Consider the following 288,358-nt stretch of genomic DNA (forward strand, 5'->3'; position numbering starts at 1 on the left):
CGTTATCTAAAAAGAATAAGACACCTACTATTGAGAAAAAGAAGTATAGATCTATGATTGTAGGATTGCAATATCTGACTCACACAAGGCCATTTATAGCAAATGCAGTTGGAATTGCTACAAGATTCCAAGCTGATTCCAAAGAAGCACATTATGTAGTAGCCAAAAGAATATTTAGATATCTAAAAGGAACATCAAAGTTTGGATTGTGGTATGACAAATCTAATTATTTCACTTTATGTGCACATACTAATGCTGACTGGGTAGGTAGTATGGATGAAAGAAAGAGCACCAGTGGTGGAGCCTTCTTTATTAGAGGAAGATTGGTTTCTTGGCTAAGCAAGAAGGATTGTACATCACAAAGTATAGTGGAAGCAGAATATGTTGTAGCAATAAACAACTACAATCAAGTTGTTTGGATGAAGTAGATGCTGAAGGATATAAGGATAGAAATCAGTGAACCTATTGCCATACATTGTGACAACACAAGCACAATAAATATATCTAAAAATCTAGTGTTTCATTTGAAGACCAAATACATTTCTTTTAAGTATCACATGTTGAGAGAGAAAGTTGTAGAAAAGGAAATTAGATTGGAGTATGTGAGCACTAAAGAGCAGATATTAGATATATTCACTAAGCCTCTTCCCAAAGAGACTTTTGAGTATTTGCGAGGTATGCTAGGGATTATGCCCCTTCCTACATTAGAGTAGATGATGCAAGACTACATTAGTCTAGTGTAATAGAACACCATTTTTGTTTGGACTAAATGTTGATGCTTCCTATATGGGAGAGTATCTGTGATGGACAAAGTCATCTAGGACTCTTGTTGGATGTTGTATTGAACAATGTCTTTAAACACTTGAGCTAGTAAGAATGAGTTGTTGTAGAGTTTGATGGTTACTAAAATCTTTGACATTGATGTCAATGGGGGATAAGTACAACATGGAAAACATCATGAGAAGATCATGAAAAAGAAGAAAATGTTTGAAAGAACAAAAATATGGAATGACATTTTGATAGAAAGCACATTGAGGTATATCAATGGGAAGAAAGATTGATGAACAATCTTTTGTTAGTATTTTTGGAACTAGATGTTGTTCATCTATGTTTCCATCAATGCCAAAGGGGGAGATTGTTGGAAGCATGAATATTGATGATATTCCTATGAGGGAGTATTGTAGATATGTTACTATGATGATATGTTATATTCATGACTAAGTTTTTCATTGATGTCAACATAGCAATTTTCCTAAGTATCTAACAGAAGAAGAGAAAAAAAATCAAGTCGATACGGATGGCTAGTTGAGTATTCTAACTATCTGAGGTTATGGGAGATACGTCTAAGTATCTAGTATATGTAGTTAATGTCAGATGAAGAAATTTTAAGTCTAGAAGAAGTTATGTAAGCTTTGGTGATGTCTATTCTAAGATATAGTTTACATAGGCATGTTCTGGTAAACTTGTTATATCTCTTAGCAGAGTTGTTATTCTAAGAATCAAGGTTGAGGATATTACAAAGACATGTTGATGATGATGTGGCTAAGTTCACTCATCATAATATTGCATGTCCAAATTTTTTTTCAAGTTACAAGATGAAAGATTAATGTTATTGTTAAGTGTAATAAGTTCTTAATGTGGTCCTATAATGATTAATGAAGAAGTTCTAACAACTAACTTAGGGAATTGTTTTATGGACTTAGTATAAAGGAAGGACATTTTCCTTTATCAAGAATTATGGAATTATGGCATGGAGAAGTACTTGTAAGTATCAAAGAGAGAAAAATGTGAAGTTGAGCAGAGCAGAGCAGAGCAAAGCAAAAGTGAAGGAAACTTCATTGCCAAGGTTTTTTTGAGTGATCCGACATTTGATATTTGGATCCAAGGTTCATGACCTAGTCTAAAATTTTTGATAGTGATTGGTTTAGTTGATAGAAAAAAGGAAAGAGGAACATACCAATAAATTCTATGTTTGAGCAGTGAGATCTTATAGTTGAATTGCATGTTTGGGCAGTGAGCTCTTCTTGCATACAACGTACTACAACTCCTAACAGGGTTGGAATCTCCTAACAGGGATTCAAAGTCTCCTAACATGGACTCATATGTATTAATTGTTGTAATAGACTTCTAATGGGGTCCATCTTCTAAAAAGGAATATTTATATTAGTACATCATCTTGTGGGCATCATTTCCACCAGGGTTTTCCCTCTGATCAAGGGTTTCCTAGTTAACATATCTAGTGTAATTGTCTATGTGTATCTTTGTAGGGTTGTTGTTTACTTTTGTTGAATGGTTAAGTTTATTTAAAGAAGATAAATGTTTTAATTGTTGGATAACAGATTTACACCCCCCCCCCATCACCACCCCCCCCAATTATCTTGGTGGACTATTGTTTCTAATAGTATAGAGCTAAATTTTAAATGGGGGATGCACATAGAGAAAAATGAAATAGAGGCAAACAAGGGTGAACACAAGTGTGTAAGAATGAGAGAGAAGCAAAAGGAATTGTTTGTGCGAATGTTGCTGAAATTGATAAGTGAATCTGAGAAGAAGGCTTAAGTTTTTATTTGAAGAGGGATGACTACTTGAAGACTTGCTGAGAAAGTTAAGAAACATAGTTGACAAGGGGACTTATCAGCCAATCAGTACATGAACTGATCAGTGATATGAACTTGCAAAAGTGAGTTGTAATCATATAAATCAAAACCCTACTATTTTCTTTCTAATCACTATAAATAGATTGTATTGAAATCCTTTTAATCAAAGGTTGAACTAATAGTCATTTGAAGGACTTAACATTCTATATAAATCCTTTAGCAAGGTGACATTTTAAATGGAATGATCAAATTCCTCTGACAAGGCCACTCCTACAGGGTGATTAAATCCTCTAACCGAGTCACATTCAATAGTGTGTATTGTAAACTTTAACATGGTTGGATCCTAATAGAGCTCACTTCAAAAGAGTGAAAAATGGTGACATATTGTTGGTGCTTTTTTCCCAAATTGGGTTTCCTCATAAATCTTAGTGTCAAACTTGTGTTGAATGTTTTATGGTGATTTAAATTTACATATTTACATTGACCAAAGTATGTTATGTTTAGAATAATTATTTTTTTATCACTATAGTAGAGATCGAGAAAAACTAGAACAAGTAGAACACTGAATGTTTTGATGTTTAATTGTTCAAATGGTACTTCTGAACCTTGAGTAACTAATTCACCCCCCCATTTATTCTAATTTTTTTTGACAATTGGTATCAACGCTAAGTGTTAAATAGAGAAAATTTTGAAGGTATTTGAAGCTAAATATCATAACTCATAAAAGAGAAGTACCAAAGTTGAACAAGGAGAACTTTCTTGCATGGAAAACTTTGATGAGGTTTCATATATCTAGTATTGGTGATTTTGATATCAATTATGTGGATAATGAGTATGTGAAGATAAAAAAACTACTCCTCTAACAATTAAACAACTGAAGTGAAAGAAAGAACACAATCAAAGCAATGTTCAATTTCATATTAGGAAGACCAAGATATATGATGTTGATGATAAGCAAATTGGATGTGGTGATGAGACAAGAGGTAACCTTTGAAAGTAAGAGGGCTACCTAAACTAAAGAAACCTGACAATGATATGTGTAAACAATGTCAATTAGGAAAAATGACCAAGTCTAGTTTCAAGAGAAAAAACATACACTTCTAGTGATATTTTGGAATCGGTTCATACTGACCTATGTGGACCTATTTATGTTCAAAGCTATTGTGGAGACAAGTATTTCATTCTATTTGTTGATGACTATTCTAGGATGATGACTACGATGTTCCTTAAAGCTAAATCTAATGCTTGTTAGCTATTTAAGTGGTATTTAGCCAAAGTTGAAAAATAAATAGGGAAGAGTATGAAGTGTCTAAGATCTCACAGAGGTGGTAAATTCATTTTCAATGAGTTCAATACATTCTACAATGATGAAGGAATCAAAAGATAGATGTAAGCACCAAGGACCCTTATTAGAATGGGATAGATAAAAGAAGAAATAGATCAATAATGGACTATACAATAACATTTATGATGAAGAAGAAAGTATCAAATAAGTATTGGAGAGAAGTTGTAAGTATTGTTGTCTATACCCTAAATAAAGTACGAGTCAAAAAAGGTACAAATGCTACACCTTTTGAACTATGGTATGGATGTGCTCCTAATGTGAAATATTTCAAAGTCTTTGAAAGTAAATGCTATATATTCTAAGATAATAGGAATGAAAAACTTGATGCAAAGAGTTATGAAGATATATTCATAGGGTATTCCATCAAGAGTAAAGCTTACAAGTGTTTAAATTCTAACACTAACAAAGTTGTGAAAAGTGAAAATGTGAAAGTTGACGAGTTTATAGAAAGAAGTGACATTACATGCAATGAAAAACCTAAAGATTATAGTACATTCATCTATGTTGAAGATGGTGCTCCCAAAACTCCAAATGAACAAGAAAACCAAGCTATAGTTTCCCAACATATAGGAAATGATGAATTGCAACAACAAAAATTTGAGCAGTAGATAGTGGGAGCTAAGCAATAGAAGGAAGATGTCAAGTTATAGACAAGAATTGTAAACCATTAGAGAGAGCATGTCAAACATACTAAACTTGGACTAGAACCTAAACAAGAAAGAGGAAGTGAGCTTAAGATTATTTTTCAAGATGAACTTGTTGAAGAATAGAGAAGGAAACTAGCTATGCTAGCCAAACTTGTGAGAATACATCACAAACTTGAAAAAATGATTGGTGATGTTGAATCAAGTGTTATGACAAGAAAAAGACTTAAAGATGATACATGCGTATTTTGGTAATTTGAGCCCAAATTAGTAAAGGATGCTCTAGACAATGAAGATTCGATTCAGGCAATGAATGAGGGAATTAAAAAGATTGAGAAGAACAGTACTTGGACCCTAGTGCCAAGACCTAGAAAAAAAATATTATTGGAACAAAATGGATTTTCAAAAGAAAAAAATCTCAATGATAATGGTGAAGTTAAAAGGAACAAGGAAAGATTGGTATGCAAATGATATGCTCAAGAAGAAGGAGTTGATTATCGAGAAACATTTTCTCCTGTGGCAAGACTTGAAGGAGTTAGAACATTGCTTGCATATTCAGCCTACAAGAATTTTAAGGTTTATTATATGGATGTCAAATTTGCATTTTTGAATGGTATAATTGAGGAAGAAATGCACATTGAACAACTTGAAGGATTTTTGGATGTAGAAAAGAGGAACATGGTATGTGATTTGAACAAAGCTCTTTATGGATTGAAACAAGCCCCAAGAACATGGTATGAAAGAATACATAATTATTTGGTGAAGATTAGTTTTGAAAGGACAAATGATAACAATAACCTATATTTGAATACTAATAAGAAAAATGAATTACCACTACCTAAAATATTTGTTGATGACATTATATTTTGAGGAAAAGAAGCACTTTGGAAATCATTTGTTGATGAAATCAAAAAGGAATTTGAGATGTTTATGTTTGGTGAAATCAAATTTTTTGTTGGATTGCAAGTATATCAAATGAAGTTTGGTATTTCCATTATCCAGTCTAAATACATCAAGGAAATACTAAAGACTTTTGGAATGGAAGAATCAAAACTTGTAAGAACACCTATGTGTACAGGTGATGAAGGGTGCTCCCCTTAAAACCATAAACTCATAATAGAAACAAAGAAACAACAACTAATGTGAGAACAAAATATGGACTTATTATTTGTGATGCAAATGAAAAATTATAGAATTCTCAAGTACAATATGCTAACCCACATGGTCACCTTCATTATAATAATTTGCAAGACAAGTTGTGAACTATCACCTAGAGGTGTCGTAGACAATGTTTGGGCCTTTCATAAATAGGCAATTTTATGTTGCCTAGAAAGGTTCTATACATTGAAACTTAATACCTAAGGCTAACATAACCTAACAATACATATAGAGTCAACTAAATACATTTTTGACAATTATTTTAGATATTTCGGGTAGCCCAAATTTGAAAGGCCATAATTGACGAACTATGGCTCTTATTGGCTATTATAACCACTTTTTGGAAATGCCAACTCCTAATCTATAGGCTTGGGACCATGTTAGTGCCCTTCTATTGAGTTTTTGGACCTCATCCAAGCACTCTAAGGCCTCCAATGGTGAGCCTAAATATTTTTCTACAAATTTTTCCATTGAAAATCCGCAATAACTTCTCCAATACTTATGATTGAGCAATGAGATTTTTATGTTAGGCTTACAACTCTAAAATGAACCTTCGTGTAGAAAATGAGAACATTCCAAGCTCATATAAAAAACTTACTAAAAGTAGCAAGTTCCAATAAATAGTTACCACCCTATCTACTAGTCCTTATTAAAATAGAAAAGAATAAAATATGAATATTTTTGGGGTGATACAAGATTGCTCTTACACCCAGGATGCTCTTGCATCAGACACCCGAGACCTCCTCCTTTGCTAGACATGATGAATACTCTACTGGCCTCCCTTTCTATTTTACTAGGTATTCCTCATAAGTTTTGTTCCTTTTACTTTTGCCAACATGACTGTTTAATATCTCCTCAATCTCCTTTGTAGCTAAACTAGTTGCTGGAATACTCCACTGCACTTCTACAACTTCATCTCCATCACCTCCTTCATAGTACTCTGTCAAATTTGAAATATTAAATATTGGTGAAATATTCAATTCGATAGGCAACTCCACTTCATAAGAATTTCTTGAATCATGCCTTTTTACTATCTTGCACAATCCAAACTTCTTCATTTTTAGCTTATTATATGTACACACTAGAAAATGCTCCTTCCTTAAATGAACTATGACATCATCTCTAATTTAAAATTCCTTATACCTCCCTTTCACATCTACCTTAGGATTATACTATGTATTCATCCTTATGATTTTCTTCCTCATCTACTCACGGATGTTCTTCAAATGTTTAGCAAAATCTTCTCCTTTAACACTACTTATCTCTTCTTTATCCAACTGCCTCAATTTGGAAGCATTTCTGGGACTACTCCCATATGCAATCTAGAATGGTCATTTACTAATACTCCTATTGATAGAATTATTATATGAAATTTTTTCTTGTGGTAAAATCAAATCCCATCCTTTTGGCTTGTCTCCAACCAAACATCTCAATAAGTTTCCCAAACTGCGATTCACAACTTCTATCTATCCATTAGTCTGTGGATGATGTGATGAACCGAACTTCAAATATGTCTTCAACTTCTTCCACAATGTATGCTAGAAATATCTTAAAAAATTGGTATCGATTTGAAACTATACTCTTTGGTAGGCCATGTAGTTGCACCACTTCTCTAAAAAATGTTTTTGCTACATGAACAACATCACTAGTCTTCTTGCAAGGAATAAAATGTGCCATCTTTGAAAACCTATCAACCACCACAAAAATAGAATCATGCCCATGCTAAGTCATCAATAATCCAAGAACAAAATCCATGCTGACACCCTCACATAGCTTCTCTAGTATAGGTAATGGCTAATACAATCCTATATTCTACTTCACTCCTTTCGCCATCTGACATACTCAGCAACTTTGTACACACTTATTCACATCTTGCTACAACTATGGCCAATAATAATTCTTAGCAACCAAAGCTATGGTTTTATCCCTGCCAAAATGTCTAGCCAATCCTCCACTATGCTGCTCCTTGATGAGATTCTCTCTCATTGAACTTATAGGAATGCACAATTGGCTTCCTTTGAATAAAATACTATCTTGGATCATGAAATCCAACCACCTTCTCCTATCAAGTGTAACAGGTTCTACACAAACCTTCCACACTTCACCACAATCAAGATCATCTGGATACAAAGTACTATGTTCCTTGAACCCAACCACCTCTATCTACATTTCTAGTAGTAAAAGTTGTCTTCTATCAAGAGCATCTGTAACTTTGTTATACTTCCCATTCCTGCATTTCAAATTAAATGTATAACTCTACAAAAACTCAACCCACTTTAAATGCCTTTGGTTCAATTTTCCTTGACAATTCAAATATTGCAAAGCTTGATGATCAATATACAAAATAAACTCCTTAGGAAGAAGATAGTGTCTTCACTTCTTCAATGCTTGAACTCTAGCATAAAATTCCTAATCATAAATAGAATATTTTCTTTTTGCATCATTCAACTTCTCACTAAAATAAGCAACATGTCTACCTTCTTGGCTCAAAATAGCTCCTATTACAGTACCACTAGCATCACAATCTACTTGAAACACCTTGTTAAAATAAGGAAGTGCTAAAATAGGTTGCTCAGTAACTTTCTGTTTCAATAGATTAAAACTCTTATTTTCTCCTACTGTCCACTTAAACTCTTTCCTATCCCCTCTCATTGTTTTAGTCAAGGGTCCACAAATATTGCTAAAACTTCTTATGAACTTTATGTAAAATGTAGCAAGTCCATGAAAATATCTTACCTTTGTTGCACTCCTTGGAGTAGGCTTTCAAAGATAGCACTTCTTCAAGTTTATCAGCGACTTTTCTTCCCTCAACTTATCAAACACCTTGTGAATATGACTCAAATGTTCCTCCAATTTCTTACTAAAGATTAATATATCCTCTAGGTAAACAATGAAAAAATTACCCAAAAATTCCTTCTGTACCTCATTCATGAGCCTCATGAAAGTACTCACTACACTGGTTAGCCCAAAAGGCATGACTAACCAGTCATACAATATTTCCCTTTTCTTGAAAGTAGTCTTCCACTCATCACCTTCTCCAATAGGAATCTAATAGTATCTACTCTTCAGATCTATCTTCATGAAATACTTAGCTCCACTCAAATAGTCCATAATATCATCCATCCTTGGCAATAGAAATTTATACTTGATTATGATCTTGTTGATAGTACAAGAATCTATGCACATCCTCCATTCTCCATTTTTCTTTGGTGCTAATATTGCTAGTACAACACATGGACTTAGACTCTCTCAAATCAACCCCTTCTACAAAAACTCATGAACTTGTATGTTCAACTCTTCACTTTCTTTTGGTGTCATTCTATGTACTGCTTTATTCAAAAAATTGGCTCCTAGAACCAAATGCATCTAGTGATCAATCTTCCTCATTAGGGGCAATCCATCAGGTACATTATCTGATACAATATCATAAAATTCTCCCAACATATCTACAACTTCTATAGGTACCTCCTTTACTTCTTCTTTACTATCTTTCAGAATTATATCAAAACACACATGCTCATGCTTCATACCTTTGAGAAACTCTTTTCCATCAACAAAACATATTCTAGAAGAACTACATACCTTTTCTTCTTTATCCTTCAATGGTTTCAACTTATGTTTCACTCCATCCTTGGTCAGAGTGTAGGTATTCACTCACCCATTGTGTACAACATGCTTGTCAAAATTCCATGGCCTACCTAGCAACATATGAAAGATGTCCATAGGTATGATATCACATAGTACCTCATCCTAGTAGCTTCCAATCTTGTACTTCATTGAGCACTGCTCATTGACCATAACCATGTGGTCGTCTTGCACCCAAGCAATACGATACGAACATAAGTGTTTTTGTCTCTTTAGCTTCAACTTGGAGACCATCATTTTTGACACTAGATTGTTAGTACTTCCACCATAGATTTTCACATCATAACACTTATCTTTACAGCTGCACCTTGTGCAATACAAACTCCTTCTTTGATTAGGTTCATTCTCACCACTTAGTAGGACTCTTTTGTTAACTAGGACTTCTCCTCTTTCAACATCTTCACAATGTGAGGATCTGGCATCTTCAAAAACATGTACAACTCTAGTTAGGCCTTTAGTTCTTTGATCTATCCTTCCTTGTCACTAGGTACATTCAAATTCTCTATGCCCTTGTTCTTTGCAGTGAAAACATTTCCCATAGAAGCCTCCTCTTCTAGATCCTTGTCCTCTACCTCTTTCTCTTTGATCTCTATTGTTCTAATCATGGAAATGATTGGAATTATTTCCCCTTTAGTTCTGATTGCTATTTCTAGCCTCATCCTTTTTCTTCTAGTCATCATTATGGCCTCCATAAGATTGTCTGCTAGATCTTTCACCACGACGTCTTCCACAATTCTTATTTTCAAACTTCTTGTTTAGTTTCTCTTTACCTTTTAGGGAAAACTAGTATGCCTCCTCAATATTGTTCATTCAAAAAAAACTCAACTCATCTTGAATGCTTGGCCTTAACCCATTAAGATAATAGGCAACTTTCTCCTTATCAGCTTCTACATGGTCAGTTCTAATGAGAACTCAGTAGAACTCTTCGATATACTCTTGAACACATTTTTCTACTTGCTTCATTCCTTGTATCATCTTCAACAAGCTCATAATCCATAAAAATGATTTGTTACTTCATTTTAGCTATCATCTGATCCCATCTAGTGATTTTGTCCTTTTCCTTTCTATTTCGCTCCAACTAAACCTCTTGCCAATAGATCTTTGCATGTACCTTTAGTTTTGCTTTCACAAACTTGAACCTATCTAGATCCTCAATATCTTCATACTCAAAGTACTCCTCTAGTTCATTGACCCAATCGATCAACTCTTCTAGGTCAAGATTCCCTTAAAATGTGGGAATCTCAAACTTAAGTCTTTTTCCAATCTTGGAGATGGCCCTAGAAAGCCTCTCTTCCTCTGGGTTTATAACTACCTCTGCTTTAACATTTTCTTCTACTTTGTTCTCATTCTTACTTTCATCTCTCACAAGAAGATTTATTCCTCTTCTCATTTTTTCTTTCAATGCTTGCATTTTCCTTTGGAGGGCTCAAAAACCCTCAGGCGTAACACCTACAACTCTTTTGCCATGCTTTCTTTGTGGAGGCATTTTCACACTTACGCTGAAACCCTAGTGCAAACTGCCTCACAATCGATGATTTGTCTACACACTCAGCCCAAACCATGGTCTTGGTGCAAAATGCCTCACAATTAGTGATCTATCCACACAATCAAGAGCTCTACCTCTAATACCACTTGATTAAGGGTGCTCCCCTTAAAACCATAAACTCATAACAGAAAAAAAGAAACAACAACCAATGCAAGAACAAAATATGGACTTCTTAGTTGCACCACAAATGCAAAATGATAAAATTCTTAAGTACAATATGCTAACCCAAATGAGCACCTTCATGAAAATAATCTACAAAGACAAGCTGTGAACTATCACCTAGAGTTGTTGTAGATAATGTTTGGGCCTTTCATAAATAGGCAATTTTATGCCACCCAAGAAGGTTCTAGACATTGAAACTTAATACCTAGGGCCGACAGACCCTAACAATACATATAGAGTTAGCCAAATACATCGTGGACAATCATTTTAGATATTTTGGGTAGCCCAACCTTGAAATTCTTCTGTCAAGTTTTTGGACCTCATCCGAGCACTCTAAGGCCTCCAATAGTGAGCCTAAAGATTTTTTTGCAAATTTTTCCACCTAAAATCTGCAATAACTTCTCCGATACTTATGCTTGAGAAATTAGATTTTTATGGTAGGCTTACAACTCTAAAATGAACCTTCCTATAGAAAATGAGAACATTCTGAGCTCATATGACAAACTTACTAAAAATAGCAAGTTCCCATAAATTGTAACTACCCTATCTACTGGTCCTTATTAAAATAGAAAAGACTAAAATACAAATATTTTGGGGGTGATGCACATTTTCTCTTACACAGAAGATGCTCATGCATCAATAGGGCATAAGTTATCTAATAATGATGAATCTCTTGATGTGAACAATACATTATATAGATCAATGATTGGAAAATTGCAATATGTTGTTCATAGAAGACCTTATATTGCATTAGAAGTTGGGATAGTTGCTAGATTTTTAGAGAATCCTCAAGAAAATCTAAGGATGGCAGTAAAAAGGATATTAAGATATCTAAAAGGTATAAAAGACTATGGATTATATTACAAGAGAAGTGATAGATTTTAATTGAAGTTATTCACTGACTCTAATTGGGTAGGAAATATTGATGACTAAAAAATCACTAGTGGAGGTGCATTCTTTGTAGGAAAGAGGTTGGTGTCATGGACAAGCAAGAAATAAAATTGTATTTTCCAATCAACAACTAAATTGAGTATGTGGTGGCTATAGTGAACTATTCGAACATTATGTGGATCAAGAAATTACTAACAAGGAATGAAATAAGAGATTTGTTAGCATGAATGCTGATGCTACGACAGAGCAATATAAAATAATGTTATGATTGTGTTTGTCATTGATGACAACATAGTAAGACTGATGGAGTAGCAGACTGAAATCTATGTATTAAGGACACCACATTACATCTCTGCACATGCGTAGTTAACAACATTTACTATAGTATGTAGTTGACATGTGGTCAAGTGCACAAAACTTGAATCGATAGCATATGGAAGATATTAATAATTTACTGATATCCACAGGGAAACAAAGCATTGGGAAAAAAGTCTCTGTTGTATGATCAATACAACACATTGTGTTTGAAATAAAGGGTTGCATAGTTAACTAGAGGGAGTATATTGACCAGTGATGACATTAGCAAGTGCACAGGTACATAAGTCACACACATGAAAGTTTCTGTATAACTAGAACCAACAACTTTAATTAAATATGTAATTTATTCATGGAGCTAACTCAAATTAATGTTAAGTGTGTAGTGCCAACTCAAAGGGTTACAATTGAGTATGGTATAAAGGAAAGATGTTTTCCAATTTATAGACATCATGATTGAGATTGAGAAGTAGAGAAGACTTACAAATTGTGAAGTAGAATAGTAGAGTAATCTACTAATTTAAGTGACCTTAAGGGCTGCTAATGAGTTCCAAATCTATTTGCATAGTCTGAAGGTGAAGGAGTTCTACATACTGGATATAGGAAGAGAAAAGATATTGTTCACATCTATTTTTCTAAAGGAAGAGTATTGAGAACAATTGGATAGTGGGTTCATTGATCTGATCTTGAAGCTATTTGGATAGTGGGTTCAGTTGCCTTCTTCAACTCCTAATAGGGATTCAAGGTCTCCTAATAGGGACTCTTTGTACTAAGCATTGTAATAGATTCCTAGCAAGGTCTATCCTCTAACAAGGAACATTCAAATTAGTACATTATTTTGTGGGCATCATTCTCACTAGGGTTTTCCCTCTGATCAAGGGTTTCCCTAGTTAACATATCTGGTGTATATGTGTATGCACATTTCTTTATGATTTCTTTGGTTGATAAAGTAAGAATTGTTTAACTTTGATATATAACTGATTCACCCCCCCTCTCAGTTATATTGGTGATCTATTACTTCTAACAATTGGTATCAGAGCATCAAGTCCTTGAAAGAAAGTTTGAAAACTTTGGGAGATCCATGTCAAATATGTTCAGAAAAGAAAGTGCTAGATTTCATGGCACAAACTATGACAACTGGAAGGATAAAATAAAGACTCATCTCTTATGCATGGGACTAGGATATTGGCATGTGACCAAGACATCCAAAAACATTGCAGAAGAAGGCAATCTGGAAACCTGCACCAAAGATAAGAGAGAAGTATTTATGTGCAACATAAGAGAAAGAAAAGAAATACTATCAACATTACCTAAAATTGAGTATAGTCAAGTAAGATGACTTAACATCTCATGAAATTTGGAAAACTCTAGAAGCTAATTATGAAGATGATACACATGTAAAAAGAGTTAGATTGCAAAATTTGTATTACACATTTCAAGATGCTAGAATGATGGAGGATGAATCTATGAGAAGCTATGTTAGAAGAATATATGAGATTGTTGTAGGAATCACATCTCTTGATGGAAAAAAATTTGATGGTGAAGTAATATGGAAGATCTTGAAAACTCTGATACCAACTTTGAAGATTGTAGCACAAATTATTCAACTGATGATACCTTGCACTACTAACTTCACCAAAGAGACCTTGCTTGGTAGATTGGAGGCTATAGAATTTGATCTGAAACAATCTAGAGAATTGGAAAAAGTTGAGACTGCATTTAGTGCACTAAACATCAAACCTGGTTTAGCAAGGAGCACAAAAATAAAAGGAGACATTGCTAGTAGTAGCAAATCCATTGTAGAAAAGATCCAAGAAGGAGTGACTCTTCTTATGGAAAGAGAAAGGATGGTAAGAATATTTTTAAATGCTGGACTTGTAATGAATATGGTCATTATACATCTAAATGCCCTAAGAGAGAAAGAAAGTTTATAGGTAGATACAAATCTAGAAGACCTAGAAATTGTTTATATGCTAATGAAGAAGAAGATGAAGAAGAATCTGATCAAAGAAAAAGTGAAGATGAACTAGGATTTGTAGCCATAAAAGAGGATGATCTTGATAGAGAAATCAGAGAAGAAAGTGTGCTAATTTCACAAGTTGAAAAGAAAGATTGGATCATTGATAGTGGTTGTTCACATCACATGGTTGGTGATATGAGCAAGTTTGTCAAATTCAGAAGCCATGATGGAGGAATTGTTAGAGTAGGAAATAATGTAGCCTATCATATTATAGGAATTGGATCTATAACACTTGATGGTAAAAGGATCACTACTGATGTTTATTTTGTTGATGGACTGAAGCATAACTTGTTGAGTGTTGGAAATCTTATGGACAAAGGCTATCAGCTGCAATTTGGTAAAGATACATGCATTATCAAGAACAAGGAACAGAAACTAATTGGTATCAAAAAAAAAAAAAAAGGTAATTTATTTTAGTTAAATTCCACTGAAATAACATGTTTAGTAGCAAATATTGACAATAGTTGGTTATGGCATAGTAGATTTTGTCACATTAACTTTGATAACATTGTGAAGGCCAATAATACACTTGCTATGAGAGATTTTCTCAAGATCTTTAAGCCCACTAACACTATTTTTAAGGAATGTATTTTGACTAAGTAGAAAAGAGTCTCATTTCCTAGCACGTAGTTATGTACCACACAAAAGCTGGAATTGGTACATACAGATCTGAGTGGTCTTGCAAGAATAAGAGGTTTCTATGGAGAAAGGTACTTTATGATTTTTGTTGATGATTTCACTAGAATGATGTGGGTAGCTTTTCTTAAAGAGAAATTAAAAGAATTTGAGAAATTTAAGATATTTAAGAACAAATTTGAGAATGAACCTAGACTTAAAATCAAAAGCTTAAGATTAGACAGAGGAGGAGAATTCACCTCTAGAGAATACAATATCTATTGTGAAGAACATGGCATCAGGAGACAACTATGATGTACCAAAGACCTTTTGGAGAGAAGCAATCAATACAATAGTATACACACTAAATATAGTACATATTAAAAAAGGTATGGACAAAACACCTTATGAATTATGATTTGGTCATTTACCATCAATCAAGTACTTCAAGATATTTGGAAGTAAATGTTACATTAGAAGAGATGATGATATTGGTAAATTTGATCCAAGGAGCGATGAAGGTATGTTTCTTGGTTATTCATTGAAAAGTAAAGCTTATAGATGTTTCAACTATAGAATGAAAACCATAGTAGAGTGCACAAATGTTAAAGTTGATGAAAAGTTTGGTACCAAGGAAAAGATAATGGACTATAAATTTGATGGAGATGATTACTCTGGAATGGATAATAAAGACCAACAATGACTTGTAGAATAATGAAAAAATTGAAGATATGAGAGAAGAATAGAGTGCAATACCTGAGATAAGAATTGAAGAAACAACTTCTACTCCTAATATAAACTTGATAAGAAATCATCCCATAGATCAGATAATAGGGAGTAATGAAAAAGGACTAATGACAAGGAGTAGAATTAATGAAGAACTATGTCTAATATCTCAAGTAGAACCAAGAAGTGTAGATGAAGAAATCAAAGATAATTATTGGAAAGAAGTAATGGAGAAAGAACTCCAATAGATAATTAAAAATAAGACATGGGAATTAGTCCCTAGACCCAAGGACAAAAATGTGATTGGCACTAAATGGGTATTTAGAAATAAAATGAATGAATAGGGAGAAGTAATAAGAAACAAGCTAAGACTTGTATGCAAAGGTTACTCTCAACAAAATGAATTGATTATGAAGAGACATATGCACCTATAGCAAGAATGGAAGTAGTTAGAATTTTCTCTGTATATGTAGCAAACAAGAATTTCAAAGTATATCAGATGGATGTTAAGTCAACATTCTTAAATAGAGAACTTGAAGAAGAAGTTTACATTGAGAAACCAGAGGGTTTTCCTTTAACAGAAGAAAAGGGCATGGTTTGTAGACTAATGAAATAATTGTATGGATTAAAACAAGCACCAAGAACCTGGTATGCAAGATTGGATAAATACTTGGCAAAGCTTGGATTTACTAAAGGAACAAAAAATGGTAACTTGTACTTCAAGAAAATAGATGATGGTTTATTGATAATTATTGTATTTGCTGATAACATCATTTTTGGTGGAAATGATGAAGCTAGTAACAAATTCTCAGAAGACATGAAGAATGAGTTTGAAATGAGCATGATAGATGAAATGGAATTTTTCTTGGGATTGTAGATTGTTTAGAACAAAGAAGGTATCTTTTTTTCTCAAACCAAGTATTTAAAGGATCTATTGAAAAGATTTGGTTTATAAAATTGCAAACCTATTGGAACTCCTATGAAAACTAGTCATAAGTTATCAAGCAAAGATGAGATGCCTACTACTAAATAAAAGAAGTAAAAACCTATGATTGGAGGATTACAGTATCTAACTCATAATAGACCAAATATAGCCAATGTAGTTGGAATTGTGGTAAGTTTTCAAGCTAATCCTAAGGAATATCACTATGTAGTAGTGAAAAGAATATTCAGATATCTAAAAGGAACATTAGATTATCATATTTGGTGTGATAGAAATAGTGACTTTACTCTTTGCACTTATACAGATGTTGATTGCATAGGAGATGGGGATGACAATAAAAGCACTAGTGGAGTAGCATTTTTTCTTGGAGGAAGATTAGTTTCTTAGCTCAGTAAGAAGCAAGATTGTACCTCACAAAGTACTATAGAGGCAGAGTATGTTGCAGAAGCAAACAATTGTAATCAAGTCATATGGATGAAGTAGATGATGAAGGATATTGGAATCACATTCACAAAACCTATTATCATTTATTGTGATAAAAAAAGTACAGTCAACATGTCTAAGAATCCTATTTTGCATTCTAAAACTAAGCACATTACTATAAAATATCATGTACTGAAAGAAGAAGTTGCAGAGAAAGAAATCAGATTGGAATACATCAACACTAAGGAACAAATTGTAGACATTTTCACAAAGCCTTTACCAAAGGATACATTTGAATACCTAAGAGGTATGCTTGGGGTTCTGCCCCTACCTAGCTCAAAATAGAAGATGCAGAAGTGCATCAATCTAGGGTACACAACACCATTGTTAGACTAGACTTAATGTTGATGCTTCCTCAATGGGGGAGTATTTGTGATGAGAAGAGTTAGTTAAGGACTTTTGGTAATAGGTAATTGCTACACAATAGTATCTTTAGATACTTGTATTGTTTTTAAAATTATGTGCAAAGATTGTAAAGCAATAGACTAGATTGTGGTTGTGCTAATAGGCTATTATATGTTCAATTTTTTTACCAACTTTGACATTGATGTTGATGGGGGAGAGAGAGTGATATGAACAAAATTAGAATGAATGAGAGAGTGATATGAGAAAACATTACATTAGAAAAGGAAAGAGAACTTGCACTATGGGGGATTAGTGCTGAAGGATTTGATTGATTTGATTTGATTGATTGGTATTCTTGGAACTAGATGTTTTTCATCTATGTTGCCATGAATGCCAAAGGGGGAGATTGTTAGCATGAATGCTGATGCTATGAGGGATTAGTGTAGAATAATTTTATGACTATGTTTGTCATTGATGACAACATAGCAAGACTTATAGAGCAACAAACTAAAATATATGTATTAAGGACACCACATTATGTATCTGCCCATGTACAGTTAACAACATGTACTATAGCATGTATTTGACATGTGGTCAAGTGTGCAGAACTTGAATTGGTAGTGTATGGAAGATATTAATAATTTACTAAGATCCACAGGGAAACAGAGCATTGGGAAAATAGTCTTTGTTGTATGTTCAATACAACACATTATGTTTCAAATAAAGGGTTGCACAATTAATTGGAGGGAGTAAACTAACCACTAATGATGTAAGCAAGTGTGTAGGTACAGAAGGCACATGTGTGAAAGTTTGTGTATAATAGGAGCTGACAACTTTAATTAAATATGCAATTTATTCATGGAGTTGACTCAAATTAATGTTAAGTATGTAGTACTAACTCAAAGGGTTAATAATTGAGTATGGTATAAAGGAAATATATTTTCCAAGTTATATACATCATGATTGAGATCGAGAAACAAAGAAGACTTGTGAATTGTGAAGTAGAAGAGCAAATTAATCTGCTAATGTGTGTAAGTAACCTTAAGGGTTACTAATGAGTTCCAAATCTATTTGCATGGTCTAAAGGTGAAGGAGTCTAATGTACTAAACATAGGAAGAGAGAAGAGATTTTTCACATCTATTGTTTTGAAAGGAATAGTATTGATATCAATTGGATAGTGGGTTCATTGATCTGATCCTGAAGCTATTTGGACAATGGGTTCAACTACCTTCTTCAACTCCTAATAGGGTTGGAATCTCCTAATAGGGATTCAAGGTCTCCTAATAGGGACTCCTTATACTAAGCATTGTAATAGAATCCTAAAAGGGTCTATCCTCTAACAAGGAACATTTAGATTAGTATATTATTCTGTGGGTGTTATTCCCACTAGGGTTTTCCCTTTGATCAAGGGTTTCCCTAGTCAACATATCTAGTGTATGTGTGTATGCACATTTCTTTATGATTACTTTGGTTGATAAAGTAAGAATTTTTTAACTTTGATATATAATTGATTCACACCCCTCCTAGTTATATTGGTGATCTATTACTTCTAACAAGATTATAGATCCAATGGTTATCTATTGTGATAACACCAGTGATATTAATATGTAAAAGAATCCAATGATGCATGCTAAGACTAAGAACATTTCTATCAAGTATCACTACTTGAGGGAACTAGTTTGAGACAAAGAAGTGAAGTTAGAATATGTGCACACCAGGGAAAAATTTGCTAACATATTCACTAAAGCCTTACCTAAAGATTCTCATGAATATATTAGATGTAAATTAGGGGTAATTACCATAAGTAAATAAACTTAAGGAGAAGAGGTGAATTGCATCAAATGTGCAAATTGGAATATCATACATGTTGATGTAGACAATTCTATTTTAGGATATGCCTAAGGACTTGGGGGTTACAACTCAATTAGGGTTTCAATATGATTTTTGGTGTGGAAGCTTGAAATGAGTCCAAAAACATATCAATGTGGTTATCCCTCCATTTGGAGGTAAAAACAAGCATTTGGGGTTATTGGTGTGAATGTTGTTCTACCTTATTGGTGTGTGCCAAATGAATGATTAGAAACAATTGAATAGATTCCTATGGAGCATAGGGAAGTAGAAACTCTATCTAGGTCAAGTACATGGCCTAAGGAGACCTTGAGATAGCTTGGGGAAAGAGTGAGGTTGGTTGTCACATCCGAGTGGTATCAGAGTAGGTTAAAGATTTGGGAAAATGTAATGAGTGTCTATAGCTATTGGAGAGTTAGTAGGTGAAACCAACATGGTGACTAATGTAGAAATAACCAAGGAATTTGATGAATAAATGGAGAAGAAAAAAGTTCTTAAAGAATCCCTACCAGAGGTGAAGGTAAAAGTAGTGCATTTGTTGATGCAGCCAGGAGGAAGGAAGAAGAGGAGTATGAGAAGGGTAAAATGGTAGCATAGGAGGATGCAGTCCCTGAACCTAACCCTATATTGAATGAAGATCCCTTCTTGAAGGCTATAAAATGCCTTAGGAAAAACTTTGGAAGGTGTACCACTTTTTAGTGGAAAGATGGATATAGATGTAGTCATGGACTAGATAGATGTCATGAAAAACCATTTTGAGTGTGAAGGGGTATCAAAGGCACAAAAGGTTAAGCTAGCTAAGTAAACGCTTAGAGGTTCAACATTGATATGGTGGAAATACCTACAAAATGAAAGAATCAACATGGGTAGGACATGTATAGTGAATTGGAAGGCTATGGTCACTAAGGTGAAGGAGAACTTCCTACTTGAAGACTTTGAGATCCAACTCCATAAGAGAAGGCAAGGACTAAAGCAAAAAGACCTAGATATAACCTCTTATACTAATGAATTTTAGAGGCTATGTCTAATATCCAAACATCAAGAAGAAGAGCCAATCAAGGGGGCAAGATATCTAGGTGGTTTGAGGTCGAACATCTAAGAGGAGCTCAGTTTGTGGCCACCTACCACAATGTAAAGATGTCATCAACTAGCTCTAAAGGTGGGAGAAAAGAACAAAAAGAAAGGAGATTCCAACTTCAAGGATAAATGAAAGCGAAGAAATCAAAGAGGATAAAGAGGAGGCTACCAAGGAAGTGGTAGTGAGTAGAAGAATCAAGGTGAAAGCAAGCTCACAGAGAAAAATTGTGACAACTCTTCAAGAGGTGGCTTTAACAGAGGAAGAGGAAATCAAGGAGGCAAAAGTAGGGGAAGAGGATTAGGTAGGTTCAAATAATACTTTGCAAATATGAAATGTTATAACTATGGCCAGTTGGGTCATCTAGCCTATAGATCCCCAGGCATGACTTCTTCCTCAAACCAAGACAAGAGGATGGCATATGTGCAAGTGTATTGCAAAAAAGAATCTGATGTGGATCACATTGAATCTAAAAAGGGTTAGAATCTCATGCTTAGGAGAGAGATGATCAAACAACTAGCTTCTGATGAACCTAATCATAGAAGGGCATTATTTAGAATTAAATGCAAAATTCAAGGAAAAGTGTGCAAACTGGTGGTGGATTTAGGATCTATTGATAATTTAATATCAAAGGAGGTTGTTAAAAACTTGAAATTGTAGAAGATACCTCATGAAAACACTTGCAATTTTACTCGGGTTAACAAGGGGTAGAGCATCTTGGTGAATGAGAAAGCTTTGGTGGATTTTTCCATAGTAGGATACAAAGACAGATTGTTGTGTGATGCATTGTCTATGGATGCTTTCCATCTTTTTATAGGTAGGCCATGGCAACTTAATAGTAAGGTTGTGTATGATGGTAGAGCTAATACCATAACCTTTAAAAAGGGAGGAAATACCTTCAAAATTTAGTCTTTATTGGAAGGGGAGGAACCACAATCTAAAGTACCTAGTGTGTTGTTTTGTAATGGGAAAGAGTTGTTAAAGATCTCAAAAATGAGAAATGTCATAGTTGTGTAGTAGTGCTAAAGTTTGAAGAAAAATAAAATAAACCCAAGGAACCCTTACTAGTTGAGGCTCAAAATTTTCTTCAAAGATACAAGGACATAGTGAGTGATGGTACTCCATATACCCTACCTCCTAGGAGGGTTATAAGTCATAAAATTGACTTTGTTCTAGGTATTTCCTTACCTAATAAAGTAGTATACAAGTTCACTCTAGATTAGAACTTAGAAGTGGCAAGACAAGTCCAAGAATTGATGGATCAAGGTTTGATACAAAACAACATAAGCCCATATGAAATCCCTATTGTGTTGGCATCTAAGAAAGGGGAAAATGGAGATTATGTACAAAATCAAGAGCCATCAATAGGATTACAATTAGGTATAGGTTTCCCATACCTAGGATTAAGGATCTCATGGATTGCCTTGGAGGAGCTAAGTATTTCACTAAATTGGATTTGAAGAGTGGTTATCACCAAATAAGGGTAAAGGAGGGAGATGAATGGAAAAAAAAATTAAAGACTATTAATGGTCTTTATGAATGGCTTGTAATGAAATTTTATCTTTCCAATACTCCTAGCACATTCATGAGGCTCTTGAATGAAGTGCTCAAGGAATTCATAGGAATATTTGCAATTGTATATCTAGATGATATACTTATCTTCAACAAGACTAGAGAAGATCTTATCAAGCATGTTGAGGCAGTTCTGAAAAGACTTCATGAGGAGAAGCTAGCCATCAACCTTGAGTAGTGTGATTTATTCAAGAAATTACTTGTGTACCTAGGCTTTGTGGAATCTTAAAGTGCATTGAATATGGACAAGGACAAGGCTTTTTCTATACTACATTGGCCAACACCTACCACATCTACTGAGGTAAGAAGTTTCCATGGATTTCTCAATTCTATAGGAAATTTATTAGGAATTTCAGTGGTATTTGTGCACCTTTTCTTGATACTATAAAGGGTGGAGGAAAGTCTAGTTTAAGTGGTCTTTAGAAGCTAAAAATTCATTTGAAATGTTGAAGAAACAAGTAGCTAGTGAACCTATCCTACAATTGCCTAGTTTTGAGAAATTGTTCACATTAAAATGTGATGCAAGTGGCTTAGTAGTAGGTGGGGTTTTGAGTCAAGAAGGTAGGCTAGTAGCCTTAATAGTGAGAAGCTTAATTAGGCCAAGAAGAAGTATTAATCCTATGACTCAGAGATCTATACCTTAGTTTAATGTCTTAAGAAGTGGAGACACTATTTGTTCTCCAAAGAATTTGTTGTGTTTATAGATAATCAAGCTCTTAGCTATATTAACACTCAATAGAAGCTGAGCAACAAATTGTTAAAGTGGATGGAGTACTTGTAGGCCTTTAAATTCACAATCAAAAGCACAAGAAGGGACAATTAAACAAAGTGGTAGATGCACTAAGTACAAGGATGATGATAGTCCAAGAGATTAAGCTCAAAAGCATTGGGATAGAGAGTTTTAAGAACCTCTACAAGGAAGATGAGGACTTTGTTGAAGCCTACAAGGTATATAATGATTTTGAGAATCATTTTCATAGAAAGTTTTCAAAATATACTTTTCATAATGGGTTGCTATTAAAGTGTAACCAATTGTGTGTACCAAGGGGTTCCATGAGAGAGAATCTAATACATGATAAGCATAATGGTAGCCTAAGTGGACATTTTGGTGTCAAAAAAACCTTAGAATTGATTCAAAGGTTCTATTATTGGCCAAAGCTAGTCAGGGATGTAACCATGTATGTGGAGCAGTGCATGGTATGCATTAAATCCAAAGAAGGAATGAGAAATGTAGGACTAAACATGCCATGGGATTGTGAAAGTATGGATTTTATTGTAGGTTGGCCAAAACCAAGCAAGGGTATGATAACATTTATGTTGTTGATAGATTCAACAAAATGGGGTATTTCATTCCATGTAGGACAACTAATGATGCAATTCATATTGCCTATCTATTTTTCAAAGAGGTTGTAGGAATTCATGGACTTCCACTAAGTATAGTGTCAAATAGGGATGTTAAATTTATGAATCATTTTAGGAAAACTCTGTGGTGGAAGCTTGGCACAAACATGTCTTTTGGTTAGCTTACCATCCCCAAACTGACGGTCAAACTGTAGAAACTTAGGAAACCTTCTAAGGTGCCTAACTAAGGAATATGGTCAAACTTGGGATGTCGTCATCTCATAGGAAGACTATGCTTGAAATGATAGCAAGAATAGGACTATTACCAAGAGTCCTTTTGAGATTGTTTATGGAATGCATCCAAGGGGTGTACGTGAGATGAGGTATCTTGGAGATATAGATTAGAGAAATGGTCAAGCTAAAGACTTTGTTCAAACCATAAAGGAGATTCAAGATCAAGTAAAGAAAACCATACAAGCCAACACTCAAAAACTCAAAGCCAAAGTGGATGAAAAGAGAACAAATGTTTATTTTTCTATTGGGGACTATGTAATGATCTATTTGAATAAAGAAAGGATTCAAAAAGGTGTTCTTACCATGCTATAGATGAAGAGGGTAGGGCCTTAAAAAATATTGGCCAAGTACAAAGTAAATGCCTATAAGGTAGATTTACCATCAGATTTAGGCATATACCCTATTTTCAATGTCTAAGACTTGGTGGCATTCAAAGGTACACTACCTCAGAATGGTCTAGATGTTCAAGATGACATTGAATATGCTACAACACCTAGTATCAACAAATTGGAAGCAGAGAAAGTGTTAGACTCAAGAGTGAAGAAGTCTACAAGGCACAAGGCCTATATGGAGCACATCATCCAATACAAGGGAAAGCCCATTTTTTAGGCTACTTGGGTTGTTGAAACAGAGTTCAAGAAGGTTGACATACCCCTGGAAATGTTACCATCAGGTGTGACTTAGTTTTTTTGATGTGGGGAGTATGGTGTAGGAGAACCTAGGTAGACTAAGGGTAGACCTAGGTATTTTTTGATGTTTTGGCTTGTAGAAATGCTAGCCACATCACTAGATCAATAAGGGGACCAACTTGGTCCTTGGGTGTGAGTAGATAGGTTGCAAGAGCCCAAAATGACAATGTTGCTAGAATTGCTCATTTAGCCTAATAGAGAAATTTTGGGTTTTGAGGGCTAAATAGGGAAAGTAAGTGTATGGAGGTCCTTATTAGGTGTTTTTTAATTATCTAAGGCCTTTTTCATAGGTTGGTAGCACATGGAGCAAGTTTGTGCAGTCAATTTGCAAAATTGCAAAATTTGATCATTTTTTTTGCAAAGTTGTCATTGACAACTATTACAAATTTCTTGCAAAAAGAGAAACTTATCAGCTAGAGCTCTTCAACTACTTGAATGAGGTTGGAGTTCTCTTGGAATTCCTTTATAAGGCCAAATGCAATCTTTTCCATGGGTTGAAGAATTAAGTTATTGCAGTATACAGACTATGCAACATCTTAATAATAGTTTTGTGTTCTTCAAGTTCTTAGAATGTGTATGTATTAGTTTTAGTGGCTTCTGTGTTGGAAGTGATAGTGGAGATTGTTTTTCAATTCTTCATATAGTTTTTTTTTTTGTTTTATAGGATTTGGGCTGCTCAAGTTTATTATTTTGTAATTCAATAGTCTATTGTTCTTAATAGAGTTGCTTGGACAAATGAAGTGCTAAGGCTATTTCCCACTATAGAGATTGTATCATTTCTTGGGATATGGAAATAGACTCCATGTAATCCATGTACAATAATGGAGGGCCCATGGAAATTAAAATAATTTCTTTTGAGGTGATGCGCTAGGTAAGCCATTCATGTTTGGTTATGGACCATAGATTAACAAGTGAGCTTTGGAGAGGGTTAAATGTGTAGATACTCCAATCCAAGAATTTGGTGAGTAAGAAGAAGGTGTGGGCTAACCCAAATCCCAAGGAGAAGTCTTGGTAAGGACCCTAAGGATATTTTTACACCAAACAACACTAAAACCCTTGAAACCCTCAAAATAAGGCTAAAATTGTGCTTGTACTATACGAACAAGTTGGAGACTCAAGAACTTCAAAATCTCCAAGATGTCTAAAAAGGGTATATGGAATGGTAAATTTGGGTACTTGTTAAGGGTTTTTGACAAATATTCATCTATTTGTGTTTTTGGAGGGCTAATCCTTGTAGCCTTTTTACAAGGCCTTGAGTGCAATTTAACTTGTGGGTTGCAACTTGATTAGGGTTTTTGGTGTGGAAGCTTAAAGGGTAAGTGCAAGAAGTGGGTCTCACTTTGAGGCAAAAAGTGGAAGTGTTTTTCCTATTTTTGAAATTTCTTGTCAATTGATGTCAAAATTTGATGCATTTAGAGATTGAATATAAAAAAACTTCAGAAATAAAAATTGTAGTGTTCGGAATCTACTTTTTGAATATGTAATTTATTTGCATACCCATATGATAGAATTGTTTTGGTATGGATCTTTAAAAACCACTTTTTCAAAATACCTATTTTAGGACCATACCGCACTCATGTACGGACATCATAATTTGACACAAATAAATGAATTTTTGTAAATCCTATTGAACAAAGTTACCTAACACACCAAAGATTGATGATAATATTTTCCATTAATTTTTATTGAATAATTTTATTATTATTAATTATTAATTAGCTATAAAGGTAAATTTTAAAACCTCTCATGTATAGACACCATAATTTGATCAAATTTGTTTTTTAAACTTCAAAATAATTGAATGTAGATTGATGACATACAAATTAATTTAAGAAAAATCATAAAATAAAAAAGTTATTAAAGTTTTAGTGAACGTTGCTATTTTACATTTAGGTACCACCTTTGATTAAAAAATAATACAAAAAGTAGTAAATAAAATCACAACACTATAAAATTTATATCTATGGAATGGAACAATGAGAGCTCTAATGGTTTTTGTTTCGTAAAAAAAATTGATCAGGAAGACCCTCTCAAAATTAGGACCAAGTACCTTAGCCAATACGGGTGCCTATTTTTAAAAATCAGGTACCTATTTTTGAAGAGGTCTCATTCCGCAAAATTAACTTCCATGGAGTTACAACCCTACTTTTTGCATTTAACCTAAAAAGAGTCCACTAACATATCAAGATGGTTATCCCTCCATTTGGAGGTAAAAGCAAGCATTTGGGGTTATCGGTGTGAATGAGAAATAGAAGCAAGTTGTTCTACCTTATTGGTGTGTGCCAACTAAATGATTAGGAAATATTGAATAGATTCCTAGGGATAATAGGGAAGCAAAAACCCTATCTAGGTCAAGTACATTGCCTAAGGAGACCCTGCAATAGCTTGGGGAAAGAGCAAGGTTCATTGTCTCATCAATTGATGAGTTGGATCATTAAATTCAAGATAAGGATTAGGTATAATACCTATGATCGAATTTGATGGATGAGAAGCTTTTAGAGGATGATCAAGAAGATGAAAAAATACAATAAACTTGATGAACTAGATCATAAACCCTAAGATCTATGGTGATCATGGAAAATGGGAACGAAAGAATTACCTATTTGAGGAGGTATAGAGCCTAAGTTTAAAGGAGGGATGTGCATAGAGAAAATTTGAATAGAGTGACACAAGGGTGAACACAAGTGTATAAGAGTGAGAGAGAAGAAAAATGAATTTCTTGCACAAATGCTACTAAAGTTGACAAGTGTATCTGAGTAGAAGGCTTAAGTTCTAATGTGAAGAGGGATGACTACTTGAAGAGTTTCCACATCAGTGAATCAATACATGAACTAAATAGTGGTTTGAACTTACAAAAGTTAGTTGTAATCATATAGATCAAAACTTATTTTTTTCTTTCTAATCATTATAAAAAATTTGTATTGAAATCCTTTTAATCAAAGGTTGACCTAAAAATCATTTAGAGGACTTAACAATCTATGTAAATCCTTTAGCATGGTGACATTCTAAATGGAATAATCAAAGTCCTCTAACAAGGCCACTCTTGATAGGGTCATTAAATCCTCTAACTAGTCCATATTTAATAGTGTGTATTATAACCTATAATAGGGTTGGCTACAAAGATCACTTAAAAAGTGTGAAAAATGGTGACATGTTGTTGGTATTTTTTCCCAAATTGAGTTTCCACGTAAATCATAGTGTCAAACTTGTGTTGAATATTTTATAGTGATTTACAATTACATTTTTACATTCAACAAAGTATGTTATGTTTAGAATAGTAATTTTTTTATTACTAGAGTAGAGATTGAGCAACAACACAAGTAGAACAATGATTTTTTTGATGTTTAATTATTCAAATGGTACTTATGGACCTTGAGTAATTAATTGACTCCCCAAGTTATTCTAAACATTTATTTAAGTTAGGAGTAGCCCTATTAGAGGAATTTGGATCATTCCATTAGAATTTCACCTTGATTCAAGTATTTACAAAATGATTGTTAGGTCAACCTTGATTAAACTCACTTTGAAAATTCATATTCCATTAACTCATCTATTGGTTCATTGACTAGCCTTCATTATCATCTCCATCATTGATGTTCTTGGCATCCCTTCAAGCAATCAAACTTCACCAAACTTTTCATACTTCATCTTTACTACTTATTCTCTTCATAACTTCTCCTTGAGATTGCCAATCAATTGAGAACCAGCCCATGAAAATATCTCTTATATCTCCTTAAATAGTTAATTTTTATCTTTTTCCACTTAAACATCATTGTAGGTCTTAGGGTTAGGTCAAATTCATCAAATCATTCCATCATTTTGTTCTCATTATCTTTCTTGATAATTCTAAAAACTTATAATCAAATCCTTGCCTTTGATTGCATAAAAAACTCTCCTTGTGCATTAAATACTCTAGATCATTAATCCTTATCTTCCACATGCTTTGAATAATTTAAAATTCCAACTGTGTCGATCTTAAAATCAATTCTTTCACAAACACAACTTTTTATGTCACTTAGCAACCACTATGTTCTTCTTCTCTCTCATCACTATGTATCTCAACAAATAATATGATGTTTTTCTTGGCATCAATAGATCACTCAACTATTACTATGCTTGGTCACTAGTAACCTTTCTTCATCAACTTGCTTGGAAATAACTATTGCTCAGCTTGAATGATTTTCTTGGCTTCTACTTAAGTCTCCTAATCATTTGCTTCACATGCTTCATTGACCAACCTATATTGATACCTAGTCATGCTTAGAGTTTAACTCAATTCTTGTCCTTTTACTCATACATCAACTTAAAATTTCTTATTCACTTCATGTATTGATTAAACAACACATTATCTTGTCAAAGACTAACTTATCAAGTGCCCATTGTAATTCCATGATACTTAACTCGTCTCGTCTCAATAGCATCACTAGCTTACCTTTCTATCTCTTCTTTTCAAATCCTCTTCATCAATAAATGGATGTGGTACTCTACACTATTAGTAAATGTCTCTCTAATAGTTAGACAGTGTCTTACCACTATGTTTGACATCAATGACAACAAAACAATTGTTCTAATTGTAGTTTCCAACAACTCTTGCGACACCAAGAATGCCTAACTATGGTGATTCTTTTCTTAGACATGTACATACTAGGGTGAGGGATTATTCATCTTTGATCTACGTCTCTCCACACATCCCATATTCCTATCCCATTTTCTCATCTCTCCTACCACCCACATAAGAAGTCAACACAACAATCATGATAAGGGTGATACACAATTACCTCTTTTATTTAGGTTTCATCCCACTAATAAAGAACTCATCATAAATTATCCAATGAGAAAGGTTTTAGACAATAGTTTCATAGGAAGGGCCAATGCTAAAGTGGACCTCAACAAGTGTGGGTCTTGGGACCTCCCTATTATGTTCAATTTCCTCCTTTACTATTCACTATGTGTATAATCCCACATACCCATTTGATCTCAAATGATGATATTATTGACATTACATTTGTGTTTGTTATTAGTGACACACACTTATTCAGATTGTAAGTATCTACTGAGCATATTGTACAATTAACCAAGCATTTTACTCTCTACTGAGTTCTACAATTTCTACAGAATCTAAAGGACAATATTCAGTTTGTGTTGAGTAGTTTCTACCATAATGATGATCAATAGTGTAAATTGAGCTTCATAAGGTTTACCAAGTTTCTCAGTGCAAACTAAGTTATGCAGTGCTTACCAAGTTCATAGTTACAACAATGTGAATCCGATGTTGACCGAGCCACTCAATTTTAACCAAGTGATTCAATTTATCCAATCTCATAGTGATAGCATTTATCAAGCCATGTAGTATGAATCAAGTGATTCACTTTATATGTCAAGTTTCATAGTATTCACCAAGTCACCAGTGCAGGCCGAGTTTAGACTACTTGAAAGTGATCAATATGGACCAAGCGTCTATGTCTACTAAATGCATGATAATGTTGAGCATTGACTGTAGATGTCAAGTATTATAACCTCACCGAGCTAGTCTTTAGAACATGAGTTCCTATAGTTTGGGCCAACTTTGTGTATTTTGTGTAAACTTGTAATGTATCTGACTTTGTTGATTTGTAAATTGGATTGGTATATATGTAATGTATTGTATCACATCTAAACAAAGTATAGAAGTAATGTAACAAGAAAAGAAGAGAAGAAGTGTGAAATAAAAGGCTACAAGTAGTATAAGGAACAAAAAATATTTATATATCATAGTAAGGTGATCATTACACTCAAAGGAATCTCATTCAGCAAACCAAGTTGTAGATCAAAAATCAACATCTATTTCATCTGAATAGGTGGATTAGTTAAATCCTTTCACAAGGTAGACTTAACAGTCTTTTGTAAATCTCTTTACCAAGTTCATACTTTATTGTATAGTTTGTAAATCCTTTTGCAAGGTGGACCTAGTAGTCCTTATAGCTCCTAATAGGGTAGATCATTAGAATTGATCATTGTAAGCCTTAACAGGCCAACTTTATGCTACAGTACTAAAGCTTTTGGGTATCATCCCCACCCTAGTTTTACTTTCTATTTGGAAGGTTTTTGGGTCACCAAACTGTGTGTCAAAGTGTTATGAATGTTTAATATTTTTAGTTTCTCATGCATGCAATTAGATTAGAATACACATGAAGGATTAATTGGAAAACAAGGATTAAGTTTTCTTAGTTACTAATTCACCCCTCCCCTCTTAGTAACTTAGCCTATTATATATATTTCTAAAAATTGGTATTAGAGCTTTGTGTTTCTTAGATAGAAGTTTAATAGCTTGTGCAAAGATCAAAGGCTATGGAGGTAGTCAAACTTGACAAGGCTATTGACAATGAGAAGCTAGATTGGAAATGGCTATTGCACAACTCAAGAAAGCAAAGGAGCAACTCTCTCAATATTTGAAAAGAAGAAAAGATCTTGCAATCCAAATGAATGACCATCTCTATACTGAAGACATCCATTCAACAAGTAATTTAGATGAGGCCAATCAAGAAATCAAAGAACTATTAGAAAAGAATGGTTCACTTCAAGAAGGAGTAAGAAAACTAAGAAGAGAGAAACAAATTTAGTCAATAAGACTATGTAAAGTCATGGAAGAGAAAAACAAGATACAAGAAGAAATAGAAAAAAAATAAAATGAAATTCAACATTTATCCCTTCAACAAGTAGACTTCATTAATTAACTCACCAATCCAAATGAAGAAATCATAAATCTAAGATTAGAAAATGAAATATTATTGGATGATCTAAAAACTAAAAAGAAAACTAATGAGAGGATGATGAAATCTCAAGTAGACATGAATCAATTGAATGAGAAGAGTCATTTTAGACAAAAAAGTAAAGTAGGAATTGGATAAATAGAAGAAGGTGAATCATCCAAGTAAGGAGCTCAAAAGAATCAAAGACCTACTTGCAGTCACTATGGTAAGATTGGACATACATCAAATAGATGTTGGAGCAATGGGAAAGCTAAATTCAATGGAAAGTTATACAATTCCAATCAACATGGTCATAGAGCTAATGAATGCAAAGAGAAACCTAAATTTGAAAGAAAATGTCACAAATGCAAGAAACATGGGCACAACTTCCTAGAATGCAAAAATAAGCTACTGAACCCAATAGAACATATTGTAAAGCCTATATTTGGTTGGGACTATAACACTTATGCATATGTCATTACTATGGAGAATTTGGACACATTGGTATGAATTGTTTAAAACATCACATGAGGACAAGAGACACCACCAAAAGATGTTTTATCTGTATAGAATTTGGTCATCTTTCTAAGAACTATATGAATACTAGAAGAATTGAAGATGAAAGGAAGGAAAAATCTGATAATATTAAAAAGTAGATGAGACAACAATGGATTCCAAAATCTTCTACAAATGCAACTCTGAGCAGTGATGAACATGTCACTCAAGAATTGGGTGACTCAAGTATTTCCACTTGATCTCTCAAGGAGAACTAGAACTAGGACTCTAAAGAATAAATCTCATGCTAGTTCTAATCACTAAAATGAAAGATCCATACCAACATTCAAGATGCAAAGGGATCATCAAGTATTCAAAGATGCCAATCATTTCCAAGTAAGGTCGAGTATCAATCCTTACTGAGTGAAGTTAGATTGCAAGACCCTACTGAGCAAGGTCGAGAGTAACTAAGTTTTGTATGAAAATTGAGTCATGGATGACTCTACTAAGAATTTAATACAAGTGAAGTGGATGACAATCTGTCACTTGTGAGAACAATCATACCAAGAATTTATGGAAATCAAAAAGAAAAATCTTGAAAAAAGGGTGAAATAAAATTCATTTCTCACCATTAATTTTATAGATCTATTTGTGCAAAGCAATTTCTAAGCATTTGAGAAATTTGAGAGAATCATGGTTGGAGATTTTTATGTTTTCTCCAAACCCTACCAAGTAAAATGGCATCCACCAGCAAAAAATTGAGGAAAGGATCTTATATGTTAGTTCAAGGCATGGAATAGATGACAATAGACTTTAAGTTGTGTCTTGCCATCATAGAAGCCCTAGATCCAAGCGAAGCTCACTCGCAAATACAACCAAAGGTACTATTGATCAATGACATTCATTCACATTTTCATTTTTGATTCAAGATATTGGAACATGGGAAATGAATAAAACCTTGGAAAAGTTGTGCATGAATGACGTGTTAAAACTTGAGCATCAACACCTTGAAGCAAAAGGTTTAACCCACATTTTGTATATGCCGCAGGATTTCCAGATCAAAATGGATAAGATTCATTCCCAATTGTATGCATAATGGTCAGTTATGGTTAGAACAACCTATTTTGATAACCAAGAAGATGATCCATAGGATCACTAGTCTTCCTATGTTGGAAAAAGATAAAATAACCAAAACCTTAAGTTGGCTTGAACTTGAAAAGAAAACCCTTGCTGAGTGGGATGGAAGGGAAATGAAGATCATCTATGTTATAGATATGGAAAAAAAGTTTGGAATTCATGTAATTTCACATAAGATATATAGATTGAGTATACTTAATAGTGTATCATGTCAAGAATAACATATCACTTGACCTTGTTCAGTAGATGTTGAACCAATTCAATAAAAACATGGAGAGTATAAGAACTTCAAAGAACAATCCTTGTAAGTTCAGTTCACTCTTGACTTGTTTATTTTTCTATGTGTAAAATTTCTTCCCATATAAAGGTATAGTCATATGGAGGAAGGATGTACCTATTCTTTATAAGATTAATGAATATATAGCTGAAATGGGAGAAAACTATGTAAGTATTATGGATAATGATTTTGATGCATTCAAAGATAAAATGAAGAACAAATTCAGGATACCCAATTTTTTTTTTGATGATTAAAAAGATGATGTTTGTTTCATGGTTGATAGTGACAAAGTATATATTCAAGCAGTTAGACCAAGAATTGCATGGGTTAAATCTCTAGGTTATAAAGTTAACATTGATAAAACTAGAGACATTATTGAATCATAGATTAATGAGCCTATTGACCTTAAAGCTACATATTTTGGCTACTATTCTAAGCTCATTGGAGACCTCCTAAAACAATGTAACTTCATTATTTGATAAACTCTGTGATACATCAAGTTTGACCAAGGAAATGAGAGACAAATTGTCAAAGATTGATGAAGATCTACAAAAAAATGCACAAAAATTGCAACTTGACCCAAGTTATAGCTCTATCCACTATTCAAAGATTAGATTCCTAATTGATATGTAGGCATAATTGCTAGGAGAAGAAGCAAAATAAGAGCTACATTGGTAGACATTTAGGGCATGATTCTTTCAAAAATGGATGCATTGTAGAAACATATTGCACATGCCAAATACTCATCCATGATAACAAATTCTCTATTTTAGATCACATTATAGAACTTTTTGCAAGAGTTTAGGTTGCATTTCATACATGCAAGGTGTTGCAAAAAAATTGGGACAGGACTATGACACTAATTTTAAAGATACATTCAGATTTCTTATCACATTTTGGCATTACTATATAGTATATAGCATACATCTTTGGCATTAATGTCAGAAAAGGGGAGAAGATGTATATCATAAAGGAAGTATACATATAGGGGGAGAAAATGTATATATCAGATGAGAAAAGATGTAAAGTATATTGCATATATGTATGCGAAAGAATTATATGTATAGATACTCAGAGATACATCTTCTACAAAATTTTTTTTTAAAAAATTAAAAAAAAGAGAGTACTGTACTACCAAGTTGGAGACACAAGGTGATGAATAAATGGTGTTCTTGAAATTCAATTTTGACTAATAAGTGTTTTTGTCACTAATGCCAAAGGGGGAGATTGTTGAAATTACAATCATGTTAGTTATTAGTGTCACACACTTATTTAGATTGTAAGTATCTACCAAGCATATTGTATAGTTAACCAAGCATTTCAATCTCTATTAAATTTTATAGTTGCTATCAAATCCAAAGGATAGTATTTAGTTTGTGCCGAGCAGTTTCTACCATAATGGTGATCAACAGTGTAAATCAAGCTTCATAAGTTTACCAAGTTCCTTAGTGCAAACCAAGTTATGTAGTGCTTACCAAGTTTTTAGTTATAGCAATGTGAATCTAGAGTTGACTGAGCCACTCAATGTTAACCAAGTGATGTAGGTTATATCAAGCTTGTAGCGATAACATTTACTAAGCCATGTAGTATGAATCAAGTGATTCAATTTATATGTTGAGTTTCATAGTATTTACTGAGTCACCAGTGCAGACTGAGTTCAAACTACTTGAAAGTGATTAGTATGGACCGATCTTCTACATCTACCAAATGCATGATCATGTTAAGCATTTACTATGGATGTCGAGTATCAAAACCTCACCGAGCTAGTCTTTAGAACCCGAGTTCCTATAGTTTGGGCCAAATTTGTGTATATTGTGTAAATTTGTAATGTATTTGACTCTGTTCATTTGTAAATTGGATAGGTATATATGTAATGTATTGTATCACATCCAAAACATAGTATAGAAGTAATGTAACAAGCAAAGAAGAGAAAAGGTGTGAAATACAAGGCTAAAAGTAGCATAAGGAGCAACAAAGATTTATGTATCACAACAAGGTGATCATTACACTCAAAGGAATCTCATTCAACAAATCAAGTTGTATATTAGAGATCAGCCACTATTTTATCCTAACAGGTAGATTAGTTAAATCCTTTCACAAGGCAGTCTTAATAGTCTTTTGTAAATCTCTTTATTGAGTGCATACTTTATTGTATGTTTGTAAATCCTTTTGCACGGTGGACCTAGCAGTCCTTATAGCTCCTAACATGGTAGATCATTAGAAGTGATCATTGTAAGCCTTAATAGGCCAACTTTATACTACAGTACTAAAGCTTTTGGGTATCAAACCCAACCTAGTTTTACTTTCTATTTAGAAGGTTTCTAGGTCACCAAATTGTGTGTTGTTTAGTATTTTTAGTCTCTCATGCATGCAATTATATTAGAATACACATGAAGAATTAATTGGTAAACAAGGATTAATTTTTCTTAGTTACTGATTCACCCCTCCCCTCTCAATAACTTAGCCTATTATATATATTTCCCATAGATATGTGTATACTAAATTATGAGTGTATGTACTAAGTACTCCAAAATCATCAATTTAATACGTTTGTATGTACACAATGTATTTTTATTTTATTTCTACTCACACACTCATTTCATTTCATGTGATCATCTAAAAATTACATCAATCTAAGATCTCAACTTTTTTCTCTCATTTGATCATCTCATAACTGCTAAATGATGATTATTGTAGAGGAGTAGTTCCAAATATTGATGAAAGTTATTGAAGAGTGGCCTTTGGGCCTTCCCCCTAGGGCCTTTGTCCAATTTTGACTCATGAACTTGACTCTTGGTCCATATGACCTTATTAGGTCCAAAGGAAAACACATCAAACAACATGATGAGGATAAACACATAAAATAACTTATTTGGCACTACTTATGTTTCTAGAAATATAATAACATCATTCACATATATGTTTGTTTGGTTATAGATTTTTTTCCATAAATTAATTTATTTAAGGTTAATGATATGAGTTTTATTAATTCAAAATATAAATAAATTTGATGTTATTTCTAGATTAGATTGTGTCTTGATATTTTAATTCAAATTTTAAATCATACTAACTCTGGTCTATTATCAAAATGATAGATGAAATATTGATTAAAAACTAATATCACTTTATACATATTGATCGTAGATCACATAAAGCAATCATAAATGTTAATAAGGAAACTAATACATGCTCTAATCTAGAAGTAGCATTAATTGTGTTGTTAACTTGTTTTAATATACCCTTGAGTTGAGTGAATGTATTTAAGTGTAGGGATTCTCTTATATTTAAGTAGACTGAGGAAACTTTCTTCTTCAAGTTTCTCTTAATATGAATAAAGTTCAAACATAGCCAACTATCGAGATCATTGATATATACTCTTTTTTGGCCCCTTTTCCTAATCAATAGGTCTAAGTATTGGTAAAAAACATCTATGTTACACACTATATTCTTGGGGCTAGATTAACATTACAATCAATATTTTTATGAATCAAAAATTTTATAGTTATTCTAACAAAAATCCCATGTATTCAATCATTACTCTTTTCAATCAAAAACATTGTTCATTTTATAAATATAATTTGGAAAGAATGTGGTGTGAATTTGAAATATTTTTGAGAGATTTAAGATTTAATTGTGTCTAGATCTACTTTGTATTGTCTGAAATAGTATAAATATATTTAAGATTTAAGATTTATCTTAGAGTAGGTTATAGACATCCATCAAACCATAATGAAAATATTGTTAATTGTCAAATAATTTTTATAGTTTGGAATTCATTGGTAGATACGTATGCAAAATTTAGAAGAATAGAAAAGATACATTATTCTTTCATGAAATGCTTTAAAGAGATGTCATCTCATAGAAATCCATGATTGTGGGATATCTAGTAAATGGATATATTAAATATCAATTATTCAAACTTGTAAAAAAATAGAATTGTGCATTTCTAGATGCATAATTCCAAATTTGATATGATTCTATTACTTGGAGAGGAAGACTTCCACCATTAACCACTATGCAGAGTTTCATTTGTTTACCCATTTAAACAACCTATATTTAATATATACATTTACTTCATATCCAAAAGACATACCCTCCTTGCCATAGAATGGGCATTTTGTACATATGGACCAGAGGGTTGCATTTGTGTTGCAATTTAGTGTTGGAGAGGAAGACTTCCACCATTTGATAGGAAATAGAATAATATAACTTCTTAATGATCACTGTAAAAGTATGCTACAATATTGGATATCAAATACTCATTTGGCAGTCAAAATTGGTGATGGGTTATTCTTTCACAAAATGTTTTAAAGTGATGTCATCTCAAGAAAATCCATGATTGTGGGATATGTAGTAAATGGTATAAGTTTTTTAACTTGTAAACAAATGGAATTGATGGTGGTTAATAGGGTATCGACATCGAGAAAATCATAGTGGTTCATGGTTGAAGTATTCCTCTCTAACTAATGGAATCCTATCATTCCTGACATTTACCATTGAACATAAGGGTGGACATCAAGAAAATATATTCCATTTTTTTCCTATCAAATGATGGAAGATTGGAATCATACTATAGTTCATACATTGAACTAGATAATAGTTCATAATAATCTAAATTATATATTTGGTTGAAATTTTATTAGTTCGTAACAAAATTGGGATGAAATTCTATAATTAGGATAGTTCATTATAATTAAACTATAAATAAAAAGACAAAGAAACAATTATTTTCATAGTTGATCATGCACAAAAGGCACAATTCATCTAGCATGAGGTTTGAGCCCTAAATTTACACATGGGTTACTCAATGCTACAATCTCATATATCATTGACACTACCTAGGTAAGGATATTACATCTTTAAGTTTATGTGATTTTAACTACCATATCATCTAATTATACATTGGGATGAACTCTTCTTACTTCATAACAAAATTGGGTTGAACTTGTAAAATTAGAATCATTCATAGTAACTGAACTACTCTAAGTATGATTGCCAACCTTTGAATATTCCAATTATGAACTAATAGTTCATAATAAAAATTCTATGAAATTTTGTGGCCCTAATGTAATTGGGCTAAACTTTATTATGAACTATTCTAATAGCCAGCCTAATGTAATTCAGATCATATTGTCTTAGAATTGAACTACATAACATTGATGGTCTTTGAATGTCTTCTATTACACAAGTATCCTCTTGACTTTTTTTTAAATTCTATAAATTGAAATCCTTAATTTAGATTACATAAGGATATAAAGAGGCTTCAACACAAATTACATCAAATAGACATAGAGCAGCCACACGGCACAAATTAGGATATTGATACTCCAAGCTCTTCTTCCCATTAGGTAAACATCATTGTAATTTTTCAAATTAGATAGAAGAAAAAATGTTATTTTATTATGCTTAGTATTGGACTAAGTTTAATATTATTATTAATATTATTTTCATAGATAGATGATCGGGGAAAAGTAAAGGAACCTATGCTAGTCCTCAAGGCGAGCTCTAATGAGGAGGATTATGATGCTACTATTGCAGAATCCACTAACTTGGTAAGTAGTAATGAAATATTTAATTATACTATTTTTTACACTCTTTTATGTCATTAACTAAAATATGGATGTGTTGTTTTTACAAAAAAAATTTTGTAATCATGAGCCTTATCACCTTGATCATGGTATTTTAAGTGGTCCAAGTGCCCATGTTCTATACTCCACTTGTATTTTCCACTAAATATATAGGAATGAAAGCTATATTTTAATGATGAATTTAGAGTTATGTTGGGGGAAGGAGGGGGGGTGGGGGGGTGTGGGGGAATTAAGCTTCCACCTTCATGTGGTTTTCCCTATTGAGTAGAGAGTAGTAAACTATGCTCAAAACAAAGTAAAGCTCAATACCAATAACCTTCTCAAACTATGATTGTACCAAAAATCCTTTACATTCAAGAGCCCTACCAATGGTCAAAATCCACCTTAGGATCCAAAACTCTCCACATATCACTTACCTTCATACTTTGTATTCCTTTGATTTAATAGATTCCATGAACTTCTCAAATTCTAACATGTATACCCTCTCCTTATCCCAAATGATTCTACTATGATTTAATAACACTTGATGGAGAGAAATATGGGGCTTCCCAAATTTTAGTGACAAAATGCTCAAAAAGATGTACTTTCCCACAAGTTTCCCAATACAAATTCAAGGTTTAAATAACCCAAATCAAGTGCCTAAACTTTCTAGTGACCTATTATGAATTCAAGGGTCTTGAATAAACCAAATCAACCCAAATAGTCAATCCACCAAGTCTCAAGTGTCTAGTCCCAATGAAAAACTAATAAAGTTGGCTATTGGGCCCAATAGACCTAATTGGGCCTCCAATAATTGTAATTAATTATTTTCTCAACTTTGTTTCAAAGGACTTTCAAAATAAATTATAGATCTAAATACTCATTTGGATTCTTTATGACATACTAAAATATCTCTTGTTGTTGTTTTGGACAAAACCCCTCAACTAGGTTGTTGGACCAATTTTTAAGCCCAAGATGGGGTGCATTTACAAAGGAACCCCTACGGATTATCCCCCCCAAACCTTTACATTTTGGATATAGTGTTAAAATGTCTCTGATTAGAAGATTCTTCAACCAAAGTAGAAAATGTTCCCATTGTTCCTACAAAATCATGTTATTCAACTTCCCCAATCAATCCAAATCAATTTGAGGGTATTAACAATGTGTTAAGTTTCACAATAGTTTCTTCTAATTATGTGTCTCTCTTTGTAATTTTACCAAATTGAATTTTAAAAATTAATTACATTTATGTACATCTTTTTCAAGGTTGGTATTTCTCTTTTTCTTGGCTCATAGTCCACCAATAATTTCTCAAAACAAATGCTGACCATTTAGAGATCAAGCTAGTAAATTGTAGGTGTGATTGTGCCAAAGGAGCATAAAAATCACTAGTTAGTATCATTGGTGCATGATCATCATCTTTTTGCACTCTTTTTGGCACAATTGTTCTAGCATTTTATGACTTCTGCTGAGTACAAAATTCTGAACTAATTAGGTAGCTGATCCAAAATTGATTTCAATTGGTTAAGGTATGTCTAAGTACCTTATTCCATATGTTATTGAATTTTTTTTTTGGGGGTAAAAGTGGATGAGCCACTAAATATATATATATTAATAAAAACTCATTCAAGAGCTCAACTGAGAAAGAACCAAAAAGAAAACCCAACATTGTCACAATATGTACAAGTGAAAATCATCGATATTTACAACATATTATATGAATGAGAAATTCAAAATTACAAAAAGTGGGAATATTCCCACCAAAAATTGAAAATCTTTGAATTTTACATTTTCAAAGCCAAGTCGAATAGCAAGCCTGGAGGACTCAACAATCAACCAAACATACCAATATTTTAGAACATGCCTAATGTTGGAAAAATTAATACATAAAAATAAGGTAGCCTTTATACTAACATTCTTCCATGTCCTCATAAGAAGCACCCTCAGTAGAAGTGTAAGGTATACCAGGTTACAAAGAATAACCCCAACCAAAATTTGGGCATGGTAAAGGGTCAACCTCCCAGCCCAAACCCAAACCTTTAGTGATGATAAAAAATTTATCAATGGAAGAAGGCACACTCTAAACTATAGCAATTGGGGTAGACTGAGCACCTAGCTCATAGATGAACTAGTTTGGGGAGGCCAAAGCCTTCATCATGTGAGCAAAAAATACATGTGTGTCTGATATAGGTAAGCCCAAAATATAGAGCAATGCAAACCCATTTTTCTTCACACACTCAGCCAACTGATGACCCAACACCCATGTCGAGACTTGCAAAGTCTATTTCAGGAACCGTGGGTTATGCTTTTCAAAGGACTTTTGTAAGGCCTCAAATGTCACCACAACTTCATGTTTCTGCATGAGTAGGGATCTTGAAAATAATTCACCCACCAGGGCATTTCCAGCCCACAAATCATAGCTCTACATCACCCATTTTAACTTATTATTAGCCCAAAATTTTGGTCAGACCACCTTAATAGCAATAATTTCTAGCCATGATGTTAATTGGAGTAGGTCCATAGCATTGGACAAGAATATCAATACCAAATTTGAGGGAAATAATACATGTCCTAAGGAGGCAGAGAAAAAGTCCTCCCTAATAATGGTACAAATTGCATGACAAATAGAATAAGAATGCACAATAAACATGTCATCTAGTGCTCCATCATCCAAGGAAGAAGGCAGTGCATCTTCTTCCACTACTAGTTGTAGCTTGATTCTGAAATTTTTGGGGAGGATGTTTTGGTGATACTAGTAGCAGGAATCACATTTTATACAAGCATCATATGGGGACAACATCCTAAGACCAAGTGAAATGGCAAGAAAACAAAGCAGGAAGATGAAATTAAGAAAAGGGATCCATTTATCACATATAGATAAATCCCTCCTCACACACTCAAAGGATATGAAGTGCCTATTCCCATGTGATTAATAAAGAGAGTGTCACCAAAATTAGAACCCAATTGCAATTATAACAGATGAAGTACAAACTAACACCCCCAAAATGAAGAGTTTTCATATTAATCTTTTCATGTGCAAAACCACATGGCCAAACTGAAGTGAAATCATACTTAGGTGACATCTGTAAGCATGATGTCAAAAAGAATTAGCAGGACTTACCATAACATCACACATGCTAGAATGAGTTCAATAATTAATGATCGATACTTAGTAATGGCCTATACATAAGTTGCCAGATTGAATACAACTTAGTGACAACTCATCACTCAGCCAACACTGCCCCCTCAATCATAGTTGTCATTCACTATCATCACACTTCCTCTTAATGTCCAACCAGAACTCAATCAATCTTACCACCACTTGGTGCCAATCAAAACACTTGTTCATTACTGACCCAAGTCATGCAACAAGTTGTTTATGATCAAAAAACTCGAATACCAATAAGCCCAAGATCATTCAATAAATATTATGCTTGAGTATCGCTTTTTTGGAAAGCACCTGACAAAACCTCAGTCAACACAATGCCACTTGATATTTGGTGTACACTCAGTTACCATTAATCTAAGTTCTACAACTTGGTCACCACTAAGCCCAAGCTCACTCAATAAGCACTATGCCCTAACTTACTTAGTAAGCACTGTGCCCAAATGACTCTCACAAAAGGTACTAAAGCTCGACCATAGTACTAGGGCTCAACAAAGACCAAGCTTTAACCACAATTAAAAATAAGGGGTGTAACCAACTACTTCTGACAATCCACAATCTCATTAGAGATCAATTCCTGCAAATATTTCTACTACTCAATGAATGTGAAAGGTTGCATTATAAAAGTAGTGATCCCATTACAAACTAAATTAGAGAGGTAGTCGGCAACTTTGTTTCCCTCTTTATATGTGTATGATAATGTAACCTCATGAAACTAATCAATTGAATTCCAAATTTGCTGAAGCACATACTTAAGATGCCAAGAAGATGATTTTCTCTTGATACAAGTTGAGATTATAACTTGAGAATCACCTTCTATGTGTACATGATGAAAATTCCCTTTCTTGGCAAGAATTAATCCTAAAAGAAATGAATGAGCCTCGACCATATTATTGGTTCTTGAGGGTAAGGATGCCATTGTAATTTCCATTATTTTGCTAGTGTAGTCTCTGATGCATGCTCCTAAGCCTGAAAGGCCTAGATTGCCTCTAGATGCCCCATCCAAGTTGAGCTTAACAAATCCAACCATAGGAGGTTACCATTTAACTGTAGATCTATCTATACTTGTTTTTAATATTGTAGATATGCCAGATCCTAATGGAATAAATATTGACTTCCATTCCCAAATGATACCTCCATCCCAATAACTAGTAACTAGATTAAATTTACATCTACTAACACTTGCATTGGTGACTTTTTAAATCGATTTTTCAATAGTTTGGAACACTCTATCTAGAGATGATGCTTATTTTCTAAAAATCCTCTTATTTCTTTCCCACCAAATTGCCTAAATTACTAATGCAGAGCACATTTCCAAATTCCTACAAATAGGGCATTAGGGTAAAGAACTATTCAGGCTTGAAAGATGTCCCAAATGGTATTTTGTAATGGAGTGGAGTAGTTTAATTTGTTTAAAATAAATGTCCAACACTAATATGCAAAATGGTAGCTTGCAAAAAGATGGTCAACTTAATTATTAAATGTTAGAGTAAATAATTAATTGTTAATTATTTATTCTATTTGCTTAAGCTTACTTAGGTCATGCATTTATTTAATACTTAGTATTTAATGCATGTAGTGGTTAGTTGTTGACAACTCGGGAGTTTGCTCCTTTTTTAGCATATTCCACTTTTTGTGGATATGTGTTGAGTTGTCATTCTTGTCCTTTACCTCCTTCTAGCTTGTTCTACAAGCATCCATGAGCTCTTTATAAGCGGGCTCTTCTCATTGTATTTTCATAAGATCATTTTGCATATTGTAAAAACATTTCTTATTGTTTTGCATAATTTGCTCTCATGTCCGTTTAGGGTTTTGCCCTTGCTCCATGCTTCTCCCCTTTCTTGGCTTCTCTTTAACAGGTTCTCGCATGCAGGTGATCTTGGGCATCTTCGGAGTTGGTTTTCCTCAACTCCAACATGGTATCAGAGCCTTCCTGTTGCAGCTTCGTTGAAGAAATTTTGAAGCCATGATTTGAAATCACAAACCTTAGTTTGTTTATGCATTTTTTCTCCAAATTAGGGGATCAGCAAATTTTTGAAGCACTTTCAGCCCAAATGGACATCACCATTGGATCCGGAAGGCCATTTGCAGTCAAGATTCATATAAAACTTGTCAAATTTGGAGACAGAGCTTTGAGAGGCAAAAAAAAATTCATTTCAAGGCCGTACAGACGAAAAATTCGCATTTATTGCGATTTTGTTTTTAAAAATCTGGAAGCACCGCCGCCGCGCCACCCATGCGCAGCCCGTAGTAAGCAGCACTGCCCGGGCTCAACCGCGGCCTGGCTGCCTCCGGTCCTCTGCCCTCCGCCGGCAGCTCATCCTTGTCCACCGCCTCTGCTCAGCCCTCCCTCCGCCCGCCAGCTGTGCAGTCACACTCAGCGCCTTTGCAGCCACTACAGGGGTGACACATGGCCTGGGCGCCACGTGGCACCTTACCACATGGACCCGCCACGTCACCCCTACCACGTTGCCTTGCCATGTGGCTGCCACGTAGATCTGCCACGTGGCATCCTTTTTGGCTATGACAGGCCGCAGGCCATCAAATTTAATCCTGGGTATTGCTGACATCAGCATGACATCATCCTACATTAGCACCTTCTTGCACCTCTCCTAGGGTCATTTTGGACCTACCTTTGGTTTTTTGGCCATAACTTTTGCATACGGAGGTGTTTTTCCAATCTGAAAGAAGTGTCGGAAAGCTAGTTCTAAGATGGAGATTTTAGTATAGGTATTTTTAGGTTTTGATGCTTTTTTATTGCCCATTTTTTTTGTCAAAGTCTAAAGTCCTTTTTTGACTCCGGCATGCATATCTTTTGCGTCCCATGTCAATTTTTTTAAAAATTTATAATTTTGGAAAGCTAGTTTTGTCACCTTTTGAGAAATGCAGTCCTTGTCCTTAGTTTTTGGCCTCTACTCTTTCTATCATAGTTTTGGTGTTTTTGCTCTATGGTTGATATTTTGAGTATTTTAGGCCCGAGGATCATTTTCCTGGCATGGTTTTCTTTGTTTTTGGTTGTACTTTCTTTTGTTATAGCTCTTTTTCCATTCTGATCATTGTAGCTATCATTTTGAAGCACTTTTTTGTTTCGCACTAAGATAAAGTGCCACTTTTGCATTCTGAGATCATGAACGTTGTTTTGAGTCAGTTGTACTTGCACTATTTTCATAAAGCACCATGGGGGGGATTATTTGTTTGCTATTTTAGGCATTCTCCCTTTGTCAAGTGAGTGTCCCTTCCACGACATTATCCCCATGCAGAGTCAGTTAGACCGTGTCTTTATCGGTGTTTGTACCTCTCTTCCTCTCTCCTCGTTCTTGGTTTGTTTGTAGGAGATTTGGCTCACCTTCTCAGTTGCCTATCATCACACCCCATCTGCATTAAAGGGGGGTTATGCTATTGTTCTAATGCATCCATGGTTTGATGGTTCGATAGTGTGAACTATGTATTCAGTGGTTGATCTTATACACAAGTCGATTGTAGTGGCTGGCTACCTATGCATTTCGGTGAGATGGATCATCTACCATATAGACATGCTTGGTTCGTGCCTTCTTCTTCCATGGAGGTTCTTTTAATCAGCAGTTTGGCAGATTTTGCGGCTTCTTCATGCTTTAGTGATGTTGCTTTTACATGATCACTTCTTGTTCCTGTTTTAGGGGACAATTTCCCTAGTTGGAGACTTCTTCAGTCCTTCACTGGGTTCTTACCTCTTTTTGGGGGAGGGTTTTTTCCATGTGGTTTTCTCTCTTTCCTCACTTTCAGAGGTTGCATTTTTTATGCTTTGTACTTGGGTACCTAACATGGCCTCGTTGTCGGGACCCATTCTGCATTCATCTTAGTTTTGTAAGCTTAAGGCATTTCCCTAAGTTGCACTTAAGGGGGGGTGTTAGAGTAAATAATTAATTGTTAATTATTTATTCTATTTGCTTAAGCTTACTTAGGTCATGCATTTATTTAATATTTAGTATTTAATGCATGTAGTGGTTAGTTGTTGACAACTCGGGAGTTTTCTCCTTTTTTAGCATATTCCACTTTTTGTGGATATGTGCTGAGTTGTCATTCTTGTCCTCTACCTCCTTCTAGCTTGTTCTACAAGCTTCCATGAGCTCTTTATAAGTGGGCTCTTCTCATTGTATTTTCATAAGATCATTTTGCATATTGTAAATACATTTCTTATTGTGTTTTCATAATTTGCTCTCATGTACGTTTAGGGTTTTGCCCTTGCTCCATGCTCCTCCCCTTTCTTGGCTTCTCTTTGACAGGTTCTCGCATGCAAGTGATCTTGGGCGTCTTTGGAGTTGGCTTTCCTCAACTCCAACAGTTTGGAACACTCTATCTAGAGATGATGCTTCTTTTCTAAAATTCCTCTTATTTCTTTCCCACCAAATTGCCCAAATTACTAATGCAGAGCACATTTCCAAATTCCTACAAATAGGGCATTAGGGTAAAGAACTATTCAGGCTTGAAAGATGTCCCAAATGGTATTTTGTAATGGAGTGGAGTAGTTTAATTTGTTTAAAATAAATGTCCAACACTAATATGCAAAATGGTAGCTTGCAAAAAGATGGTCAACTATCTCATATTATTCTTCACATAAAATACATTTAAAAGGAGGGGCAATACTTAACCTAGCCAACCGATTACTTGTTAGAATCATGTGCTTAATTGCTAGCCACACAAAGCACCCAGCCTTGGGTAACACTACCTTGTTCCAACAAAACATGAAGGCTCAAGAAGGAGATTTTGCTGACTCTATTTTTTGGAGAAGTTTGTAACCTTCCTTGATTGAATAATTACCATTCTTAGCTAGATTCCACAATAGTCTATTCTCACTCTTCGACACAAAAGCTTGTCTATTTGAAAAAATAGATTGAAGACATATGTTATTGAATGTTATGTGTTCATGTGCTAATATTAATGATTGTTAAAGAATTAATAAATGTTAGATGTTATATTAATAGTATTCCATTTTAAAAAGGATTATGTAATCTTGATTGATAGGGTGAAAGATTAATCCAAACTTGATTTTGTATAGCTTCTTACCATCTCTTTATTTTGATAGCTCCTTTTCCATGGAACCTTATTAGTTTAAGGTATATTTGTCTCCCCATTATTGATATTCTACATCTCTTTATTATGAATTTTAGAATTTCTTGGTTTATCATTTAATGAAATTTATTATTTGTACAAATAATTATCACAAAGTAGCAATTTTTTGGCTTTAGCATTTGCACTATCCTAGTCAATCAACCATTTGCATCCATTGTTTGTGCACCCATAAACAAAGGTATGTGACTTTATCACTTATAACTATAATTCACAAATACTATAAATGAGAAATTTCCATAATATTTTCTTCTACTTCTTTGGTTCTCTTATATCGTGAAATGAGTAGTCTAGTTACTCAAATATTCAACCAATGATGTTGTAATTTTTAAAAATTAGATTACATATTCATTCATAAATCTTATGAAATGTTTTTGTTCTTATAAAATAATCTTACATGTGTTTCTTTACTTGACATAGTGCTAGAAATGGAATAGAAGTATCCCATGAGATAATAACTTAAAAAGTTAAATGGACAAAAACTATTTCAAGAACATCACCTTACATTATGTTTATGTTAAAAGCCCACTGTAGGAGAAAAATTCCACAAGTTAATTTTGTAGTTATAGTTCAAACTCTATAATGGCTTTTTGAAAGATGTATTTTATGGGATCAAGGACACGTTCATAATCCAACATGGGAGATAAAGTCACATATCTATGAGTCAAAAAAAGAGACTGATTGGAGAAACACTAATCCAAATATTTATGTTATGTACAAGGAACATTTATAAAGATCATTAAAATCCATTTACTAGTTGAAAGAAGTAGGAACCTTTACAAGAAAGAAGTGAATTATTGTATAGTGCATGTATACTTAAAAGGCTTACTAGATAGTCGCATATGAGATATTAAATGTTTGTTAGAATTGGACCAAACAACCATATTTCATCATAGATTTGTAAACTTAGTTGAATTACATTGGTTTCATATTGCATGCTACTAGTCAAAGCATTTGGAAACTCTTCAAGCATTGGAAATTCCTTTGTTTGAAGATCTTTTTGATAGTTTGGAGTGATAAACATCAACCAATAAAAGAACCCTTATATAACTCATTTAATGAAGAAAATTGAATTTTTACAAATGTTGAATCATGATCTTGAACATCAACTTGGGAATAGGTTTGCAAGGATATACTTATCTTGCATTGGAAACTCTTCAAGCATTGGAAATTCCTTTGTTTGAAGATCTTTTTGATAGTTTGGAGTGATAAACATCAACCAATAAAAGAACCCTTATATAACTCATTTAATGAAGAAAATTGAATTTTTACAAATGTTGAATCATGATCTTGAACATCAACTTGGGAATAGGTTTGCAAGGATATTTTTACCAACTAAAGAATGAGTTTAGAAACCTTGACAAGACACAACACAAATTAGATTTTCAATTTCACTCACTTGTTGTCGATCTTCTTCTTCACATGCACTCTTATGAGAAGATATCAATTATTTTCTTTGATACATGCACCCTTTGATGAATCAAATTATAGAAATTATCTTGCAATATGTTATTTTAGCAATAAAATTGTTCTCATTCCTATCTATTTGTTCAATCTTCTACAATTTTAAAAGAAAACATGGGTGTACTTTTCTAGGATCAAGTCTCCTATTACCATAAAAGGGTTAGATAACTAAGAAAGGGCGGGGGGGGGGGGGGGGAATCAATTATGTTTAGTTATCTTACAATCCCTTCAAAAAATTTAGTACCAATAAAAATTCAAAACTATTTACTCGGTGATCACATTCAACTTCACAATTAACACTTATAATCATTTCATTCTAGACTATTCATTCATTGTTCCTATTATTACTGACTATCAGTAAGTATTTTTCTATTACCTAGTTGTTACTGATTATTTATTGAGCTGCATTAAAAAGAAAATATCATGAAAATCAACTTGAAATATAACAACATTGACACATTTGACACCAAGATTTTAATGTGGAAACCTTGTAAAGGGAAAAACCACCTAGGACTAGCAACCCAAAAATATTCACTCTTAGGAGCCAACTTTATTAAGGGTTTACATACATATTGGTAGTTTGACTTGGTTAGAGGATTTACACCAAAAGATCATCTAGATCTTATCACTCCTTGATCTTGTATAAAGAGTGGCTTGCTCTGAAGGACTTATAAACACAACTAATCAATGTTACCATATAGGATTTCACAAACTTGTTAGATCCACTTGATTAAGAAATTTTCCTACTACAATGGTAAGAAAGTAATAGTAAAAGTTGATTTGTTAGGTTTAGTACTATCTTTCTTATTCAGTATATTCTTCCTAGTCTCTTTCTAATTTATTTTCTCTGATCTCTTTACTAGTTGATTCACACCTTCTCTCTTCCACTTTGGTGCAAGAGCACCTGGCCTAACTCCTAGTCCTAGTTTCACATTTTGATTTTTGGCTTGTACTAACCTTAGCCAACTCATTTTGTTGTATTTGGATCTTAGAAGGTATGTGTGTTTTCTCCTAGGTGACTTTGACTAGGCTTAAGTCATTCTAGTTGTTTTTTAGTGGTTTTTTCTTACCTTGTGTTTTGGTTGTTAGGAAGATTAGGGGTATAGGTATTATACCTAGAATTCTAAGGAAGGTATAGTTTTGAACTTATTGTGGCCTCTATGATTTGTTTACATCTTTTTTCCTAGGTTGGAGGTCATAATTTCTCTTTTGACACAAAGATGGGAAATATGTCAATTTGTTGCAAAAGTTATCAAATAGGTCAAAATTGTCAAAATCATGTTAATTGATGCTCTAGAGGATAAATCATGCCTAGATATAATAACTGGATCATAATGGACAATTTTTGAGGTTTCCAAGTGATGGATGTCAAAATTTCTAAGAGATGCAAAAGTTGTTAGCAACTTTGAAAAGTTGCTTGAGAAGATTTTGACAAAATATTGCATTTTTGGGAGGATTAGGTTGATATTTAAGATAATTGTATTACACATCTTGAGAAAAATATAATACCATGAGGTAAAACCATTCTAAGGTTTGGAATTTGTAAGAAGTGAGTTTTGAAAAATTAAAAGGCACAAGTTACTGTTCCAAAATTGATGATTTTGAGGTTTTTCATTGCAAGAGTACTTTAATGGATTGAATCACTTCTATTTTAATTTTATCCTTGTATTTCATAGTCTTATGGTACCATTTTTTTTATATTTCAAGTTGATAGGAGTTCATTACATTAGAGTTTAAAAATCTTTTTCTTCTAGTCAGTTTGTTGTTTTCATTTTGACAACTTTGTGAAAAATGACTCCCCCATGAATCCTCACTATGGAATCATCATGGATCTAAAGGAAATGGAAGTGGAGTATTTTTATAGTGTGTATACAAAAGGAGAGGTTAGAAATTGTATTTTTCCATATTTCAAGTGATGCCCTACACAAGTTGTTAATGCATGGTTAGGTGATCATAGTGTTTGCAAGAGGATTTTGGTGGATTGAATGTATTAAATATTTAATTTGAGAATTTCATAAGAAGGAGGTATGTATGAAGAAGACATGTTCCAAAGGAGAAGGTTCCAAGACTATTTTTGTTATGCATTTCATTAGACCCTAGTGGATGTTGACTGGAAATACTTGAAACCCTTGGTTTTAGATATAAAAATAGCAAAGGGGTGTACGGATAGGTTGAGGACATGAAACCTAAAAATGTTGAAGTGTTCCAAAAAGGGTATCCATATCTAAGGTTATTTTATCACCTTGTTAAGGGGGATTTGGAGTGGTATCCCAAAAACTAACTTTGGAGGCCTAATTTTACTAGGCCTAATTAGGACAGTTTTGTCAAGTTTAAAGAAATCGATAAGGAGACCTATGAAATTTGAAGTTTAAAAACCATCAAGTTGCATCCCTTGCTTCATGTTGAATAAAGAATAACCAAGTTTGATGAAATTGTGAGTTTTAGGGACAAGGGAATATGTCTCTAGGAAGGAAGCAAGTTGTAAAAACCTTGGTGTAGCTAGGTAGGGAAGTGAAGACGATAAGGTAGAAATCCTCTTGGAGTTAGGGTGACTAAGGATAATCCTAATATACTGAGGGAATCCTAGGTGAGCCTTTAGTGAATAAAAGGGCTAGAAGAAATCCAACTTACATCAGATTGGTATCAGAGCCACCAAAGATTTGGGGCTAGTGGCATGTCTTTGTATACTGACTTGAGTCAATAGGGAAAGAAGACATGGCAACCAATTCAAAAGTTTCCAAGGAGATAAAGGAGAAAAAGGAGAGGAATAGGCTCCTAGAGGAAGCATTAGAGGAGATGAAGACCAAATTGGAGGAGGTTGCTGAGGCAACCAAGAAGACAAATCAAGAAGGAGAAACTAGTGATAAAGGTAAGGGAAAGGTTGACAAAGAAGACATCATTCCCTAAAATAGACCCTCCATTGACTAAGGAGCTGTTCCTTAAATACATTAAGGTACTAGGTGCAAATTCCCTAAAAGAAGTTCCTTTGTTTAGTGGGAAGATGGACCATGAACTTGTGATGGAATGGATTGAAGGGGTGGAAAACCACTTTGATTGTGAGGGGGTCGTTAAAGCACAAAAGGTTAAGGTAGCCAAATCTAGGCTAAGAGGATCAGTACTAACCTAGTGGAAGTATCCCCAAGAAGAGAGGGAGAAGATGGGAAAGAAACCAATTGCAAATTGGAAAGCCATGGTGATGAAGGTAAAAGAACAATCCTTACCAGAAGACTACGAAATTCAAATATACAAGAAAAGGCAAAGCTTAAACAAAAAGATATTTGCAACATATATTGAGGCATTCCAAAAGTTATGTTTGAGATTAGGGACTCAAGAAGAAGAACCTATTAAGGTGGCTAGGTATCTAAGTGGGTTGAAGTGGAACATACAAGAATAAATTAACCTATGGACACCTACAAGAGTCCATAGATGTTTCCAATTGGCACTGAAAGTGGAAGAAAAGAACAGGAAGAAATATAATACCAACTTTAGAGGTAGAGGTAGAGTTATGGATGGAAGGAATCAAAGAGATTATGGTGGTAGAGGTTCAGACTCAAGAATCCAAGGGGAAACTAAGTGGACTGAACAATAAGAACAAAGTTTTAATCGAGGGAATTTCAGTAGGGGAAGAAGCTCCAACAATGGTGGAAGAGGAAGAAGAAATAATTAAGCTAGAGGATCATACTTTTCAATCATGAACTGATATAATTACAATCTAATGTGATACCCTACATAAAGATTCCTTAAGAAAGTTTCTACTTCCCAAGGGAGTATGAAAAGGGTCAATTATGTACAAGAAGAGTCTAGTAGTAGCAATAAACCATCTAAAGTACCCTTAGAATCAGAAGAAGGGGAAAATTTAATGATAAGGACATTGATTAAGGAACCCATAAAGGAGGAACCAAGCTAATGAAGAACACTATTTAGGGTGAAATGAAAGATGATGGGAAAAGTGGGTAAGGTCATCATAGAATTAGGTTCTATGGATAATATCATATTAGAGGAGCTAGCTAGAAAACTAAATATGAAAAAGAATTCCACATAGCATTCCTTATAAGTTTACAAGGCTCAACAAGGGGCAACATGTTATTTTAAGTGAACAAGCATGGGTTGAATTCTCAATAGGAACGTACAAGGACAAGATGTTATGTGACATTATACCTATGGATGCATGTCACCTTCTACTAGGGAGGCCATGGCAGTTTGATAGACAAAAAATGCATGATGGAGTCAAAAATCCATACTCCTTCAAGAAATATGGTGTGACATTCAAGATCCAATCTTTACTAGAAGGAGGTGAAATATCCAAGTCCTAATTTCCTCAAGGTGGGTAAAAAGGAGATCTTTAAGACCTTGGAGGAAGGAGGAGTAGGGTTTGCACTAGTGTTGAAACATAAACAAGAAGTTGTTGACAAAGTAGGAAAGCAAATAAAGTTACCTAAGGAAGTACATGCAATGCTTGAAGAGTACAAGGACATTATTAGTGATGGACAACCTACTACCTTACCTCCTAGGAGACCTATTAGCCATAAAATTGACTTTATTCTAGGAGCCACCCTTCCTCACAAAGCTTCCTATAAAATGACCCCTCAAAAAAAATGAGGAAATTTCCAAGAAAATCAAAGAACTCTTAGACCAAGGCCTAATTAGGAAGAGTAAAAGCCCTTGTGATGTGCCTACTATTTTAGCACTTAAGAAGGTGAGAAATTGGAGACTTTGTATTAATTCAAGTGCCATTAATAGGATCACCATTAGGTATAGGTTCCCAATACCTAGGATTGAATACCTAGTGGCTTGTTTAGGGGAAGAAAGATACTTTAACAAGATTGATCTTAAAAGTTCCTATCACCATGTTAGGAGTAGGGAAGGGGATGAATGGAAATTAGCCTTCAAGACCATAGAAGGTTTCTATAAATGGCTTGTAATTCGATTTGGCTTATTAAGAACTCCATCTACTTTTATGAGGCTTATGAACAAGGTATTGAAGGATTACATAGGTAAGTTTTTTGTTGTCTATTTGGAAGACATATAGATTTTTAGTAAAACTAAAGAGGAACATATTAAGAATTTTCAAATTGTTTTCAAGAAATTTAATGAGGAAAAGCTAATGATAAATTTGGAGAAGATTGACTTCATGAAGCAAGAGCTAGTGTACCTTGGGTTTGTTTTGTCTCAAGGGAACCTCAAGATGGATCAAAGTAAGATGGATACCATCCTAAACTAGCCTACTCACAAAGTTGCAATAAAGGTAAGAAGTTTTCATGGTTTGCCCCAATATTATAGGAAGTTTATCGAGTACTCCAGTGTTATTGGTACTCCTGTGTTAGATACTATCAAAAGTGGGATGAAGACAAAGTTTCATTGGACTCTACAAGAAAATGATGGGTTTGAGACACTCAAGAAGAGAATAGCTACTCATCCCATTCTTGTTCTACGTAGTTTTGAAAATTCTTCACAATGGAGAATGATGCTAGCAATGTAGAAATTGGGGAAGTCCCAAGCCAAGAAGGGAAGCCAAAGGCTTTTCATAGTGAGAAGCTCAATGATGCCGAAAGGAAGTACTCTTCATATGAATTGAGTTATATTCTCTAGTCCAAGCTTTGAGGAAGTGGGGGCATTACGTTCTTCCAAAGGAGTTTGTGGTATATTCAAATAACCAAGCCCTGAGTTTCCTCAACTCCCAAGATAAACTCAGCAACAAGCACATGAAATGGGTGGAATACCTACAAGCCTACATTTTTAACATCAAGCACAAGAAAGGAGTGTAGAATAAGGTTGTTGATGCCCTAAGTAGGAGACTCCTAATAGTGTAAGATGTTCAATTGCAAAGCATTGGCATTTATAGCTTTGACGACCTATATCTTGATGATGAAGATTTTGTAGAAATATACAAGGTATGTGAGGAGTAGAAGAAAAATTTCCATGGTGACTTTTCTAATTACACTTTGTAAAATGATTTGTTGTTTAAGGTCACTCAACTATGTGTCCCTAGGGGATCAATGAGGGAGAATTTGATTCAAGAAAAGCATAATGGGGCACTTAGTGGTCACTTTGGAGTTAATAAGGCATAAGAGTTAGTTACTAGGTTCTACTTTTGGCCTAAAATGAATAGTGATATGAGACAATATGTGGAGTGTTGTGTGGTATGTCAAAAGGAAAAAGGAACATCTTCCAATGCAGTCTTTATCAGCCCCTTCCAATTCCTAGTAGGCCATGGGAGTGTTTAAGTATAGACTTTATGGTAGGGTTACCAAGGAATAAATAAGGGTTTGACAATATTTATGTTGTAGTGGACAAATTCAACAAAATGTCACATTATATCCCTTGTAAGATAGTCCATGATGCTTATCAGATTACACATTTATTCTTCGAAGAGGTGGAAAGAATCCATGGTTTTCCTTTGACTATTTTTTTTGATAGGAACACAAAGTTCATGAGCCACTTTTGGAAAACCCTATGGCACAAACTAATGTAGGCACATCCTGGGTGTAAGAAAAATCTTGCATCACCCAAAAATATTTTTATTTTCAGCCTTTTCTATTTTAATTAGGAGTAGTAGATAGGGGGTTACTATTTCTAGGAACTTACTATTTTGAGTAAGTTTTCCATACAAGCTTGGGATGTCCTAATTTTAGAGGTGGATATTCATCTTGGACATATTAGCCTACCAATTGAAGCTAAGTTCCATATCATGTGTATTCATGGATTTATTATAGATTTTTGGTTTGTAATTTTGGTATATAAACTTTAGGCTCACCATTGGAGGCCTTAAGGTTCCCAAACAAGGCCTAAAAACTCAATGGATGGGCACTTGAGTGGATCTAAGCCTATATATTAGAAGTTGGGGTTTCTAAAAAGTAGGTATAATAGCCAATCAGAGTAATGGATCAAGAGTTGTGGTCTTCCAAACTTGGGCTGACCAAAACATCCAAAATAAATGTCAAAGGTGAATTTGGCCAACTTTATATGTAGTGTTAGGATTTTTTGGCCCTAGGTATTAAGTTTGAGTGTCTAGAACCTTCTCAAGTAGCATAAAATTGCCTATTTAAGAAATGCCCAAACATTATCTTGGACAGCTCTGGGTGATAGTTCATAGCTTTGTCTTGCAGATTACTGTAATGAAGATACCCATGTGGGTTAGCATATTGTAATTATGAATTTTTTAATTTCACATTTGCAATGATAATAAGAAGCCCATCTTTTGTTCTCACAATTACTATTGTTTCTTTGTTTCTATTAAGTGTTTATGGTCTTAAGGGGAGCACCCTTCATCAAGTCGTATCAAAGCTAGAGTTCCTAAGTGTGTGGATAGATCAATGACTATGAGGCAATTCACACCAAAACTATGGTTTGGGCTGAGCATGTAGATATATCACCAATTGTGAGGTAGTTTACACAAGAGTTTCAATGGAAATACCTCTACAAAGAGAGTGTGGTGGAATAGTTAAAGGTGTTACACCTAAGGAGTTTAGAACCCTCTAGAGGAAAATGCAAGCAATTCAAGAATAGATGTGTAGAGAAATGAATCTTGCTATAGGAGATGATGAAAATAAGGATGAAAGAGAAGAAGAAGGAAATGTAGACCCATACATAGTAGAGGAATTTCTTAACCCAAAGGAGGTGAAGCTTTCTAAGGTCATTTCTAGTATTGGAAAAAGACCTAAGTTTGATGTTCTCACATTTTTGGGAAATCTCAACCTAGAGGAATTGATTGACTAGATCAATGAACTAGAAAAATACTTTGAATATGAAGATATTGAAGATCTAGATAAGGTCAAGTTTGTGAAGGCCAAACTAAAGGGTCATGCAAAGATCTGGTGCCAAGAGATCCAGTTGGATCAAAATAAAAGAGGAAAGGAAAAATTCACTAGATGGGATTAGATGGTAGCTAAAATGAAGTGACAACTCATTCCCATGGATTAGGAGCTTGATCTATTTAAGAAAATGCAAGGGTTGAAGCAAGCGGTAAAATCTATTCAAGAGTATACCAAAGAGTTTTATCGAGTTCTCATTAGAACCGGCCATGTAGAAGATGATAAGGAGAAAGTGACCCAATATCTTAATAGATTAAGGCCAAACATTCAAGATGAGCTGAGTCTAGTTTGAATGACCAATATTGAGGAGGCATACTAGTTTTCCCTAAGAGTTGAGAATAAATAGAGCAAAAATTTTGACAAAAAGAATAGTGAAAAAGTCATAGTGGAAGATATGGTGGACAATTTTATGGAGGTTGAAATGATTATTGGAAGAACAAGGATGATGTTGGAAGTAATAGTTAGAACTAAAGGGGAAAAAATTCCAATTGTTTCTATGATCAAAATAGTAGAGATCATAGAGGAAGAGGTAGAGGACAAGATCTGGAAGAGGAGGCTTCCATGGGAAATTTTTTCACTATGGAGAAGAAGGGCATAGAGATTTTGAATGTTCCTAGTGCCAAGAAAGGAAAGATTGAAGAATAGAAGACTAGGCCAAAGTTACACATGTTGATGAAGAAGCCAGATTGTCACATTCTAAAGATACTAAAACAGGGGAAGTAATGGTTAATAGAAGAATCTTGCTGAGTGGTGAGAATGAACCTGATCAAAGAATGAACTTGTTTCACACAACATGTAGATGTGAAGATAAGTGTTGTGATATGATCATTGATGGTGGAAGTACTAACAATTTGGTGTCAGAAATGATGGTCATAGAGTTGAAATTGAAGAGATGAAAATAGCCACATCCATATTGTATTGCTTGGGTGCAAGATGACCACAAGGTCATGGTTAGTGAGCAATGCTTAGTGAAGTTCAAGATTGGAAGCTACTAGTATGAGGTACTTTGTGATATCATACCTATGGATATATGTCATATGTTGCTAGGTAGGTCATGGTAGTTTCACAAGTATGTTGTACGTGATGGGCAAGAAAATACCTACACTCTGACAAAGGATGGAGTGAAACATAAGTTGAAGACATTGAAGGAGAAAGAAGAAAAGGTATGTAGTGTCACTAGAATATTTTTTGTTGATGGAAAGGAGTTTCTCCAAGGTATGAAGTGTGAGAATATGTGTTTTTCTATAATTTCAAAAGATGGTAAAGAAGAAGTAGAGGTGTTACCTATAGAAGTTGTATATATGTTGGGAAAGTTTTCTAATATTGAGTCAGATAATGTACCTGATGGATTACCCCTAATAAGGAATATCGGTCACCAGAAGAGGTTAATTTGAGATATTTTGAGTCCATATTTTGTACCAGTAGTATTAGCACCAAAGATTAATGAAGAATGGAGGATGTGCACAGATTCTTGTGCTATCAACAAGATCATAATCAAGTACAAATTTCCATGCCAAGGATGGATGATATTATGGACTATTTGAGCAAGGCTGAGTATTTCACAAAGATATATTTGAAGAGTGGGTATCATTAGATTTGTATCAAAGAAGGTGAAAAGTGGAAGACTTCTTTCAAGACAAGGGAAGGATTGTACTAGTGGTTAGTCATGCCTGTTGGGCTAACCAATGCACTGAGCACTTTCATAAGGCTCATGAATGAGGTACTGAAGGAGTTTCTAGGTAATTTTTTCATTGTTTACCTAGATGATATTTTGATCTTTAGTAAGAAATTGGAGAATCATTTGTGTTGGAAATGAGAATAGAGTAACTGAGAGGGGGAGGGGGTGAATCAGTTACTACAAAAACTTTCCACAGTCCCTAAGATGTCTAAATATACCTTTGATCTGATTAATAAAATGTTGAAACTTGATAATGCAGAAAATGATAAATATTAAGAACTGATATGATATCATGCACAAAGTAATTTAGCAATTAAGAACACAAGAGACACCAGATTTAGCGTGGAAACCCAATATGGGAAAAACCACCAATGTAACTTTTTCACTCTTCTGAAGTGAGCCTTGTTAGGAGCCAACCCTATTAAAGGTTACAAAAACACACTGTTAGGTGTGACCCTGTTAAAGGATTTAATCACCCTATTAGGAGTGGCCTTGCTAGAGGTCTTTAGAACAATTCAACTGAACTATCACCTTGTTAGAGGATTTATTGAATGGTTGTTAAACCAACTCTGTTAAGAGATTTTGAATACACTGTTACAATGGTTAGAAAGCAACAATGAAATGACCTGATATAATGTGCAACTTATCTTTGCTAATTGGAGATCTCTGTTATGCTTGACTGGATCCTTACTAATCAAATACAATTTTGCAGCTCCTTTATCACATCTGATCCTTCATCAAAATTTTCTCAATATTCGCCTTTTCATACTATAATTTGCATTCATAACTTTTTCATGATCACACACTTTAATTCATAACTTGAATGACCATATATACCTTTCAGATTATCTTAGTCGGGTCAAATCACTAACTAAAACAAACAATTACAACAGTCGGCTAAGAGCAATTAATTAGCAAATTCCTATACTAGCCGACCCTGCATGGTGAACTTTGTTCAAAAAATAATTCCTGTGTTAACCGATTGAGCTCGGTTGATACAACGAACTTCGTGACAAACCATCAATCGTCGGGAGAACTCGGTAATTACTGAGTTTCCTGAGATAATCGAGTGAGCTCAGTGGAAACTAACCTTTGGAGATCGAGTGAAGCTCAGTTAACACTAACTTCTCCATAATTTATTTGATGACCGAGTGAGCTCAGTGGAAACTAACCTTTGGATACCGAGTGAAGCTCGATTAACACTGACTTTTCCATAATTCATTTGATGACCGAGTGAGCTTAGTGAAACTAACCTTTGGAGACCGAGTGAATCTCAGTTAACACTGGCTTTTGAAATTTCCTTCATTGACTGAGTTAGCTCAGTTAACACTGTCTTCCACATTTCCTTTGATGACTGAGTGAGCTCGGTTGGCACTGTAAATTGCATTGCAGACTGTTTGAGCTCAGTGAACTTGAGACTAATGACTGATATGACATTTGTGTGACATCAAGGACAACATTATCCAACACATTTGATGTATTATTGAAAGGTTTTTGATAAGTTGAGGGAAGAAAAGTTATTGATAAACCTATAGAAGTGCAGCTTTGTGAAGAAAGAGTTGGTGTACCTAGGATTTGTAGTCTCAACAAAAGGTTTGAGAATGGACCTGGAGAAAGTAAAGGCTATCCTTGAATGGCCTACTCTAAAGGGTGCTATTGAGATAACATATTTTTATGGACTTGATAGTTTTTACAGAAATTTCATAAGAGGTTTGAGTAGTATTTGTGAACCCTTAACTAGAACAATGAGAGGGGATAGGAAAGAATTTAAGGGGACTATAGGAGAATATAAGATTTTTAATCTGTTGAAACAAAAAGTTATAGAGCAGCCTATTTTAGCACTTCTAGATTTTAACATGGTGTTTTATGTAAATTGTGATGCTAGTAGTACTACAATAGGAGCTATTTTGAGCCAAGAAGGTAGACCTATTACTTATTTCAGTTAGACATTGAATGATGCAAAAAGAAAATATTATGTTTATGATTAGGAATTTTGTGCTAGAGTTTAAGCATTGAATAAATGGAGACACTAACTTCTTCCTTAGGAGTTTGTTTTGTATACTGATCATCAAGCTTTGAAATATTTGAATAGTCTAGGAAAATTGAACCAAAGGCATTTGAAGTGGGTTGAGTATTTGTAGAGCTATACATTTTTTTTTCAAACACAGGAGTGAGAAGTCTAATAGAGTTGCATATGCTCTTAGTAGAAGACAAATTTTGCTAACAAAAATGCAGATTGAGGTGGTTAGGTTCAAGGAACTCAGTAATTTTTATCTAGAGGATCTTGATTTTGGTGAATTATGGAAGGCTTGTACAAAACCTATTACTCTTGATAGGAAAAAGTAGTTGGATTTCATAATACAAGATGCTATGTTATTCAAAGGAAGCCAATTGTGCATCCTAAGAAGTTCAATAAGAGATAATATCATCAAGGAGAAGCTTAGTGGAGGATTGGTTGGAAACTTTGGTAGAGATAAAACCATTTCTTTGGTTGCTAATAATTATTACTGGTCATAGTTGTAGCAAGATGTGAAGAAGTTTTTACATAGTTGCAGAGTATGTTAGATGGCAAAATGAGTGAAGCAGAATACAGGGTTCTATCAGTCATTACCTATACCAAAGAAGCCATGGGAGGGTGTTACCATGGATTTTGTTCTTGTATTATTGAGGACATAGTGTGGGAACGATTCTATTTTTGTGGTGGTTGACAAGTTTTCAAAGATGGCACATTTCATTCCTTGCAAGAAGAATAGTGATGTTGTTTATGTGGTAGAGTTGTTTTTTAAAGAAGTGGTGAGACTACATGGTCTGCCAAAGAGTGTAGTTTTAGATCAAGATATCAAGTTTTTTGGGTATTTATGACATACATTATGGAAAAAATTAAAGACAAATTTAAAGTTTAGCTCATCACATCATCCATAGACTAATGGACAAATGAAAGTTTTGAACCAGAGTTTGAGAAATTTGCTAAGATGTTTGGTTAGAGACAAGACAAAATGATGGGATATGATTTTACCATAGACATAATTTGCACATGATAATAATGTCAATAGGAGCACTATTAAATTACCATTTTAGATTATATATGGGAGTGGTCCTAGAAATGATTCTGAATTGTGACAACTAGATAAAGGAGAGATAAGTAGTGCTGAAGTAGAAGAATTTGCTAAATATTTGAAGAATATCCATGAGGAGGTGAGGAAGAACATTATAAAGATGAATAAATGGTATAAAGCTAAGGCAGGTGTGAAAAGGAGGTATAAGGAATTTCATATTGGAGTTGAAGTCATGGTTCATTTGAGAAAAGAGTGTTTTCTAGTGGGTACATATAATAAGATGAACATTAGGACCATGCAAGATAGTGAAAAGGCATGATTTTGGAAATGCCTATGAAGTGGAGTTTCCTATTGAATTGAATATTTCACCAGTATTTAACATTTAAAACTTGACAACACCTTATGAAGGAGGTGATGCAGATGAATTAGTAGAAGTTTAGTGGAGTATTCTAGTAGCTAGTTTGGCAACAAAAGAGATTGAGGAGATGTTAGACAATCGTGGTTGAAAAATTACAAGGAACATAACTTATGAAAAATACCTGGTCAAATGGAAAGGGAGGCTAGTAGAGGATTCATCATGGCTAGTAAGGGAGGAGGTTAACCATCTTGCTTTTCCTTTGAACACCTAAGACATGATGGGGTCAATTCTCAAATTAATCTAGGTGTCTGGTGCAGGAGCATCTTGGGTGTAAGAGTAAACTTGCATCATTTTAAAATATTTTTATTTTTAGCCTTTTCTATTTTAATCAACACTAGTAGACAGGTTGGTTACTATTTCTAGGAACTTATTATTTTTAGTAGGTTTTTCATAAAAGCTTAAAATGTCCTAATTTCAAAGGTGGATATTCATCTTGGATATATTAGCCTACCAAATGAATCTTAGTGCCATATCATGCGTATTCATGGATTTATTTTAGTTTTTTGGTTTTTGATTTTTGTATATAAACTTTAGGCTCACCATTGGAGGCCTTAAAGTGCTTAAATGAGGTCCAAAAACTTGAAAGATGGGCACTTGCATGGATTCGAGTCTATAGATCATGAGTTGGGGTTTCTAAAAAGTGTTTATAATAGCCAATTAGAGCAACGGTGCAAGAGTTATGGTCTTCTAAAGTTGGGCCAACCAAAACATCCAAAATAAATGTTAGATGTGTATTTGTCCAAATTTATATGTATTTTTAGGGTCTTTTGACCCTAGTCATTAAGTTTGAGTGTCTAGAACTTTCTCAAGTGGCCTAAAATTGCATATTTAAAAAATGCCTAAAACATTATCTAGGACGGCTCTAGATGATAGTTCACAACTTTATCTTGTAGATAACTATTATGTAGGTACCCATGTGGGTTAGCATATTGTAATTGTGAATTTTTTAATTCTACATTTGTGGTGATAATAAGAAGCCCAAATTTTGTTCTCGCAATTACTGTTATTTCTTTATTTTTTTTATGTGCTTATGGTATTAAGGGTAGCACCCTTCAACACAAACTAGGCACCAACCTATCTTTTAGATATTCTTATCATCCTTAGATAGATTTCCAAATTGACATCATAAATAGGAGCCTTGGAAACTTGTTGAGATTCCTTACAAAGGAATATGGACAAGTTTGGGATCAACTCATTGGGTGGGGTAAATATGGATATAATGATACAATCAACAAATCAACTGGTAAGAGCCCTTTTGAAATTGTTTATGGGTTGTATCCTAGAGGGGTTTTTGAATTAAAAGAGTTGAGGGGTGGTGCAAAAGCTAGTGGATACGCTGAGAACTTTTACCACTCCATGAGGGAAGTCCATCAAATAGTATAGAAGACCTTAACTGACAATGTGTAGAAACTCAAGCATAAGGTAGACTATAGTAAAAGAGATGTGCAATTCCAAGTTGGGGATCTTGTGATGGTTCATCTAAATAGAGAAAGGTTGCAGAAGGGAGTTCCTCATAAGATTTAGATGAGAAGTTTGGGATCTTGCCAAATACTAGCTAAGTATGGCAACAATGCTTACAAGGAGGAACTTCCTGAAGACATTGGGTTGTCACTAGTTTTCAATGTTGCTGATTTGATTAAGTATAAAGGCCCTAATCTAGATGTTGATCAAATACTTAAGGAGGTTGGTCAAGATGTAGAAGACCTGAACTTAACTCCACCACCAAAGGTAGCTGACAAGGTACTTGACTCAAGGATTTACAAGAAGACTAGGTCTACAACTTATTGGGAACATCTTTTCAAGTGCCATGGAAAATAATATGCAAAGGTTACTTGGATCAAGGAATCAAACTTCAAGAAGTTGGGAATAGACTCTAGCTTGCTCAATCCAAGGGTGGATTGAAATCTTTGTTTTCAAGGGAGTATGGTGTAGGAGCACTTGGCCTAATTCTTAGTCCTAGTTTCACATTTTGGTTTTTGGCTTGTATTGACCTTAACCAAGTGATTTGGTTTTTTTTGAACATTATAAGGTCATGTGTGTTTTCTTCTAGGTCAATTTGACTAGGCTCAATCCATTCTAGTTGTTTTTGAGTGGCTTTTTCTTACCTTGTGTTTTGGTTGTTAAGAAGATTAGGGGTATGGGTCTTTTACCCTAGAAGTTTGAGGAAGGTATGGTTTTGAACTTATTATGGCCACTATGATGCTTTTACATGTCATACTTTGTAATTTGGCACAAAGATGGGAAATATGTCAAAAAGATATCAATTTTTCACAAAAGTTGTTACAAATAGGTCAAAATCATGTGGATTGATGCTCTAGAGGCCAAATCATGACTACAAATCATAAGTGTATCATAGTCGACCATTTTGGAGGTTTCCAAGTGATGGATGTCAAAATTGCTAAGAGATGCAAAAGCTATCAGCAACTTTGAAAAGTTGCTTGACAAGAATTTGACAAAATATTGGATTTTTAGGAGAAAGAGGTTGATAGTTAAGATAAATGTTTGAAACCTCTCAAGGAACCTATAAGACCATGAGGAAAAACCATTCCAGGGTTTGGAAGTTTTAAGAAGTGAGTTTTGAAAATTAAAAGGCATGAGTTAATTGTTCCAAATTTGATAGTTTCGAGGTTTTTCATTGCAAGAGTGCTTTAATGGATTGAATACCTTCTATTTTCATTTGATCCTTATATTTCATTCTCTTAAATTACTTTTATTTTTGTATTGAAGTTTGATAGGATTTCATTAGGCTATAGTTTAAAAATCTTTTTCTTCTAGCTAGTTTCCTATTTTCATTTTGACAACTATGTGAAAAATGACTCCCCGATGAATCCTCGCCATGGAATCATCATGGCTTTGAAGGACATGGAAGTGGAATATTTGTATAGTGTGTTAGAGTGGGGTTTATATTGTACCAAAAGATTGATCTATCAATGCCTAATAAAACCACTCAACTTATAGTACACAAGAGGTAGTTAAGCCCTTATCACAAATCTTGAGGGGAGAGCAGAATAATTTCCAACAATCTCCACCTCAACATTACCCAAGTGTCTAAGGATTTGAACTTGTGACCAAGCTCTAATACCACTTCTTAGAGTGGGGTTGTCATTGCACCAAAAGATCTATCTTTCAATGTCTGATATAACCACTCAACTTATAGTACATAGGAGGAAATTAAGCCCTTTTCATGAATCCTAAGGTGGCTACTGAATTAATTTCCAACATAGTGTATATACAAAAGGAGAGGCCTAGACAAACTAGTTAACCATATTTCAAGTGATTCCCTAGGAAGCTTTGAATGCATGGCTAGGTGATCACAATGTTTGCAAGAGGATTTTGGTGGATTGAATGTATTAGATAGTTCAATATGAGAGTTGACGAAGGAGGATGGATGTATGAAGAATCCATGTACAAAATGGAAAGGTTCCAAGACAAGTTTTTTTTTGCATTTCATTAGATGATAGCGGATATTAATTGGAAATGCTTGAAACCCTCAGTTTTAGGCATAAAAATAGAAAATGGGTGTACGAATAGGTTGAGGAACTAAAACTCAAAAAATCTTGAAGTGTTCCCAAATGAGTACCCATATATAAGGTTAACTTATCACCTTGTTAAGGGAATCCCAAAAACTAACTTTGGAGGCCTAATTTTACTAGACCTAATTAGGACAATTTTTTCAAGTTTGAAGGAATTGATAAGGAGACTCATGGAATTTGTGAATAGAAGTATAGAGGTAGTCTAAAAAATATCAAGTTACATCCCTCACTTCATATTGAAGGAAAAATGGCCGAGCTTGATGAAATTGTGAGTTTGAAGGACAATGAAAGATGTCTTTAGAAGGAAGCAAGTTGTAAAAAATCTGGTGTATCTAGGTAGGGAAGTGAAGAGGATAAAGTAGAAATCCTCTTGGGGTTAGGGTGACTAAGGAGAACCTTAATATAATATGAGGGAATCCTATTTGAGCCCTTGGTGAAGAAAAGTGCTAGAAGCAATCTAGCTTACATCACACTTTCCCTTAACTTTGCTTTGATCTTCTCTCTTTTGTATGTGGTTATCCTTGATTCTTATAGCTTCAATAAATTATCTCTTTAATCTCATTTCTTATCACTCAATAAACATTTGACCAAAAACCAAAAACTTTCTCAACTACTCCTTAAATAGTAGTCTCTATGCTTCCTGGTTCTTCCAAATTTTATCACTTAACCACAATCGTCGATCTCAAATTCACTACATTTAGTCACTCAAAAAATAGAAATTTCATATAAATTTTTTCTTTTTCTTTTCCTTCTTCAATCTCCATCATCAGATCTCCATTATTTTTTTCCAACCATAGATCTTGTAACAAACTTTGATACATGCCTATGAGCTTCTCAAACATTATTTATTTCCACCAAAAGTTGGCCTCAGATTCCATCTTTAAATTTTTTTTCCTTTTTTCTATTACTCATTGAACATAACATTTGACTCAAGTAAAACATCACTCATTCAATAGTAAACTTGTTTAATACTAAAATTTATCTTTGCCTTGTTAACTACTTAGTGAAAACTATAGTCACTCGGTGAACATTGTCTTACTTTTTTCACCTTGTCACTTAGTATAGCTTGTATATCTCATTAAATTACAATATTACATAGTTGTAGAAAAATTAAACCAACATTACATTATCACTATCAAACTCATTCAAGTTGTCATTAAATACCATATTTATCAACCTAGTCATCAAGATACTTTCTTCAAATCCTTTTCATCAATCAAATCATATGAAACTCTAATAAATTAGCATAAAGTATAATCAAATGAGACTTGAAATCAATGAAAATATAACAATTGATATGACTCTCTTACTTACATTCATAGAATTCTTAGTTACATCATTAGTTGGGGCAACAACCTGCCTCTTTGGCATTGATGGCAACACAAAACATACGACTTTACATTACAAAACATTACATAAGATAATAAAATGTATGTATTGACACCAATACAATTATTATGCTTTCAAACTTTGTCATTAGGTGTACTCGATCTATATCTTTAGCGACATTAATCTTCTTCAACATTGCTACCCCAAAGGATATGATCTCTCCTTCATTTTAGAAGAAACATCATTCACTCTAACATCATCTTCATCCTTAATAATTTTTCCTCTTAGTCATTTACTCCCTTTAAATTATTCTTCTCCTTCTTACTAATATTTTCTTTTATTGGTTCTCTCCATATTCATTCTCTCCCCTTTAGGCATAATTTTCCTTACTGATATTCTCCCCCTTTGACAACAATGCCAAAGGTCACTATAAGGTCCAATATGAAACTTATAAAACCTTTTAGTTATCTATGTACCTTACATGTACTTCTTATATTAGTTTCATCATAGTCATCTTTACAGCTTTAGAAACTTCTAAATAGTGAGCTCTTTACAATAAATATATTTATGTTCATCCATGAATTGATGCAGCATGCATCTTTTACTTGGTGAATTTTAGATAGGGGAAGGACCCTCAATTTATGTTTTAGATTCTCAAAAGCATCCATAGGAAATGTAAACATGTCTATAATTTTCTCTTTAGACTTCACATATTCAAGCCTTACTTGTTTCTCCTATACTTTCTCCCTCAAGAAATGATAATTGATTGATATATGCTTTGTATTTTTGTGCATCATCATATTCTTTGATATATTTGTTCCACTAGTGTTATCACAATAAATAGTAACAAGCTCGACTATCTTTTCTTGTATACCTTCTAATAATTTCTTAATCCATACATTAATTGAACAATTGATTGCAATAGAAACATACTCAACTTCAACTAGTAGATTGTGAAATACAACTCTATTTCTCACTTAACCATGTAATCAATCTTTCCTCTTAATCATAATCATTAATCACAAATTCATTACATATAACACTTAGAAACTAGAAATTTCATAAGACTTTATACTCATCCTTATCCTTCTTCAATCTCCATCATCAATTCTTGCTTGTGTTTTCCTAATCATTGATCTTGTAACAAAATTTAACTAATTTCTTTGAACTTCTCAAACATTCTTTATTTCCACCAAAAGTCAGCCTCATATTCTAACTTTATGAATTTTTTCTTCTTGTTGTTACTTAGTAAACATAACATTTCACTTGTATAAAACTTCACTTAGTCAATAATAAAGTTGCTTAGTTAATACTAAACTTTCACTTGCTTAGCCAAATGCTCAATGAACACTATAGTCACTTGGTGAATATTGTCTTCCTTCTTTAACCTTGTCACTTAGTATAGATTGTATAGCTCATTAAATTATAACATTACATGATTGTAAAATAATGAAACAAACATTATACTATCACTATTTAACTCATTCAATTTCCCATTAAATACCATACTTGTCAACTCTTTCTTCAACATACTTTCTTCAAATTCTCTTTATCAATCAAAAAAATATGGAACTCCATTGAATTAGTATAATGTCTAATCAACTAAGAATTGAAATCAATGACAACATAATAACTTATATGACTCTTTTACATACATTCATAGCATTCTGAACTACATCATCTATTGGGGCTAGCAATCTCCCCCTTTGGCATTGATGGGAACACATAATATATGATTTTACATTACATAAGATAGTTAAATGTGTGCATTGACAATATTACAACTTTTTAGTTCTTTGACTTCATCATCAAGTTCTCTATAACTTGGCTTGTATCTTCAGCAACAAAAATCATCTTCAACATTACCTCCCCCTTAGGATATGATATTCTTTTGTTTAGCTTCAACTTCTCACTGATTCTCATCTCGCTAGTATACTACTCTTCTTTACATATTCACTCCCGCTTTGTATTCTTATGGTTATCTCCCCTTTTGATATACTTTTTCATTATAGATTATTTCCCCCTTTGACAACAATACCAAAGTTAATTATAAGTTCCAATGTGAAGCTTACAAAACCTTTTAGTTATCCTTGTACCCTGCATGTATAGTTTACATCAGTTCAATCACAGTTATCTTCATAACCACATAAATGTTCCTAAAGTGTAAAATCTTGCATCAACTTCAAAAAGATCTTATTTTTCATCCATGATTTGATGTTTAATTCATCTTCACCTAGTGAATTTTGGATAGGGGTAAAACCCCTAGTTTACCTCTTAGATACTTAAAAGCACAATTAGGCAATGGCTTTGTAAATATAACTAGAATTTGTTCTTTAGACTTCACATATTTAAGTCTTGCTTGTTTCTCTTGTACTTGCTTCCTTAAGTAATGTTACTTGATCAATATATGCTTTATTTTTTCATGCATCACTAGATTCTATGATATATATTTATTGTACTAGTGTTATCACAGTGAATAGTAATAGACTCATTTATCTCTTCTTTCATACCTTACAATAGTTTCTTAATCCACACAAAATTTGAACAATTGATTATAGTAGCAACATACTCAACTTCAGTAGTAGATAGTGAAATACAATTATGTTTCTTGCTTATGCATGTGATCAATATCTCTCCTAAAAAGAAAGTTCCACAACTTGTGCTTTTTCTATCATCTACATTACTAGCCCAATCAACATTTGCGTAGAATTTAAGATTAAATTCATCATCTTACTTATACCATAGGCTAAAATATTCAGTTTTTTTTAGATATTTGAATACCCTCTTCATAGTATTCATGTGTGTTTCCTTGGGATTAGATGAAAACCTTGAAATAATTCCAACAACATGTGCAATATATGGTTTACTATGGACAATGTACTATAATTTACTAATCATAGATCTATATTGTGTTTCATTTACCTCTAAAGTGATATCTTCCTTTAATAATTTAATTCCAATTACCATAGGTGTATCGATCGGTTTAAACTCACCCATTCCAAATGTCTTCAATATTTCTTTTGCATACTTAGATTGAGTCACATATATGTTAGAATCTGAAAAGATTAACAACCTAGAAAACTAGTGCAAAGAGTAAATATCTAAACTATGAATGCAAATGATACAAAATCAAAATAGCATCATAGAGTTAGTCTCCAAGAGAGTAATGCAAATGCTGGAAGCAAAATAGCATTAAGAGGACGCAAAAAGAAGAGATGCAAATACAAGCCAGGTAGCATGCTTATATAGGCTAGGAAGAGGGAGGAGGTGGCAACACCAACCAATGAGGAGCAACCATCTATCGGACTAAAGATAGCAAAGTATCTTCCCAAGATAGCTAATAGATGCTCACATGTAGGAAGGTGACACCTCACAACCATTCACCTAATAAGACATGCTTTATTAACCTAAGTGAGATTATTAAAAGTGTAGGAAAAGCCTAGTAAAATAAGAAAAATAAAAAATTACACTAACAATATATACCTCTCTTTGTTTGATGAATTTGTAAAGCAATGAAAATTTTGATCTCACTAAACATTGACATCTCAAATTATTTACTCATTTAATCAATAAACATCTGAGATAACATGTCATTTCCTCCAAATATAATATCATCCACAAATATTTTAAAAATCAACACCATATCATCATATTTATGTTTCAAATATAGATTATTGTTCTCACTTGTTCTATAAGATCCGATGTTAATCGAATAAGAATGTAACCTTCAATACCATGTTCTATGTGCTTGTTTCAGTCCATACAATGACTTGCTCAATTTACAAACCATATTCCTCTTATCAAGTTCAATTAATCCTTTTTGTTGTTATATATAGAACTATTCTTCAACTATTCCATTTAGAAATGCAGATTTGACATCCATTTGATACACTTTGAACTTCTTATAGGTAGCATAGACCAATAATATTTTTACTACTTCCAATCTTGCCATAGATGCAAAAGTCTCACCATAATCTATTCCTACTTCTTGAGCATATCCTTTGCAAACTATTCTTTTCAATTTTCATACTTCTTATTTCTAAAAATCCATTTTATTCCTATCACATTATTTTCTATAGAGATCACTAATAACATCTATGTGTTGTTCTTCGCTATATGATCAATTTCTTCTTTCATAAAATTTATCCAATTCTCATTTTCCAATGTAGACTTAACTATTCATGGTTCAAAATCAGCTATCAGATAGTTATTGTCTCTTAACTTACTTCTTTTATGTACTCCAATGCTTCTATCACCATTATTTTTTTTAGGTGAATGATCATTTCTCAAGTTTTTTGCCAATGCAAGTTCTAATATCCTATTTGCAACATTTTCTTCACTCATAGGGGTTCAACATGTTGCTCAAGTTGTACTATATGATGCTCGAGTAAAGTAGTCTATGACTTAGGTAACACTTTTTCATGCTCGATAGCTCTTGGTTTTAAATCAAGTAATATTTTGTATGCCTCTTTATATACATACACAAAATTATTATAATCTCTAGGTTCCTTCTTGCTTTCCAAATTGTTCTTGTCTGAAAACTCATCATTCATTACATTTGCACTTTCAACCATTTTTCTAGTAGCTTTGTTCAAACATTTTATAAGCCTTTCTCTTAGATGAAAATCCAAGGAATATACCTTTAGCTCCTTTTGGATCAAATTTACCATTTATTTCATTCTTATGAATGTAATAACTACTTCCTAAGTTTTTAAGTAACTTATATTAGGTGTATGACCATAGTAGAGTTCACAGTGTGCTTTTTTTTTCCTTTCTTCAACTAGACTTGGTTGAAAGTATAAAAAATATTACTAAGAACTTCTCTCTATAATATGTGTGCAACATAATTTTCAATCATCAATATCATGATTGATCTATTTCTTCTCTCAACAATACCATTTTATTGAAAGTCCTTGATGCAAACAAGTATCTCTTAATTACCATTCTCAACAAAAAAAATAATAGTAAATTTAATAGACATAAACTCATAACCTCTATTAGATATTAAACATTTTAGTGATCTACTAGTTTGTTTTTGAACTCTAGATTTATACCATTTGAACATATCAAAAGTATGTGATTTCACCTTCATGAATACAATAGCCATCATTCTAGAATAGTCATCAAAAAACAAGATGAAATATTTGTCACCATAACAAATTTCCATACCAGCGGTTCCACATAAGTCATTATGCAAAAGTTCCAAAACATCATTAGAAGTGTGTGTGCTTCTTGAAAAACTTGAATTTTTCATCTTATTGAGCCTACATTCTTTATGCATAACATTCTTAGGTTTTTGTAGATTCAACTAGCCTCTAACTCTATTCTTTCTACTAACCTTTACCATGTTCTCAAAGTTTACATGAAAAAACATTTTATGCCAAAATAAAATATCCTCAAATTTAGATGAAAAACATGTATCAATAGTAGGATCAAGATAAAATAAGTTTTAACTTTTTTTTGCATCCATATTCCAATCAGATTTCCTTCATAATCTTAGATATTGACTTTTTCATTTTGAAATTCTAGTTTGTAACTTGAACTGTTCAACTGAGCAAAACCCAAAATATCATACTTTAGTCCTTTTACCCAATAAGAATCATCACATCTAGTCTTATCAGTCAACATCATTGCTCCATTTTCTTTCGCTAGACATGGAACATCATTACCTAAATTAATAGTTCCACCATCATCAATTTCTTCAAATTTTTCAATCTTACTTAAGTCACCAATCATGTGATGTGATCATCCAATATCTATAATCCATGAATCAGTCTTTCTAACATGTGAAATAAGGGAAATTTCCCTATCATATCTTTCTCCATTGGGATCTTCTTTGATAGAAACATATACCATATCAACAAATTCCTATTCTTCATCAATACTACACTCGGTGTGCTCTTCTTCAGCCATGTGCCATGATTTCTTTCGTTTGTCCTTGTAGTCCTTATTCTTTTTGTACTTGTAATATTTCTTTTCATTTCTATCACTCTTACTTATGTTAGGAGACTCAGCATTACTTGAACAAAATAGGATTAGTTTACCTTTAAATTTACCTTTACCTCTTGATAACCTTCTAGCAAGAAATTCCTCAAGTTCATCTAGATCATCTTCATATTTAGAATCACTTTCTTCTTTACTTATTTTAGATCTCTCTTTTAACTTGCAATGGTTAGTGAAGACTTAAAAGCACTTCCAAGTGTAACCATACTATGATCATAATTTCTCAACTTGAATGCAGTCAATCGACTAACTAAACTTTCAAGTATCAAAACATTACTAGGCATAGCTCTCACCTCTTGAATTGCAAAAAAAATGATAGGATAAATAGGTAGAATATTTCTAAGAACTTTAGTTATATTTTCACTATTTTTGATAATACCTCTAGCAACTTTGATTGCAATCACAACTTCTTTGGTTTGGTTTAGTTTTTGTGAAACATCCTTACCTTATTTCATTCTCATGTCATCATATTTCTCTCTAAGACTTTTAAGTTTAGCTCTTAGCACATTTGGATCTCCACCATGTAAAATTTCTAATTTATCCCATATTTTCTTAGTATTTGTGTAGTTCTCAATATCATTAGACTCGACATTATTGAGTGCAAATGCAATCTTAAATATGATCAGGTTATAGTGATTCCTCTTCTTAGTAATTTGTTCCACAATCATAGGATAAGAAGGTGCAATGTATTCATTGTCCAACCCATGTGCTATATTATCTCCAATTCTAGATAGGTATATCCTCATTTTATCTTTTCATGATGCTAAATTCCCCTTTTTCATCTTTGGTACCTCTCTCTTATACATCTTTAGATATTTTTCTCAAGTTACTTTAAACTTATTTCTCCAAGAATAGTGCTTTGATACCAATTATTAGATAATTGAGAGGGTTAGGGTGTGAGTTAGTTAAGTTATCCTATAGTCCCTTAAACACTTTAATACCAATAAAAAATCAAAAGTATTTACTTAGTGATCACATTCAACTTCAAAATTAACACTTATAATCATTTCATTCTAAATTGTTCATTCATTGTTCCTATTATCATCAGCTATCAATAATTGTTTTGTTCTATTACCTAGTCATTACTAATCATCTACCAAGTTGCAATAAAAAGTAAATTTCATGAAAATCAACTTGCAACATAACAAAATTCACACATTTGACACCAAAATTTTAACATGGAAACCCTATAAAGGGAAAAAAAAAAACCTAGGACTAGCAACCCAAAAGTATTTACACTTATGAAGTGAGCTCTGTTAGGAGCCAACCTTGTTAAGGGTTTACATACACATTGGTAATGTGACCTAGTTTGAGGATTTACACCAAAAGATGATCCAAACCTTATCACTCATTAATTGTGTCTGAAGTGTGGCTTTCTCTAAAGGAATTATAAACACCACTAATTGATGTTACCATATAAGATCTTATAGACTTCTTATGTTTAATCAATTAAGAGATGTTTCTACTACAAGGGTAAGAAAGTAAGAGTACAAATTGATCTGTTAGGTTTAGCACTACCTTTCTTGTTCAAATCTCTATTCTGCTTGGTCTCTTTCTAATCTCATTCCTCTAATCTCTTTATTCGGTAATTTATACCTTCTCTCTTTCACTTTTCCTTTACTTTTATCTTCTCTCTTCTCTTCTTGGTTCACCTTACTTCTTATAGCTTTAACAAATTTTCAATTTCATATCTTTTCTTATCATTCAATTTGTATTCAAGTAGCAACCAAAAAATTTCTCAACTACTCCTTAAATATAAGTGTTTCTACTTCTGATTCTTTCAGATTTAACCACTTAACCACAATCGTTGATCTCATATTCATTTCATGCAGTCACTTAGAAAATAGAAATTTCATAGAACTTTGTGCTCATCCTTATCCTTCTTCAATGTTTATCATTAAATCTCCCTTGTATTTTCCCAACCATAGATCTTGTAACAAACTTTGACTCATGCCTTTGAACTTCTCAAGCATTCTTTATTTCCACCAAATATTTGGCCTCAGATTCCATCTTTATAGACTTTTTATTCTTGCTTTTACTTGGTGAACATATTATTTCACTTAGGTATAACATCACTCGATCAATACTAAACTTACTTGGTTAATACTTAATTTTATCTTTACCTTGCCAACTACTTGGTGATAGCTATAATCACTCGGCAAACATTGTCTTCCTTGTTTCACCTTGTCACTTAGTATAGCTTGTATATCTTAATACATTATAATATTACATGATTGTAAAATAATAAAACTAATATTACATTATCACTATCCAATTCATTCAAGTTTCCAATTTATACCATACTTATTACATCTATCATCAACATACTTTCTTCACATACTCTTCATAAATCAAATCCTCTTCATCAATCAAATCATATGGAACTCTACTAAATTAACATAATGTCTAACCAACTAAGACTTGACATCAATGACAACATAAAAACTGAGATGACACTTTTACATATATTCATAGTATTATAAGTTGCATCACTAGTTGGGGCTAACAAAAAGCTTTTTAAAAACTCAACTTTCTTGGGATCATCTAGATTTTCATTTTTCTTTAAAAGAAGGTATATTAGACGGGAGATAATGATTTTTTTTATTGCTGATATAGTTAAATGGTCATCTAAAAATAATAGGTTCTTTCCTCCATGTCTTGCTTCAATATTTCTAAATGTTTTAAGGAGAGAAGAATTAATCTTTTCTAGATCCAATCTTTGCCCACCATAGAAAATCTTTGAGAAGCTAATTTGTTTAGGATCAATGAGAATCTAATTTTTTTGATAAATTTTTTCAAGTGTTGGACTTCCTTCCTCATTATCATTACCTTTTACTAATTTAGATGAAATATATCTTTCAGCAAGGTTATCCTTATCATCCATAATGTGCTTTCATATTTCTTACTATTATATATTCTTTGAACTTTAAAATCATGTTGGTGCTCTTTTTATTGGTCCTACAATAGGATGGTATATTGTGGGGGGTGGGGGTAAATCAATATACTCATTAGTTTCAACTTTTTACTCTAGACCATACTTCACACTTATCTATGGGTCAATGCTAGCTATAACTTAACTGATAAAGACTAAGAAGAAAATAGAAACAAGAAAATAGCAATACATAACACAATATTTATCTTGTGGAAACCTACCTAGGGTAAAAAAACATAGTGTGTGAGTCAATCCTGACAAATATTGCACTCTTCTGAAGTGCTCTCGGTCAAGAGCTTATCCCTATTAGAAGATTACAAGACACTTTTAGGTGTCACTTGGTTAAGGGATTTTGATAATACTTATTCAAGTCTTTCCCTATTTGAAGAAACCTAGTTAAAGGACTTTAGAACACAAATTAATGTGTCATCTTGTTAGGGGATTTATACAAAGAAATTGTTAGTGTCTATTCTCAACAGGATTTAATATTTTAAAGGTAAGTAAACAACAGGGAATGCTCTAACAAATAACTAAATTATAATTAGATTGAAATAGATCCTTCTTCATCTCCATTGATATTTCTAGAATTATGTCGTGCCTTCTCTTAGATCTACAAATTCATTTCCTTACTCTTGTACACAATAACATTTTGTTGTTTGGGCTTGCTAGCTTCTCCTCAGCATGATAACTCTCTGAAGGTTACTTTTCTCTAGGCACTCTCCTTTACTCTTTGAGATCCCAATCAGCTCAACACTTTTAGCTATTTGGATACGTTGCCAATTTTAATAAGGTTGTATGTTAGGGTTCTCATTAATAGAAACATATAAATAAAAGGATAAGTTTGTAGTTATTCATAAAATGGTTTAAGTACATGATTGCATAATGGTGTAGAATCAACCTATTTTGTTCAATTTAGTTCACTGAGGTAGATGGGCTTATGCTCACTCACTAGAGAGAAGGACATGATGTATATAATATGTGGCTAAAATCACTTCAAATTTATCTATGTACAAATGAAGTTATTACCAAGTATAGGCTAATAGAACATAAGAGGGTTAAAGGAAGAATAAATATATTTTGGTTCTCCAAAAAAATTGCTTGACAATGTTGGGATGACACCCTAGATGCTAACCCACATGTGGAGAAATTTAATTTAAAATATTTATCAAATTATCAAGAATCAATGTCAATAGGATAAAAGAGTCATAATATCATGATGATTGATATTGTTTCATCTCTCAACTATGCTAAATTTGATGAAGTTAAAGATTGCGCTATTTCTCATAAAAGGTGGATCAAGCTGAAGGATATCTATGGAGGAGATGACAATATAAGAAGAGCCAAAGCTGAAAGTCTTAGAGGATAGTTTGACCATATGAAAATGAGAGGATGAAAATATTGCAAAATATATTGATAGAGCCAAAGCCAACTTTAATGCTATCAAAGCCTCCGGTGGAACAATAGATGATGTAATAGTGGTAAGCAAGGTACTTAGAACCCTTCTTCCTATCTATACAATCAGAGTGTCTGTTATTCAAGAGATGAGATGTAATCCAAAGCATACTATAACTTTAGATTCTCTAGTTATAATATTGACAAAATTTGAACTAGACAACTATGATAATTATACTCCCAATTCTAGCAATCTTGAGTATGCATTTGAAGCTAAGGTATCACTCAAGAATAAAGCTAAAAGGTCTAAAAGAAAATAATCTAAAAGTGAATAGGAAGATAGCTTTCATAGTGATCTTGAAGCCATTGAAGCATTTCTTGCAAGAAGGTATACCAAAGGAAAAGGAAAATATAGAGGTAAGATTCCTCTAATCTATTGCTTCTGTGAAGAAGTTGGACACATTGCTACAAGGTGCCCAAATAGAGAAGACAAAGATGAAAAGAAGCACAATAAGTGCAAAGGCAAGAATGATTTTAAGAATTTCAAGGACTATAAGGAAAAATGTAAGAGATCTTGTTTTATTGCTAAAGATTTAGCTAGTAGTGAAGATGATGAAATGGTATATATTATTGTAAAAGATGAATATGATGATGAAGGAGATAAAATGGCACTTATCTCTCATGTTAGCAAAAATGATACATGGATTATTGATAGTGGCTTCTCACATCATATGACTGGAGATAAGAAAAAATTTAAACACATGGAACATTATGATGGTGTTAGTGTGAGATTTGGAAACAATGGACCTTGTTGCATAAAGGGAAAAAGTTGTATTTCACTAACCAATGAACTTAGATGTGACAATACTTACTAGGTTGAAGGTCTAAAGAATAATCTACTAAGTGTGGCATAGTTGAATAATATTGGATTCAAGTTACAGTTCATGAATGGGAAGGCCAAACTATTGGATGTAAAGGGAAATCTAGTTGGATCTAGAAAATAAACAAAAGGTAACCTATTCTACCTAGATATCAATGAAAGTTCATGTTTAATTGCTCAAGTAGAAGAAAGTTGGTTATGGCATAAAAAGTTGTGTCATGTGAACTTTGATAATCTAGTCAAGATAAGCAAAAATATAAGAGAAAGAGGTATTCCTAGTTTGAGGAAACTAGATATGGGTCTATGCAAAAATTGTCAAATTGGTAAGATTGGCAAGACAAGTTTCAAAAGCAAAGACTATCATTCAGAAGAAGTCTTGGAGCTAGTACATATAAACTTATGTGGACCTATTAGAATATTGTGGAGATAAGTATTTTATTATGTATGTTTATGATTATTCTAGAATGATGAATGTAATGTATCTAAAAGAAAAATCTGAAGCCTTTCAAAAGTTTAAGTGGTATTTAGCAAGAGTAGAGAAAGAAACTAGAAAGAAGCTAAAATGTTTGAGATCATACAAAGCTGGTGAATTCATTTCCAATGAGTTCAATTAATTATACATTGAAAAAGGAATTAAGAGACAAGTATTAGCCCCTAGTACACCTTAGCAGAATTATATAGCTAAAAGAAGGAACAAATCCATCATGGATTGTAAAAATAGAAAAGAGTGGTGCAATCAAATATTGGAAGGAAGCAATCAGTATTGCAATGCATGCCTTGAAAAAAGTATAGTTGAAGAAAGACTAAAATCAAACTCCTTATGAAATATGGTATGGCTACAAACCTAATGTAAGTTACCTAAAATTATTTGGTAGAAAATGTTTTGTCTTGAAGGAATATAGGAAAGGTAAATTTGAAGTCAAAGATGATGAAGGCATACTCCTATAAAAGTAAAATATACAAGTGTTTGAATCTAACTACTCATAAAATTATAGAAAGTGCACATGTGAGAATTGATGAATTTGCAAAAAGGAGTAAAGAAGAAAGCAACAAAGAACCTAAGGATTACATAAAGTTTTTTTATTATGAACCTGATACTATACCAAATCTATTTGGAAGTTAGGAGTCCTCACCTCATGAATCCACAAAATCTCCAAGAGCTATTGAGTTGCATCTAGTGCAACCTGAGTCATAGTTAAATGCCACCAAGCTAGTGCCTAAGCAAGTTAGATGGACCTGAGTCACAAATAGTGGGACCCAAGCTTAACATAGAAGATCATGAAGAGGTTAACGAAACATGTTCTAAATAAAAAGTACCTATGTTAGTAAGATATGTCAAAAAGTATCATGCACCTAATTAGATCATTGGAGACAAGTCATATGGAACAATGATAAGAAACAAATTGAAAGGTACATGTTTGCTCGATGAATTTGAACCTAGAAATGTTAAAGATGTTTTGGATAATAAATGTTGAATTGAAGCTATGAATGAAGATATAGAATAGATAGAGAAGAATAAGACTTGGACTCTTGTTCCTAGACCCAAGGATAAAAATATAATTGGTACAAAGTGGGTATTCAGAAAAAAGCTCAATGAAGATGGAGAAGTTTCAAGAAACAAAGAAAGGTTAGTTTGTAAAGGTTATTCTCAAGAAGAAGGTATTGATTATGGTGAAACTTTTGCACCTGTTGCAAAATTAGAAGTGTTAGAACTTTACTAGCATATGCAACATATAGAGTATTTAAAGTTTATCAAATGGATGTAAAATCTGCATTCTTTATGAGGAAGTCTACATTGAACAACCTAAAGGTTTTGTAGATCCTAGAAAAAGAGATATGGTCTATAAATTAAACAAAGCTTTGTATGGTCTCAAGAAAACTCCTGAGCTTGGTATGAAAGAATTCATAACTACTTGATAAAGATTGGTTTTCAAAGAACAAATGATAATTGTAGTCTATATATCAAAGAAGGACAAGACAAGAAGATTGTGTTGGCAAAAATATTTGTGGATGAAATTTTATTTATAGGAAATGATGACTTGTGCAAGGAATTCTTAGTAGAGATGTGTAAAGAATTTGAGATGTCCATGTTTGCAGAGATAAAATTATTTGCTGGATTGCATATCCAATACAAGAAAGATGGTATCTATTGTACTCAATCCAAATATATCAGGGATATATTGAAGAAGTTTAGGATGGAAGATTCAAAACCTAGAGGAACACCTATGTCTATTGGACATAATCTTTCCAAAAATGATCATTGAAAAGAGGTAGATCAAACCAATTACAATATGTAGTGCATACAAGGCTAGATATTGCATTAATGGTTAGTATGGTGGTAAGATTCTTAGCACATTGCTAGAAAAATCACTTGATGGAAATCATTAGAATCATGAGATATTTGAAAGGTACTAAAGACTATGGATTATGGTACAAAAAAGGAGGCAACTTGGATTTGAAAGAATTCACAAATGTTGATTGGGTAGGAAGTGTTGATGACAGAAAAAGTATAAGTGCTTCTTTCTTGGTAAAAGACTAGTAACTTGGACAAGCAAGAAGTAGATTTGTATTTCTCAATCCACAATAGAGGAAGAATATGTGGCAGTAGTAGTTAATTGTTCTAATATTGTTTGGTTTAAGCAACTGTTGGCAGGTATGAAGATAGAGATCAAGGATCTAGTGGTTATCTTCTATGATAACAGTAGTGCAATTAATATATCCAAGAATCATGTGATGCATACCAAAACCAAGCACATTTCTATAAAATATCATTTTTTGAGAGAATTGGTACACGATAAAGAGGTAAGATTGGAATATGTGAATACTAAAGAGAAAATTATAGATATATTCACTAATCCATTACCTAAGGATGCATTTTTGTATCTAACAGGTAAGTTAAGTGTCATTCCCTATCTAAAACTCACTAAATATTTAGTGATGCATCAACCAAAGCATGTTGAAGATTAGACAGTTGATCTAGTATTGACAAAGGCACATTGCAAATGAATTAGTGCATAAGTTACATTGATATTCACTAAATACTATCTTTGGCAAGAGATGTCAAAGAGGGGGAGTTCAGTTCTCATATCATAGAAATTTTGTTTGGCAATGTCAAAGAGTAAGAACTTGTTATGATATCAAAGAGGGAGAGTTTTCTATCAAAAGAAGATGTTGAAGGCAAAGTTTTGCTAACAAAGGGAGAAACTAAAGGAAAAGGGAGTTCACACTAATAGAGGGAGTTCTCATGGATGAGAATTAGAATGAAACTAAGGATATGTTCCTTACTTTATTCTTGCTCTTAAATTTCATTGTATTATGACATGTTATGTTTCTATCAATGCCAAAGAGGGAGATTGTTGAAAACAATTAGTTAATTATGTATTGTCTTTGATGTTATACAAAATGTCATATAATTTCTAGTTAGTGTATGACAAGCTCACTTAGATGATGAAGATAGTTTCCTATGTTTGCCAAGCATTCCAGAGTTTGACTAGCTTAGAAGATAATGTCTATCAAGTTAACTCGGCCGTCAAAAGAAAAATTGTAGAAGTTGAGTGTTAACATAGATCACTTGGTTAATGAAGAAATTTTGGATGGAACTAGTGTTAATCGAGCTTACTTGGTTACCAAAGAAACTTTTTGAATATGCAGTGTTAATTGACTTCCCTTGGTTAACACAGGAAAATCATTTTTGAGTTAGTGTCTACCAAGCATGGTTAGCTAATGAAGGATTTTCTTATTTTTGCATATTGAGTTCAATTGATTTAGTTGTTGGTTCTAGTTGACTGAGGAGATGAATATTAAGTATTCTTGGTTGTATTCAAGCTGACTTGACAATGTGTAAGATATAAATATAAGGTCCAATTGAGGATTGAATGTGTGGAAGAGATTAGAAGATTTGATGATTCTTAGAGGAAGTGCATTAGCAGGATAAGAATAGTATCCTTGTTGAGCTACAAAGATGCATTCGATTAGGCAGGATCAAGTATAAAAGCCAGAGTTGAAATCTATAATCAGTAATTTAGTTGCATCAAAAATCAAGTCATCTCATTATTACTCTCTAACCATTGTAGCAGTGATCTAAATCTCTTAACTGAGTTGGCTTAACAAATATTTGTAAATCCTCTAACAAGGTGGCATTTCTATTTGAACTGTTTAAAGACCTCTAACAAGGTTACTCCTAACAGGGTGATTAAATCCTCTAATAGGGTCACACTGAATAGTGTACTTTGTAACCTTTAAGTGGGTTGGCTCCTAAGAGGGCTCACTTTAGAAGAGTGAGAATCGGTAACTAGTTGCAATTAGTGGTTTTTCCCAAATTGGGTTTCCACATTAAATCTTGGTGTCACTTGTGTTCATGTTATTTCTTTTATGTTTATGCAACTAAGTTAATCTTAAGGTCAATCATAATAAACACCTTATGGTTTGCATTCTCTAAGTTATTCTTGTTATTCAGTTATTACTGAGTTACAGTACTTGCTAGAGTAAATCAAGTTCATGTGTGTTTTCCCAGTTATAGTACAAAATAGTTTAATCAAAGTATTGTTTTTGTATTGACATCTAAGGGATCTAGGATTTATTTTTGTAGTAATTGATTCACCCCTCCCCTCTTAGTTACTCCTCTTGTATTTCCAATAGGGATGACATCCTAGATGTTAACCCACATGTGGAGAAATTTAATGTATTTTTTTTTTTCAAAGTATCAGGCAGAAATGCCAATAGGATAAAAGATTTTGGTATATAGGAAGAACATTTTGATAAGAAAAGAATGGAATAGTGTTATAATGATATAATGGTAGAATATACACTTTCTAATCTATTGATAGCATTGTAAATATATAATTTCTAGTTTGATAAGTGGGCTCTTCTTGCATACTTTTTTATTGTAATACCAACCCCTAATAAGGTTGAGGCTTCTAACAAGGCCTAGTCTTCTAACAAGGAAAAATACACTATATGAATATAAAAGACTCCTAACAGGGTCAATATCTTTCACACGATAGTTTTGATTACTGGATCATTTTGTGGGTACCATCCCCACCAGGTTTTTTCCTTGGCCATAGCTTCCCAAGTTAACAAATAATGGTGTTGCAAGTTGCATTGTGTTATGGTTATGTCTACTTTTTAGTTTGATCATATATGCAAGTTTAAAATTGTTAATAATATCCATAGTTAGGTAAAAGTTTATAGAATATTTATTCACCCTCGCCCACCCTTCCTTCCCCACTTAATATTCCTTATTTATAATAATTGGCATCATAAGAAATTTACTTAGAGGAGGCCTACCATTTTGAGTAAGATCTCTATGGATATGGATCAATTACAAAAGAATCTTGAGAAATCTCTTAAAGAAATTCATATAATTACTGAGGAAAGAAATAAAATAAAGATCAAACTTAAAGATGCACAAGATTTCATTTAGAAATTGAAAGAGTAGATTGAATCATATATATTGAAAAAGAAAGAGTTACATAATCAGATCAAGAAGAGGGAAGTAGTTTCAAAGATTAAGAAGGAAAATAAAATTCTAAAATATAAGCTTGGAATTACAAACTTGAAGATGAGCATGATGGGAGATGAGAAGAAAAGTAAGTCAATTTTGAAATCTAAGAATCCAAACTTGAAGTCAAAACTTACCAAGATGACATCTAAAATTGAGAAGTAGAACACTATTGTTAATGGAGAAATTACACAAACAAATCAACATCTTGAAAATTTGTATTTAATCATTAAGATGATTAATGAGAATATTATAGCACAATGAACCTTTAAAGGCAAAAAAGGATTGGATATGTTGAAGGAGAATGATCTAAATGACCCTAAGTTACACAAGAACAAGACCTAGTGAATCAACCTTTGTATCAACAAGAAGATCTGAACAAAGAAGTGTCTAACCAATTTGAACAACTTGAAAAAGTAAATAAAAAGTTTAATGAAAGATGTGTTGCATGTAATCAACTTGGACACATGAAGAAGGACTACATAGGTAAGCATACTAAACACTCTTTTGTTTAGTTTTGTAATTGCTTTGCTTATGGGTATTAATCTAATAAATTTAGGAAACCTAGATATAATAGTAATAAAAAATTATATAAAAGTACTAACCCTATAGATAGTAAACCATCAAGAGAAAAATGTCATAAGAAATAAAATTATTTTCTTTAATTGCAACAATTTTGGGCATATTTCTAGGGATTACAGACTACAAACTAATCAATTTGGATCTAGATATGGAAACAAAACTATAACTATTGATCTCAGAATGGTTTTGACAATAGAGTGTCAACACACTTAAACTATTTGCTAATTTCATGCTGAGCTAGCAACATATGTCGAGTATGATATATACAAGTACCGAGTTGCAATGTGTGTCGAGCCAAAAATTCAATAAGTGTCAAGTCACTTAGATGTCGAGAAAATAGATAGTGCTAAGTGAGTATATGTGTTGAGTGAACAATAGATGCTGAGCATGTTTAGGTGTCAAGCAAGACAAATTTTTAGTACGTGTTGAGCATCAATATTATCAAGTGCTAAGTAACACATAATTGATCTAGTTGTTTGTGATGGCACAAAAAACTATGTAAACTATTCTTGCGCTGACATATAGATAGATCTCAAAGCTTTGGAGGTAAGATTGAATCTATTTGGATTCCCTATGTGATCAACATGCAACCAATGAGAAAAATGGAGGGAATTGAGCAAAAAAGTTGGATGAATCTCAATCATAGATTCATACTTAACCCTAAGTCACAAAATCTTTTTAAAGGAGATGAAGTCCCAAAATTCATAGAGTGTGAGAGAGAATGCATGCAACTAGGTAATGCTAGCAAAGATTTGAAGGAGGTGAAAGGGGGTGAATTGATCAAGTTGAAGGTGACTTAGAAGAAGGATAGAATTGCAGAATCAATTAGCAAGGTAAAGGATCAAGGTTACAGCAATTTCATATCAGATTAGAGAGGATCAAGATGAACTGAATAGGGATCTGAAATCAACAATATCAAATTTTAAGTGTATTAGATCAAACATTCTATTATCCTCTCTAACAATTGTTACATTAGAATGAAATCCTATGGACTTAGATTGGTTTAACAACCATTGTATAAATCTTTAAATAGGGTGGCATTCCAAGTGAATTTTCTAAAGTCCTTTAGCTAGAAACACTCTTGATAGGTTGTTAAAATCCTTTAACAAGGTAGGATCTAACAATCCTTTGTAAGTCTTTAGTAGGGCAGGCCTTTCACAAGGCAGATCATGAGAATGGTCAAAATATGTAACTCTAGCAGGTGAACTTTATTGTTGTAGTAAGGAAGAATTTTGGGTGTCATCCCCACCCTAGTTTTCCCTTCTCATTAGAAGGTTTCTGGGTAATCATATATGGTGTCAATTTTTTATGTGTTTGCATTTTTTTTACATGTTATTTCTATATGTTTATGCATGCAATGTTTTAAAGTTAAAATTTTTAAGGGCTAAAGTTTAGTACTTCTGATTCACACCCCCCCACCCCACCTTAGAAGTTTACATTTCTTATTTGTAATCCCAATAATTGGTATCAGAGCCAAGTTTTTTTTAGGAGAAGCCTTACAACTTGGAGAAAAGATCTTGATATGGAGGTTTACAAGTTGGGAAAGACCATTGAAAATCAGGAGATTGAGATACATCTCTTACTACAGCAACTGGATGAAGCCAAAAATTCCTTGAGAAGCTCACTGAAGAGAACGAAAGAGATTGCTATAGTTAAAAATGACATTCAATAAAAGGAGATTGACACCAAAAATTTATTTTTAGATAGTAACTCTTGTGAATTTGATGCAGCAATTGCAGATCTCATGGACAAGAATAGAGCACAAGCTAAGGTATCAAAAATCTCAAGTTGGAGCAAGAATCAGATGCAATACTACTATGTGAGGTGACTAAGAAAAAGAAGAAAGCTATAGAGGAAAAGGCCATGATTGAAGAAGACAAACGAATCTTGTCAAAAAATTTGGAATGAAAATCAGTAGAGTTGTCTAGAATCTCAAACATGTAGTTGGATACCCTAAGTCAAATGATGAATGCCCATCATGAGTTGAATGTTAAGGAAATTGAGATAACTACATTAAAGTTGTAGAATGAGCAACTAAAGAATGACCTAAAAAGAGAGAAAGAGTTTGCTGAAATTTTCAACAAGCCAAATGAAGCTATCAAGTACTTAATCTAGTAAAGACACATCAGGATTGGGCTATACAAGCACTAAAGAAGGAGAGTCATCCAAGACTACTGAACAAAGAAATGACAAAGGTAAGAACTCCAAACATACTTGTCATCATTGTGGAAAGAAAGGACATACAACTAATGTTTGTAGGAGCAAGAATGCTAGTCAAAATGCTAGGCCAAGAAACATGATCCATTGTTACAAGTGCAAAAAACAAGGTCATCAGGCACATGAATGTAGGAAAAGGACCATGCATGCACCAAAATTTGAAGGATGCTACTACAATTATTAGAAGTTTGGACAAAAAGCCTTTGAATGCAGATCCAGGTTCACATGGTCATCAAACAAGGGAGGAAATCATGAAAATTCCTACAATTGGGATTACAATACAAGACATAGCTATCATTATTGTCAAGAATATGGACACATCCCTAAGAATTTCATAAAAACACATTTTAGTGGAAGCTACAAAAAATGGTTGAGCCAAACTACATGCTTTAATTGTTTGAAGACTGGTCATATCAGTAAACACTGCCCAACAAGGACAAAGGCACCTAACTCTAATTTCAACAAAGGAAAAGGCAAGGTAGATGTTGAGCACATCAAAGGAGAGATGAATAAGACATGGAAGAGAAAAGATGGAACCGACTCATCAAATAGAGGGATCACTTCACCTAAAAAGTCAAGTGGTCATACTTCATTCAACTGAGCAAGAGAAGGTATGCAGAACTAATATTTAAATGCTTTATCATATATTAGTTCCTAGATAAGTTAGTACTGAAAAGGATAGATCAACATGAATAAAGATGCAAGGTTAAATAATCAAAGTTCTTGCACAACTACCAATTGTGAAAATTTCACTTCAAATGCCAAGTGAATGTTAGTATATGTTGAGATACCAGCTAAAGCTAGTTGGAGCCGAGTAAGTAGTTGCTACCGAGAAAAATTAATGTTAGTTGTTGCCAAGTAAAGGCAATTCCTTTGGATTAGATTGTGTTGAAATTTTTTTATCATCAATGTTTCGAATCACACTACATGATTCATCATTAGGATGAGAGAGCAAGAGCTACAAAAAATAAAGTGTTGAATTACACTTTATTTTTTGTAGCTCTTTCTCTCTCATCCTAATGATGAATCACGTAGTGTGATTCGAAACATTGATGATAAAAAAATTTCAACACAATCTAATCTAGAAGCATTACGTAGAATTTTAATGGATTGTAGAAATCTAATCTCTTTGAATTCTAATAGTTGTTGAGTGATGGGAAAACTAATGGAAGCCAAGTGAAACAGAAACTACATAGGAGCCGAGTGTACAATTGTATATGCACTAAGCATTAAATGCTATGTGTTGAAGGGTATAAGGTCAATTTTTTGATCATTTTTCATCATTCAAACATAGAGCAAGAGCGAGCAGAGCACAGAAGTGATTAGCGAGTAGAGATTAAAGCTTTTACATAGATTCCAAAAAAGATCAAGCACCATTTCATCGATTTAAAGGTATTCCTCAAGTGTTGAGCTACGTTGTTTGAAAGTTTAATTTGCAGAAATGGCCTCTAGTTCTAGAAATCCCAAGGATAAGGAACCATTTGAGATTTAGCTAGTTAGAAATGAAGTTAAGAAAACATTTTAGGCCAATTCTAGAAGTTGCATATAAAAATGACCTTGCTAGTGTGCTATCCATTATTCCACCAAAATTCATAATGGTACAAGATATTAGAAAATGCTAAAATTTTAAGGTTGGAGGGATTGGTGACATGGAGATTCACTAGGCTTATGAAAAACTATGTGAGAATGGAGTATTGAAAGAAAAATTCAACATCATTGAGAGAAAGGGCTTAACCCATGCCCTAGATTTCCCCACCATATTTAAGACTAAATGGATTAGAATAGTTTTGTGCAGGATTCATGATGGATGTTTATGGTTAGAAGGAGGACCCATCAAGTTGTCAAAAAGAATCATACATAGGGTTACATGATATCTAACCCTAGAATAGCCAAAGACCCTGAGGAGTGACTCAAAAGAAGCCATTAAGAAGAATACAGGGGCTAAGTGGAACAAAAGGGGCATGACTATTGACACCGTTAAAGATCCACTTTTAGAATTTTATGTGAGTGTCATATCTCACAAATTCTACTAGTCAAGTTGACTAAACAGTGTGCCATGCATTGCAATGGATGTAGGCTACAAAATTGTTAAGAAAGATCATACTTATGATTTGGCAGAGCTATAGCTACAAATAATCAATGAGAATTTGGGAGAAATAATGAGATCAAAAGATGCTCAATGCAATTTTGTCTCAATTTTGATATATATCTTTTTCTATGTTCAGAATGATTTTGCCTCTTTTGGTAAAATAGGATGGAAAACCAATAAGTCTATAGCTATATAGATAAATGAGTACATAGAGCAAATGGGAGCCAATTTTGAAACCATCATGACAAGCTATTTTGAGGACTTTAAGAAGTCCATGAAGAAAAGACTAAGGATTCCAGTCTCCTTAGTAGAGCAGCACATCAAATGATATTTGTTTCTTAGTTAATATTGTTTATGCTTATATCCAAGCAGTAGTACCAAGAGTTAGATGGCTAAGGCCATTGGGATATGAGATAAACATTGATGAGGCATTAGTAGTAATCACAAAATTTCTTGCAAAAGAAGTTGACAAAGCAGAAAAACCTTGGTACTTATGATGTTGTGAAGTCTAAGGTGGAAATGGAGTTGAAAACTGCCTCAACTCTAAATAAAAAGGATAAATTGGTTAAGAAGCTTAAGGCCAAATTCAGAGAAGGGATGCAAAAGGAAAAGAAGAAGATGATGAAGATGATGAAGATGAAGAAGAACAAGAAAAAGGCCAAGAACCACTTGCCTTGACACAAGACATGGGTGAAGATGAAGAGGAAGAAGGTGCTGAGAAAGAACAAGCCAAGGAAGCACCAGCTAAACTAGTGCCTGAGAAGAGAAAAGCTCAGGAAAGGCCTGCAGCTCAACCCAAGGGCAAAAAGACTTCAAAGCCAAGCCTACTACCCCAGCCATAAGAGAAAATACAAGGGCCACCACTAAGAAAGCAAAAGAGAAAACAAAAGAGAAGAAGAAAGATACCAAGCAACAAGGTCCAACCAAGAAGAAATTAAGAAGAAAATATGTTGCTCAACCTAACTCTGATGAAAAAAGGACTGAGTTAGAAGACACAAGCCAATTTAGAGTTGTAATTCATGCCATCAAGTCTAATTTAGAGAATATTTTTGATAATATTAAAGATAATGCAGACTTAACTAGCTTAAAGAACATTGATTTCAATAAGTTGAGTGGGGAAGAACAAAACATGGTTGAGGAATTAGTGTATACCATGATAGCTAAATTCAAGAACACCCCACTTGAACTTGATAATTCAATGCCTAAAGATTTATATTCTATTGTTGAAAATAAATGGCATTATTACCTTAACATGGAGAAGGAAATAAGAAAGTCTACATTGGCTCAAGTAATGCTAGAGCTTACAAAAGTAAAAATAACTAAGGCTAACAAGAAGCATGGGAGAAAATTTGCACCCAAATATAGAGCCTTCAACATTCTTCAAAATAAGATTAAAGATGTTGTAAAGAAGTCCACTCAAATGTGGAAGTTAATATATGGGCTAACTATTGTTAAAGAAGGAGAGGAAGATCCCTTTGAGGGAAGAAATAATGGAGAAGAGGAAGAGAATGAAAAAGAAGGAGAAGTAAAGAAAGAAAAAGGAAATAATGTAGTGGAGGAGACACAATAGAGAAAAGATGAAGTGGAAACAACTAAGGTGCAGCAAATAGAACAGAATGTGCCAGACACACAACTACCACCTTTGAGCCCTCCACATGACTACTCTACACCTACAGAGACAATAAAAGTAAAGGATGTTCCTGACAACTCTGGTCAGAACATTAACCGACCCACTACAAAGGATCTAAAGAAGATCCTTGACTAATCAACTTTAAAAGAAAAGTTGTGTGACAACCCAGTATTGGTCAATGTAGATGAGTTGCAAAAAGTAGTAGCTGGCCTAATTAGGGACAAGGTGGGCACACAAGAAACATCCCCTACCATCCCTACATCTACAAGGGGACAAACTCAAGAGAAAACATCAAAAGATTCATCAACTAAGGTTAATTCCATAGTTAAAGTTGCTATAACTACCAAGGAGCCAATAAGGGAACAAACAGGATAGATGGATACTTTTTTTCCTACTGCACAAGTACAAGGTGCATCACCACAAATAATTGTTATTGATAAGGATATATCAGAGGAGGAGAAGGAGATTCAAAAGGAAAAGGAGCAAGAATTAATTCAAACTTTGGTAAATCTACAAACTACTGGGACTCCTACAAGAATGCCTCAAAAGCTGAGCACTGATGTTATGCCACTCCAAATCTTAGAACCAACCTTGAGCTCCACAAAATTTGCAAGGGTACTTCATTATGGAGACCCTACATTAGATGAGGAAATAGTCATTCCAAAATATGACTATGAAAACATTACACTTGAATAGATAAACATCATGTAGGAGGCATTGGAAAGGAAGAAGAAGTAGGAGATACTCAAAAATGAGTATAAACAAAAGCAAGCACTACATGAGATTAAGGACATCTTCTTAGATGCCTTCAGCTTGTAGCCACCTAATGAAGAAAAGAACATATTAGAACAATTGTTAGATATTGTTGAGTAGGTGACAAATGAGGACTAGGATGCTAATGTTAAACTTATGAAATGGTCACAGAAGAAATTTCAAGCAAACATCAATGAAAGGATGTCCAGTGAAATAACACTATCACAGGTAGAGATAGCAAAGAAAATTGAGAAGGTGAAGATAGTACCTAAGAATATATTCTCACTGTACACAAAATTTTGTGATCCTTCAATCTTCACACAAGAAACTAGCCAAAGAATAATGAGCTAGGAAAGAAATTTGAAAGTATAAAGCATGCAATTGCCAAAAGATCCATCTCAAAGAGAGAAACACTTTCATACAACGCTTCACACATAGAAGGAACTAGTTGTATTGATAGTAGAAGAGGCTAATACTAGAGACAAATTAGTTCGAATACAAGCTTCCCTAACCCCACATGGAGATTCTACAAAAGGAAATAGCCTATGCAGAAAATCTATTGAAGAAAGACCCTAATCTTTCAACATTAGATTCCTTAGTTCACCTTGTAATAGACACAACAATAAAAATCAAATCCCTAGAAGTTGCAATACAAAACTGGGATGTTACTCTTAGAATTGTGACGGAAGTAAATAAGACCTTCTTGGAAAAATACTTAGTCAGCGTATGGACCCTTTGACATAAATATCAAAAATGGGGAGAAATTGTAAAAAGGGGGAGATAAATCAAAAGGCCAGAAGGAGACTTAATCTACAAGAGGAGAGATGTGAAAGGGGGAGCCAAAAAAAATAGAGAAGATCAAATAAAGGGGGATTAAAAAATAGATAAGCAAAAATAGGATAGAGTACAATGGATAAAAGAAAAAATAGGGTATATTAGACCATATCAGACAAAGAGTATTAGCATAAGGCAAATCCACTCAAAGGAGTAAAAGGAGTAAAAATTTTGGTTACAGAAAAAGGCACATCAACTCAGGGGGAGACACAAAATTTTGAGGTATATAGTCCTTCACAAAAATTTGAACAATTTTGAAGTTTTTTATATATGCCAAACTATAATTGTATTATACTTAAGGGAGATAGACTCATCATGCATAGTTAAGTGTTTTTGACACTCATGTCAAAGGGGGAGATTTTTGATCTCATAATGGTTTTGACAATTGAGTGTCAACACACTTAAACTATTTGCTAAGTTCATGCAGAGCTAGCAACATATGCCAAGTATAATATATACAAGTGTTGAGTTGCAATGTGTGCCAAGCCATAAATTCAATAAGTTTTGAGTCACTCAGATGCCGAGTAAATAGATAGTGCCAAGTGAGTATATGTGCCAAGTGAAAAATAGATGCCGAGCATGTTCAAGTGCTAAACAAGATAGAATTTCAATAAGTGTTGAGCATCAGTATTATCAAGTGTTGAGTAACACATAATTGATCTAGTTGTTTGTGATGGCACAAACAACTATGTAAATTGTTTTTGAGCTTACATATAGATAGATCTCAAAGGTTTGGAGAAAATATCGAATCTATTTGGATTCCCTACATGATCAACATGCAACCAATGAGAAAATTGGAGGGAATTGAGTGAAAAATTTGGATGAATCTCAATTTTAGATTTATACCTAACCTTAAGTCACAAAATCTTTTTAAAGGATACAATGTCCCAAAATTCATAGAGAGTGTGAGAGTGAGAATGCATGTGAGGAAGTAATGCTAGCAAAGATTTAAAGGAGGTGAGAAGGGGTGAATTGATCAAGTTGAAGGTGACTTAGAAGAAGGAAAAAATTGTAGAATCAATTAGTAGTACAAAGGATCAAGGTTACAACAATTTTATATCAGATCAGAGAGGATTGAGATGAACTGAATAGGGATCTGAAATCTGCAATATCATATTATAAGTCTATTAGATCAAACATTCTATTATACTCTCTAAAAATTATTATAGAAGAATGAAATCCTATGGACTTAGGTTGGTTTAACAACTATTGTATAAATCCTTTAATAGGGTGGTATTCCAAGTGAATGTTCTAAAGTCCTTTAGCTAGGCACACTTTTGATAGGGTGTTAAAATCCTTTAATAGGGTAGGATCTAACAATCCTTTGTAAGCCTTTAATAGGGTAGGCCTTTCATAGGGTGGATCATGAGAATGGTCAAAATATGTAACCCTAATGGGTGAACTTTCTTACTGCAGTAGTGAAGAATTGTGGGTGTCATCCCCACCTCAATTTTACCTTCTCATTGGAGGGTTTCTAGGTAATCATATCTAGTGTCAAGTTTTTATGTGTTTGCATTTTCTTTACATGTTATTTCTATACGTTTATGCATGCAATGTTTTAAAGTTAAAGGTTTTAAGGTGTTAAAGTTTAGTACTTCTGATTCACCCCCTTCTCAGAAGTTTACATTTCTCATTTATAATCCCAACAATAACATGTCAAATTTAAAATAATTTGGGACATGCATCAATATTTTTAAGAATTAATAGCATGATAACACCAAACATGAGATCAAAGAATATGGACTTTAGAAGGAATGAGACTATGAAAGAAAAATCAAATTGTAAATCTAAACAAAAAATTTGTTAGAGAAGATACACCTGAAAGAAATAAGTTTAGGGTAGAGGAGACTGAAGATGCATAAGAGGAAAAAATGAAATCAGTAATAGTAGCTGAAAACCCCTTATCAACTTAGGCAATCATCTTTATGGTGGAATCAAGGGATAATATACCATATATTAATTAGACACCTAAATGGTAACATAACTTTTTGTGCATTCAAAAAATGCATGGAAATATTTTTAGGAAGCTACGATTAATACCACATGAAAGAAATCTAGCTTACTGAATGAAGAATCAACTTTTTGTCTTCTGCATACTAGAACAATTAATGTGAATACAAATTTTGGTGGATTTAAGGGTTGAAATCAATTATCTTGGACACCATTTGAATGTTTGCAGATCAAGAGGAGTTGGAAAAGAGATTATTAGAAGGTAATTTGGAGCATTTGAAAAGTAAATAGAACAATTTTTTGTCAAATCCCTAAATTTGTGATAAATGAGGTATTTTTTGATTACCAAGGTTAATTTCTAAATAAAGTTTGAATCTAAAATTGTGGAAATGGATCCTTCACTTGTTTATGATATTTTGGAGAAACCTAGGTATAAATTTAAAAGAAATCCTATTGTACATTTGGAAGATTAGCCTACCAAAGTGTTTGTGCAACTATCAGATGAAGTTCTAATTATGGAAGATATTAAGGCATATATTCATAGCAAGTTTGAGACCATAGGATACTCAGACATTATGAGTGAATTTGATAATGTGTATAAGAAAGATATGACATTTAAGGAAGGTTTCAAAACTTAGGATAACTTAAGGTTGTGTAGTACATATTTCACCATAAATTTGACAACGTTGAATGCATTAGCCCTAACTGATATTGTTAATTAATGTATCTATAATTTGAGTCATATTAGTTGTTATGTTATTATTAATGTATATCCTTGGTTGGTTAGACATTATGCTAATTCACTAGAGTACCATATCATTTGATTGATGAAGAGGATTTGAAGAAAGTATGATATAAGTGTCGATAGGTGTATGGTATTTAGTGGGAAATTGAATGAGTTAGAGTCTTGTAGTATAATGATGGTTTGATTTCTTTACATGATCTTAAGGAAGATGTATGTTCAAGTTACACTAATTAAACTACATGATGAATGAAGGATTTCAATATCAATCAAGCAACTACAGTTGTCACCAAGCACTTGAGGAAGAAGTGGTGAAATCTAGTGTTAACCAAGTAATTTTAGTGTTAACTAAGTCATGTATTAACAGAGAAAGATATAATGTTCACTAAGCATGAACATGAGGAACAAGTTTGCAAAAGGTTAATTTGAGGCCAACATTTAGTAAAAATTAAGAATTTTTGAGAAGTCTAAAAGATAGGGATGAAGTTAGTTATGAGGTCAACAATTGGAATAATTCAAAGAATATCTAATAGAGAAGATTTAACAATTCAAAATGAAGTGAAAAGTTCAAGAAGGAAGTCCATTTTCTAAGGAGTGAAATTTGAAAGATGATGGAAAGGAAAAAATTATCTATTTAAAGGAATAAACAAGATGTTTTGCGTGGCTAATGTTATTAATAAATGGTACTTTTGATGATGTGAATTAAAGTGGGAGAAGAAGAGATAAGTTGAACCTAGTAGAATAGTAGTGTAAATATCAAGCAAATGAAGTTCTAAGTAGAAGTGTGAGTGTTTGAATTGGCTAGAATGAGATTAGAAGGAAGAGACTAACTAAAGAAAAGATCCAAAAAAGAAACATAGTGCTAAATCCTAACATATCATTTTTCATTGTTACTTTCTTACATTTGTAGTAGAAAAAATATCTTAACCAAGTAGACCTTAGAAATATTTGAAATCCTATATGGTAACATTCAATAGCAATATTTTAAAGTCCTTTAGAGCAAGCCACTCTTTATAATTATCAAGGAGTTATAAGGTCTAGATGATCTTTGGTGAAAATACTCTAACAAGGTCACACTAAAAATGTGCATTTAACTCATAACAAGGTTGGCTCCTAATAAAGCTCACTTTATAAGAGTGAAAATATTTGGGTTGTCAGTTCCTATGTGCTTTTTCCATTTACACATTTTCCACATTAAATAATTGTGTCAAATGTGTGATCTCTTATTGTGATGCAAGTTTATTTCATGTTATTTGTTTAATTTTTAAACTCAATATAAGCTAGTTGATTACTCTTATGCTCAGTATATTAAGAAATAGTAAGATAATAGTTTGATGTGAAGTTGTTATAAGTTTTCATTATGATGTTTGATGTGGTTCTTGAGTTATTAATTTGAAGGTTTATGAAGTTTAAGTTGGTACATAAATTTTTTGAAGGCATGTAGGATAACTAGTTATAAGTGATTCATCCCCCGACCCTACACCCCCCCCCGCTCTCAGTTATCTCATAGAATGGACAAGAATTATTATGAGAAGAGTACATGATAACAAGTTTTATATTGGAGATGAATATTTTAATATTACTAGTGACCTAATTCATGATGTAACTAGACTAACAAAAAAAGGAATAATTCCCATTAATGAGAAAAATGTGAAGACAATTTTACAAAAAAATACAAAATCTAAGTGGAATCACAAATGAATGATATTGAATTTAATCAAAAAAATTGATTTGATTCTTATCCACGAGATCTTGGCTTATAATATGAAATCTAGTACTAGAGAGGATGAAGTTTTAGTAGGATTTATTAATGCAACTTATAAGATGTGTGTGGATAGAAAAGAAGTGAATCTTTGTGAAATTTTGAGACAACATCTAGTTGATAACTTTGAGAGGATAAAGAAGGATAGGTATGCTACTTTCTTATTTGAATTAGTACTTACTTATTATTTCTTTCATGTTTTAAAGAGATTTCCTAGCATTCTTGCATCTGAATGGAAATTTGAGAAATGTATTATGGAGTTAGTGAGCCACTATTATAGGAAACCTTTAGAGGAATACATGAATAGTAGTATAACAAGAATCATGAGAAAATTTTAGGTAGATATGAACAAGAGGATAACCATTCTCCAATCTACTATAGAAAAATACAAAGATGATATTTGTTTCATGGTTGAAACTGATAAAACATGCATGGAAGTAGTAGAACCAAGAGTTGTGTTTGTTGAGCCATTGGGTTATGGGTTGAAAGAGGAAATGATTGATGGATATGAAAAGGAGATATTAGAATTAGATTTGGATGAAAATAGTCATAGATATGACACATCTAAAGATATACTAGAAAAGGTGCAATAATCATAGATATCAAAGGTAGTTAAGAAGAAAGTAAACAATATAGTAAAGAAAATGCTTAAAGATGCTCAAATGACCAAGGAAGAATGTGTAGAAGCTAAGAAAATAGTATATGAGATGAAAGAAAGTGGGAAAAGTAACATTTTATTAGTCCAACCTTTATCAATAACACCTCTATCAAGCACACCACCTACAATTATTTCTCCATCAATTGTACCTACAACACCTTTAGCCACAACAAATTGGCCTAAAAAAGAAGTTAGAATTATTAATGTTCAATCCAAACTAGTTAAATAAAAATTGAAGTCTAAAAGGACCTCACCTACAAAAATAAAAACACCAAAGATCACAGCTAAGAAAGAAAAAGAGGAGAAAATTCCTAAAAGTTCAAAGAGGATCAAGGAAATGGCAAGTAGACCTAGACCAAGGAAGAAGCCAAAGTGTTAACCACATATTTTGGGAAGAAGAGTGAGACTCAAGAAGAGGATGAGATACCACTTAATAAATGAGAGGAAAATATCTCCTCTTGTTGTTCAACCAAAGGATGGTCAACTAGAATAGGGAAGTGGTAGCAATAAAAGAAAATCGAAGCCTAAGTTAGGCAAGATGAAGGAGATGATTATGGATGAAGGTAAATTAACAAAGTTGAATTTTTTTAATGTTATTTATGATTCCAATAAGAAGAGAAACTTGGATATACAAGTTATTAATTATATGATCAAATTTTTAACTCTCCCAATCAATCTACATGGAAGTCTGCTAGAAGAAATGTATGAAAGATTGAACAAATCAAGATTAAGTGTAATGGAGGAAGAAAATAAATTAAGAGATGTATGTATTCATAAATTTTGCATAATAGAAAATGATGAAGAAATGGAGAAAATAAAAAAAAATTAAGTCCCCTATTGAAAGACAAGATGAGAGCTATAAAAATAATGAGTGGACAATATAAAGAGATAAGAGAAGAAATAGAAAATAAAATATATTAGATACTGAGTGAGCCTAATATTATGCAACCACCAATACCTCTAGTAGTTGTGATAGAAGAAGAACTAAAACCTAACATTTCTATTATGGAAATTGAGGTTAATGATGCACTAGAGCAATAGGATGTCATTATGGTCATAGGGGAAGCAAGAATGACAATTGACACCAATGAGGACCCCTTTGCAAGTACATCACATAATCTATTTTTAAATCAACAAGATTTCAATGTTGGAAATTTGGTCATTGGAAACATTTTAGACTATTCTAGTTGAAAGAATGATGGAAATGATAAAACGAAGAGTCAACTGACCTAAAATATTGTGAACAATCAGGAATCACTAGAAGTGATACCTTTAGCACCTAGTTCAGTGAGCATAGATTTTGATTATCATGCACATTCCTAGAATGTTGTGCAAGAGGCCACAATAGTTACTATTTTTTTTGACTCAAATAGAGAAGAAAGAAGATGAGAAACCAAAACAAAATCAAATGGATATGGAACCATCTCAAACTTTAGTTGGATAGAGGACAAAAATTCTAAAGTAGGATGAAACAAATAAGGAAAACCAAATTACAATTTTACAGAACCCTTCAAAGGAAGCATAACCTACACCAACAAGTACTTCAAAGCCACTCTTTGAGGTACTCTTCTCATATTTTCCATAGGATATAGCAAGCACATTTAAAGAACGCACATATATCCAAAAGTGCATTCAATTGTCAGCATTCTCTATTTTAAATATTATTGAATGATGTGGCAAGATGAGAAAAAATATCAAAGGATGATAAAATTATCTATTGAAAATATAAAAATTAAATTACCTTCTCTACTATAGTCAAATGATCATAACATTGAGAAAGAAGAAAAGGCCATGTGATGTAACTAGATCCAAAATTCCTCGTTTAGGTCTCAATTACCCAAAATCTCCAAGGCTTCTCCCAAGCCTATAGTATTAGTACCTAGCCCTATTCCCAAGAGGATCTCTCATAATTTTCCTTTTCTACAAGATCTATTACACCAATTTTTACTTCACTTATGTTCTCTATTAACTCACTTAGTCTTCTAACTAGAAATTTCTTACTATCTTGCAAGGTAAGGTACAAATCCCAATGTAGTATCCAAAATCCATCAAAGTGTCTTCTTCAAGCTTGATATAAGATTCCTTAAAAATCTTGGGTCTTGGCTCACAAACCTAGTTCACCAAACTTCCAGTTTGCCTTATTAGGCCTAGTATCCCTAAGAGCCCACAATTAGGCCTTGTATCAAGGTTTTAACACAACAATACTAAAAACTTATAAACAACATTGCAAACTATCCATTGATCTAGATACCCTTTTCAAAGACCTTCAAGATTATGTACATTTTAAAATTACAACATGTTTGTGCATGACCTTAAAAAAATCCTATTTTAAAGGGTTTGAATATATCATAGCCAATACTAACTTCAAGACCTTGTCAAATGGTCTTGTCTGGACACCAAAATTGGTTCAAGGTATCTTTACTCCTTTTTCAACACCTCCTCTTCTTAGATTGGCACAATCCAATCCCACTCAATTTTTAGCAACTCCTCAACACCTCAAAATGGATATGTACATTATTTATAGAGTTATCTTCTTGATTCTAGTGAGCCATGGTGATTTGACTAGTGGAATTCAAGAAAGATTCATTTCTCTTGCAAAAACTCAAAATAGGACAATGAACTATACAATGGAAAAATGATTTTGAAACACCTATCTAATCAACACTTTAGGATACTAAAATTATATAGAACTACATATATTAAAAAATCTAACTATACATGAAGCAAAGAAAGACCAATCAATCCATTAACATTGAATGTTAGGGTGTGAAAATAGACTTTAACTAGAAATGCTTCAAAATTGTGTTATTGCTCCAACTCTAATTCGTACAATCTAGACACCAACCATTCTCTAGGGTGTTTGATGGTGTTATATATTGTTTTTGCATGTGTGTAAACCTCATGTATGGAATCAATAACTAAAAATTTCAAGTCCATTCATTTTGGGTAAAAAGTTGTCAAAGTTGTCAAAATGCAAGTTTTGCAAAATTGCAAAATTGCTTGAGCAACTTTTGCAACTTTTTCCTCTAACCATGTATGGATACAAAAACCTTACATAGGGATTCAATATATTTAAAAACTCATTTCTAACACCATTTCTCAACATTAGATTTTTTGGTCAACCATTGGTCAACCCTTGACCTATGCAAGCCATTATAAGCAATATTGGCAACCCTAAGATTGCTCATTCATCCACCTATATACCTACCCCTAATCACACCCTTGAGGCTTTATATTTATCCCTTATTCATTGATGGTTGTCTAGAACCATCTACAAGACAAAATGTGTTAGGACCTTAACCTGGATCCTAGGTGCTCCTACACCTTTCTCCCCTTGTAACAAAGAACTCGTGGTGGATCAACATTAAGAAGTTTAGTACAAATACCGTTCTTATTAAACTCAATCTTAGCTATTCATTTTTCCTTAGATTCTAGGTGATTCTTCCATTTGATGAGATTTTCCATATAGATGCCATGCCTAGTCTTCTTCTTCACTCTAAAATCCAGAACTCTTTCAACTTGAGGCTTGGATTTTGTTGGAATACTGACCTCCTTAGTTTCTTCTTTGACCCTTTTTTCCTATGTGTCCCTCTTTTATGCTAGGCCTTTTATACTAAATCAAATATTTCACATTAAAGATAGGAGAAATTTCCAATCTTATGGTAATTCTATCTTATAAGCATTAGAACCATGTCTTGCAAGCACTTTACAAGGCCCTATCCTTCTCATCTATAACTTTGTAGGAATTCCTTTAGTAATTTTAGCTTTATTTAAATGCACTAAGACCTAATCTCCTACCTTAAATTGCACTTTTTTTTTAATGTTTGTATCAATATTTGACTTCAACTTCTAAGTAGCTTCATCCAATGTTCTCTTAAAATGTTCATTTACCTCCCTCATGGATTGTGTAAAGTCATATGCATGTACACTCACTTCTTCATGTGATTTCAGTTTGCTAAGTTGGCATATGCCTCTTGGATGGTAACCATACACTATCTAAAATGGACTCTTCCATATACTTTTGTTCATATTGTCATTATAGGATAACTTTTCTTGTGATAGGATTTGATCCCAAGTCTGACCAAACTATTTTTTTAGACACATTAATAGTTTTTCAAGTACCCTATTAATTACTTTTTTTTGACCATCTATTTTTGGCTGGTAAGATGAATTATGGGCTAGATTTGTGCCTAATAACTTCCATAAAGTTTTCCAAAAGTGTCCCATGAACTTAACATCCCTATTAGAAATAACTTTGATGGGTAACCCATGTATTCTCAAAATCTCCTTGAAACAAATATAAGTTATGTAACTATCATCATGTGTGTTCATGCAAGGAATAAAATGGATAATCTTACTAAACCTATCAACAACAAAAAAAAAAAATGTCCCAACCTGATTGTGTCCTTGGAAAACCCACAATAAAACCCATATTAATGCACTCCCATGTCCTATTTGGTATGGGTAAGGGTTGATATAATCCTTCATTTGTAGAAGTACTTTTTTCTTTTTGACATACCATACACTGATCAACATACCTCTTAAGATCTTTCTATATGCTTGTCCAATCATATAATCTCTCCACTATCTCTAGTGTCTTGTTTACACCAAAATATCCACTAAGACTTCTATTATGTTTCTCCTAAATTATATTTTCTCTCATTAACCCTCCAAGTACACACAACTCATTTCCCTAAGTAATAACAAAAGTAAAGTTAGAATACTTTCTATGAAAATGATTATTGAATTCTAGGCATACCTTGTAGATCTCTGAAAAATCTTCATCTTTAGCATATAGGTCCTTAAAACTATCAACTCCAATGCTTTCCAATTGGATTTCTTGGATGGTGAGTAAACACCTCCTCAAGGCATCAACAACCTTGTTTTCTTGGCCTTTCTTGTGTTTAATGGTAAAGGTATATGACTAGAGAACCTCCATCCCTTTGATGTGCCTCAAACTCAACTTCTCTTGAGATCTAATGTTCTTGTACTAAAGAATACAATTCCAAATCACAAGAAGAGTACCTTGACCTAGCCCCATTAATTAATCTTTCACTAAATAAGGTTACTCACCTCCCTTCTTGGCTCAAAATTGCCCCAACAAAAACATTACTTGCATCACATTCCACAATGAACAACTTGTCAAAACTAGGAAACACAAGTATAGGTTTTATAGTACCTCTTTCTTCAACCTTTCAAATCCCTTAGTTACCTCTTTGGTTCATACAAACTTATTTTTCATTCCACCTTTGATAGTGTCCAAGACTAGAGCACATATCTCACTAAATCTCCTTATGAATTTCTACTAAAACTATGCCAAGCCATGAAAAATCCTCATAGTCATACATGTTTTTGGTGTAGGCTAGTTGAATATGGCTTCAACTTAATCCTCATCCATCTTCAAGTTACCTTGTGAAACAAAAAATCCAAGGTAGACTAGTTCTTGCTTCAAAAACTCACTCTTCTCTAGGTTGATGGTTAATTTATCCTCTTGCAACCTCCTCAAGACAATGCCTATATATTTCTTCAACACTTTATTCATAAGTCTCATGATGTACTAGGTGCATTAGTGAGGCCAAATGGAATGACCAACCATTCATATAGTCCTTTAGTAGTTTTGAAGGTTGTCTTCCACTCATCACCTTCCTTCATTTTGATTTGCTTGTAACCACTATTGACAGTAATCTTAGAGAAATAATTAGCACCCCCTAGTACATCCATAAAATCCTCTATTCTAGGGATAGGAAACCTATACCTTATGGTTATCCTATTGATGGCTCTATAATATGTACATAACCTCAATTTACCTCCTTTTTTGGGTGCCAACACCACTAGAACAACACATGGACTGAGGATTTTCTTAGTCAAACCTTGATCTAACAACTCTTGGACTTGCCTAGCAATCTCCTTGTACTGTTATGGATTCATCTTGTTAGAAGCCTTATTTAGTAATTGTTGACCTATCATTTTGCATGATGCTTAATGACGGGAATTCTTTCAAACTCCTCTCTTGAAAAGCTAATCTGAGGATCAAATGAAAGGTTTTGAGTGATCTTGCAACCTACTGGAATCTGCTTAGTTGAAGATAAATATGAATGTTCACTAGGAGGCCTTTACTAGTTCTAAAATGATTCAGATAAGATGTATGATCTACTTGCTATCTCAAAAAGAATAACCACACAAAAAGGAATATATTTTTTGTATTTTATATTTTTAAGATGAATGCAATCTAACAATGCAAGTATATGAATTCCTAACTTAACCAAGGGGTTAGTGAAGAAAATAATGAAGGTAGGGAAACAAGAAATTTAAGAAAATAACATGGAAAGTAAATCCTTTTGGTGTTTGAAAATGCTACTAGTTTAAAAATACCCTGATGAGAACAAGACACATCTAGGGGTAGCTAACTCCCATCCTTAACACATCTTTTTAGACACCAGGCCAACTATAAGGCTAGACCCTTCTTCTACTTCAGGCTCTGCAAAACCTAGGCAAGTGGACCTCAGATTCAAAAACAGATTCTTGAATCTATTATGGTAGATTTAACCCTTATATCTCCTAATAAATCATGCAATGACATAGATCTATGGTAGCTAGATGTAATTCTATGAAATTCAAAAGCTAAGTGAGGGTTAAACTTTTTAGCTCTTCAACATAAAAGGGGGAAAAGAATTTGATTAATAATGTTGAATTCAAAAAAACCCCTAATATGCAGCAGTAAGAACTAATGATCCTATAGCTTATCAATGTACTATCTATTGGGAAATTTCATGAATCAATCACATACATATGGATACCTAAGACATATTTGTATCTTGAAATATTTGATCTATCCATTCACCTTGTAAATAGACATCTGTGTTCAATCTAAATCTCATTCTTACCTGATATCCTCCTCAATAAACTTGCAACCCTATTGATTTTCCTGAAGCATTTACATAACTCCTTGAATTATAAGCAATAATGAAACAACATATATTCTTAAGGGACTGCAACTATAATCTAAGCTCTTTTTTCAAAGATCATAAAACATTACAACTCACTAAGAAAGGAGACAAGATTAAAAATGAAACGCAATCATATGTTGTTCTTTGTATTGATTTCCTTGAAATAATACATTCACATGCCTAAAATTAAAACATAGAAATACCTAAAAGATCTAAAATATCTATGCTCTATTCATTACTATTGTTCATACAAGAGAAATTGTTGAAAGAATGGTATCTCAGTAGTGAGTCAATTTTCTTCTCAAAATTGGAACCAACTAGTTTCATAGTGAAAAACTAGAACCTGTACAAAGAGAAAGAAAGAGAATGGTATAGAGGAGAGTGAATTCTCAAATTTATTGTAAAGATGACGTGTTCACTCAAAATTCCTTCCCAAGAAACTAAAAGACCTCTCTCTACCCTCTCTCTATAATTGCATATTAAATCCCCATCATTTGGCCTCCAAAAGCATAAAGTATTTCAGATATATTTATTGAAATCATAATTGATTGCAAAAGGAAAATATTCTAAGAAGTTCCATCAAAAGGAAATCAAATTTTGAAATACATGACAAAATTCATCATCATGTGTCAAATTTTGATAAATTGAGCCAACTGCAAAAATCAAATGCATCTCAACTAAATTTTGATGCTCCATGATGAGAACTGCCTGTTCTATTGAGAATGCCCCAAAAATCACAAATTTGATTATAACTCGACCTAGTGAGCACATTTACAAAAATTGATATCAGAAATGGATAGCTCATTTCCTCCTGGTTCTAATGGTATATTGGAGTGCCCATTTTGATGAAAAAATGCCCCTGTTATGCTCCTCTAAAGTTTAAGCTCCCAACCATGGCTAAAGCCCTTAAAATTGCAAAAAATTATCCTTTTATAAAGTTTCAAACTATATTATAAATCAGACTTTATTTAAAAGTTTGACCCACATACTTTTCTGAGGAGAAAATTTAAAATAATAAACTTTTTTTGCCTTTTGAAATTTCCCTTTGCTTTTCATCCGGGTCAAACTTGGTTTGACCATCCTCACCACATGTCAACATGTGATTGGATTGAACTTGCACAATCATCACACCCCCCAACTGGGTGCCACATGTTAGCATTTCATTGGTCTTTCAATTTTTCCATGTCACTGCACCATGTCATTATGCCATTTTATGGTTGCTATGTCAGTATCTTAGTTAGCATTTTCCATGTCATCAATGATATAGCGACAGAGCAACACATGTCACCTTCTACCACCTCAACACCTTGGGAAATGTGCCACATCAAAAATATCTACCACGTGTCAATTTTTGATCTGTCCACCTCATCCAACTGCCATGTTACCAGTACACGCAGCTACCACTTGTCATAACATTATTTACTGACGCTACCACATCATCCAAATCACCCACAACTTGCCTTCACCAGATTTTAGATTTTCTAGGAGGTTGTTAGCCAAAATTTCCACTTTCTAGTAGGTCACCATGTCACATGCCATAAAGTGTCACCATTTTCTAGTGGCAACATGGCACCTTCCCAAATTTTGGACTTTTCTAGCAATAGTTCCTATTTTATGCAACTCGTTCTGGCCCTCAATAATGCTGATGTCATAGTCTTGTATTGCATGTTCCTTCAAAATTAACCCCCTAGTTGTCTCAACTAGCTTCATCATCCAAGTTGGGTCCACCAAGCAGCTATTTCCATTTCAAAAGGTGTTGTCTTTTGGACACCTATCTATTGAGTGTGATTGTATTTTAAAAATTTAAAATCCCTCCCTCTAGCGAATGTGGGATTATGTTTTTTCCTTTGTTCTTGCTCTTCTTCCATGGCAATTCCAATGTCTGCAAGCTTTAAAGCAGGGGCATCGCTTACACCATCTCCAATCATGGCAACAACATGGCCAACTTCTTTGAGCATGCAAGCAATATCCTGCTTGTTTCTTACTGCCTTGGCCATAGCTTGAAAAAGCTCTTCTTCTAATGTGAGAAATAAAGAATTAGCCACCATGTAGCTTTCGTGATCCTCCCAGAGTCCTTGGTAATTGTAGATTTGACAACCATCACTTGTGCAATCAACTAATGAAGGAGCAAAGCATGGGGTTGCTTCTAGACTTATTGTGAAATAAAGGAAGAGAACAGTGATAATACCACTAAGACCCACTCTCATTTTCATGGCTCTTTTCTAAACAGCAATCTCTTCTTCATACATGTTGCCTCCTCTCACTACTTTTCCTCTTTCCTCACATGGGCAGTTTTCCCCCTTTTTGCATGGGCTCTATGCTCGATGGCTTTCTTTCAATGGATTCCTAACTCCCCTACCGCTGGTGTATACTCTATCTGCTTCTCTCCTCCAACAACTTGGTCTTTGGTGGCATCTCCATCTCACGTGGGTTTTTCTTCATGTGTGTGAGCTCTTCTTTATGGTGTGAAGCTTCTTCTCACTGCCATCCACAAAATTGAAAGGGCATGTTGTGTAAAATCTTCAAAAACTCTAATCAAAATTCAAACTATATTGGGGATGGTAGAAGAACAATCCTTTAGAGCATCCCTTCTGTTAAAGAAATAAATAGGGAGATTAATTTCCTTAATCTGATGCACTTGTTCTAGGCATAGGTAGATGAGAAACTACCATGCTTGAGGCATCAAGATCTTCTCTCTTTCTATTCTCCAACCTCTTACAATCTCACAAGATGAGCAATTTAAATGACATTCCTAAACTATTTATGAACTGGGTGTTACATTTTCATGCTGCCAAGAGATTTTGTAGTGGTAAAGCATTGTACATGGATTCTTTTCAAGGTCTGTATCAAATTCTCTTCTTTTCTCTTTCAATATGTGATAATTCTAGCTCGGGGATTTAGTGAAGTGGGTCAGGCATAATTTTTCTCAAGGAATCTAGGGTTGGCTACACTCAATTTGAGCTCCATACTAAGGGTTTTTTTTGCTTGGTATTCAATTTTTCTGGCAGTTTTTATGGGTTTTTGTGCTAAAACTATCCAACCATGTAAAGATAGTCATCCCCACTTGCAACATATAACAATATGGTGAATTCAAGGATGTTGCTACTAGTTCAACTTGAAGTGCTTGCATATTATCTGGACTAGTTCCTTGCACCCTAAAAAGTGCAAGTCCATCTTCTTTGTAGGTATCATCATCAATCCCTTTCTCCTTAATGTATATGTTATACCCACTAATAAGTCCACCCTTGTAAACAATGAAGCTTTGTGAGATTGCAAAGAACTGAGGAGGCTCATTTGCCTCAAAGATTTATGCCTAAACTGGCTACCCTTATCCGAGCCGACTCATATACTTTGTCATATGGACATAAGAGGTAAATCACCTTTTACATGTAGATCCAATCTCAAAAATTGACATATGCATGTTGGATGTGCAATCAAGTCATGATCATCCTTATCTCTTAGGTCATACATGATCCCCTCAATGCTTTGCTAGTCTGGCAAAATTAGTCGAGCCCCACAGTGGGTCCGGCAAAAAAAAATTTCATGTCCAAACAACTAAACTGCAAAACTGAATCATTCACCCCCTAGCACTGATTTGAAAAAAAATTTGACCACTGAAAGAGAATTTGAAGCTCATTTTGCATCTTTTTGCAAACTATCAATTTTGCATTAGGAGGTCCTTTGACCAGCTTTAAAAACTGATCCGGACATATAACTAGGCTCTAAAAATTGGTACACTGATTCTTTGTTCTGTATAATTACATTGTGTCGAATCTCATCTCATGAGAAATCCTCAGTCAAAAGATATTGACTGTCAACATTGCCCTCTCAGAATTGCTTGCAAACAAACATGTTAGAAAGCAATAAATCTTGTTTGGATTTAGCTTTAAAATCAGGGCAAACTGACACTTGGGGGCATGAAAACTGGGACATTGCTTCACTATCATGAGAAGAGTATCAATTTGGGATTAGGGCTCATGATGAATAATAGGATGCAAATAGCAAGCAGTCAAAGTAGGCTACTCAAAATTTTTAGACTGGAAACAATGGTAGAAAGGCATTTTTTGCAAATGGAATGGACTTGGGAAAGCATGAAAATAGATTCGTCAAAACTTGAAAATTGGCACACTTAAAGTATTTTTAGAGTACAATGTAGTGGTACAATCCCTCTGATCTCATTTATCATGGATCTTAAGTTACGACATCATGGACAGGGGTTCTGACAAATATACACTTCTTGACACCAGTAAAAGTTACAAGTTGCATTTGGAATCACATTTGAAAACTAATCAAACAAATTCATCATAAACTCAAACTTGAAATATAGCAATTCTCTGACCACTACAATGCAACACAAAAGAAATTTTATCATTTTGGTCAACTAGTTCAAAATTATAACAAGTCAAATAGGGCTTCCTAGAATTTAGAATAATTTGCATCAACATAACAACAATAAATGACCAACTTTGAGGGATTCAAAACCTAGTCAAACAAATTTGAAATGACTTGAAATCTAAAAAATAGGTTCTCTGGTATGGACACTAAAAACTTCCTAAGCGGCGAGTCATGAAACGTTATTGGGTACACGATATTCACATGCAAACATAGCCTCCTGTTGCTATTTGACACTTAAATGAAAATGTAGATTTGACAATTGCTCAAAACAAGACTTCACGAAATGGCTCAGAATGTAAATTTAACTTCATGAAACATATAGACGCACTAAAAAAAAGGTGTTAGAAACATTAAACACCTCTTAGGCCTCAAACAGATAGCCAGGTATGAATGCATCAAAAATAATTTACAGGCCTTAATTTTCTCAATGGTACTCAAAATCGGGGCTACAATTTTCAGCGCCAACAAATCCTACCATACATGAGCCACAAAAATAACACATCTATGAGTTAACCTTTCAAAAATATTGGTATGTAACTAATGAAAATAGGAACAACACTTACTTAATTCCATTGATGCAATCATCGATGGGACTTTAGTAATCGTAAGATGTTTCACTTTTCATCAAATCACAAGGCCACAAAAAGTGGGTTCATGCGAGACAAAAAGATATGTAGGAACAATATGATGATCTCTTTTTAAACTTAGTATGTCAAAAAAATTTGTAGACCCATAGCAAACACCAAAATTAAAAGATCGTACAACTAAAACAATGCAATAAAGTTACTAGCTCAATTACATTCCATGAACATAAATCCACACAATATAACACACTTAGGTAAGAATCACTACACTCCAAATGTGAGCACCAACAACATATATTATTGCATTGGAATAAATGGAGGCCTGGAATACATATTACATTCCTAAATTTATAAGAAATTATCTCCTCAATTTGTTTTAAGAGTGAGAGATATCTTAATGCAAACATATGCTTCTAAACTAATAAAACAAATCTATTTATGTACAAACTAACTCTCTAACTAGTTCTTAGTAGGACTCCATCCTTATTTAGATCATTTAATGGATGCATGAGTCTTTACATGTCTTAAAACAAAGAAAGCATGAGAAAATAAGAAGAAGAATGCTATCAGATGATGTAGGAGTCTTTGGAGATGCCAAAATAGAAGCTCAACATTCTCTAGATATTTGTAGGAGTTAAACTATCGTTGAAATATGTTTCTGATGCATAGAAAGCTCTAAATTTAGAACTAGCACTTAACTGTCAGCACACCTCTAACTTCTTCAAAAACTTCTAGCAAACCTATGAAATGTGCACTTGAGCATCTAGCACACTAGCACACCTTGGAATAAATTTGTGCAAGGTGCTAATTTGACCAAAAAATCAAAGTTCTCAGTTTTGAAAAAGGTTCTGGGTTTTGCTCAAATGGGGTTTTAGATCACTTCTATATACTTACTTTGATTCTTTTAATGATTTATATCCTCTTTATAGCCAAAAACTTTCATAGACTTGAATTCCTTATGCTTCTAATATCATAAGACACCTATGTTGAATCTTGTTGCATAAGATGAAAAACTTGTTCTAATTCATGTATCCAACCTCTGTATCATTGATCTTTAGTGTAAATTGCTTGATACTTTCTTCTCTCTAATTGCCCGATGCTTCTCAGTCAGAAACCAAGTGATCCAAATTATTCAAAATGATCAAATGTTTGAAATTTTTTCATACTTTTTTCTAGGTCTTTTTAACTGGCTTTTTCAAAAGTCTTCTACTCAAAATTTCAAGTTGAAATTTTCATTGGTCCCTAAAACTAGGTAGCTGAAGGCTCACTATTTTAAGGATTGAAACTAGATTTTTAGTTCTTCTTTCCAACTATGTAAATGGTTTTGAATTCTGAGCTCTAGGTCAAAAGTTATGACCCAGACAAGTTAAGGATGCCTTTTATCTACACAAAGAAGCAAACAATAGTCTAGAGAATTGAAAATCAAACCTTAAACAAACCCTAATTATGACAAAAAAGATCAAGAACACAAAAACATCACAAAAAAATACAAAAACCTCTTTTAGACCTCTGATAAGTAAAAAAGAGTGCACCTTGCACATCTCTAAGGTGCACTAGGTGCACTTTTTCTTTAACAAAGCTCTTAAAAATAAGGATGCACATCTAGTGCACCTCATGCAGTGTGCTAGGTGCACACCCTTATGACATAAAGGGATGTTTATCCTAAGAAAGGTGCATAGCTATGCACCTTAGATAGGTGTGTATCTATGCACCTTATACTAGGTGAAGGCTTAGCTTAGGTTTTTTATGAGTTTTGTGTAATGTTAATAAAAAAAACAAGGTGTGCACCTTTTGGGGGGTGTACAGCTACACAAGTGTGTTTTTGTGTACTTTCCAAGGGAAATATACTCTTTTCCCTAAATGACCAGTGCACTAGTGCACCTGGTGAGGTGCACTAGGTGTGCTAGTGCACCTCTCAACATGCAAACTTGATTTTTTTCCCTTAGAAATAAGGTTTTAGGCATCTTGGTTTCTAGACAGAGACCCAGATGAGATAATTATGCCATAAAAAAACCCTAAAAAGGACTAAGGCCCCAAACTAGGGACCCAACAAGATAAAAAAATTAAAGTAGGGGGTCCCCATTTGTTAGTGAAATGGGGTGTGCATTGTGAAACCACAACAAATAGCCCCGACAAAAAGAAAGAAATGACAAAGGAATTTCTTCATTAGCAAACATTCCTCTGATATGTGTCAAGCACCAACTAAATCCTAAATACGACAAGCATATTTTAAGTCACTTTATAGTCAAAACCTCAGAATTTTGAATCTCCTAGTATGTGTTTAGTGTATTCATTTTCTTCAACATCTCAGAATGCAATCTAACAAAAGTTTCTGACAACTTGTAAAATATATTCCACCCTTTTAGTCCATTCATTGGGAATTCTCATGAGATCTATTTATCAATCCCTTGTCTGACCAGATGAAAGAATCAATTTTGAGGGCTCTTGGCAGGTTTTCACTTTTCATTTCAAGTCCTGGGTAATCATCTGAATACTTGCTTCATGTCGGTCACAATGCCACCATTTGATTATTCAATGAAGCAATTTTTTTGATATAATATTCTCTATAGTAAAATTTCCTTTCTCAAATTTTGTAAAATCTTTCATTCTTAACACCTTTTTTCCTTTTTTATTTTCTTTCTATACCCTGACCATGCTTAGACTATGTGGCCAATATATTGATGTTTTTTCTCATATTTAATCTTTAGTGAATATCCCTTGCGTTCCTCTTTTAAGAACTTTTAGAAACTCTCACGCCAAACAATGATCTTAGCAATTCCTTTGAGAAGACCCTTCTATTTGAACTAGTTTAAAAACACTTAAGATAGTTGATTTTTAAATTGCAAAGTGTTGAAAACTTGTCAATTTGTGGTTTTGAATTCAAGACTGAAAGTCCCATATTACTACAAATAACATATGTTCCTTAGTTGGTATAAGAAACAAAATCATTAAAATGTTTTGACAAAGAAATACCTCTTCCCAAAAGTCAAAACTTAAAGGTAGTTTAATGAGATATGTCAAGATAAAATCTTGAGTGCACCTAACCCCTGGACTGATGCAACTTTGAAAGAAAAAGAAATAAAACCCAAAAAAAAACTCGACTCATAGAAAACTAACACCTAACTAGAAAGACTAAAAAGACTAAGAAAAATAGAAACAAAACAAAAACAAAAACTTATCTATAGAAAACCTTGAATAATAAGAATGTGGGGTGGTTGTCAATAGATCTCTCATGATATGCAATAATAATGAACCACCCCATATAGTCCTAAGAACAGTTGATTTGTCTTTGTACTTAGAAAAATAAAATGTGGACAATCTTGGTTCAAATTTTGAGCACAAATCACACAAAATCAGAAGTTGTGGTAACTCTTCATGACCATGATTAATCTAAAAACAAGTTATCTTACCTTTAGCATCATATTGAAATTGAAAATCATCGAATTGAGAGGGATAATGGAAATATGTCACTTGATCTAGTGAGTCTCCCACCATAAGGGCACACTCACACATTGTAATCTCTCCTTCTAATGGTCTTATCTCATGGTACACAACTTCATGTGCATATGGAAACATTTTAGGTTCCTTCAGACTAGAAAAATCAATCACCAACCTTCCTTTCAAATTACAGGATTCATTTCTATCATCAATCAAAGAAGTTTTATGCCTCGTATCCCAAACAATCCTATTTAGAATCATACTCTTCCTCCATTGCAATATCCCAAGATAACAAGAAATTAGGAAAACTTTCTTCTAAATGGAACCCAAATGGATGCATTCTACATGACTTAGTTATTGCATGGTTTGATATATACCCACAAATAGACATTTCCTCAGTCAAGCTTGAGACCAAATTGAGCACTCTATCCATCTCTTCTAATAACATATCTTGTTTTGAGGGAGTTATCTTACCCTTATCCAATGGGGAATCAATATCATAGTAGAAAGAATTGGTATCTTCTTGTTGATGACTTCCCAATTCGAAAGTCTTAGCAACCTCAAGATCTTATGTATTTCCATCACTTTTTGCAACTTTGAGAATTTTTGCAACTCCATGGAGCTTTGGAACTTCAAAATTTTCTACGTTCTCAAAATTTCTTGGTATATCCACACTTGTTGCAACATCAACACTTGGAAGAATTTCTTCATTGAATTGGAACACAAACTCCTTTTGATCATCTTTATCATTTTTTCCTCTTGTAGATTTATCACATGATTACACCATTGCAGCAAACTGCAAAGGTTGTTCCTCCATGATCTATTGAGGCTGATCCAAGACATCATTGTGTCCATATCCATTTTCACTTGGTCACATACCTGTAATACCATTATTCTCATTGTTGATGTTATTGTAAAGACCAAAATTCCTACTCTAACTTTGAGAATAATTGTTCTGGGCAACAAGTTGTCTTGGATGATTGCCTTTATTTCTTGAAGGAATTCAACTTTATTGTGATGAGTTCATTGGATAAAAGAGACATCATCTCCTTCATGGCCTTAAATTCCCTAACCATATTATTCTCAAAATTAGCAGATGGGGAAGTCTTTTGCTCAAAGAATACAGTCTTTTGGGGCTCATACCTTGAGTATGTAATTGTTGGCATTGGAGTAACTATAACCTTCTTTGTGAATTTAATAGCCTCATTGAAGACCTTTTCAATGGTATAAATGTCTCTGGACGGGAGCCTTCATAGAAAAATAGAATTTAGTGAATCCATTATTCCAAAATAGATCTAGATGGTAACCTCTTGTGGTACAGTGTATGGAAACTCCATTCTTTGATACATCCTATAGAAGTGATGATTAAACTATGAAATAGTCTCATGGGGATCCCTCTTAATTGAAATGAACTAAAGATGTAGGATAGCTGGATCAATATAGATCTTGAATTGTTCTAGAAACTTGCTCTCAAAAGAGTTCCAATCCCTTATTGGTGCTACTAGAAGATTGAGGTACTAATTGAGTTTTGTTTCCCCCAAAGTGTAAGGAAAAAGACAGCATACCACATCCATATGCTAAATCCGATTTCAATTACAGATCTCCTTGAAAATTTTAATATGATATGCTACTATTCATGATTCTCCATAGATGAACTGTGGGCAAAAATTTTAAGGATTTTTGGGCAAGTCATGCAATGGATCAGTTAGATTCAAAGGTGAACTTTGGGCATTGACGAAAGACATGGCGCATAATGATTGAAATGTGTGAAGTAGAATGTAAAGCAAATGACGATGATGGAATGTGTAATATAAATGCATGGAGTTCTTAGTATCCCTTTACCACTGTGATGCTTATGAAAGTGATTGAGTTCTAGGAACTTGTGTTTATTCTAAAAAAGTGCACCTCTGAAGAAACACACTTTCCAAAAATAGTGCACCTACACAACATCACACCTTATGAAAATTCATAGACTTAGAATTCTTTTATTTTTTTCTCTTTTTGAAAATTGTAGAATTTTCAAATAGTAACTTTGGTTTTTTTGACCCAAATGGTTTTTAGGCCCTCCTTCTAGCACCACTTCTATTGAGCTATTGTTTTGCATGATACTTAACGATAGGAATCCTTTTTAACTTCTCTCTTGAAAAACTACTCTAAGGATCAAATCCAAGGTTCTGGGTGATCTTACAACCTACTAGAAGCCACTCAATTGAAGATAAATGTGAATGTTCACAAGGAGGCTTTTTCTAGTTCTAAAATGATTTGGATAAGATGTATGATATGCTTGTTGTCTCAAAAAGAATAACCACACAAAAAGGAATATTTTTTGTATTTTTTGTTTTTAAGATGAATGTAATCTAACAATGCAACTATATGAATTCCTAACTTAGCCAAGGGGTTTGTGAAGCGAATCATGAAGGTAGGGAAACATGAAATTTGAGTAAATAACATGGAAAGTAAATCTAATGGACATAAGCCACAGAAACAACACGTCTACGAGTTAAGCTTTCGAAAAGATCAATAGGTAACCAATGAAAATAGGAGCAACACTTCCTTAATTCCACTGATGCAATCGTTGATGGGAATTTGGTAACCGTAAGATGCTTCATTTTTCATCAAATTGTAAAGCCACAGAAAGTGCATTTATGAAAGATGAAAAGCTATGTAGGAACAATATGATGATCTCTTCTTGAACTAAGTATGTTAGCAGAATTTGTAGACCTATAACAAAAATCAGAATTAAAATGTAACACAAACAAAACAATGCAATAAAACTATTGGCTCAATTACATTCCATGAACATAAATCCACACAATATAACACACTTAGGTAAGAATCACTACACTCCAAATGTCAGCACCAACAACATATATTATTGCATCAAAATAATGGTGGCCTGGAATACATATTACATTCTTGAATTTATATGAAATTCTCTCCTCAATTTTTGTTGAGAGTGAGAGATATATTAATGTAAAAATATGCTTCTAAACTAATAAAACAAATCTATATATGTATAAACTAACTCTCTAACTAGTTCTTAGGAGGACTCCATCCTTATCTATATCATTTAATGGATGCATGAGTCCTTACATATCTTAAAACAAAGAAAGCATGAGAAAATAAGAAAAAAAAAGCTATCATATAATGTAGGAGTCTCTATAGATGCCAAAAATAGAAGCTCAACCTTCTCTCAATGTTTGTAGGAGTTAAACAGTCGTCAAAATGCATTTCCAATGCATAGAAAGCTCTAAATTTAGAAATGGTAGTTAACTGTTGGTGCACCTCTGACTTATTCAAAAGATTCTAGCAAACCTTTGAAAAGTGCACATGTGCACCTAGTGCATATACACACTAGCACACCAATGCACCTCAGAAGAAATTTGTACAAGGTGCTAATTTCACCAAAAAATCAAAGTTCTCAGTTTTGAAAATAATTTCTGGGTTTTTCTCAAATGGGAATTTAGATCAATTTTGTGTGCTTACTTTGATCCTTTTGATGATTTATACCCTCTTTATAGCCAAAAAATTTCACAGACCTGAACTCCTTCTACTTCTAAAATCACAAGGCACCTGTATTGAATCTTGTCATTAATAGTTGTATAAGATGAAGAACCTATTCTAGTTCATGTATCCAACATTTGTATCATTGATCTTTAGTGTAAATTGCTTGATTCTTTCTTCTTTCTGACTTCCTGATCCTTCCCAATCAAAGACCAAGTGATCCAAACTATCCAAAATGATCAAATGTTTGAAACTTTTTCATACTTTTTCCTAGTTCTTTTTAACTAGCTTTTTCGAAGGTTTTTTGCTCAAAATTTCAAGTTGAAACTTTCATCAATCCCTAGAACTAGGCAGCCAAAGGCTCACTATTTTAGGGATTAAAATTAGATTTTTAGATCTTCTTTCCAATGGTGTAAACAGTTTTGAATTTTGAGCTCTAGGTTAAAAGTTATGACCCCAACAAGTTAAGGATGTCTTTTTATTTGTACAAAAAAGAAAACATTAGTCTAAAGAGTTGAAAATCAAACCTTTAAAAACCCTAATTATAACAAAAAAGAATGAGAATGCAAAAATATCAAAACACACACAAAAACCTCATTCAAACCTCTAATAAGTAAGAAAGAGTGCACCTGGCGCACCTCTGAGGTGCGCCAGGTGCACTTTTCTTTAACAAAGCTCTTAAAAATAAGGATGTGCATCTAGTGCACCTCATGGGGTGTGCTAGGTGTGTACCCTTATGACACAAAGGGATGTTCATCCTAAGTAAGGTGTGCAGTTATGCACCTTAAATAGGTGTGCAATTGTGCACCTTATACTACGTGAAAGCTTAGCTTAGGTTTTTTATGAGTTTTTTGTAATGTTAATAAAAAAACAAGGTGTGCATCTTTTGGGGGGTGCATAGCTACATAGGTGCACTATTTTACACTTTCCAATGGGAATGTACTCTTTTCCCTAAATGACTAGCACACTAGCACACTTGGTGAGGTGCGCTAGGTGTGTTGGTGCACCTCTCAGCATGCAAACTTGATTTTCTCCCTTATAAAAAAGGTTTTTGACATTTGGATGAGACAAAAATACCATAGAAAACCCTAAAAAGGACTAAGGCCCTAGGCTAGGGACCAAAAAAGCTAAAAATTTAAAGTAGGGGGTCCCCATTTCTCAATGAAATGGGGTTTGCATTGTGAAACTGCAACAGTAATGAAGCCCCTAGCGTAAATTCTATTTGATGACTAATTTCCCTTTGTGGAGGAAGTATAGAAGGTGTGCCATCACTAATGATTTCCTTAAATTGATCTATCAATTCTTGTACCTCCCTTTGTAATATGGCTTGTTTCTTCACCTCTCCCTCTTTAAGTTTCAACATAATTACAAACCCAGCCTCTTGTTCCTCTTTGAAATTACTCAAAAAATTCTTTCCTCTCATAAGTAGGATATTTTGATATGAGATCATGTCCACACCTTCTTCAATAACTAACTAAATTCTATATGTCACTACATCCTCCTTGAAGGTATCAAAATTCTTCTTCCCATGGTAGGTAGCATCCCTATCATTTTTTCATGGTCTACCTGGAAGTATATGAAATTCATCCATGGGTAACACATCAAAAATTATTTTGTCTTGATACCCTCCTATTGAAAAATCTACCCAAACTTGTTCATTTACCAAAATATTATGGTCCTTATTCAACCAAGTAACTCTATAAGGATGAGCATGTGGAATTATTACCAATTGAAGTTTTTGAGCACCTTCCTCTGATATGATATTATATATTGATCCTTAATCCACTATAACTTTACAAACCATGTCTTGCATCTTTCATTTAACTCAAAAAAGTGCTCTCCTTTGTTTGGTTTTTCTTCACTTGGCTCCTTAAGAAAAACTCTCCTGAACATCAAGTCCTCACCTTTCTCTAAACCAAGATTTACTTCTTGGTTGATGCTACTACTTTGGTCCTCTTGAATATAGTGGACCTTCCTTTCACCTTGCTTGTGAAGATGATGCTTTCTCGGGACATATATATGTAGGATGCCCTAGCTGCCCATAATGGTAACATTTCATACTAGAAAAGTGTGAACCTCTATTGTAATTGATTGATCTACCTCTACCTCTACCATTATAACTTCTTCCTCTATCATAACTTCCCCTATTACCTTTGTCATTACCTAGTGCAATGGATTTTGTATCCCCTTGTGATCTAGTGTAACTAGTTTTGCTTCCATACTTACCTCTATGGGTGCCTCTAGCATCTCTACCTTTTCCTCTACCTCTAGAATGAGAGTCTTGTTTCTTTTTGTTCCTCTCTTCCACTTTGAGAGCTACTTGGAAGCATCTTTGTATAGTAGTGTGGTTCCATAGACTAATTTCTTCTTAGATACCCCATCTTAATCCTCCTAAATACCTAGTCATGCTTACTACTTCTTATTCTTGGATCTTAGATCTTAGGCATAATTTTTGAAATTCCTCAGTATAAGAGGCTACATCCATGTCCTTTTCTTTAGAAATCATCTTTTCTTGTGCAATTGGATTTCATAATCCTCTAGTAGATAGTTCTCCTTTAACTTTCTCACCATTTCCTTCCAATTAGTTATAGGTTTCTTTATTTCTTTCTCCCTCTCTTCTTGGAGAAACTTCCACAAAGTTAGAGTTGGTCCCCTTAACCTAGATTTTACAACCTTCACCTTTTGTTCTTTAGTCACTCCTTCACCAGTAAAGTGATTTTTCATGCCCTCTATCCATTCCATCACTAAATTAGGATCCATCTTACCAATCAACAAGGGTACTCCTTCAAAAGACTTTCCATTCAAGGCTTTAATGACTTTAAGAAAAGGTTATTCTTGGATTGGACACTTAGGTTTAGGTTCTATATCTTCTTCAACAACTTATTTTCCCTTGGCTTCACCAATATCTATATTTTCCTTCATCTTGTTAGTTGTTTCTACTACTTCAACAAATTTTCCCTTCATAGCCTCTATGGCTTCCTCCAAGAGTCTATTTTTCTCCTTTTGTTCTATCAACTTTTTTTCCAACTTAGCATTTTTCAGCATGATGGTTTCTCCCACTGATTCACCTTCAAATTTAGAGATACATAATGCCTTATCCCAGACCTTTTTAAGGCTTTGATACCAATTTGATGTAACTATATCCAAAATTCCTAATTTAGGTCTCAATTACCCAAACTCTCCAAGGCTTATCCTAAGCGTATAGGGTTACTACCTAACCCTATTCCCAAGAGGATCTTGCACAATTGTCTTCTTCTACAAGATCTATTACACCAATTTGTACTTCACTTATGTTCTCCCTTAACTCATCTAGACTCCTAACTAGGCATTTCTTTCTATCTTGCAAGGTAAGGAAAAAATCCAAATGTAGAATCCAAAATCCATCAATGTGTCTTCTTCAAGCTTGATATAATTCTCCCTAACAATTTTCGGTCTTTGCTCACAAACCCACTTCACCAAACTTCCAATTTCTCTTATTAGGCCTAGTAGCCCTAATAGCCCCCAATTATACCTCCTATTAAGGTTTTTGCACAAAAATACTAAAATTTGAAAAAACCCTTCCAAATATCTAGATACCCTTTTTCAAAGACCTTCACAATTATGTAGGTTTCAAACTTCCAACCTATTCATACATGACCTTAACAAAATACCCTATTTTTAAGGGTTTTAATGGTTTGAATACAACATATCCAATACTGACTTCAAGACCTTATCAAATGGTCTTATCTAGACACCAAAATTAGTTCAAGTTATCTTCACACATTTTTCTCCACCTTCTCTTCTTGGATTGGCACAAACCTATCCCAATCACTCAATTGCTAGCTCTGCAAAAACATGTAACTCCTAGCTGAGTACATCAGTCTCACCTAGGGAATACATGAAAATATAGAACACCAACTCCTCAGTACCTAAAAATTGATATGTATATTATTTATTGAATTATCTTCTTAATTCTTGAGGGCCATGGTGATTTGACTAGTGGAATTCAAGAAAGAGCCATTTCTCTTGTAGCAACACAAAATAGGATAGTGAACTATACAATGATAAAATGAATTTGAAAAACCTACATAATCAACACTTAAAGATACCAAAATTATATAGGACTACTTACATTCAAGCCTCTAACTATCTATGAAATAAATAAAGCCCAATTAATCCATTAACATTGGATGTTAGGGTATGTAAATAGATTGTAATTGGAAATGCGTCAAAATTGTGCTATTCCTCCAACTCTAATTCGTACAATTTGAACACCAACCCTTCTCCTAGGAATGTGATGGTATTATATAATGTTTTTTCACCTATTTCAACCTCCTATATGGACCCAATAACTGAAAATCACAAGTACATTCATTTTGGGCAAAAAGTTGTCAAAGTTGTTAAAGTGCAACTTTTGCAAAATTGCAAAATTGCTTGAGCAACTTTTGTAAATTTATCCTCTGACCATGTATGGATCCGAAAAACTTTAATATGGGTTCCATATGGTTCAAAACTCATTTCTAACTCCACTTCTCAATATTAGAGGTTTTGTTCAACCCTTCATCAACCCTTGACCTATGCAAGCCACTATAAGTAATATTGGCAACCCTAAGACTCCTCATTCATCCACTTATCTATCCACCCATAATCATACCCTTGAGGCTTTATGTTTATTCCTTATTCATTGATGTTTGGTTAGAACCATCTATAAGCCAAAATGTGTTAGGACCTTAACCTAGATCCTAGGTGCTCTTGCACCACCATGAAATCCTTTGATACGCATTTCACTACAATTGGGGACGTAGGTAACCTAAGGGAAAAGGATTTTCATGATGTAAATTTATTCAAATCAGTATGTGCATACATTAGGAATGATCTTACAACATTAGATCAATGTATTAAATAGTTGAGGAACTATTCCATAGAAGGAAAGGCTATATATGAGAAATGCATTATTTCACATAAATACCCCAAGACATCTCCAAATGAATTAAAGATAAAATAGATGAGTTGAAGAAATTTGTGGTTGAGGTGAAGGACCCCAATAAAAATGTCTTTGAGATTCAAAAAAAATCAACAAGATCAATGATGAATTGAGAATTATTGAGATGAATAGAGAGATAATCCTAAAAATATTTTCACTACTAAGAGAGCACCTAATATTAAATATTGACATTGTTTAGACAGAGTTGGATACCTATTTAGAAGAAAAAATATTCATATACCAAATTTTCTTGTCGAAGCTTAGATGTAAAAAAGGTAGCATCCTACGGACTTTGTGCTCCCTCAAGCATAGAAAATATGGTTAAGGAAAATTGGGATAAAGAGTCTACCAGTTATAGAGTGCATTGCATTTCTTTCCATTTATTCAGGATAAAGAATAAATGAAGTGGAAAAAATAAATTTCTTGATATGTAACTATCATTTTTCACTCAACTTTGACATTGATGTCAAAGGGGAAGAGAGTGTTACTATGAAAAATTGTAATAAGATAGCATGCATAACATATAGCAATATAAAGGGAGATATGAGTTAGAAGTATAGTCTTGGGTGGAGAATATATGGAAAAGATGGTAAATAAAAATATAGATGATCTACATTTTTGAAATTTTGATGCCCATATGAAGTATATCATAAATTTTGAAATATTGCAATTTTGGACACTTAGCTAATTTTTCCATATGTTGCCATCAATGTCAAAGGGGGAGATTGTTGGAAATTTGGCTAAGGTAGTATGTTAAAGTTTTCATTTATGGAATCATATAGCTTACTTTGAGAAGGTGAAATGAAAGGATAAGTTTGAAGTATAGTTATTTAGAAAATTGTCTAAGTACATGATAGCATAACAATGTATTATCAACCTATTGTGTTTAGTGCAATTCACTAGAGATACTTGGGGTTATGTGCAATTATACAAATGAAGGAAATGATTTAAATAAAATGTGGGTAAAAACACTTAAAGTTTTTCTATGTACAGACAAAGTTATTTTAATTTTTCCAAGTATAGGCAAACATAACATAACAGAGTTAAAGGAAGAATAAAGATGTTAGAATATATAGTCCACCAATATAACTAAGAGAGGGGTGAATCATTTATCCAACTATTATCACTATTAATAACCTTAATAAAACTTAACCATATGAAAAATATAATCAGAAACCACAACAAGATACTAATACACAATAACACCAGATATGTTAATTAGGGAAACCCTTGATCAGAGGGAAAACCCGAGTGGGAATGGTACCCACTAGATTATGTACTAATATAAATGTTCCTTGTTAGAGGATGGAGCCTATTAGGAGTCTATGAATACGTTCAGTACATATGATTCCCTGTTAGGAGATTCCAACCCTATTAGGAGTTGTGGAAGACAACTGGACCCACTGCCCAAACAACTTCAAGGATAAGACCATTGAACTCATTGTCCAAATGATCTATGTGTTATTCCTTGCATAATAATAGAAATAAATAGTACTTCCTTCCTATGTCCTATAAACTAGACCTCTGCTCCTTCTGATCTTGTAACTAGATCAAAAAACTTGCATCCAATAATTCCTTGGATCACTTACTTGCATTCAGTAAACACTCTTTTCCTTTTCACACTTTGCACTTCATAGAAATGTTGGATACCCTTTACAAATAAGGAAAACACCTTTCCTTTTTACCGTATCTTCAAATTTATTCCTTGAGTCAACCTTGAGGCTTTCCCAATTAATTATAATAAGAAAATTAATTAATTACAATTACAATAGCACTGTTAGCTCAAATTTTATACAAAACTTCACATGTGTGACACTAGGGATTATGCACTTTTTGACATCACTAATAGGCTATCCTCTATCACTTTCTAACTATGCATCTCTTCATTGCATCTTAGATGTAAGATAGTAAACAAAAATTAGGAACTATTTTCCCAATACTATGTTTCTATACTACTCTTTGTAAATGACTAATAACTTTTGTACATCTCTAACTTTGAATCTACACACTTAATCAGGTCATCAGGACACTGTGTTGAACATGTCCATGACTAGGCATCACTAGAAAATTAACACCTTGTTCATACAACTACAATCTCTCTTTGCTACTATGTCAATCTTCATAGACTTATTGTTAGATTGACATCAATGACAAACACAATCATGAATGCAACATGTCAATTATTTTCAATGCTTAGGATACTCCCCCAAAGTAGTATCATTAACATTCATGCTAATAATCTCCCCCTTTGTCATTGATGGAAACATAGATGAAAATATCTGAGCTCCAAGAATACCAAATAGTACTCTATTTTAGCTACTATCATCTTTTGAAATCCTCTTCATCAATCAAAACTAAAACCTCTAAAAAAAATTTCTGTTCTTCTTCTTCTTCTTTAGGATCAAAAATAGTTGTTCACACTAAACAACTCACAATACATCAAGTGTATATCTCCTAGAGATATACCTACTTCCTTACATGAATCTTTCTAAATCTCCCTAAAGAGATATCTCTCCCCCATTCAGGTACAACTTTCCCATTCATACTTAGGATTTCTTCTCCCCCATTACTTAGGAGGTTTTTTTCATGCATATTCTTCCCCATTGACATCAATGTCAAAGGCCTCAATATGATAATATACCAATTGTTAGTAAATTGCTCCAAGTCTTTAACCAGCTTGAGTGTCCAAAGACACTATGGAAAACCAAATACCAAGAGTCCTTAATGAATCAGCTCATGTTAGATACTCCCCCATATAGGAAGCATCATCATTCATTCCAATCTAACAATAGTTCTTTGTACAACTGGACTGTTGCACATACTGCATCATCTACTTAGAATTAGGTAGGGGCATAACCCCAAGCATACCTCTCAACAACTTAAATGTATCTTTAGGTAAAGTCTACATAAAGATATATGCAATATAATCTTGAGTACTTACATACTCTAATCTGATATCTTTTTCTACTGATTTCTCTCTTAGTACATGATACTTAATAGATGTATGATTAGTCTTGGAATGCAATACAAGATTCTTATACATATTCACTGTACTTGTGTTATCAAAGAATACGATAACAGGTTCTTCAAACGCAATCCTAATATCCTTCAATATTTTCTTCATCCACATAAGTTGATTATAGTTATTTTTGTTGCAACATACTCTACTTTAGTTGTACTCTATGAAATACAATCTTACTTCTTGCTTAGCCAAGAAACCAATCTTTCAAGAAAAAATGTTCCACCACTGGTGATCTTTATGGCATCCATACCGCCTACCCAATCTACATAATTATATACACATAAAGTGAAATCACTTGATCTATCATACCAAATACCATAATCATATGTTCCTTTCAAATATCTGAATATCCTCTTTGCTACTACATAATGATACTCCTTAGGATCATCTTGAAATCTAGCTATAATCTCAACTAAAATTTTCTATATTTGGTCTAGTGTGAGTTAGATATTGCAAACCTCCAATCATGGATCTATACTTCTTATGCTCCATTGCAAGTATCTCATCCTTGTTGGATAGCTTGTGAACAATTATCATAGGTGTACCAATAGGCTTACAAATTTCCAATCCAAATGTCTTCAAAAAATCCTTTGGGTACTTAGCTTGTAAAATAAAAATTCCATCACTATTCTACACAATCTGCAATCCTAGGAAAAACTTCATTTTTCCTATCATGCTCATTTCAAACTCATTCTTTGTTTTTTCAACAAACTTATCACTTGCTTCATCATTACTTCCAAATATGATGTTATCAAAAAATATTACTGTTACCAGCAAACCATTCTACATTTTTTTCAAATATAAGTTATTATCTACTATACCTTTAGAAAATCCAAGTTTTTCCAAATGTTTATCCAACATTTCATACCAATTCTAGGTGCTTACTTCAAACCATATAGATATTTCTATAGTCTGCATACCATGTCTTTGTCTTTTGTTAGAGGGAATCCTTCAGGCTACTCAATGTATACCTCTTATCCAAGTTCACCATTCAGGAAAGCTAATTTAACATCCATTTGATAAACCTTAAACTTCTTGTTTGTTGCATAAGCTAGGAACATTCTCACTGCTTCCATTCTAGCTATAGGGGCATATGTCTCCTCATAATTAATACATTCTTGTTGTAACTAACCTTTGCATACAAGTCTAGATTTATTTCTTACAACTTCTCCTTTCTCATTCATCTTATTTTTGAATAGCCATTTAGTTCCAAAAGAATTATTGTCTTTAGGTCTAGGAACTAACTCCCATGTTTCATTCTTCACAATTTGATCTAAATCTTCCTTCATTGCTTGAATCCAATGATCACCTTTACATGCTTCATCTGCACTCTTAGGTTCAACTTGAGAAATCAAACATATCTCTTTATTTACTTTGTTTCTTATCATCAAAAAATTTTCTTTGCTTCTAATTTTCTTCTCTAGAGGGTGTTTCTTTATCAGATTCCTATTAGGGGTAATCTTATCTCATCTCTTAGTTTAGATCACTGCTCTCCTCTTTGTTCAACAACTAATACGTCATTCTGTAGATCATTGTTAGTTTCAAAGAAACCTTCTTCATTTTTTCTACCAATTCTAGAATTATCTTCTTCTTCATTAGAGTTATAATCTACCATCTTTTCCTTAGTTCCAAACTTTTCATCAATCCTTACATTTGCATATTTAACTATTGTCATAGTTCTATAGTTAAAAGATTTTTATGTCTTGCTTTTCAATGAACAACCAAGAAACATACCTTCATCATTTCTTGGATAAAAATTACCAATGTCATCATCTCTCTTAATATAACACTTACTTCCAAATATTCTGAAGTACTTTTTTGATGTTGAATGACCAAACCATAGTTCATAAGGTGTCTTTCTCATACCTTTTCTGATATATACTCTATTCAAAGTGTATACTATTATATTGACTTCTTCTCTCCAAAATGTCTTAGAAACATCATTCTTAAACAACATTTCTCTTACTACCTCTTCTACTAATTTATTTCTTCTTTTAGTAATCTCATTCTTCTTAGGTGTTCTAGGTGAGGATAGTTGTCTTTTGATTCCATTCTCTTCATAAAACATGTTAAACTCTCTAGAGGTGAACTCTCCTTCTCTGTCTGATCTCAAACACTTTATCTTAACACCAAATTCATTCTCAACTCTATTCTTAAATATCTTAAACTTCTCAAAAGCTTTAGATTTTTCTTTAAGAAATGATACCCACATCATTCTAGTGAAATCATCAACAAAAATCGTAACATACCTTTCACCATACAATCCACTTATTATTAATGGACCACTCAAATCTATGTGAATGATCTCCAACTTTTCTATGGTAGTGAACTTCTTGCTATGGAATGATACTTTCTTCTATTTTGCCAAAATACATTCTTTACAAAAAAAATTAGTAGCCTTTGTTATCTTAGGAAAGTTTTTGACTTCGAATGTACTACTAACTTTCACAATATTATCAAAATTTATGCGATAGAATCTTCTATGTCACAACCAATTATTGCCCACTTTAGCTACCAAACATGTCATTTTAGTAGGATTTAACTACAATACATTACCTCTAGATCTTATGCCTGTTCCAATCAACTTACCATCTCTATCTTTGATAATGTAGGTCTTCTTAGTGAATTGCAACTGATAACCCTTGTCCACTAATTTTCCAACACTCAACAAATTATGCTTCAATTCATCAACAAAATAAACATCACCAGTGTTAGTTTTACCATCAAGAGTAATGGATCTGATTCATGTTATATGATAGGCTCTACATTGTTACCAATTGTAACAATACCTCCATCATAATTTTTGAACATAAAAAACTTATTCATATCACCAGTCATGTGATGTGAATATCCACAGTCAATTATCCAATCTGATTTCTTTTCAACTTGGGAAATTGGATCTCTTTCTTCTCTAATTTCTCTATCAAGATCATCTTCCTTGATAGCCACAAATCCTAATTCATCACCACTTTCACTTTGACATCTCTCATTAGATTCCTCATCTTCATTTGCATACAAATAATTTCTAGGTTTCCTAGGTCCAAACATTCCCTTATACTTTTTCTCTCTTTTAGGACATTTAGATGCATAATGACCAAATTCATCACAAGTCCAACATTTAAATATTTTCTTACCATCTTTTTCTCTTCTCAAAAGAAGGGCTATACCTTCCTCAATCTTCTTGTCTTCATTAGATTTTTTGTTACCAACAAAATCTCCATGTGTGCTTGCATTCCTTGTTAGATTAGGTCAAATGTTAAGGGCACTAAAATTTGTTCCCATTCTTGCTAGATCTCTAGATTGTCTCATATCTACTTCTACATCTTCCAATCTTCCAAGAAACATTTCCTTGGTAAAGTTCTTAGTGAAGGGTATTAATAGCTAAATCATATGAGCTACTTGCTTGAATGGAGGTGTCAAACTTTTCAAGATCTTCCATACTACCTCATCTTCTTCCTTGATTACACCATGAGACCAAATTCTTGCAACAATTTTTGATGCTCTAACAATATAGTTTCTTACATATTCATATTCAATCATTTTAGCATCTTGAAATGCACATATCCAATTCTGCAATCTAATTCTCTTTACATGTGTATCACCTTCAAAAGTAGATTCTAGTGCTTTCCAAATTTCATGAGATGTTTGAAATGAATTTACCTAACTGTACTGATTCTTAGGAAGGGTTGATAGTAATTCTTCTCTTTCTCTTATGTCACACATGAATAGATCTCTCTTTGCTTCACTGCATTCTTCAAGATTTTCTTCTTTCGAAATGGTCTTCTCATTCTTTTTCAAAATCTAGTAACCTAGACCTATACATATGAAATGAGTCTTCATCTTCTCCTTCCAACTATCATAGTTAGCCCCATGAAATCTAGAACTATCCTTTCTGAAAAGATTCTCCATCGATCTTCCAAAGTTGTTAAGATTATCCTTCAAGGACATGAAGCTCTGATACCAATTGTTAGAATATATAGTCTGCCAATATAACTACGAGGGAGAAGGAGGAGGGGGGGGGGGGGGGGTGAATTGGTTATCTAACTATTATCACTATTATCAACCTTAAAAAAACTTAACCATATGGGAAATATAATCAAAAACCACAAAAAAGATACTCATACACAATAACACTAGATATGTTAACCAGGGAAACCCTTATTATAGGGAAAACCACAGTGGGGATGGTACCCACAATATGATTTACTAATATAATTTTTTCTTGTTAGGGGATGGACATTGTTAGGAGTCTATGAATACATTTAGTACATATGAGTCCCTATTAGGAGACTTTGAATCCCTATTAAGATATTCCAACCTTGTTAGGAGTTGTGGAAGATAGTTGGACCTACTACCCAAATAGCTTCAAGGATAACACCAATGAACGCACTTTCAAAATGATCTCTATATTATTCCTTGTAAAATAATAGAAATAAATAATACTTCCTCCCATGTTCTATTAATCAAACCACTTCTCCTTTTGATCTTGTAACCAAATCACAAAACTCACATCCAATAATCCCTTGGATTGCTTACTCACATTTAGTAAACACTATGCTCCTTTTTGCACATTGCACTTCATAGAAATTTTGGATACCCTTTAAAAATTAGGAAAACATCTCTCCTTTATACCATATCTTCAAAATAATTCCTTGAGTCATCCTTGAGGCTTTTCCAATTAATTATAATAAGCTAATTAATTAATTACCATTACAATAGAACTCTTAGTTCATAATTTATACAAAACTTCACACGTGTGAAACTAGGGCTTGTACACTTGCTGATGTCACCAATGGACTATCCTCTATCATTGTATAATTGTGCATCTCAGATGTAAGATAGCGAACAAACATCAAGAACTACTTTCCCAATACTATTTTTTTGTATTGCTTTCTATAAATCAATAATAACTTATGTACATCTCTGACTTAGACTCTTCTCACTTAACTAGGTCATTAGGACACCATGCTGAATATGCCCATTATCATACATCATTAGATAATCAACACCTTGTTTGTACAACTACAACTCTCTCTTTTACTCTGCTAGTCTTCATAGAATTACTACTAGTTTGACATCAATGACAAACATAGTCATGAATGAAACATTTCAATACTTTCCAATGCTTAGGATACTCCCACAAAGCAGTATCATCATCATTCATGCTAAAAAAAGGTATTTTGGTTAATTTTTTTGTTCACCAAAAAATTTAATTGAAAATATTGAGAAAACATACTATATGCTAACCCACATGTGGAAAAAGTTAATTTAAAATATTTAGCAAAGTATCAAGTAGCAAGGTTGATGGGATGAAATACTTTGGTATAAAGGAAGAACATTTTGTTTACCAAAGTGTGGCATTGTATTATAATGATATAATGTTTGAATATGTACTTTCTATGATAAGTATTGATGCAAATTTTATGCTAGTATAGAGTAATATGGTTGTATGATCAATTTTCAATAAGGAAACAAATAAATAGATCTGATATTGAAGATATCAACACTATGTAAAATATTTTTTTATTTATATCTATTGATGGCATTATAAAGATATAATTGTTTTTTTGAGTAGTGATCTCTTCTTGCATACTTTTGTACTGTAATATCAACTCCTAACATGGTTGAGTCTTCTAGCAAGGATAGATACACTATACAAATGTAATAGACTCCTAATAGGGTCAATATATTTCACAAGATACTTTTGATTAGTGGATCATTTTGTAGGTACCATTCCCATCAAGGTATTTTCTTGTCTAAGGTTTCCCTGGTTATCAAATAAAGGTCTTATGAGTTACATTCTATTATTGTTATGTTTACTTTTTAGATTTATTATATATGCAAATTTAAATATTGTGAATAATATCCATAGTTGGGGAAAATTTTGTAGAATACTGATTCAACCCCCCTCCCCCTCTTAGTATTTCCTATTTCTAACAAGCTAATCACTTGATAATCTAACCTTTCCTCCTTAAAATCTACATCATTTTATGCTTTCTTCTATCTTCACTTGTAAGCCCTAATCTAAAAATTCTATATTTGAATTCTCACCCCTACTACTATCTCATCTTCTTATTACATTTGTGCATTTCTCTTGCTATATGTAGCATGTTCGTACAAGATTCATGGGTGCCATATATTCTTGATGACTTTATTTTGTTGGAATGAAATTAATTTAAAATTCTTTCAACTATTCCTAAATCCATTTCCCCCATCATTATTAAATGTGATGTTGAGTGCACTCTTACCCTCTACATGACTAGGAAGTCATAAGTTTCTTGCTACATGCACATCTTGTTGACTTGGCCAATCCAACTGATGGGTCTATATGCTTTCCCTTCCTCTTTTTATCCTTCTACTTATGCAAACTTCACTTATCATACTTCATAAAAGTGGATCACTTTTGTCATCGCCTTTTTTGGACTCATACATCTTCTCTTCTCTAATCACCTTTGTGAACTAGAGTGGCACATCAGTGTGCTTTGTCAATCATTCCTCTCTATTGGTCTTGGTTCCTTCATATGTTTTGACATCAATGATAACACCTTTTATGACTAAGTCTACTAGTTCATCTTCAAGACACTTAGGTCAACAATCTTCACATTTAGAATTAATGGAAACACTTAGTCATTTTAATGCTCTCTATCTTGGTGACTTGCTTTCATTCTTTTAGAATCTCCCCTGTGAGAAAGTGCATCTACATACTTTGAATGTTATGATGCACTTCTCTCTTTTTTTTCTCGTGCTCTTTGCACACTTTTTCTATTCAACTTCATTTGATCATGTTCTCCCCCTTTGTTGTTGTACTTTTGCTCCTCTCAACTTCTCCCACTTTTACAGCAATGCCATAGGAAACCATTTTTTCTTGTATGTTTGTCTCTTGAATGATCTCCAATTGATTAGTTCATTACTCTCAATAATCCACCTTTAGACTCCTTAGTCTCTTAATCATTGATTAATGCATGCATGTTTTTTCTTAGCTCAATCTGGAGAGGGGTATGACCTCTAACCATTCTCTAAGATACTTGAAAGTATCCTTCTCAAGAGTCTTTGTAAAGATATCAGCCAATTGCTCCTTAGTTGGTACATATTCCAACTTGATATCTTTTTCTTGCACTTGTTCCATCAAAAAAATGTGCTTTATGGATATGTGCTTTATCTTTGAGTACATAATTGGGATCTTAGATATATTGACTGCACTAGTGTTATCACACTTGATAACTATTGGTTCTTCCATTTTATCTTGAATTCCTTCAAGTAGTTGTTTGATCCAAATAATCTAAGTGTAATTCATTGTCGTAAAAACATATCCTACTTTATCTATTGACTATGATCTAAAACTATACTTCTTGTTGGTCCATGCAACTAGTCTTACTCCAAGAAAGAATGCACCACTAGTTGTGTTCTATCTATCATCTATGTTCCTCATCCAATCAATATCAATGCAGACACTAAGCTAAAAGTTACCTTTAGATACCTAAAGATACTGTTTGGTACCCTATAGATACCTAAAGATCCTCTTCTTAACTACCATGTGTAATTCCTTTGGGTTGGCCAAAAAATTGGCCACTAGCCCAAATACTTTTGATATGTTTGTCCTATTGTGTATGACATATTGTACTATACCAATCATGGATTTGTAAAGTATCCTTTTAACTTTAGGAATTTCATCATCCTTTGATATCTTGAAATTAGTCACTATTGGAGTACCTACTAGTTTCACTCCCTCTTGTAGATGCTCAAAAAAGGTTTTCAACTACTCTTTCATCACCTTTACATCCTAACTTGTCCTATTTTCTCAATTTAGTAACTTCAATCTTTTGGCCAACTTGATCATCATTTAGACTTGTTTCACAATGTTCTCTGAACATGCTTTTCATCCTTTGTAACCCTTTTTAAATAAACATAGATCCTTTCATAACCAATCTATACCTTTCAAAATCAATTTGAAACCATTTCAATAGCATCTAAATCACTTTAAATCAATGCTAATCAATCATGATTAATAATCCTTTTGGCATTGTTACATCCTTCAGTGCCTTATCAACATTCATTTACCAATGTCATGTTTCATTAACATGCCATCAATCTTATTAATCAATTTTAATCAACCTATGTCATTTGTAGAGTCTGTTAAATTTCATAAGTCACCAACCCTTTTTACGTGTCCTTGACAAGTCATCAATTTTTTTCATTCATCTAGCATCATTTATTTCATTAATTCAATCATTTCTTTGGTCCAATCCAATATCATCACATTTGATCTTCTTTTTTATCATGATCCTTCAATAGGGTTATCTTGCATTTATTTCATCATTTTGGGCCAATTAATTATTAATTTTCCCAATAGGATTAAATAACCCATGCTTTATTCATATGTTTTTGGTCATTTATTAATTCATCCTCTTTTATTTATTTACAATTAATTAATATTTATTAACTAATTGTTTCATTTCTCATAAATTTGGAGAATATTTTAATTACCTAATTCTATTTTCTATTTTAGAGGGACTCACGAGTTTTTGAATTCAAAAATCCTAACTCTTACACATTTCCACTTCCTATTTTCTAGCTTCCACTCTTACACCTTTTATTTCAACTCTTACACTTTCCATTCCTTTTCTTACACCTTTCCTTTCATTTTTCGACTGCCTCTACTAAATATTTTTACATGTTTTTATACACTCTCTTATAGTTTGTCACAATGTCCCATTTTATGAGACATTTTCAATTTAAATATTTTAATCATGAAAATTTTCCAATTTGTGCAATTTAACTATGAAATTTTCCAATTTGCACATTTTCCTTCCATTTTTTGCATTTGGCTCTCAAACTCTATAAATTGTGGCTCTTTGCACTTGTTTTTTGTTAACCACATTTTCCTATTATTATCGTTATCTTGTCATTTTTTCTTCATCATTTAATTATCATATTTCTATCATTTTGTAGGTACATCTCAAGTCAAGATCAAGAGCTACATCAACTTCAAATCTGTGGAGAAGGAAGGAGAGCATAGGAGCTACATTTGAAGGGGGTTTCTTGTTCTAATCTCTCTTAATTTCAAATTGATTTTATGTTTAGGCTAGGATAGTTTTCATATTCTTGTATGATATTTGCAATTCTCTCATTTATGCATTCTCACTATTTTTCTAGTCCTACATTTGGTGAACCCAACGTGAACATGCAATACTAATGTGATTTTCTCTTCTTATGTGTATGTAGGTGCAAGGAGAAAGCTTGGAGAACTTTTGGGAGTATAAGTTTTTTGTTATGTAATTTCTTATTTTTGCAATTATAATGAATAAATAATTCACATATTCTAATTAGGAGGTGGAGGTGAATGAATGCCAAATCATCTCATCTAGGCCAATTAGAAGGATCAAAGAATTACAAAAAAAAATTACGCTCTCAAATTTTCCTTTATTAATGGCTTAATAAACAAAAAATGTCATGAAAAATTATTTAGGAAGGAAAAGAATGATAAATCATGTTTTACATCATATTTCCTTTCTAATTGGATGAATAACCATGTACTTATGTGCTTGTTAAAAAAATATCATGTCTTTATTTAGTTAGCAAACACTTAGATACTTGAACTAAACTTTATTTTTAAGTGTTTGGTGTGTCTTATCATTTGTAAACCTAAAAGACTATATAGATGTATCCTGTCCCCTTACCTTTCTCCAACTTGGGTGAAGAGAAACCTATTTATTTCTTTTAGAGTAGTATTTTTGTTTTACTAATTATCTCTATGTAGCTTATGGCAATTATGGGATGAAGATCAATGCTCTAAACTTCCAAAGAGCTTATTGTAGGACATTTGACAAAGACCTTGGGTGTTTTCCTTAAAAAAAATTTGTCTTTGATTTCTTAAATGAAGAAACACTTTTTTTGGAACTTAAAATGAACATTTTATATTCTTCTTGGTGTGTTTACAATGTTTAAAACCACAAGGGTTATATGGACGTATCGTCCCCTTCACCTTCATGAATCTTTGGTGTAAGAGAAATATGTTTAATTCTTTTAGAGAAGCCTACCTTGGACAAAGGTATATGATATTGGGTACACCAAGGGATGAATTTGGAGTGGTGATAGGAAAAAGCTAGGTCTCCACTCTAATTACTATATAAGGGCTTGATTATGGGTAATGACCAATCGATGATATGGTTGGATTATAGCTCTCCTCAAGTACCCTTAGAGGTATGTAAAACCTAGTTTTAGGGTTGGAAGACCTCCTACATGATTCTATAATTCACCTACTAAATAGAGTGTCTTGTAGTAAATACAATTTCTTAGTGACCAAAATCCTTCTATCTACTGGCTCAAGGGGTCACCCATGCTTGTAAAGAAATCTCAAATGTTTATAGTTTGTATCAGAGACAATTGTCCCTTTTGAAGTCATGACCCTTGGGAAGTGGATCTTGGTATGCCCGAGAAGTGATTGCACTATAAGGGGGAACCTGTACTACAAATATTCTAGTTTGTATGCTCTAGATAAGTACAATTGAACTTTAGTTCAAGTGAGAATTCAATGGATATAGTCATTTTAGTATAGTTTGTGGTTTTCTTGTTAACTTTAATAACAACCATTTTTATTGTATTGTCTTTTGTGTGTGTTTTCATTAATCAAGCTAATTGCAAAAACTTATACACTCTTGCAAAAACATGTTGAGACCCTTGAAACATTCTTGCAAACATACAATTTTCAACATTTGAAATAATTTTAAAAATGGAAACTATTAACCTTAGTGTTCATTGACAATTAGGACTCATTTTCACCTTTCATAACTATAGTTCTCTTGCACTTAGGATATCTTACATAGTCTAGCCTTCACTTTCATTTTACATCATTTAGTTCTTAGTCCTCATTTTTATCATTTTGTAACTGGCATTTAGCACTTAAAGGTTCCTTGTATTTTCCATTATAATTTTTTCAGTCCTTAGCTCTCACTTTTATCCATAGACTATCCTCATTTTGTACTTAGCATACCTTACATTATCCTCATTTTGTATATCCCAATACTCATTTCTTATCCAATCATAATCTTCACTTTTCATTCATGTCCTTTTATGTAACCCTTATTTTGAACCTAGGACCTTTGATTTTAGTTTAAAATCCAAACAAAATGTGTGTCTTAGAGTATTTCCTTACATGGATGAATAAAGGATCTTGACCTTGGTATTTTTATCATTTGTCATTTCTATCATTTTCTTTGAGTCAAATTTTATCTATGTCTTGAATGATTTGACTTAGTCCTTTTATCAACTTTGTCATTTTGATTTTTTTCCTTTTTCTTTCTTGGTAAATATCCAATATTCATCCTTGTAAGATTAGACTCTTAGCCTTGTGTTTTCCAAGGATTTTCTTCAAAATTTAAAACTTTATTTTTTCATGTCCTTAGTTTTCATAATCCTCATCTTGGATAACATTAGGTTGCATAACCTTGTCTTCATTTTTCATAATCCTAGTTTACATAAACCATAGTTAGAAAAACATTAGTGTGCATATCATTTACTTTCCCAAAATCTGAAAAAATAGCTACATTTTGCATTATCATTTTCATATCATATCAAAAATTATTTTTCAAGAATCAAAATCCTCCAAATTCCATGGAGCACTATCCAAATATCAATTTTGTCCAAGTCCACCAACATTTCAAGACAAATATCATTTTGCATAAGTCAACTTTTGCATAACCCCACATTACACTTTAATTTTGCAAATATCCTAAACATCATCAACCCTTTGCATAGTGACATACATAAATTTTTAGTCTCATTTTCATAATCTAAAGTCCAAAAAATCCAAAATAACTTGCATATGCATGTCCTTATTTGCATTTTCATAATCCAAAGTTTAAAAACCCCAAACACATTTTTCATACATACCCTTAGTGTACATTTTGCATACTTGTATTACAAAAAATCCAAAAATACTTGTATTTTCATAATTTAGTCAATAATTCAATCAACACTTCTATTTGTATTCCATATCTTTGAAACCTTTGCATTGTCATAACTTAGTAGAATTTTCATCTTTTAACTCAAAAATCCCAAAAGAAATCTTTCATAACTTAGCTTGCATTTTCATTGAAAAGCCCAAAAGTTAAAAAACAAAGTGCATTTTGAATGCATCCTCATACTTAGGTGATTTTTCATACATCCTTAGACATCATGCCAATTGTTTCAAGATCACAAATTTGTACAAGGCAACAAGGTTCATATCAACACATGTCCACACAAATTATATTTGACCCAAAAGATAGAATACAATTTCAACAATAAATTTTTGACCCCAACATGACATAGACTTCACATGACATTGCCTCTTTTGATCAAATGCAAATGACACCTTCATTAACTTACGATTAATCACTTGAATCTCACATACTCCTTATTGAAAAATTGCAAAGGAAAATAGACAAGGAGCCTAAAAAGGTTAAAAAATAAATGGAATCCATTACAAAATGAGGCTATGACATGGCTAAGCTTTATAACTGTCTAGTACAAAAAAATTATGAAGCTCATATACAATATCTCATGAAAAATTAAAATATGCCAAAACTTAATGCACAACTCATGGAGGAAAAGAAAAACTTCAACCCAATACTTCTCAATGAAGACCTTGAACATGATCAATCCATTCCTACTTAAAAGCATGACTCATCTTCTTCAAATTATGTACAACATGGTTTCTCCACCAAACACTTTACTAACATGTGGAATGATCCAAATGGGGTCACCTTGACTTTGAACAAATTTTCATCCTATTTGAATCAAGTGATCCTCAAACACTTTTACAACCTTTTATGCAAAAAATTCAACCAATGTCAAGTCCTCAATTTTTGTTTCATCAAAAACACTTTGTGTCCACAAATCCAATAATTTTGAATCAAACAAACACAAAACTCAAACATGTCAAATTTTTCACATCAAGAAAACATGATCAATAAAATTACATTTGAGGGACATCTTCAACCAAATAAACATGAAAAACATGTACATATCAATTATAAAACACCAATAAAATCAACCAAGCAACAAAAATCCAATTTTTTTAAAAATTAGGATTCCAATTTACCCATGTCTTGCAATGACTTATCCCAAAAGACTCACTTTAATGCAACACTAATGTCCCCTCAAGAAACATCCAGGTGTCACTTCAATCCTTCATCACTCTCAAGTTTCACTTCTAATGTTGAAACCCCTCAAAGGATATCCATAGAACAACTTAAAACTAGTCCTATCCTTGACATAAGTTCATTTCATGAATCTCAAATTCTAGAACTAGTGTAATTGTGTCCTCCATATCCATGTAATCCTATTTCAAAGATTCTTATTCAAAGTGTAACTCCATATACAAACATTAATACTTTTTCAAACTTTCATAACCCATGTCAAGAGAATTATTTAAAGAGAAAAGAGATGTGTTCTCAAATAAATCAAGATAAAGATCCCAACAATGACCAGCCCTATCTAATCTTTGACCAAGATCTCATTTCCCTTGAACTATATCATGACCCTATTATCATTATACAATATAATCCCTTTCCCCTTGACCTTTCACTTCCTAAGAAAGATCAATATTACCCTTCCATATTTCCTAATGATCCAAATCCAAGTCAAGATCATTGTATCCCTTTAGCCCTAGATTCTAAAAAATATCCCATCATTCTTTCATGTCCACCATAAGATTCCACCATCCCTCCCAATCTTCCATAATATCCTATCCTACTAGATGTTCCTATCACTACTCTTGTTCCATAAAGAATCTCATTATTTTATCTCATTAAAGATGTTCATGAACCCTTTCCACTTCGAATGGGTTCCCCTACTTCTATTAAATCTAGTCCAATTCATGGTCCTATCAAGTGATCCATATCATATACACCTAAAAATAGACTCATATCTAGTAGAAAGTATTACACTGGTCAAAAGTACTATCAAGTCAAAGGGTCCAATAGTAAAGACCATTCAATGTCAAAGAAATTTTTGAAGTTCATGACCTCAATCTAAAATCTCACTCTCAAGGTGTTGGTATCTCTTTCAAATTTATATCCAAATGTATACTCTTCCTTCACCCCTTCCATCCATTTTAGGTCCATACATTCACCCATCCACTAGTTTACAATCCACTTATCCTTTTAGATACACTAGTCAATAGAGGCACACGTCTTAGAGAACATTCCACCCATCCAAAAGTCCTACACATAATTCATGTACATCTCTTAATTTCATTCCATTTCCTAGTAATTTAGATGCCTAACATAAGGTCTATAAGTCAAGTAATCCACATGCAGTCAAGGATAAATATATCTAATCTAATTGACATGTGAAAACAAAGAAAAGCATGATACCAAAAGAAAAGATAAATATAAAAAAGGCCAAAAAGGTTCATCAATCAAAAAGAAAAGTCCAAAGCAATATGGGTTCCTAAATCTCTTTTGAAAACAATTCAATCAAAGGACCCACAAAAGATTGAAATGTTAAAATACATGTGGATGCCTAAGAAGCTTCTTGAAGCATGAAGTCCTAAAGAAAGATCAAAGGTGGCATCCAAAATTGTTATCCCTCCATCAAATATCCTTCTACCCTCCAAATCCATTTCGGGTCCTTGTGTCAAAGAATCCACATTGTTTCCTCCATCAAATTCAATATCTTTGTTTCCTCTATATCTCCATCACCTTCAAGGTGTGTGCCAATGTTTTTCTTGTATCCATTTCCATTTGTGAAATATCAATCCTTCTTCCACTCCCTCCATCCTCCTACATATGTTTCTTATCCTTTCATCAAGCCTATCCAATCTCTAGCCCAAATCCATCTCATTCCCATTTTTCATTACCCTACCAATGTCTCTCAACCTATTATCATAGTCATGATTCATTATTATATGTTTTTCAAGAGATTTTTTCAACAAAAAAGGTGCATGAGTCCTTTTTCCACATCATGTCATATGTTTTTTATCTTTTGAAAAGTGTCAAAAAGTCAAAAATTTGAAGAAAATTTTGAAAAATGAAAAAAGCAAAAATAGTTATCTTGATGAAAACTTGGAAAAGAAACATCTTGGCATGAAAAAAATAATAAAGAGAAATTATTTTTTCTAGTTGTGAAAACCTATTAAAAAGGTGCTTTGGTCATGTACCATGATGAAAACCTAGCGAACAGGTGTCATGTGTAGTCTATGAAAATCTTGCATTCCATACTTGGGGGAAAGTTTTACTCATGTTATCCTCTATCATTTCCTCCATTATAATGACCATTGTCTCCCTTATCCTATTAGCAATCACATTTCCTTTTCCTAGCTCTAATCTTGAAAAGAATACAGATCTCCCTAGAATCCATCTTGTACTAGATTCCTTACACTATCCTAGTTTACTTAATCCATATTTACCTATCCTATTGTAACCTTTAGTCCATATCACACTTGTCCATTATTGATCTTGCTTATCCCCTTATATCCTATCATTTTATATCACAATCCCTATCTTTTTCTTGATGATAATAAGGACACAAAATGAAAACATATGTTCAAAAACCTCTTGACATGTCCATCCATATGCATCACATGTCATCAAGTTCCAATAGCTTTAATAGCCTCTTAGTATCATAAAGATTCCTTGAAACATAAATTGTGTCCTCCCATTCTATGGATAGTCCTTTATCCTTTTTTCCATCATCCACCTACATCTCCACTTATCCATCCACAATTCCATTGCCTTGCTCAACACTAGGGGAAACTCTTGCTTTGTACATACTTTAAAGACCTAAAAAAATCCAAAAAATTAAATATGATCCTAAAATTCCAAAAAAAAAAAAAAACTATGATCCAGAAAAGAAAACACAAAAAAAGAAAATATGATCTTGAAAGATCACTAAAAACTAAAATGAACCTTTAAAAAACGTAAAAATTGAAAAATCTCCTAGACCCAAAAAAATTGCAAAATCCACTAAAATATTGCAAAATATCTTGTACATAATCACTGTAAATAATCACTCTTTTTTCCTAAAAACTAGCACATGCATACTTAGACTTAATCGTTATGCTTCAATGACATCATGCTTTGACGAAATGCATATTGACTTTCTTGAATCAACATTCAATCTAATTTCACACTTTGATTGTGCACAACACCTTCAACTATCAACATGTCAAACACCAACCTATTACAACTGTCAATACCAACAACACTTAATGAAGAAACTAATAATGGATCAGAAAGGTTGTTGGCTCACATTATTTAGTGAGTGTTTCTTTTTTTCTTTGTTTTTTATCATGTTCATTTGCTACTTGATGATATAAATAAATTTATGAGAGTTATCAAGATGGTTCATGATCACTTTTGTCTATTTTTTGAATGCCCCTTTGATAGTCTAGGGCATGAATCTATGCATCATGATGGATAAGGTCATTCTTTGTCTACATCATGTTTGTCTTTAAGAAAATGACTTGCATTTTTGCTCTGACTATCTATGATTTTTTGTATCAAAATAAAGGTCATGATACATAATGTACATTATGAAATTAAGATTCATCATTTACTATCTCTTTTTAGTCTCATTTTCCTCTTTCCACTAAAATTTCTTCAATCAACCCTTCTCTGTTAGAATTATTTAGAATAACTGAGAGGGGGGGTGAATCAGTTATTCAAGGTCCAAAATTCCCTATTAATACCTTTTTACTACTTTTAATGAATCCATATACTTTTCATCCATCCAATACTTTAATCAATCATATAAGCAAGTTACAGTAAATCAATATGCAATGACAAAACATCCAAAATCAACACATGACACAATGATTTACGTGGAAACCCAATTTGGGAAAAACCACCAGTAGCATGCTAGTTGATTTTCACTCTTCTGAAGTGATGCCCTGTTAAAAGCCTATCCTATTAAAGGCTTACAACACACTGTTAAATGTGACCCTGTTAGAGGATTTCACCAAACTGTTAGGAATGGGCCTAGTAAAAGGTCCTTAGAACATTCACTTGGAATGTCACCCTATTAAAGGATTTATCTTATGGCTATTAAACCAACCTAAGTCCATAGGATTTAGACTTAATGTTACAATTGCTAGAAAGTAACGATAATAGTCTTTTGATCTAATATAACTTACAACATACTTTGTGGATTTTAGATCACACTTTCAATTCAATCCTTATGCTTGGCTTCAATCACTTCAGCTCTGACTACTTGTCTCCCTTTCAAGCTTCATCTCCTTGAGTCTTCTTACTCATTCTGCCAATGCAATCATTCTTGTGGTCATCTATTCAAACAGAATTCCTCTGCTTTCTTTTCCTTAGCACATTCTACAGCACTTCAAGATTTTATGCTTGCTCACCTCTCTCTCCTTATTCCTATTTTCACTCTTCTTCTTCATTAACTTATGTCTACTTATATAGAAGTTTGATTTACCTTTTGCCACTCAATTCTCCCTTTCCAATTTTAGGGTTTCAAGATGGATTAGGTAGGATACAATGCATCTACCTCATATCTTGTTTTCTTCTAGAAACTTTGCCAGTTGTTTCTCAAAAAAAAATGTTCTACGTGGTGCTCTATGCCACCAACTCAACATTCTTATCTTCCTTTTAATTCACAAACTTCTAGATAACAACCTTGTCGGCTTAGATCTGGCAAATCTTTGATTTCCAAAATAATGCAGCAACTCGACATTATTGAGTTACTGGTGCTCAACAGCTCTATGTTACTTGGCACCTATACCTAGTCAGCACTTGGTTCTGCTCGGCACTTGATTCTGCTCGATACTTGGTTCTACTCGGCACTTGGTTCTACTCGACACTTGTTAATAATCGGCACTTGTTAATACTCAGCACTTGTTACACTCAGAACTTGTTAATACTCGGCACTTGTTATACTCAGCACTTGTTAATACTTGGCACTTGTTACACTCGGCACTTGTTAATACTCGACACTTGTTAATACTTAGCACTTGTTACACTTGGCACTAACTAGGAATTTGCTCGGTTCTTACTAGCTTGCTCGGCTCCTTCTCTCTAATGAACTTAGTTTGAGCTTTACAAAAGACTTAGCTAAAACCTTAAATCTTTGATATGTTTCAGTGTGCCCATTCTTTGTAATATGTCATCAAATACACTTTTTCATCAATGGCTTAGTTGATCCTTATACTTCATTACAACATCATAACTTCAACCTTTCTCTAGGTGTTCTAGTTACATCTTATTGATTGCTTCCTCCTTGACAATCAACTAATTGATAGTATTTAGATCACTAAAGCAATTGTCATTCCTACAAGTAGCAAGTTTGACATCAATGACAAAACAATGATTGAGGACATTCTTTACCAGTTTCATATATTACTCCAACAACTTTTCTTATGATCATTTCAATCATTTCCAACATTCTCATGATTTTTCTATTTTCAAAAAATTTTCCTCAAGTTAATTTCTTGCCCAATTTTATGAGGGGGTATACTATCTCCCTTCTTTGAATTTCAATGGGATGCGATATGTTATCTTTATTCTTGGACACAACACTCATAATTGCATTGTATAAAAGATGGAAAAAATGTTGACACTCAAAAATGGCTTGCACCTGCTCTTTCATCACCTTTACATCCTAAATTGTCCTGTTTTATCAATTCACTAACTTCAATCTTTTGGCCAATTTGATCATCATTCAGACTTGCTTCACAATGTTCTCTGAATGTGTTTTGACATATTTTTCATCATATATAACCATTTTCAATCAAATGCAAATCATTTCATAACCAATCTATACCTTTTAAAACTAATTTGAAAGTATTTCAATGCCATCAAAATCACTTGAAATCAACCCTAATCAATTGTGATCAGTAATACTTTTGGCACTGTTGATTCTTTGATTGCGTTCTCAACATTCATTAATTCATGGCATGTGTCCTTGACATGTCATCAATCCTATTAATCAATTTTAATCAACCTATGGCATTTTTAGAGATTGTTAAATTTCATATGTCATCAACCTTTCCATGTGTCTTTGATAGGTCATCAATTTCTACCATTCATCTAGGATCATTCATTTCATTAATTCAATCATTTCTTTAGTCCAATCCAATATCATAATATTTGATCTTCTTTTTTATCACAATCCTTCAATGGGGTTATCTTACATTTATTTCATCATTTTGGGCCAATCAATTTATTAGTTTTTCCTATAGGAATAAATAACCCATGCTTTATTCCTATGTCTTTATTAATTTATTAATTCACCCTCTTTCATTAATTATTCCTAATTAGTTAATATTTATTAATTATTCTTAATTAATTAATATTTATTAATTAATTGTTCTATTTCTCCTAAATTTAGAGATTATTTTAATTTCCTAATTCTAATTTCTATTTTAGAGGGACTTATGAGTTTTTAAATTAAAAAATCCTATCTCTTACACATTCCCACTAAGAGTGCTTCCACTTTATATTTTCTAGCTTTCACTCTTACACCCTCTTTTTTTCCAACTCTTATGCTTTCCATTCCTTTTCTTAAACATTTCCTTTCATTTTCCACTTCTTCTACCAAATTATTTTACATGTTTCTAGGCAAATCTCTTACAAATTGTCATAATGTGCCATCCTACGACACATTTTCTCATTCAAATATTTTAATCATGACAATTTTCCAATTTGTGTAATTTAATTATGACAATTTCCAATTTGCATTCTTTTGTGTAATTTAATTATGACAATTTCCAATTTGCATTCTTTCTTTCCAATTCTTGCATTTGGGTTCAAATTCTATAAATTGAGATCTTATGCACTTGTTTTGGTAAACCACATTCCCCTAGTATTCTTGCTAGCTTGTCATTTTTTCATCATCATATCATTATCATCTTGCTATGATTTTTTATGTGGATTTTTTCAAGATCAAGAGATACATAAACTTCATTTATGGAGAAGAAAGGAGAGCATAGGAGCTCAGCTTGAAGGGGGTTTCATTTTTTAATTATTTTTTTTCAAGTTGATTTTATGTGTGGATTAGATAGTTTGCATATGTTGATCTTGGATTGGTTTTGACAAGTGAGTGTCAACACACTTAAGCCTTTGACTTAGTTCATGTCGAACTAGTAATACATGTTGAGCACAACATGTAAATATTAGGCCATGCCGAGTTGCAATGAGTGTCAAGTCACTCATGTGATGAGTCACTCAAGTGCTAAGTAGATAGACCATGTCAAGTGATTTAGGAGCCAAGAAAATAGTAGATGTCGAGTAGTGCAAGTATTGACTCAAGAACAAAAATATAGTGCATGTTGAGCATCAATGACTTCATATGTCAAGGGATATAATTTTGACATATTTGTTTGTAATGGCACAAACAACTATGTAAACCATTTTTAAGATGACTTAAGGATAGATTAAGATCTTTTGGATATAAGGATGAATCTATATTTGGATTCACTATGCAATTACATGTAGCCAATTAGAAAATGGGAAGATTTAGGTGGCAAAATGGATGAATCTCAATTGTAGATTCATACCTAACCCTAAGCCACTAGAGTTTTCTTAAGGAAGACATAGCCCTAAACTCTTAAAAGTGAATAAAACAAATTGAAGGAGTGAAAAAGATAGTTTTCTAAACATTCAAGGTGAATTAGAAGTAAGAGTGAATTGCAAAATTAGTTAGAGAAGAATAGAGGATAGAGAGAAGGATACAACATTGAGACATCTAATCATGAAGGATCAAAAGACATTGTGTAGAGGTGATTTATTATCAGGCAAGGAAGTGTCAATCACAGGATCTATGTTGAGATATTTTAATAGGTGATTTCAGTTAAATCTTTTAATAGAGTAGTCCTAACAGGCTATATGAAATCCTTTAATAGGGTGCTTACTTAATTGTAATTTGAAGTCCTCTAACTAGGCACACTTTTAACAAGGTGAGACCTAACAATATTTGTAAGCCTTTAATAGGGCAGGCCTTTCATAGGGCAAACCATGATTCATGGTCAAATCATTGTAACCTTAATTGGATACACTTTATTACTATAGTAGTGAATATTTGTGGGTGTTATTCCCACCCTAGTTTTACCTTCTCACTTGGAGGGTTTTTGGGTAATCATATCTGGTGTTAGGTGTGTGATTGATTACATGTTTACATGTTTACATGATTTAGATGCATATGCTTTACATGTTATTTCAGTTTACATATTAATGCATATAATGAATGAATGATAAAAGTTTTATCGATCCAAGTTTAAACTCCTAATTCACTCCCCTCCCCTCCTCTCCCCCACAAAAGTTTACTCTTCCCACTTGTAATTCAAACAATTATTATCAGAGCCTTGTTCTCTAAAAGAGAAGCCTTGCAGCTTTGAGGAAAGATCTTGAAATGGAAGTCTACAAGATGGGAAAGACTATTGAGAACCAGGAGATTGAAATGCATATCATACTATGTCAACTAAATGAGGCAAGAAAGGAACTAAAGAAATCCTTGAAGAGAAGTAAAGAAATTGCTATTGTAGAGAATGACACACTATACAAAGAGATAGACACTACCAAGCTATTTGTAGATGGTGACTCCAATGAATTTGAGGTAGCAGTTGTGGATCTAATGGAAAAGAGTAGAGTCCAAGTTGAGGAAATCAAAAATTTTAAGCTAGAACAAGAATCACAAGCTATACTACTATGCAAGGTGACTAAATAAAAGTAGAAAGCTATAGAAGACAAAGCCATGGTTGAAGAAGACAAAAGAATTTTGGCACACAAATTGGAAGAGAAGTCAACAGAACTAACCAAGATTTCCAACATGCATTTGGATACTCTAAGTCAAATAATGAATGCCAACTATGAATTGAATGTCAAGGACATTGGGATAACTACATTGAAGTTGCAGAATGAACAGTTGCAAAGTGACCTGAAAAGAGAAAAGGAATTTGCTGAAAGTCTCAACAAGCCAAATGAAGCCATCAAATACTTTGAGCAATTATTGAGATCCCCTAGATCCAAAAAAGATACATCAGGATTGAGCTATACAAGCACTGAAGAAGGAGAATCATCCAAAGTTGTTGAATAAAGAAACATAAAAGGTAAAAACTCTAAAACTAATTGTAATAAATGTGGTAAGAAAGGACATATGGCTAATGAGTGTAGGAGTAAGAATACAAATTAGAATGTCAAGCCTAAGAACATGACTCGTTGTCATAAGTGTAACAAGTAAGGTTATCAAGCACATGAATGCAAAACCAAGATCATGCATAAACAAAGATTTGAAGGATATTGCTACAACTATCAGAGGTATGGACATAGAGCCTTTGAATGTAGATCCAAATCCTTATGGTCATCAAACAAGCCAACAAAGGTAAGAAAAAATGAGAACTTTTATAATTGGGATTATAATACAAGATATAGCTATCATTATTGTCAAGAATATGGACATATTCCTAAAAATTGTATTAGGACACACTTCAGTGGTAACTACAAAAAGGTGGTTGAGTCAAACTACATGTTTTAGCTATTTTAAGACTAGTCATATCATTAAGCATTGTCCAACTAGGTCAAAGGCACCAAGTTGTGAATTTGATAAGGGAAAATTCAAGCCAGATGTTGAACACATCATAGATGAGATGAACAAGACATGGAAAAAGAAGGATGATTGCAGTACATCAAATGTAGAAGGGATCACTTCAAACAATAGGTCAAGTGATCACACCTCATCAAACTAGGAAATCAAGATGTATGTGGGACTAATACTCGAATGTTATATCATACATCAGTTCCAAAGGAGATAGTACTAGAAAAACTACATTAGCATGAATAAAGATACAAGATGTTATTGAAAATTCAAGTTAAAACTTTAAATTGTTGCCGAGCATGAAATTTTTCTTGTATGTAATGAGTGGAATCTTAGTTGATGCCAAGTTGCCAGACTATCTAGTTGATGTCAATTTCATAGTAGCTGTTGAGTGATAGAAATATCAATAGATGCCAAGTGATTCTGAAATTGGTTGATGCCAAGCTTACAACTGTGTAAGCACTTAGCATTAAATACAAGGTTTTGTAAGGATATATGATCAATTTTTGCTCATTATTCATCATTTCAAATTCAAGCAAGAGCAAGTAGAGCATAAGATGATTCAAAATCTTGTCCAAAGAATTTGCAAAGAATTTAGCAATGATCTCATACTAGTTTAATAGATTTCATAAGGTATTTACCACAAGCCAAGCTACATAGTTTTATTTTTCATAAACCCTAGTTTGACAAAATGGCATCTAGTTTGAAAAATTTAGAAGGGAAGGAAGTTTTGAATTTTCATCTTGTCAATAACAAAGTTAAACAACCCATATTTAAATCCATTCCTAACATAGCCTATAAATAAGATCCTTCTAGTGCATTGTTAATGATCCTGCCAAACGTGGTTATGGTGCAGGATGTGAGAAAGTGTTATAATTGAAAGATAGGAGGTATAGAAGACATGGATATTAGAGATGCATATAATAGATTGTGTGAGAATGGTGTTTTGAAGGAGGAATACAAAATCATTGAGAAAAAGGGTTTGACATGAGCCCTAGATTTTTTGAATGTGTTTAAAACTGAGTGGATAAGAATTTTACTAAGCTAAATTCACAATGGTTCTTTATGGCTAGAGGGAGGACCAATCAAGATCACCAAGAGAACAATTCATAGGGTTACTAGTTACCCAACCCTAGATCAACCAAAGACCCTCAGAAGTGACTCCAAGGAAGTAATTGAGAAGAACACTGGAGCAGTTTGGAATAAAAGATGTATGACTATAGATACCATCACTGATCCACTGCTAAACTTTGTTGTAAGGGTAATTTCTCATAAATTCTATCAATGTAGTAGATTGAATAGTGTACCCTACATAGCTATGGATGTTGGCTACAAGATTGTAAAGAAAGATCATACATATGATCTAGCAGAGCTATAATTACAACAATTGATGGAAAATCTTGGAGCAATCAGAAAAACCAAGAGTTCACAATGTAAATTTGGTTCAATTCTAGTTTTTATATTCTTTTACATATAGAATAAATTTCCCTCTTTTGGTACTATAGGGTGGAGTACCAATAGGTCAATTGTAGTGTAGATCAATGAATTCATTGAGTAGATGGGAGAAAACTTTGAAACCTTGGTGACAAGTTACTTTGAAGATTTTAAGAAATCAATGAAGGAAAGAATGAGGATACCAATTTCTTTGGTTGAACAACACTATAATGACATATATTTTATTGTTGATGTTGATTACACTTTTGTGCAAGCTGCCACACCAAGGGTAAAATGGTTAAGACCACTTGTGTATGAAATTAATGTTGATGAAGCCTCAGCAACCATCATAGCACTCCTAGTAGAGGAATTAGATAAAAGTGCAAAGATATTTTGCAACTATGAGATGGTAAAATCAAAGGTTACCATGGAGTTGAAAATTGCCTCCACACTCAAGAAGAAAGATAAGCTAGTTAAGAAGTTAAAAGCCAAATTTGGAGAAGGAGAAGGAGAAGAAGAACAAGAAAAAGAACAAGAACAAGAAGAACAAGAAGAGGAAGAACAAGAACAAGCACAAGAACCTCTTGCATTAACTCAAGGCATGGGAGAGAACAAGGAAGAGGAGGAAACTAAAGGTTCCAAGGGAGGAGAAGTCGAGGAAGCACCTACTACTACCAAGTCCAACAAAAGGAAGGCTAAATCATAGCTAGTGGAAAAGGAAAAGAAGGTTGTCAAGCATAGTCCAGCCAAGCCCACTGCACCTACCTCTAAAGCCAGCACACATGCTACAACACAAAAGGCCAAGGAAAAGACCAAGCAAACAAAGCAAGGTGGCCAAGAGTAGAAAAGAAAAAGAAGAAAATATGTTGCACGGCTAGATTCAGATGAAGAAAGGATAGAATTAGATGAAAATAATCAATTTAAAGTGGTAATTCATAATCCCCTATCTAATCTTGAAAATTTATGTGAAAATATTAAAAGCAGTGTAGATTTATTTGGTTTAAAACACATCAATTTTGATAAACTTGGGAAAGAAGGGAAAAATCAAGTGGAAGAGGCATTATATGCCATTATGTCTAAGTTTAAGAACACTCCACTAGAATTTTCCAACACAATACGAAAATTTTTATATGATATTATTGAGAAAAAGTGGCATTATTGTTTGAATTTGGAGAAATAGGTCAAGGAAACCACATTAGCTCAAGTGATGCTAGACCTAAGAAAGGGATAGATTTCTAGGGCTATCAAGAGATATATAGTTAGGTTTACACCTAAATATAGAGCCTTCAACATTCTTCAAAATAACATTGAAGATGTGGTCAAGAAATTAACCCAAATATGGAAACCTATCTATGGGTTGACCATTGTGAAACAAGGAGAAGTTGACCCTTCAGAGGGTAAACAAGATAATAAGGATGATGACAATGATGATGATAAAGAAAATGATGATAAGAAAGATGATATAGTTGGGGAAGAAATAGAAAAGAAATATGATGACAAGGCAATAGCTAAGCAACAACAAGATGAACTAAGTGTGCAGGACACATAAATGTCGAATGTCAGTCCTCCTCATGTCACAAGTATAACAACTGATACTATAACTGTTAAGGATGTTTCTGATGCTTTAGCTTAGAACATTAATCCACTTACTACAAAAGAACTAAAGAAGATTCTAGACCAATCTGCACTCTGAGCTAAACTCTATGAAAATCTAGTTTTGGTTAGTATAGAAGAATTGAAAAAGGTAGTAACTAAGGTCATAAGGGAAAAGGTGAAAAAACAAGAACCACCTTCTATCATCCCTTTGGTTAGTAGTGTACGACCTTTGGTTCAAGCAATAGTAGATACATCTACTAAGGTTGATACATGTGTTAAAGTATTGAGAAGCAGGAAAAAGAAAATGATACAACTATAGGTCAATAGTAGAAAATTGGATAGATAGATTCATCTATACCTACAACACAAGAAAAAGGTGTTATTCAAGTCATAGTGGTAGATCAAGGCAAGCCTAAAGAGAATTATTCAACACCTAAGGTGAAGGAACAAGAAACCATCCAAGCACTGGTAACTCTACCAAGATCTGGCACTCCTTCTACACAAGTTTTTTAGAAGCCGAGCATAGAAGCCATTCCATTACAAATCTCAGTACCAAGCTCTAGCTCATCAAAGGTTGATAAGGTAATTCACTATGGAGACATAAGCCTTGATGAAGAAATTGTGATTCCAAAATTTGACTATGATACCATGAAATTAAAGAAAATAAGCATTTTGCAACAAGCCTTAGAAAAGAAAAAGCATCAACAAATGCTTGAGAGAGAACATAGGCAAAAAAAAGCACTCCAAGATATTAAAGACATCTTTTTAGATGCATTTAGCCTGCCAAATCCTAAAGAGACTAGGCCACTAATAGAAAAATTGATAGATATAGTGGAAAAGGTTAGTAATGAAGACCTTGATACAACTACAAAACTTTTAGAGTGGTCTAAGAAAAAGTTTCAAGGAAAGATGAGTGAGAAGATATCTAGTGAAATAGCACTAACTCAAGTTTCATTGGCAACTAAGGTTGAAGAGGTGAAGAAGGTACTTTTGAATATATTCTCATTGTACACAAAGCTATGTGATCCTATATTATTCACTCAAGAGACCAAGAATCATATTTTGAGTCTAGAGAGAAACCTCAATATATCAGGTATTAAGCTACCTCAGAACCCAGCTCAAAGTGAGAAGCATTTCAAAACATTGCTTCAAACACAAAGTCAATTGGCTATACTGACAGTAGATAAGGCTAGAATAAGAGCCAAATTGACATGTATACATGCATCCCTTACCCCACACATGGAGATACTACACAATGAACTAGGTTATGTTGAGACTCTACTGAAGAAAGACCCTAATCTTTCTACTTTAGATGGCCTGGTACACCTTGTTGCTAACCTTGCAATCCAAATCAAGTTGTTGGATGTTGCCTGTGAAACCTAGGATGCAACCCTCAAGATCATAATAGATGTCCATAAATCCTTTTTGGACAAACACACTATACTTGTATAGCCCATTTGACATAAGTTTCAAAAAGGGGGAGAAATATAAAATGGGGGAGATATAATACAAGGGGAGAATAAAAGAAAGGAAGAGATATAATATGAAAAAAATATTTGGGGGAGTATGAAAAAAAAGGGAGAGAAATAACAATAAATGGGGAAGAATAAAGAGGAGATAAAAATAGAGGAAGGCAGAGCATATAAGACAAAAGAGTATCAGATTCAGCATATTGAAGTCAAAAGGAGCATAGATTTTGGATACAAAATTAACTCAAGGGGAGTTATCAATTTTGAGGTATATAGGTTATTGCAAAATTTTGAAATTTTTGAAGTTTTGTATATAAGCCAAGTCATGGATATGTTATGCTCGAGAAGTTAAGGATAATATTGTATATTTAAATGTTTTTGACACTCATGTCAAAGGGGGTGATTATTGATCTTAGATTGGTTTTCACAAGTGAGTGTCAACACACTTAAGCCTTTTACTTAGTTCATGTCAAACTAGTAACACATGTTGAGCACAACATGTAAATATTAGACCATGTCGAGCTATAATGAGTGTTGAGTCACTCATATGCCGAATCAATAAAGTGTCGAGTAGATAGACCATGCCAAGTAAATAGTGGATACTGAGTAGTGAAGGTGCCAAGTCAATAACAAAAATATAGTCCATGTTGAGCATCAGTGACTTCATATGCTAAGTGACACATTTTTGACATATTTGTTTGTAATGGCACAAACAACTATGTAAACCATTTTAAAGCCAACTTAAGGATAGATTACGATCTTTTGGAGATAAGGACAAATCTATATTTGGATTCCCTATGCAATTACATGAAGCCAATCAAAAAATGGAAAGATTTAAGTGGAATAATGGATGAATATTAGCCATAGATTCATACCTAACCCTATGCCACCAAAATCTTATTAAGGAAGGCGCAGCCCTAAACTCTTTGCAGTGAGTAAAACAAATTGAAGGAGTGAACAAGATAGTTTTCTGAGCATTCAAGGTGACTTAGATGTAAGAGTGAATTGCAAAATTAGTTAGAGAAGAATAGAGGATAGAGAGAAGGATACAACATTGAGACATCTAATCATGAAGGATCAAAAGAAATAGTGTAGAGGTGATCTGTTATTAGGCAAGAAAGTACCAATCATAGGATCTATGCTAAGACATTTTAACAGGTGATTTTAGTTAAATCTCTTAACAGAGTAGTCCTAATATGCTATATGAAATCCTCTAATAGGGTTCTTACTTAATTCTAAGTTGAAGTCCTCTAACTAGGCACACTTCTAACAAGGTTTTGAAATCCTCTAACAAGGTGAGACCTAACAATCTTTTTAAGCCTTTAACAGGGTAGGCCTTTCATAGGGTAGACCATGATTCATGGTCAAATCATTGTAACCTTAATTGGATAAAATTTATTGCTATAGTAGAGAAGATTTATGGGTGTCATTCCCACCCCAGTTTTACCTTCTCACTTGGAGGGTTTCTGTGTAATCATATCTAGTGTTATGTGTGTGATTGATTACATGATTTAGATGCATATGCTTTACATATTATTTTAGTTTACATATTAATGCATATAATGAATGAATGAAAAAATTTTATGGGTCCAAGTTTAAAATCCTCATTCACTGCCCCCCCCCCCCCCCCCCCCCCCCAAAAAAAAAAAAGAAGTTTACTTCCCACTTGTAATTCCAACAACATACTCTTTATGATATGTGTGGTTCTCTCATTTATGCATTCTCACTCTTCTTCTAGTCCTACACATGGTAGGTGTTGGAAGAGCTAGTGAAAAAAGTAGTGATTTCAATTCCAGGACAATGATAGTCTTAGGATGATTCTACTACATTGTAGTATGCTAAGAGTTTTGGTTCAGCATGGATGACTACCTCAATTCTCTAATGTAAATATTGTTAGAGTAAATAATTAATTAATTATTAATTATTTATTATATTTACTTAAGCTTACTTAGGTTAATGCATTTATTTAATACTTAGTTTAATGCATGTAGTGATGAGTTATTGACAACACAAGAGTTTGTTCCCTTCTAGCATGTTTCACCTTTTTGTGGAAGTGTGCTTGGTTGTCAACCTTATCTTCTTGCATCTTTCATCTTCTTATTCGAGCTCTCTCATTGTATTTTCTCAACTAAATTCATCCATTCACATAGCAATTTCATTTTCCTATCATGAAATATTTTCTCTTGCATTGTTTGCTTCAAGCTCTTGCTCCTTTGGTTTCTCTGTGTAGGAGTTGATGAAATCCAACTCTGCAGTCATCAAGATCACCTACATGAAAAATAACCTATTGAAGGGAAACCAAGAAGGAAGAGCTGGAGCTTGGGAAAAACCCTAAACAAACATGAGAGAGAAAATATTGCAAAACAATGAAATTGTATTTACAATGAGAACGGAATGCATTTACAATGAGAGAGAGAGAGATTGAATAGAAAGGCCTAATGGAAGCTTGTAGAACAAGCTAGAAAGTGGTAGAAGATAAGGTTAATGACCAAGTACACTTCCACAAAAAGGTGGAACATGCTAGAAGGGAACAAACTCCCGTGTTGTCAATAACTCATCACTACAACTATTAAATACTAAATGTTAAATAAATGCATTAACCTAAGTAAGCTTAAGGAAATAGAATAAATAATTATTTACTCTAAAACCCCCCTTAAGTGCAACTTAGGGGAATTTCTTAAGCTCACAAAACTAAGATGAAAATAAAGGATGGGTTTTGGCAGCGAGGCCATGTTAGGTACCCATGTACAATGCAAAAAGATGCAACCTCTAAAAATGGAGAAAGAGAGAAAACCACATGGGAAAAAACCTTCCCCAAAAAGAGGTAAGAACCTAGTGAAGAACTGAAGAAGCCTCCAACTAGGGGAATGTCCCCTAAAATAGGAACAAAGAGAGATCATGAAGAGCATCACTAAAACATGAAGAAGCTGCAAAGTCTGCCATCTGAAAGAAACTACTAATCTAAAGAACCTCCATGGAAGAAGAAGGCATGAACTGAGCATGTCTATATGGTAGATGACCCATCTCACCAAAATGCATAGGTAGCCAGCCACTATAATTGCCTTGTATAAAGGATCAACCACTAAATACATAGTTCACACTATCAAACCATCGAACCAAGGTTACATTAGAAAAATAGCATAACCCCCCCTTGATGAAAATGGGGTGAGATGATAGGCAACTAAGAAGGTGGGAAAAAATCCCCTGTAGATAGAACCAAGAATGACGAGAGAGGAAGAGGTACAAACACCGATAAAGACATGGTCACATCGATGTTGCATGGGGCTAATGTCATGGAAGGGACACTCACTTGACAAAGGGAGAAGGCCTAAAATAGCAAATAACTATCCCCCTATGGTGCTTTATAAAAATAATGCAAGTACAAATGTCTCAAAAAACAACGTTCATGAATTCGAAATGCAAAAGTGGCACTTTATTGTAAGGTGTATATAAAAGAGTGCTTACAAATGATGTCTACAATGATTAGAATAGGAAAATAGCTAACACAAAAGATAGTATATCCCAAAACAAAAGAAATTATGCCAAGAAAATGATCCTCAAACTTGAAACACCCAAGATATCCACTATAGAGAAAAAAGTGACAAAAACATGATAGAAAGAGCATGGGCTAGAATCTAAGGAAAAAGACCACCTTTTTAAAAAGGTGACAAAACTAGCTTTCCAAAAATATAACGTTTTCAAAAAATTGACATGGGATGCAAAAGATAAGCTTTCCAGAGTCAAAAATAGAACTTTGAACTTCAACTAAAGAAATGGGTAACAAAACTACATCAAAACCTAAAAATACTACACTAGTGTCTCCGTCTTGGAACCATCTTTTTTATTCTTCTTTTGGATTGGAAAAATACCTCTGTATGCTCAAGTTATGGCCAAAAAACTAAAGGTAGGTCCAAAATGACCCTGAAGGAGAGGCAAGAAGGTCTACTAATGCAGTGATGATGTCATGATGATGTCAAAAAAATGCTAGTATAAATTTGACGACCCTATAGCTGTCAAAGCAAAAAAAAAAGCCATGTGGCTACCTGGACACCATGTGGCAGGTATGACTAATGTGGCATGGGCCACGTGGCAACCCTACCACGTGTCACACGCTGATTGGGTGACTGCTATTGAATTGTGTTCCCCAACCTGCCACCTCTACTCTAGGTCCACCTACTCTGTCATTAGCCACTGCGTGGAGTATTTGTTGCATCATCACCAACATGGACACTGCATGTTCACTTTGAACCAATCAGTACCTACTTGGTGGGTTATAGCACAGTTAGTGTAGGCCACTTGCCACTTGGCTAAGTTCACGGGTGACACGTGGCATAGGTACCACGTGGCACTTTGCCACATTGACCTGCCATGTCATCCCTGCCATGTGGCATGCCACATGGCACCCTTTTTTTGCTAGGATAGGTTGTAGGCTGTCAAATTTAATGTATCTTTTTGCTAGTGTCAGCATGACATTAGCACTGCATCGGTAGACCTTCCTACCTCTCCTCTAGGGTCCTTTTTGACCTATCTTCAATTTTTTGGCCATAAATTGAGCATATAGAAGTATTTTTCCAATCCAAAAGAAGTGCCAAAAAGTTGGTTTTGAGATGGAGACATTAGTGTAGGTATTTTTAGGTTTTGATGCAGTTTTGTTGCCCATTTTTTAGTTGAAGTCCAAAGTTGTGTTTTTTACTCTAGCATGCATATCTTTTGCATCCCATGTTAGTTTTTTGAAAAAATTATATTTTTGGAAAGCTGGTTTTGTCACCTTTTTAGAAATGTGGTCTTTTTCCTTTGATTTTGGCCCGTGCTCTTTCTATCATGTTTTTGGCATTTTTTCTCTATGGTGGATATCTTGGGTGTTTCAGGTCCGAGGATCATTTTCCTAGCATGGTTTCTTTTGTTTTACACTGTACTACCTTTTATGTCAGCTTTTTTCCTATTATGATCGTTGTAGACATCATTTGTAAGCTCTTTTGTATATGCACTGAGATAAAGTGTCACTTTTGAATTCAGGTTTATGAACGTTATTTTTTGAGATAGTTGTACATGCGCTATTTTTATAAAGCACCATGGGGGGGATAATTGTTTGTTGTTTTAGGCCTTCTCCTGTTGTCAAGTGACTATCCCTTCCACAATATTAGCCCCATGTAGCAATATTGTGACCATGTCTTTATAGGTGTTTGTACCTCTTCCTCTCTCATCATTCTTGGTCCTGTTTGCAGGAGATTTTTGTCCCACCTTCTCAGTTGCCTATCATCTCACCCTTTTTGCATTAAAGGGGGGTTATGCTATTGTTCTAATGCATTCTTGGTTCAATGGTTTGATAGTGTGAACTATGTATTTAGTGGTTAATCCTATATACAAGGTGATTGCAGTGGTTGGCTACCTATGCATTTTAGTGAGATGGATCATCTACCATATGGACACACTTGGTTTGTGCCTTCTTCTTCCATGGAGGTTCTTCAGATCAGTAGTTTCTTTTAGATGGTAGACTTTGTGGATTTTTCATGCTTCAGTGATGCTCTTCATGATCACTTTTTGTTCATGTTTTAGGGGACATTCCCCTAGTTGGAGGCTTCTTCATTTCTTCACTAGGTTCTTACCTCTTTTGGGGGGAGGGTTTTTCCCACGTGGTTTTCTCTCTTTCCCCATTTATAGAGGTTGATTCTTTTTACATTGCACATGGGTACCTAACATGGCCTCATTATCAAGACCCATTTTGCATTTCATCTTAGTTTTGTGAGCTTAAGGCATTCCCCTAAGTTGCACTTAAGTGGGGTTGTTAGAGTAAATGATTAATTAATTATTAATTATTTATTCTATTTACTTAAGCTTACTTAGCTTAATACATTTATTTAATACTTAGTTTAATGCATGTAGTGATGAGTTGTTGACAACACGGGAGTTTGTTCCCTTCTAGCATGTTCCACCTTTTTGTGGAAGTGTGCTTCATTGTCAACCTTATCTTCTTGCATCTTCTAGCTTGTTCTACAAGCTTCCATGAGGCCTTTATATTCAGGCTCTCTCATTGTATTTTCTCAACTCAATTCATCTCATTCCATTGTAAATACAATTTCATTTTTTTGCATTATTTCTCTTTCATGTCTGTTTAGGATATTTTTCAAGCTCCACCTCTTCCTTCTTAATTTCCCTTCAATGGATTATTTTTCATGTAGGTGATCTTGGTGACTACGGAGTTGGATTTCATCGACTCCTACAAATATTTGATGAACTGATGATATGTAGATGGAATGACTTTCATTACATGAATTCAAGGTTGGTCAAAGATGATGTTAAATGGTAGGTTTAGATCAACCATATTGTACATTATTTCTTGAATAGTGGGACTAAATTTGATAAGAAATAAAATAGTTACCTCTAAATTTCTTTCAAGGTTATCATATTCCTTAATTTTGATCACCTAATATATGATGTTAACCTTAGTGTACCCTACCTATTCGATGAATTTTAGGGTGCATAAGTTTAGGGTCCAACCATTATCTATCATGACTCTTTTGATGACAAAGTTAGAAACCATGATGATTATACAAAGTTGGAGGATATAATATGGCTTAACTATGGGAATGTCAGATGGTTTGAAAGACTGAGCACATTGTTCATATTCATGTCTCACAAGGTTTTTGAATTTAGTGGAATTTATGTCTATGGGGACACAAGATTTGTGGAGGGCATTATTTAGAGTTTATTGATGGAGTGGGATTATGCAAAGAAGATCTAGGATGGATATTTGGATTGCTTTCTTCCCAAGGTGTTCCAATATATTATATTGGGTTGTTGAGGTAATAGTTATAGATGGACCTTGGACTCTTCAGTTAGTAGTTGTAGTTGGTCATGCAATGTTTATTTGGCCATCCAAAGTTGTAGAAGCACATTGGCACTCAATGCCTTTGACATGTATGATATTTCATAAAGGTTATTCTTTGAATAAACATTTTATTACATTTTCATAATACATGTAGCATGTTGTGTAATCCTTGTTGTTTATGATTTTCTTGTTGGTGTTGTTAACAAGTGTCTTTCCCTTGTTCTTGTTGTGGGGAGTGAAATAATTTTGATAGATTTGGAATTTTGCATTTGGGGAGGTTTTCACATTCCATCCCACAATAATTTCTTTATGTTCAATGAGCTCTTGTATGCAGTCTTTCATTTTCATGCACTTGATAGTGGCATGTCATTCTACTCAATGACAAGTGTAAAATTCATTCTATGTGTACCAAGGTGGCTTAGGTGTGTTTTCATCCACTTTTTGTGTATGTGGGAAGGCCACTAGATCATTTTTTACCATTATGTCAAAAATAATGTCTAGTGGTTCATGAAGAGGAGTAAAATATCATTTAGGATTATTCTATATGCATGGTTTTTGTCATGGCATAATAGATATGGAATTTGTTTGATTTGTGTGGGCATGTTTGTTAGATAACTAAGACAAGGTGAAATAGTTATAACAAATTATCATACAAGCCTTTTAAACACTTTTCAACAAACTTAAACTCTTAAACTTTCATATCACTCACTCGATAAACATATTAATAAATAGTTAACATAATATACTAAGTATTAGAGTAAACTTATAGCTTATACTAAGTTACAAAAATAAACACTAAAAATGAAATCAAATGCTACACAATAAGAATCTACACAATTTTGACACAAGTATTTAACATGAAAACCTTGTTAAGAGAAAAATCACCTAGGGCCAACAACCCAAAATATCACTCTTCTAAAGTGATCTCTATTAGGAGCTAACCTAGTTAAAGGTTTCATACACATTTTTAATGTCACCTTGTTAGAGGATTTTAACAAACCTTATCACTCCTAAAATATCTATAGAGGAGCCCAATAAGAGTGAGTGTGATTTTCTATGGGCTTCTAGTTCCAATCATCATGGCTTTCACAGAGTTCCTTTGGATTTTTTTTGTCTCACAAAAGAATCTAGAGGCCTTGGCCTTCTCTCCACATAGAAGAAAGGCCTTTCTTTGTGTGTAAAATGGATCATTCATTCCATCACTAGAGATGAAGCTTGGAAGATTTTGGTTCTACATTGCATTTCTTCTAGGTTTCTCATCAATAGGCCTACATGGAAGGGAATTGGCTTTCACACCCTTCTCAGCATGCAAGAACCCATGATCATATAGGGCTCTTTTTTTATTAAGAGCATATGAAAATCTTGGAAAGCTGTCAAGCCTTGGCTTCCCTAGTTTGGTGATGAGTTTTGTGATGGGCTCTCTTTGAACCAATAAAACATTTGGTGGTCTCCCCTATTTTTCATCTAGGGAATTCCCCTTGCCAAAACTCAAGGTGCTAGTGCTCTGTGTTTTTTCAAATGAGACATCAAGAATCCTAAAGATCTTTTCTCTAGGGTTTCCATGAGTCTTAGATCTTTGGAAGATATGCAAGTCCAGTACCATCTTGCCCATTCATATTGGCAAACTTTTGACTTATTAATTTCTACAATTCTAGGGTACTTATTCATAAAGTGGGTATTTAGTCTGTTAAACCTTGGTGGACTGATTGGAAGTGGTATCTTGGCACTCCTTTCACCAATTACAAACCAAGTCTGGGTTATAAATGGCTTTCTCCTGCTCTACTGATGGCTTCTCAATCAAAGATGGAATCTGCAATCTTCTCTTTTTCAATGGAGAAAGTACTTTGACACTATTTGGAGTGCTATTATAGAACCCAAGATTTCCCATTTTGCTTGGTGCCCAAGGTCTTTCTCTTGGCCCTCGACTCAAGCATATTGGGGTTCTAGATCCTAGGTGTCCATTATGTGGCCAACCAAAGTCTTTTCTACAAATTTTTTGGTTTTGTAGACATGCTCAAAATTATTGGCACTGGATTCATGATTTTTTTATGTTGTTTTGACCTAAACCCTTTTCTTGGCACATGGTTATCTTGGGTGATTCCCTAGGAAACCTTAAAAATTTACCTAGATTTTGCATACCTTCAAGATCGATATTTTTTTCACTATGTGGAAAGATAGAAATGTTGTTCTTTTCACTCACAGTTTTCTTAATATTAATATTTCTATGTACACTAAGGTGTGCATTTGTAATAATGTAATGATGCAGATTCAAGTGCAAGAAAACAAGGTGGCCCACCTTAAAGACCTTCTTAACCACTGGGGCAATGCCCCTTGTACTATTTCCATGGCACCTCCAAATGCCTTAATTGACACCTTGATGCCTAGAGGCTACCACCAGAGGCACAACTCTTCAATTCATTGCATGTACACTTCATAATTATAGGCTTCCCACCACTACTCTCCCAATGGTAGTGATGGTGGATGGAGGTAGCGCTCAATTTTCCTACCTTGTGGTGGTGCTAGTTGGTCCCCACCTCCTCCTCCTGGCACTCAGTGAGTGGTTTCTAGGAAATGGTCTTTTCACTTGGAACTAGCTATTTCACCTCCATGGCCTGATACTAATCAGGCCCTTAATGCTATTGATGCTACTACTAATGGTTGGACTATTCCCAACTACCTCCCAATCCCAAGGATGATTGGGTACTTCATGATCAAGATGAACCACCTCCCTCAGGAGGCACTACTTTAGCCACCTAAGGGTTGCTTTATATGATTTTTTGATGAATAGTTGTTGACTCCAGCTTTGACCATGTGAACTTTCATGAGGTGATCTTGTATCATCCAACCCTTTTTTCTGAATTGTAATCTTAATATAATATTTATTAATAGAAAAGGACTATTCATCAATATATATATATATATATCATACAAAAAATTCAACAAAATGTTACATTATAGTGGATTTACAAATAAAATTGTTAGGTCCACTCAATCAAAGAGATTTTCTACTATTAGGATTATTCATTCACTAACCATACTATCTTTTTTATACATGACCTCAACACTTAAATCAAATATTGTAAAAAAATCAAACCAATATTATATTGTTAGAGTCTAACTTATTCAATTTCATATTGAATACCATACACTTACATCATCATTATACTTTCTTGAAATCTTCTTCATTAATCAAATCATCTTCATCAACCAAATGATATGGTACTCTATTGAATTAGCATAATATCTCACCAAATAAGGTATGACATCAATAAAAACATAAGAACAAGTGTGACTCTTTCACATTCATGACCAACATTATCAGTTAGGGATAATATTATCATTGGTATGCCCATGTATTATGTTGGTACCCCTACTATAGATATGGTTGTTGTTGTTGGTAGGATTTTTTTTTCTAGTGTATTTATTGATGCTAATATATTTTTTTTTTGATAAGATTTTTGTCTCTAATAAGTAGTGTTTGGTTGACTCTGAGTGACACCTACCACATTAATGTGTTTTGTACCATCAGTTACCACATTCTTCTTTTTGTTCTAGTAGCTATATTTTTTATTGGGATGACTATGATGTAGGGTATTCTCTTTGTATAGTTTTACGACCCCATCTTTGATGATTCCTTGTTCTAGGTCCTACCTTTTTCTCCAACATCCTTTTATGTTTATTGGCATTTCATGCAAATGTGATGTGCAAATTAAAAATTTGTATTGTTGATGAACATTTTAACATCTTATTTTTTAGATGGGTTGTATGACACTAGGTTTTTGAGGTTTTCCACCTTTGTAAGAAGTTATCAAGGCTTTCACACCCACTTTTTTGGTGTGGACTAGGTCCACCACTAATATCTCTATCTCAACTAGGTGAGCATACTCAAAAAGTTTAGAAAAGGTATTCACAGTCCCATAAGGTATATGGTAAAGTCATTCTAATGTAGGACACCCAAGACTTTGAGGGAATATATGCAGGATGAATATGTCACTGTATGCCATATCCTAATAATGCATGTAGAATTCTTTCATGTGTGTCATGGAATCTCCCTTCCCCCTAAATTTTTCAAATTCGGGTATCTCAAAATACTTCAAGAAGTGTATTGTTGTGATAGACCTATCAAAAGGATAAGGACATATGGTCTCAAATTTGAAAGTCTTAGCTTCATTATGTTCTTTGATTACCTTAAGGGTGTTCTTCATTTCTTCCCACTCTGGATGTATAAGTGGTGTGGGAAGTACCCCCATTCCAAGTGTCTGGGGTGTATGATATGGTTATAATGAAGTAGGTGAATATGGTGGGTTTCATTATATGAGTTGCAGTGGATGGATGAGGATTACTCAATTCCTTGGAAAAGATCTAGTGTTGTGGATGCATTTGGATGTATTGTTGTTATGAGGGCATATTTTGCACATACTTTGGTATTGAGGAAATGGGTGAGTGTTTCATAGATAGATGAGTTTATGTTGGAACATATGGAATTTATTATTATTGTGGGGGTTTTTGAGGTGGAGGCGATTGCACATTAGTTTGAGATGCTATAGTATCCTTGTTGTATGATGGTGGTGTGTTGGTATAAGGAGATACATGGGTATTGGGTGGAGAAAATTCATTGATTGTCAGAGTTATACCCATCTTCTATCGATGTGATAGGAGATTATTATAACTCCTTCCAAGTGGTGGCATCACAAAGTAGTTGGTGATAGGTGGATGTACACTTACAAGTGGTAGTTATGGTTGTTGATATTGTGTAGAAAGGTTAATTTGTAGTGGAGTTAGCACAACGGGGTTGAAAGTAGGGATTCTTGTAGCATGCAATTTTATTGGCCTAATCTCCATGATGCAAATGAAAATTATGTGAACATTCTTAGATTTGTTGTGGATAAATTGGTGGTAGTAATAGATAATGTGATGGGTTGTGTAATGACCACCATAGATAGCATCCATCTAGTTTTTGGGGTCTAGATTATGATCTTTGTGGAGATGTGATAGTTGTATTGATAGTGGGTGGAATGGTGGATGTATATGGGGTTTATTGGGTGGTAGTATTTTGGCTAGGTGTTTGGGTAATGGCAGACCTTGAAATATTCAATAGTGTGGATATGAGTTGTGTAATAGTATTAGTAATGATAGGGATACTAGTAAATGTAACTTGTGATGTGGTGATTTTTTATGGCATGGTATGGATTATAGACTATGCAATGGAGGATGATTTTTTTGTGGTATGGGAGCACTAATTTGGGCAATGCATTAATAAGCTCTATAAGTTGTTGTATCAATGGTTTAATTTTTCTTCTGGGTTTTTCTGGATCTATGGGTTCTCATGGTGTTGATATTCCAAAAAGTGAATGAGTGGGATATATGATAGTGTTGGATGGTGGAATTCACCCAGAGTTAAAGCCTCTCACAATTTCTCTTTAAAAATTTACCATGATAGTATCTTTATTCTACTCAATAATGGCATTTAATAAATGTTGCATTCTCAAGGTGATCCATGGATTCCTCTATGGAAGATTCCATAGGCCTTGAATATGATTTTTTCAATGCTCGGTTATGGGTCTTGAGATGCTAGGTCTTGCATGTTTGTGGTACTCTTAGGGATGATTCATGTACTAGCTACTTGTACTATGGATATATGAACTAATTTCCTTTTTATTCCTTTTTCTTTTACTTAGACATGTCATTGATGACATGAAATCATACTATAACCTAGATGTGGGATAAAAAAAATATCATATGATGGATGATACAAGATATGAGGTAAAGTCTATGATTTTCTAGTGATGAATGTAATAACCTAAGATGCATAGATTTTTATATGGATTTAAAGATTGTGACCAAGGTGAAAAGATAGATTGATGGTGGAGGACACGTTCTGAGGACATGATTCCTATAGGACTATGAGGATTATCTTCTTGGCATCAAAGATGGATGTGATGCAATCCTTGTGGAAGTCGTAAGATGATAGTAGATAATCAAGTGTGGAGTCCAACCCATAGAACAAGGTGATGAGGGACACAAGTGATGAGATAAACTACCTTGGGAAACTATGTTAGCCAAGGGATAGTTGTAGTGATATGATGGATGCAAGATATAAGATATATGGTTCCTAGGATGATGATACTAGATATTGGATGTGATAGAGGATATGGACGGACATGTAATTAGATGAGGATTATGGATATGTTTCTAAAGGATGATGAATCTAACAATTCTTAAAAGAATAACCTATGTGATGACTCTGAGTAAGAACTATAGGGTTAGAAAAAGTGTAAAGTGTGTAAGGAAGAAGATTTATCTAATCATAATAGTCATAAGTCATGGTTTTGATAAGGTGATAATCACATCGACATTTGGATCTCGGGTTATCAATCTTTCACTCCCACTTTTCTTGCAATATGTTTTCAATGCCCTCTTTCTCAATTCAATCTAATTTGGAAATAAATGGATTGGGTATTTATTTCTTATGTTCTTCTATTTCTCTATATACTAGAGATGTCTTAAGATTAACTTTTTTGAACTTGGGCTTTGATCATATGACATGAGGACTCAACTTCATTATTTTCCTAGTAAGACAACTTTTAGATTAGGCAGTGATTGTGGTAAGTATACCCTAGCTTGGGTTGGATGATAGGTCTCTCTAGAATAATTTTAGCATTGTTGTGAGTGGACTAGCTAACAACCTTTTGGTACTCAATGATAAATATCTTAGTAAAGAATAAGATATGTGGATGAATAATCTCTCAAAAAGACAAAGAAGTGATATGGGTCGACTGATAATTTTACTCAAAAATAATCCTAGGGTTGTTACAAATGAACTCTCTAACAAATTTTTGATACTCAATGATAAATTTCTCAATAATTAATAGAGTATGTGAATTAATAGTGTCTCAAATGACAAAAAATCTTTGAGAGAGACAAGGAAGTGGTCTCTTTTTGCAAAATATTTTGAAAAATAAAATAGAAGTAGGAATTGTGTGTGTTTTAAAATGTGTGAACCATAGTATAGACACTTCAAAAACACACTATTCCTAAGATAAAAATTGGATAAAGTACCACGGATAATAGGGTAGCTACTATACCAGTTTGTTATAAGATTTGTGGAGTCCCACCACTCTGTTTGTATGTGTGTAACTCACTAAAGAGCCTAGTTGACCATGCTAAAATCATAGGAAAGTATTCCTACCTTAGACTACCATCAACGCACATCACCCAAGCTTGTAAGGATAAGAAAAAGATTAAGTTATTTTTTTTTATAAACTAGTGAAAAAGATTTTATTAGTTTGATCTCTCTCTCTCTCTCTCTCTCTCTCTCTCTCTCTCACAAACACACACACACACACACACACACACACATAGGGGCACACATTTACCAAAGGATAGAATTCTCTAGAAGCGCTCCTAGAGTTGTTGCAGATGATCTTGCCAACAAATTTTGTTACACACACAGCTTAATTAATTGAATTATAAGATGCAAGAAAGAAAATGAGCCCACAGAAGTGTTGTAGAGAAATGTACCTAGAAACACACCAAACAATTATTTGTTCCAAATTGAATATTAAGGTGTCTATGTAAAATTGAAGACACTTGTGATTAGGACGCAATGTTCATTTTTTGAAATTGAAATGTATTTGTGCTTAAGAAATTTATTGGTCAACTTAATAAATTAGACATGGAAATCTTGAAAGAGAAGGGAATAAGAATTTTTTAGCCTTCATTCATTCAATAATTATGAATTTATTTTAACCCCAAAGAAAAGTCTCTAATTTGCAATGTTCTTTATGCATTCAAGATTGTGTGACTCCTTTTATGCCCAAAGCAAAGTGTTCATTGTTTTATTCATTTTCCCTTATCACTCAAGATTGAATTGTATGATGGCATGCATTGTTAATTTTATAGCTCCTAGATAAAATGTGAATTTAATTTTAACTTCAAATTAATTTAAATGATAATAGAAAACAACACCCTACATAGCGAACAAATAGGTCAAAAATTACAATTGCACATTCTCATAAGTCAAAAAAGCATTCTCATTGTCACAAGTTTGTGTTTTCATAGCTTTGGAAATAATGGTAGAAATTGGTAAAATTAAATAGAGAAAAATAACACAGCCACAGATAAATTTACCATAGAGTGTTCTTGCAAAGTGTCATTCTCACAAGGTAGAACCACATTCCCACAAGACAAAGTTGTGTTTCTGTGAAGGTAGGAATGCACAAAACTTCAGATGTCAGAACAAATAAGATTTGGCATGTGATTAAATTTTTTTAAGTTTTTTTCATTGTTTTGCAAGCGTAGAATCACATTCTCACAAGTTCATACACTCATTCTTTCATCTGTAAGATCATAAATATTGAAGGATGTTTTCACTCATTTTGTGAAATCCAATATGTTTTTTGGTATCATCTAACCTTCTTGTATGTTTGATCTAAAAAATATGAGAACAATCTTGCAACAAAACTTAAAACAAAATTTCAAATATCTTAGTTTGTTAGAAGAAAAAAATAAAAAAAATAAACTAACATGATATGAAGGAATGACCCATAAAGTGGGGCCCCATTGGGCATGCCAAAATGTATGCAATGAATACAAAGAATAAAACAAGCATCCATAGAATAATAACAAAGAAAACAAATAGATAAGGAAACCCAAAACTAGAGAATGGAAACCTTGATATCTTTGTAGCTTCCTTGATGTGTAGATGTGGTCGTGATTGTGGATGTGTGCTCAATGGTGTGCTCAATGCTTTAACAGTTCTTAATGATAGCACTTTGATAGTAATTATCTCTCAAAATGTTATAGTAATTATACTCAAAAAGTGGATTATTTGTGAAGGATTGAGGGTTCAATTTATAAGAAATTGGTTGAGGAGGAGATAAGGATTCTTGATGGATAATTAACTGAGTGAGGTGTGAGATAGGCTTTAGTTCATTGGCATAGGTGTAGTAGATATACTTCTATGTTTAGAAGTGGAAGAGGGAGATATGGCAAGAGAGTGGACTTGGGTTTGAGTCAGGAAGAATATGTCATGTCTTGATTTGTGTAAGTGATTTGGAGAGGGATTTTAGACATGGATGAAGAGGTAATGTATCTTAGTTAAGGTGAGTGAGGTGGCTCAATTGATTGGATGATGTGGCTAGTGGGTGGATTTGTTAGAATAAAACTTGGTCGAGGAGTTGAATTAAATAAAAGAATTATTTAATTAAAAGTTGAATTATTAGTGGATGAGTTGAGATTGGCTAAATGCTAGTTTAGGGGTGAGTTTTAGGTTAGATTAATTTAATTAATTAAATACAGAGGGAATTTGAGACTACATTAAATGGGAAATATATTTATTTAATTTAATAGAGGAAGGGAGATTTGATTGATAAATTGGACAATTGGTTGCCATTTAATTTATTAATCAAACTATAATTGATTAATTAAATTTATTAATTAGGGGATAACATGAAGATAATCAAATATGTAATATTTAATTAAAGTGTTTCTTAGAAGATGACTAAATATGATTATGTATTTATGTCATTAGATATAGGTGTCTACAACAACAAATTAGTCCCATCCCAAAACAAAAATTAGTGACCACATAAATAAACATATGAGGAGACATAGGCTTAAAGATAGGTCAATACAAGATGTATGAATCCACATGTAAAACCACAAAATATAAGATCTGCACAAGAAAATTACCATATGCTACATGAGGTGCCAATGAAGAACATTCGTGTGCAAGAAGGAATGGGAACATGCCAGTGATAAAACATTAAAAACTGTGATCAAAGATGAAAGATCCTTGATAGGTCCAAAAAGTCTAAGAAATCATGCTCGTGGATGAAACAAAGCAAGAATAATAGATCGTTCACAAGATTAGAATACTATAGATAGAAAAAATAATGAATATTTTTGCATGATGCGGGCTTGCCAATGAGCCCAAGATGCTTCTACATTAGTATAGAGGAGACTTGTTAGGGAAAAATATAATGGGAATATAACCCACAAGATGATATAGTTTGCTATAAAAATTACCCACTTAAGAGACTTAAAATAGAGAATAAAAGGTTTCCATACCACTAAAGCTTTATAAAAAAAATATGAAGGCTCACTATCAAGAACTAGGCTCATCATCAAGAACTTATAATCACATTAAATCTCAATCTAGTGCTCAGTTGGGCTCAGTGATTTCATTATAATTATATCAAGATGGACAAGCAGTCCATTACAATTGATGTAATGTTATGCCCTTATTATTGGTGTATATAGGGTTATGAAAAGTCAACTTGTGGTTATCTTAATTCTTAATTAAATTATGTTATCATTATTATATTATTATTTAGGTAGGTAGGTCAGCCTAGGTGTTATGTAGGGATGTGTCTATTCAACCTAAGCATAAGTAGGTGTATATAGGAGGTTGTGTGTCTTATTTCATCATCATATTGTTAAGTTTCTTCTCATTGGAGATATTTGGAGGTTCCCCCCTGTAAGTGGCCTATTACTCTTAGTTATTATCAAGTATTTATATAATATTTCATATTATTTCTTCTATTTCACAAGTTATTTCATTACAAGTGGTATCAAAGCATGATCTTGGCACCATAGAGGCAAGATTTTTTCTCAACATTGGGGCAATTTTGGGAAGAGCATAACTTTCAGATTTTAGCTTTTTTTTTTCAAATATTTTTAAAGGGTTTTTGAAGACCACATTAAAGAAGCTATATTCCAAAATTTAGAGGAATTGGAGAAATTTTGAGAAAATTATTGCAAAATTACTATTTCTACAAAATTTATTGAGATCTTCATATCTCTCACATCCTATAGAATTGGAGTATAACTTGTATTGGGTTTTTGAATACATGGTAGAGGAGCCTAAATTCAAAGCTTGGAGAAAATTTGAAAAACAAAAATAAGCTGGATATTACAAAATTAGGAAAATTCTCTCTTAAGGCAGCAAATTTGCTAATTTTTTTGGGGATTTTTTCCAAGGGTATCTTGGCCCTAGTAAGTTACAATAAAAAATAAAAAATAAATTAGAGAATTTACATTTGATTTGTGTGATTTATATTGGTTTCCATCATGACAGGACCTTCATCAAGAAGCAAAAAAAATGCTACCACACTGGGGAAATCCTCTAATCAAGATTGGGAAGCAATAGAGGATAGTCATCCCAATGAGGAACTTAGTAAGTTCAAGGAAGAGGCTAAGAGGGATATGTGTGACCTATGAGGAGATATATTAGATATTCAAAGCATTTTAAGCATGTATATGAATTAAACAAGGAAGGAGATCTCAAGCAATCAAGGTGAAACCTTCAAGTCAACTAATAATGACATAAATTTTATTAATCCTATGGGATCTAGGAATTTTTTTCTAAAGGTGGATATGAAAAAATTTGATGGCAAGGATTCTCTAACATGGATAAATCAAACGGAGATTTTTTTTGAAGTACATCAAATCCCATATGGACAAAAGGTTACGATGGCTTCCTTATATCTAGAACCAAATCAATTCATTTGGTATCATTGGCTTTGTACTCATAGGAGGAAAAGAGTCTTACTATATCATGGTCAATTTTTATAGAAGAACTCCAAGCACAATATAGCAATAGTGTGACATAAAACTTCTTTAGCCAACTTGCTAAGTTTCAACAAATAGGATCAAATAAGGATTATATTCAAAAATTCCAAAGTCTATCCTTAAGAGTGGATACAATTACAAAGGAGAACTTGAATGATTTATTCTTGGGTGGTCTCAAGTATCACATTCAACATTAGGTACACATGTTTGTCCTAGCTCAGTAAATGAGTCTTTTATATTGGCATGCAGGGTAGAGAAGAAGTTATTGATTGCTAGAAAGCAAAGGGCTAATGTGACAAGAGAAAAAGGATATTAAACATCTTCTCTTCTTCAACCTACTTGGTTGATTCCACAAAAAATTGAGGAGAAAAGAGAAAAAGGGTTATTTTTTAATTGTGATTGAAAATATAGTCGAGGACATAAATATAGTGAAAATAAATTGTTCTCTATTGAAGGTCCAAGTGAGGAAGAAGAGGATGATCCCATATCAGAGGAGGATAGGGAGTCAAGTGAGGAATCACATGATTCTCAACCAATCATTTCTTGTCACGCACTTTTATGTTTTAATGCACCACAAACTCTCAAGTTATTAGGTTTCTTAAAGAAGTAGAAAGTAATAGTGTTGATCAACTCAGGTAGTACTCATAATTTCATCAACAAAAAGTTGGATACTCTTCTAAATTGTTTTATATATCCAGCCCTGAAGTTTTAGGTTTTGATTGTAGATGGGGACACAGTTAGTCATTTAACGAAGTGTCATAGCATCAAATTATCCATGGGAGATTATCAACTTGATACCCCAATGTATGTGATATGCATCGATGCAATAGATATTGTTTTGAGAGTATAATGACTTACTACATTGGGAACAATTGAGATGAACTTCCAAGAACTATTCATGTGATTTCAATCAAAAGGAAAGGTAGTGCTGCTAAGGGGATTCAAGGAAAAATCCCCACAGATGGTAAGCTCTCATCAAATGCAAAAGTTTCTTAAGAAAGGTATGGATGGATTTGTGGTCCAACTATGTTCATTAGAAGTATATGAATCTAATGCTCTTATTCATCTATATTTACAAGAAATAATTGATCACCAATAAGTAATTTTTGGAGATATGCATAAAGGAATTCCTCCTAAGAGGGATCATGACCATGCCATACAACTAGTTCCAAGGAGCCAGACACCAAACATCAAGCCTTATAGGTGCACACACACACACACACACACACACACACACACACACACACACACACACACAAAAGTGAGATAGAAAAAATTGTTGAGGAAATGCTAGAGGTAGGAATTATCAAGCATAGCCAAAGTGCTTACTCCTCACCTATTGTGCTAGTGCATAAGAAGGATGAAACTTGGCACATGTCTCTATATTATAGAGAACTCAACAAGTAGACCATTAAAGATAAGTTTCCTATTCCAATCATCAATGATCTTCTAGATGAATTAAATGGAGCTATGTATTTTACCAAGTTAGATCATAGATCAAGTTATCACCAAATTTGGATTAAGGAGGAAGATATTTGTAAGATAGCATTTCAAACTTATGAGGGTCATTATGAATTTCTGTTGATGTCATTCAGTCTTACCAATGCACCATCTACATTCCAAAGTTTGATGAATTTCATTTTTAAGAAGTTCTTGAGAAAGTTTGTGTTAGTTTTTTTTGATAATATATTAATTTATATCAAGACTTGGGAAGAACATTTGTAGCATGTAGATCAAGCATACAATTACTCAAAGATCATCAACTCTATGCGAAGCCATCCAAGTATTCTTTTGGTCTTAAGGAGGTGGATTATTTGGGACACATATTTTTACATGAAGGAGTAAAGGTGGACCCTAACAAAATTAATGTTATCATGGAATGGCCTATTCCAAAAACTATTAAGAAGCTGAGGGGTTTCTTGGGATTGATAGGATACTATAGAAGATTTTTGAAGAATTATGGTCATATAGAAGCACCCCTTACAACTCTATCGAAGAAGGATTCTTTTCATTGGAATGAATCTACTCATGTGTCATTTGAGCGATTGAAGAAGGCTATATGTACAACTCCAGTGCTTTCCACTCTAGACTTCAACAAGGAATTCATTGTGGAATGTGATGCTTCTAGAAATGGGATAGGAGTAGTTCTCATGCAAGAAGGTCAACCAATTGCTTTTGATAGTTATCAATTAAAAGGTAAAAATCAACTCAAACCTATTTAGAAGAAGGAAATGTTAGCAATCCTTCATGTAGTTAAAAAAGGGAGGCCTTATTTAATGGGTCAACACTTCAAGGTTAAGACAGATCATGATAGCCTAAAATTTTTTTGGAACAATGATTACCATCAAAAGAGCAACAAAATTGGGTCCCTAAGATATTGGGATATGACTTTGAAATTATATATAAGAAAAGGAAGGAAAATATTTTGGCTGATACACTTTCCAGGAAAGATGAAAAAATAAAGCCTTATTGTGTTCCCTTTCAATATTACAAGAAAAATGGGTGGTAGAAGCCAAATAAGAGTGGAAAAATGATGTTGCAACAAGTAATCTCATCCAACAAATAAAAAGTGACCCTAGCAGTTCAGATAAGTTTTGTTTAAAGGGGGATATTCTTTGGCATAAAGAGTGATTGTATCTCTACAAGAATTCCACTCTTAAATACAAGATTCTCAAAGAACTACATGAGTCCCCAATTGGTGGTCATTTAGGATTTTTGAAGACATATCATCAGGTCAAGAGAGATTTTTTTGGGGAAGGGCTAAAAGTTGATGTTCAAAAATTTGTGGCTGAATGTTTGGTTTATCAAAGAAATAAGGGGAAAACAATTAAGACACCAGCTCTCTTGCATCCTTTATCTATTCCTAGCCAACATTGGGAAGAGTTATCCATGAACTTTATTATAGGGCTTCCAAAATCTAAAAGTCATAATGTCATCATGGTAGTAGTTGATCACCTCACTAAATATGCACATTTCATTGCATTATCACATCCTTTTACAAGTATAGTTACAAAAATTTTCTTGGAGAATATCCAAAAGCCACATGGTACATGTAAGGTTATTGTTAGTGATCACGGTCCTATCTTTACTAGTCACCTTTTGAAATATTTATTCTCATGTTTGGGTACTTAATTGGCTCATATTTTTTCATACCATCCTCAATAAAATGGGAAAAAAGAGGTTATTAATAAATGTTTGGAAGGATATCTATGTTGTTTTAATTCAGAAAAATAATCTTGAGTTGCCACCAACAACAAAGATTCATTCAAACATTTCTCCTTGATACTAGATCTTCTCTTTACTAATTAAATCTCAATCCTTTTGATCATTTATATCCTTTATAATACTCTCATTACTTGTCTTTGTTCCTCTAGACTGATTCTACTTTGCATATCTTTGTCATAGCTATCATAGCCACCATGAATGTGTTCTCAATTCTTAGCTTTCAGCTCCTCGTGCAATGATAAACTTCTTAGGGTTTTCCTTTCTTGAATAAAAATAGATAGATATGGATTAGGTTAGAATCAATGAATTTAGTTCATCCTTATTGTCACCTAATTCTTCCCTTAATCTAATTGCTTGCATGTGTTGCATAGGGATTCATAAAATAACTCCACAATTATCTCTTATAATCATATTCATGATTATGTCAGCCAAAAATAGTTTACATAGGATTTTGTGCCATAACAAAAAACTATGCCAAAAAATCTGCACTTGGCATCCAAAGGCTCTGATGCTCAGCCTTTACTGTGCTATGAATGTTGCAACTTGACTTCTATATAACTCGACACTAACTATTACTCAGCCTTTGAATCACTCGAAATGTACAAACTTCTTGGCACTTAAGTAACTTGGCACATATTATCTACGTAGCACATACTAGTGCTTGGAACTAACTAGTCATATTACTTGGTTGTACTATCTAAAAACTTATGATTAGAATCATTTGATCACTTAGTTTGCACTAATTGCTTGGCTTGCTCTAATCGCTCGGCATGCACTATGCACTATAATTCTACTAGATAATTATTAAGTGATTTGTCATTGCTTTGTCAAAACCAAAATGAGATCAACAATCTCCCCCTTTGACATGAATGGAAAAAATAGTTTGTCATGGAATATACATCTTTATTTTGTGTATAAGCTAGATAATGTATATTCGTTGCTCGACTTCTATACAAAACTCTCAAAATTGCAAAATTTGCATTTGTATCAAAAATGTTGTCTCTATCTTCCATGCCCTTTTACTCCCCCTGAGTAAGTGCTCTATTTCTTTGTTTGCTTCAATTACTCCTACCAAGTAGATATCTGCCTTGACAAATATTTTAATCCAAAATTTTATAATCCCCCTTTTTTTAACTCTTATGTCAATTGGGTTGTACACTAATAGTGTGTTTATCCAAAAATAGTTTGTGTAGATCCATTATTATCTTCAATGTTGCATCCCAATTTCTTGTTGCCGCATCTAAGAATTGATATTGAATGTCTAGTTGGGCAGAAAGGTCAACTAAGCCTTCATGTGCAGAAAGAGCAAATTCTTTCGTCAATGGTGTTTCTGCATAAGTTAGTTCCTTGTGAAATACTTCCATGTGAGGTGTCAACATGAACTAGATACTGATCTGAGTAGATCTAATATTAGCATCATGTGCTTGCAACTTGGCAAGCCTACTCTAAGATGACTATAACCTTTGAAAATGTAACTGACTATTACATGGAGATTATTTCAGTGTAGTACCTATGAATTGCAAATCTCTCTATAGCCAATCAATAGCCCTTTGAGTCTCCTTTGTAAATATCTCAACATTGCATAGCTTTGTATATATAAAAAAATGTTCTCTAACATCTTCTTTACATTTTCCATCTTGGTTGCTAGATGAACATGTTTGAGTGCAATAACACTAGATATCTTCTCCAAAACCTTGGTATGAAACTTCCTTTTAGACCATTTTAATAATCTGACATTTGCATCTAGGTCATCATCCTTAATCTTGTCCACAATCTTAACAAGTTGCTCTATAATAGGCTTATCTTTATTTATATCTGGGAGGTTGAAAGCATCAATGAATATGTCTTTGATTTCCTACAAAACTTTCTTGTTCTTATGTTCCCTTCTTAATATTTCTTACCTCTTCTTCCTTTGTAGAGCATCTTGAAGAATGTTTTTTTCTCACTAGTGATTGTATTCAGAACAAACTTTGGTAGCTCAATCATGTCATCTAAGCTTACATCCTCAAATGATGTAACATTAACATTCTTGGGTGTGTTGGAACTCAGCCTTGATATTTTTAGTGGAATTTCCTATGTACTTAGCCTCTAAAGAGCTTGACTACTGATATGTGATGTTAAGACTGAAAAAGTAACCAGTGTTTGTATGGAAATTTTCTCCTCATGTACAGTACTCAACTTATCCTCTTTATTCTTTTCTCCTTCTTGTTGAACTTCACCCTATGATGGTGGAATAGGTACAAGACTTGCTTCCTTTCCCTTGTTCTCTTATGTTCCATCCTTTTCAATAATTTTTATAGCTAGTAAACCAAAACTATTTAGGCTAGGCACTAATATACTAGTAGGTTGTGCTTCTACCTCTTTCATTTGAATGAAAATTGTTGGCATTGTAGATGTTGTCTTTGTTGTAACATATTTTTGTTCAAGGTTAATGCTTTGATCTATATGTAGATTCTATGATTTATTTTCCTTTACCTTTGTAGTTTGTGGGGGCATATTTGATGTGTCTTCTTAATTCTCCCCTATAGATGCAAGTTATGCCTTTTGTATCTCATCCACTCTCATCAATATTGAATTACTGCATAAAAGTGTTCAATTGTTAGATTCTTGTAGAATTTTCTTCAAATCATCCTCAATCAAAGGATTTACATTTTGTAATGTAGTATCAAGAACATCCTTGATGCTCACTAAGTCCTATTGACTCTCTTGGTCATCATGTGGGGGACTGGCACTCGAGACCTATACATCTTATACATCCTATTTCTCTTCTCCAACTATGGATTCCTCTATTGTTCCTTCAGTTCCCCCCATAGTACCTTCCTTGATTGGGTTCCCTTTTTAATTATATTTTACTTCTTGTTCCTTTCTCAATTATTTCTTTAGTGCATAACCCATAAATAGATTTCTAAATTGATTTACTCTTGGTTACCACATCTTCTATTTGCTTCTTTAAAATATGGAATGCTCAGTATTTGAAATAAAATTTCCCTTTGTACTTCTCCATTTCCTTAGCAATCATATGATTATGAAATTTAGGCATCACTTGGGTTAAAGTAGTTTCCCTAATTTTTCTTTTAGTATTTAAACTGAATTGCTACTTTTTCTCAACTCTTTCATATAGACCCTTTGGTAATGAGTTGGAAATCTCTAGAGAAGTGGTCTTAAAAGTTACCATATTGTCACATATGGCCTCCTATATATTATTTTTCTCTACACTTCCGAACTTATCAAAATCAACATGTGTGAAACCTAACAAATCTACATTGGTCTTAATATTTTCACACAAGTTATCAATGTCAGAAGAGGGATTGTGACTTACCACTTTGTATTGAATCAAGTCATCAAACTCTGTCTTCTCCTCATCTAAATCTCCATTTGGCTTATACTTCTTCCTCAATCTCTTGAAAGTCTTTTGAGTAGGTTGGCTTAGCTCTACTATGATATTTTCTCTTTTGCCTTTAGGATTTGCAACTTCTTTAGCCTATGCAGTGGCTACCCTAGTCCTTGACCTGGTTAAAGGTATAGTTGGATTTTGTGGAGACTACTTCATTGTATTATTTGGTTTCTCCACTAACTATTTATTTTTATTCATCTTCTTCTCCCTTGATACCTTCTGCACCAGCATCTTCACCCAAACTTTGTGTAAGTTCCAGAGGTCTTTGACCTTGTGATTCTTCTTCTTCATCTTCTTTTTCTTCTTCTACTTTCTCACCACCTTCACCAAACTTCTCTTTTAGATTCTTTACTATCTTTTTCTTGTTTCTTATTACTGAGGAAGATTGCAAATTAATCATCATTCTTGATTTAGCCACATCATAGTTTACAAAGGATATAGCATGATTATCAATTTCCTTAGCCAGTAGAGTTGTGATGGTTGCAAAGGTTCATCCACATTAATTTCATAAGGCAAGGGCTTTATCCATCTAACCTTAGGTATTACTTCTTGAATATATGTGTAATCTACATCAACTAGGAAACACACATCATTGTAATGGTGTTCCACTAATGATACAAGAATCCTCAATCTTTGTTCCATAGATTTCTTGAGATCCTCAAGATAGCTAGTCATAACTGACTCAAAATTATCTTCAAGTTGCTCAATGAGCTTTGCTATTTGTTGTGTTATTGGCCTATCTATCTTAAAAGCAACTTTACCAAAATTGGGGAATGTATTTTGCACATATAAAAATATGCAAACAATCAAAGATCCAAACTCACAATATGCACTTTTGGCCTTCTTGATGGCATCCACATTTTTTGACAATTGTTGAAGTTACAACTCGGCTAGGTCATACAAATGGTCTCTCTTTAAAATCGTGTAGTCAAGGTCAACTACCATATAGGAAATGCTATTCAATCAGGTTGACTGAAAGAATTTGTGAGCTATCACTCTAACTGCAAAGGTTACCAAGGGGTCTAAAATTGTATCAATTGGTATCCCTCACTTGTTCCATATGACACTATATTCTTCTTAATAACCTCCTTTGCATCATTCTGTATGCTCTTTGGTATATCTATTGTAGGGTACCCTGATGCTCTATAAACAATATTTTTTGTAATTCTAATTGGTCCATTCTCTAACCAAATTGTATTGTCATGTATATGAATCAACATAATTATGATCCATTTGGTTTTAAAACCTTGAGGAATGCCTAGGACACACATCAACCCTTTTCACTTCTGATAGGTTTCTCGAATCTCCATGTCTCCAACTTCTCCAATCTTTCTGGTGTAGCAACATCTCACATCTTGAAACATTAAGACCTTTGGCAGTATCATGGATAATGCACCAAACAGATCTCCCTTGTATAAAATATTAGTAATAGCTTAGAATGGGGGTTGTCTCATAGCATTACTAATTAATTTAACATTAAAAAATTTCTTCCCCTCTTTCCCAACTATTGTAGAAGAGCTAGCTATCATTTTGACTTCCTAGGGTTTGTAAAACACAAAACAACATAACTTGGCACAAGCTAAATACCTCTCAAATATAATGAATGATGTCAAGTAGTGGTTGAATCTAGTTTGAAAACACTTGAAACTCCTTTTATAATTTTCATTCATGTTTTTCATGCTCTTAAAACTCTGGTAGGTGCAAATGAGTCAAAAATCAACTATATAACCCTTCAAATTTGTCATTAATTTCTCAGTGCTTACACAATGTAAGCTCAAATATCATAGGATTTTCAACATGCTTAGCTAACATGGTGAGCTTAGCTCACACTATCATATCTACATTACTTGGCAACAACTACAATTTCTTTCATGCACAACAACAACTATAATTTTTTCCACGCTCAAAAACAACATAGAAAGCAACAAAATGCTAAATTTTCTCTTGGTCCTAATCTCTTCATTTCATCTTAATTCATGCTAATGTGATATTTTTAGACCTTAACTATTTGGAACTAATGCATAAAACAACTTTTCAAATGTTAGTTTCACACATACCTTTGATTGCCTAGTTGGGGGTGATCTGATCACCTGATCCATTGGATAAAGTGACCTCATCTACACTTGATGTGTTGCAATCTTTATTCTTTTTCCATGTCTTGTTCATATGTATCTTCACATTTTCAGCATCAACCTTTCCTTTTCCTTTGTTTCCTTCATTGTTTGGTGCAAATTTGGATAGTTTCTACTAACATGACCAGTCTTAACACAACAAAAGCATACAATCTCATTCAACCATCTATTGTAGTTACCTCTAAAATGTGTTCTTATGCAATTTTTAAGAATACGACCATATTCTTGGCAATAGTGACAACTATACCTTGTGTTGTAATCTCAATCATAAGAATTTATATTGTGATGTCCCTTTTTTTTTTTGTTTTATGTCTACTTAGATATGGATTTGCATTCGTATGCCTTGTGTCCATACTTTTGATAGTTATAACAATAACCTTCAACTCTATGAGTGTTGGTGGTCTTAGTTCTACATTCATGTACCTAATGTCCTTGCTTCTTGTAGTTATGATTATGTGACACAATTTTCCATAGTGATGACAAGTAGGCTTGATGTTCTTTCCCTCATTGTTCCTCTATTCACAATTCCTAGATGATTCTGCTTGTTTGATAGTAGAATATCCCAAGCTAGTAGTGTCATTCTTTGGCCTTGGTGCTTCCATCATTTTTCAAACTATCTGATGGCTTCACTAGGCTTGTTAAGATTTTCCTTTTCAATCTTAAATTAATTCTATAGTAGGAAATTATATGTTTCCAAAGTTGTAATCTCAGCATCTTTCCTATTTAGTTCTTTATTTGGATCATCAACTGATTCATTTATCCAATTACATGTTTGCAAGATTTTTCATATATGATGTCTTCTCTTCAAATTCATTAGCTAGAAGTCTTTTTTCTTCCTCAATCATGGCTCTTTCTTTTTTAGTTCATTTGTCTCACATAATAGTATTAATTGAACTTCTTGTTCTATTTTTAGGCTCCTAACTTCTTCACTTAGGGCTTTGTTCTTTTCCATTAGATCTATAATTGTTTCATCAAACTCTTTTGAGTTGCCATCCTCAAATAATCTAGTAGTGTTTGTACTTCTTGATATTGAGTGTCATCTTGTTGAATAGCTATCTCCTTTCTTCTCTTTAATGAATTTTGTGGTTCATCTATTACTTCCTTGAGTTAATGTAGGGAAATCTATATTTCAATCTTCTAGTCCTCAATAGTCTTTCCCAACTTGTAGACTTCCATCTTCAAGATCTTACCTCCAAAGCTATAATACTTTCCTTTCTAGAGAACCAACCTTTGATACTAATTGTTGGAAATAAAAATGGGAAATTAAGTTTTTTTTTGGGGGGGGGGGGGGGGGGGCGGGGGGGGGGGGTGGGTGTTGAATCAACACTTAATAATTTTTCCTCTAAAACATATCACCAACATTCATCTCATAACTTAACATGCATCACATCCACAACATAAAGTAAATAACCCATAACACAATAAATTGGTTACCCAAAAACCCTCCAATGAGAAGGTAAAATTGGGGTGGGGATAACACCCACAAATCTTCACTACTGTAGTTGTAAAGTGTGGCCAATTATGGATATGAAGTGTTTGATCATAAGCTATGATCTACCCTATGGGGGTCTACCCTATTAAAGCCTTACAAAGATTGTTAGGTCTCACCTTGCTAATGGATTTCAACTCACAATTAATTAAGCACTTGATTAAGATATTTACAATAGCATGTTAGGACTACTCAGTTAAGATATTTACTCTGCATCACCTATTAGAATGATTCAACACCTAATCTTTGGTTAGAACCTTTCTGCTTGATATTAGATCTCCTCTTTACTGATTAAATCTTGATCCTTCTAATCAGATCTATCGTTTGTAATACTCTCACTACTTGTCTCTGTTCCTCTAGACTGATTCTACTTTGCATATCTCTTTCATAGCCATCATAGCCACTATGAATGCCTTCTCAACTCTTAGCATTCATCTCCTCATGTAATGATAAACTTCTTAGGGTTTTCCTTTCTTAAATAAATATAGGTGGATATGGATTAGGTTAGAATCAATGATTGTGCTTGATCCTTATTGCCATCTAATGCTTCCCTTAATCAAATTGGTTGCATGTGTTGCATAGGGATTCATAATATTACTCCATACATATCTCTTATAATAATTAACTCATGATTATGTTGGCCAAAAATAGTTTACATAGGATTTTGTGCCATAACAAAAATGTATGTCAAAAAATGTTCCCTCAACATCCAAAGACTTTGCTGATCGATCTTCACAGTGTTCTAAATGTTGTAACTTGACTTCTATAGAAATCGACACTAACTATTATGTGTCCTTTGAATCACTTGGCATATATAAACTTCTCATCACTTGAGTGACTTAGCACATACTATCTACACAAAAAATACTAGTGCTCAACATTGACTAGTCACATTACTTGGTTGTAATGTCAAAACACATATTCTTGGCATGGTTTGATTACTCGGATTGCACTAATTTCTTGGCTCACGTTGATCACTCGGTATGCATCATGCACTATAATTCTACTAGATACTGACTAAATGTTTTATTACTACTTTTTCAAAACCAAAATGAAATCAACAGTGTAAGCTCACATGCGATGATTGATTTTTAATCTTCTTTGCAATGGTTGTAACCGGGAATGCCTTACAACTTGACATATTGGATGTAAATCTTATCATTCTATTATGAGAGTATGTGTTGTTCTAGATCTAAATCTAAATGCTATTGTTCATTTTTTATAGGGTGATTTTTTTTGGAGGATAGGTCACCTCCAAGGGGGGTACACCTAACCTTTTACTACATTAGATGATATCATATCATAATTTGATCTTGTTCTAGTTGTGTGGTGGATTGATTGTCTGTGGAATCTTAGATCTCTTTGTTATGAGGTAGTAGATTACGGTTCTAGATTGCAATTGAAAAGGACTCACAAATGTATTATTTTGGTTGTGAAACATCGATGTGAGAAGATGAAGTTTACCTTGAGTGAATAGATCACTAAATTATAGAACATTGTGAAGATGGAAGGTAGATCACCGAGTATGAGGTAGTTAGAGTCTTCTAAATCATATTTCCGACAATCTTGTTTGATTTTTCATCTACTAATCACAAAAAAAATATTGCTTGGCCAATCAGAAGGATTACTCAATGAATAAGAGACTTCATGGATAAAGAAGCATTAGAGGTTGAATTGTTGCAATTCTTTAGAATATCTGAGAGGGGGAGTGAATCAGTTATCCAAGGTCCAAATGTGTAAATAAAACTTTTCAATGCTTAGTATATCCATATCCATAAAACCTTATTATACATGAATCCATTAGATCATACAGTACTTAAACTTTGTAGGTTACTATCCTAGGTCAAAATAACTTTGCAAAAATGTAAACATGAAATGTACTAGATTCAATAATACATTTGACACAAGGATTTTATGTGGAAACCCAATTTGGAAAAATTTCCAATAATATGCTACTAATTCTCACTCTGCTAAAGTGATGCCCTTTGAAAGGCCAACCCTATTAAAAGTTACAATACACACTATTAAATGTGACTTGGTTAAAGGATTTCAATCACCCTATTAGGAGTGAGCCTTGTTAGAGGACTTTAGACCATTCCATTAGAAAGTCACCCAATTAAAGGATTTACAAATGATTGTTAGGTCAACCTTAATCCAACGGATTTACCCTAGACTGATACAATGATTAGAAAGTAATAGTAAGGCTTGATCTGATAACAAATTACAACTCACTTATAGATTAGAGATCTCTTTTTGAGTACTTGATGCAGGAGCATCCAGAGGTATAAGGGCAATCTTGTTTCACCCAAAAAAATATACTTAGACTTAATTTCTATTTCATGTGTTTTCATTTTTGGATACCCATTTGGGCCAAATAAAGGTTCCAACTCTCACAATTCCTCTATCAGTGTTCATGTAAATCTTGAAAAAATAGGAGTATGTAATTGAGCCATCATTTTGGTGAACTAGGAGGTGTAAATTGGCTAGATGAATGTAATTGTAATTTAGAGCATTCCATAAAAAGAATCAGGTCAAAAGGCCCCATGGTTTGAAAGTTATTGCAATTTTTCGAGTTGTGAAGACCTCCTAAGAATGCTTCAAAGTCAGGTTAGGGGAATTAAATGACCTCAAAAAGGGCCAAAAAATGGGGGATGAGTGAAGCTTGTCCATAGGGCTATAGAGCGCTTTGAGAGCTTTTCAAAAATATAAACGGTTCGTCAATCAGAGCTACGGTTCAAAAGTTATGCCTCCCAGAAGTTTGGTTACCATTTCTGGATTCTTCTAGATTTGCGCCAACTTCTAATGTAGCTTTTGGAGCCTTCTATTTGGTTGGTGGATGCCTACTAGCACCTTCTAGAATGTATTCCTAGTCCTTAACCCTCTGGGGTCTATTTAAGGAGATTCCTAGCATTGTAAAAGGTAGTTCGGAGTGGATTTTGAGAGGAGGTACTGAAAGGAGAAATTATCTCCAGATTTATGCTATTGTAAGCCCTTAGGGAATGTTTTGAAGTTTATTTTCTTTGTACTATTTGTACTAGCTTATTTTCTCAGTTAATATAATTTCCCCTTTTTTGTTGTGTCCATTATGTTGTAAGCCCTTAGGGCATGTTTTGAAGTTTATTTTCTTTGTACTATTTGTACTAGCTTATTTTCTCAGTTAATATAATTTCCTCTTTTCTATTATGTCCATTCTGTGCTTATTTGTACTAGCTTATTTTCTCAATTAATATAATTTCCCCTTTTATGTTGTGTCCATTCTATTGTTAATATAATTTCCCCTTTTCTCAGTTAATGATTAAAAAGTAATAGTAAGGCTTGATCTGATAACAAATTACAACTCACTTATAGATTAGAGATCTCTTTTTGAGTACTTGATGCAGAAGCATCCAGAGGTATAAGGGCAATCCTGTGTCACCCAAAAAAAATACTTAGACTTAATTTTTGTTTCATGTGTTTTCATTTTTGGATACCCATTTGGGCCAAATAAAGGTTCCAACTCTCACAGTTCCACTATCAGTGTTCGTGTAAATCTCAAAATAATAGGAGTATGTAATTGAGCCATCATTTTGGTGAAATAGGAGGTGTAAATTGGCTAGATGAATGTAATTGTAATTTAGAGCATTCCAGAAAAAGAATTAGGTCAAAAGGTCCCACGGTTTGAAAGTTATTGTAGTTTTTTGAGTTGTGGAGACCTCCTAAGAATGCTTCAAAGTCAGGTTAGGGGCATTAAATGACCTCAAAAAGGGCCAAAAAATGGGGGATGAGTGAAGCTTTTCCATAGGGCTATAGAGTGCTTCGAGAGCTTTTCAGAAATGTAAACAGTTCATCAATCGAAGCTACGATTCAAAAGTTATGCCTCTCGAAAGTTTGATTATTGTTTTTGGATTCTTCTAGATTTGCGCCGACTTCTAACACAACTTCTTGAGCCTTCTATTTGGTTGGTGGATGCCTACTAGCACCTTCTAGAATGTTTTCCTAGTCCTTAACCCTCTGAGGTCTATTTAAGGAGATTCTTGGCATTGTAAAAGGCAGTTCGGAGTGGAGTTTGAGAGGAGGTACTGAAAGGAGAAATTATCTCCAGATTTATGCTATTGTAAGCCCTTAGGGCATGTTTTGAAGTTTATTTTCTTTGTACTATTTGTAGTAGCTTATTTTCTTAGTTAATATAATTTCCCCTTTTCTGTTGTGTCCATTCTATGCTTGGGTCGTGTCCCCATCAGTACTCCATTCTTCTTGGCTTTCACACACTTCAGCTCTAATAGCTTGTTCACCTTTCAAGCATTCATACTCTTAACTCTTCTTGCTTTGCATACCAATCGTAGTCACTTCTATTTGGCCACTAAATGAAGCAATACCCTAGACTCCTTTTCTTCCTTAGGTTCTCACACATGAAAACCTTTACTTCTAACCAGCTCTCTCTATAAATAGAGAATCAATATCTTTTTCGACTTAACCAAAATCATCCATTTTAGGGTTAGGTAGGATTAGGTAGAATACAATGAATCTACCCACTTTTCCATTTGGTTCTTCTAGAAACTTCTTCTACAATCTTTCTTGAATTCACCTCAAAATGGTTTACCTTGAATTCTATGCCACTAGCTCATCATAGTTATCTTCCACATGCTTCACAAAATTCAAGAAAATAAAATAGTCATCTCAAATTCATCAAATCTTTGATTTAACATAAATACTAGCACTTAGCATCAATATATTTTCTCTCAACTTCAATACTATTCTTTCACTCGGCCAACACTAGTTCACTTGGCAAACACTAAAGTTTATTGATGCTCGACATCAACTAAACCTTACTCAGCATATACTAACAATCACTTGGCTTGCACTATTTTGCATCTTTTCTTGACACCTTTTGATTTTCACTTGACTTTCATTGATTTTTGGTCAGCTTGTACTAACTACTTAGCAAGGCTTAGTAGACACTTTTTATACATGATCTTATTCTAGTCTTAACTTGAGTAATCTTTCATTTTATACTTTAAGTACATAAACAATAAACTATAATATCAATGTCTTGCTTGGTCTTAGTGCTTGTTTTATATACCTATTGTGGTTTCACAATGCATGCCCCATTTTGAGCTATAGAATGGTGACCCCCTAGTTTAAAATTTTCCTATGAGGCATCTAGTCTGAAGCCTTGGACATTTTGGACCCTCACCTAGGTCTAGGTCAAACCTTGAGCTATGATCGAGAAGGGTCAAGCAATCAGATAGAGAAAAAATATCAATTTTAAGACTCTATGTGCTTAAAGTGTACACATGCACACTTGCGCACATACGCACATGCACAGGTGTGTAGGTGGGCCTAGTGTGCACATGTACACTTTACCCCCACTCTGGGGATGTGCACATGTATATGTGTGCACCCTTGAAGGTGCACACTCTAGTCCTCCTAAAATTGCACAATGCCACAAATGCGCAAGTGTGCAGTTTCCCACATGCAAACTTTTTCGAGGTGTGCATGTGCACTAGTGTGTAGTTGTGCACTTTTCCATCTCCAAGGAAATTTGTGCACCTAGCACACCTTCCAAAGTGTGATAATGCAAAAAACTATCATTTGGGGGAAAAATGAGTTGTCTTATCTATTTTGACTGGTGTTGACCCAATTTTTTACAATCTAAGTCTTGTGGAGTCCTCTTTTGGGTCTTCCAACATGAGATAACTAATGTTTTCTTCTTTGTGCAGATAAAAAAAGACATCCTTAACTTGTCTAGGTCATAAGTTTTGACCTAGAGCTCATAATTCAAAAATGTTTACATTATTGGAAAGAAGAACTAAAAATATAATTTTAGTCCCTATAATAGTGAGCCATTAGCTACCCAATTTTAGGGACTAATGAAAGTTTCAACTTGAAATTTTGAGTAGAAGACCTCCGAAAAATCTAGTTTAAAATGCCTAGAAAATCTTGTTTAAAAAAATATGAAAAGTTTCAAACATTTGATCATTCTGGATAACCTAAATCTCCTAGTCTCTTATCAAGAAGGATCAAGTAGTCAAAGATAAGAAAAAATCAAGGAATAGACTTCATAGTGCATGAATATGTGCATAATATGAAGGTGTGGCACATAATGCACAAGTGCACAGATCATCATAGCATTTTCATTTACAACAACAATAGAGATATTACCTAAGCTGGTAACCTTCACCTTCAAAGGAGTCACACCTAATTTTTTTTATTCATGAATTTACACTAAAGATTAAAGATATACAGGTTAGACACATGAACCAGAACAAGTTCCTCATCTTATGAAAATATTAATGACAATATTCAACATAGGTGACTTGGGATTTCAAATAGGAGGAATTCAAGTCTTTGAAATTTTTTTGGCTATAAAGATGTTATAAATCATCAAAAAGGGAAAAATAAATTCACAAGAGTGCTCCTAGACCTCATCTGAGAAAAACCTAGAAACCATTTTCAAAACAAAGAACTTAAATTTTTTGGTGAATTGAGCACCATGCACAAATTCCCTATAGGTGTGCAAGGTGTGCTATTCCAAAGGTGTGCCAAAATTTTTGAATAATTCAGGTACACAAATAATTAACTAGTAGTTCCAAATTTAGAGTTTTCCATGCACCAAAAATGCATTTTAGTGGAAATTTAACTCCTAAAAACATTCAGAGAAGGCCAAGCTTACATTTTTAGAGATTTTAGTGACTCCCAAATCCTCTTACAGCATCCTTCTTCTTATCTACTACTTTTTTAAAAAAATACATGTAAAGGCTTGTGCACCCATTAATTTATATAAACAAGGCTGGAGTCCTATTTTACCACCATTTAGAAAGTCATTTTTTACATAATTAGATATTTATTATTAGTTTTAAGCATATATTTGCATAAAGAGATCTCTCACTCTCAACACAAATTGAGGTAACAATTTCTTATAAATTAAGGAATGTAACATGTGTTCTAGGCCATTATTTTGATGCAATGATATATGTTATTGGTTCTCTCATTATGAGTGTAGTTATTCTTGTCGGAGTATGTTATTTTTGTGGATTCTTGTTCATGATAATAATGGAGCCAATATTTTTGTTGTGTTGATTTGACCGTGCAATATTTTAGTTTTGGTGTTTGTCGCATGTTGATTAATTTTGCTAATGTATAGAGTTGGAGAAGAGATCACCCTATTGTTCCTACATAACTTCTCATCTCACATGAGTGCACTTTTTGTGGCCTTGCAATTTGATAAGAAGTGAAACATCTTTTTGTTTTACTAAGTTTCTATCAACAATTGCATTAGTAGATTTGAGGAAGCACTGCTCCTATTTTCATTGGTTTTCTACCTAATCTTTTCAACAAGTTAGCTCGCAAACATATTGTTACCATGGTTTATGTCTATTAGGAATTTCCCTTTTATGTTATTTACTTTCATCTCTTATTACCTTATCTTTGTTATTTTATTTGTTAACCCTTGGTTAAATTAGGAATTCATATAGTTTCTTTTTTAGATTGCATTCATTTAAAAATAGAAAATATCAAAAATATATCTTTTCATTTTGTGGTTAATTTTGAAACAACAAGCAGATTGATCATCTTATCTAAAATTGGTTCAAACTAGCAAAGGCCTCTCTATGAACAAATATATTTATCTTAAACTGAGCATCTAGTAGGTCACAAGATTGCCTGGAACCTTAGAGTTGATCCCAAATCAACTTTTCAAGAGAGGAGTTTGAAAGGATTCATGTCATTAAGCATCATGAAAAATGACAACTCAACAATACCAAATAACTCAACCTTTCTATAGGTGCTATTGTTATCTCTTCTTTTCAAATCCTCTTCATCAATCAACTAAATGATAGATTTCAAACCAAAAAGAAATTGTCTCATCAGTCAATAGTAGGTTTGACATCATTGACAAAATAATGATTTTTACATTGCAGGATCTTCACTTTAAAACAATCTTATATCAACAATCTCCCTCTTTGGCATTGATGGCAGACCAATACCAACAATAATACCAAAAAGAAAATAAATCTTTGAGATTTCTCCCTCTATCAGTGTAGTATATGTCCTTCCTTTTTTTGGGGTAATGTGATATTTTTCAAGTTCCTTTACTACTTCTTTTTCTTATATTAAGGTGTATCCATCTCTGTCTACTCTATTCTTATATCTCCCTTATTACTTTCTCCCTCTTACTAGGTAGATGCGTATTTCTTTTTGTCATTTCTCCCTTGATAGGTTCATTTCTCCCTCTTTGAAAACAATGCCAAAGACTTGTCATCTCTATATGTACATATAATCAATTCTAGATTCTCCCTTTGTCACCTTACATGTGACTATAAATCTTCTCCTTCATTACTTTAGGCAGTTCCTAAAGTAATATCCACTACATCAAGTTGAAAGATACACCATTTAGCTTAGTTGATGCAGGGCACTACTCATGCTTCGTAAGTAGCTTTGGATAGGGGTATCACCCCTAGTTTACCTCTTAGATACTCATGAACATCCTTAGGTAAATCTTTTGTGAAGATATCATATATTTTCTCTTTTGTATTCACATATTCCATCCTCACTTGTTTGTCTTGAACTTACTCTCTCAAGTAATGACACTTGATTGCAATATTCTTAGTCTTTGTGTGCATTATAGGGTTCTTTGATGTATTTATAGCACTTGTATTATCATAATAAAGTACCATAGATTCAATGATTTCCTCCTTCATACCTTTGAGTAGTACTACATATTGTAATTTTCCAATCATAGACCTATACAATGTTTGATTCACATCAGCTAAATCATCATTCTTTGACAACTTGTGTTCTATCACCATAGGTGTGCTAACTAGTTTAGAATCTTCCAATCCAAAAGTTTTCAATATTTCCTTCACATACTTAGACTAAGTGATGTATATACCATTTTTCATCTGATATACTTGAAAACCAACAAAGAACTTGATCTCTCCAAACATAAACATCTCAAATTCCTTCTTCATTTAATTTGCACATAACTTACATAAAGTATCTTGACCTCCAAATATGATATCATCCACAAAAATTTCAGCGAGTAAATTACCTTTACCTTCTTTTGTCCTTAACTATAGATTGTTGTTATCATCAATCCTCTCAAATTTAATCTTCACAATATAATTGTGAAGCCTTTCATACCATGCTCTTAGGGCTTTCTTTAAACCATAGAAAGCTTTGTGTAGTCTACATACCATGTTCTTTTTGTTAGCATCAACAAATCCTTCTGTTTGTTCTACATAAACCTCTTCTTTTAATATGCCATTCAAAAATGCTAACTTTATGTCCATTTGATAAACTTTGAAACTTTTGTATGCAAAATAAGCAAGCAAAGTTCTTACTCCTTCTAATCTTACAATAGGGGCAAATATTTCTCCATATTCTATTACTTCTTCTTGTAAATACCCCTTGCAAACTAATCTTTCCTTATTCCTCGTGACTTCACCATTTTCATCTAACGTGTTTCTATGCACCCACTTTGTTCCAATCACATTATTGTCCTCTAGTCTGGGAACTAGAGTCCATGTCTTATTCTTCTCAATCTGCTCAATCTCTTCTTTCATGTCTTTACTGTAGTCCTCATTCTCTAATGCATCTTTCAATCTCTTGGGCTCATGCATACTCAACAAACATGTATCACTTCTCAATTAGTTTCTTGTCATTAGTCTAGCATCTTTATCTCCAATAATTTTTTTAGTAGGGTGATGTCTTTTGACATACTTTTAGAATCTTGGTTCTACTCTTCTTTCTTCATTAGGTCTATCAACTTCAAAGTCACTATGTACTTCTCTATCAGGTAATTCAATATCTCTTTCATGTACACTAATCTCAGAATCAAAATTTGCCTTAGCTTCCATCTACAACTCGGTTCCTGACTGTAACTTGGCTCCTAAATGCAACTTGGTATTCATTGTATGTGACTTGATAGTCACTAAAACTTGATATTGATTTTCAATATGGTTTACAAAATCTTCATCAGTAGGCATTATCTTCATAAAGGTATACAAATTATTTGTACTTGTTAGCTTCCTTCATAGGTTCAGCTTCATGTACTTTGTATATTCATCAAATTTAAAATTTGCACTTTCCACAACTTTGTTAGTGTTAGTATTTAAATAATTATAAGCTTTACTTCTTGTGGAATAGATAAGGAATATACCTTCTTCACCTTTAGCATCTAATTTACCACTCCTAAAATCCTTAAGAATGTAGCACTTGCTTCTAAATACCTTAAAATATTTTACATTGGGTGATTATCCGTACCATATTTCAAAAGGTGTTGAATGAGTACCTTTCTTGACTTGCACATAGTTCAAGGTATATATAGTTGTACTTATAGCCTCTCTCAAGTATTTCAAAGCAACATTCTTCTCCATCATGAGTGTCCTAGCACAATCCATCACAGCTTTGCTCCTCCTTTCAACAATCCCATTTTGTGGAGGAGTCCTAGGTGTAGATGTATTTTTTTTTATTCCTCTGTCATTATAGAACATCTCAAACTCATTTGATGTAAAATCTCCACCTTTGTCAAATCTCAGGCATTTCAGTCTTTTTCTTGTCTTCTTCTCAACTCTAGCTAAGTACCCTTTAAACATTTGGAAAGCATTAAATTTCTATTTCAAAAACATAACTGTCATCATCCTAGAATAATCATCAACAAATAGGATAATGTACTTGCCACCCTTATAGCATTGCACATCAATTGGTCCACACAAGTTAGTATGAATAATATCCATAATTTCTTTAGAGGTGTGAGTCTTACTCTTAAAACTATATTTTTTTATTTTGCTTGACTAACATTGTTTGCAAATTATTTTGTCAAGTTTCTTCAATTTAGGCAAACCTCTAACTCTTTTCATGTTACTGGTATTCACTACGTTATAAAACTTAACATGACATAACATCTTGTCCCATAACTACACACCATCAAATTTTACAACAAGACAAGTATCATCATTCATGTCAAGATAAAATAGATTGCCTCTAGTCTGATCACCTTTCCCAATTAGTTTCCCTTCAATGTCATAGATATTTAATATCTTGTTCTCAATCACAACTTTGCAACCTAAACTATTTATTTTTGACACACTCAATAAATTATAGTTAAGTCCTTCTACATAATAAGCATTGTCACACATGATCTTTTCTATGAGTTTGATAGATCCCTTTCCTTTTAGTAGATTGGGTGCATCATTACCAAACCTTACACTATTTCCATCATAATAATTAAGAGCAATGAATTTACATTTATCTCTAGTCATGTGATGTGAACACCCACTATCAATGATCCATCTATCATTCTTGTTCACATAATATACAAGTGAAATTGCCTCATCCTCATCATAATCATCCTTCATTGCAACATACACCACTTCTTCATCATGGTTGTCAAATCCATCTTTGGTTTCCTCTTCTGTAATGTAGCAAGACTTCTTTCCTTTATCTTTGTAATGTTTATTTTCCTCATCTCTTTTACTCCTATATTTGTCTCCTCTTCTATTATTCTTTTTCTCTGGACATCTAGAAGCAATATGAACAACCTCATTGCAATTAAAACATATGATAGTAACTTACCTTTGAGTTTTCCTTTGCCTCTATGAAATCTCCTTGTTAGCAATGCTTCAAGTTGTTCAACATCCTCATCTATATCACTATCACTAGAAATATATTTTACCTTTTTCTTCTTCCTTATAGGTTCCTTTAATGACAATTTAGCTTTAAAAGAAGATTCAACATTCTTAGATTTTAAGTTATCAAAATTAGAGAGTTCAAATGCAATGAGCCTTCCTACCAAACCTTCAAGAGTTAGATTAGAAAATGGTATACATCTTAGTTCTTGTATGGTAGAAACTATAACACTATAGATGGGCAGCAGTGTTCTCAATACTTTTCTTAATATAGTCTCATCACCTATCTTACCATTAGCTTCTCTTATAGCATTAACAACATCTTTTATTCTAGATAAATATTGAGTAATGTTCTCACCTTTTTGCATCCTCATGTCATCATACTTACCTCTAAGAATTTTAGATTTATCTCTCAAAACATTTATATCTCCTCCATAAATAGTATGAAGAGCATCCCACATCTTCTTTGCACTATCAAAACCCTTGATGTCACCAAACTTAGAATAACTCAAGATAGAGGCAATCTCCAACATTTCCTAATTATTTTCTTTCTTCTTTTTTATGTCATCAGTAGTTAGCGATTCAAAAAGGTCAACATGCTCAGTGGTGATGGTAGAATGTGCATCGTCTCCAAGACCTCCTAGGTGTAGCTTCATCACACTTTTCAATGCAGGGAAGTTCTCCTTGTTAAGCTTGGGTACCTCTCTTTTTGACATCTTGACATTTTTCTTTTAGTACCTTCAAACTAGTCCTCTTAAGCACTATGGTGCTTTGATACCAATTATTGAAATTCTTTAGAATAACTGATAGGGGGAGAATCGATTATCCAAGTTCCATACGTACAAATAAAAAAAATTAATTCTTAGTAGATCCATATCCGTAAAACCTTATTATATGTGCATCCATTAGATCATACAATACTTAAACTTTGTAGGTTATTGTCCTAGGTCAAAACAAATTTGAAGAAATGTAAACATGAAACATAATAGATTAAGTAACATGTTTGACACAAGGATTTTATGCGGAGCAATTTGTGAAAAACCACCAGTAACATGCTACTAGTTCTTATTCTTCTAAAGTGATGCCCTATGAAAGGCCAACCCTATTAAAGGTTACAATACACACTGTTAAGTGTGACATGGTTAAATAATTTTGATCACCCTGTTAGGAGTGAACCTTGTTAGAGGACTTTAGACTATTCCATTAGAATGTCACTTGGTTAAAGGATTTACAAATGACTATTAGGTTAACCTTAATCCAAAGGATTTACACTAGACTAATACAATGATTATAAAGTAATAGTAAAGCTTGATCTGATAACAAATTACAACTCACTCATAGATTACATATCTCTATTTCAATCCTCCATTTTTCTCATCTTTCACACACTTTAGCTATGATAGCTTGTTCACCCTTCAAGCATTCATGCTCTTAAGCCTTCTTTCTTTACATGCCAACTTTAGTCACTTCCATTTGGCCACTAAATGAAGCAATACCCTAGACTCCTTGTCTTCCTTAGGTTCTCACATATGACAACCTTTTTTTCTGACTAGCTCTCTTTATAAATAGATAATTCAGATCTTTTTCTACTTAACCACAATCATCCATTTTAGGTTAAAGTAGGATTAGGTAGGATACAATAAATATACCCACTTTTCCATTTGGTTCCTCTAGAAACTTCTTCTATAATATTCCTTGAATTCACCTCAAAATGGTTTACCTTGAATTCTTTACCACCAACTCATCATAGTTATCTTCTACACACTTAACAATTCAATAAAAAAAAAATCAACTCAAATTCATCAAAGTTTTAATTTAACATAAATACTAGCTCTCGACATCGATATGTTGTCACTTGGCTTCTATACTATTCTTTCACTTGGCCAACACTAGTTTACTCACCAAACACTAAAGTTTATTGGTGCACAACATCAACTAAAATTTACTTGACATATATTAACAATCACTTGAATTGCACTTGTTTTCATCTTTTCTTGGAACCTTTTGATTTTTACTTGGCTTTCACTAATTTTAGCTTGGTGTGCACTAATTGCTTCACAAGGCTTGGCAGACACTTTTCATAATTGATCTTCTTCTAGTCTTAACTTGAGTAATCTTTTATTTCAGACTTTAAGTAGACAAACAATAAACTATAGTATCAATGTCTTGCTTGGTCTTAGTGCTTCTTTTACATACCAAATAACTCAACCTTTCTCTAGGTGTTATTGTTATCTCCTCTTTTCAAATTCTCTTCATCAATCAACTAAATGATAGCTTTTAGACCAAAAGGAAATTATCTCACCAATAGGTAGCATGTTTGATATCATTGACAAAATAATGATTGTTCCATTATAGGTTCTTCACTTCAAAACAATCTTATATCAACAATAAGTGCATGTGACTTTTTTGAAGTTGATGAAGTATATTTTAGTTTTCTTGTGTGAATGAATAGACCTACATAGAAATTGTAGATAATTCTATTGTGGACAATGAGACCATTGATGATGAGAGTTTTACTTTTTTTGATGATAAATTACATATAGCTATTATATAACAAAGAGGGGGTGAATAACTTATACCCAGTTATCTTACAAACCTTTAAAACATTTTTGTACCAATTCAAACGCCCTTAAAAATTTTGATTAATAACTTGATAGACAAATCTAATATCACAATTCAAACTTATAAAATCTTTACATCAAATTGGTAACTTACAGTTCCTTACTATATTGAGTATTAGAGTAATCATATAGCTTATACCAAGTTGTAACAATAAATAATTAACATGAACTAAAATTTTAACACAATAAGAATCCACATATTTGACACAAGTGTTTAACATGGAAACCTTGTAAAGGGAAAAACCACCTGGGAACTAACAACCCAAATATTTATGCTCTTTTGAAAGAGCATTTTTAGGGGCCAACCTTGTTAAAGGTAACATACACATTTTAATGTGACCTTGTTAGAGGGTTTATGCCAAAGATCATCTAGACTATATCACTCCTTGACATTTCTAAAGAATGGCCTTCTCTAAGGGACTTATAAACATTACTATTGAATGTTACCACACTAGTAAATTTGGGCCTATTTTTTGACACTTTTCTATCAAAATCATAACTCAAAAATGTCAAAACCTATCGTCACTAAACTAAAGTCAAAATTTTGATGGCCAAGGTTGGTGTCGATATATCGATGACAAAAATCATCAAAAATTATTGCCATCATTATCCCATGGCGGCACTAGAAAAATAGTTTAGAACTTCAAACTATTTATGGCTATGAGAGATGGTTCAATAGTTATTCCACATCATCAATGGAAAGATGCATCAAACTATTGATGACCTAGAGAGATGTTTCAACATATTTTTCATACTCTTGATGCTAGGATATGTCAAAATAGAGATGACTTGTAGAGATGTTTCAGTAGGTTTCTTATACCGTTGATGGTAGTAAATGTCAAAATAGCAATAGTAGTTAGAGTTTTAAAAAAATGCAACTCAATAAGTAGAATTCTACAAAGTAATTGATATTCAAATAATTATTTCCAAAGAAAATATATTAGACATCATTTGTTAAGCATAGCTTGTATCTTTAGTATAAGAACATTGGGTTTTTCATTTACGAAGAGCTACTATTGATAAACGAGAGTTTTCATGAAGAAGGCTTGCAACCCAAAATTGTTCTCCATCTTGAACTATCAAAGTAGATTGGTAATCATTCCAAAGAATCATTGATTACTTATACTTTCTTATACATCCAATAGTGGCAAGTTTTGAACACATTTTTAATGTAGCATGTCAATCATCAATATATGTGAATAATGCGCATGCTAGCAATAAATTACAAGATCGAATTAGAGAACTATGACAACATAAGTCCATTTATGTCAAAGCATATTAAGGAGGGCTTTGAATATAAGAGCACTTTTTAAAAGTGACAATGGAAAGTTACTTTGTAGGGTCATTCCATGACGAATAATCAATTTTTTTCATGACATAAAACATAACCATTGTGGTAGAAAGAAAATAAACATCATTATATATCATTGCCACTAGTTATGAAAATAACTACAATAAAGTAATGATGCACACTTTTTGCATACTAACAAAGGATGATGATGTCTTCACAACATGTAGATTTCTTGACTTGTTTCTCTCAATATAGATATAAATTTTTCTATGACATACTTTAAGGAGCTTGGAGAGAATAGGGATATCAAGGTTTCTTTTTTATTTTTGGAAAAATAAGGATGATAATAAATTAAAACCTGGAAGAAACTCTTGGTATCAACTTGTTAGTGTAAATAATTAATTATTATTACACTTTACTTAAGTTTACTTAGGATAATGCATTTTTATATTAGTTTTCATGTAGATACTTGGCAATATACGTAGGCATATGATTTTCCTTGTTGACAACATAGGAGTTAGGAACTTATTTGAGCACATGGTGTCTACAAAATCTCTTTGTGGGATACACCTATGTAAACTTATCCTCTCATTATCACACTAACTCCTATGCTCAATGGAGGATAATCCACTCTTGGTGGAAATTTGCTTAGTCGTGATATTTATCTCTTCCCTGAATCCTATTCATTCTAGTTGCCTTTATATATAGGCACTTCTAGTGTGTATTCATCCAATTATCCAATTATCTAATATCCATTATCATCTCGATCATGATTGAGATTCTCATTTGATCATCATTAGTGTCTCTTGTGCTAATTCTTGAGCTTCTTGATCTCGAAATCATTTTTCCCTGAGGAAAATTCTTACATGGTATTAAAGTTATACCAAATTCTTACATGGTATCAAAGCCACAGGAGCTTCATTGCATAGCCATTGGAGAGATTTTTTTAAGGTCAAGATTGGAGCTTGTTGGTGCAAATCAAATATTGATATCACATTTATAAGGTCAAAAAAACCCCAAGTCAACTTTTGTTTCATCAAAATTGGACATCTGAGGTAAAATCTAGAGTCATTTTATTTTTCAAGGTGCGAAAGCGGAAATTTAGGAAAAATAATTACAGAGGTGATTTTCAAACAGTGTTATCTCCCTCATATGGACTACTTTTTTCAAGCAATTTTTTTTTTGTTTTGGGGTAGAATTTCGTGATCTACACATTGATGCAGGTTGTTTAAGATCTCTATCCTTGAATTTTTATACAAATCATAAATCCCAATTTTTGTAACTTCAAAGGCTTAGTTCAGGCTCATCTGGACACATACTTAGGTGCTATTTTTTTTAGAGTGCATGATTTTTTGTCTGCTTTCGAGATCTGGTGTCAGTTTGGAGTAATTCTAAGTAGACATAGTACTTTCAAATTTTGGTCTCATTTTGGCCTATTGGCACTTGTAATTAATTAGATCCTTGAGAGGTCTTTTGTCTTATTTTGTTGAGTTTGATATAGCTTCATATTTGTTGTTGCAATCATCAAAATTAGAAGTCTGCTTTGGTTCATTTGGACAAGTGGCCCATTGTAATAGCACTAAATATAAAGTGCCAAATCATGCATTAGGGGGGTTTCTTTGATTTTTTATTTTTTTTTTGCATTTTGGGGGTGCATACATTATTTGATCTCATGGAGTCATGTCAAAAGTGTCACTTTGGTTTAAGTTTCAAATTGACAAAAAGGGACTATCAAAAATGGAGTGCTTTGATGATTGATCATCTAAGAGAACATAAGGAAGTGTTTCCTTATCTATATTTGAAGATATTTCCACCTAATACTAATTGGGGACTTTTTTTTCCTCTTTTCTTTATGTATAACAGTATGAGTAAGGAATATTTTGCTCCTCTTAGAAAGGCAAGTAGTCCTCATGACATTTGGATGTGTCTTTGGGAAGCATATAGAGATCCATGGATCCCTCCATTACTAGAGGACATTCTACCTCCAATCACTCTATTTGTGGTACCTACAACTTCAATTAAGATCATAACTCTTGATGCTCCTGTTGCTTTTACTAATCTAGTTCCAGCCACAGATGCTCTTGATTTAGTGCAGTAGGAAATATCATGTCTTTCTATTTTAGCTTCATCGGATGACTTCCTTCTAGACATTGCAGTGTTTTTTGTGGAGTCTTACATTGAAGATGTGGGAGACATTATTGATGATATCCATCTTCTATTTGTTGAGAAGAATTCTTCTTCACTTGTTGCAAGGGAACACTCTAACCCTCAACCACTTGATCTTTCTTTTGAGACTAACATGATTGTGGACACTTTTTTTGAGCAGTTGGAGGAGGACTCTTTTACTTCAAAGGAGACATATCAGTCTTTGGAGATTGTATTCTAGTTTCCTTAGACATCATATCTTTTGAAGATTCTTCCTACTAGTTGGGTAGCATTCTCTACTACACCTATGGCACCACTTCTTCCTACAAGGAGTAATATCATTTATTTTTCATGGTGTAGCTTCTTTATTCATCAAGGAGCTTATTTCATGGGTGTGCATTCATCATTGAGGGGAGGCTACATTTTTTCTCTTCCCATATCTTCCTATAAAGATGATTCCTTGTCTTCGAAGTTTGATTCACTTTCATATATGGACATGTTATCTTGTTGTCCACCTTCTTTTGGGCATCTACTAGATTATCTTGTGGCATCTACATTCATCAAGGACTTGTCAACATATGAGAAGACTTTAGAGGTAGCATCCATTGCATACTACATATGGATTCCTCATCCATCGTCCTATCCACAATGGGAAGTATACTTGCACCTATATTTGGTGTATCTTCTTCCTAAAGGGAGAAATGTCATTTGTAGGCATTGGATACTTTTTTGTCTTCATGACATTCTTGTAGGAGATTATTCAATATGGGGGGATACCATCATTTATTTTTTCTTATGGGGGATACATGCTTGTAAATGGATGATGTATGTCATACTAGGGGGGTCTTGATTACTCCATCCTTGCATGCATCTTGTATTTCTTCATCTCTCTTTTTGGACGAGGTTTTCCCATGAGGTTTTCCTTCTTTCTCTATTTTCAAAGAGATCGCATTGCATCACATTGTTTGTAGAGCATTGCGTTTGTACATGGGTATCTAACATGGCCTAATAGTTGGGACTCACATTGCATCTTGCATTTAGCTTTGTGAGCTTAAGTACATTCCCCTAAGTTTCCCTTAAAGGAGGGTTTTACTGTAAATAATTAATTATTATTACACTTTACTTAAGTCTACTTAGGATAATACATTTTTATATTAGTTTTCATGTAGACACTTAGGAATATGCACAAACATATGATTGTCTTGTTGACAACACAGGAGTTAGCAACTTATTTGAGCACATGGTGTCGACAACATCTCTTTATGAGATACACCTATGTAAACTTATCCTCTCATCATCTCACAAACTCTTGTGCTTAATGGAGGATAATCCACTCTTGGTGGACATGTGCTTAGTTGTGATGTTTATCTCTTTGCTAACTCCTTGTCATTCTTGTTGCCTTTATATACAGGCACTTCTAGTGTGTATTCATCCAATTATCCAATTATCTGATATCCATTATCATCTTGATCATTATTGAGATTCTCATTTGATCACCATTAGTCTCTCTTGTTCTAGAGTTTGAGCTTCTTGATCTTGGTGTCATTTTTCTCTAAGGCAAATTCTTACATGGCATCAGAGATATACCAAATTCTTACACAACTAAATAAACTCTATGGTCTGTGGTGCCTAATGCTTGCATGCCCCTCCAATCTCAAAGTTATCTTTCATCCTTAAATCTACATTCATTTACCTTTATTTGACTTGTATAGATTCATAGCTCATACTTGTAGAGAGTCTCATAAGATATTGATAGTAACAAAGATAGAATTAGAAACCTAAAGCTAGTAAACTTAGAAGATTAATATACCTTAATATTGACAATCAAATACTTTTTCCTCCTTGGTGGAAAAGTGTGATAGACAATCTCTTGCAAGAGTAGCTTCATGTCTACATACAAATTATAGAGAAAGAAAATGTTGTCCATTTCTACTAGAGAAGCAGTTGGTAATCAACAATAAATCATAATTTTCATACAACTTATAGAGAAAGTAGCATGTTGGAATTCATAGTACCTATGTTAAGGCCATTTTAAGGCATTCACCTAGAACTTGCTATATTCACCCACTAAAAGTAAGTATCATGTTGGAGACTTCAAAGGTTGAGCATCTCAATTATTTGCAATAATGACAATAATGCATGTGAGAGTCAATAATGACATGATACAAAAATAAGTTTTAACTAAAATGCTTTTAACAGGTTTAGTTTGAGCTTCACTTGGTTTCGAGAATCCTTTCATATTCTCTAATTAACAAGGCCAACTATGTGAAGGTGGAAGCTAATTTGGCCTCTTCCCCCCCTATAATCACTCTAAATTCCCCATTAACAACTAAGAAAATATTTCATTCATTCACTTTAGAAGTATATCATTGAATCATTATAATCACATAACATACATTAACATGATATAAAATTAATTAATACATATAAACATTCATCAACAATTTGTGAACACATCAATCATTATATTTACATAAAATTCATTAACATGACATATAATTCATTAATACTTATAAACATTCATCAATAATTCATGAACATGTCAATCATTATAATCACATAACAATATTCAATAACATGACATAAAATTCATCAAAATTCATAAAAATCCATCAACATTCATCATCGATAAGAAACATTCATAAAAATCCATTAATAAGAAACATTCATCATCATAAAAATGCATTCATCATCATAAAAATTCACTAATAAGAAACATTCATAAATATCCATCAACACATTCATCATCAAACAAGGTTTTTAACATTCATTTCTTCTTTTCTTTATTTCTTTTTTTGAAGCTAAAGGCTAATAGGCACATCCTAACTATCTTCAGCATCCTGTCGCTCTTGTTCTTCTAATCTTATGACATGAGACTTCCTTTTCTTTCATCAAGGACAAGGTTGATGCACCCCTGCAATAAGAAATAAATGGTTTTAATTGTAAAATTTGTTTTATGTTATAAGTATTTCATTGATCTAAAGAACATAATAGGAATTTTTCTTTAACTAATAGTGCCACATCATCTACTATCACATTCTATTCAGCCCTAACCTCAACATACTCAACACTAACATCAAACTCTATATACTTACACCAATCATAGTTTAAGATGTTAAATTTTATTAATACTTACATGATTAATTTGAAATAGAAATTGAATATGTCCCTATATCATTGTGATGCACATTGAGGTCTTTGTCATATTCAAGATCTATACCTTCATCATCATGAGTAAGATTTGTGTTGGGAGTAGTAGGTTGCAGTGAAATGTCATGCATGTATTGTTATCATTGTTTGAAATAACATCAAATAGATTATTTGTCATGGAGTTCTCAACTATTGTTATTATTCATTTGGACTATTTACCTATGTGTCAACTGTTGCACCAGAATCTTCTACAACTCTTTGGCCACTGGGATATGTGTGGTAGTGAGAAACCACTGCTTTATAGCCTTTCTTGAAGCCAATTTGTTTGTCCTCTTATGTGGTAACTAGATTAAATTCAATGCCCTACAATTTTTTCATAATATCATCAATAATTAATGTATTGCTTATTTTTTATTTTATATGAAAAATTGATGTAAATTTTCATTTACTGCTACTTACAAGGTGTGTGTGAATTTTCATATATCCACTAGAGCCAAGATGGTGTTGACCAACCTTCTCTTTCCTAGCTTGTGTTTCCTTTGATGTGTCCTATAGCCTGTATATGTAAACTTTGAAAAATGTTAGAAAAATGTTGGATTATATAAATCCACAATCTACATGGTTGATCTTCTTTGTTAAACTCTTTAACAAATTAACATTTGAAATAAAAGCACAAACTCTTGAATGAGATGCATTTTGTATCTGGATTATAACTTACACATTGCTAACATTAACACATTATAAAATTACTTTTGTGTGTTAGATATAATAACTTATAAGGATTAAATCATTAAGGGGTGTCTTGTTTTTATTCAATGAATCAGCTTCTATATACTAAAGAAAAGAGTTAAAAATATGACAATATACAATCATATGCATTTATCTCCATCTAACTAGAAGCACTTGATGTTGTGTAAAATCCATCTAATTTAATATGGTGTAATTCTAGCATAGCTTCACTAAATATGTCGTAAATAATAATGGATGTTGGGCATAGGTAAAATGAAAGATCAAATAAAGAAGAAGGGGATATTGGTCAGCTGAGAATCCATTATTGTCATTAATTATGGTAAGAATATAATAGAGGGAGGCGTATTAAATACCATTAATAGGAAATGGGCTACATGTCTAATAAGGACATATCTTTTAACATCATATGATGTTTCTTAAGTCTTCAAAAAAAATGTTGTTTGAATATATTCAAGAGAGTTGAAGGCAAAGTGATATTTTTTTGGGTTCTCATCCAAAAATGATGGTATCCATGAAACCACATTTTTAACATGGATGATCTATGCTTCCACTGACTATATTTGTGTAATGGGGCTTTGATACCTCCAAAACTCAAAAATTCCCTGTCTCAACATAAGAAAAAAGGCACCAAACATCTACCTTGCAACTTGGCTTGGAGGTAGTTAAAAAAATTTAATTAGGACTTCAATCTATAATTATTTTCTACACTCATTGCAACACACAAGAAAACATCTCTGAGGGACACATGTTCATTTTTATTTACTTGAAAAGTTTCAAAATCCCTTTCAAAAAACCTAGTTGTGCATATCTGATGGGGTACAATCCAAGACAAAAATGAAACAATAGGAAAGGGGAAATATTATTATTAGAAATGATATGCTATTACATTCAGTACAAAAAAAATAGACTCCAAGACATGCCCTATGGACTTTCAATGTTATCAAATTTTGGAGAAAACCCTTCTCACAGTACCCTCTCCCAAATTTCACCAAAAACTGCCTTTACAATGCTAGAAATGTCCTTAAGTACCCCAAATTAGGTTTAGGGTTAGGAATAAATTTTAGAATATGAAATTTTTCATTCACTGCCAAAATAGAAGGCTCTAGAAAACATGATAGAAGTTTGTGCAAAATTAGAAGAATCCAAAAATGGTAGTCCAACTTTCGAGAGGCATAACTTTTGACTCGGGACTCTGATTGACGAACCATTTACATTTTTGGAAAGCTCTTCAAGCACTCTATAGCTATATAGATGATCTTTGATTATCCCCCATTTATTAGGCCCATAAAAGGCTATTTATTGCCTCAAATCTTACTTTGAAGTGCTCTTAGGAGGTCTCCAAGCAACTTAAAACTACAATAACTTTCAAATCGTAAAGCCTTTTGACCTAATTCTTTTTCTAGAGTGCTTTAAATTACAAGTATAATCATTCCTCTAACTAAAACCCTCTAATTCAATATAATTACAGCTAATTTGCAAAATAACCTATTTTTTACATTGGTATGTATCCCAAGGTGCTCAAAAACTCTAACCCAAAAACCAATATTGGAACTATGAGAGTTGGAATCTTAATTTGACCCAAATGGGTATCCAAAAATGAAAACACATTAAATAGAAACTAACACTAAGCATATTTTTGGGTGATACAGGATTGACCTTACACCACTAGATGCTACTGCATCATTATCAATCTAGGTATCTAGGTGTTCTATCTGGATCCCTTAAGGTTAAGCTCCATTCTAGAGATAATATTTAAAAGCTTTTCAATCTTGGTATCTAGGTGTTCTATCTAGATTCCCTAAGGTTAAGCTTTATTCTAGAGATAACCTTTAAAATCTTATCAATTGGTCCATGTATCATCAATTTTAGAACTAATCTCATTTCTTGATCTTCACATCATACTTCTAATTTCTTTGAATTGAATGTGTTGCTCACACATTCATTCAAAGAGGGCCAAATGCAATACCCCAAAATTGGCACATTGCCATGTAAACCAATTATGGTCTATCCTAATCAACCCTAAGTCCTATGTTACTAGGAAATTCTTATTCTGATTATCACTACTTGACCTAATTGTCAAATGTAGAAAACCCTAATTTGCATTAATCATATTCTCTATTTAATTCCTAAGTATTGACTCAAATTAGCTACATTAAACCTATTAATTAAATTTGATTCAATTGTAAGTATTCATACTTTAATTAAATTAAATTACTTCTTTAAGCTAATGTGCGAAGGAATTAAACATATTTAATTTAATGAGAAAATGTCTTTATTTCAATATTAGGTTTAATTACTCAATTAATTAAAAATATGCATTTATGAAGTCATATCTCATTTTATTGAATTAAATAATCTTCCAAATCTTATCTTCAATTCAGGAATGAGAATTCTAAGTGATCTATCTCTCAAATTGGAATTGACTTAGTCAAGTTATTCTCACACTCAAGTGAATTTAGTTAACTCTTCATTATACTCAAGATCTAAATTAGTTAACCTCACCTATACTAGGAATATTCCATCCTGATTGAATCTCAACTTCAATCTTGACCATCCTTTCCAATTGATCTTGACTGTTGGTTGATTTCAGAAATTCTATTTAAGAGGCTTCTAACTCCTCATTACAGAGATGGGAATTGAATTGCATCGAATTACTATCAAAATAGATACTCAATTTCTTAATACTTTCATAGCTTTCATAATTGCTTAGCATTAAATATCATCTAGATTAAAATGCACTCATATTGCTTAATTTTCTTTTCATGTTATTAGATTAAAATTTCATTTCATCTAGATTAATTGCACTATCATATAGTTGCATAAATCCTTCATACTAAAAGGTTTGGTTGCCTACTTTTCAATCTGAAAGAAAAGGGAAAATCCTTCTAGTTATAAGGCAATAGGTCACACTATTAAATTACTTGGATGAACAATTCAATATTCATTTCAGGAAGATCTCTTAGGTAATGACCATGTTGAAGTGTGTGTAAAAATTTGAGGCCCACAATTCACATATACAATGATGATATTGGTAATTTTGATCCAAGAAGTGATGTTGGTATGTTTGTTGTCTATTCCTTCAAAAGCAAGGCATACAGATGTTTTAATCATAGAACCAAGACAATAGTTGAATATGCAAATTTAAATATTGATGAAAAGTTTGGAACTAAGGAAAAGATGTTAGATTATAGTTCTAATGAAGAAGAAGATAATACTAAAATTTTTGGACAAAATGTTGAGATTTTCGTTGAGACTAGCAATGATCTGTAGAATGATGTGCAAATTGTTGAGCAAAGAGGAAACAAATATCCAAACCAAGAGTTGAGATAGAAACTCCTATCTCTAACAAAAACTTGAAAAAGAATCACCCTCTAGAGTAGATAATTGGAAGCAAAGATAAAGGTGTGATGACAAGAAACAAAGTTAGTAAGGAATTATATCTGATTTCTCAAGTTGAACCTAAGAGTGTTGATGAAGCATATAGAGATGATCATTAGATTCAAGCAATGAAATAAGAACTAGATCAAATTGTGAAGAATGATACATGGGAGTTAGTTGCTAGACCCAAAGAAAAGAATGTTATACGAACCAAATAGGTATTCAAAAACAAGATGAATGAGCAAGGAAAAGTTGTAAGAAATAAGGATAGAGTTGTGTGCAAAGGTTATTCATAGCAAGAAGGAATTGGTTATGAGGAGATAAATGCCCTTGTAGCTAGAATGTTCTTAGCTTATGCAGAAAATAAGAAATTCAAGGTATATTAGATAAATGGTAAATCAGCTTTCTTGAATGGAGAACTTGAAGAAGAGGTTTACATTGAGTAGACTGAAGGTTTCCCTTTGACGGAAGACATAGACATGGTTTGCAAACTAAAGAAAGCTCTATATGGATTGAAGAAAGCACCTAGAACCTAGTATGAAAGGTTGGATGGCTATTTGGAAAAACATAGATCTGATAAAGGTACAACAAATAGTAACTTGTATTTAAAAGAAATTGGGAATGGTTTGTTGATAATAGTAATATTTGTTGATGTCATCATATTTGCAGGTAATGATGAGGAAAGTGACAAGTTTTTTGAAGAGATGAAGAATGAGTTTGAAATAAGCATGATAGGAGAAATGAAGTTTTTCCTAGGATTCTAAATTGTACATAATAGTGATGGTATTTTCATTTCATAAGCTAAGTACATGAAAGACTTGTTGAAGAGATTTGGCTTGGAAAGTTATAATCATGTTGGTTGATGAGGGTACAATCCAAGACCAAAATGAACATAACAAGAAAAGGGGAATATTATAATCAAAAGTGATATGCTATTACATTTAGTATAATGAAAACAGAGCCAATGACATGCCCTATGACTTACAATGTTATTAGATTCTAGAGAAAAACCTTTCTCATGGTACCTTCTCCCAAACTCCACCAAAAACTACATTTACAATGCTAGAAATGTCCTTAAGTAACCCAAATTAGGTTTAGGGTTAGGAATAAATTTTAGAATATGTCATTTGGCATCCACTGCCAAAAAAAAAGGTTCTATAAAACATGTTAGAATTCAATGTAAAATTAGAAGAATCCAAAAATGGTAGTCCAACTTCCAAGAGACATAATTTTTGATCCAAGACTCTGATTGATGAAGTGTTTACATTTCTGGAAATCTCTCCAAGTGCTCTATAGAAATATGGAGCAACTTTTTTCATCTCCCATTTTTCGGGCCCGTATGAGGCTATTTAGTGCCTCAAATCTGATTTTGAAGTGTTCTTAGGGGGGTCTCCAAGCAACTTAAAACTATAATAACTTTCAAACCATAAACCCATTTGACCTAATTATTTTTCTAGAGTTCTTTAAATTAAAACTATAATCATCTCTCCAACATACACCCTATAACTCATCATAATTTTTGCTCAATTACAAAATAACCTAATTTCTACATTAGTATGTATCCCAAGGTGCTCAAAAACTCTAACCCAGAAAACCAATAGTGGAACTATGAGAGTTGGAATCTCTATTTGATCAAAATGGGTATCCAAAAATGAAAACACATTAAATAGAAACTAAAACTAAGCATAATTTTTGGTGATACAGGATTGCCCTTACACCACTAGATGCTCTTGCATCATTGGTACACCTATGATAATTGGTCATAAGCTATCTAGCAAAGATGAGACACCTACAATTGAGAAGAAGTAAAAATCCATGCTTGGAGGTTTATAGTATCTAACTCACGCTAGACCAAATGTAGAAAATGAAGTTAGGATTGTAGTTGGATTTCAAGCTGATCCTAAGAAGTATCATTATGCAGTGTTAAGGAGAACATTCAAATATTTGAAAGGAACATCTAACTATGGAATATGGTATGATAGATCAAGTGATTTCACTTTGTGTTCATATACTAATGTGGATTGGGTAGGCAATATGGATGACAGAAAGAGTACCAGTGGTGGAGCATTTTTCCTTGGAGGAAGATTAGTTTCTTGGCTAAGCAAGAAAATAGATTGTATTTCACAAAGTAGAGCTAAGGCAGAGTATGTTGTAGAAACCAATAATTATAATTAGGTTATGTGGATGAAACAAATGTTGAAGGATATTAGGATTGAGTTTATAGAAACTATTATCATTTACTGTGATAACATGAGTATAGTGAGTATGTCTAAGGATCATGTATTTCATTTTAATACTAAGCATATATCTATTAAGTATCATGTGTTGAGAGAGAAAGTAGTTGACAAAGAGATAAGATTAGACTATGTGAGTACTAAAGATCATATTGCAACTATCTTTATGAAGCCTTTACGTAAAGATACATTTAAGTACTTGAGAGCTATGCTTAGGGTTATGCCCTTGCCTACTTCTAAGTAGATGATGTAGTAAGTGCATAAGTCCAGTGGTATAGAGCACTATTGTTAGACTAGACTAAATGTTGATGCTTCTTGTATGGGTGAGTATCTAAGATGAACTAATTCATTGAGGACTCTTGGTAATTGGTGTTGAATAGTGTCTTTGGACACTTGAGCTAGTTGAACACTTGGAGTAGTATTTTGACATATTGAAGCCTTTGACATTGATGTTAATGGGGAAGAATATGCATGAAAAAATCTCCTAAGTAATGGGGGAGAAGAAAACATCTCCTAAGTATGTATGGAGAAAATATTAGGGAGATTTAGAAAGATTAATGTAAGAAAGAATGAAGAATATCTCTATGGGGAGATATGCCACATGAAGAACCTTGGTGTATGGTGATTTGTTTAGTGTGAAAAATTGTTGCCAACCCTAAGAAGATGATGAAAAAAATAGTGTTCCAAAGGTTTTAAGATTTGATTGATGAAGAGGATTTGAAAAGTTGAGGATAGCAACAGGAGAAGTAGAGTATTGTTTTGGTATTCATGGAACTTAGATATTTTTCATCTATGTTTCCATCAATGCCAAAGGGGGATATTTTTAGCATGAATGATGATGATACTACATTAGGGGAGTATCCTAATAATTGAAGAGTATTGACATGTTGCATTCATGATTGTGTTTTTCATTGATGTCAAAATAATAGTAAGTGTGTGAAGATTACCAGAGTAACACACAGGGCTCTTAGTTGTATGGACAATGTTTTGATTTTTTGGTGATGCACAGCTAAGGACATGTTACATACATTGTCTTGATGCTAAGGCTAGATGCGAAGTGCCTAAGTTGAAGATGTACAAAAGATGTTCCTGAGTTACAAAGAACAATGCAGAGACAGAGTGCTTGGGAAGAAATTTATGATGTTTGTATGATACCTTTCATCTGAGATATAATAAAGAAATGCACGATCAGTTAGTGATAGAGGATAGTCTGATGGTGATGTCAAGAAGTGCATAAGCCCTAGAGTCACATGTATAATATTTTGTGACCTGACAGTGCTATTGTCATTTTGAATTAATTAATTATCTTATTATAATTAATTTGGAATGCCTCAAGGCCAACTCAAGGAATAATATTGAAGATATGGTATAAAGGAAACATGTTTTTCTTGTTTTTAAAGTGTGCATAGTGTTGTGATCATTGTATGAAGTGTGAATTATGAAGAAGATTAGAGTGCTTAGTGAATGTGTGTAAGTGGTCCAAGGCATTATTGGATGTGAGTTTTGTGATCTAGTTACAAGATCTAAAGGAGTAGAAGTTTGGTTGACAGGACAAAGAAAGAGGAAGGAAGTATATTTTAATTCTATTATTATGTAAGGAATAATATAGAGATCATTTAGATAGTGGGTTCATTGATCTTTCCTTGAAGTTGTTTAGGCAATGGTTCTAGTTGTCTTCCACAACTCCTAATAGGGTTGGCACAACTCATAAAAGGGTTGGAATCTCCTAACAAGGATTCAATGTCTCCTAATAGGAACTAATATGTACATAATTTATTTATAGACTTTTAACAGGTTCCATCCTCTAACATTGAATTTTTATATTAGTACATCATCTTGTGGGTACTATCCCCACTAAGGTTTTCCTTCTGATCAAGGGTTTCCCTAGTTAACATATCTAGTGCTATTATGCATGAGTATCTTGTTGTGGTTTCTAATTATATTGCTTATATGGTTAAGTTTATTTAAGGTTAATAGTTGGATAACTAATTCAACACACCCCCCCCCCCCCCCCCGCCCCCCAATTATATTGATGGACTATATACTCTTACAGTTTGAGCAAATTGTTTGAAAGGAACAAGAAAGTGAAAAGTCTAGAAAAGACTTTGGGAGAGGTTTCAAAGATAATGCAAAAAATTATCTAAATCAAGGTAATAGAGATATATCTCTAGATAAGAGCAAAATAATTAGAAAAATATTTTGATAATAAGTCTACTCATTTATCAGAAGTGTCAGTGGCATAACCGTAGATCAAGCAAAATGCACAACTATTTTCTACAGTGTGTACAAAAGTTAGGAATGATTTTTTGAAACTTGATTAAGAAGATGTTCAATACATAGGGAAGAATATTTTATGGAAAATGTACCCTATCATACTATTATGTCAAGTACATAAATGATTATTTAAATGGGAGATTGAATGATTTGCATAATCTACTAAGAGAACTCTAGTAGCTTGACATTAAGATTGAAGATCTTGAATCAGCTATACTAGTTATTCATGATGATATAAAGATCATTGAACTAAAGAAGGAGACAACAATAAAGAGGTTCTCATTATCAAGAGGACATTTAACCTTAAAGATTAGCAATGTATAAAAATAGTTAGATGAGTTTCTTGTAGAATATACATCATATGAGAAATTTTGTGTATTTTGACCTTAATGCAGTTGAAGTTGCATCATATGGATTATGTTCTCTTCTCATGATATCATAGGTAGTAAAAGACACATGGCAGAAAGAGTTTGAGAGTCTAAAATCAAACTTTGTAGAGTGTATTTCTAAAATGACTAGCTCAACATAACAAGGAAGGTAATACAATTTTACCTTTATCATTGATTTTAAAGGGGGGATGATAAGGAAAAATTTATATATATATATACATATATACATATATATATACATAGATATATATACATAGATAGATAGATATATATATATATGTATATATATGTATATATATATATATATATATGTATATATGTAGATGTATATATATATATATGTATGTATATGTATATATAATATATGTATTTATATATATACATCTATATATAGATATACATATATATATAGATGTATATATATATATATATATATGTATGTATGTATGTATATATGTATGTATGTATATATGTATGTATGTATATATGTATATATGTATATCTATATATGTATATATATGTATATACATATATATATATATATATATGTATGTATGTATATATGTATATATATATATATATATATATATATATATATATGTATATGTATATCTATGTATACATAGATATACATATATATATATGTGTGTGTGTGTGTGTGTGTGTGTGTGTGTGTGTGTGTGTGTGTGTGTATGTATATATGTATATATATATATATATATATATATATATATGTATTTATGTATGTATGTATGTATGTATATATTTATTTATGTTTAAGAGAGAGATGAGATAGCTATAATGTAATTAGGAGATATAAGGAAAAGATTGTATATGCAATGATCCATAATTTTTGAAATCATGTAAGGCAAAGTTTTTTGAAGATTATGAAGTTTTGTTTTTAGGACTTAGCCAATTTTCCCATATGTTTCCATCAATGCCAAAAGGGGAGATTTTTAGAAATTTGGCTAGGCTAGATATTTTTTATGTTTTCATTTATGGAAACATATAATTTGTATGAAGTGAAAAAAATATGAAGATAAAGTTATGGCATATATATTTAGAAAATTGTCCAAGTGTAATATAGTTTGTTTGTTAGAACAAATGAAGTTTTGGTTGGTGTGGTTTATAGAGGCTATATTAGCTTGTGGACACTACAGGATAGATAATACAAAGTATGGGTATGCTACAATCAAGACCATGGTAAAGTAGAGTCAATACAAACATAGTTATGATGGATTTACCAGTTATAATAGTATACATGTAGAACAGGGTACAATAAGGAAATGGGAAATTTGGGGTTAAGGAATTTTTTTTTTTTTAAATAATTACTTAAATAATTAGGGATGTCATCCTAGATGTTAACCCTAAGCTAGTGAAAGTTAATTTTGTATTTTGATAATTGAATAAAGGCATGAAGGCCAACTAGACAAATATTTGATAATTAGCAAGGTCTAAAGGAAAGATTGCTAAATGAAAAGTTGTGTGAATAATTATGTAAGCTAATGCAATATTGATGATGAAAATTCTAATGTATGATCAGAGGAATGCAAATTTCTTGATTAGTAGCAAAGACAGTATCAAATATTGAAGATATGAATAGTAGTGTAAAGATATTTTTGTATCTATCTCTTTGTATTGAAGAACTATATTGTATATTGCATGTTTGGGAAGTGGGCTCATCTTGCATACATTTTTTAATTGTTTATAACAACTCCTTCCATTGGCCTAGGAATTCATCTTGAACCCCTAGTTGATGCTACCATGGGTAGGATAATGCTCTTGTGGGTAGGCTAATGCTCCAACTGGTTATTATTATTCAGCGTTCTCTACTAAGGTGGTTCTAGTAAAAGCGTTGAGCCTTCGAACAAGACCTAGTCCTCTAACAAGGATCGAGACACTATATGGATGTAATATACTCCTAATAGGGTCAATATCTTTCACAAGATACTTTTGATTAGTGGATCATTTTGTGGGCACCATCCCCATTAGTGTTTTCCCTTGGCCAGGGTTTTCATAGTTAACAAAATATGGTGCTATGAGTTCTCTTATTGCATGATTATGTTTATTGTTCAACATAGTTAGTTTACTTTCTTATGCATGTTATAAATTTGTTAAAGATGTCTAGTTTTGGGCTAAATTTTGTGAAATATTGATTTAGCACCCCCCCTCTCAATATTTCCTATTTCAAACATTGTTATCCAACATTGTAACTCTTTCCTAGCATGACAAGTCCATTCATGTTTTCACGTATTTCAAAGATTTAGACGAGGCTTTCCTTAATGATGACTTTCCACTTCCAAACATTGACATGATAGGGGACATGACTACGAGTTATGAAATGTATTCCTTAATGGATGGGTTCTCAAGATACAACTAGATAAAAATATCTCCTGGTGATCAAGAAAATATATATTTCACTTGTGCTTGGGGTATCTTTTGTTGGAATGTTATGTCTTTTTTCCTTAAAAAAATTGGTTCTACCTATTATCAAGATATTACAATAATTTTTCATGATATGATGCATAAAAATATGGAAGACTGTGTTGATGACACCCTAGCTAAGTCCAAACAAAAAAGAACTCACTTATATGACTTGAGTTTGATATTGGACCGCATGGAAAAATTTTAACTTAGGATCAATCCTAAGAAGTGTGCTTTTGGTGTCACTTCTAGAAAATTACTAGGCTACGTCATATCCTCTAAGGGCATTAAAATTGATCCTGAGAAAGTAAAAGTTATAATGAAATTCCACCCCATAGAAACATAAGTCAATTAAGAATTCTCCAAGGATGTCTACAATCTATCAGGAGATTTATCTCTTAGTTGGCTGATAGGTCTCAACCATTCAATAAGAATCTACATAAGGGATCTACATGTGTGTGGAAAGATGAATGTGAGAAGAGCCTTACTCAAATCAAAAAATATATGGCTAAACCATCCATTCTCATGCCTCTTATTCCTAGAAAGCCCTTGATACTATAAATTTTAGCTACAAATACTTATTTAGGGGCATTACTAGCACAACACGATGAGAATGGAAAGAAATGGGATATATACTATATCAACATAACATTAGTTGCTAAAGAGGTCAACTGTAATAACATTGTGTGTCATATTTTCTTCTCAAAATTTGAGACATTACATGCTTTCTCATACTACCCATTTGGTGGCAAAAACTTATTCTCTTAAGTATCTTTTAAGCAAAGTTGTGCTTACAAGTAGGCTTTCTAAGTGGATGATGATTCTCTCTAAATTTCACATTCAATTTGTCATACGTAAATCCATTAAAGGAAAAGCTATTACAAATCATCCCACTAATTGCCCACTCCAAGACAATGTCCCTATGTAGATAGAGTTCCCAGATTCATCAATTATGTATATCATAAATAAAACTTGGAAATTTTTCTTTGATGGATCTCATACCCAAAATGGTGTTGGTTTTGGTATTCTATTCATTACACCTCATGGTTACACAATACCTAAGTTATATAAACTATTGTTTCCATGCACCAACAATATAGTAGAATATGAGGTGCTCACCAGTGGTATCAAATTGACTATTGAATGGAGGATAATTATTTATGGAGACTCCCAAATTTTCATTAATTAAATTAATAGTGACTATTAAACCAAGGATGAAAAGTTAATTGTATATAAAATACTGGTTGATGCTCTAAGGAAATAATTTACCTTTGTTACATTTCAAAAAATTCCTAGGGCTGAAAATAAGGTTACAGATTATATGACTACCTTTGCATCCATTCTTTAGTTGTGAGAACATGAATCTCAATTTGAATTCTTGGTGGAAGAACTACGTTACCCCACCTATGATTCCCCTGACAACTGAGTCATTTGCACTGCCATTGGTCATGACTCTTCCTTCTATGCTACCATCTATTCTTACCTTCATGACCAATTTTTTCTTGACAACCTCACTTGTAACAAAAAAATACCAACTCATTGTTAGAAATAGGAAATACAGATAGGGAAGTGAATCAGTATTTCACAAACCTTTTCCCAGTTATGGATATCATTAATAAACTTATAACTTACATATGAAAGTAAACTGATTATGTTGAATGGTAAATAGAACCATAAAATAATGCAACGTGTAACACCATATTTTGTTAACTAGGGAAACCATAGCCAAGGGAAATACCTAGTGGTGATGGTACCCACAAAATGATAAACTAATCAAAAGTATCTTGTGAAAGATATAGACCCTATTAGGAGTCTATTACATTCATATAATGTATTGGTCCTTGTTAGAGGACTAGGCCTTGTTATAAGCCTTAACCCTATTAGGAGTTGTAAATAACAATTTCACAAAGTATGCAAGATGATTCCACTACCCAAACATGCAATATACAATAATGTTCTTCAATTCAAGACATAAATATAAAAAACTCTTACTAATGTTGATATCTTCAATATCTAATTTTCCTTTTTTCCTCTTCACAAAAAGTGATCATATATTGACACTGCTTTGATCAAAACATCAAAATTTGCATCTCAAAAAATCACTTATCAATGTCATAGACATCTCCTAACTTTGCATCACAAGTTCCATCCTTTATACCAAGTTATTTAAATCCACCTATATTTTTAACCTTCATACCTTTACACACTTCTCAAAATACAAAATTAACTCTTGTTGAATTAGGGTTAATGTCTAGGATGACATCCCTAATTAATCAAGTAATTATTTTGATTAAAAAAAAAAATTACTTAATACAAAATATTCAATTTTGTGTATTTTATCATGTTATTCCAGCTATATATTGTCACTATAAAATAGAAATATCTTCATTTGTATAGATTGTACAACCTCACACACTTACATGCATGGTCAACAAACTGATGCATTGGAACCTAGTGGGATTGATCAAATGATTATCAACTGGTCCAAAAACATTCTTCACTCAAGTCCTTCAACTAAATGTATTGGTATGATGATCAAATGAGAAAGCACCAATCACAAGTGCTTTAAGGATGATATTAGGTTCTCACAACCACTCATCCAAACAAGGAAAACCCTAATCACTAGGGAACCCTATGAACAAGACAACTTATCACAAGTTGCTCACAATGCACAAATTGACCCAGTTTGGTAAAACAACCCTCAACTTCATGAAATGACTAGGGGAGACTCATACTCACGTAAATGGTCTATGTAGGTCATAAATGAAATGATTCAATGGTTATAAACCAACTATGCAACTTCTTGCATATAGTTACTTTGTTAAGCCAGTCGAGAAGGTTAGTAGCCTTTTTTGATGAAAATCTAAATTAAAAGGAAATACCTCCACACAATCTAGGGAAAAAATTACATTGTTGGATACCCTTTTGGGACTTACAAAACATACTAAGGCACCAAGGTTTTATGACATAAATAAATGGGCTTTTGTTCAATTTCTCGCCTAGGCAATTAGGACAACTAGGCCATTATTTACAAAGGGAGTACATGTTCTAAGACTTCATCCTAAGAACCAAAAATGGTAACATGTGAGGGAAACCCTAAAAAAGTCACAGGCCTTATTTCAAGCCTTGATGCCAAGTCTAGTTGAAGTTTTGGGAGATGTTGCATCCTTTTCCTAGCATGCACATGGATCTTGCATGCCTAGGGCATCAAATAACTCATAGATCCCTAAAAGTACAAACCTAAAACCACTTGCATCATTAAATAAATTTTTAACACAAGGATTTCACTAGAGGTCATCAAATTCCCATGGTGAAATCCTTGGTTATGCTTGAAAATGCTTGAAAATCGTAGGTTAGGAATTTCTAAACCAACTTGTGCAAAAATAAGGATAAAATGAGTTAGGAGATAGATGGAGACTTAAAAAAAAATTTACTACAAATATATTTCATCCACTTATCCATAAATGTAAGTTTCAACACCAAATGAGTCCATACAATGCAGGACAGCAAGCAAATTGCACTAAAATAGGGTGTTTTTATTGATTTGAAAAGTGAAAGTACATCATTATTGCCTATCACCTACCTAAAGGGATTATTATAGGCCTTCCAATTGTCACAAAAAAAAAAATGAAATTATTTGAGCCATTGGCTGCTTGACAACTTTTAAGCAATTTTTACAAACTTACAAGTAACACTAATGAAACTTAGTCTAAATGATCCAAATAGGTCCTAAACATGTAAGAAATTTAAATAAATCAAAATCCTAAGATTATAGGAACTCTGAACATTTTTAACCATAGTTGACCAAGGGCTTATAATTTTTCCAATCTTGGAACTAGGTCTTACAATTTGGTCTAGATGCCTAATTGATTGATCTAACCTATTCTAGGTGTTCTTAGGACCTTGATCGTTGACCATTTATTGTGGGTGCTCTTTCACCATAGACTCTACTCTATTTTTCCTTAAGTTCACATGTGGTTATCATCTCTCAATAAAGCTTGCCAATCAAATCTTTACCTCTACTGACAAGAAAACTTAGTAGCACTTAGATAATTTTTTGAGTTTATCTACCAAATTTTTATCCTCATTATACATAGTGGAATCACATATCCATGAAACCTTGGTGTAGAGTGCAATCAGAATAACAAAGAACTAAGCTAGACCCAAGAAACAACTGCTAAATAATGCTTCTACAAACATCTCATGTTTCCCGAACTACAACTACTAAAATTGCTATTAGACCAGCATCTTAGTGATAGTTATAGAATGGGATTGATAGGAAGAGTCTATGACTTAGGTATGGTATGCACACTCCTTGAAAATTCTCAACCCTTGCCAAATTTTATCTCTAACTAGAAGATAATTTACCAATAGACTAACCTATCATTACAAGGCTTGCTTTACTAGCATACACTTCTTTTAGGCCTCCCTATGATTTAACTTATCTTTCAAGGGTTGGAGGCTCTTCCTAGGGTGTATTGGATATGATTTTATCCATCTTCAAAGTTTCATACAATAAATCCCATGCAATCTCTCCAAAATAAGAGAAATCTCTTCTAGACCCAATAGCCCTCAATTAGCTCTCTTGCTAGACTAAAACTTGATTTACACCAAATTTTCCAAAACAAGGCTCACACCTAATAAGAATTTAGCATACCCTTTTCAAAGACCCTTTATATTTTAGAGGTATTTTCTTTCCAAGGTTCACCAGATGCCCTAACCCAAATTTCAAGGGTTTGCTAGGGTTTTGTAGCATTTCTTGATAGTCAAGAGGAAACTTACCTCTACTCACTCACCTATGACTTGGATCACTTCTCCTTGCAAAAATAACACCTTCTGACTATTCTTTCACCACCCAATATACTAACTCCTTAAAAATGTCTTACCCTTGCAAGTTATCAGCCTTCCTTGTTTTAAGAATTGCTCAGTCTTGTGTAGTGCTTCCAAGGAAAAACCATGGAACTACTTTTTTTCCTTCATCCTTCCTATACTAAAATGTAAAAGGTGTCTACTAAATTTCTTTTGGATTTTAGAGGTTTCCAACCATGGGAGATGTTGGTACACACCATTTTGTGAAGTCTTCCCAATTCTAGCCAATGAGTAAATAGTTCACAAAAACATTTATTTAAGGAACTAAAAAGACTACTAGAAGATTAAAACCAACACAAGAAGTAAATTCTAAGAATGTAAAAACTTATTTAAAAACATGATAGACTAGTTGAATCCCATTTTTATCACATCCATTCTTTTTCACATGAATCTGTCAGCATTTCTTTACTAATCAATTGGCATATGTACTCTCTACAACTTTTGACCTCTCCCATTTGATCTGGAGGGATTTATCAACTCATTTTTTAGATACCTAAACCATCTCTTGATTTTTAGAAACCAATTCTTCCTTTCCAACCACTTTTACAACTTCTTGGACAAGAAAATTTCAAATTTGCAAAATTGTCATTTTGCAACTCTTGTAACATTGACAATTTTGACATTTTGACACTTTAACCTTTGTGAAACTAATCACCTTGACTCCAAATAAAACATGGAAGTTATTTATACCATGATTATCCCATTTCCACCAATAGATACTCTCCTACTCTAAACTAGCCCTCTAAGACAACATTTGGCAATAATTGTCCTAGTTGACAATATTTTGACAACACAATATTTTGACAACAAGTTGTCTAGTATTCATGACCTTTCTTCCCCAAATGAATAAGGACCTAAAGACCAAGAAAGGAATACTCCTAAGTCTCTCAAAGACTCTTATTTTCTTGCTAACAACCTGGAGGACCTAAATCCTAGGTACTCTTGCACCATACTCCCCCAATGAGTTGGAAGTCATTCTAGGACTTTAAGAGGGAATAAGAGAATGATCAATGTGATGATTCTTAAAGTCCACTTATGCAATCCAAGTGGCTTCATGATCTATCTTTATAATACATTTCACAAGATGCTTCATGTAGGTATTGTTTCTAGTCACCTTATCCACTTTAGAGCTCAAGATCTTCTCTTCTTGCAATCTGTCTACATATGGCTTTGGAAAGGTAGCTACAAGGCCTTAAAAATCTACATCTCCTCCTGGAATAAGAGTGGAAATAGGACCCTTATAAGATACTAAGTCTATAACATTAAAATTAGTGGATAATCCCATATCTCTTGGTAAGTCAACTTTATATGCATTGGCTCCATACTTGACCAAAATTTTGCATGGGCCCACCTTCCTCATCTATATCTTGTGAGATTCCCCTTTGGATAACCTATGCTTGTTAAGTTGAACCATGACATAGTCTCCAATTACAAATTGCACATTGAGTTCATAATCTCCAGCTCCAAATTGCACATCTCTTTTCCTTGCATCATCTTATTGCTCCATCTTCACTATATTTTTCTCCAATGTATGCTTTACCATGTTATGAAATTCCTTCATGGAAAGAGAAAAATCTTTAGCTACTCCACTGACCTCTACACCTACCTTCATATCTCTTAGTTCAAGAATTCCTTTAGGATGCACTCCATAGACTACTTCAAAATGAATTTTCCTAGTAGTCATTCTGACACTATCATTGTAGGCATACTTTGGTTGACCAATAATGTGATTCCAACTCTGAAAATACTCCTTGGTCAAGCACATCAAGAGGTTTCCAAGGCTCCTATTAACAACTTATGTTTTGTCCATCTGTCTAAGGATGGTAAGAAAATCCAAAGGACAGATTTGTGCCCAATTTGTGCCAAAGAGTCTTCTAGAAATGACTCATAAACTTAGTGTCTCTATCAGACATAATGCTAAGAGTAATTCCATGTATCCTTACTACCTCCCTAAACAACAAATTTGCAATAGCACATGCATCATGAGTGGTTTTGCATGGCACAAAGTGAGTCATTTTACTAAACCTATCAACAATGAAATATACACTATCAAAACCTTGCTTGGTCTTAGGCAGCCCCACCAAAAAATCCATACTTATACATTCCCAAGGTCTTTAAGGAATAGGGACTGGTTGGTAAAGACCTTCATCAGTGGAAAATCTCTTATCCTTTTGACAAGCCATGCAGCATTCAACATACCTCTTCACAACTCTTCTCAAATCAAGCTAGTAATAAAACCTTTGAACCAGGCCCATTATTTTATGCATACCAAAATGACCACTTAAAGCATCATTATGTGTTTCTTGGATTAGGTTTTCTCTAATGGATCCCCTAGGGACACACAACTGATTACCTTTTAACAAGAGGCCTTCCTACAAGGTGAAATCATAAAATTCCTAGTGAAAGTGATTAGTAAAATCATTAAAAACTTGATAGGGTTTAGCAAAATTAGGATCATCAAGGTATAGTTCTTTGAATTTTTTAATCCCCACAATCCTAATCAGTACTTCTTGAAAAGTTGACAACCTACAGCTAAGTACATCTCCAACTTATTTCGCAATACCTTTCTTATTCTTTATGTTGAATGTATAGGCTTGTGTATACTCCACCCACTTCATATTCTTGTGGCTTAATTTTTCTTGAGAATTGAGAAAACTCAAATCCTAATTATCTAAATAAACAATAAATTTCTTAGGAAATGAATACTGCCTCCACTTTCTCAAGGCTTGTACCAAGGAATACATTTCAAGGTCATTGGAAGAATATTTTCTCTTTGCTACATTTAATCTCTCACTGTGGAAGGCAATTGGCTTACCCTCTTGGCTACAAACTGATCCAATTGCAAGGTTACTAGCATCACATTCAATAGTAAAAAAATTCTCAAAGCTAGGAAAGACAAAAATTGGTTGAGTGGAAATATATTTTTTCAATACTTTAAAGTTCCTAGTAGCTTGTTCAATCCATTTGAAATTTTTCCTAACCCTGCCTTTAATAGTTTCCAATAAAGGTGCACATATATGGCTAAATTTTTTCATAAAGTTTATATAAAATTGAGCTAAACCATGTAATTTCCTTACCTTTGAGGTAGTCTTGGGTGTTAGCCAACTAAGTATGGTGTCCACCTTGCTAGGGTCCATCTTGAGCTACCCCTATGAGATGAAAAAACCCAAGTAGAACAATTCTTCCATCATAAAATCATACTTTTCAAGATTAATGGTGAGCTTGGCATTAGACAATATTTTCAGGACAAGACCCAAATTTTTTAAGTGTTCTTCTTTAGTACTACTAAAAATTAATATATCATCAAGATAAATGATGAAAAACTTACCAAGATAATTAGAGAAAACTTCATTCTTGAGCCTCATGAATGTGGAAGGGCCATTTGACAATCCAAAGGGCATCACTAGCCACTCATACAACCCTTTAATGGTCTTAAAATTTATCTTACATTCATCTCCCTCCTTAATTCTTATTTGATGATATCCACTTTTTAAGTCAATTTTAGTGAAGTACTTTGCATTTCCCTAACAATCAAGAAAATATTCAATTCTTGGGATTGGGAATCTATACCTTATTATTATCTTAATGATTTCCCTTGAATCTATACATATTATCCAAGTACCTCCCTTCTTTGGCACTAGGACAGTTGGAACTACACATGGACTCACACTCTTCCTTATCAACCCTTATCTAACAATTCTTGCACTTTCTTTGCTATCTCTTCATGTTGATTAGATGTCATATTATATGTTGCTCTAGGGATGAAATATATCTAATGGTTAATAGATCTCTTAGGTGGCAATGAAGGCTTCCCATCACTCACAATATCCTCAAATTAATCCAATAGTTTTTGTACCTCCTTAGGCAACTTAGACCTAATTGTGCTTGTGCATTTTGTGGTTTGACAATGATGGCATACCTTGTGCCCTCTCCTTCTTTCATAGTGTGTAGGAATTCTTTCTCACCTAGCATTAGGACTTTGGGTCCCACCAACTGTGTTCCTTCTCCATTGAAAAAGGATTGAATAATGTATGACTCCTCTCTCTTCTTAAATTGGTAACATTCTTCTTGTCATCATATTGGGCTTCCCTATCATTTTTCCATGGCCTTGCTAAAAGGAGATGACATGCATCCATTGGTAGTATATCACAAAGAACCATATCCATATACCTACCAATATTGAAGTCAATCCATGCTTGTTCCTTACCTCTACATGCTAGCCCTTATTTAACCATGTGACTTTATAAGGGTTGGCTTGAGCAAGTCTATTTAGCTTTAATTTTTCTATTGCTTCTTCTGAAACTATGTTATTAGTAGATCTTGAATCAATTATGACTTTACATACCTTGTTTTGTACCTTGCATTTGACCCTAAATAGGGCTCTCTTTTCACTTGGCACCTCCTTCATGGTCTCCCTAATGATCATTCTCCTCAACATTAAGTTTTCACCCTCTTTTGAATCCAATAGGTGATCAATTTTGTTCTTGCTACAAATTTCTTCTTAGATAGAGGATACTTTTCTCTCTCTTGAGGTAGAAGTCTTCTTTGGAAATCTATATGATGGATTCCCTAATTGGTTACAATTATAATACTTCATTGTGGAAAAATATAAGGGACATCTTCCTTGGCTACTAGATCTACCCCTAGATCCCTCATTACTTCAGCCCCTTTGATTAAAACCACTCCTTGGATTTCTTGAGCCACTTTGTTCACTTGACTTATTATCCCCTTGGAGCCTATTTACTTGTCTTCGCCCACCACCAAAATTTCCCCTTTGGTTGCTTTTCTCTCTTCCTTTTCCTTTGTTCCTATTATTGAAGTCTTTCTTCTTCTTCAATTTCTCTTTAGTTTTAAGGGCTAATTGGTAACACTTTTGCATTGTATTAGAACTCCACAAATAAAGTTCCTCTTGGATATTCCACCTCAAGCCATTGATATATCTTGCAAATTTAATGCTTTCAGCTTCTTGGACTTTGGATCTTAGGAAAATTTTCTTAAACTCCTCAGTGTAACTTGCCACACCATTATCTCTTTGTTTGAGATTCTGCCTCTTTGTGTGCAACTATACGTCAAAGTCTTTAGGAAGATAGGTGTGTTGAATCTAATTCACCATATTCTTCAATTTTGAAAAGGGTTTCTTTACCTCTTTCACCCTTTCATCTTGAGTAAACTTCCACCATGTAAGATTTTCTCCTCTCATTCTTGCTTTTGCTACCTTGATCTTATGTGCTTCTGACACATCCTCAAACTCAAAATAGTTCTCCATACATTCCAACCATTCTATGACATGATCAACATCCAATTTTCCACTAAATAATGGCACCCCGAAGGATGTTTTATTTTATTCCTTGATTTCTCTAAGGAATGGCTCCTTGATTAATTTAGGATCAAGTGTGGGTACCTCTTCTTCATCAAGCATTGGTTTCTTCTTCCTATCACACTCTTATTGCTTAGTGATCTTGCTAGTCATTGTTTCAATCTTGAGGGTTTTTTCCTCAAGCATTGATTCCAATGCTTCTAATTTTTCCTTCAAGTCTATGTTTTCCTTGTCCTATTCTTGAACCTTCTTTGCTAACTATGTATTTGTCACCATGGTGGATCCTATGGAGGAATCTATCTCAAAGTCAAAAATACACTTATATCTCCCAAAATCAGTTTTCTCTAATACCAATTTTATAGGAAGAGTCTATGATTTAGGCATGGGATGCACACTCCTTGAATATTATCTACCCTCACCAAAGGTTATATATAACCACTAGGAGATAATTTACCACTAGACTAACCTACCATTACAAGGCTTTCTTTACTAGCATACACTTATTTTAGGCCTCCCTATGATTTAACTAATCTTGCAAGGGTTGGAAGCTCTTCCTATGGTGGATTGGATAATATTTTATCCATCTTCAAAGTTTCATACAATAACTCCCATACGATCTTCCAAAACAAGAAAAATCTCTTCTAGGCCTAATACCCCTCAATTAGCCCTCTTATTGAACTAAAACTTGATTTAAACCAAATTTTCCTTAACAAGGATCCCAACTAATAATAGTTTCAAATACCCTTTATATTTCTAATGTCTTTTCCTTTCAAGGTTCACTAGATGCCCTAACCCAAATTTCAAGGGTTTGCTAGGGTTTTGTAGCATTTCTTGACAGTCAAGAGGAAACTTATCTCTACTCACTCACATGTGCCTTGGATCACTTCTCTTTGAAAATATAGAACCTTATCATTGTGCTCTCACCACCCAATACACCAACTCCTTCAAAATGGCTTACCTTTGCAAGTTATCAGCCTTCCTTATTTCAATTTCTAGTCGAGAACTGCCTAGTCTCACCTAGGGCTTCTAAGGAAAAACCATAGAACTACTTTTCTGGATCCATCCTTCCTATGCTACAATTTAAAAGGTTTCTACTAACATTTCTCAATATTTTAGTGGTTTCTAACCATGGTAGATGTTGGTAGACACCATTTTGTGAAGTCTACCCAATTCTAGCCAGTGAGCAGACAATTCACAAAAACATTTATTTAAGGAACTAAAAAGATTGCTAGAAGAATAAAAATAATACAATAAGTAAATCATAGGAATGAATAAACTTAATCAAAAACACAATAGACTACTTGAATCCCATTTTCATCACATCCATTCTTTTTCACATGAATCTATTAGCATTTCTTTATTAATCAATTGGCATTCATACTCTCTACAACTTCCAACCTCTCCCATTTTATTTGGAGGGATTTATCAAGTCACTTTTCAAATATCTAAACCAAATATTTCTTTTTGGAAACCTATTTTTCCTCTCCAACCACTTTTGCAACTTCTTGGACAAGAAAATTGCAAAATTGCAAAATTGACAATTTTGGAATTTTGACACTTTAACCTTTGTGAAACTAATCACCTTGAATCCAAATCAAACATGGAATTAATTTAGACCATGACTATGAAATTTATAGCACTAGATACCCTCCTACTCTAAACTAGCCCTCTAAGAGAACTTTTGGCAATAATTGTCCTAGTTGACAATATTTTGACAACATAGTATTTTAACAAGAAGTTGTCTAGTATTCATGACCTTGCTTCCCCACATGCATAAGGACCTCAAAACTAGGAAAGGAATACTCCCAAGTCTCTCAAATACTCTTATTTTCTTTCTAAAAACTTGGAGGACCTAAATCCTAGGTGCTCTTGCACCAAGGATTATGCTATTAGTGCATATCTATGGAAGTCTATATGAGATCTATATGAAATGCAAGTTATATCAAGATAAGAACATAAAAATGTTAAGATATGTGTATGCATGAGACTAAAAAATGTTAAATAATGCTAAGTAACACTAAAATGATACTATAATGATACTAAAATATCTATAACAATGATGCTAAATAGATTATCAAAATGATAGATCTAATATGCCTATAGTAATGATGAATAAAACTTGGGTCCATTTGCTCTTGATTTTCCCTTTCTATTTATAGGATTTCAAAAAGGGGGTTGGGGTAAAGATCTAGGTTTTACCAGTTGCTAGGGGTAAAGGTGAAAATGAAAATATCTCATAAAACCCCAAAAGGAATAGTCCAATAGACTTGGTTTGTGAGGATAAATAGGGATTTTCAATTCTTTTAAATTTCAAAAAGTGTAGATTTCACTTTTGAGAGGATAAACGATTTTAGTTGATTTACTGAATGTTGCATTTATTTTCAACTTTTTGTCTTTATCATTTCCTTTTAATTTACTTTATTTTTATTTTATGAATTGAATTTCCTCTTTGAAAGTGATTTTGGTCTTTTTGAATTTAATCAAGGGTTTACGTAATTAATTAATTAACCACTCAAAATGGCTTGACATTGTAATTGATTAGAAAGTTTATCATTTTCCTCATTTTTTGGATTTTGTCCTTAGTTTTCAGTGTTTGATTGAAATTCATGTTTATTTTATGTCTTTGCCAATTTCAGGGTGTCTACAAATGCCCCTCTTTGAGCTAATATGTGAAGCATATTAGTTCAAAGAATGTCTAAATTTTTTTATTTTTAGCCAAATTTTGATGATTGAATGTCTAATCACTGATGTTTTGCTGATTTGAAGTTGGTACAATGCCTGATTATTGATGATTTGATGTATGATCTTGATATTGTAATGTTTTAAACCCTTTATTTAGAAAAGTTTTCTTGGATGCCCCATTAATTTTGACTGAAGTTGGATTTTGGCTAGAGTAGAACATTTTTGAGAAATTTCAATGCCTTGGTTTGATATAATTATATTATACCCTTGGAATTAAAATTAGAAAATTTAATTTGCAAATATGAAGAATCCAATTTTATTTTTGAAAAACATTGAAAAAGTTTGAAGATGAATTTGATAGTACAAGGTATGTTGTTGAATTGGATGGAACAATACCCAGGTTGAGAAAATTGGTCTAAAGGCATGAAATAGGGGATAGAAAACTCAAAAATGTCATAAAATGCCCCTAGTGAGGGTTAAGTGGGCCTTTAACCCTTTTCATTTTTACATGCCCTTTTGACCTTCCTCGATTTTGAGCTCTAATCTAGCAAAGATGGTGATCCCATTATGAGAGTACAAATTTGAGAAAGGTTGTAGGTATGAGTGGCCAACTAGCTATGGAGCCCTAGTAAGTCATTGAGAACCTCCATGATTCCAAGTTTTTGAATTTTTGTAGTAATTTTGAATTTTTGTGTGATTTGAATTAGTAAACGCATGTAGTTCTCATTTTAGTGCATTTAATGTTTTCTATGGTGCATTTAAATTATTTTAGTGTATATGTGGTGTAAAATAGCACATCTATACTATGAACTAGTGCATTTACAAAAAACCATAGGTATGCGAAATAGCACATAGTATAAAAATGTAGTGCATAGATACATAATTATAGTGTGTTTAGTTGTTCTAGCACATATGTACTTGTTTATAGTGCATACATGAGTTATAATAACACATTTGAATTTTGAATTATTTCAGCAAAGTGAGGATCATATATATGTAATGTAGTAGTGCATATGAAATATTTTCAAAGTGCATTCATTTGTTGTAGCACATTTGTGTAGTATGTTAGCACTGATGCAATTTTCAACAGCACTTTTGAATGTGTCAGTGCTTTTGTGATATTATATAGCACATTTATTTTCATATAGTGCACCCATTGGATATTGTATTGCATATGAATCTTTTAGCATATTTGTAGTATGCTATAATGTGTATGATCAATATAATAGCATAGTTGATATTTACAATGTAGTCACTCTCTATTGTACCTCTTTTGTGTAGTAGATTGAGCATGGAAGTATAGATGGAGATTGTAATGGTCGATGTAGAGTTTGTCAAATAATATCAAAGGGGTCAAATAGGTGAATGGAAACATGATGAGTATTTGATCATAGTCTGATATAAAATTTTGATTGCTGATGGGTAACGAGAATGTTGATGTCAACCCTTAAACTTGTGCACTCAATAATCAAAAAAAGATAGCACCATCATCTTGAAGTGATATGTAGGATCAATCAAGTATGTTTGGATAGATAGAAAAGGTGCCCCTCTCAAGATACAAAGTAGGGAGAACCAACATGTCCATCTCAAGATATAACAGAGGACAAATAATAGGTTCAGGATCAAACCATTAACAAGATAGCTAGATGCTAACTTTGATTGATGTAGGATAATCACTTGTAATTAATATTGATGCCATTGTTTGATTATTTTGTTAAACAAGTACATGGGCATAAGCTCATGGTTTAGGGATTATATCCATGGCCATTGGAGTCCATTGGTAGATTGTCAATAGATACTCGAGAGATCATTGATAGATGTGGATTCAAATATCTTCTCCAAATACCTCAGTTCTAGGTGAACCAAGGATTATTGACAGTTGTGGTCAAGCAGTGGTACTCGGACCACAACACCTTTCATATGCCACTTGGGGAGATTAAGATTACCCCAAAGGATGTATACAAGATTCTTAGGATCCCTATAGTGGTGGGTCTAGTATATTATGATCAAACAGATGATGGGACAGCCTTTAGAGATCTATTTATAGATGATGATATTGGGGATGATAGTATGCCATTGTTCCACATGCTTCAGTATGATCCCTTACCCATTATGTTAGAAGGATTGATAGGAGTATTTCTTCTACCAAATAGGCAAGGGTGTGGATGTCTAATTGGATGGGGCCACATTATTCAGGACATGATTGATTGACCATGAATATTTTTGTGGTTGAGTTGTATTCTAGCCCACTTGTATCATGATTTTCATCAGGTGGTATATTTGGAGGAAACATCACTTTTGGTAAGAGTAGTGTTGTTATAGATATGGACATGGGAGCATCTTCCCATTACCCAACCTATATGTGCATGGTAGTGACCACAGGGCATGCCCTACATATGTGTTTATTTAGGTGTGATTGTCCAACCCTATCTAGGCAAGATAGAGTATTGGAGACACAATGTTGGATGATATTGATGAGGTCGTGTAAAGGCCTTATGGGTTTATAGAGCCATGGAGAGAGGATGATGATGAGATGGTGTATTTATTTTCTCCATGGTATTTTCTTGGCCAGATCCCCTTAGTGATTGAGAGATTTTGTTTTATGAGGGTAATCAAAAAGTTTGGTCATCAGTAGAGGATTTCATAGGGATTAGCACACTATGCCTGCATTCATGTAGAGAGACTAGTATGGGGTCCAACATTGGAATATAGGAAATGTCAAGAGGCTTTCGTGCAAATGATAGGGACTCCTTAGAGATGGTCTTTGAGGGATGGTAAGGTGGATGCAAGGATGGAGGGGAGCTATGCTTGGTGGTTCAAAGAGCATCCTTTTTTGAGGTATATAGATCTAGTGGAGTTGATACCTAGCATTGAGGAGTAGTTGAGTAGAGGGAGGATGATGATGATGAGGGTGGACAAGGGGGAAGAATATCTAGAGGTAGAGATAGAGGGAAAGGGAGGTATGGAGGCAAAGGTAGGATCATGGTGTTGCCACAGTGGAGAGTTTATCCACAAGTTTTAGTATAGAGGTAGATGCAAACATAAAGACTAGGGGAGGTTGGAAATGGTGGACCTAGAGAGGTCTGTAGGAAAGGTAGGATTGTGATTGATACATGAGCTAATATGGGTAGTATAGCAGTTGGTGGGATCTATAGGAGAGGCTCAAATAGTGGTTTAAGGTCAAGATTGAGGGCAGATGATTTGGATCTAGGTAGGATAGTTTAGCACAGGGTCACACTACCAAATGATGTCTACTTTGTGAGGAGGCAAAGGCCTTAGGTACAAGATTCCTCTATAGAGGCATAGAGCTCAAAGCCACAAGTACAACCACCAATGTTCATAGCTCCAGTGTCATCAATAGCTATACTAGGTGGGTCATTAATTTGGATGCCCCTATGAGTTTTCTAGAGGCACAAGTTGGAGTGATTGATGCTCTAATCAGTCAGTTGACTAGTATAGTATAGACCTTCATAGCAATCATGAAACTAAGGCTGCCACCTCCCCCTTTGTCACTAAGCACAAATGGAGTGATGACCAATCAGGTTGCCCCAACCATACCAATGATACAAGGTACTAGTACATCAAATCAGGCCTAGAGAGATGGGTTGAGTGCCACCAGTGATTAGGCACTTCCTAATCATATACAAGCAGATGGTATATGTTGTGAGACACATGAGTGATCCTATGTATCATTTGGTATTGTATGTATTGGCTTATCAAATGTATCATTTTTATGATGACCTTTTTGACCATTTAGATTGGGATTTTCACATTTGTGTTCATGTTGTATTTTTATGTCTTTATATCATGGACTTTATGTATTTTACAGTGGCATGAAGTGAAGTTATGGATTTTTTTATGTGATATGCATATGTTGTTTTATTTTTATGATTCTCTTATATGTGGATGTAATTTGGATGTTTAATGAAGCTAATGCATATATGAATAAATTCTTAGTGTGGTTAAATAATATGTAGATGATGAATGTAGAAGTGAAATGGATGAATGAAATGAAATGAAATGTAATGACATGATAAGAAAAAATAGGATAATGGACTAGATGATAAGATATGTAAATGAAAATGGTTTAAGAAAATAGTGAAATGAAAATAAGAAAATGGATGAGATGTATTAAGATGATGACATGAAATGATGAAAATGAAAATGGATTAAGAAAACATGAATGAAATAATGAAATAATGTAATGGAATGAGAGGAACATGATGTGAAATAAATAAATGAAGATGGTTAGAGTAATAAAAAATGAGTGGTAAAATGAAAATGAGTAATGAAATTAGAATGAAATGAATGAATATGATGAAATGGAAATGAATTAATGAAGAGAATATGAAATGATGTGATATAATGAAATGAAGGTAATGTAATTATAAAAATGAATACAATGCGATATGATAAAATAAAAATGAGATAAAATTTGAGTGAAAGAAATGGAAAGATAATGATTTAAGAAAATGAAATGAGTTAATGAAAGTAAAACAAGATGATTAAAATGATGTAATGGAATGAATAAGAAATGACTAAGAATGATTATAGTTGGATGAAGGAAAAAAATGGAAGGAAATGATAAAGAAAGAGGTGGAATGCAAATGGTTTGATGTTGGGAATGAAATGATTAAAATGATGAAATGGAAATGGATTAATGGAATGAAAATGGAGAAAATTAGAGTAATTAAAACTAAATGTAATGAAATATGAAAAATAAGGTGATGAAATGAAAATGACATGAGAATGATTAAAGGAAATAAATATGGGATGATGTGGTTTAATGAAAATGATGAAATAAGGATGATATGAAAATGGGTTAATGAGATTTAATGGAATGAGAAGAATAAAATGAATGGAATAATTTGAAGGTGTGATTAAAAGGAGTGTAATGAGATAGAAGTGAAACTCAAATATTTGATATTAAAAGGCCACAAAGAATTCTCAAAGCACTAGTGATTAAATGAATGATTAATGTGAAGTAAGGAAGGAATTGAATATAATCGATGATGAAAAATGAAGTTGACGAGAGGAAATTATGACCTAAATTTTTTAAATTCAAAGGCCATGTAATGCAATTAGTGGAATAGATATTATGGGATAATGAGATAATGAAGTGTGATCAAATATGGTGATGTGGTGGTGAAAAAAAAAGTCCACAATGCTGAAATGGTGAAAGCTTGTTGTGAGGGTGGTGTTGAGATTAGAAAAGATAGGTTAAAAGCATAGATGAGATGGTAAGATTCAAAAAAAAGTGAGAAACAAGAAAGAAAAGTTAAGATAAGATCAAGACAAAAAAATACAAGGATGAATGTAGTTAGCTAAGACATCCATGAAAGATAAAGAAGAGAGCTCTCTCAACATGAAAAATGTAAAGCTAAGCTAGAATGAACCCTAGAATGCAAGCTATTATGAAAAGGTGCAATTGAAAGGGTTACATAAGTAGGTCCTATTTTTTATCATTGAGCCTTATTAGGGACACCAGAAGATCATACAATCATCATTAGCATCAACTATGAGGATATGAATATGATCTATATCAGATAAAAATGTGCGAATCCAACCTATGCATCAAAGACATGTAAGTTTTCCTATAGCAAAAAATAATGGCATAGCCTCAACCCATTTGGTGAAGTATTCAATTGCTATGATAATGAACTTGTGGCCACTGGACAAACTTGGATGAATCTTCCCTACCAAGTTAAAGGCCCATTATTGAAATGGCCAATATGTAATGGAAGGTATAATCTCATGTCTAGGAGCATGAATCAAGTTACCATGAAGCTGAAATTTCTTACAAGATTTAGCATAGAAAACAACATCATCTTGCATACTTGGCCAATAATAACCTGCCCAAAGCAATTTTTGAGCAACTACAAGTGCATTGGAGTGTGCCCTACAAATTCCATCACTGACTTTAGCTAATGCCTTTTTGGACTCTTCTAACTCTAGACACCTAAGAAATATTATGTCTAGACCCTTCCTATACAAGTCATTAGAGACCAAGGTGTAATGTGAGGTATTGCAAAGGAGCTAGCATTTTTGATTGCATGTGATATTTTCAAGAATAACCTAATCATGTAGGTATGATAAAATGGTAGCATAGCAAGATGAATCATGACCATCAATGTGCAAATCACAAGGTTATCAGAGGAGTCATAGGTAGGATGATTTAATTCTTCTGCCAAGAACTCAAAACATGATTCATGTTATTTTAATTGGAGGATAGATGCTAGGGTGGCCATAGCATTTGTAGCCTTGTTTTCTACTCTAGGAATTTGCTAGAATGTCATGAATGTGAAATAGTTGCTTAGAGCATCAATCAAATTCTTTTAAGGTACCAACTTTTCATCTTTGGTTTGATAATCACTGTTAACTTGATTTATGAAAAGTTGGGAATCTCCATAAATGTGCAATTCAGTGATTCTCCATTCTAGATCCATTTTAATCCCATTTGTTAAATCCTTATACTCCACAATATTATTAGTGCAAGGAAATAGGAGTTTTTAAGATTTTGGGATTATGTAATGATGAGGCATGATAAATAGGATACTTGCCCCATCCCATTATGAGTATGAGAACCATCAAAGAACATTTTCCATTTTCTTGTAGTGATGCACATGATTGAAGCATCTAGAAATTCAATATGCATAGGCATTGTATCTTCTAATGGAAAATTAGCTAGTTGATCTGCTATGGCCTACACCTTGATAGCTTTGCAGACATACTGAATGTCAAATTTAGAAAGAATCATTATCCATTTAGCTAGGTGGCCAGTAAGTGCAACTTTACTTAACAAATATTTTAGGGGATCAATTTTAGCAATGAGATGGACTATGTGTGCCAACAGTCTAATTTTCTGAGTGGCAAAGACCACTGCAAAGAAAGCCTTCTCAATTTTGTTGTACTAGTTCATCTCATAGGCCACCAAAGTGTGACTAATTTAGTATATAGCACATTCTTTTTTGATCTCATCATTTTGTGCTAATAATGCTCCTAGGGAGGAATTCGTAGCTAAGATATATAATATCAAAGGTTTTCTCGATATGGGTGGCATCAATACTAGAGGATTAGCTAGATATCCTTTGATTTGATCTAGCATGTGTTGAAAATCTTCATTCTAGATACAAGTAGAGACTTTATGCAAGTTTTCATTGAAAGATTGAGCCTTGTCAGCCAACTGAGAAATGAACCTTCTAATTGATTATAGACATCCTTGAAGACTTCTAAGTTGAGTGATATTAATAGGAGGATGCATTTCCATGATGGCTTGCACTTTTTAAGGGTCAACCTCAATGCCTTTTTCTGATATGATGTAGCCTAGTAATTTTCCTGATGTGACACCAAAGGCACTTTTTTTTGGATTTAGCCTAAGCTAAAAAAATTCCATATGATCCAATATCAAACTAAAGTCATCAAGATATGTGTCTCTTTTTCTAGATTTTTCTAGTGTGTAATCAACATAATCTCTCATATTCTTGTGCATCATATTGTGGAAGATAGTTGTCATTTCTCATTTATAAGTAGCGCCAACATTCTTGAGCCCAAAGGGCATGATATTCTAATAGAAGGTACCCCATGCACATGTAAAGGCTCTTTTATCTTGATCAGCAAGGGTAATTTTGATTTGGTTATGCCTGGAGAAGCCATCCATTAAGGAGTACATTTCATAACCTGATGTCATATCCACTATCATGTCTATATTAGGTAGTGGCAAGTCATCCTTAGGGAATGCCTTGTTTAAATATTTAAAATCAATGCAAACTCGAATGGGCTTGTCATGCTTAGACATAGGTAAAATATTGGAAATCCACTCTGCATAGTTAATAGCTCTATTTAAATTTTCACTTAGGAGTTTTTCCAATTCTTTTTTGACTAAGAGAGCATGTGGATAAATCTTTCTCAGATTTTTCTTAACCAGTTTGACACCAACAAAAATGAATAGATGGTGCATAATTAGATTTGTTTCAAGACCAAGCATATTTGAATAAGTCTATGCAAATTTGATTTTATTTTCTTGAAAGAACTTGGAAAAACTCTCCTTTTCTTTAGTTGATAGGGATTGAGCCACCTGAATAATTTTAGGAGATTCCTTTGTACCCAAGTTTATAGGTTGTGTAGGTTCAATGAGAACTAAAGATATGTCCTAGAAATAGCTTGACAAACTACCAAGTACCTCATCTACAGGCATCTCAAGGAGGTTTTCACCATTGGATATGTCTTTATTTTTACTCTTTTTAGGTTTAGATACTACCACAAAGTGGTTAACGCCATTTGAATGCTTATTTTTTCTTTTAATTTTGTGATTGAGATATTTTATATCTGCTTCTGTCATGTTAACCGTGGGTTCACTGGTGGAAGAGGTCATAGGTTCAATGGCATTATGGTAGCAAGTGATCTCATAGTCATTCTAGAAAGATGGTATTTTGGGTCTTTGATGTTGAGCCAACCAGTCTATGAGATTGGGATAAATCAACAAAGGGATGTGGAGGCTTCAAGTTTATTGATACAGAAGGAGTCATCTCTGATGACATGAGAAGTCAAGCCATGAATAGACGTAAAGGAACCAGTGTAGTCCATCAAAGCAATTTGTGAACCAAACTCATCTAACCCTAAACTAGACTCTTCAACTACATTTGGTCGGGTGGCATAGGTGTGAATGACATCTACTCCTAATTCAAAAAATGCATCTAAGAGACTTTCCCATTCATACTTTCTAGAATCTATACTCTAGTTCCTAGCAATTAGACAAGAAATATTCTCTCTAATCCTTCCTCTATTTGAGTCTTCATGGTTAGATTCATCATGTTCATGTTGTGTAGAAGTAGAATCCTTAGCATCATTATGGGTAATTATTGATTCTTCTCCCCAAAGGAGAGAAGTGGGAGGCATGAAATCATCATCTTGCAGAGTGGTAGCAACAAAGGATGGATCATCATTCTCTGATTCACTGAACATGGGAGCTCTTCTATCAAATCTAGGTATTTCATCTTCAAGGTTGAAGCCTAAGCTAGTGGTATCTCTAGGTGTGTGACCCCCGATATGACTTAAGGGTTCTAAAAGATCATTCTTACAACTACTTAAGGACCCATGGCCCCGATATCCCATATTTTGTAGAAATTTTTAATATTTCTCATAGCACTTAGGAGAGATAAGGGTAGTGAAAATGACTTCCTCCATATCTTCCTCTTCCCTATATATCCAATCCTTAATGGCTTGTTGTTCTTTTTCTACTTATAGGGGAACTAAGGATTGAACAAAAGTGCCAAAAATGGTCATTATGGAAGCAGAAGGCTTCAATTTGGTAGAATGATCCAATAAGATATAGGGAAAACTGGTAGAGTAGAAATAGAATCTAGAGTGTACTCACCCATTCCCAAGCTCATCATTTTTAGTTTCTATTCACACTCTATAAAAGATGGTTTAGGTCATGAGAAGACTGATTATGAGGAACCATTTTTTTGTTAGTAGATAGTGTATTTATAGAGATTGAGTTATCTCTAGGGACAACTATCTCAATACCATTGAAAGGAAATTTTATACACTGATGGTATGTAGAAGGTACTGCTTCCATATCATGAATCTAAGGCCTTCCTAGAAAAAAATTGTATGTGAGTGGTATGTCTACAACTTGGAAAACCACATCTTTTTTAACTATACCAACTTAGATCAGGAGCACAATGAGACCTTTAGAAGGTCTCTTAACCTCATCATAGGCTTTGATGGTGATTTTGCACCTAGGGTTGATGGCAAATTTAGACATGCCTAGTTTTTTGATAACATTGAATGAAATAATGTTCAACCCTGCACTATTATCTATCAGGACTCGATGAATGCAAGTACAAATGATTTGGACTTCAATGTAGAGAGCAAGGTTGTGGGGATGACTAATAGATCTATCATCTTCTTTAGAAAAGGTGAGACAATGAGGTGAAGAAATGTGATTCACCATAGCTTAGAATCGCTCGACATCAATATCTATGGGGATGTTGGTGGAGTGCAAGGCTTTTTGGAGAATTTTCTTGTGCAAAGGAGATAACTCTAACAACACAAAGATGGATGTTTGGGTTGGAGTTCATTGTAGTTGACTAGCAAGGTCATAACTGGATATTGCTAAGGTAGTTATTTTCTTGGATGATAAAGTCTTTTTAGGATTGTTAGCAACTTTAAGAACAACTTTAGATTTCCCCCTAGTGATAGTGTTAAGCATCTCACTTGGTGAGAAGGAAGATTTTGTCACTTGAAGCACTACCTTACATCTAGTTTCCTTATGTTGATGTTGATAATTTCATGTTTTGAAGATAACCTTGGGTATTTTATCCTCAGCATCATAATTGGGTTGTTTGTTAGAATTAAAGCTCATCATGAAAATATATTCAATGGGCTCAATCATATTTATAATATTGTTTGTGTCAACGTATGCATAGTTGATCTTAGCATCAAGGTTTTTCTTATTAACCTTAGTGAATTCACCTTTCTCATACTCTAACAATGTTTGTTTGAAAGCTTTGTGATCAAAGTTTTTGACTAGGCCATCCATGACAACTTTTCCAATGTATATGATATCTTTGAGCTATAGTTGCATAAATGATCCTATCTCCACCAATTAGGCTTGACAGGGGCAAGACTTGTCTAGAAGTATGACCAGACAGTTTTTAATTAAGGTCTTCAAGACCACATTATAAGGTTCAACCATTGGTGTGTAATCTCATCTTTTCTTAGTAAATTTGGTGTTTTTGTCAGATGTTTGAGGCTTCAAACCCTCTTATTATTTTGTAGCATAAATGGAATTGGAAAGGTTGAATGTAGACTCCTTTGTCTTAGGAGCATCCACTACTCCACTGGTGACAACATATTTGTTTTTGTTCCAAGGCTTGTTCTCCTCCTTAAAATTTCTATTTCCATTCTCATCTTTGTTCAAGACAATGTCACCTTTCTTGATAGCAACATCCTCAATACGATATGCACTTTTAACCATGGCATTGAAGGATCTGAATAATTATTTTCTCAAATCAAAGTAAAGCTTTGGTACAAGTATATTGACAAAGATATCAATAATCTTAGTCATAGGAAATTGCCAAGGGTATCTAGATTGTAAAGATCACCATCATTGAAGATATCTTATAAAGGTTTCTCCCTGTTTATATTTGATGTTGTAGAAATCCAACATAGTGAAAGGATGTTGAATGTTATAGGAGTATTTTTAGATAAAATGTTGTGCTAGTTCATTGAATTTTTTAAGTGGGGGTGTCAATTTAGTAAACCACTCCATGGCTTACCCTCTTAGACTCCTAGGAAAGAACCACATTAGATAGATGTCTTCATGCATGAAATCCATGATAACAGTATAGAAGTGTCTCACATGATCATGAGGGTCACCATTTCCATCGTATTTGTCATACTTAGGAACCTCTATATCCCTAGGAAATAGAAGCATGTAAAGACTCCTATCAAAGTGAAGAACATGTATTGATTCAAAAAATAAAGCCTTCAGTTGTTCTTTGGAGGCTTGTAGTTGTGCAATTTGTTTCCTAAGTTCTTGCATCTCTTCTCTCAAGATTTTGGCCTTGGAGGGCTCTCAATTTTTTTTTATTCTTTGCACATCAAAAGATTGATGGAGTTTCCATCCCTTTACTATCATATATTGAAAGTATTGGTCCCCATTCTATTCTAAGGCTTTGAGCATCAACTTTTAGGTGACCACATCTTGTTGAAATCTTATGACATCTTCACTAGTTACCTCATCATCACTTGCATGATGTGATTGGATTGTCTAGGTAGTGATGGGCATGCTCTCATTTTAACTCAAGGAGTCCTAGGAGGTGTGTTGTTGCCATAATTTCCATCGAGGGGAATATTCACAAATGGATTATTGTAGTAGCCTCTCCTATTTTCCTCATTGTGTACATGAGTATCAAGCTCATCTTGTTGATAAGATTTTTCTCTAATGTGTATGGCCTCTTTGAGTCTTTCATTTTCTCACACTTGTTCTTCAAAGTGGCATTTGATCTCTTCAAGATGCATGTTGATCAAGATGTTGTCTTCACCTATGGGTGTATCAAAAGGTGTACCAAATGATTTTTCAAAGCTATAAAGTGGATTATGCCAGATGTTGGTTTTTTGCATTTGATTAGAGTTAGGATATCCCATACAAGGTTGTCTGCAAGGGTTCTTAGGTGGAGTTTCTAATTTGTGAAAGTGAAAGAGGGACAACTACCTTTATCAACTTGGAACCTAGTTGTGACTGATATGTAAGGGTATGTCTTTGTTTAGTAGGATGATTAAAGTGTTTCAAATTTGAAGCTTGTAGTGTTTCAAATTTGAAGCTTGTACAATCAAGAATAATCACTTGTCAAAGTAAAATAGATGGCTTGTCAAGAGTGCTCAAGAATTGACTCAATCTAAGAGAGAGAGAGCAAGAAGCTTGATACGAGATAGCTAGCATAAAATGGTAACTAATTTTAAACAAGTGATCATCAATGACATTTTGAGACTTACATCTAGTAGACTAGACCCATCTTTTCAACTTAGGATAGTACCTAACATGAAGGTTTGTGACCAGATTTAGGAAGGATGAAGTAACGACACCCCTAGATTAGCTAAGACACATTTTAGACTCCATTTTGAAGGAAAAATAACCCAAGTGATACTTTCCCAAGAGCTAGGCAATAGTAGGACAACAAATTGTATCATATGATATAGTTCAAAGTAACTAGGCAACACTTTTCTTATAGATGATACTTTCCTTTAAGGAAAATAATAGAATTGAATATAACCAGGCAATAAAAGTCACAATAACCAAAAGATACAATTTTGGACAAAAAGTATCACATGATATTTCTCCAAAAGTGGTACAAAAGTGTGCTAGTGAAATGTGAAAAAGGATAGTTTTGACTCAACAGGTTTGCATTTTAGTTTGAAAGTTGAGTAATTTTCATATTAGAATGTTATGCAAATAGTATAGAACTTCAATTTATGTCAAAGAATGTAATGGTTTTCAAACAATAGAGGTATTTTTCATGTCTCAATCAATTAAACAAGGGACAAACCAACTTTTCCAATACACATTTGTGATATCAAAAAAGACTTTCTACTAAAGCTACCAAGATGTTTGATTTGAGAGAACATTTACACAGGTCAACACATTTGAAAACACTTGCCAAGCCTATCTACCTAAAAGTCATGATTCATTACTCAAAAAAATTGGCCCACACTAAGTACTCCTTCACCTCATACCAAGTGGTTGCCCACAAGAGATATTGACTTTGTCATCGAAATGCCATAAGCATAACCAAGGGAACACAAATGGTGAGTGTAAAATCTTGGGGTAATCTAGGTAATCCACTAGGATTGATCATTGTACCAAGAAGTTGAGTGAAAAAATAGGGTAGTTACTAACTTAGAGTGTCTAGAAAAGGCTTATATTTGTAATTTTCCTCTTGCACCCAATTATGGGACACCCACCTTGCGGTGGGTAATGGATCTTGCGGCCACAAGAGCACCTTAAGTATTCTTGTTTAGCATTTTCCTCGTGGCCCCAACCCCACAAGTACTCACAAAAAGAGAAGACAAACACATCTACCAAGGTTTTGTGTCCTTGGTAGCCATGAGATTATAGTGGGTTGAAATAGCTAGGTTCACTTGTCCCTACTGAGCTATCATTTTAACATGATGCTTAATGACAAGAATCCTTTTGAACTCCTCCCTTGAAAAGTTAATCTAGGATCAACTCCAAGGTTCTAGGAAATCTTGTGACCTACTAGAATTCACTCAGTTGAAGATAAATTTATTTATTCATAGGGAGGTCTTTTCTGGTTTGAACAATTCAGATAAGATGTAGAATCTACTTGCTATTTCAAAACAACAAAATGCACAAAAAAGAAATATTTTTTTCTTTTTTTCTTTGTTTTAATGAATGTAATCTAACAATGCAACTATATGAATTCCTAAATTGACCAAGTGTTTGTAAAAGCAAATAATAGAGATATGGTAACAAGAAGTTAAAGAAAATAACTTGAAAAGTAAATTCCTTATAGACATAAACTATAGACACAACACATCTACAAATTAAGCCTTTGAAAAGATCAGTATGTAGCCAATGAAAATAGGAGCAACACTTCCTTAATTCCACTGATGCAATCATTGATGGGAATTCAGTAACCATAAGATGTTTCACTTTTCATCAAATCGCAAGGCCATACAAAGTGCACTCATGTGAGACAAAAAGCTATGTAGGAACAATATAGATGATCTCTTCTCAAACTAAGTATGTCAATAGAATTTTTAGACCCATAGCAAACACTAGAATTAAAATATCACACAATAAAACTATTGGCTCAATTACACTTCATGAACATACATCCACAAAATATAACACACTTAGGCAAGAATCACTACACTCCAAATGCAAGCACCAAAAGTATATATTATTACATCAAAATAATAGCCCAAAATACTTATTACATTCCTCAATTTATAAGATATCTTCTCCTCAATTTCTATTGAGAGTAAGAGATATCTTTAGGCAAACATATGCTTCTAAACTAATAAAGAAAATATATTTATGTACAAACTGACTTGAAATTGGTGCTTAATAGTACTTCATCCATATTGATATCATTAAATGGATGCATGAGCCTTTAAATGTCTTAAAACAAAGAAAGCATGAGAAAATAAGAAGAAGAAAGCCTTTAGATAATGTAGGAGTTTCTGGAAGTGCCAAAAATAGAAGCTCCATGTTCACTAGGTGTATGTAGGAGTTAAACTACTATCAGAATGCATTTTTGATGCATAGAAAGCTCTAAATTTAGAACTTGCAGTTAACTATCAAGACACCTCTAAATTCTTCAAAAAAATTTGGTGCAGCTCTAAAAAAGTACACCTTGGAAGCAGTGCACCTAGCACACCTGCACACCTTGAAAGCAAAATAAAAAATGCAAAATTTCACCAAGTATCAAAACTGAAATTCTAGCTTATGGGTTTTATACTCCTTTATACCAAAGCTATGTCTAGGTATTTTTTCTTGAATTTCTCAATAATCTCAATGACTTGGGCTGCATCTAGAAAATCTAAAGCTTCATATTTTTCCTTTACTTTCTGCCTATAATGGCCCACCTGCATGGGAGTCTCTGCAAAATCTTCTATTTTCAAATCCAAGTCTAATAATGCTTCTTTAGTTCTAAATGCTTGTCTAATATCATCATCATTAGAAGCTTCTTCAAAAGTCTTCTAGAATTTTTCAACAACTACTTCTACCATCATCAATTTGTCCCTTGTAGCATCCTCAAAAATATCTAAGCATGCATCACTATAATGTTTTTCTACCTCCAAAATTTTCTCTTGGGTTTGATCCTTGAGCTTATGAATCTCCACATGTAATTTTTCCATTACTTTATTGTCATTTTCAATCTTCTCTATCTAATCATCAATTTTATCTAACTCTTCTACTGTATATACCTCCATTAGCATTTGATACCTTTGGCCTTCAATTAACTGTAATGCTTACAGATCCTTGCCCCAAGTATGTACTTTGTTCATCAAAACAAAATTCTAATTCAAAATGGCCACTAGCTTACCTGCATTATCCTACATATGGTGTAGCAGCTTAAGATTTCCCTATATAATCTACACACCTTTCTCTTCAAAACTTTCTTACCATTGCTAACAAGTTCTCAAAAATGGATCAAGTTGCATTGTCTCCCTATTCCTTTTATCTAGTGTTGCATTCAAAGTCTCTTCAGGATTTTCAAGATCTAAGGGACCAAAAAAATTGTTCAGATATCCTTTTACAATCTCATTCTATTTATGAAGTGTTATCAATTATGTTTCATCCTTTTCTAAGTGCCTAAACACTTCTTTAATCCCAATCGTCACCATCAACTTGGTAGTGTCCAATGTGGTTTTCCCAAACATAACCTCCCTAATTTGATAATCCTTCATATTCAATTCTTCAACATTCATATGTGAAGGAGGGATAGCAACATGAGAAAATAAATCCTAGTTCTAATCACTCATAATGAAGTCTAATGCTCATACACCTTTTGGCAGTGACTCGAGTTTTCTTAGAACATCAATCAATTCTCTCATATCCTCCTTTTAATGGAGTGTTTTTGACTTTTGTTTCTAATCACCTCCTTCCTCAACCATCTTGAAACATGTTCCATTGGATATTTTCCTTTTGAAGATGAAGGAGTTGACTCTACTATGCTCTTCCCCTTATTACTCCTCTTTGGAGTCTCCTCCTTTTTTGAAAGATCCACATCGACAGTCTCTGCATCTATGGAGTCTGCACTTCTCACCTCTATGTCTTGGGAAGTTTTTTGAGGATACTCACATACTTTCCCTTCCTCTAACACTTCATCGATGGGTATTAGTTGTGGCTCTTCCTCTTGTTCTCCTTGGACTTGTTCTTCTTCATTGCTTGGAGGGAGAGGAGTAGTAGAACCTTTATCCACAAAAAATGTAACCTAATTTGGTAATGGTGGAGCTACATTGGGTCCTTGTAGCTTAGGTGGCAACTGACTCCAATCCTCCTATTGAGGTTGATTAGTTGGAGTATCCCTTATTTTGTCTCCCATCAATTCAGTGCCAACCAGCATAAAATCAAAATCAAACATCTAAAAGACATCAATCCCTTCACCCTCTTGCTCATCAATCCATTGCTATAGTTCATCTTTTGATGTACTATAGAGAATAGGCTGCTCAGGAATGGATGGTGGTGTAATTATGGAGGTTCTTCTTTATTCCAACTCTGTAGCTCTGGCAAGATGAATCCTTTGATTCAAAGGAAGGTTATCTTATTTGTCCTCACCATCCTCTTCTTCCTCTCCTTCTAGGATAACTTCCAGGATTGATGGAAAAAGGAATAACTCTCCTAATCACCTTTGTCTCCCCTTGACTGGAGTCTTGATCTTTCTTCTCTTAGGAGTAGATGGGGAGGCTTGTACCTCTTTTTGTAGTGGAGACACTTCTTACACTTTGGTTTCATCTTCTCCTTGCCCTTATTTAGTTGGTGGCACTTGAGGATTGTCTTGGGTTTGTATAGCTTCAACATTTTTTGACCCTTGTACATTTTCTACCCTAGGCTATAGCGGTGCTTGAGTTGGTTCCTCTTCTAGCTCAACTTGTTGGGGAGAAGTTCTCTTCCTCTTGCCTTTACCTTTCTGAGCCCTATAATATCAACCTTCTCTATCAAGTTGGTGTACTTTTTTGGCCTCATTGGGGACTGAGCTATAAAAGTGGGCATTGTTACCTTAGCTCCTCGACATTTTATTGTGCAGGCTATAGCATGGAAGACTACTGCTTGAGGAATTGGATCTAATTTGAAAGGTCTCTTAATATAATTCTTGGTTAGTTTGATAACATGCTTGGCATTGTGATTAATATTTGAGTTTTCTTCTTTATCAATCTCAACATTCATAATAGGTCAATCACTAATATTTTCTCTATTGAATAATGGATCAAGGACATCCTTAGTATCCTATTGTGTAATCTTCAAAGGAAACTTTATCTTCAAGGCATTTCTCACTAAATAGAGAGTCATCCTACAATAATCTCTTATATAGATATCATAGTCATCTACTATGTTCATCTAGTGGTCCTCAATTGTATCTTCATGTTGAAATGTCTTGCCAGCCAAATATTGCACCCTTCTAATGTTATCAAAATAAGGGCAAGGAGAGTTATATTCCTCCAAGGGATACTAATTCCACACAAGATGAAAAGATGGAATATCCTATCTCCAAACCAGACTAAATGGTCCTATAGTAATGGGCCACACCTAGGTTATTTTTTGTTTCTTCCTTTTACTCTATCATAGGTAAATAAGAGTTGTCGATCAATCTCCAATAGTATAAGTCTATCACTTGGATATCTAGGGAGCTTCTTGGAATTGATAGTGGTACTCACTACCCTCAAATAAGTGAATGTTTGATATTGGATGTAGTAGGCTCCAACTTTTGAAATTTTTATCGTTGCCTCCTCTGACATCCTGTTCACATAATATCCTTCAATGAACCAAATAATTGTGAATATAAAAGCATCATTCACTATCTTGTATTCCTTGTTGTGCTCAGGAAGCTTTTTCTTCACCAATTGGGGATATACTATATATGGTCATGCATTTTCATATTGCATGCCACCCTTTTTGAAGAGTCTCATATAATCTATCACCCTTGTAGCTAACAGGTACACCAAATATGATGTCATGTAAAACTTACAATTATTCTTAACTGTCACCAATTGTTCATCCAAGTTCTCACTAAGAATGAAAGCCCAATCAATTGGCATCTTTATTGTCTTGATAGTCTCAATAAAGTGCACAATCCATATATTCAGGTATCCTGATGCTGGAAACCCCATAACTCTACTCAAGAGTATTATAGAACATTCAATATCTTCTTTCATGTAACCTCTTGTCATGTCCACTTTTCTTGCTTTATGCTCTAGAGGATTCTTTTCAATGAGGTATGAAAACTTGATGATTTCATATGCTTCCTCTACATGTTCTTTATACCATCTTTCTGCCTGATGATAGGTTAATCTGATAAACTAATCTGCTCTTAGAAGATGGAACACCTTCTTTATGTTCTTAGGTTAGAGATCTAGGATGATCTCTCCAGTTACACTCTTCATGACCCTTTCTTCAGAGACATAGTTTTCTACCAGTGTCATTATCAGCTCTAAGGACTATACTAATACTAGATGTCTTGCATAATTGACTAGTCCTGATCGGATCAAAGTAGATATCAATGGGGACCTCTTCATAGGCTTGTTGTACAATACCAAGAATGTGTTCCATTCTGTATGACCAAGTTTGGTGTCCTAGATCTATGAATAATCATATTGGAGGTGTGATTTTGCTAGAACACCTTAAAACTTGAACACCACTAGTTTTGGGACCATCTTTGTAGCAAGGGAGGATGATGAAGAAGCCATTGAATCTGCACAAAAACAACATCTATTAGTGTGGATTCAAAGAAAAATTAATTAAAACAAACCATAATGATGACATAGAAAATCCCAAAAAACCCTAATTGTTAAAAACATCAAAAAACCTAATTTAAACCCTAGAAGGTAAAACAAAAATTAGGGTGTGCATCTAGCACACCTCTAAGGTGCACTAGATGCACACCTTAATAAAAAGATAAGTTCATAAAGGGTGTGCATTTGGCACACCTAGCTAGGTGCACTATTGCACACCTTTACAAGGTGTTTGTTAATTTTTTAAAGTTTTTAAGGTCTTTAAAAAAAAGAAAAAAGGTGCATAGCTGCACATCTTTTAGGTGTTTAAAGTTGATTTTTTCTCTTGTGTAGGTAAGTCAGAGGTGTAGTAGTGCACCTACTAGAGCTATGCTAGTGTGGGAGATTGGAGTGATGAGGATAAAATGACAAGTGAAGAGGGGTAGGGGGTCCCAAGTTTTATAGACCTAGGACCCAGTGCACCTCTTTGAGGTGTGAAGCTGTGCTACTACACACTTCAAAGAGGAAGTTCTTTCCTCAAACATTTTGGCACACTAGTGCAGCTGGTTAGGTACACTAGGTGCACCATTTTTAGCAAAACAAATGGCTTATCCCCTCAAATGATGATTTCCAAAATCTAAGTTTTCAAATTGGGACCCGTATTTGACCAAAGACATCAGGAAAAAGCCCTAGAAAAGAGTCAAACCCTGAACTAGGGATCTAGAAATCTAAAGAATAAAGTAGGGGGTCCCCTTTTCTAGGTGAAATGGGGTATGTATTTTGAAACTACAACAAATAGCTTCAACAAAAGGAAGAAATGACAAAGGCATTTTTTCATCAGCAAACATTCCTCTAATGTGTTTCAAACACCAACTAAAACTTGAATATTTCAAGCATAATTCAAGTCACTTTATAGTCAAAAACCTCAAAATCTTGAATCTCCAAGTTCAGTGTATTTTTAGTGTATTCATTTCCTTCAACATCTCATAATGTAGTCTACCAAAAAAATTTGACAACTTCAAAAAAAATTTCCACCCCTTCCAGTCCATTCATTGGGAATCTTCATGAAAGTTGTTTATCGATCCTTTGTCTGACTAGATGAGAGAATTAGTTCTGAGGGATCTTATCAAGTTGTCACTTTTTATTTTAACGCCTGGGTAATCTTCTTAAATACTTGCTTCTCATGGCTCATAGTGTCACTATTTGATTCTTCAATGAAGAAATGGTTTTGATACTAGATAGCTTATTTAGAGTGCATATCCCTATAGTCAGATTACCTTTCTCAGACTTTGTAGAATCCTTCATTCCTAACACCTTTTTTCCTTCTTCTTTTTCTTGCTATACCCTGACCACACTTAGACTGTGTGGCCAAGACTTTGGTGTCATTTCTCATATTCGATCTTTTGTGAACATCCCCTGCATTCCTCTTTTAAGAACTTTTTAGAAACTCTCAGACCAAACAATGACCTTAGCAATTCCTTCGAGAAGACCCTTTTGTTTGAACTAGTGGGGTTTAGACTATCCCTTGCTACCTTAAACCTTAGTTCAAAAACACCTAAGAAAATTAATCTTTAAATTTGCAAAGTGTTGAGAACTTGTTGATCTGCAATCCTAAATCAAAGATAGAAAGTCCCCTATTGCTACAAGTAACATCCATTCCTTAGTTGGTATAAGAAATAAAATCATAAAAATGTTTTGAAAAAGAAATACCTCTTCCCAAAAGTTGAAACCAAAAGAGTGGCTAATAAGATACATCAAGATGAAATCTTTAGTGCACCTACCCCCTAGACTAATGCAACTTTGAAAATAAACACACAACCGAAAAGAAACACACTTTTAGAAATTTATTATTATTATTATTTATTTTTTATTTTTAGGCTTCAAATTAATTCTTTAGGAATTGACCATTTATTGGCAAGGGAACCAATTCCACCTATAAGGAACTTAGCCTAATAGTATTTTCTCCCAGAATTTCTATGATCTGATAAAGGCCAATCCACAAGCATTGAAACTTAGTGTGGCTGGCTATCTTTTCTTTTGCCTCGTCCCAGAGTAGAAGAAGGTTAGATATTCCAAAATACTTTATCGTGGCTCTTTTGTCAAACCATATTTTGATGACAACTTGATGTTTCTCCACATGCTCAAAAGTAGTTATTCATTTTTCATCCATCTCTAAAAGATTCATCAATTTAATTTGTACTTTGTCGACATCTTCAGCATACCCCCTCATGAATTTCAAAATAAGAATCTTGAGGTTAAGTGGGAATATTGGCTCTTATTCATGGATAAGAAGATATTGAGATGTCCCTAAAGCATTCTTAACCCTAACTTGGTTTGTCCATAGAGTATATTTGCGTTCTGTATGCTAATCTTTAGGATTTTCCTTCAACAAACATCTTATTATCGTGATCAAGTTCTTGTTCATAGATTCAGCCACACCATTTCCTTATGGATAATAATTTGAAGAGAACTTAATGATAACCTAATTTTCCAATGCCCATTGAGTTAGGAATACTAATGCAAAAGTTGATCTATTATCGCACACTAGGGAGAATGGCATCCCAGATCAAGTAACAATGTGTTCCTCCAAGAAATTTGTAATCACCTTAGCCATGCAATTTCTAAATGTCTCTACTTATATATAGCACGTACTATGATCAATAGCTATGAGAATAAAAGTGTGCCCAGTTGATGATGGTGGATTCACTAGACCAATAAAATCCAACCCCCACTTTGCGAAGGGGCATACCTCGAACACTAGTCGTAATGGCATTGCAAGATGTCTTTATCTATCAGCACTAGTCTGACAAATATGGCAAGTACACACATGTTCAAAAGTGTCTTTGAATACCGTGGGAAAAAAATAACCTGATCCTAAAATCATGTGAGCAGTTGCTTTTGCTGAACCATGCCATGTACCATATTTATTGTGAAACTATTATAAAATCTCTTTTACTTCCTTAAGTCCCAAACACTCTAAGGGCCTGTTTGTTTGCTAGAATAGGAATTGGAAAATTGGAATAGGAAATGCATTCTCTATTTGGTACCCCAAATCAAAATAGGGAATAGGAAAACATATTCCAATTTTGCCCCTAAAATGAGCATATGTCCGATCCAAAAAATAGTTGTTATTGGAATGGGCCATTCCTATTCCCAATCTGATTTTTTTTGCTATTTTTATTTTTATTTTTATTTTTTAAATTAATTTTTTCTAACATTTTAATTTTTATAAATCTTTTTTTATAACATTTTTTATTATATCTATTTGTTAAAAAAATGAAGTAAAATATATTTCTCATTAACTTCAATGAATAAAATAAAAATGAAAATAAATTAACCATTTTACCATTATTGAAAAAATTAACCAAAAAATAATAAATTAAAACAAAAAAATTTAAGGGAAATATTTTTAAAAATATAAAATTTAACCTTATTCCTATTCCATTTTTGTATAACAAAACAATGGATTAACATATTCTCATCGAACTCGAAGTGAACCAAATAAGATTGGAATTACCCTTTTCTATTCACATTCCCCATTTCCATTCCTATTCTAATTTTCAAAACCTATGCCAACAAACAAATGAGCCCTAAGTAAATTCCTTCATAGTTCCTTTTATATAATTTTCTATCATGCAGCATGTACGATTCACACTTCATTTTGAGTCTCCTACACTGTGAACTATTCATCCAATCGAGGTACTAATATTTTAAAAGGTAGTAAACAATATCCTAGTACTAGACATCTATTATTATACCCTAGTCAATATCAACTTGAGATACTACAATCTTTTTATGATTGTCCACATCTATTTCTCCATCAAACCAAAATTTCTTTTTATCTTTGATTTGGTTATCAATTATCATTTTTGATCATCTTTGGCCTCTTACTAACTTCATGGGTTGAATCTCTAAATCAAATTCTTGAAGGATTGGCATCCATTTTACTCATCTTTCACCAAGTTCATTTTGCATCAACAATGTCTTAACCACTGGATTAGGCACAATCACATATACCTTGCTTCTCAGCATATAATGGTGGAACTTCTTTACTACTTTGATTAAAGATAAAGACTATTTGTCAAGGTTAGAATAGTTTAACTCAGTATTTTTCAAAGGGCAGCTCATAAAGGCAATGGGCCTTTCATCTTCTTTTTCCTTCTTTTGCATGAGAATCCCAGCACATGAATGTTCTAAAGAAAAAGAGTATATTTTGAAAGGTAGTCCATAGTTTGGACTCACCGGTACTATGGCTATAGAAATGGCCACTTTGATATCCTCAAATGATTTCTTAATCTTCAAAACCCTTTATATTTTAGCTCCCTTTTTTAGTAAATCATTAAGGGGATGAGTTATCTCTACAAACCTGCTTATGAATTTTTGCACAAAATTTATCTTTCCAAAGAACGACTTAAGTTCTTTTCAACTGTGATGAGGTGATAACTTTAGAATAGCTTCAATTCTATCAGGGTTGATGGATATTTTGTCTTTAGAGATGATATGACCTAGGAGCTTTCATTTAGTAACCCCAAATGAACATTTCTTAGGATTGAGTGATATGTCATATTTACAACATCTATTGAATACCTTTCTTAAATCAAAAATGTGAGTGCTTTGATCCTTTCAAAATATAGTTAAGTCATCCATATACATGACTATACACTTATTTATTAATCCCTTAAAAGCTTTGTCCATGGCTTGTTGAAATTTAGCCCCTAATTAATTAGCCCAAAAGGCATTCTTCTATAAGAAAAAGTTCCCTATTTAGTCATGAAGGTTGTCTTTAGCCTATCTTCTTCATCAATCATTACTTGATTATATCTCGAATATCCATCCAAGAAAGACATCATCTTTGAACCATTAACAATTTGTAAAACCTCATCTAGTGAAGGAAAAGGGTAGTTGTCCTTTTGAGATGTGAGGTTCAAATTATGAAAGTCCACACAAAGACAAATCTCTCCAAATCTCTCCAGTCTTTTTCCACATAGGAACCAAGTTAGCCACTCATGTAGAATGGTGAATGGGGAAGATGATCTTTGCATCAAGAAACTTCTTAACTTCCTTCATTATCAATGGTTCAATAATAGGATTAACAAGCCTGTGCCTTTGATAGAAAGGTTTGGCATCTAGTTCCAACTAAATGTCATGCATAATAATCTCATGATCATATGTTTTTAGCTCTTCATAGCTCCAAGTAATGAAATCCTTATACTTTGTAAGTAATTCGAGCATATCTTCCCTTTCCTATGTGTTGCACATCTTTCTGATCCTTACCATGCTAGGATCTTCATCAGTACACAAATTGTATGAATCGTATTCTTTGATCCCTTTTTCTTTAACCATTCTTTTGTTAAGTGTTGATTCATCATGATCAAAAATGCGCTCCAACTCAACCATTCCCTTAGGAATAGTGTTGGTTTTTAAGTTCAAGATCTCATCTTCATCCTCTAGTTCATCATCCTTAGCTTTGTCATCTGGAGTGTCATCAATTTCCTACCCTTTAAAGTGTCCATTGCACATGATAAATTTGAGTATATGTTGATCATCTTGAAAGACTTGGAAGTTTGTAATATTGTCTTGGATAGATGAGGTAGCAACCAATTCTATTAAAAATATTTTCAATTTTTTTCTCTCAACTAGTTGTAATGCCTTAGCTGAAATAACAAGAGCATCTTCTACCATGTTTGTTCTCCTCATAATTGAATTTATATTCAAAGCTTCAAAATCATCCATTAGATCCAATACTCTTTTCCTGTAAGAAAGCACTCTCCTGTCATTGTAAGAATATATCGATTTCACTTGTCTTATAACCAATTGAGAATCTCCCTCAACTATGAGAGCTATGATTCCTTTCTCCAATGTCAAAAGAAGTCTTCAGATCAATGCTTCATACTCTACAGTATTATTAGTACATCTGAAATATAATCGATATGCTAGGTAGAAAGACTTACCTTTTGGGTTGATCAACTCAATACTTGTGCTAGTTCCTAATTTGCATTTGGAACCATCGAAGTGAAGTGTCTAGATTGGATCTTCTTTTGGATTTCTAACCTTATGCTTATTCATCCTTAGCTTTTATTTCACTTGTGCCTAAGAGGATTATTTCTCGAGGATCCACTTTAGTCTTATGTGGGGTGGACTTGATGATTTTCCATTGTTAGTCCTTGATATAGGAAGTGTATGTTTTTCTTGTTTGTCCTAAATTTCCCCTATCAATTATTGAATTTCATCCACTTTGGGTTTAGGATGGATGACTACTGAAGTCCATCCTTTACCTTTCACATATTATCTTCTTCTTTAAACTTTGATCATTCCTGGTAGAGGAGAAGACAAACCTCCACCAGCTGAAGAGGTATCACTGTATGATGCATTTAGATCTTCAATTTTCTCTTCAACCTTTTTGATGTAGGGGACTCCCCTTAATACTATAAACTCATAAAAAAAATAAAGAAACAACAACAAATGAAAGAAACAAAATATGGACTTCTTATTATTGCTGCAAATGCGGACTTACAAAATTCTCAATTACAATATGCTAACCGAAATGGGCACCTTCATTATAGAAATCTGCAAGATAGTGTTGCGAACTATCACCCAGAGCTCCCCTAGACAACATTAAAGCCTTTCTTAAATAAGTAGGTTTATGTCATTTGGGAAGGTTCTAGATGCTCAAACTTAATACCTAGGGCTGACAGACCCTAACAATACACATAGAATCAACCAAATACATCTTTGACAAATTATTTTAGAAATTTTAGTAGCCCAACTTCTAAAGGCCATAACTCATGAACTGTTGCTCTGATTGGCTATTAGAACCACTTTTCAAAAATGCTAGCTCTTGATCTACAGGATTAGAATAGTGCCAACGCCCTTCCATCGAGTTTTTGGACCTCATCTGGGAACTCTAAGCCTCCAATAATGAGCCTGAAGATTTTTCTGCACCAAAAATCCACAATAACTTCTTTGATACTTAAGTTGGAGCAATGAGATTTTTATGGTAGGCTTATATCTCTAAAATGAACCTTCTTGTAGAAAATGATAACATTCTGAGCTTGTAGGACAAGCTTACTAAAAATAGCAAGTTCCCATAAATAGTAACCACCCTGTCTACTAGTCCTTATTAAAATAGAAAAGGCTAAAAAAAAAAATGGGTGATGCAAGATTGTCCTTACACCTAGGATGCTCCTGCATCACTTTTTGACAAATTGAAATATTTTTATAAGACTTTGATTTTCTATAGGTCCATCTTTTGGATGTTACTATAGACACCTAAAAATCCTTTAGAAAATAAAGTATTTTTATTTTTTGAAAAAATCCCTAATGACATCATCATTTATTAATTAATTAATTAATTAATTAATTAATTAATTATTTAATTAATTAGTTAATTAATTTTTATGCCATTAAATCCCTTTATCTTAATTAAAAATATTTAATTAAGGAATTCCTCCCAAAAATGTTTAAATCTTATTCAAACACTATTTCTTTATTTATTAATTATTTAATTAATAAATTGACCAAAAATCCTAAAATAAATAAAAAAATTATTTTTTGCCCAAAACTTGGCCAATTTCCTTATGACCAATAACCTCTTCCAAAATCTTCTAATCCTTCTTTAATTTCGATTAAAGGCTAATCCCATCATTTCCTACCCCTAATCCCAACTCAAAATATTTAATCAAGATTAAATATTAATCCTAATGTTTATTAAAAATATTTTAATAAATATCTCCTCAACCCAAACCCTTGAAATAAATAGAACTTTATTTATTTCATAAAATCTTATCCTAGGAGGTTCTAGACTCTTCTAGAAAGTCTTCATCCTCATCCTAGGAAATTTTAGACTATTCTAGAAAGTTTTTATCCTCATCCAAAGTCTAGACTCTTCTAGAAGATGTCTTTAAACCTAATCCTAATCCCTTCCTAACCTTGTCACATTCCCTAAACATGGGTTAAGACTTGCTAACTCAAGCCAAAGTTAACAAATATCTCCTCCTTCACCCACCCTCATTAATTGCAATCCACTTGCCATCCACTTGCCTAGTCCTAAGCCATCTCTAACCCTTCCTCTAATCATTTTTACAACCCTAAGCAAGCTTAAAACCTCCCTAAACCCTCAAATTCGAATTTCATGGTATCTCTCACAAATATCTTCAACCACAAAACTTTATAAAGCCCACAAAGTCATAAATGTTCTTACAAAGCACTTATGAAGGGTCTTTATGAAGATTTTATCCCTTGAGCCTCCTTTTTTCACTCATCCTTCCCCTTTCCTCCATCCTCTCACCATGTGACATGTGTCACTCCTTGATTGGTTGTAAGGAAGCATAATCCATGTGCTCTCCTCTCATGCAATCTAAGCCCTCCATGAGCTTTTTCCCATCCTTGCATCTTAGCCCTCAATCCCTCAAGCCTCTTGCCTATAAATTGGATCCTTCCCCTTTGCAAAATAACACAATCCATGAAGTAAAGTTATAATGCTATTTTGAGAGCCAAATTCATACTAAAGCCATCTATCCACACCAAAAATCCAAAATCATCCATTGAAGCCTTTGGAAGCATATTGAGCATACATCCTATCCATTTAGATAAAGCTACTCAACAAGAGAGCTTCTTATTGAGAGAGTCCATTAATGGCTCATATTCTCAATTGAAAGCTCATCTTAGTCTACCTTGAAGTTTATGAATTTTGTTTAGTTTGTAGAAGCTTTATTTAAATTTGGTTTCTATTAGCATACTAACATTGCTCATATACATTTTGGCACGCCCGGTGGGACCCTGCATGGGTCATCTTCATTAGCTTTTTTAGTCAAATTTTGTATGTCATTTGCTAATTTTGGCTAATTTTTCTTGTTTTTGTGATTGGTAGGATTGTATAAATTGGTTTTGTAGGTCCACATGAGCATGCAAAAGACAAAGGAACTCATAGTCTATCTCATAGTATTTGCAGATTTTTCAAGCTTATAGGTGGACAAAGCACTTGGAATTCTTCTTCCTCTTCTTGTCTATATTCTTCTGATTCCATCTACTTCTTCTTCTTCTTCTTGTGGGAGATCTTGGCCATTTTTTTTTAAGGAAGAAAAATCATACACACTTCTTTTTAGTGCTTAAAATGAACCCCCAAATCATACTTAAATCCATTAAAAAACTAAAAATTTGTGAAAAAGAAAAAATCTTTTAACAAGTGAAACTAAACCAATCCAATCAGTTGCATCCTTGCAACATCAAAATTTTAGATGCATTCATGCAAAGTTAGGAACACTTCATTTTTGGGAATTTAAAAAGAACTTCAAGTTTCCATTTCAAAAGGTTCAAAATCAACACTAAGTGCACACTAAAATCTAAATCAAATTCAAAGCATCAATCAAGGATAAAATGAACCTCATTTGCAAATATTTTAAAGTTCTTTTAAAAATATCATGAAAACTAAGAGTCCTAAATGGTTGCCAAAAATTGTCCTAAAAGCTTTGTTATTTGTTCCAAACAAATGTCTTGTTGCAAAATCTTGAATGTTTCTTAGGTTTTTCATGCATCAAAACAATCTAGGAATATCATTTTTGGGCTTAAAATATGCAAACTAGAACACAAAATCTTGAATGAAAACCAAAGTCCAAAGAGTCATTTTCACTTTTGAGTCCAAAACAATCTTGAATTATCTAAGGTTAAAACAAAGCACTTCAAAGTTCTTAAAACAACACACAAAATCTCAATCTTGAATGCTCAAAGGAAAAAACTTGAATGTTTAATCACTTGTCTTTGAATGCATGTTGCTAAAATCACTCTTGAGTGCCATGGATTAAAATCAAGTTTTTTTTTTTTATGAATGCATGATTAAAACAACAAATCCAATCTTGAATGGCATAGATCAAATAATCATCTTTTGGGGCATAATAAGAATCCACATTTTTGAAATCTTCTAAGTTATAAAAACTAATAAAGACGCTTTGAGTAAGTTTGTAGTTGGACTCACCCTCTTTAATCACCCATCAATTTAACCATTGGTTGCAATCTCAGCACCATCTATGGGGATGGGTCCACCTAAGAGGGTTTTAAGTGCTCCACGCAAATCAAACTCCACTCACTTGGGTTTTTAGTGGTTTTTCTAAGTTAGAAAATTCCTTGAATGTGCATTAATCTCGCTCACACTTCATTTGGACATAAAAATTGGACAAATCTTGACGTGGAGGGCCTCTGGGCGTGCGCTTGAAATTGAATCTCACACACCTTTGTTTTGGGCTTAAAATAAACTCACACTCAATCTTGAATGCCTTAAAGAAAAATTAATCGATACTTGACGTGGAGGGCCTCCGGGCGCACGGGTTTACCTTCTTTTTGACCCTAACTCTTCTTCTTGTTCTCATTCTTCGATCAATTTTATTTTTGTCGACGCTTCAAAGTTGGAATAAACATTGTATCTTAAACATGAGTGCTTGCAAAGTCTAGATCAGAAAACTTAAGCGTCAGTTGGTAAAAGAACAAGCATGTTTTTTAGCCCAAGATCATCCAAGTCTTCTCTCCCCTTGTCATCTTTCGAGGCCATCTTGGGTGCATAAGATTAGGATCCAAAATCTTGTCTTAGCTTTTTAGGAGGCCTACTTGGGGATTTCATCACCCCTTGGGACGACCTCAACTCCAACGTTCCGACAGAGTATAAAGATCAGGAGGTGAATCCAAAGACACCTCTCTTGGGATCAAAATTTTGTCACTCAGGCTAAGCCTCAAGGAACTTTATACCCTTGAGAAGTGAAAGAGGAGAAGTGGGTTACCGCTCCTCTTGGCTGTGTGACATCTTTTTGGTTTCATCTACAGATTTGGGCCTCATGTACCTTATGTATATCGAGGACTCCCTAGCTAAACAAAATTTCATCCTTGTAGAAAGCTTCCTAAGATGTTGGTGTGTTTGACGTGCTTTCTCCAAAATTTTGTCTGCTTTTTTGTTCATAGCTTTTGAATGAATGTTTGCCAACTTTGGTCAAAATCCCAAAAAAGCAGAAATCTCCCAGCTCAAGGCATACTTAGCATAGTCACTGCCTCATCAGAAAATCATCCAAGCCTTTAAAGAATTGTTGTCACTTTGCTAGATTTTTTCATCCAATCAATCCTACCAATCAACCAATCTCACCAAGGTTATCCCTTTGACAGAGCATTGTCTAGGGTAATCCAGTTTTGTCACTTGTATCCCTCATCACCTTGAGCTAAAGGTTGGGATCCACAAGTGGTCAATCTCATGTCATGCCATAGGATCACTAGTCTATCCTTAAGTTGACACAATCACCATGAATCCTGCACATAGGAAAGCAAAACTCTCACTTTTTGATAGCATACCCTTGAAGTCTTCCACCCACAAGAAAGCCAAAATCTCCAGCCAATCCTCCTTAGGTCTGTCATACAGCTTTGACTCTCCCTAGGAAATCTTTCATCAGCCAATCCAAAATATGTGCTTAATCCAAATCCAACCATGAGCTTCCGTGTTCATCCATATGCAAGACCCCATCCCCATCAAACTCATCATCAAAGCATGAAATACCAATCCTATCATGATGTGTTTGGTCGCATTGTCCTTGCTCCTGCCACCTCCTATTCCAATGATGATGAAAATCTTGTTGACTATGATAGGTATATTTAAAGCCTTAGAAACATTCCCCCAAGCATCCCACAAAATCCACGCATTCTTCCAAACTATCTAGTCATGCCATCTGATATCCTAGCTTCTCCTCCATCACCCAATCAACCAAGCTTCCAATCTTCCACCCCCATCACACTAGCTATTCTTGTCAATCCACCACCTCCACCTCTGACACACAAGTCTCCAAGGAATCTCCTAAAGGAAATACAAGAAAAGCTGCCTCCAACAGTCGATAAGCCATGTCATCTAATCCAACCATGTGAAGTAGTCAATGATGAAGCTTCCCCATCTATAATATCACCTCCATCTCCCATAGCTATCATCCCCATACCATCCATCAAATTGCTTAAAATCCTTCCACTTCCCGCAAGCATCAAAATCCCACCACCTATCAAATCCCTCCAAATCCTATCAACATCGCCTCCAAGCATTTCCCAAATCTCTCGTAATGACCCTTATGCATCCATCTTCTACTCACCCATCTCCACTACTAAATCTCCCATCTATCCATCCGCTGCCTTTGAAGAATCCATCCCTTCACCTCCTATCGCACCATCCACTCCAAACCAATCCTATCAAGATCCTGTCCAAAAGAATGTTGACATCCCCCAAAGCATAAATGAAGATATCATCGTACCATGTCTTCAATCCATAGTGCAGTCATCATCTCCTCCATCTCCAAAACCTCAAGCCATATCTCCTCCACTACAAGATATCTTGTCATCCCACCAGCTACATCAAGATCCTATCCTTCCATCTCCCCCGCTCCATGCTTCCATCTTACCACCTATCCAAGCTATTCCACCATCTATAATCTACCCTCTTGGTTCACTTACATTCATCCATGGTGGCCCTCTCTCAGCAGAAGAATTAAGAACAGTATATCCCCATTGCAATACACCTAATAAATCACTTTTACCATTTTTTGCAAGCAAAAAGTTTCCTCAGCTTGTTCAAATGCTCAATCGATGGCATTATCAAGGTCAAGGTTTAGGACCACAAGAGCAAGGAATCAGAGAGCCTATTATTGCACAAAAAAATCTAGGATTTCATGTTCTTGGATATGTATCCAAAGGCTCACCATCTAAAGGTGTTGGTACACCACACCCCCAAACCAAGCCTATCTCCAAGCCCACCATGCCAGCCTCCCATCACTCCTTCAAGAAATCTTATGTCATCCCCCCTCCACCATCTTTGCAACCCAAAACAACCTACCATATCCCCCCTTCATCTGCTAAATCCATTTTGGGTCCCTATGTCCCAAAATCTACCATCCTCCATCCTCCTATTAGCCATCATAAAAATCATATTCCATCCATTCCTATGCAAGATCAACAAAGGCACATCATCCATCATCATCCCCCTACATGCTCTTTCATATCCTCTCCATCTCACAAAGCTTCTCCTAACCATCTTCCCAAAGCTTACCACAACAATGTAAATGCCAACTTCAAAATGCATAAAGCTAAAAATCCACATCCTAGGAAATCATATGTCTATTCTAAAAGACATACTCCAAAAAGGCAAAATCCAATCAAAGAATGCAAAACAATGCAAAATCCTATGAAAAGAAAATCCAAAACCATGTGGATCCCCAAGAAAAAAGTTGAAACCCAATGCATAATGGCATCCACCATTGCTAATCCCCCATCTAGTGACTCATGTCCCCCATCTCCTAACTCCATCTTGGGTGCCTATATCCCCAAGCACGCTTCCACAAATCCTCCATCACGCCCTCATCTACCATCTATCCCCCATATGCTCTTTTTACACCCGTTCCAACATGTGCCAATGTTGCTCTTGCAAGCATCCCCATATCATGCTCCTTTCCAACCTTTTCATCCCTCCATCTCCTACCATCAATCCCATCTAATCCAATCTATTGCATAAATCACACATCCGGTGTACCAACAACTAGCAATCATTATTTTTAATTTTGGCTTTGCATCTATCTTGATTTGATTTTTCAACCTTTTCCATGGTAACCATAACTGAGTAAAATCCATAGAAAACCATCCTCTTCGGCATTTTGTCCATTCTCTACTTAGTAGTAATCTGTATGTTTCAAGAATATCAACTACATGTATATCGATAATATCTTGAATCTGAGGGTCAACTTTGAACTATATATGAACATCTTTCAACACACTAATGACTTTTACCTTTGTTTTATCCAATTGCATCACTATCTGATTAGAAGGCTGAGGAGTGGCTCCCAACCTTTGTGCTATCGATAGTGGCATAACATCTCTAGAATCAATTAGGCAATTATGAAGATTCTTCCCATATATCCTAATGTGAAGAAAAAATGGGGTACCTCAACCTTGTCTTTAAACATAGTTGGCATTGCCTCTGAAGTATTGACTTGTTGAGATACTATCTTTTGAGGAATAGTACTCATATTATGGGGTGCCTTTGTTTGATCAAGAGTTCATTAGTGCCTCTCATTCATGAGGTTGGTTTTGTAGCATGTCAAACATGGACATGTTGGCCTTTATTTGTTTCAAATCTTCCAATGTACTATACTTTTCAGTAGACCAAGTAGGATTTTTCAAGATTTTTAGCACATTTCCTTGATTCTAATTTTGTTGTCCTCCATATGGGAGCCTGATTGGTACCAAATTATTACTCACTCTTGGATCAGGAGGAGTTGGTTGTAATGCTGAAGGAATCCCGTCTATCATAGGTTCCTTTCTACTTTGTAGATTGTAAGTATTTTGATTGTCATTTCAAAAGGCAAGCATCTCTTCAGGCTAAATGTCTGGATCCTGACTAAATGGAAAAGATAATTCTTTATTGGCCGATTATTCCACTTCTACAGTTTGTGTAGAATTGTAAGATTCTAGTAGCATGCCATTAAATTATAAAGGTGGGACATTGTCATTCTATTGTGAATTCTAAGTCATGTCTTGATTTCCATTGTAAAATGAACCATCATTGTTGGATGTGTTTTTTCCATCATCATACTGATTGATGTCCACATACTGAACATTATTGTTATTGCTATCTATAGGAGTGCTTCCATTGTTTAGGAAAGTGTTACATTGTCTATTCTAACTTGGAAGCCAATGTTATGATCAAGGGGATTGAAATTATTTCCTCCTTTACTATTTCCTACATTTTTGTTCCCAACATTATTATTTCCACTGAAACTCCTATTGTAGTTCTGATGGGGACACAACCCAAGCACAGAATGGACACAACAAGAAAGGGAAAATTTTATTAACTGTGAAAATATGATAGCACATTCAGTATAGATAAAATAGACTTCAAAACATGTCCTAAGGGTTTACAATAGCATAAATCTGGAGATAATTTCTTCTCCCAGTACCTCCTCTCAAACTCCAATCCGAACTACCTTTTACAATGCCAAAAATGTTCTTAAATAGACCCCGAAGGGTTAAGGATTAGGAATACATTCTAGAAAGTTCTAGTTGGCATCCACCAACCAAATAGAAGGCTCTAGAAGTTGCATTAGAAGTCAGCACAAAATTAGAAGAATCCAAAAATAGTAACTGAACTTTTGGGAGGCATAACTTTTGAATCGTAGCTCCGATTGATGAATCGTTTACATTTTTTGGAAAGCTCTCGAAGCGCTCTATAGCCCTATTAATAGAATTTTCTCATCCCCCATTTTTTGGCCTTGTTAGAGGTCATTTAATGCCCCTAACCTGACTTTGAAGCATTCTTAGGAGGTCTCCAAAAACTAAAAAACTACCATAACTTTCAAACCATGGGGCCTTTTGACCTGATTCTTTTTCTGGAATGCTCTAAATTATAATTACATTCATCCAACCAATTCACACCCTCTAATTCACCAAAATTATGGCTCAATTATATACTCCTATTTTTTTGGCATTTATACGTATCCCAAGGTGATTAAAAAATCTAACCCACAACACTAATAGTGGAACTATGAGAGTTGGAACCTTTATTTGACCCAAATGGGTATCCAAAAATGAAAAAACATGAAATAGAAACTAAGTCTAAGTACATTTTTTTTGGATGACACAGGATTGCCCTTATACCTCTGGATGCTCCTACATCAAGTTCTGACCATAGTTGTTGTTGTTGTAAGGACCAGTATTGTTTCTTTGCCCTTTATTTGACCCAAATGGGTATCCAGAAATGAAAACACTGAAATAGAAACTAAGTCTAGGTACATTTTTTTTGGATGACACAAGATTGCCCTTATACCTCTGAATGCTCCTACATCAAGTTCTGACCATAGTTGTTGTTGTTGTAAGGACCAGCATTGTTTCTTTGCAAGTTGTTATTCTATCCTTGGGACAACCTTAACTGAATCAACTCATTGTTCATTTGTGACATGGTCTTCATCATTTGACCAAACTTGAAGGCATAACTATTGTCTACCTCAATGAAAGCTGTTGCCTTTTTGTCAAAGAAATTAGTGTTTGGAGGTTCATACCCTGGATATGTTAAAGCAAGGTTTGGTGGAGTAGATGCCTATTGTAATGGAACTAGATTCATAGGTGTGAATTGGCTAGACATCATAGGTGCTCCAATAGTATATGTTGGCATCATTGTAATAGCTTGAGCTGGAAGCATCAATCCTCATCTATTAGGATTGGCTTGGTTACTGAAGGTAATCACTTTTGCAAATGCTTTTTCCAATGTGTTGATATTTTTTGGAAATAGGGATTATTGAGAGGGGGTTGAATCAGTAATCTACAAACTTTAGTCACCAATTGAATATTATTACTTACTTTAAACCATGCATAATCAAGCAATTAAGTAATGTTGAATAGTAACAATAGCAATGCACAAAGATAACTCATAACACCATATTTTGTTAACTAGGGAAACCTTGGCCAAGGGAAAACCCTGATGGGGATGATACCCACTAGATAATATACTGATATAGAAGTTCCTTGTTAGAGGATGGACCATGTTAGGAGTCAATGAGAAAATTCAGTATAAGCAATCCCTATTAGGAGACTTTGAATACCTGTTAGGAGATTTTGAATCACTTTTAGGAGATTCCAATCCTGTTAGGAGTTGTGGTATAATGTATGCAAGAAGAACCCACTGCCCAAACATGCAATTTCAACTACAAGAAGAGCTCACTACTCAAATAGGTAATTTATTTTTATTTTTATTCCTTGTCTAATCCTTGATCTTCAACTCAATCTTACATCACCAGATAGCTCATACAAAACTTCACATATACCACTTTCACAAAAGTTTGCTCTTTTCGCATAACTTTACAAGCACTTTGCTTCCTCATAATATCAAGATAGCACACTTCTTATCGCAAGAAGTATTTTGCATAAATACCATGCCTTTAAATGAATTACTATTGGGTTGGCTAAGACCATAATTCACTTTTCCAAGTTATAGTAAACATCTAGGATGTCAGCCCTAATTGGACAAGTAATTGTTTTGTAAATAAAACAATTCTTTCCTTCAATTTCATTGTCTTGCATCATCAAAACATGATTATATCTATTCCATATAGCCTGTATAATGTTTTTATGTTATACACATCATCACCAACATGTATACTATCTCCATATAAATTTTCTTGTCATAGTATGACTACATACAAGGATTAGTAATGCAAAGAACAGTAAATATCAAATCAAAAGTATTCACAAAACTAAATAAACATAACTTCAAGATAGACTAAGATGAGCTCTCAATTGAGAATATAAGCCATTAATGGGCTCTCTCAATGAGAAGCTCTTTTGTTGAGTAGCTTTCTCTAATTAGATAGGATGTATGCTCGATTTTCCAAAGGCTTCAATGGTGTTCTTGATGGATTTTGGCTTGGGTGAATGGATTTGATGTAAAATGGCTTCTCAAAAATGGCATTATGGCTTTACTTCATGATCAAAATGGCATTACTTTGTTAGTATGGGTGATTGTGTTAAAATGGCTTGGGAGAGGATTCCTTAAATAGGCAAAGGGCTTGAGGGACCAAGGGCTAGGATGCAAGGATGGGAGAAAGCTTATGGAAGGTTTAGATTGAATGAGAGGAGAGCACATAGATTGTGCTTCTTTACAACCAATCAGGGAGTGACACATGTCACAGGGTCATTGGTTAGAGCAAGAGGAGTTGAGGGGTCAACAAAGGAGGCTCAAAGCTCATAAAGACCCTCATAATGGCTTGTAAGAGCAATGAATGGGCTTGTAAGAGTCATTTATGGCTTTGTGGGCTTCATAAAGTTTTATGGTTGGGATATTTGTGAGAGAGTTGAGATATTTTGACTTGGGTTGGATTAAAAAAGTCTTAAGCTTGACTTAGGAATGTGCAAATGATTAAGGCTTGGATTAGGCTTGGGTTAAGATTAGATTAGGCTTGTTAGAGATGGGCAAGTGGATGGCATTTAATGAGGGTGGGTGAAGGAGGAGATATTTGTTGGCTTTGGCTAGGGTTAGCAAGTCTTGACCCATGTTTAGGGAATGTGACAAGGTTAGGGGGGGATTAGAATTAGGGTCAAAGATAAGGATTGACATCTTCTAAAAGAGTCTAGGCTTTGGATGAGGATAAAGACTTTCTAGAAGAGTCTAGAACTTCCTAGGATGAGGATAAATAAGGTTTTTAGGAAATAAATAAAGTTTTATTTATTTCAAGGGTTTGGGTTGAGGAGATATTTATTAAAATATTTTTAATAAACATGAGGATTAATATTTAATCTTAATTAAATATTTAGAGTTGGGATTAGGGGTAGGAAATGATGGAATTATCCTTTAATCGAAATTAAAGAAGGATTAGAAGGTTTTGGAAGAGGTTAGTGGTCTTAAGGAAATTGGCCAAGTTTTGGGCAAAAAATAAATTAATTATTTATTTTGGAATTTTTGGTCAATTTATTAATTAAATAATTAATAAATAAGGAAATAATATTTAAATAAGATTTAAACATTTTTGGGAGGGATTTCTTAATTAAATATTTTTAATTAAGATAAAGGGATTTAATGACATAAAAATTAATTAATTAATTAATTTATGATGATGTCATCAAGGACTTTTTCAGAAAATAAAAATACTTTATTTTCTAAAAGATTTTTAGGTGTCTACAATGACGTTTGCAACATGTTATAAACAAAACAATACACTGTTGTAAATAGATTATATACTTAGACAATTTTCTAATTACCAAAAATTAAGTATCTTTGTTGCTGAGGTTTCCTATCAACATGTACATCATATGTTGTCATTAATGACAATAATTACATATCACAATTAGCCAATTGTCAAAAATCTCCCCCTTTGGCATTGATGGCAACAAAATAGGGAAAATTGGCTAAGTGACAAAACTTAACTATCAAAATAAACATTACATCTATTACAACTTGTTCAACTTTACATATATGCTCCCCCTTACAATGTACTTTATACTTTTACAATCTTCACATGTATTTCAATAATCTCTCATTTTGTCATGTATATAATTTCACATCTCTCCTCCTTTGGCATCAATGACAAAGGTCAAAATATCAAGATTCTATCCAAAAACTATCAAAACTGTTGTCCTTCCTTATGCTAATATTATCTTGATATAATCATCAAAAATGGTCTTCAGTTTGTCCATACCTTGGTTCCATATTTCTTTGGTAGACTCAGCTAATGTGGGAATTACACATAAAGCATATGATGTAATCTCAACTACATTGATATATAAATACAAAAGTTTGTATATGTTTCCTTGGCCTTGACACATTCCTCTAGCTACTTCTCAGCAAATGATAACTTTAGAGCAATAGATTCTCTAAAATTAGATGTTCTCTTCAAAATCTTTTCTTTCCAAAGTTTGAGTTTCTAATCTCGCTATGAACACTAGCAACTTGACTCTCAAAATAATCAACTTTGCTAGATGGATGTTGGATATGGCTACATAGATCCTCTATCTCACTCATCTTAGTCTCTAACTAACTATCCAAATCTGTAGTCAATTTGTATGATAAGGTACACTTAACATACAAGGAATTTCCTTCCTACTAATATTTTTGAAGTTTTTTTATGCATATATCAAGATTGACTAAGTCATTCTTGATATTCTAGTAGATGGTGCTAAACAAGTTAGCATCATGCAAAATTTGAGCCTTCACCTCTATAATGTTCAACAAATTAGGTAAACTCTTCATGAAAGGATTTTAGCATTGCCTCTACTCTCTATCAGGGGTCTGACTTAGTATGTTGTACTGTCAAGTACTGTGCAATCTATCAGTTACTTCCATTAATGATCTCTATAAACTTTTCACCATTTTATTCTTTTGTTAAAGTTTAGATAAGGATGAAATTAAATCAATCTTATTACCATCAATCTTTGTTTCATCTCATTCTAAAAGATTCTCATAACTAAGTTTTCACTGTCCAATATCTTGTCTGGAGGGTGCCTTCTGCATACCTCTGTGATCTTCTCCATAGTGCATCTATCACTACTCATTATATATATTATTGATAAGTAGTGGAATCTCTTTAGTACATGGAAGAATATGTGATTTATCGATGATTGGAATCTAAACACACCATTCTTTGTTCTCTTAATCTTTTCTAGGTTTTCCAATTGTTGCATCCTTAGTATTTCACTTAGATTTACTTGCTCTTTCTCTACACATATCTTGTAAGCTACATATATAAATCTAGTTGAGAGTTCATCTATCTTAGAACTCACACAAACTAAATAAGCAATAATTCTACTAAGAAATCTCAAATCATCCTACTTGATGAAGTTGATTACCATAGCCTTCCCATTGTATATTACCTTAGTATAACTTTCTACTTTCTTGTTTACCAATTTCTCACCTATGGGTACACTTTCTTCTTTACTAAGACCAGTTACCACATGTATAAGGTTGGATCAAATGTCTACTACATTATCTTGCATCCACAATTTTCTATCATGTATCCTACTCAATATGATTTGAGTCCATTCATTTGTATCTAGCTCACAGTAGAAATGATATTTAAACAAGTCTAATTCTTTTAAGTGTTCAAATTTGGGCATCATAGTCATGTCAAGCTTAAAGACTATTTCATATCCTTATTCATATATTCACTACCAATTGACTACAACTTGCAATTCAAATAACTTTCTATGTCTTCCAGATAAACTACTTTGTTTGGAGTGATAGACAGTGCATAGTTAGGGTTTTCTTCATTAGGTTTTATGGAAACTATTATAAACTTAGGTCTATCTTCATTCTCAACACTATGTACTATTGACATATCCATGATCTTTATCAAACAATATCTTTTCCAGAACAAATTTTGTGAAAAAAATGAAAAATAACTCTTTCTAAAAATAGGGTTTTCTTTGAAATTGCTATGACAAGTCACTTTAGAATGATCTTTGCCTCGAATGTGTTTTCAATGAAGTAAAATCAATTTTGTGCTCTATTTATCCCTCAAATTGAACTTTCATTAATTGTGTACTGTCACAAATATGAAAAAGTTGTTACTTGCATTTTGCAATCAGTTAACTGCTCAAGATCATCTATCCAATCTTCGGATGTCACCCAAGGTTTACTATAGCCTCCTTATATTATGAAAAATATCCTCAAAACTTTGCATCACAAAATTCTTTGCAAAAACTTACTTTTAATATTCTATTATAGAATCAATTCTTACTATTACAGAATCAATTCTTACTATAGTACCAGTAACTCTAAATTCCATCATAACTTCTTTAGGTGAGCTCCAAATCATAAGTGAGCTTAGATACTATCTAAACATAACTAAATACACCTTTTCCCAACTTCACTACCTCTAATTCGATCTCTGAATGAAGTTCTCAAATATTGATGACGTGAACAAGTTTAATTCAACTTAATTAAATCAAACTCAATGGCAGACTTCGATCTTCTTGTCTAATCATCATCTAACTTTTCTTTTGAGATGTTTATACCTTTCATAAATGCTTCATTAAATTCTTTTATTCTTTGTTCTTCATTTTCTTTTCTAGTTCTGGAGTTACTTTCATGGTTCCTTCTATCATTTCTTATGTTCCCAAAATTTCTTCCATTGTTTATTCTATCTTCAAAGTTTCTATCCATTCTATAGTACTTCACTGTGTGTCCAAAGTTTTTGAATAATTGACATATAGCTGCTCTACTTCTAGGATTCTATTGATTATTAGGTACATGAAAATTCTGAGAAATGTGTCCTAAGTTTTTACACTTATAATACACGATTTGTCTTCTATTTTCACAAGATCTTCCTTCTCTTGATGTCCTTTCATTAGATCTTCTTCTATCTGCAGGGTTAGCATATCTATACATTTTATTGTTTCTCCTATAATTATGATAATTATATTTCCTACAATCAATTACATTATGACCCATACCATGACAATTATGACAATAAAAGTCTTTAACATGATTGAATGACTTATTAGTACAATCTCTTTTTGTATGACATTTTTCATTACATAAAAAACACTTACCTCTAAATTCATACTTGGTTTTCTTAGGAGTTTCCACATGCTTAGGTTCATCCAAGATTTCAACTTCCTTGTTTTCCTCAGCTTCTTTAGGTTTCTTAGAGGATTGACAAGATTCAATCTTTTCATTAGATTTGTCTTTTTCTTTTAGATCTGATATAATCTTAGGTTTCTTCACAAACATGTTAATTAGATAGCCAAGACCAATCTTGTCATAAGAATTCTTTGTATAGACATTAGATCATCAAGCTTTTCTCTGCTAGAATAAAGTTTCTCAAGCTGTTGTTTACACTGTGTCAATTCACCTTTCACAATAGTATTGTACTTAAGGAGTTCTTCATGATCTTCTTTCAATATTTCAAGTTCGGATGTTTTCTTTGCTAGACTTGCTCTTAGATCTACATTTTTGGTCTTCAAATCAGATTCAATTTTGCTAGGATCATTTCTTAGAGTCAACTTTAGATTTTTAATTTTCAACTCATGCTTCAAGATCTTGTATTCTATCTTGAACTTCGAATGGTCATCATCAATGGTTCTAGATTTAGTAGATTCAAGCTTGGATTTTAGATGTTCAATCTTTTCCTTCAATTGACCAATTTATACTTTGGAATCTTCATATATGTCATTTAGCTTATCTCTTTCTTTAGCAAGGAGATCAATTTGTTCAAGAGCTTCTTCATGGTTCTTCTTCAACTGTTCTATATCCATAGGGATCTTACTTAAGCTATTAAGCCTCTTCAAAGTAACTAGGATCTAATACCAATTGTTAGAAATAGGGATTACTGAGAGGGGGGGTGTGAATCAGTAATCTACAAACTTTAGTTGCCAACTGAATATTATTACTTACTTTAAACCATGCATAATAAAGAAATAAAGTAATGCTAAAGAGTAACAATAACAATGCATAGAGATAACTTACAACACCATATTTTTTTATCTAGGGAAACCATGGCCAAGGGAAAACCCCAATGGGGATGATACCCACTAGATAATATATTGATATATAAGTTCCTTTTTAGAGGATGGACCCTATTAGGAGTCAATGATAAAATTTAGTATAAGCAGTTCCTGTTAGGAGACTCTGAATCCCTGTCAGGACATTCCAACCCTGTTAGGAGTTGTGGTATAATGTATGTGAGAAGAACCCACTGCCCAACCATGCAATTTCAACTACAATAAGAGCTCACTAATAAAAAAAGTAATTTATTGTTAGTTGTCTTCCTTGTCTAATCTATGATCTTCAACTCAATCTTAGATCACTAGATATCTCATACAAAACTTTGCATATACCACTTTCACAAAAGTTTGCTCATTTCACATAACTTCACAAGCACATACAAGAACTTTGATTCCTCATACTATCAAGATAGCACACTTCTTATTGCAAGAAGTATTTTGCATAAATACCATGCCTTTACATAAATTATTGCTTTTTCAACTAAGACCACAATTCACTTTTCCAAGTTAGAGTAAACATCTAGGATGTCGGCCCTAACTGGACAAGTAATTGTTTTGTAAACAAAATAATTCTTTCCTTCAATTCCATTATCCTACATCATCAAAACATGATTATAGTTGTTCTATATAGTCTATACTTTCTTTTGAGGTTATTCATGCATCAGCACCAACATGTATACTATCTCCATGTAACTTTTCTTGTCATAATATGAAGTCTACAACATGTTATAAACAAAAAAATACACGGTTGTAAATAGATTCTATACTTAGACATGTTCTAATTACCAAAAAATAATTATCTTTATTTCTGAGGTTTCCTATCAACATGTACATCATATGTTGCCATTAATGACAACAATTACATATCACAATTAGCCAATTGTCAACAATATTTGCTGCAAGAAGTCTTCTTAGAAAAATAGTAGTAAGATGGTCCATAGCATTCAGATAAATCTAAATAGCAGCTTCAACTAGTATAGTGTATGGCATTTCCAACTTGTGGTATGTCATATGAAAGTGATGGTTGAAGTGCAAAACCATCTCAGTCGGGTCCCTTTTGATTGATATAATTTGTTGATGTATGATAGCTGGGTTGATGAAGGTTTTGAATTGTTCCAAGAATAATTTTTTGAAAGTATCCCAGTCTCCAATACATCCAAGTGGAAAATTAACATACCAATTAAAGGAAACTTCCCCCAAAGAATAAGGGAATCAGCAAAGAACCACATTCTTGTTAGCAATCTACTTTTGGTTACAAATTTGCTTGAATACCTTGATGTGATCTTTTATAGTCTCTGTCTCTCCATAGATAAACCTTAGGAAAAATTTCTTAGGATTCTTAGGAAGATCATTGAGTACACCTATCAAGCTAATTGGTGAGTTTACAACATTTGCAAAAAAGGCCATTGGAGGATTTGGTGGAACAATAGGTGGTTGTTGTGGAGGTAGAACTAAATAAGATGATGAAATGTTGAATGGAAGTGGTAGAATTTGAGGTAATCCTTTCTCACTGCAAGCCTTGCAAAAATGGCTAAGTTTGAGGAACTTGTGTGCACTGGGCGAAGATCTTAAAGCTTGCTAGAATGGGGATGATGGATCAAAATCCTCTAATTTGCATCAATTCTAGAAAAAGTGCTCCTCTACAGAAGTACATTTCTCAAAAATAAGGTGCACCTTGGAAGCTAGCACACCTATGCACCTTAGAAGCTCGAAAGCTCAGAAAAAATTTTCAACTTGTAAAAAAATGCAAATTTTTGAAATTGCAAGTTTTATTTTCTTCTATTTTGAATGTTAAGGGGCACTCCTTCTAGTGCCACTTTTGTTGAGCTATCATTTTGCACAATTCTTAATGGCAGGAATCCTTTCGAACTCCTCTCTTGAAAAGTTAATTTGGGATCAACTCCAAGGTTCCAAGTGATCTTGTGACCTACTAGAATCCACTCAGTTGAAGATAAATGTATTTGTTCATAGGGAGGCCTTTGTTGATCTGAACAATTTGGATAAGATGTAGAATCTACTTGCTATTTCAAAAGAACAAAATACAAAAAAAGAAATAATTTTTTGTATTTTTCTACTTTTTAATGAATGTAATCTAACAATGAAACTATATGAATTCCTAAATTAACCAAGTGTTTGTAAAAGAAAATAATGGACATAGGGTAACAAGAAGTTTAAGCAAATAACTTGAAAACTAAATTCCTAGTGGACATAAACTATAGAAACAACATGTCTACAAATTAAGCTTTTGAAAAGAGCAGTAGGTAATCAATGAAAATAGGAGCAGTGCTTCCTTAATTCCACTAATGAAATCATTGATGGGAATTTAGTAACCATAAGATGTTTTACTTTTCATCAAATCACAAGGCCATGGAAGGTGCAGTCATGTGAGACAAAAAGATATGTAGGAACAATATAGATGATTTGTAAGGAAACTTAGATGCAAAAACCGCTTCCTACACTAATCCCTTAAGGAAAGTATTGTGAAAATTCCTATTAAATCCTTACAATTATAGATTCAATATTATGTAAACAATAATATTGTAGTCAACCATGAATATAGAAAATAGTTAGAGAAAGAAAACACATAAACACAAAGATATGCCGGTGGGGAAAAACCTTTTGGTAAAACAACCCCACCCCTCCAAAACCTGTACAATGTATTATCTTCAACACAAAGGTTACAACACACTTGCAATGCAAGTTCTTTCAGGACATGAAAGACCAATCTAGTAGCAACCAATAACACAATTTTCACACTCTCCAATTTGCAACCCTAAAAACACTTATAGCATGCACTGTCCATTTTAGGGAAACTTCTAAAGAACAACTATATTAGGGTTTTACTAAAGCCATGCTCTAGATGGAGACTCAAGTGTACAGTATTCAATGATCAATTGCCACATGTCTTCACATCTTTACTCATCATCAAATCTTCCAAAGATAGCTCTTACATGTCATAGGAATCCATCATAACTATTTCAGCCATGATCCCCTTGCACACAATTCAAGATGTTGACACATGCAAGTGGAGTGGCACATCAACATGCCAACTAGACATGTACACTCACACTTAATTACATTATTTGCAAAAAAATACATTTTCAAAACAAATAATAAGAATAGGAATTATCCAAGTTTGGGACACCTTATTCCTAACATGATCTCTTCTCAAACTAAGTACGTTAGTAGGATTTGTAGAAATGTAGAAAATACTAAAATTAAAAGATTGCACAATCAAAATAATGCAATAAAATTGTTGGTTCAATTACACTTCATGATCATACATCCACAAAATATAACACAATTAGGAAAGAATCACTACACTCCAAATGTGAGCACCAAAAGCATATATTATTGCATCAAAATAATGGCCTAGAATGTGTATGAAATTCATCAATTTATAAGAAATCTTCTCCTTGATTTGTATTGAGAGTGAGAGATCTCTTTACTCAAACATATGCTTCTAAACTAATTTAAAAAATCTATTTATTTACAAACTAACTCTCTAACTGGTGCTTGATAGGACATATCCATATTTATATCATTAAATGGATGCATGAGCCTTTACATGTCTTAAAACAAAGAAATCATGAGAGAATAAGAAGAAGAAAGCCTTTAGATGATGTAGGAGTGTCTAGAAGTGCCAAAAATAGAAGCTCCATGTTTACTAGGTGTCTATAGGAGTTAAACTACCATCAAAATGCATTTCTGATGCATGGAAAGCTCTAAATTTAGAACTGGTAGTTAACTATCAGCACACCTTTGAATTCTTCAAAAACTTCTAGCATAACTCTGAAAAAGCACACCTTAGAAGTAACCCACCTGGTGCACTTGCGCACCTTGAAAGCAAGTTCAAAAATTGCAAAATTTCGCTAAGTGTCAAAACTAAAATTCTAGTTTATGGGTTTATTCTCCTTTGTACTAGAGCTATATATGGGTATTTCTTCTTGAATTTCTCAATAATCTTAGTGACTTGGGCTGCATCTCAAAAATCTAAAGCTTCATATTTGTCCTTCACTTTCTGCCTATAGTTGCCCACCTCAATGTGATTCTTTGCAAAATCTCCTAGTTTCACATCCAAGTATAATAATGTTTCTCTAGTTTTGATTTCTTGTCTAATATCATCACCATTAGAAGCTTGTTCAAAATTCTTCTAAAACTGTTCAATAGCTACCTCTACCATCATCAATTTTTCCCTTGCATCATCCTCAAAAATATCTAAGCATGCATCACTATAATGTTTCCCTGCCTCCAAAATTTGTTCTTGGGTTTGATCCTTGAGCTTATGAATCTCTGCATGTAATGTTTTCATTACTTTATTGCCATCTGCAATCTTCTCTATCCACTCATCAATTTTATCTAACTCTTTCGCTCCATATACCTCCATTAGCATCTAATACTTTTAGCCTTTGATTGACTGTAATGCTTGCAGATCCTTGCCCCAGGTATGTAATTTTTCCATCAAACCAAAATCCTAATTCAAAATGGCCACTAGCTTATCTACATTATCCTGCATATGGTGTAGTAGTTTAAGATTTCCCTATATAATCTGTACACCTTTCTCTTCAAAAATTTCTCACCATTGTTGACAAGCTCTCAAAAATGGATCAAGTTGCACTATCTCCCTATCCTTTTCTCCAATGTTGCATTCAAAGTCTCTTTGAGATTTTCAGGATCTAAGGGACCAACAACTTCATTTAGATATCCTTTTAGGATCTCATTCTATTTCCAATCACCTCTTTCCTCAACCATCTTCAAATATATTCTATTGGATATTTTCCTTTTGAAGATGGAGTTTTCTCTTCTATTATATTCCCCTTATCACTCCTCTTTGATGTCTTCTCCTTTTGTGAGAGATCCACATTGGAAGTCTCTATGTCTTTGATTCCATAGTTCTCACCTCTATGTCTTGGGAAGTCTATTGAGGGTACTCACATATTTTCCCTTCCTTTAACACTTCATCGACAAGTATTTGTTGTGGCTCTTCCTCCTATTTCATTTGGACTTGTTCTTCATTTCTTACAGGGAGAGGAGTAGCAAAACTTTTATCCACATAAAATGTAACCTAATTTGGCAATGGTGGAGCTACTTTGGGTCCTTGTGGCTTAAGTGGTAACTGACTCCAATCCTCTTGTTGAGGTTGATTAGTTGGATTATCCCTTATTTTGTCTCCCACCAATTCAGTGCCAACTAACATAAAATCAAAATCTGACATATGAAAGACATCAGTCCCTTTAGCCTCCTGCTCAACAATCCATTGCTACAGTTCATCTTCTGATGTATTAGATGAAATATACTACTCAGGAATGGATGGTGGTATAATTATAGAGCTTATTCTCTATTCCAACTCTGTGGCCTTGGCAAGATGAGTCCTCTAATTCAAAGGTGTTGTTCTCAAAATTGATTTTGATAATTGAGTGTCAACACACTAAAAAAATTTACTAAGTTCATGACAAGCTAGTAACATATGTTGAGTATAATATGTATAGATGTCAAATTGCAATGAGTGTCGAGTCACTCATGTGCTGAGTAATAGTAAGTGTCAAGAAAATAGATAGAGCAAAGAAAGTTTCAAGTGCCATGCAAACAATTAGTGTTGAGCAAGTTCAAGTGCAGAGCCAGATAGAATTATACTATGTGCCAAGCACCAGTATCAACAAGTGTCGAGTAATAGAGAATTGACCTAGTTGTTTGTGATGGCACAAACAAATATGTAAACCATTTTTGAGCTGACACATGGATAGATCTCAAAGCTTTGAAGATAATATTGAATCTATTTGGATTCCCTATGCGATCAACATACAACCAATCAGAAAAATGGAGGAAATTGAGCGAGAAAGTTGGATGAATCTCAATTGTAGATTCATACCTAACCCTAAGCCACCAAAGTATTTTTAAAGGGAGATGAAGCCCCATAATTCACAATGTATGAGAGAGCATTAGAGAATGCATGCAAGAAGGTGATAATAGTAGTGAAAGAGGTGAATTAATCAGCATACATTCAAGGTGACTTAGAAGAAGGAAAGAATTGTAGAATCAATTAGTAGAATAGAGGACCAAGTTTACAACAATTTCATATCAGATTAGAGAGGATCGAGATGAACTTAATTGGGATCTAAAATCAGAAATATTAGATTGTAAGTGTATTAGATCAAACATTCTACTATACATTCTAAGAACTATATCAGTAGGATGAAATCCTTTGTATTAAGGTTGACATAACAGTTATTGAGAAATCTTTTAACAAGGTGACATTCCAAGTGAGTGTTCTAAAGTCATTTAACCAGGCACACTTCTAATAGGATGTTAAAATCCTTTAATAGGGTAGGATCTAACAATCCTTTGTAAGCCTTTAATAGGGCAGGCCTTTCATAGGGTAGATCATGAAAATGGTCAAATCATGTAACCTTAACAAGTAAACTTTATTGTTGCAAAAGTGAAGAACTGTGGGTGTTATCCCCACCCTAGTTTTACCTTCTTATTGCAAAGTTTTTGGGTAATCATATCTGGTGTCAAATGTTTATGTGGATGCATTTAGTTTACATGTTATTGTAGTATGTTCATGCACGCATTGTTTTAAAGTTAAAAGTGTTATTAGTTAGAGATTAGTACTTCTGATTCAGCCCCCTCTCAGAAGTATACATTTCCCATTTGTATTTCCAACAATTGGTATCAAAGCTAAGTTCTCATTAGGAGAAGCCTTACAGCTTGGAGAAACAATCTTGAGATGGAGGTTCACAAGTTGGGAAAGACCATTGAGAATTAGGAGATTGATATACATCTCTTATTGCAACAACTGAATGAAGCCAAAGATGCCTTGAGAAGTTCTCTAAAGAGAAGGAAAGAGATTGCTATAGCTAAAAATGGCATACAATACAAAGAGATTGACACCACAAAGTTATTTTCAAATGGTAACTCCTATGAATTTTATGCAACAATTGCAAATCTCATGGACGAAAATAGAGAACAAGTTGAGGAAATCAGAAATCTCAAGTTGGAACAAGAATCACAAGCTATAGTGCTATGTGAGGTGACTGAACAAAAGAAGAAAGCTATAGAAGGCAAGGCCATGATTGAAGAAGACAAAAGAATTTTGGCAAATAGATTGGAAGAAAAATTAGCAAAGTTGTCTAGGATCTCAAACATGTATTTGGACACCCCAAGCCAAATGATGAATGCCCATCATGAGTTGAATGTCAAGGACATTGAGATAACTATATTAAAGTTGCAGAATGAGCAATTACAGAATGACCTAAAAAGAGAGAAGGAGTTTGCTAAAAGATTCAACAAGCCAAATGAAGCCATCAATTACTTTGAACAATTACTAAAATCCCCTAGATCTAATAAAGATACATCAGGATTGGCTTACACAAGCACTGAAGAAGGAGAATCATCCAAAGCTTTTGAAGAAAGAAATTATAAAGGTAAGATTTCTAAACCTACGTGTCATCATTATGGAAAGAAAGGACACACAGCTAATGTTTGCAGAAGAAAGAATGGTAGTTAGAAAGCCAAGTCAAAGAACATGAGTCATTTTCACAAGTGCAACAAACAAGGTCATTAGGCACATGAATGCAAAACAAGGACCATGCGTGCACCAAGATTTGAAGGACACTACTACAATTGTAAGTCCACATGGTCATCAAACCAAGGAAGAAGCCATGAAAATACCTATAATTGGGATTACAATACAAGACATAGATGTCATTATTGTCAAGAGTATGGACACATCCCTAAGAATTGCATAAGAACACATTTCAGAGGTAGCTACAACAGATGGTTGAGTCAAACCACATGCTTTAGTTGTTTGAAGATTGGTCATATTAGCAAGCACTGCCCAACAAGGACAAAGGCATCTAACTCAAAGTCAAACAAGGGAAAAGGCAAGGTAGATGTTTAGAACATTAGAGGAGAGATGAACAAGACATGGAAGAAGAAAGATGGATGCAACACATCAAATGAAGGGATCACTTCACCTAAAGAGGCAAGTGATCACATCTCATCAAACTAAGCAAAATAAGGTATGTGGGACTAATTTTTAAATGCCTCATCATACATCAGTTCCAAGATAAGGTTAGTACTAAAAAGAACAACCTAGCATGAATAAAGATGCAAGTCAACAAGGGAAAACCAAAGTCAAACCTTTAAGTTTTCATCTTATTGCCAAGTGTGAAAAATTCTCTTCAATTGCCAAGTAAATTTCAATGCCTGTTGAGTTGTCAACCAGAGCCAGTTGAAGCTAAGTCTATAGTATCTACTAAGTGAAGGTAATTCCTATTGAGTTTGAGTATGAGTCACTCTAGTGGATGCTAAGTAAAGTATAAATTGTATAGAAGTTGAGTTTATAGTTGTACATGCACCATGCATTAAATGTGATGTTTTGAAAGAGTATAAGGAAAATTTATGCCCATTTTTGTCATTATGAACATAAAGCAAGAGTGAGCAGAGCTGAGAAGTGACTAACAAGTAGAGATTGAAGAATTTGCATGAACTCCAACAAAGATCAAGCATCCTTTCATCAATTTAAAGGTATTCCTCACATGCTAAGCCACATAATTAAATATCTATTGAAACCCTAGTTTTGAAAAAATGGCCTCTAATTCTAGAAATCCTAAGGAAAGGGAATCTTTTGAAGTTCAGTTGGTCAGTAATGAGGTTAAGCAACCAAATTTTAGGCCTATTCCTAAAGTTGCATATAAGAATGATCTAGCAGAGACATTATCAATCATTCCACCCAAGGTCATAATGGTTCAGGATGTAAGAAAGTGTTATGATTGCAAGGTTGGAGGCATAGTGGTCCTTCTTCAATATCCATTGCTTCATCTTCAATTTCCTCATGTCCAACATTTTCATCATCTACTAGAATTGCACCTGCATGATATAACAAATAAAATCAAGTTTATAAGGGGAAATATCGCTCACTAAATTTAAAAATTAAAGATATAAAGTTTGATAGAGACCTAGAATTCTAGAAAGATCTATATTATATACTTACAAGAGATGCACATGTACCTGTTTGAACTTGGGATGAACCTTCTCCAATGTCGATAGGTTGTCCTGGTTGACTATGTCCTAAATAAATTCATTTATTTAATTTTAATCATAATCTAATAAACCTTAATGGACTATAAATTATTAACATAATTGAATAAACAAGGTAATTCCCATGCTAAATAAATTCATAATTTAAATTTATTCATAATTTAATTTTCACCCTAAGGACTAATATGGAAATTAATTGAATAAACCCTAATGGCCTAAATATGAACATAATTTCAAATAAACTCTTAATATTAAGTTAATCTAGTAATGCTAATTTAAGATAAATATGATATTCCTAATTGGATTTAAACCCTAATCCTAACTAAATAAACTAATTAAATACATTGGAAAAAAGATTGTGCATGTGTACCTGATCTAAGATAGTATCTTGCTAGCATTTTTTGATGATTTTCATCTTCTTGTTCCTTAGTTCTTCTTCGTGCATATTTACTTGCTCTTTTATCTTTATTGCCCATGTCGTAAATTCTTCCTCCAAAATTCAAAAAAAGGTTGAAGTTTGTCAAATATTTCTTTCTACCCAATTCAAAAGCCAATAACTTGATTTCACATAAATGCAAATTGTAAAAAATGAAACTCATATTTATATACAAAAAAAAAAAAAATTTAAAACCTCTTTATTAGCCGACTAGGGAAAAATCCTAAGGAGCCAACTAGAAAAACACCCCTATGGTCGGCTTCTTATAGGAGACATGAAAATTCACCAAGCATATGACAAGCTATGTGAGAATGGAGTGTTCAAGGAAGAATTTTAGATCATTGAGAGAAAGGGCTTAACCTGTGCCCTAGATTTCCCCACCATTTTTAAGAGTGAATGGATACAAATTGTTTTGAGTAGAATCCATGATGGATGCTTATGGTTGGAAGGTGGACACATAAAATTGTTGAAAAGGATTTTGCACAGAATTATAGGATTTCCAACCCTAGAACGACCCAAAACCTTAAGAAGTGATTCTAAAGAAGCAATTGAGAAGAATATAGGGAAAAATGGAATAAAAGGGGAATGACCATTGATACCATCAAAGATCCACTTCTTGAATTTGTAGTGAGGATCATATCACACAAATTCTATCAGTCAAGCCAACTAAACAGTGTGTCATGCATTACAGTTGATGTAGGATACAAAATTGTGAAGAAAGATCATACCTATGATCTGGCTACAGTTGCAACAAATCATGGACAATTTAGGAGCAATAAGGAGATCAAAAGGTGCTCAATGCTAATTTGGTTCAATTTTGATATGTATATTTTTCTATGTTAAAAATGGGTTTCCATCTTTTTGTAAGGTATGATGGAAGACTAATAGGTTTGTAGCTGTGCAAATTAATGAATACATTGAACAAATGGGAGAGAATTTTGAATCTGTAATAAAGTAGGGGGTCTCCATTTGTAGGTGAAATAGGGTGTGCATTGTAAAACCACAATAGTCCTAACTTGGATCATTCCTCTTGATTGCTCAAGAGTAGGCCCTCTATAGGATTTTAAACTACACAAAATGGATCCTCTTTTTGAGGTCAAGATTTTTGATTCACTACAAGGATGAAGAGCATACTCTCCTATTCCAATTGTTTCCTTCAAACAAACCAAGAAGCTTAGTTAACCTAGTTACTTTCAAAATCTAAAGATGGTTCAAGATTTATGATTCACCACAAGGGTGACGAGCATACTTTCCTACCACCAAGACATCCCAATTGTATGTTTTATGTGCCTATGAAATATTAACAACTATCAATATTGCTGCACATAAAAATAAGGGAAATAAAGCACACTCTTTTGTTTTTTTATTTTCTTTGGACGACCCTGTTAAAAAGAATTTGTAGCATCTTAGCATTTGAGTCTTTGATATGCATTCTTTTTAGCAATGAAATGAGAAACATTGTACAAAACAACCAAGGTTAGGCCATAAGAATCAAGTAAGACCTACAACAGAAAGTGATTAGTTAGCTCAAAATTTCATGTTATCTTTTAACCAAGTGTATGCAAAGAAAGTGCAAGCTAATCACAAATGCTCTCTTTTTTACTTTTTGTTTTTGATGCAGTCAGCAAGATCTAATTTGTTTTCTATTATGTCAGCTCCAAAAGTAGAAATGCAAAAAAGATACCCCTGCTAAAAATCAAAGCAGTTTCCAAAAATGTAATAGATTCAGCAATATATTTTCATTTGTGCTCTAGGCACCCATTTTTTCAAAACAGACAAGATTTATCAAATCATGTTACTGAGCCCTAATATAAACTTTAAATTCAAAATAAAAAGAATTGACCCCTTATAGAATTCAAAGACCTTTTTGAAAATGTAGAAGTTTCCAAAAAAAATCACAGATTTGTGACCAAAAACATTTTTTATGAAAAACAAAGAAAAATTCATAACAAATGAAAATCAACTCATAACAATCTGCAAATTGGAAAAAGATATTTTGAATGCATCCCCAACCTATAAAAAGAATTTTAGATCCAAACTACAAATGGTTTAAGAGATATTATCAACTCTTTAAACACCTAGGGTTGTGGCCTTCAAACTAATCTACACAAGGGTTAGCTTTAAAACGAAAGTGACAAACCTACAAAACCACTTGATTAGATCCAAGAAGTTGCTATAAAAAACCAGAAATGATAATGTAACCAAAATGAAAGCAAGAAAATGGAGCTAGAAACTTGGTTCTAGCCCCACAGTGGGTGCCAAAAATTTGTGTACAAAAAGTATCACACTTCTATAAACCATTATTCTTGAGAATACCCATGAAAGAGGTCATATCAAGAGGTGGCTTATAGATCTCTATCTATGATGTGAAAAGGCTATGAGATGGTGGCCCTCAAATGAACCAAAGTTATGCAACCCTTTCAAGGTGAACCATAGAACGAGAAATTCAAAGAGTAGAGGCAAGAGTGTCAAAATGTAAGAATCTAGAATAAAATAAAATGCAAATACAAGCTATTCTAAATGAAATGAAAGCTAACAAAGATAACTAAGCTAAAGCATAAAGGAAACTAAGCTAAAAACTATATTGTATATAAGTAGAATGAGAGCTAAGCTAAATGCAAAAATGCAAGAATTCTCCAAGTCTCTCAAATCACCAAGAAAACTTGCAGCATAATAATAGCATGAGAGACTAAAATCCTTGAATCGGGAAAGAGACCTTCCATTTAAAGAAAAATGTATAAGGAATAATAAAGGGAGGAGAATTCATATTGAGTGATCCATGTGCACAAGCATCTCAACCAATCACAATTAATGGTTGACTTTTGAGAGGGTTTGAAATGTGTGGAGGAGAATTAAAGTAATTTTAAAAATAGAAGATTCCTCTCACATAGAAATAATTAAATAAGAGACTTGGGATAAAGTGGTTGCACCATAGGATAAAATCAAATAAATGGATTTTTGGAGATTTGATCAAGGATAAGCATTGGATAAATTATGCAAAAATTCTAGAAAGGGGGCTCATAGTTGAGATGACCATTTTTGGGTGATTACAGTTGGCAGTCGCTTTCTGCCATGTCTTAGTTTTGTTACCAATTTGTTGCATGATGTTGTGTAATGTTTCCTATTTATTGCCTAGTTGTGTGCCAACTATTTTTTTTAAGGGACCTCATATGTAATGTATTCTACATGAATGTAGTGTTGATTGTAGATTGGTTTTGACAAGTGAGTGTCTATAGACTTAAGTCATTTAATTAATTCATGTTGAATAAGTAGTACATGTTGAGCACAACATGTATAAGATAGAGCATGCTGAATCCATAGTGAGTGCCAAGCCACTCATGTGCCGAGTCACTCAAGTTTTGAGCAAACAGTGTATGCCAAGCGATATAGGAGTCAAGCAAGTAATGATTGTTGAGTTATTCAGATGTTGAGTCACAGTATAGAAATTAGTATATGTCGAGCATGAGAGACTTTAGATGCTAAGTAAGATAGTTTTGACATAGTTTTTTTATAATGGCACAAACTACTATGTAAACCATTTTTTAGCTAACTTAAAGATTGAATTATGATATTTTGGAGATAAGGATGAATATTAAGTTGGAATCCCTATGAATTGCATGTAGCTAATCAAGAAAAGAGAAGGTTTAAGTTGCAAAATGGATGAATCATATCCATTGATTCATACATAACCCTAAGTCATCTAAGTCTTCTTAAGGAGGACAAAACCCTAAACTACCTAATGTGCATGGAAGAAGAAAAGAGAGAAGCTTGCATGTGCAAATAGAGAATTCATGGTGGCTAAGCTATTATAAAATGAAATTGAATTGAAAAATCAGTTAAAGGAGAACAAAGGAAGGGAATAGTATATAGTAGAGAGACACCTGATCAAGAAGGATCAAGAACACATCAGTTTAGAGGTGATCTGTCATCAAGCAACCAAGTGCTAACCGCAAGATCAATGTTGAGTCATTCTAGTAGGTGAATTAGATAAATCTCTTAACAAAGTAGTCCTAATAGTCTGTATCAAAATCCTTTAACAAGGTGCTGATGCAGGAGCATCTTGCATGGGAAAATTAAATTATTAGAAAAAAAAAAAAAAAAAAAAAAATTGTGGAGGAGAGAGAAAGTGACGAAAATAGAAAGAAAATAATAAAAATTGAAAAATAAGAAAAAAGGAGAAAAGAGGAATTTCTATTTTCAAGGTGCATAAGTGGCGTAAATAGAAAAATAATTAAAATAGTTATTATTCCATTAATCAAGGTGTTTAGGTGGCATCTTAGAAGTTTCTGGAAAGTTCCTTAAATCATGCATTTAATATTTGTTGTGATCCATAAAGTAAATGTAATTTTCTAATTGGGCCACATGGTGGTGCTTAGTTGTATTTAGGTGGAACTTCTAGAAAGTTGTAGATATTGTGGAAGGTTGTGGATATTCTAGAATGTTGTGGATAAATCATGCATTGGGTGTTAATTGCCTATTTAAGGAAGGCTTATGTTCATTTTTAATCAAGCTCTTCAAGTGTAAGCTCTCAAGGTGAAGCTCTTCAAATGTTATCTCTTGTAAGGAAGCTCTTCAAATGTAATCTCTTGTAAGGAAGCTCTCAAGGTGTAGCCAACAAGCTCTTTTGTTGTAAGCTCTTCTAGTTGGAAGCCCTTAGTGAGGAATCTCTCTTATATTATAAGAGTTTGGAGTTTTTTCCATTTGGAGAATATTGTAATGAATTTCAAGTATTAATGGATGCTTTATGAAGCATTTTTTCATCTCTCTCTCTATCTCCATATTGTTGTGATATTGGTTGTGAGTTTTTAAGGGTGTGGTGGAAGGGCCGGAGCTATTAATCCTAAGGAGGTAAGAGCCCTCCAAAGACAGGTACAAGCATTGCAGGAGGAGCTTCATAGAGGAACAAATGTTACTGCAGGTGACGAAAGTGAGGATGACAATGAAGAAGAAGAGATTGGACCAGAAGGGGAAGTTGATAGGGAAGTTCTGAATTAGGCAGAGGAAAGGCTTTTTAGGGCCATTACTAAGTTTGGGAAGAGACCTACGATTGATGTGGGTGTATTTTCAGGAAATCTAAAACCAGATGAGTTGATCGACTAGATCAATGAATTGGAAGAGTACTTTGAGTATGAGGATATGAGGGATCTAGATAGGGTTAAGTTTTCAAAGGCCAAACTGAAAGGCCATGCCAAAATCTAGTGGCAAGAGGTTCAATTAGAAAGAAACAAAAGAGGAAAGGAGAAAATCACAAGGTGAGATTGCATCGTGGACAAACTAAAGAAGCAGTAAGAAGATGCATGGGTTAAAGCAAGCAGGAAAATTAGTCCAAGAATATACAAAGGAGTTTTATCAACTTCTAATTAGAGCAGGCCATGCAGAAGAAAATAAGGAGAAGGTTGCTCGTTATATTAGTGGGTTGCGACCTAGCATCCAGGAGGAATTAAGTCTGGTAAGAATGACTAGTGTTGAAGAGGTGTACTAGTTTTCCCTACGAGTTGAAGAGAAGCTAAATAAAAGGTTTGAAGGAAGACAAAGAGGGTGTCGTCAAGGAGGAAGGGGTAGTGGTATGTCATCTAGAGGCCGAAATGAAACCCAAAAGAAAAATGAAGATGTGGGTACTAGCAAGAACCAGAGGAACGAGGGTTTCAACCGCTCCCATGATCAAGACTTTGGAAATTAGAGAGGAAGAAGTAGAGGACGTGGACAAGGAAGAGGAGGCTTTCGTGGTACCTGTTTCCATTGCAATGAAGAAGGTCATCGTGCCTTTGAATTCCCTCAATGACAAGGAAGGAAAAATAGGAGTACTGGTAGATCACCATTCCAAATTGTATATGGAAGTAGCCCAAGGACTACACCAAAATTGAGGAAGATAGAGCAAGGGGAGAGGACAAGTGCTGAAGCTGAAGAATTTGCTAAACATATCAAGTGTCTACATGGGGAGGTTCAGACACACATTACCAAGATGAATCAAGAGTATAAAGCTAGGGCTAATTAAAGGAGAAGACATAAGGAGTTCCAAGTAGGGGATCTAGTCATGGTACACTTAAGAAAAGAAAGATTTCTAGCTAGTACTTACAACAAGCTGAAGATGAAGAAATTTGGCCCTTACAAAATTTTGAAGAAACATGACTCAAGAAATGCATATGAAGTAGAGTTGCCAGATGGAATTCACATTTCTCCTATTTTCAACATTACAGACTTAATAGAGTATCATGATGATGGTGCTAATGAGGAGCCGATGTTAGAGCCTTGTCCAATTCCTACTTCTAAGAAGGAGGAGATAGAGGAGATTCTGGATAGTCATGTGAGTAGGACTACTAGAAATAGGCAGTATGAAGAGTATCTGGTCAAGTGGAAAGGACAGCCGATAGAGGCTCAACTTGGATATCAATAGCTGAGGTTTCCCATTTGAGATTTCCTTTACCATTCATAAAGTGACAGGGTCACTTTTCAATCTACCCTGGGTGTCTGATACAAGAGCATCTAGAGGTATAAGGGTAATCCTATGTCACCCAAAAAAAATGTACTTAGACTTAGTTTTTGTTTCATCTGTTTTCATTTTTGGATACCCATTTGGGTCAAATAAAGGTTCCAACTCTCACAGTTCCACTATTAATGTTCTGGGTTAGAGTTTTTAATCACTTGGGATACATGCAAATGCCAAAAAAATAGGAGTATGTAATTGAGCCATAATTTTAGTAAATTAGAGGGTGGAAATTGGCCAAATGAATGTAATTTTAATTTAGAGCATTCCAAAAAAAGAATCAGGTCAAAGGGCCCCACAGTTTGAAAGTTATCGTAGTTTTTTAGTTTTTGGAGACCTAAGAATGCTTCAAAGTTAGGTTAGGGGCATTAAATGACCTTGAATAGGGCTGAAAATGGGAAACAAGCAAAGCTGATCCATAGGGTTGTAGAGCACTTTGAGAGCTTTCCAAAAATGTAAACGATTTGTCAATCGGAGCTACGGTTCAAAAGTTATGCCTCTTGGAAGTTTAATTACCGTTTTTAGATTCTTCTAATTTTGTGCCGACTTCTAATGCGACTTCTAGAGCCTTCTATTTGGTCAGTGGATGCCAACTAGCACTTTCTAGAATGTATTCCTAATCCTTAACCCTCTAGGGTCTATTTAAGAAAATTTCTAGCATTGTCAAAGGCAGTTCAGAGTGGAGTTTGAGAGGAGGTACTAGGAGAAGAAACTATCTCCAGATTTATACTATTGTAAGCCCTTAGGGCATGTTTTGGAGTCTGTTTCTCTGCACTAAGTGTACTAGCATATTTTCACAATTAATAAAATTTTCCCTTTCTTGTTGTGTCCCCAAGGAGCATCATGCATCAGGTTCTTACTTAATTGTGAGTTAAAGTCCTTTAACAAGGCACACTTCTAATAGGGTGTTGAAATCCTTGAATAGGGTAAGACCTAATAGTCTTTGTAAGCCTTTAATAGGGTAGACCTTTCACAAGGTAGATCATGTCTCATGATCAAATATGGTAACCTTCATTGGATACACTTTATTACTATAGTAATGAAGATTTGTGGGTGTCATCCCCACCCTAGTTTTACCTTCTCATTCGATGTTTTTTGGGTAATCATATCTGGTGTCATATATGTGTGTGAATGTTTATTGCTTACATGATTTAGATGTATATCTTTTCATGGTATTTAAATTTACTTATTCAATGTATGAGATGGATGTGTGATAAATGTTTTATGAGTTAAAGTTTAAACTACTAATTCAAACCCCCCCACCCCAGAACTTTACCTTTCCTATTGTAATTTCAACAATTGGTATCAGTGCCTTGTTCTCTAAAAGAGAAGCTTTGTAGATTTGAGAAAAGATCTTGAAATGGAAGTCTACAATTTGAGAAAGATCATAGAGAATTAGGGAATCAAAATATAACTCAGTCTACATCAACTAAATGAAGCAAGAGAAGACCTAAAGAAATCTTTGAAGAGAAGGAAGGAAATTGCCATTGAGGAGAATGACACACAATACAAATAAATGGACACTACCAAGCTATTTTCTAATAGAGACTCTAATTATTTTGATGCAATAGTCACATATCTAATGGAAAAGAACATAGCCTAAGCTGAGGAGATCAAAAATCTCAAGTTAGAGCAAGAATTACAAGCCATACTACTATGTGAGATGACTGAACAGAAAAAGAAAGCTATGGAAGAAAAAGCCATGGTTTAAGAAGATAAAATATTTTTGACCAACAGACTAGAAGAGAAATCATTAGAGCTAACCAAGATTTTCAACATGCAATTGGATACTTTGAGTGAAATGATGAATGACAACTATGAATTGAATGTCAAGGACATTGAGATAATAGCATTGAAGTTGCAAAATGAGAAATTGCATAATGACCTAAAAAGGGAAAATGAATTTGTTGAGAGTTTCAATAAATCAAGTCAAGCCATCAAATACTTCAAGAAATTATTGAGATCCCCTAAATCTAATAATGATACACTTGGACTAGGATATACAAGTACTGAAGGAGAGTCATCCAAAAGTGTTCAAGAAAGGAACAAAAAAGGTAAGAATTCCAAACCTACTTTTCCTAATTGTGGTAAGAAAGGACATACTGCTAATGTGTGCAAGAGCAAGACTATAAATTAGAATGTTAGGCATAAGAGCATGGTTCACTGCCATAAGTGCAACAAACAAGGTCATCAAGAACATGAATGTAGAACCAAGACCATGCACACACAAAGATTTGAAAGATATTGTTATAATTGTCAAAAGTATGGACATAGATCTTTTGAGTGTAGATCCAAACCCGTATGGTCATCAGACAAGAAAAAAAAGGTAAAGTACAATGGAAACTCTTACAACTAGAATTATAATACAAGATATAGTTGTCATTATTGTTAAGAGTATGGAAATGTTTTTGAGAATTTTATTAGGACACACTTCACAAGTGACTACAAAAGGTGGTTGAGTCAAACCACATTTTTTAGTTTTTTTAAGATTGGTCACATTAGTTGATATTGTCCAACAAAGTCAAAAGCACCAAATTGTGAGTTTGATAAAGGAAAAGGCAAGATAGATGTTGACAATGTCAAAAATGAAATGAACAAGACATGGAAGAAAAAGGAGGATTGTTGCACATCAAGTGGAGAAGGGATCACTTCACCCAATGGGTCAGGTGATCACACCTCATCAAACTAAGAAAATCAAGAGGTATGTGGGACTAATATTCATAAGTTATATCATACATTAGTTTTCAAAGAATTTAGTACTAAAAATTCTACATAAACGTGAATAAAGATGCACGATGTTATTAGGAATTAAAGAAAAATCATTAATTTTTTCATGTTACTATCGAGCATGAAAAGTTTCATGTGATTATTGATTGAAATTCTAGAGGATGTCGAGCTAATAGAATGGCTACTTGATACTGAGCTTGTAATGATTGTTGAATGATTGAAAAGACTAGTGGATGTTGAGTGAGCCTAAAATTGGTTGATGTCGAGCTTATAGTTGTGTAAGCACTCAGCATTAATTACAGTGTTGCAAAAGAATATTTGATCGATTTTTAGCTCATTTTACATCATTTCAAAATTGAGAAAGAGAAAGGAGAGCTAAAGATGATCAAGAAATTCATCAGAAGAAATTGTAGAAGATCTGAACGGTGATTCAACACCATTTCATTAGATTTAGCAATGTATTTATCATGTGCCGAGCTACACTATTTCTATTTTCAAAAACCCTAGTTTTCCAAAATGACATCTAGTTCAAAGGGTGTAGAGGGTAAGGAAGTTTTTAATGTTCAATTGGTTAGTAATGAAGTCAAACAACCAATTTTCAAAGCCATACCTAATATTGTAAATAAACAAGACCCCTCCAATATGTTATTCATGATACCACTAAAAGTTTTAATGGTTCAAGATTTCAAGAAATGTTACATTGGAGACATGGAGATTAGACAAGCATATGATAGACTTTGTGAAAATGGTGTATTAAGGGAAGAATTCAAAATTATGGAGAACGAATAGTTAACTCATGCCCTAGATTTCCTAAATGTTTTCAAAACTGAATGGATTGGGATTGTATTAAGAAGGATTCATGATAATTCACTTTGGTTAGACAATAGGCCTATCAAAATAACCAAAAGAATAATCCATAGGGTAACAGGGTATCCAACCCTAGATCAGCCTAAGACTTTAAGTAGCGATTCAAAAGAGGTTATTGAAAAGAATACAAGAGCTATGTAGAATAAAAGAGGAATGAAAATTAACACCATCACAAATCCATTGATAGACTTTGTAGTCAGGATAATTGCACATAAGTTTACCAATCTAGCAGATTAAACAGTGTGCCCTATATTGTAGTAGATGTTGGTTATAAGATTGTCAAAAAATATCACACATATGATCTTGCCGAGTTACAACTATAGCAGTTGATTGAAAACCTAGGAGCAATAAGGAAAATAAAGAGTGCTCAGTGCAAATTTGGTTCTATTTTGATATGTATTTTATTTATGTTCAAAACACATTTCCTATATTTGGCACTGTGGCATGGAAAACAAACAGGTCAGTGGCAGTTCAAATTGGTGAGTTCATTGAATAATTGGGTAAAAATTTTGAATCTATAATGACTAGTTATTTTGAGGACTTTAAGAAATCTATGAAGAAAAGACTGAGAATTCTAGTATCATTAGTGGAAAAATATTATGATGATATTTTTTCCTAGTTGATGTTTATTATACTTTTGTTCAAGAAGAAACTCCAAGGGTAAGATGGCTAAGGCCATTAGGCTATGAAATATATGTAGATGAGGCCTCTACAACAATAACTGCATTACTTGCTAAAGATATAGATAAAGATACCAAAGCATTTGGTAATTATGAAATGGCCAAATCTAAGATCACTATGGAACTAAAGACTACCTCTGTCATAAAGAAGAAGGAGATTGTGGTGAAGAAGTTGAAAGAAAAATTTGGTGAAGGGGTCAAGAAGGAAGAGGATGAAGAGGAAGAAGACACCCAAACCCAAGCACCATTTGCACTAACACAAGGAATGGGAGAAGATAAGCAAGAGGAAGAGACAGAAATTAAAGAAAGTGTTGAGGGAGAAGAAGTTGAGGAAGCACCTATTTCTACTAACCAAAAGAAGAGAAAGGATAAGGCTCAACTAGTTACAAAGTCCAAGAAGACTACTAAACCAAGCCAACCCAAACCTACAACACCTACTACAAGGGCTAGTGTATGTGTTACTACACAAAAGGAAAAAGAAAAGACCAAACATATAGAGTAGGGAGGAGGAGTGTAGAAAATACCAAGGAGGAAATATATTGCACAAGATGAATTAGATGAGGAAAGAACATAATCTGATGACAATAGCCAATTCAAAGTGGTGAGTCACAACCCATCCTTAGATCTAGAAAACCTATGTGAAAATGTTAAGAATAGTGCAAATATGTCAAGATTTTCTCATATTGATTTTGATAATCTTGGTAAAGTTGAAAAGAATCAAGTGGAGGAGGCAATATATGCTATGATGGAAAACTTTAAGAAAGCCCCACTAGAAATTGCCAACTCAATGCCTAAAAGTTTATATGAAAGAGTTGAGAAAAAAATGGCATTATTGTTTGAATGTAGAAAGGAAAATAAGGGAGACATCACTTGCATAAGTTATGCCTAAACTTAGTAAGGAAAAAATTGCTAAGGCTATGAAGAAATATGCAGTTAGATTTGTTCCAAAATATAGAGCCTTTACCATATTGAAAAATAATGTTGAAGATGTTGTAAAGAAGACAACTCAAATGTAGAAAATTACATATGGGATTGCTAAAGTAAAAGAAAGAGAATAGGAGCCCATTGAGGTAAAAGATGATGAAGAAGATGATAAAAATAAGGACACGGTTGAGGGAGGTACAGAAATGAATATAGATGACAAGGCAATAGTTGAGGTAGAGCAACAAGAATAATAGAGTGTACAAGATACACAATTGCCTAATGTCAGCCCTCAACATATAACAAGTGTTAATACTAAAAAAATAATAGTGAAGGATGTTTTTGATGTAACTACTCAGAACATCAACCCCCTAATAGAGGAAGATCCAAAAAAGATACTTGATCGGTCTACACTACAGGAAAAATTATGTGATAATCCTATATTAGTGAATGTAGATGAGATTCAAAAATTGGTGACTGGGACTACAAGGGAAGAGGTGAAAACACAAGAACGACCTACCATTTCCCCTCAAGTCACTCATGGAAAACCTTTAGATAAAGTCATAGAAACTACACCAACAAAGGTTGACACAATTGGAAAGGATATAGTGGAAACCTAAGCCACTACTAAAGAACAGAGTCAAATAGGTCAGATAAATCTATCTACACCTCTAGCACAAGTACAAGGTGTAATTCAAGGAATTGTGGTGGAGAAGAACAAGTTTGAAGAGACTGAGTTGACACCAAATTTGAAGGAGCAAGCAACCATTCAAGCACTAGTAACTTTACTAGAATCTGGCACTCCTTCCAATCACACTCTTTAGAAGTCAAGCACAAATGCAACACCATTGCAAATCTCAATGCTAAGTCCAAGCTTATCAAAGGAAAAAGAGGTAATTACATATGGAGATGTAAGCCTCGATGAAGATATTGTGTTACCAAAATATGATTATGACACAATGATAATTGAGCAGATGGGTATATTGCAAGAAGACCTGGCTAGAAAGAAGCATTAGGAACTACTCAAAAGGGAGCATAGGCAAAAGAAAGCTTTGTTGGATATCAAATACATCTTTCTAGATGCATTCAATTTGTCTACTCTAGATGAAACCAAGTCACAAATTGAATAGTTGACAAATATAGTGGAAAAGGTAAATGATGTAGTCCTTGATACAAATGCTAAATTATTAGAATTGTCTAAAAAGAAATTTCAAAGTAAAGTGAATGAGAAAATATCAAGTGATATAGCACTTACACAAGCTACATTAACAACTAAGATAGAGAATGTGAAGAAGGTACTTGAGAACATTTTCTCACTATACACCAAATTGTGCAACCCCAAACTCTTCACACAAGAAACAAGGAGTCACATTTTAAGTTTGGAAAGTCAACTTAATGCATTAGGTGAAAAATTTCCTATGAGTCCAACCCAAAGTGAAAAACATTTTAGAAATTTATTGCAAACATAGAGTCAGTTAGCAGTATTATCTACCAAAGAAGGCAACATAAGGGAAAAATTGATTAGCATCCAAACAACATTGACTTCTCACATGGATATTTTTCACAAGGAGTTAGGCTATGCAAAAACTCTTATGAAAAAAGATCCCAATCTTTCTACATTAGGTGGCCTAGTCCACCTTGCTATTGAGTTGG

The sequence above is a fragment of the Cupressus sempervirens genome, chromosome 9 (genome assembly GCF_028749045.1).
Source record: "Cupressus sempervirens isolate cs-2001-9-10 chromosome 9, ASM2874904v1, whole genome shotgun sequence".
Classification (NCBI taxonomy): Eukaryota; Viridiplantae; Streptophyta; class Pinopsida; order Cupressales; family Cupressaceae; genus Cupressus; species Cupressus sempervirens.